At 32.7% G+C, this 283,887-nt stretch overlaps 2 protein-coding genes across 29 annotated transcripts; both read right to left on the bottom strand.

The window, feature by feature from the left end:
- Positions 1–32,546: 32,546 nt before the first annotated feature.
- On the bottom strand, positions 32,547–80,736 carry LOC140434820 (antichymotrypsin-2-like). Its single transcript, XM_072523381.1, has 4 exons — positions 80,541–80,736; positions 62,404–63,195; positions 49,301–49,442; positions 32,547–32,808 (listed from the first exon to the last, which is right to left on the bottom strand). The coding sequence occupies exons 1-4, from the start codon at positions 80,646–80,648 to the stop codon at positions 32,687–32,689; spliced, it is 1,164 nt and encodes a 387-aa protein (XP_072379482.1). The 5' UTR covers positions 80,649–80,736; the 3' UTR covers positions 32,547–32,686.
- Positions 80,737–95,409: 14,673 nt separating this feature from the next.
- LOC140434818 (antichymotrypsin-2-like) lies at positions 95,410–264,593 on the bottom strand. 28 transcript variants are annotated; one of them, XR_011950090.1, is made up of 5 exons: positions 264,372–264,593; positions 253,190–253,981; positions 251,578–251,716; positions 176,965–177,156; positions 170,248–170,485 (listed from the first exon to the last, which is right to left on the bottom strand). XR_011950090.1 is itself a non-coding variant. In XM_072523353.1 (4 exons), the coding sequence occupies exons 1-4, from the start codon at positions 264,480–264,482 to the stop codon at positions 95,483–95,485; spliced, it is 1,182 nt and encodes a 393-aa protein (XP_072379454.1). In that variant the 5' UTR covers positions 264,483–264,593; the 3' UTR covers positions 95,410–95,482. The 28 variants fall into 28 exon arrangements, 27 of the variants coding, with proteins under 27 accessions (XP_072379454.1, XP_072379464.1, XP_072379459.1 ...); XM_072523353.1 differs by lacking the exons at positions 170,248–170,485; positions 176,965–177,156 and adding an exon at positions 95,410–95,622; XM_072523363.1 differs by lacking the exons at positions 170,248–170,485; positions 176,965–177,156 and adding an exon at positions 106,328–106,467.
- Positions 264,594–283,887: the final 19,294 nt, after the last annotated feature.

Genomic DNA, 283,887 nt, shown 5'->3' with positions numbered 1-283,887 from the left:
CAGGTTAACAATTAAATTTGACGGATACCAACCAGTAGAACAAGCCGGATTTAGAAAAGGGTACAGCACCTGTGACCATCTACTTATATACTTTAAAAATCCTAATAGAAAAGACTAACGAATACAATCTCCTATTATGTCTGGCTTTTATAGATTATGAAAAAGCTTTTGATAGCGTAGAACTGTGAGTAATAGAAGAAGCATTAGTCAACAACCGGATCGACTCAAGGTACAGAATATTAATACTTAATATTTATATACGAACAAGCTGAAATGAATAGAAACAAGACTAGTAAAAATTAACCGAGGAGTAAGACAAGGAGACACAATACCTCTTATATTATTTACAGCTGCCCTAGAAGATATCTTTAAGTCAGTAGACTGGATAAAATAAGGAAATCCCTATTACCGGAAGATACTTGAACCATCTTAGATACGCAGATTATGTAGTACTAATAGCCGACACGTGGAATGTACTGAATACGATGATTGAGGAGCTACACATAGAATCCCTAAAAAAGGACTGAAAATGAATTTCAGCAAAACTAAACTAATTTCAAACAAAGATGACAAACCTATGATAAACATCAAAGGGCCAGAGATAGAACACGTAGATGAATATACATATCTGGGTCAAAATATCAAGGTAAGCAAAGAAAATCAGACTACCGAAATAAGCAGACGTGTAAAAATGGGATGGGCAGCATTCGGAAGACTCTCATACGCACTTAAAAATAAAAATATACCTCAAAGACTGCGAACCAAAGTATTTAATTCCTGTATCCTAACTGTACTTACATATGGAGCTCAAACCTGGACATTCGCTAAAATAAACATGGATAAGATCAGAAAAAACTCAGAGAGCTATGGAACGACAGATGCTGGGTATCTCACTCAAAGACCATAAAACCAATGAAAACATTCGTAATAGAACAAAAGTAAAATATACTGTCAAACTGGCAGCTAAACTGAAATGGAAATAGGCTGGACATAACGAACGTCTTACGGATGGCCGATGGAATAAAGAAATTGGGAATTGGGTGGCCATATGAAGCCAAAAGACCACGAGGAAGACCGTAAATATGATGGAGCGACGATTTTAAAGAACTGCAGGGCCAATGTAGAAACATATTACAAACAACAGAGATGAATGGCGAGAATAAGGAGAGGCCTATATTCGGCTATCCGAATAGAAAAGTGCTTAAAAAACAAAAATGGCTTAGGAATAAGGAATGCTAGAGGCGACAGGTTTGCTCAATTTTGTCAAGAAGAAAACCTGGCGATTATGAACACATGGTTTCGATACCATCCAGTAGACTGTATACCTATAGGTCACCACAGGATAATGAACAAAATTGCATTAGAAATCAGATCGACTTTAGTCTTACCAATCTAAGATTTAGAAATTCCATTGTTAGCGTTAGAACTTTTCCTGGAGCAGATATCGTCTTAGACTATAACCTCCTTGTCCAAAAATTGAAACTGAGGGTAAAAAAGATAATAAAATTCAAAAGTTGTGAATACTCAGTTACTCAAGATAAATGAAATCCGTGCTGAGGCTTCAACTTAAGAAAGGTATCAATCAAGAAATGAAGAAATTAACATCAGTAACGAAAAACACTGAGAATGTGAACATTATGTGGAGAAAAATGTAAGATTCTATTATAAAAACACAGAAAGAAATTCTACAAAAGAAAACAGCTGAAAACTTTGGATGGCTCAAGAAATACTGGAAATCATGGAAAAAAAGAAAATATAGAAACAAAAACCCAAATAAGTAGAGAGAAAAACATAAATTAATAGGGAACAAAATAAAAGTGGTTAAGGAAAAGTGGATGATGGAAACATGCATCGAAGTGGAAGAATTGCTGAAAAGGCATCATCATTATAATTTACAGAAAAAAGTGAAACAATTATCTGGAAAATCACGAACAAATACAACTAACCGATTAATTGACAAAAACAATAAACCTATTAATAACCCAATTGAAATAAAACAAGTATGGACTAAATATATTGAGGATCTTTTCACGGACACAAGAACGAAAAAATTTACAAATTGATAACGAGGAAACAATTTAAGTGCAATAACTATACTCTTTAACAACATAACCTGGTGAGATACCTACAGAATGCTGATATCGACCTTTGTTCCGCTATCAAAAACCAATAACCCCAAAAATTGTAATGACTATAGATTAATCAGCTTAATGTCACACTTATTAAAAATATTTTTAAAGATTATACTTGCAAGAATATTTAGAAAGTGCGAAGCGGATAGTCATGATAGTACGAGTAATAGACAGTTTGGCTTTCGTAACGGCTTCGGAACAGTGGAAGCTCTGTATAGTTTCACAACTCTTGCCCAAAAATATCGAGACCAACAAAAAGATCTTTTCGTTGCGTTTATAGACTATGAGAAAGCTTTCGACAAAGTGAAACATAACATTCTCATGGAATGTCTACAAAGAAAAGGACTCGACAAAAATGACACTAACAAAGTGAGAAATCTCCATTGGAACCAATAGGCTGTGGTCACATTAGATAGAAATAGCACTGATGCGCAACAGATAAGTAGAGGAATGCGACAGAGCTGTGTAGTGTGTACTTTTACCATTACTATTTAATATATATTCCGAAGAGTTATTTACACAAGCACTTAAAAACTGTACAGAAGGGATCAAGATAAATGGTGAATATATAAAAAACATCCATTAGGCTAACGATGCAGTCACATTCGCTGAGAGTGAGACAGATCTGCAGACATTACTAAATACAATTTATGATCCTGGGGAATAGTTTGGTTTAACAATAAACAAAAAGAAAACAAAAACCAAACCGGTTATCAGTAAGAGGGGCAAACAAAGTCATTACAAGGATCCTGATAAAAAATGAAGATATTGAGCAACTGGACAAAATGAAATACTTAGAAGTTTGGATTACGGAAGATCTGAATCCGAAATCAGAAATTCGCTCAAGAATAGAGCAATCAAGAGCAGCCTTTTTGAAGATAAGGAAATTTCTGAGTAACCAAAGACTCAGTCTGCAATTTCGATATTGGATGGTAAAATGTTATATCTACTCTATTCTTCCTTAAGATGTCGAAGCGTGGACTGTAAACGTTGACTTAATGAGAAAACTGGAGCTTTTGAGATATGGCTTTTTAGGAGAATTTTGAAAATACCATGGACCGATCATATTGCGAACGAAGTGGTGTTGCACATAATGGGAAGAGACAAAGAACTTTTGAACACCATTCAAGAGCGAAAGTATGCATATTTGGGGCCCATACTTAGCAATGATAAGCACGAATTTTTGCAGCTGATTATGAGGGGTAAAATTACGACAAATATCCTGGCTAAAAAAACGTTCGCGATTGGACCGGGTTAAATACACAGACGCTCTTAGAGATAGAGAAGATAGAGGAATTTGCATTGGTTATAGCCAACCTTCATTAGTGGAGACGGCACTAAAAGAAGAAGTTTTATTGAGTGAAATTGTTTTTGGAGCCCATAGTATGCCCTATTTGTATGGTTTATTCGTCTTTAAATTTCTCAGCTTGTTTTTTGGGAAGTAGTCACTAGCGAGCGAAGGTATGTAAAGCTCTCAACACGTTCAAAGAAATTACTTCCAAAGACTGTTTCCCGTATTTTATTTGCTATAGGATCCTTAGTAATTATTAACATGTATATGTAATATTTGTTTATTTTTCTGTAGTAAATCCTGCCTGGTACTTTCCAACCATGCTAATTATGTAAACTCGTAGCCTTTCGTATAGAATATTTGCTAGTATTTAGTAAGCAGTTATTAACAGGGTTATACCTCTGTAGTTGTCATACTGGAACTGATCGCCTTTTTTATGTAACGAGCATAACACGCCTTGCGATCATTCACAGAGCAAGGTCTTATTTTGCCAAGAAGTAAATGTTTATGCAGAGCTTGTAGCAGGGCGTCGCACCATTCTTGTAGAGCTCAGTACAAATTTACTCAGCTCCTGGTGACTTATTATTTTTAAGCTTTTTAATAAAAATGGTATAAAAAATGCAAGGACTGGAAAGAAACTTATAGAAAAAAAATAACGAGAGGATGGGCCTCCATAAAACGGGAACAAAAGGGTGCGGTTATATTAAGTAAAACTAAAAAAAAGTTGTTCGTAGATCTAATAGAGAAAATAAAAGAAAATCTGACAGGAAGAAAAAATAAGGACATCAACAGAATAAGACAGACAAGAGACCAAGGAATATCGCTGTAACTAGGTGAAGGAAGAGAAAGAGCAGAGAATGCAAAAAAATACTTTCGGGGAAATAATGCGTGTCTAGAGTGATGGCAAAATGAGCACTGTCAACAAAAAAAAGAATCTTATTGCAGGAAATCTTACCCGACATTACGGCAAAAGTCATTAAGAAGGCAGTAGAGGTAGCTGCAGGCAAAGAGCAGGTCTATGACGTAGTCAAAGTCTGGACAGAAGGACGGGGCGACGTGAAAGGTAGGTATGGAGAGTACTATAATAGATGTCGACGAAGACGCTGTTTAAAAAGTTCTTAGTATAAAAAGGATACAAGTGGACGTTACATCTTGTCGGGTGGTGTAGCAAGGGCATAAATACCCACATACAGGAGATGCCTTGCCGTCAGACACAAAGGATCGAACTACAAGGGACAAAATAGCAGAGAACGCATCTTCCGATGTGGCAACGAAGGTCATTTGGCTGCTTAATGCAAGAAAGAAACAATATGTCTCAATTGTAATGTACCTGGGCATATACCAAACTCGAGGAGGTGTCCTAGGTTTAACCGTCTGATTGGGAATAAGCACACTAGACTCTAGTATATAAAGACCAAGAAACAGTCAAGTCCAAGGTCCGAAGGAAAGAGATGCAAACATGGGAAACACAAGTCGGGAGTTGAGGATACTCTAAACAAATGTGGGAACGGCTAGACTTTCTCATCATCTAGCCGAGCCTGCTGCAATAGAAAAGAAAATAGACATACTGGATACGGCTGAGCTAAACCCAACAGCATATAAGAGGAGAGGCTGGTTTGTGGATGCGACTAGAAAAATGGCCGTGCGAATCTGTAACAAGAAGTTGTGAGTATATGAAATAAAGGCAAATGAAGGGTGGAGAAATGGCAGCTGGTGTGCTGCTTTCTCTCTCCTAATATAACGGTGGGTGATAACAAGAGAAAGATAGATCAGATTATATAGGAGGTGATGAGTATGAGAGGAGAATGCGTGGTACTAGGAGGTTTTAACGCAAAAGTGGCGGAGTGGTGATCCAACATCACCGATACTCTCGGTAAAATATTATCTGATTGGGTGGGTACTTTGGATTTGGTGGTACTGAACACCGGTCTGGACCCCACATTTAAAAGAAGAGGTACGAGTACGTACATCGATGTTACCATGGCTACACAGGGAGTAGCAACAAAAATACAGGATTGGTTAGTCTTTCCAGACTATACTGGAACGGAACATCTGTTACGTTCCAAATTTAAAGTAGAAAGTCCCACCTCTATTTTATCAAAATTTAAATAATTCAGGACGTGTAAGAGCGGTTGCCTATAATATATTATAAGCAAGGTGGCGAAAATAAAATTAGTAATTTTCAAATAGGGGTAATGTCTGGCAAATTGTGCTGAAGTTAAGGGAACACGTCCTCTTTTTTGTGAAGAAACTAATTTAGATCGTTCTTTCTAGAGTTATCTTGGAAGAATTGGGATCATAAAATTGAAATTTTTGAATCTCGGTACTATTCGGTGACCTCCGTGTGTCAAGTTGTCAAGTGTTCGGAAAGACGACGGAAAGAAAGTGATTCCAGGTTTGAGAGTGTTACTGAAAGGTTGGGCTAGATTAAAAACGGCATTTTTGTTTTTTTGCTTTTGCTGCTGTTCCATGTGGGATCTGGACTAGTCCGAACCGTGTGGATATTCAAGGGGATTTGCTGCCTTCGTGGAAGGGTTTTTTTTTGGAATATCCACAATTTCGCTAAAAAAAGCGGATCTACAGTACACGTGAATACCGGGAGTCGTATTTAGATCAAGAAATTAGCCTTAATCACGAGTCCAAATAGCCGGCTACGCTTCGGTCCAATTTGGGATATTTCAAACCCCTAATCTGGCTAAGAAGGGTGAGTGTTAGAACATTTCGTTTTTAATTAATTAAAAAGTTGTAGTTATTTTTTTATCCCATCTCTAAAAAGCTATTCACATTTTTATCAGTTTTCATACATTCAAGTTCGGAGACAAGTTTTTTTTGTATTGCTCCATTATCGCCAAAAGGCAGATAAACAAAGTGTTAAAATCAATATATTTATTTCCAAATAATTATTTTAGACACAGATGGTAATTAATGTTTTCTTGCTTCAGGGTTGGTTGGTTGGTTTGTTTGTTTTTTTCTGCTTCTTCTTCTTCGTATTTTTCCATCTGGCTGTAATTTTCAACTTTTCAACATTGTCACACAAGTCTATGTACATCGGCAATCGTATGGGATTTTGGATTGAAGACACGCTGAACTATAACTGGAATTCCACGCGGTGAAGTATATGAATATTCGAGGTATGGATCGATAATTAATTTTCAACGGAAGATTTAAGCACCGTCTAATTTGGTTTGCGGAATACAATAGTTTTTTTTTAAAGATTATTTGCTGTTAGTTTTTATTTTCATATTTACAAATACTTTACAGATTTTTTTTAAAGATAATTTGCGGTTTATTTTATTAATTCAATATTTACACATACCTATTTTAATTTTGTAAACTGCGTCTAAGGGGGGGTTATATATTTGAGATTTATTTTTTTTATATTATTTTCTGCGCACGCACTTGAGCTCACGTGGTGTCCTATTTGCGTTAATTATTTTTTTTTGGTTGGTATTGAACCGCACACCCCTTAGCGTCCGGTACTTTTGATACGTCTTACCTTTCATTTTGTTCTGTTAAATAGAAATAACTTATGAATTTTTGTTAGGCAAGTAGAAGCCGCATTTTTATATTATTTTTTTATTAAGCCTATGGTAAAGTTAAATAATATTGTAATATGTAGTATGTATGTATTTATTTTCAACTATTTTGGGAATCTATTTATTAAAATTGACTAAATTCTAATCTGACAATTTCATTTATTTTTTTTTTATTTATTCAGGTTGTATACTGTTACTTAGTATTTTAGTAGTAAACCTATTGGTAAGTTGGTGGTTTATTGAATAGTAACGTAGGGAAGGCTGTGGGCCAATTTACCTGGCGCCCCTGATATAACTTCGGATTTTTTTTGTTTTGTGGACCGCACGACCATCTCCACTGTTTTGTCTAGCCGCGAGCCATTCCCAGACTGTCACCGTATAGTACTTTTCTTTCCGGGTGTACGTCTGATTTATATTTGGTACATTTTGTAATTTTTTTATATAGATTCGGTTTTGTACGCCACATATTTTTGGCGCCCAACGTATGTAAGCGCATTTTTTCGTATCTTGGGAAAGGGAGGTGTTGTTACGTTCCAAATTTAAAGTAGAAAGTCCCACCTCTATTTTATCAAAATTTAAATAATTCAGGACGTGTAAGAGCGGTTGCCTATAATATATTATAAGCAAGGTGGCGAAAATAAAATTAGTAATTTTTAAATAGGGGTAATGTCTGGCAAATTGTGCTGAAGTTAAGGGAACACGTCCTCTTTTTTGTGAAGAAACTAATTTAGATCGTTCTTTCTAGAGTTATCTTGGAAGAATTGGGATCATAAAATTGAAATTTTTGAATCTCGGTATTATTCGGTGACCTCCGTGTGTCAAGTTGTCAAGTGTTCGGAAAGACGACGGAAAGAAAGTGATTCCAGATTTGACGGTGTTACTGAAAGGTTGGGCTAGATTAAAAACGGCATTTTGTTTTTTTTGCTTTTGCTGCTGTTCCATGTGGGATCTGGACTAGTCCGAACCGTGTGGATATTCAAGGGGATTTGCTGCCTTCGTGGAAGGGTTTTTTTGGAATATCCACAATTTCGCTAAAAAAAGCGGATCTACAGTACACGTGAATACCGGGAGTCGTATTTAGATCAAGAAATTAGCCTTAATCACGAGTCCAAATAGCCGGCTACGCTTCGGTCCAATTTGGGATATTTCAAACCCCTAATCTGGCTAAGAAGGGTGAGTGTTAGAACATTTCGTTTTTAATTAATTAAAAAGTTGTAGTTATTTTTTTATCCCATCTCTAAAAAGCTATTCACATTTTTATCAGTTTTCATACATTCAAGTTCGGAGACAAGTTTTTTTTTGTATTGCTCCATTATCGCCAAAAGGCAGATAAACAAAGTGTTAAAATCAATATATTTATTTCCAAATAATTATTTTAGACACAGATGGTAATTAATGTTTTCTTGCTTCAGGGTTGGTTGGTTTGTTTGTTTTTTTCTGCTTCTTCTTCTTCGTATTTTTCCGTCTGGCTGTAATTTTTAACTTTTCAACATTGTCACACAAGTCTATGTACAGCGACAAGCGTATGGGATTTTGGATTGAAGACACGCTGAACTATAACTGGAATTCCACGCGGTGAAGTATATGAAAATTCGAGGTATGGATCGATAATTAATTTTCAACGGAAGATTTAAGCGCCGTCTAATTTGGTTTGCGGAATACAATAGTTTTTTTAAAGATTATTTGCTGTTAGTTTTTATTTTCATATTTACAAATACTTTACAGATTTTTTTTAAAGATAATTTGCGGTTTATTTTATTAATTCAATATTTACACATACCTATTTTAATTTTGTAAACTGCGTCTAAGGGGGGGTTATATATTTGAGATTTATTTTTTTTATATTATTTTCTGCGCACGCACTTGAGCTCACGTGGTGTCCTATTTGCGTTAATTATTTTTTTTGGTTGGTATTGAACCGCACACCCCTTAGCGTCCGGTACTTTTGATACGTCTTACCTTTCATTTTGTTCTGTTAAATAGAAATAACTTATGAATTTTTGTTAGGCAAGTAGAAGCCGCATTTTTATATTATTTTTTTATTAAGCCTATGGTAAAGTTAAATAATATTGTAATATGTAATATGTATGTATTTATTTTCAACTATCTTGGGAATCTATTTATTAAAATTGACTAAATTCTAATCTGACAATTTCATTTATTTTTTTATTTATTCAGGTTGTATACTGTTACTTAGTATTTTAGTAGTAAACCTATTGGTAAGTTGGTGGTTTATTGAATAGCAACGTAGGGAAGGCTGTGGGCCAATTTACCTGGCGCCCCTGATATAACTTCGGATTTTTTTGTTTTGTGGACCGCACGACCATCTCCACTGTTTTGTCTAGCCGCGAGCCATTCCCAGACTGTCACCGTATAGTACTTTTCTTTCCGGGTGTACGTCTGATTTATATTTGGTACAATTTGTAATTTTTTTATATAGATTCGGTTTTGTACGCCACTTTCCCTTTTTATATAGATTCGGTTTTGTTACGTTCCAAATTTAAAGTAGAAAGTCCCACCTCTATTTTATCAAAATTTAAATAATTCAGGACGTGTAAGAGCGGTTGCCTATAATATATTATAAGCAAGGTGGCGAAAATAAAATTAGTAATTTTTAAATAGGGGTAATGTCTGGCAAATTGTGCTGAAGTTAAGGGAACACGTCCTCTTTTTTGTGAAGAAACTAATTTAGATCGTTCTTTCTAGAGTTATCTTGGAAGAATTGGGATCATAAAATTGAAATTTTTGAATCTCGGTATTATTCGGTGACCTCCGTGTGTCAAGTTGTCAAGTGTTCGGAAAGACGACGGAAAGAAAGTGATTCCAGATTTGACGGTGTTACTGAAAGGTTGGGCTAGATTAAAAACGGCATTTTGTTTTTTTGCTTTTGCTGCTGTTCCATGTGGGATCTGGACTAGTCCGAACCGTGTGGATATTCAAGGGGATTTGCTGCCTTCGTGGAAGGGTTTTTTTGGAATATCCACAATTTCGCTAAAAAAAGCGGATCTACAGTACACGTGAATACCGGGAGTCGTATTTAGATCAAGAAATTAGCCTTAATCACGAGTCCAAATAGCCGGCTACGCTTCGGTCCAATTTGGGATATTTCAAACCCCTAATCTGGCTAAGAAGGGTGAGTGTTAGAACATTTCGTTTTTAATTAATTAAAAAGTTGTAGTTATTTTTTTATCCCATCTCTAAAAAGCTATTCACATTTTTATCAGTTTTCATACATTCAAGTTCGGAGACAAGTTTTTTTTTTGTATTGCTCCATTATCGCCAAAAGGCAGATAAACAAAGTGTTAAAATCAATATATTTATTTCCAAATAATTATTTTAGACACAGATGGTAATTAATGTTTTCTTGCTTCAGGGTTGGTTGGTTTGTTTGTTTTTTTCTGCTTCTTCTTCTTCGTATTTTTCCGTCTGGCTGTAATTTTTAACTTTTCAACATTGTCACACAAGTCTATGTACAGCGACAAGCGTATGGGATTTTGGATTGAAGACACGCTGAACTATAACTGGAATTCCACGCGGTGAAGTATATGAAAATTCGAGGTATGGATCGATAATTAATTTTCAACGGAAGATTTAAGCGCCGTCTAATTTGGTTTGCGGAATACAATAGTTTTTTTAAAGATTATTTGCTGTTAGTTTTTATTTTCATATTTACAAATACTTTACAGATTTTTTTTAAAGATAATTTGCGGTTTATTTTATTAATTCAATATTTACACATACCTATTTTAATTTTGTAAACTGCGTCTAAGGGGGGGTTATATATTTGAGATTTATTTTTTTTATATTATTTTCTGCGCACGCACTTGAGCTCACGTGGTGTCCTATTTGCGTTAATTATTTTTTTTGGTTGGTATTGAACCGCACACCCCTTAGCGTCCGGTACTTTTGATACGTCTTACCTTTCATTTTGTTCTGTTAAATAGAAATAACTTATGAATTTTTGTTAGGCAAGTAGAAGCCGCATTTTTATATTATTTTTTTATTAAGCCTATGGTAAAGTTAAATAATATTGTAATATGTAATATGTATGTATTTATTTTCAACTATCTTGGGAATCTATTTATTAAAATTGACTAAATTCTAATCTGACAATTTCATTTATTTTTTTATTTATTCAGGTTGTATACTGTTACTTAGTATTTTAGTAGTAAACCTATTGGTAAGTTGGTGGTTTATTGAATAGCAACGTAGGGAAGGCTGTGGGCCAATTTACCTGGCGCCCCTGATATAACTTCGGATTTTTTTGTTTTGTGGACCGCACGACCATCTCCACTGTTTTGTCTAGCCGCGAGCCATTCCCAGACTGTCACCGTATAGTACTTTTCTTTCCGGGTGTACGTCTGATTTATATTTGGTACAATTTGTAATTTTTTTATATAGATTCGGTTTTGTACGCCACATATTTTGGCGCCCAACGTGGGGCCCTTAATTAATTAACCTTTTTTTGTCAACCCCTTGTGTAGATTCCTTTTAATTAGTTAACCTAACGTGTTTGGGCTTTAATTGACTAACTTTGATTTATTTACTTTACCACTGGTTTTGCACTTAGTAGTAGTCTTAGAACTTCGTGTTTAGTGGAAGTGTATGCCAAGAAGTGCTTACTAGTTTTTTTTTGTGTGACGTGAAGTTGGAAGAAGCCAAAAATGGAACTTAAAAGAAGATACTTTGAAGTGGTGTTGTGGAACTTAGAAGAATTATGGATATATTAGGACTTTGAAATATTTCTATTTCAGTTGGAGTTCAAATTTATTTTTTTGAGAAGTTGGACTTCGAAATTCTACATTGTGGTTTAACTTACTTATGTTAGGGAATGTAAAATCTTTTTTTTTTGAGATTATGTTGTGACTTGTAATTTGTTCTGAAACAATGAAATTTTGAAAATCTTTTGTGAAATTTTATAGATTGAATAAAGCGACTATTACTTTTATTTTGCTTTTGGTTTGCTCCCATTAATAAAGTAAACTGTACCTGTGTGTTAATATTTTTACTTATATCTTGATTTTGTTTGAATATTTGCTCCTTTCGGTTGATACATTTTTTTTTAAATTTTGAACTTTGGCAAGATGGTGCGAAAACTTGTACCCAACTACTTAAGGAAAGAGGAACTGGAATATGAACTCAAAATTCGTGGAGTGTCTACTGGCACTGTTGAGTCTATGAGGTCTAGTCTGTCTGATGCACTTAGTCGTGAGGCAGCAAATGAAAGCTTTAGATATCCTGAGCACCCATTCACCTTTTCACAGGATAAAACTGCAATCGAGACTAAACTTGCGGAGCTGAATACGGCTGTTGGAAAGTTTGCCGGAACTCCTACTTGTGCTGAGTCCTTGAGATTGCGGACACAGATTAACCATGTCTTGGGGAGAATTGATCTTATGGTATTGCCAACAGGTGATGATGCAGACGCAGCCCAGGTTGTTAAGTCAGACTTTCTTGCTGAGATTTTGAAGTTGTCACAGGATTTACATGATAAGCAGCATCCAATCGGATCTGGTTCGGTACCAGTAGCGCTCGATGTGATTTCGGTTTTAAATCAGTCTTTTCAGGCAGGGGTAGGACAAGTTCATGCTTCTTCTCCTGGAGCGATGTCACAAGCTGGTAATAATGTTTTTTCAGGGTCTGTCTCTAGTTTTTCTTCTGGGATGATACTTCCTCATAAATGGGGAATAGAAAAGTTTTCAGGTTCTGCTAGGGGTATGTCTATTTCTGCATTTTTTGAGATGGTGAATGAATTGAGTCTCGCTCGTCATGTACCAGATAGTATACTTTTGGAATCAGGTATAGATTTATTTTCGGATAAAGCCTATCAGTTTTATAAAGATGTTCGTCTACGTGTAGGGAGTTGGGCTGAATTAGTTGAAGAGTTTCGTAGGGAGTACCTGTCAGCTCACCATGGGGAAGCGCTTTTTGAAGAGCTTCGGAGGAGAACTCAGCATTCGTCTGAGACTATTGGAGTTTACTTGGCAATAATGAATAGTTACTTTAATCGCTTGCGTTGTCATGTTCCAGAGGAAGTTAAATTGTCTATAGTTATTAGGAATTTGCATCCGTTCTATCAAGATAGATTACGTGATCCTTTGCCAGCTACCTTGGAGGAACTTCGTGTTCTATGTCGCAGTATGGAGGAAAGACGTGATTGTATTAGGAACTATGTTGAACCGAATAGTAGGAAAATGAATACTTTGGAAAAGGACCTAGCTTATATCAGTGTGGATGCTGAAAGTTGTAGTAGTGTTAGTGAGGGTCCTGTTGTTTCATCCGAATCGGAGTCCGCTAGAGGAAAGTTTAGGACTTTAATCTGTTATCGTTGTAATCAGTCAGGCCATAAGGCAGTAGGGTGTCTAATGAAGAAGGAGGCTGTTCACTGTTTTAAGTGTAAGAAAGAAGGGTTTACAGTCAGAACTTGTCCTTCGTGTAATTCGGGAAACGGAAGGAAGCGCACCTAACTGGTCGAAGAGGTGTTGCCGACGTTGACTCGACCAACCTACGTCCTATTTTAGACTTTATTTTACATCATTCCGAAGGAGATGAACGTCCATATTTGAAAGTTAAAGTCTTAGGAAAGGAAATTTTGGGATTATTGGATTCTGGTGCTTCAAAGACCATTGTAGGAAGAACTGGTTGGAAATTTTTACAAAACTTGGGTTTAGAGTTGGATACTTCGAAGAAGACCGTTTGTAGAGTGGCGAATGGTCAGATGTGTGAATCGTTGGGGGAATGTTTAGTACCTTTCATGGTTAGGGATCGCTTGCGTGTCTTGCCAGTATTAGTTATTTTGGACGTACCGCACATTCTGATTTTAGGATCTGATTTTTGGCGTGTTATGGGTATCGTTCCAGATTTGAGGCATAACGAATGGTATTTTTCGGACGCTCCAGCAATGGTAGGTTCAGTGGATCATCTCCGAGGTCAAACTATTTTGACCGATGCAGAGAAGTCGCAATTGGAGGAAGTTATTAATAGAAGTCGTGAACTAATGGGCACTTCTCTTGGTTGTACTGATGTCACTGAGCATGTGATTGTTTGTAAATCTGCACCCATAAAACAACGTTACTATCCTGTATCCCCAGTAATCCAAAGCCATATTGATAAAGAGCTAGAAGATATGTTGGCGAAAGGAGTAGTGGAGCGATCGAATAGTGCTTGGTCGTCCCCGATTCTCTTGGTGAAGAAAAAGGTTCCAGAAGGTGAAGAACCAAAATGGAGGTTCTGCGTAGACTATCGAAAGCTTAATGCCGTAACAGAGAGGGATGGCTACCCATTACCGTACATCTCTAATATTTTAAATAAATTAAAGAACGCGCATTATCTTTCCACCATAGACATTAAGTCGGCGTATTGGCAGGTACCTGTTGCTAAGGCTTCCAGGCCTTATACTGCTTTTACGGTTCCTGGTCGAGGTCTTTTTCAGTTTTGCAGAATGCCTTTTGGATTACATAATGCCCCGGCTACATGGCAGAGGTTGATAGATCGTGTCCTCGGTCCGGAGTTGGAACCCTATGTTTTTACTTACTTGGATGACGTGGTCATCGTGACAAAGTCTATTGAAGAACATGTAAGGATCTTAGAGGAAGTCTTTAGACGCTTGAGAGAAGCTAAGTTAACCGTTAGCTGGGATAAATGTCAATTTTGTAGACCGGAACTAAAGTATTTGGGTCATGTGGTTGATAGGAATGGACTACATGTTGATGGTGATAAGGTCAAGGCTATGCTACGTATCCCAACACCCACATCCGTCAAGGAAGTTCGTAGCATCATAGGCACATTTTCCTGGTATCGAAGATTTATTCCTTCCTTTGCGACACTACTAGCTCCAATTACAGCGATATTGAAGAAAGGAAGAAAATTCAATTGGACCCCGAGTTGTGAAGAATCTTTTCAGAAAATAAAAGAATGTCTAGTTTCTGCTCCGATACTTAATTGTCCTGACTACAATTTGCCTTTTGTTGTCCAATGTGATGCCTCAGGATATGGAGTGGGCGCCGTGTTATTGCAGCCAGGCCCGGATGGTGACGAAGTAATTAGTTTCCTGAGCAGATCACTAACGCGTCAAGAAAGGAATTTTTCCACGACGGAACGGGAATGTTTAGCTGTGTTATGGGCAGTCGAAAAACTGCGTCCTTATTTGGAGGGTGTTCCGTTTACGGTCGTGACTGATCACGCATCCCTCGTATGGCTTCAAAATTTGAAGGATCCTACTGGAAGATTAGCTCGATGGGCGGTAAGATTGCAACAATATGACTTTAAGATTGTGCATCGGAAAGGAAAAGAACATGTTGTCCCCGATTTGTTATCTCGGTCAGTTCCCGTGCTTGATATGGTTGAAGAGGTTGTACCGCTTCCTAGTGGTGATAGTTGGTATGATAAACTTTGTAGAAAAATCGAGTCTAATCCCTTGAAGTATCCTCAGTGGAGAATGTCTGGTGGCAAACTTTATAAATACATCCGTCCCAGTCATGGATTTTTGGTCGAGGAAGCGGACAATTGGAAGGAAGTCGTTCCTAAGGGTCAACGATTGGAAGTGCTGAAGTTGTGTCATGATAGTCCTTTAGCAGGTCATATGGGGATCCTGAAAACTTATAAGCGTATTAACGAGAAGTATTTTTGGCCGAAACTGCGGAGTGATGTGTCTCGTTACGTTGGACGTTGCTCACTGTGTGCCATGCATAAGGTGGAACAAGGTAAGCCCAAAGGCTTTATGACTCCTCAACCTAAAGCTACTCAACCATGGGAGATAGTAGCAACCGATCTTATGGGACCTTTCCCAAGATCAACTCAAGGCTATAAGTTTATCTTAGTGGTAATGGATGTGTTTAGTAAATTTTCTTTGGTATTTCCGTTGCGATCCTCAAAAGCCGTGCATGTCGTTAAGAAAATAGAAGAAGAAGTTTTTCTCGTATTTGGAGTTCCACGTCTGTTACTATGTGATAATGGTGTCCAGTATACTTCGGGTATTTTCAAGAAAATGATGGAAACCTATGGTGTCTCAGTTCGTTATAATGCGTTGTATCATCCACAGTGCAATCCATCTGAACGCTATAACCGAACCCTTAAAACAATGATGGCAACTTATATAGCTGACAACCATAGGAAGTGGGATGAAAATTTGGCCAAACTAGCATGTGCTACGCGCACTGCATACCACGAGTCGACTGGTCAAGATCCCTACTTCATAAATTTCGGTCGGAAGATGGTAGTGGATGGACGAGATTTTTCCCGAAAGGACAAACTCGGAGACCCGGAGGACGAAGTAGCTAAAATGGGATATAATCGATCGCGTGGACTCCAGGAATTATTTGTTGATGTTAGAAAACGTTTAGATAAAGCTTCGGCTAAGTGTGAGAAGACCTATAATCTACGGAGACGTCCAGAGGAATTTCAGCCCCATCAGTCAGTATGGCGGAGAAATTTTGTGTTGTCAGATGCCGCTAAATATTTCACGAAAAAGTTAGCTCCTAGATGGATAGGACCCTACTTCGTGAAGAAGAAAGTTTCCCCCTGGACATATAGTTTAGAGGATGAAAATGGCAAGGATCAAGGTATTTGGAATATTAAGGATTTAAGGATTAGTAACCCGACTGGTGATCCCGATAGGATTTAGGTCGGAGTAGAACGGACTAGCAAAAGTTTTGTCTAGTCTAAGTAAATTTAGTTAGTCTTTTGAAATTGGTTGTATTTATTTTTTTTGTTGTGTCCGTGAAGGATGACTGAGTGTTGGCTATGATCTGTTCTTAGGATGTATTTGGATGGTCAACCGATTCGTTTTTTTTTGTGTTAGGTAGCCAATACGAAGTCGTAGGGTTGCGGTAGCCTTAATTTCTTTTGATTTATGGAATTGAATGTCACTTAGGTTTGGTCAGAAATATGTTGTCTTCGATGATATGGCGTTGGGATTTGTTTTGATGTTAGTAAGCCATTCTATTTAATTGGGATTTTTTCGAAGCCACATAATTATGTTTTGGTGAATCTTGTTGGATAATAGCTTAGTTTTGGATGATTCACTAAATTTCGTTGTATACGGATTTAAATTCTGAAAGACCTATCTCATTTTTATTTTAATGAACAATTGGAATTACACTACTGTTTCGGTAGATGTTCCTCGCAGTATCAGTAAGAGTGGAATGGTGGAGAGTTTCTTATGGACTCATGTTATGCGAGGTATAGTGAAGTACTAGCGATGCCCCAGAGCTGGGAGGTCGCGAATAAGGGCAACATCCAGTAACCGACCTAATCAGTGTTGTCAGATTGACGTTGGAATTTGAAACTATTCTACTTGATCTCATACGATGAGAGATGACTGTTGTGTGGAAGTGGAGTAAGTGTTGTAAGTAAGTTGTTGCTTTGTGCGTGTGGTTTGAGATTGGTATGTCTTTCGTTGTCCAAGTACTTGCGCACGGTGAAGACGGTGTGGATGATGATTGTGTTGTGGACTTCGCTCGGAGTTTAGGTAGTGCGTCGCTAGCGCGAGGGAAAATTTTCTTCGTCTAGTTTTTCCTCGTAAATTTTCCTCTGGGAAAGGGAGGTGTTGTTACGTTCCAAATTTAAAGTAGAAAGTCCCACCTCTATTTTATCAAAATTTAAATAATTCAGGACGTGTAAGAGCGGTTGCCTATAATATATTATAAGCAAGGTGGCGAAAATAAAATTAGTAATTTTTAAATAGGGGTAATGTCTGGCAAATTGTGCTGAAGTTAAGGGAACACGTCCTCTTTTTTGTGAAGAAACTAATTTAGATCGTTCTTTCTAGAGTTATCTTGGAAGAATTGGGATCATAAAATTGAAATTTTTGAATCTCGGTATTATTCGGTGACCTCCGTGTGTCAAGTTGTCAAGTGTTCGGAAAGACGACGGAAAGAAAGTGATTCCAGATTTGACGGTGTTACTGAAAGGTTGGGCTAGATTAAAAACGGCATTTTGTTTTTTTGCTTTTGCTGCTGTTCCATGTGGGATCTGGACTAGTCCGAACCGTGTGGATATTCAAGGGGATTTGCTGCCTTCGTGGAAGGGTTTTTTTGGAATATCCACAATTTCGCTAAAAAAAGCGGATCTACAGTACACGTGAATACCGGGAGTCGTATTTAGATCAAGAAATTAGCCTTAATCACGAGTCCAAATAGCCGGCTACGCTTCGGTCCAATTTGGGATATTTCAAACCCCTAATCTGGCTAAGAAGGGTGAGTGTTAGAACATTTCGTTTTTAATTAATTAAAAAGTTGTAGTTATTTTTTTATCCCATCTCTAAAAAGCTATTCACATTTTTATCAGTTTTCATACATTCAAGTTCGGAGACAAGTTTTTTTTTGTATTGCTCCATTATCGCCAAAAGGCAGATAAACAAAGTGTTAAAATCAATATATTTATTTCCAAATAATTATTTTAGACACAGATGGTAATTAATGTTTTCTTGCTTCAGGGTTGGTTGGTTTGTTTGTTTTTTTCTGCTTCTTCTTCTTCGTATTTTTCCGTCTGGCTGTAATTTTTAACTTTTCAACATTGTCACACAAGTCTATGTACAGCGACAAGCGTATGGGATTTTGGATTGAAGACACGCTGAACTATAACTGGAATTCCACGCGGTGAAGTATATGAAAATTCGAGGTATGGATCGATAATTAATTTTCAACGGAAGATTTAAGCGCCGTCTAATTTGGTTTGCGGAATACAATAGTTTTTTTAAAGATTATTTGCTGTTAGTTTTTATTTTCATATTTACAAATACTTTACAGATTTTTTTTAAAGATAATTTGCGGTTTATTTTATTAATTCAATATTTACACATACCTATTTTAATTTTGTAAACTGCGTCTAAGGGGGGGTTATATATTTGAGATTTATTTTTTTTATATTATTTTCTGCGCACGCACTTGAGCTCACGTGGTGTCCTATTTGCGTTAATTATTTTTTTTGGTTGGTATTGAACCGCACACCCCTTAGCGTCCGGTACTTTTGATACGTCTTACCTTTCATTTTGTTCTGTTAAATAGAAATAACTTATGAATTTTTGTTAGGCAAGTAGAAGCCGCATTTTTATATTATTTTTTTATTAAGCCTATGGTAAAGTTAAATAATATTGTAATATGTAATATGTATGTATTTATTTTCAACTATCTTGGGAATCTATTTATTAAAATTGACTAAATTCTAATCTGACAATTTCATTTATTTTTTTATTTATTCAGGTTGTATACTGTTACTTAGTATTTTAGTAGTAAACCTATTGGTAAGTTGGTGGTTTATTGAATAGCAACGTAGGGAAGGCTGTGGGCCAATTTACCTGGCGCCCCTGATATAACTTCGGATTTTTTTGTTTTGTGGACCGCACGACCATCTCCACTGTTTTGTCTAGCCGCGAGCCATTCCCAGACTGTCACCGTATAGTACTTTTCTTTCCGGGTGTACGTCTGATTTATATTTGGTACAATTTGTAATTTTTTTATATAGATTCGGTTTTGTACGCCACATATTTTGGCGCCCAACGTGGGCGTTAAAAAAAAAAAAAAAAAAAAAAAAAAAAAAAAAAAAAAAAAAAAAAAAAAAAAAAAAAAAAAAAAAAAAAAAAAAAAAATATGTGGCGTACAAAACCGAATCTATATAAAAAAATTACAAAATGTACCAAATATAAATCAGACGTACACCCGGAAAGAAAAGTACTATACGGTGACAGTCTGGGAATGGCTCGCGGCTAGACAAAACAGTGGAGATGGTCGTGCGGTCCACAAAACAAAAAAAATCCGAAGTTATATCAGGGGCGCCAGGTAAATTGGCCCACAGCCTTCCCTACGTTACTATTCAATAAACCACCAACTTACCAATAGGTTTACTACTAAAATACTAAGTAACAGTATACAACCTGAATAAATAAAAAAAAAATAAATGAAATTGTCAGATTAGAATTTAGTCAATTTTAATAAATAGATTCCCAAAATAGTTGAAAATAAATACATACATACTACATATTACAATATTATTTAACTTTACCATAGGCTTAATAAAAAAATAATATAAAAATGCGGCTTCTACTTGCCTAACAAAAATTCATAAGTTATTTCTATTTAACAGAACAAAATGAAAGGTAAGACGTATCAAAAGTACCGGACGCTAAGGGGTGTGCGGTTCAATACCAACCAAAAAAAAATAATTAACGCAAATAGGACACCACGTGAGCTCAAGTGCGTGCGCAGAAAATAATATAAAAAAAATAAATCTCAAATATATAACCCCCCCTTAGACGCAGTTTACAAAATTAAAATAGGTATGTGTAAATATTGAATTAATAAAATAAACCGCAAATTATCTTTAAAAAAAATCTGTAAAGTATTTGTAAATATGAAAATAAAAACTAACAGCAAATAATCTTTAAAAAAAAACTATTGTATTCCGCAAACCAAATTAGACGGTGCTTAAATCTTCCGTTGAAAATTAATTATCGATCCATACCTCGAATATTCATATACTTCACCGCGTGGAATTCCAGTTATAGTTCAGCGTGTCTTCAATCCAAAATCCCATACGATTGCCGATGTACATAGACTTGTGTGACAATGTTGAAAAGTTGAAAATTACAGCCAGATGGAAAAATACGAAGAAGAAGAAGCAGAAAAAAACAAACAAACCAACCAACCAACCCTGAAGCAAGAAAACATTAATTACCATCTGTGTCTAAAATAATTATTTGGAAATAAATATATTGATTTTAACACTTTGTTTATCTGCCTTTTGGCGATAATGGAGCAATACAAAAAAAACTTGTCTCCGAACTTGAATGTATGAAAACTGATAAAAATGTGAATAGCTTTTTAGAGATGGGATAAAAAAATAACTACAACTTTTTAATTAATTAAAAACGAAATGTTCTAACACTCACCCTTCTTAGCCAGATTAGGGGTTTGAAATATCCCAAATTGGACCGAAGCGTAGCCGGCTATTTGGACTCGTGATTAAGGCTAATTTCTTGATCTAAATACGACTCCCGGTATTCACGTGTACTGTAGATCCGCTTTTTTTAGCGAAATTGTGGATATTCCAAAAAAAAACCCTTCCACGAAGGCAGCAAATCCCCTTGAATATCCACACGGTTCGGACTAGTCCAGATCCCACATGGAACAGCAGCAAAAGCAAAAAAACAAAAATGCCGTTTTTAATCTAGCCCAACCTTTCAGTAACACTCTCAAACCTGGAATCACTTTCTTTCCGTCGTCTTTCCGAACACTTGACAACTTGACACACGGAGGTCACCGAATAGTACCGAGATTCAAAAATTTCAATTTTATGATCCCAATTCTTCCAAGATAACTCTAGAAAGAACGATCTAAATTAGTTTCTTCACAAAAAAGAGGACGTGTTCCCTTAACTTCAGCACAATTTGCCAGACATTACCCCTATTTGAAAATTACTAATTTTATTTTCGCCACCTTGCTTATAATATATTATAGGCAACCGCTCTTACACGTCCTGAATTATTTAAATTTTGATAAAATAGAGGTGGGACTTTCTACTTTAAATTTGGAACGTAACAACACCTCCCTTTCCCAGAGGAAAATTTACGAGGAAAAACTAGACGAAGAAAATTTTCCCTCGCGCTAGCGACACACTACCTAAACTCTGAGCGAAGTCCACACAATCCACACAATCATCATCCACACCGTCTTCACCATGCGCAAGTACTTGGACAACGAAAGACATACCAACCTCAAACCACCCGCACAAAGCAACAACTTACTTACAACACTTACTCCACTTCCACACAACAGTCATCTCTCATCGTATGAGATCAAGTAGAATAGTTTCAAATTCCAACGTCAATCTGACAACACTGATTTGGTCGGTTACTGGATGTTGCCCTTATTCGCGACCTCCCAGCTCTGGGGCATCGCTAGTACTTCACTATACCTCGCATAACATGAGTCCATAAGAAACTCTCCACCACTCGACTCTTACTGATACTGCGAGAAACATCTACCGAAACAGTAGTGTAATTCCAATTGTTCATTAAAATAAAAATGAGATAGGTCTTTCAGAATTTAAATCCGTATACAACGAAATTTAGTGAATCATCCAAAACTAAGCTATTATCCAACAAGATTCACCAAAACATAATTATGTGGCTTCGAAAAAATCCCAATTAAATAGAATGGCTTACTAACATCAAAACAAATCCCAACGCCATATCATCGAAGACAACATATTTCTGACCAAACCTAAGTGACATTCAATTCCATAAATCAAAAGAAATTAAGGCTACCGCAACCCTACGACTTCGTATTGGCTACCTAACACAAAAAAAAAACGAATCGGTTGACCATCCAAATACATCCTAAGAACCGATCATAGCCAACACTCAGTCATCCTTCACGGACACAACAAAAAAAAATAAATACAACCAATTTCAGAAGAATTTACTTAGACTAGACAAAACTTTGCTAGTCCGTTCTACTCCGACCTAAATCCTATCGGGATCACCAGTCGGGTTACTAATCCTTAAATCCTTAATATTCCAAATACCTTGATCCTTGCCATTTTCATCCTCTAAACTATATGTCCAGGGGGAAACTTTCTTCTTCACGAAGTAGGGTCCTATCCATCTAGGAGCTAACTTTTTCGTGAAATATTTAGCGGCATCTGACAACACAAAATTTCTCCGCCATACTGACTGATGGGGCTGAAATTCCTCTGGACGTCTCCGTAGATTATAGGTCTTCTCACACTTAGCCGAAGCTTTATCTAAACGTTTTCTAACATCAACAAATAATTCCTGGAGTCCACGCGATCGATTATATCCCATTTTAGCTACTTCGTCCTCCGGGTCTCCGAGTTTGTCCTTTCGGGAAAAATCTCGTCCATCCACTACCATCTTCCGACCGAAATTTATGAAGTAGGGATCTTGACCAGTCGACTCGTGGTATGCAGTGCGCGTAGCACATGCTAGTTTGGCCAAATTTTCATCCCACTTCTTATGGTTGTCAGCTATATAAGTTGCCATCATTGTTTTAAGGGTTCGGTTATAGCGTTCAGATGGATTGCACTGTGGATGATACAACGCATTATAACGAACTGAGACACCATAGGTTTCCATCATTTTCTTGAAAATACCCGAAGTATACTGGACACCATTATCACATAGTAACAGACGTGGAACTCCAAATACGAGGAAAACTTCTTCTTCTATTTTCTTAACGACATGCACGGCTTTTGAGGATCGCAACGGAAATACCAAAGAAAATTTACTAAACACATCCATTACCACTAAGATAAACTTATAGCCTTGAGTTGATCTTGGGAAAGGTCCCATAAGATCGGTTGCTACTATCTCCCATGGTTGAGTAGCTTTAGGTTGAGGAGTCATAAAGCCTTTGGGCTTACCTTGTTCCACCTTATGCATGGCACACAGTGAGCAACGTCCAACGTAACGAGACACATCACTCCGCAGTTTCGGCCAAAAATACTTCTCGTTAATACGCTTATAAGTTTTCAGGATCCCCATATGACCTGCTAAAGGACTATCATGACACAACTTCAGCACTTCCAATCGTTGACCCTTAGGAACGACTTCCTTCCAATTGTCCGCTTCCTCGACCAAAAATCCATAACTGGGACGGATGTATTTATAAAGTTTGCCACCAGACATTCTCCACTGAGGATACTTCAAGGGATTAGACTCGATTTTTCTACAAAGTTTATCATACCAACTATCACCACTAGGAAGCGGTACAACCTCTTCAACCATATCAAGCACGGGAACTGACCGAGATAACAAATCGGGGACAACATGTTCTTTTCCTTTCCGATGCACAATCTTAAAGTCATATTGTTGCAATCTTACCGCCCATCGAGCTAATCTTCCAGTAGGATCCTTCAAATTTTGAAGCCATACGAGGGATGCGTGATCAGTCACGACCGTAAACGGAACACCCTCCAAATAAGGACGCAGTTTTTCGACTGCCCATAACACAGCTAAACATTCCCGTTCCGTCGTGGAAAAATTCCTTTCTTGACGCGTTAGTGATCTGCTCAGGAAACTAATTACTTCGTCACCATCCGGGCCTGGCTGCAATAACACGGCGCCCACTCCATATCCTGAGGCATCACATTGGACAACAAAAGGCAAATTGTAGTCAGGACAATTAAGTATCGGAGCAGAAACTAGACATTCTTTTATTTTCTGAAAAGATTCTTCACAACTCGGGGTCCAATTGAATTTTCTTCCTTTCTTCAATATCGCTGTAATTGGAGCTAGTAGTGTCGCAAAGGAAGGAATAAATCTTCGATACCAGGAAAATGTGCCTATGATGCTACGAACTTCCTTGACGGATGTGGGTGTTGGGATACGTAGCATAGCCTTGACCTTATCACCATCAACATGTAGTCCATTCCTATCAACCACATGACCCAAATACTTTAGTTCCGGTCTACAAAATTGACATTTATCCCAGCTAACGGTTAACTTAGCTTCTCTCAAGCGTCTAAAGACTTCCTCTAAGATCCTTACATGTTCTTCAATAGACTTTGTCACGATGACCACGTCATCCAAGTAAGTAAAAACATAGGGTTCCAACTCCGGACCGAGGACACGATCTATCAACCTCTGCCATGTAGCCGGGGCATTATGTAATCCAAAAGGCATTCTGCAAAACTGAAAAAGACCTCGACCAGGAACCGTAAAAGCAGTATAAGGCCTGGAAGCCTTAGCAACAGGTACCTGCCAATACGCCGACTTAATGTCTATGGTGGAAAGATAATGCGCGTTCTTTAATTTATTTAAAATATTAGAGATGTACGGTAATGGGTAGCCATCCCTCTCTGTTACGGCATTAAGCTTTCGATAGTCTACGCAGAACCTCCATTTTGGTTCTTCACCTTCTGGAACTTTTTTCTTCACCAAGAGAATCGGGGACGACCAAGCACTATTCGATCGCTCCACTACTCCTTTCGCCAACATATCTTCTAGCTCTTTATCAATATGGCTTTGGATTACTGGGGATACAGGATAGTAACGTTGTTTTATGGGTGCAGATTTACAAACAATCACATGCTCAGTGACATCAGTACAACCAAGAGAAGTGCCCATTAGTTCACGACTTCTATTAATAACTTCCTCCAATTGCGACTTCTCTGCATCGGTCAAAATAGTTTGACCTCGGAGATGATCCACTGAACCTACCATTGCTGGAGCGTCCGAAAAATACCATTCGTTATGCCTCAAATCTGGAACGATACCCATAACACGCCAAAAATCAGATCCTAAAATCAGAATGTGCGGTACGTCCAAAATAACTAATACTGGCAAGACACGCAAGCGATCCCTAACCATGAAAGGTACTAAACATTCCCCCAACGATTCACACATCTGACCATTCGCCACTCTACAAACGGTCTTCTTCGAAGTATCCAACTCTAAACCCAAGTTTTGTAAAAATTTCCAACCAGTTCTTCCTACAATGGTCTTTGAAGCACCAGAATCCAATAATCCCAAAATTTCCTTTCCTAAGACTTTAACTTTCAAATATGGACGTTCATCTCCTTCGGAATGATGTAAAATAAAGTCTAAAATAGGACGTAGGTTGGTCGAGTCAACGTCGGCAACACCTCTTCGACCAGTTAGGTGCGCTTCCTTCCGTTTCCCGAATTACACGAAGGACAAGTTCTGACTGTAAACCCTTCTTTCTTACACTTAAAACAGTGAACAGCCTCCTTCTTCATTAGACACCCTACTGCCTTATGGCCTGACTGATTACAACGATAACAGATTAAAGTCCTAAACTTTCCTCTAGCCGACTCCGATTCGGATGAAGCAACAGGACCCTCACTAACACTACTAAAACTTTCAGCATCCACACTGATATAAGCTAGGTCCTTTTCCAAAGTATTCATTTTCCTACTATTCGGTTCAACATAGTTCCTAATACAATCACGTCTTTCCTCCATACTGCGACATAGAACACGAAGTTCCTCCAAGGTAGCTGGCAAAGGATCACGTAATCTATCTTGATAGAACGGATGCAAATTCCTAATAACTATAGACAATTTAACTTCCTCTGGAACATGACAACGCAAGCGATTAAAGTAACTATTCATTATTGCCAAGTAAACTCCAATAGTCTCAGACGAATGCTGAGTTCTCCTCCGAAGCTCTTCAAAAAGCGCTTCCCCATGGTGAGCTGACAGGTACTCCCTACGAAACTCTTCAACTAATTCAGCCCAACTCCCTACACGTAGACGAACATCTTTATAAAACTGATAGGCTTTATCCGAAAATAAATCTATACCTGATTCCAAAAGTATACTATCTGGTACATGACGAGCGAGACTCAATTCATTCACCATCTCAAAAAATGCAGAAATAGACATACCCCTAGCAGAACCTGAAAACTTTTCTATTCCCCATTTATGAGGAAGTATCATCCCAGAAGAAAAACTAGAGACAGACCCTGAAAAAACATTATTACCAGCTTGTGACATCGCTCCAGGAGAAGAAGCATGAACTTGTCCTACCCCTGCCTGAAAAGACTGATTTAAAACCGAAATCACATCGAGCGCTACTGGTACCGAACCAGATCCGATTGGATGCTGCTTATCATGTAAATCCTGTGACAACTTCAAAATCTCAGCAAGAAAGTCTGACTTAACAACCTGGGCTGCGTCTGCATCATCACCTGTTGGCATTACCATAAGATCAATTCTCCCCAAGACATGGTTAATCTGTGTCCGCAATCTCAAGGACTCAGCACAAGTAGGAGTTCCGGCAAACTTTCCAACAGCCGTATTCAGCTCCGCAAGTTTAGTCTCGATTGCAGTTTTATCCTGTGAAAAGGTGAATGGGTGCTCAGGATATCTAAAGCTTTCATTTGCTGCCTCACGACTAAGTGCATCAGACAGACTAGACCTCATAGACTCAACAGTGCCAGTAGACACTCCACGAATTTTGAGTTCATATTCCAGTTCCTCTTTCCTTAAGTAGTTGGGTACAAGTTTTCGCACCATCTTGCCAAAGTTCAAAATTTAAAAAAAAATGTATCAACCGAAAGGAGCAAATATTCAAACAAAATCAAGATATAAGTAAAAATATTAACACACAGGTACAGTTTACTTTATTAATGGGAGCAAACCAAAAGCAAAATAAAAGTAATAGTCGCTTTATTCAATCTATAAAATTTCACAAAAGATTTTCAAAATTTCATTGTTTCAGAACAAATTACAAGTCACAACATAATCTCAAAAAAAGATTTTACATTCCCTAACATAACTAAGTTAAACCACAATGTAGAATTTCGAAGTCCAACTTCTCAAAAAAATAAATTTGAACTCCAACTGAAATAGAAATATTTCAAAGTCCTAATATATCCATAATTCTTCTAAGTTCCACAACACCACTTCAAAGTATCTTCTTTTAAGTTCCATTTTTGGCTTCTTCCAACTTCACGTCACACAAAAAAAAACTAGTAAGCACTTCTTGGCATACACTTCCACTAAACACGAAGTTCTAAGACTACTACTAAGTGCAAAACCAGTGGTAAAGTAAATAAATCAAAGTTAGTCAATTAAAGCCCAAACACGTTAGGTTAACTAATTAAAAGGAATCTACACAAGGGGTTGACAAAAAAAAGGTTAATTAATTAAGTGCCCCACGTTGGGCGCCAAAATATGTGGCGTACAAAACCGAATCTATATAAAAAAATTACAAAATGTACCAAATATAAATCAGACGTACACCCGGAAAGAAAAGTACTATACGGTGACAGTCTGGGAATGGCTCGCGGCTAGACAAAACAGTGGAGATGGTCGTGCGGTCCACAAAACAAAAAAAATCCGAAGTTATATCAGGGGCGCCAGGTAAATTGGCCCACAGCCTTCCCTACGTTACTATTCAATAAACCACCAACTTACCAATAGGTTTACTACTAAAATACTAAGTAACAGTATACAACCTGAATAAATAAAAAAAAAATAAATGAAATTGTCAGATTAGAATTTAGTCAATTTTAATAAATAGATTCCCAAAATAGTTGAAAATAAATACATACATACTACATATTACAATATTATTTAACTTTACCATAGGCTTAATAAAAAAATAATATAAAAATGCGGCTTCTACTTGCCTAACAAAAATTCATAAGTTATTTCTATTTAACAGAACAAAATGAAAGGTAAGACGTATCAAAAGTACCGGACGCTAAGGGGTGTGCGGTTCAATACCAACCAAAAAAAAATAATTAACGCAAATAGGACACCACGTGAGCTCAAGTGCGTGCGCAGAAAATAATATAAAAAAAATAAATCTCAAATATATAACCCCCCCTTAGACGCAGTTTACAAAATTAAAATAGGTATGTGTAAATATTGAATTAATAAAATAAACCGCAAATTATCTTTAAAAAAAATCTGTAAAGTATTTGTAAATATGAAAATAAAAACTAACAGCAAATAATCTTTAAAAAAAAACTATTGTATTCCGCAAACCAAATTAGACGGTGCTTAAATCTTCCGTTGAAAATTAATTATCGATCCATACCTCGAATATTCATATACTTCACCGCGTGGAATTCCAGTTATAGTTCAGCGTGTCTTCAATCCAAAATCCCATACGATTGCCGATGTACATAGACTTGTGTGACAATGTTGAAAAGTTGAAAATTACAGCCAGATGGAAAAATACGAAGAAGAAGAAGCAGAAAAAAACAAACAAACCAACCAACCAACCCTGAAGCAAGAAAACATTAATTACCATCTGTGTCTAAAATAATTATTTGGAAATAAATATATTGATTTTAACACTTTGTTTATCTGCCTTTTGGCGATAATGGAGCAATACAAAAAAAACTTGTCTCCGAACTTGAATGTATGAAAACTGATAAAAATGTGAATAGCTTTTTAGAGATGGGATAAAAAAATAACTACAACTTTTTAATTAATTAAAAACGAAATGTTCTAACACTCACCCTTCTTAGCCAGATTAGGGGTTTGAAATATCCCAAATTGGACCGAAGCGTAGCCGGCTATTTGGACTCGTGATTAAGGCTAATTTCTTGATCTAAATACGACTCCCGGTATTCACGTGTACTGTAGATCCGCTTTTTTTAGCGAAATTGTGGATATTCCAAAAAAAAACCCTTCCACGAAGGCAGCAAATCCCCTTGAATATCCACACGGTTCGGACTAGTCCAGATCCCACATGGAACAGCAGCAAAAGCAAAAAAACAAAAATGCCGTTTTTAATCTAGCCCAACCTTTCAGTAACACTCTCAAACCTGGAATCACTTTCTTTCCGTCGTCTTTCCGAACACTTGACAACTTGACACACGGAGGTCACCGAATAGTACCGAGATTCAAAAATTTCAATTTTATGATCCCAATTCTTCCAAGATAACTCTAGAAAGAACGATCTAAATTAGTTTCTTCACAAAAAAGAGGACGTGTTCCCTTAACTTCAGCACAATTTGCCAGACATTACCCCTATTTGAAAATTACTAATTTTATTTTCGCCACCTTGCTTATAATATATTATAGGCAACCGCTCTTACACGTCCTGAATTATTTAAATTTTGATAAAATAGAGGTGGGACTTTCTACTTTAAATTTGGAACGTAACACATCGATACATTGGATTATTGATGACAGAAGCAGGAACTACTAACAAGGTTTGTATGTCCGGGATGTCCAGAGTTGGATGCGGTGATGGGTACGACTGGGTGACATACGAGGAACTCATTAAATTTATAGTGGGTATGATACAGGGTCAAATGCCAATGGCGGAAAGCCTGGAACGAGTCACAAAAGAAGCTGTAGAAGGCAGTAGAATAGGTCGTCAAAAGGTGAGCAGGATGTCATACGAAGAGCTCAGAGATGATGGCATAGCCATGAGAAGAAAGATAATGAGGGCAAGTTGGTCAACATATGGTAACAACGTTAATAGCAACAAATTAAACCACCTTGTGATTATAGCGAACACATTCGAACAATTACAAAGTATAATTGAGTAACACGCAGCCAGCTCCCAATACATCGGCTTAGAAATGAAGATGACAAAAACAAAAACAATGATAAACACAGGCGACTCCAGAGGTATAATAACTATAAATTTCATTAAGATTAAACAAGTGTAGGAATATATCTACTAAGGAGATATTCTGAAAATTTACAAAAAGAACCAAAGTGCGTAAATCACTAGAAAAGCAAGATTGTCATGGGCAGGGTTTGGAGAATTCAGGTGGGTACTTAAGAACCACAAAATTCCTCAATACTTGAGGAGCAAAATGTTCAGCTAGTGCATCCTTCCTATCTTGATACATGGATGTCAAACATAGACCAAGGCAAATATGAATAAACTCGCCACAACAAAAAGAATAATGAAAAGAGCAATTTTAGGCACAGGATTGTCAGATAAAATAAGAAACGACCTGGTAAGATCAAAAACAAAAGTGGAAGATATCACAACAAAAACTACTAAACTCAAATGGAGCTTTGAAGGTCACACTACTAGATAAAAAGACCAACGGTAAAACTCCACAACACAACATTGAAGACCTTACAAAGGAAGATGCCCGAAAGGAAGACAACAGATAAAATGGGTAGATGACATAAAATCAATAGCTGCAACAAACTGGTACTATTAAAAATGGCTCTGTTAAAAATCTTAATGAAGTGCCGATTTGTAATATCGTTAAACCACGGTTTTCTATAAGTTTTTGGTTGGATATCAAGAAATCTTATACCTTTCAGGTGTCATATACGTGTTGCTACTGCTTTATTTTTTGTCTTAAACTATTCTCGTAGATCAGTAACTGGCAATAATGGTTCTTCCATCGGTTCCCCTATTTTAGTAGCATCAACAGTAAATATATGCACTACTTCTTTGCCGTTATTTCCAGCTTAACCCAAATTAAAGAAATTTGTTTACCCTTATTCGTAAGTGACGGGATCGCCATTTTTTCTTACACTACTTGATAATTTATGATAATTTAGATTATATTATAGTGTCTACCCAACTTTTGCTATCTGTTAAAATCTTTTCAGCTTACAGATTTGCAGAAAGTCTAAGATATTTTAAACCTATTCTCTATCCTTCCAATGTTGGATATAGGTCTGCCCCAGTTCTCTCCATCTTTCCCTATCTTAAGCTGTTCTCTGCCATGTGGGACCTCATTGTTTCCTGATGTCATCTTTTCACCTCATCTGTGGTCTGCCTCTTGATCTCTTTGCATTGGAGATTTTCATTGTGTCCAGCCCATTTCCATTTCAGTTTTGTTCTAATGCGTGTACTGTCTTTGTTCTGGTTCTGATCCACTGGTTACGTTTTCTATTTTTAAGTGATATACCCAACATTTGTCTCTCCATCGCTCTTTGTGCCTTCCTTATCCTATCCAAATTGGCCTGTGTAAATGTCCATGTCTGTGCTCCGTAGGTGAGCACCGGTATTATACAGGAGTTATATACCTTGCTTCGTAAGTATAGAGGAATTGTTTGATTTTTTAGAACGTAAGAAAATTTGAATAACGCTGCCCATCCCATTCTTACTCGTCTCGATATTTTGGCTGTTTGATTTTCTCTGTTAGCTCTGATTGCTTTTCCTAGATAGATATACTCATTTACCTGTTCTATTTTTTCTGTTTGTATTTTTATTGCCTCTTGGTCTTCCGTGTTTGTCATTACTTTTGTTTTGTTAAAGTTAATTTTTAGGCCTTTTTGCAGTGATTTTTCATGAAGTTTATTTAGCATTAATTCTAGTTCTTATCGGTCCGAGGAGATCAGGAGTATGTCTAAGATTTAAAAGATATCAATTAGAAGAAACAAGTAGATTACAGGCTTGACAACAAAATCACAGGGTTTCTTCACCATATATTGTATTATGTAATTCTATATTTTAACCCTTGAGTAGTCGGGTGGGGCCTGTGAGACCAGCGACAATTAATTTCTAATGCCTCACTGCTTATTTTATGTCAGAGTGTTTGTCAGTACCTTTTCATCCACATGTCAAACAACAGTGAACAACATCGTTTGCATTTGCATAATAGTTCACTAGATATTTGCACTTTTGGTCTGTCAGACTCTATCCGACTATTCGACAAGTAAATTTATTTTTCCATTTTTTGTGAAGTATAACTTAAATAGAGTAAGTAGTAATTCCTATGGTTATTATATAAATACAGTAATGTTTCAGCCTTTAATTTTTTTTTGTATTTCAGATTTCAGTGATGAGTCTTTATCTGAAAAAAATTCAAAGATTACAGCAGCTCTATGATGAAGTAGAAGAAGAAGATATTGATTTGAATATCAAGACAGACTCAGACAGGTTTCAAGAATGTGACCACAATAAAGATACAGAAGAAGAATGGGAGGAAGAATTGGAAACAGAATAGAAGGAAGGATTGGGGGAGGAACCTTTAACTTCAAAATATTTTGAATCAAATACGGAAAACCAGCGGCTCTTTTATTATGCAACGGATGGGGTATCCTGGAGAAAACATGCGAAAAAATGATTTGTGATGACGGTAATAACTAGTGTTCAAGATAGAGTTACCTACATACATATTAAAAATAGAACATAGAAATAGACATATTAAAAATATTACATAGTTTGAAGGTAGTGATTTATTTTGACAAAAATATCCTAAATACAATCACTTTAGCTTATAAATATCTTTAAATTACAATATCTATAAACAACTTTAAACTTTCATAGTAAGTTCCGTGTTTTATCTTAAGTTAAAAGACTAAACTTCTTGTATAAATCTTCCCATAAACAGCAGCAAATTGTTGTGCAATATATAAAAGATGAATGGGTGATTAGCGTTGAATATCTCTTCAGGCACCTCAAGCAATGGTCGCATAACTCCTAAAATACAAAAAAATCAATTAGTACAAAATGAAAAAAAAAAAACAAAATTTTTGGCCAACATCATTTTTATTAACATATTAATGTTTCCGTTTAAAATGCGAGTCTGGATTGTTTTTTGCATACGGGTTTTTATCTGAGTATCGGATAGCAGGCATAGCGCCTCCACTCTCCATTTTTAAGAGGACCGTTCCTGCTCGTTGTTCAAAATCATTTTCATATTCAATCTAGGGTCGTTATCGGTAAATACATCCAGGATACTGGTAGGGAAGTGATAGGTTTGGATATGGACTGAGGGTAGGACAATGGTTTCCCCTTTATGATATTGGGAGATAACCAAGGCTCGCGTAGACAGGGGCGCATCCCTAATATGTAGATCTGTTATTTATTGGAACCATAGATGAGTATCTATCTACTACCATATCAAAAGAACAGACCAGAGTATATCTCACAAAACCCTATGACAACAATAACAGGGGAACCCGAATTCACAGAGGCAGACATAACTTAGGCAATAAAAAAAGCTAAACGCAAAACAGCATTACGACCAGGGAGCATAAAAGTGGAACTGCGGTTCGAAATGAGTGTTGGAACCATTATTTAGAAAAGAATTGTCGGTAATGTTTAGTACCTCCTCTACAACTTTTCCTCTGCCGTACGTAGTTTGTGAATCTCATGCAATATTGTGGGATTAAAGTCTCCGATAATTACAAATGGTGCTGGAAGTTGAAAGATTAAGTCTACCAGTTCAGCTTCAGTAGAATTGTAACTTGATGAGATAGATATACTGCAAATAGTTATTCTTTTAGGGCACAATATTGTTACCGCGATTGCTTCTAGGCTTGTAACTAAAGATTAATGTATTGAATAGACGTCATAGACGACGTTTTTCAACAAAAATTGAGGTTCCTTTACTTGCTTTGAGTCATTCTGTTCTTACGTGATGATATCCTTCATAACCCCTAAGATCAATATTATGATTTTGTTTGAAATTGGTTACTTATAGGCATAATATATTTGGATTTGTGTAGCTAATAAGTTGTTGGATTCTTTCTTAGTGGCAAAAGAATCCGTCAAAATTCCATTGAATAAGTGTGAAAATTGTTAGTGATTGAGTTTTTAGGATGTTCGGTTGGGTCATCATTATTGTGAACTTATTTTTTTATTAATCTAGTAATTAGTTGTTGATAAACTGCATACATGTCAGATTAAAGTGAAATAATGTCAGAAGTAATTTTCTGGGCTTCTATTGTAAGGTTACTACTTAAGGTTAAGGTTACTGACGAAGCGTTCTCAAGAAAGGCTATAGGATGGTCTGGTGAAGTAGAAAAGCTTTGGGGGTTGTTTTTATAAAGATCTTTGATTATTTGCTTTAATGCATCTGATATTTTGGATTTATCTTCGGGATCAATTTTTGACTTCTTTTTAATGCGTTTTGTGCTTTTTTCTATTAAGTCTTTAGAAGGAGGCATTAGTGACGAGTTTTTAAGATAAGGATTAGATATCAGTTGATCAATAGAGTGGGAGTCTGGTGTGCTGAGTGAGCTAGAAAGTGCTCTTTTTGTCCTTGTCTGGTTTCATTAGATAACTGTTCTAAAGTAGTAGCTGATAAGGTTTTCGTTACCGATGATTGTTCACCAACAGATTGAGGAACATTACTTTTTTGACAATTTGTACAACTTGCAGCTGTATGGACAATTTGCTTACAAATAAAGCATTTCATTCTATCAGTAGATAAAAATATACAGTATGGTGTGGAATCAAATTTAATGACTAGTGAGGTCTAAAGCTTGTAATTTTCAGTAGGTGGAATTATGAATACTTGTCTTCAAAATGAGAGAATCTGGCAATATTCATCTCCTTAAATTTCAGCTTTCAAGAAAGAGACGAAAAAAGCGAGTTTCAAATTATGGCCGGTTAACACATTTTTTACAAGATCGTGAGGAATTGAGGGACAGACATTCGAAATTATGATACGTTTTGCTAAAGTAACTTACCTCCTAATAGGTAGGTCTAAGTTGTTTACTTGAATAATGGGATTGTTGGTAATTAGTTGGTCAACAAGTTCAACTTTGCTTAGTTATATGCAAATTCGACTGTTGGAGACTCTAGAGGCAAATATTTTATTTTTAGGGCCAACAATATCAGCAGTGGATTTAACATAGTTGAATTGTTTGAAGTTTTCTTCTGAGTGATAAATAATTGCTTGCTTCTTTTTAGGGAAGGAAGGCTTGGGTCTGGATTTCATAGCAGCAACGTAAGATGTGAATGTTGAAGACTCGGTGTTACTGGATGTAGACCTTACTGTGGTATTGACTGTAGATGTATTATTTATAATTTTATTGCTTTTGTAGTCAAAAACAATGAAGTGATCAAGATTAATGATTATGTTTCTTCTGGAATGTCTCCAAATAAAAAACTGTCATATTTAAAAATGTGTTGCCTTATTGGTTTGTAAAAAGCCTAGAGCTTGAAACAACTCAAGTTGCAAACGCAAAAGCGTCAATTGAAACCTAACCAAATTGCAAACGCAAAAGCGCCAATTGAAACCTAAATAAAATTTAGGGGTGGTATATGGAGAAGGAGATGATCAATTAGAGAAGAACTAGCAAATAAGTTATAATAAAAAGAATGGCTTAGCTCAAAAGAACACAGAGACACAAAACCTCAAGCACGAATTCGGGCTAGCCTCACTACACTAGAATTTGGCTTTGAGATAAGGGGAAAAGAGATCTTTTAACCAAAAGAATACAATATAATAATGCACCAGAAAATCTGGAACTATAAAAGGGGTAAGATAAGAGAATATACGGAGATGCCTAGGAAAATACTTAAATGGGCGCCAGCTAATTTCTGAAGGAAATTAACAAAAAAATAAATGAAGTTATGAACAACAAGGAATAAAGTACTATTGATTTAATACCCTGTAATAATGTTTAAAAACCGAAAAGACACTATTGACCTTGTTCTGCTATATTATAATTGTAAGCAGGAACTGAAATAAAAGCAAAACTACTTGTAACAAATATATTTATAATATTAACAACTAACAAAACTCACTTATATATATATATATATATATATATATATATATATATATATATATATATATATATATATATATATATAGAGAAAATCTAATTACAGTAGTGGGGCTACGGTATGCGAGGACCAAAAAGCCACGACAAAATTAAATATCCCCACTACTGGGCCAAACGAAAAGGTGTATTAGTAAATCTATAATCTAAGTCCATGGGAGAAGCGAGATCTTAACACTAAGGTTAGTTACGAAAGTTAAATCCTAGATAGGTAAGGTAGGGAATATAAATACTAAAAAAAAAACCGTGACGGTTATACAAAAGAAACTACCTTACCTAACAAATATACGACTAATATGTGTCGAAGCAGCTAAACACCAGATCTATGTGTAAGTGTTATGCTTACACACAGATGCTGGGAGATATCTAAAGTGATCAAGTGTGATGAGTATGGCCAACAGACTCGGAAAGATATATATATAATTTTTAAAAACACTGATACATAAATTTCTTCCCTTCCCTTTTAAAAACCGCTATACAAAAATCATGAACCCCTTCCCTAACAATGAATCTAATTTAATTAATTAATAGCTATTTACCTAACTTTTATAGATGTTACAAAAACTGTAATAAGCACTAACCTTGGTATATGCATATACAAAGTTGTAAATTACAAGAAAAACCTTAACCCTGAGAAACTAGTTGTTACTGTCTGTCACAATACTACAGCGGTCCTGGATAAGTCCCCTTAAGACTCTGACGATCCTTGAGGCTCCGAAAAAAAAACGAATGAAGAGGAACGCTGTGGTTCTGGAGACAATCGGTTCCTGGTTTCCAATGGGTTGAATTAGGTGTTTGGTTAAACTAATTCTGGTATTAAACGTTATCCTAATCGGGTGAAATCTGGGTTTTAAATAATTATTTCAGTAGATTTGGAAGCCGGGTCTTAAATATTCATTTCTATAGATTTGGAAGTCGGTTTTTCAATCAAGATTCTTTATCATCTGTTCTAATTTCTCCCTTGATGTTCGGGGAAAATATTAAATCCAATCCCAGATTTTCTACCCGATTTAAAGACAAAAAAATGCCGGTTAAGGCTTGGAGAAATACACCTCTCTGCTTGAGTTGTTGGCCAAAACTGACTTTAGCGAGCTCGTCTTGACCTGTAGTTCGCGCATCGTACCGTCTATTGCCCATGAACGTTTCATAAACGGGATTCTGAGGGGTTTTAGGATTTCAATAATAAATTATATTAATTAATTATATGTTAGCAGTTATGACTGCTACATCCTCCCTCAACTCCAGAAAAAAAGGAAAACTTTCCACTTACCAGAAGTTTCCTTTTTTTTTATTGTCTAGGACAATCTAGCCTTAAAGACAAACCAGACGATGAATATGATGAAGCCGAAACGTTGTGGTGTCAACCACAAGGATTTTGAGCTTATCAGCCACACTGGTTACTCAGGAGATGGGATAAAAGTAATGACACTGACAGACGTACAGTAGACAGACAGCATGTGATCTATTTAATAATGCGTAATTTACCAAAAAAAATTAAAATAATTTAATTTATTTAGTCAAAGTATTAAGAAAAGTAAAAAAAACATATAACCCAATCACTTAGGTACTTTCTAAATATAATTCAATAACCTTATAGCAATATCAATCTCAATACCAATATATTCAATATAATTCAATTCAACCTTATATAGAGTAAATTAACCTTCAATAATACTTAAATTCTATATTTCCAAGTATTAGTAAAAACTATTAATAAACTACACTACTGAGGTGTGTTAACAACCTCTAAAAGATAGGACCAAGAACCATTCACAACACAAACTCAAACAAAGTCCTATCAATTTTACCCAACGTTGACACTAGAGCGAACAGATTCTATTAATCACCCAAGAGTTCAATGAGGGCTTAATTTATTAGGACTAGTTGAAACTATATTACTACAAACCTAAACATCTATATGATATGGTTCTGGATATCAGCAATATATTCGAAAATTCAAGGTAAAAGATAATTCAATACATCTACTTGCTTTAGCAGCGGTAGGAAAAACACACAATCGGTAAAGGCACTAGCAAGCCTAGATACTAGCAAGCCCACTATACTCATGGTATAGGGTATGCTAAAAAAAAAAGTAAGTTAACTGCAATCCCAACTCGTAGTAAAGAATATGCACAAAAGGTAAAAGATAATTGCAAGTCCAGATCTACTCATGGTAGAGGGTATGCACAAAACTCTTTTCTACCAGCTATACACTTGGTAGAAGGAAAGGTAAAAGAGATCCTAACTGTAATAACCAAACTGTACTATTGACGTGGTCCAATTCTTTACTCACGACAAGAACAGTAAAGGACAGATTTTTAGGACTCCATAATCAAGATAAAGATAAGATATATATTCATAAGATATAGATAAGAAATAAACTTATCAAGGTAAAGGTAAAGATAACTAACTTAAGGTAAAGGTATGAGATAAACCAATTAAGGTAAAGGTACGAGATAAACTCAATTAAGGTAAAGATAAAGGTACACTCAAGGTAAAGATAAACTCACATCTACCAATCCGTACGAATGGTAGGTAGACAGGTACAAACTCAAGATACTAAGATATGTTAAACTCAAATTCTTGAGAAGATAACAACATAGGAGATAACAAACCAAGTTAAACAGACTTACTTATTGCTGAATATCAGAACGATCCAATTCTAAATGACACATTCTAATTTCAACCTAAGAGACATTCAAGAAACAACTAATATGTATAGATATATTTCTGAGCCAAGTGAGGGCACACATCCAGGGTGATCAAGCCGAAACGTTGTGGTGTCAACCACAAGGATTTTGAGCTTATCAGCCACACTGGTTACTCAGGAGATGGGATAAAAGTAATGACACTGACAGACGTACAGTAGACAGACAGCATGTGATCTATTTAATAATGCGTAATTTACCAAAAAAAATTAAAATAATTTAATTTATTTAGTCAAAGTATTAAGAAAAATAAAAAAAACATATAACCCAATCACTTAGGTACTTTCTAAATATAATTCAATAACCTTATAGCAATATCAATCTCAATACCAATATATTCAATATAATTCAATTCAACCTTATATAGAGTAAATTAACCTTCAACAATACTTAAATTCTATATTTCCAAGTATTAGTAAAAACTATTAATAAACTACACTACTGAGGTGTGTTAACAACCTCTAAAAGATAGGACCAAGAACCATTCACAACACAAACTCAAACAAAGTCCTATCAATTTTACCCAACGTTGACACTAGAGCGAACAGATTCTATTAATCACCCAAGAGTTCAATGAGGGCTTAATTTATTAGGACTAGTTGAAACTATATTACTACAAACCTAAACATCTATATGATATGGTTCTGGATATCAGCAATATATTCGAAAATTCAAGGTAAAAGATAATTCAATACATCTACTTGCTTTAGCAGCGGTAGGAAAAACACACAATCGGTAAAGGCACTAGCAAGCCTAGATACTAGCAAGCCCACTATACTCATGGTATAGGGTATGCTAAAAAAAAAAGTAAGTTAACTGCAATCCCAACTCGTAGTAAAGAATATGCACAAAAGGTAAAAGATAATTGCAAGTCCAGATCTACTCATGGTAGAGGGTATGCACAAAACTCACTTCTACCAGCTATACACTTGGTAGAAGGAAAGGTAAAAGAGATCCTAACTGTAATAACCAAACTGTACTATTGACGTGGTCCAATTCTTTACTCACGACAAGAACAGTAAAGGACAGATTTTTAGGACTCCATAATCAAGATAAAGATAAGATATATATTCATAAGATATAGATAAGAAATAAACTTATCAAGGTAAAGGTAAAGATAACTAACTTAAGGTAAAGGTATGAGATAAACCAATTAAGGTAAAGGTACGAGATAAACTCAATTAAGGTAAAGATAAAGGTACACTCAAGGTAAAGATAAACTCACATCTACCAATCCGTACGAATGGTAGGTAGACAGGTACAAACTCAAGATACTAAGATATGTTAAACTCAAATTCTTGAGAAGATAACAACATAGGAGATAACAAACCAAGTTAAACAGACTTACTTATTGCTGAATATCAGAACGATCCAATTCTAAATGACACATTCTAATTTCAACCTAAGAGACATTCAAGAAACAACTAATATGTATAGATATATTTCTGAGCCAAGTGAGGGCACACATCCAGGGTGATCAATCCTGAACCCACGCTAAAACACCGACACAGTAAGTGAATATGAATGCATAAGCTTTATGGCCATGGTCCACAAAACCATACAACACTATTAAAGAAAATATTTGGAATGTTTTCCGCATTATCCCTGTAAATATCTATTCAACTCAGAACTCAAGATGGAGAAATTCCCATATATCCATCCTGTACTCCTATGATATGCAGTTGGACTTTTAAGAGAAAACAAACAACAAAATTAACAAGTCCATAAACTAAGATAATAACCAACATTAAGATAAGATAAAAAAAATAGAAGGCAAAATAGCACAACATCTTATTGTTTTGCCAGGTAAACAAAAATAGATAAACCGATCTTAAACAACCAAACTGGGACAGCATTGATAAGGGACCAGTTAATCTTCATCTGAAGATGAAGAATCCAAATTATCTGACAAGTTATGTGGACCTACTGTCTTGTCCTCCAGTAAGTCTTTGACATGAAACCTTCCTAGTTTCCTGCCAGTGGAAGTTTCCTTCAACTCATAAATTAAAGGAGAAATGACCTTAATAACTGTGCAAGGTATGTACTTCTGACATAACTTGGCCGATTGAAAGTTCACTTTATCAGATTTGACAAAGTTTCTTTTCAACACAGAATCTCCAATTCTGAAGGATAACTCTCGCTTTCTCAAGTCATAATGGCATTTATTTCTAGCATAAGATGCTTTCAAACGTTTGCGAACATCCACATAAATATCAGGAAGATGCTGGATATCTTCTAAACGGTGTAATTTATCTGATATAGTGGGAAAGTTATTGGCATTTTCTGAAATTGTACCAAAATAATCACCAGAAAGAGGAACATGACGACCAAACATCAAATAAGATGGAGGACATTTGGTTATTTCGTGAGAAGAAGTCCTGATAGCCTGTACTATAGAGTGGATATGAGTATCCCAAGCTCTTTGATCAGGAAAGGAATATGACCTTAAAGCAGTCACGATTGATTTATTAACTCTTTCGGTATGATTGACTTGTGGATGATAGTTCGCATTGTACCAGATCTTTTGGACATTATATTTAGACATGAGGTCGCGAAAAGCCTTAGCTGTGAACTGTGGTCCATTATCGCAAGACACGATCTGTGGAACACCATAAATTAAGAAAACCTCATTCTCAAGATACTTGATAATGGATGAAGTAGTTGCCTTAGACATAGTATGAACCAAAGGAAATTTGTAAAATAATCAACAACTACCAAGGCATACTGAGAACCTTTATAAGACCTAGGATAAGGACCAATGAGATCTAAAGATATAAGTTGAAATGGAAAATCAATCCGTCGATAACTACCCATTAAACCTGGTTGGGGAAGATTTGTCGGTTTGCATGTAGCACAGATTTTGCATTTAGCGATATAGCTAACAGTTTGACGCATCTTCGGCCAGTAATAGAGTTCCGATATACGACGGAAAGTTTTGTAAAAACCAAAATGAGCTGCAGTAGGATGGTCATGAAAAGTGGCCAAAACCTCTGCTCTATTAGGAGTTGGAACGACTATCTTCCAATCCGACATTCCAGTAAGGGCATCCATGGAACTTAAGACATGTTTATACAAAACACCATGTTCAACTTTAAAATCAGGAAATTTACCTGGTACATTCTGTACATCATACAACATTTTTCGATACCAGTCATCTGGTTGCAAGGAAGATAAATCTAACAAATTAATATCGAACGTTCTAGAGAGTGCATCAGCGACTACTACACCTGCAGCTTTACGATGAATAATCTTATAATCATATTGTGCCAATTTTAAAATCCACCTAGCCAAACGAGGAGATGGGTTCTTCATATTCTGTAACCACACCAAACTACTATGGTCAGTTATGACCATGAAAGAACGACCCTCAAGAAAATATCTGAAATGTTCAATACCAGTAATTATAGCTAGCAACTCTTTTTCAGTTGTAGTATAATTTTTCTGGGCTTTATTTAATTTCTTGCTTGTATAAGCTATAGGGTGTTCTTCTCCATCTACCATTTGATAGAGTACACCTCCAGATGCAGTGTTAGAACAATCTGTCATCAGATAAAAAGGCTTAGTAAAATCTGGGGCTACCATAACAGGAGAATTTGTGAGAGCCTCCTTGATTTTAATGAAAGCTTCATTAGCCTCAGGAGTCCACACAATATTTTGTCCCTTTTTCCGATTTTGAAGTAAATCTGTGATAGGAGACAACAAGGTCGAATAAGACTTAACAAACTTCTTATAATAACCAACCATTCCTAACAATCGACGGACCTGAGTGGTATTTTTAGGCACAGGAAAATCCCGAATCGCTGACATCTTATCAGGATCAGTACGAAGACCCTGAGAATCTACAACATATCCTAAAAACTTAATAGAGTCACGACAAAAGCTGCTTTTATCCAAATTAATAGTCAAATTTGCGTCTTTTAAACGCTGAAACAACTGCTGCAATACAGAGATATGAGTTTCGAAATCAGGAGTAATGACAAGAATGTCATCAAGATAGTATTGACAAAATGGGTCTAAAGCAGGACCTATTACCAAATCCATTAATCGACACATAGTCTGAGGAGCAGACACAAGACCAAAAGGCATTGTAGTGAACTGATACAATCCTTTGCCATTTACTGCAAAGGCAGTAAGCTTTTTACTCTCCTCGCTGAGAGGAATCTGTAAAAACGCCTTCTTTAAGTCGATAGATGAAATAAATTTTGCATTCTGTAATTTACTTAGGATGATATCTATACGAGGTATAGGATAAGCATCTCTGTTCATAGTTATACCGTTAAGTTTACGTCCGTCAAAACAGACACGAAAAGTCCCATCTTTCTTTTTTGTCAGCCACAGAGGGCTACAAAAAGAAGAAGTACTGGGCTCAATAATACCTAACTTAAGCATTTCATCTACCTCCTTTACTAAACTTTCATGCCAGGCTTGAGGCAAGGGATATTGATATTGCCTGAAGGGCTTAGACGAACCAACATCAATGTGATGTTCGATGAGATGAGTTCGACCTAACTGATTTTTCGATGAGATAGAAGAGAATGATGTGATGACACTATTTAACTGCTCTAATTTCTGAGCATTAAGTCGACTCATATCTTTAAAAGCATTGACACAAGAGATATTGAAAGAAGACACAGATAAGGAAAATTCAGTAAAATTTAATTCACTATTAAAAGTTTTCAGAAAATCCATACCTAGGATGACTGAATTCTTAACTGAAGGAATAACAAAGAATGTAATCATTCTTTTACAAAAACTAACAGAAATCTCAGTAGTGAATTGACCTAAAATTGGTTGAATTTGACCATCAGCTGTAGTCACTTGCAAACTTTGATCTATTCCTATATTTACATTTGAATTCTGGAGAAATTCCAGACCTAGAGAACCTAAAATAGAGATATTGGACCCTGTGTCCAGTAAAGCTAAACAAGAATGTCCTAAGATAGATATCTCAAGATATGGACGATTATCCTTGTTTTTTCGAACTAACAATGAGTTTATATCTAAATCAACAAACGACGACAAGAGATTACTTGAAGAAACTACAGAAGAATCACGGTGTTCATGCTCAATTAACGTTGTCCTCTCTTCGGTTGGTATTTGCCGTTCTGTGGTCTTTTGTCTTTCGGTAGAGCGTGAGATGTTTGGCTTGTGGAAGCTTGGGCATCCAGACTCGAGAAACTGGTTCCTTGGTTTTGAGGAGTTTGGACAGTGTTTGTATTCCCTGTATTTTGACGAGGAGTAGGAGCCAGGGCCAACCCACCCCTTCTGTCGTTTTCCGAACAGGATTCACACTCAAATTTACGGACACCTTGACGTCCACAACCATAACAGAACCGAATTCTAGGCTCAGAACATTCGTAATACCCATGTCCTGACTGACAACAATTCCAACAGGTAAGCTTCGAATTAAAAGAAGAGACATTACCAGATCGAGAATAGTTAGGCCTACCAGAATAGGATGAGTCATTATTTCTGAAATTTCTACTATTACTAGACCGTGAATAATTGGGTCTATCAGAATAAGATGAGTCATTATTTCTGAAATTCTGATGAATAGGGACTCTAGACACGTTGTCAGAAGACCATGACAAAACTTCCTCTAACTTCTTACACTTTTCCGTTAAGTCAGCAATTGAAGAAATATCTGTAAGTGCCAGACTAGAATGATACGATGGCAACAAATTTTTTCTAATGATCCTTATGATATGTGACTCAGACAAAGGAGTCTCCAACCGTTTACACAAACTAACAATCTCATTTACAAATATAGTTACCTTCTCCTGCGGAGCTTGTTTTCGAGACTTAATTTCATCAAGAAGATTGTCCTCATAGTTATATGGAAGAAAATCTGACTGAAGTTTGGCAACTAACTCTTGCCATGAAGCAAAACTACCTCGGTTATTGAGATACCAAGTGAAGGCTGAATCCTTAAATAAATCGGCAGCAGAAGAGTAACACTCTTCCTCGCTGTTACCACGCGCTATACGCAGACATTCTACCTTCTCTAAGAAACTAACAACATTTTCATTATCTTGACCTGAAAAATGGACACTCCATTTATGAATAGGAGCAGACTTAACAAAGGGAAATGGATTTACTGAAACACTAGCATTATGAGGAGTTGACTGTGCCTGTGGAATCACTTTACAACCAAGTTCACCTTCCAGAATCAGAACTCTGAAATTAAGAGACCTCTTCACTTCCTCCTCTTCCTCTGTTGTAGCTTCTAACAGATGGACTCTAGCTGCAACATGACCTAAGCGAGAAGTATAGCGAGCATAGGCAGTATCACTAGGAGAACCCAGAAAAGAACCAATTTTGACCACCAGATCTGCAAGAGTAACCTCTATTTCCGCAATCTCGTCCTTAAAATTAAGATGGGAAGCAGACAGAACAGCATAACTCCGATTTGCTGCAGCTTGCTTTAATGCACCACGCAACACTACCCTTTTCCTTTCCACTGTTGTCAAAGATGGATCGTTTAAGTGCCGGACTCTCAACTCGTACTCTAATTCTGGACCTAACAGATGCTCTACCTTGAAAGCAGACATTTAATACAACTTGGAAATATACCAGAAAATATATGAGGAAAACTATGATAAAATAGGTAAAGTCTAACTTACTCTATGTTTCCAGGTTATTATTATAATTGAATTATTTTACCAGTAATGTTTGCTTGTTTATCCAGTCGTGAACTCAGATGCAAGGTACGGCTACAATCCCTGAGAAACCTAGAAATTTCAAAAAATGTTACTTCCAGACAGTGGTGAATTACTTTGGTGCTACTCCGGACTTTTATAGTGTTAAGATAGTTAAATTTAAAATATTTAAATAATTTTCCTTTTTAATATATACTTATGTTATTTATTATTAATCCAATATGGATATTTAGTTAATCAAAAAAAGCAATTTATTCAGTCTACCCACAATATAGCAAAACAAGGGTACTACGGGTATATTTAATAGAGAATGTAGATAAACTAAATATTGAAATACAAAAACCAATGTTGCAGTTAAGAAACCAAGAGTTAAAGAACACAGCTGAAAATTAAAATACAACACCAAAGGTACACAACCAGAAATTAAAGTGGGAGAAAAAAAAAACCAAAGATATAAAGCCAAAAGTACGTGCAAAAAAAGAGGCCCCACGTTTGGGTCTAGCCAATTGAAACAACTCAAGTTGCAAACGCAAAAGCGTCAATTGAAACCTAACCAAATTGCAAACGCAAAAGCGCCAATTGAAACCTAAATAAAATTTAGGGGTGGTATATGGAGAAGGAGATGATCAATTAGAGAAGAACTAGCAAAGAAGTTATAATAAAAAGAATGGCTTAGCTCAAAAGAACACAGAGACACAAAACCTCAAGCACGAATTCGGGCTAGCCTCACTACACTAGAATTTGGCTTTGAGATAAGGGGAAAAGAGATCTTTTAACCAAAATAATACAATATAATAATGCACCAGAAAATCTGGAACTATAAAAGGGGTAAGATAAGAGAATATACGGAGATGCCTAGGAAAATACTTAAATGGGCGCCAGCTAATTTCTGAAGGAAATTAACAAAAAAATAAATGAAGTTATGAACAACAAGGAATAAAGTACTATTGATTTAATACCCTGTAATAATGTTTAAAAACCGAAAAGACACTATTGACCTTGTTCTGCTATATTATAATTGTAAGCAGGAACTGAAATAAAAGCAAAACTACTTGTAACAAATATATTTATAATATTAACAACTAACAAAACTCACTTATATATATATATATATATATATATATATATATATATATATATATATATATATATATATATATATATATATATATATATATAGAGAAAATCTAATTACAGTAGTGGGGCTACGGTATGCGAGGACCAAAAAGCCACGACAAAATTAAATATCCCCACTACTGGGCCAAACGAAAAGGTGTATTAGTAAATCTATAATCTAAGTCCATGGGAGAAGCGAGATCTTAACACTAAGGTTAGTTACGAAAGTTAAATCCTAGATAGGTAAGGTAGGGAATATAAATACTAAAAAAAAACCGTGACGGTTATACAAAAGAAACTACCTTACCTAACAAATATACGACTAATATGTGTCGAAGCAGCTAAACACCAGATCTATGTGTAAGTGTTATGCTTACACACAGATGCTGGGAGATATCTAAAGTGATCAAGTGTGATGAGTATGGCCAACAGACTCGGAAAGATATATATATATAATTTTTAAAAACACTGATACATAAATTTCTTCCCTTCCCTTTTAAAAACCGCTATACAAAAATCATGAACCCCTTCCCTAACAATGAATCTAATTTAATTAATTAATAGCTATTTACCTAACTTTTATAGATGTTACAAAAACTGTAATAAGCACTAACCTTGGTATATGCATATACAAAGTTGTAAATTACAAGAAAAACCTTAACCCTGAGAAACTAGTTGTTACTGTCTGTCACAACACTACAGCGGTCCTGGATAAGTCCCCTTAAGACTCTGACGATCCTTGAGGCTCCGAAAAAAAAAACGAATGAAGAGGAACGCTGTGGTTCTGGAGACAATCGGTTCCTGGTTTCCAATGGGTTGAATTAGGTGTTTGGTTAAACTAATTCTAGTATTAAACGTTATCCTAATCGGGTGAAATCTGGGTTTTAAATAATTATTTCAGTAGATTTGGAAGCCGGGTCTTAAATATTCATTTCTATAGATTTGGAAGTCGGTTTTTCAATCAAGATTCTTTATCATCTGTTCTAATGTCTCCCTTGATGTTCGGGGAAAATATTAAATCCAATCCCAGATTTTCTACCCGATTTAAAGACAAAAAAATGCCGGTTAAGGCTTGGAGAAATACACCTCTCTGCTTGAGTTGTTTGCCAAAACTGACTTTAGCGAGCTCGTCTTGACCTGTAGTTCGCGCATCGTACCGTCTATTGCCCATGAACGTTTCATAAACGGGATTCTGAGGGGTTTTAGGATTTCAATAATAAATTATATTAATTAATTATATGTTAGCAGTTATGACTGCTACAAGTTCTTGTCGGAATTAATTGCTTTCTTACTGGTAGGTTGATAAGAAAAAACTAGATAATTGTTTATAAATATTGCAATACTTGCTTGTTGCTTGGAACAAGTTGCATGCAGCAATAAAGAAAATATCACCAATCTGTACAGAATTGTTTTTTATCACTATTTATTGTTATCAAATACTAATAAAACTGGTATTTACGGTAGCAAATTACAAAAATCGGGACTAATTTACAGAGCGATATGTACACGTTCACTCTCTATAGGCCAGTCTCAAAGAATATGCTAACCAAGATTCGATGATTACAAAAATTGAAATTAAGTAAATGCTAATATTTGTATTTTCATAACAGTCAGTCATATTTTTCAAATAAAAATTTATTTTCCCTTATATCGTCGCCTCAAAGCAACAGTAGGATATGTAAAATAATGTAGTTTCGAGAAAAACGCATTTGAATATTTTACGAAACTTAAGTAATTAATAAATTTTTTATATTTGAATGGATTTACGTGGAATTTTGTTTGAGTAACCAACAGTGGTCAAATTAACTTAACATTAAATTTATATTAATTAATGAAAAACTTAAAAATAATTGGAAAAAAAGTTAGTTGTCCTACTGTTACCATCAAAGATAATCTGTTTTTTAACGATATCCGTAAATTTCTGTTATATAAACTTATATTGCACTAAAGTTTTGTTTAAAATTTTACACATTTTAATACAAAAAACAAAACAATTTTGTTGTTCAAACATGTTATTATATGAGTAATAACATGAACATACTCATTTTCCAAAAATTTAAAAATTTGACAAGATAATAAACAAAATAAAATGAAAAAATCATCAGAATCAGTAATGGTAATAGCGGATACTGAAAGTTGTGAAAGTACAAATTTACAAGTTTACAAATTTATTGCATTTTATTAAATCAGCCCAAAATTTCTAAAGGGGAATTTATCATGAATTTAACTTACCTTTTTCCTGTGAGTTCCAGGTAATAACTCAGAATCAGTGTTATTTTTGTTCGCTAAATACACTAAATACTAGATACCCATAATTTGTACAATTTAAGTTGGCCAAATTATTCATTTTTACTCTTTAACATACACCTTTATCATCAATGTAATATAACTATTGTTTAAGATTACTGAAGATAAAATTGTGACCGCAAGCTGGATAGTATAAACAAAGACATAATCGCAACTCAGCAAAAAGTACATGGCAACAGTAGGATATGACATGTGTTTCTAATATTATATTATTTATCTATGGATATGTGCGTAAGATAACTTAGTGTTGCATTAATATTGATGATCAAAATGGGTAAACGACAAAATAATGGTATGATATGTATGTTGTCTTAGTGTTGCATTATAAGATTTTCACTAAAAGAAATTAAGCTACACAAGGATATGTAATATTATGAAAAAAAGTATATCAGTTTTTATTTATCCTAATGTTCCACTCAACAGAAGGGTTTATTTCGAATCATTTGACATGAATATCACAAAAGTCAATTTTTTACGTATCATACTGTTGCTTTGAGGCGACGATATAGAGTTTAAATTTTATTTTTAAAATATGTTGTAATTCTATCAAAAACTTGCTATATATCTCGAAGCTTTTACTAAACATAATAAATATTTTACTAACCTATTGCTGTTGCAGCTGCAGCTTCAACACCGTCTTCGTCAAGTTTTACGTATGCTTTTTGTTTAACAGAGTCAACTTTAAGTGGACCGTCGGCAATTCCAGAGAGGTCAGCACCGTGTTTAAAAATTCGTGTAATTCCGAACTGAAAAATATCAATTTTATATATATCTCATATCAGAAAAATCCTAAACATCTAAACTAATATTGCAAGAAATTATTTTAAAAAATAATTAGGAAGTAGTCCAAGGCGTGAGTGTATTAAATAAGCTTACAGTATGTAGTGACCAATGAGGTTTAATGTATAGACCTAGCTATTGGTGAATATAGCGTCACAAATATGATTCCCTTTGTTGGTGTTTACTCTGTTTACTATTTTGATACGAAGTTGCACGAAACGTTTACGCTTTTTTTCGAAGTCGACACATAATCAAAAGATCGTTTTGTTTGTATTATTAGTCGTGTTTGTCATCATGTGTGTGTTAGTATATGTGTGAAAATATATTTAAAACTCAATTGGTATGATGAGTCAATATTGACCCGACCAAATTTAGTTTATAACTAAATTTGTACAATAATATTGTGCATACGGCAATATTGGCACTGGACAATTATAAATTCTTCTATTTTGTACGGTACTCTCAGTTGACCTCTGACTATTGTGCGTGCGGGCGACTGTTTTCCGAACACACTAGAATTCGGGCCTAGTGACACTATTTTTGTTTGACTGTTTTACATAATGAACCGCCGCAACAGACCTCTTACGCAGCAAGAACTTGAAGAGCAGGCTTTAAACGCTTATATTAGTGACTATTCGTGTGATAAGAGCGAGTTAAGCGATCATGGCACTTTCAGTGTTAGAGGAATCAGAAAAGGATCAAGCTGAAAATAAAATTGTTCAAGAACAATCCAATACTGTTGAAAAAGATGAAAAGGGAGAATTAGAGGTAGCAGGGCAGTATTTTTTTATTTTTTTATAAAGAATAAATACAAGTGGTTAAAGATACCTCCAGTCTGCAGAAAAACTCAAAAAGAAAACACAATCAGAACATGCATACCTGCGGTGATAGGTGATGAATACAGAAATAAACTAGCCGAACCAGTACAATCATGAAATTTGATATTTTACGATCATATATGCTAGATATTATAATAGAACAAACAAATGAAAGAATGACTGATTTGACAATGTCTTACACTGATAGGGCACTAAACTGTCAATTTACAAACCATGTAGAAAAAGCTGAAATGAAAGCCTTCAGTGGTCTCCTTTTACTGTCAGTTGCTTTTAAATCAAATGAAGATGTTAATTATGGGAGACAGATCTAACAGGTCGCGACATTTTTTGCGCCACTTTGACACTAAAACGTTTTTGTTTCTTATGCGCTGCGTTGCGCTTTGATAATAGTGTCACATGAAATAAACGAATTCAGAATGGCGATGAACTTATTTCTATTGGCTATTTCAGAAATATTTAACCTTATGATTGCCAACTGTCAATCGAATTATGCTTATGGTCAGTTGATGACTATACTCGGTTCGCTATTCCCAGTCCGAACTGTCTAGTGAATTTAGTAATTATTTTTTGCGAAGTTAGTTACTTTTTGACAGACTAAAAGTGGCTGGAAATTACTATACAACCAAGCACACGTACTCATAGCCAATATTAATAGTATACAAACTAAATAGTAAATAAAATAAAACTTTGCGAATTAACGACAATCAATATTTATTTATCTGCACCATATAATACATAGTTATGTTAAATTATAACAACTGAAATATATTTTTTAAATATATACTACCCAAACTTTGATGGGTTTAATATACAGTTCCACTATTTAGAATAATTCTGCTTTTTTTAAGAAAGAAGTCTGCAATAGTAGGATACTTGAGCTATTAATACTGAGTAGGAATTGTTGTGTTGTAGGTTTCTGACAATGAATCTGTCAAAATATGCCCGAGCTAAGCGAATAGAGTAAATTGATGAAATGCCGGTGGGGTTTAGGGAAAGATTGCGATATAAAATGTATATGCCGAATAAACCGAATAAATATGGCATAAGAATAATGTGTTTGTGTGATGCTAAGACACGTTATTACTGAATGCGTTTATATATGCTGGAAAAGATGATTGTCCCAATCCGAAAAAATTATCCATTCCTACACTTAACGTTTTACAACTTGTACAGCTTTTTGTAAAAGTAATCGAAATATCACGGCTGATAACTGGTTTTCATCCGCTGAATTGGCAAATGAATTTAAAAAATGTGGACTAACGTATACAGGAACATTGCGAAAAAACAAAAAAAAAATTCCCCCTGAATTTTGCCTAATAACAATAACGCTTTGTCAACAATTTTTGGATTTACAAACGATCTAACACTCCTATCATATGTGCCTAAAAAGCGTAAAACTGTCATAATGCTGTCTTCACTACACCATACAGCTACAATTGAAAATATTGAAAAAAACTTCACGAAATTATAAATTTTTATAATTCAACAAAAGGAGGAGTTGAGCTTGGGCCAAAAGTGCGCCTGTTATAATGTAGATCGAAGAAGTAGACGTTGGCCACTGACGATATTTTATGGAATGATAAACATTATGGTTGTAAATTCTCACGTTATTTATAACATTGCTGCAGATACAAGTAAGACAATGGACAGGCGACAATTTATTATTTCTTTGGGAAGAGAACTTATCAAGGACCATCAGTATATACTAAGGGTATTTGCAAGGAGCATAGCATTGAAGTCGTGAAATGTTTACAGTGTGCGGCGGATTAAGTCTTCAAATAATCTTAAGGTACAAAATACCCTAGACTTTTTGACTAAAATTCTTAATGTTTTATTTCTTTTTTTACAGGATCAAAAAAATTAGTTGGAAAACGGAGTTCCTTATTATATTTTTAAGTTTTTTAAATACTTTAATTATTATTTAGTTAGTTTTCGTATAACCGTACAGAAATACAATGTTTATAAATAATTCATAATGCTTAGGTACATATTCTGTTTTCATGTATTTTCTTGTTTTATATGTTTTCTAAAGGTTTAGTAAATAAAATAATGTAATTAAAAAATAACATATCTTGTTGCATTATTCGTGGCATATTCGTGGGTCATCATTGATTCAGCATACCTTAAAAAGATAATTAAATCACCATACCAGTTAAGGGTTAAAAAGCAAATATTTTAAGTTTTTGACGACCAATTATTTTTGAGTAAAAAGCCATTCAGTTGTCTTATTTGTGGTCGCATAAGTTCAAAGACTGAAACATTATCAATTTTGCGGTAAGCCATTTTTTAAATGTAGAGGAAAGGCGGGCAAAACGGGGTGCTCTCTTTTTTTATCATCACTAAAATTATAAAATATAGACGTCTGTTTACGGTGTTTGTCATCAAGTAGATATTATTATTTGTAAGTCGATTCTTGTTAACAATACTTGTGCGTTTTTAGTTAACAAAGTTATAATACCGACCAAAAAATAATCAATCGTATACAAGTATTACTAAACCAATTTATTATTAAATACAATTATTTCCAACTAACAGTGAATGTGTTCTAGAGAATATCTTTGTCATAATGTAAAACTGGTCAAAATGGGGTAACAATAGGTAGGGTAAAAAGAGTTCCCCGTTTTACTCTATCTATTGGTACCCCGTTTTACTCCATAAGTATATGTGAACATTATGACCTATTTATTTTATTATAAAACTTATATCTTATTTTACGCAAGTTTCCAAAAAAATGTTATGTTTTGTTCCAGATGGTGTTTACCTACAAAACGAAAACCGATCGTCACAAGTGGTCAACACAGAGCGTGCAGCAGGCTGTCAATGCTGTAGTAGTTGGTGAAATAGGTTACTATCTAGCATCAATTGCATTTTCTGTTCCTCAAAAAACTTTAAAATGTCATGTTAAAAAGTTTTACAAAAGTTTTAGATTCTAAAAGGCTTCTCTTTACTCCCACACAAAAAGTAGAACTTATATGTATGCTAATATTAGAGATATGAAAGCAATATTGTTTGGTTTGACCATAAAAGAATGTAGGCAACTTGCTTTTAAACTTGCTAATAAAAATAATATAATTGCGAACCTTTTTAACAAAAATCATAAAATGGCTGGACAGGAATGGATGCAGGTATTTTTAAATAGGCACAAATAGTTAATCAGAAAGCCCAAAGCTAGGTCAGGTGTCTGTGCGACGGGATGAAACTAATATTTCTTCGAAAGCAAATGCAACCGGGATTTTTGGATGGCCGCGTGCCTGGTAGATAGACTGAGCTTAATGAAAAAGGGTGAATAAATAAGACACTGTTGTTTTGATAGTTTAAGAACTGGAAATTCTGTTTTCCTATCCATTGCACGCATTATTAATGGATCTTATAAATTGCAGTTATATAGGCTTTAAGTGAATATTATGATGACAAACTAAAACAATGGCTTAAAAGACATCCTGGAGAAGTAGTAACATTTTAGCAAATTTTGTCTGAATACAAACCGAAAGGATCAACGAAAAAATGTATACAGTTGCAGTTGCCTTCTTAGATGTCAGCAAGGCCTTTGACTAAGTCTGGCACAAAGACATGCTATATAAAATGCACAAATATGGATAGAGTAAAGCGATGACATGTTTTATTGCCACATCCTGGCCAATAGGAGGTTCAGGATTTGTAGACGCTCCACCCTGTTCAAATTCAGAACTCTTGAGGTGATAGTACCACAGGGAGCAGTGTTGTCGTCCTATCTATATATCATGTAAACTGACTGAACCCAGATCGTTATTGAGCATGTATGCTGACGATACTGCCATAGCGGACTACAAAAGTGGTGTATTAAGTGGAAAATCGCATTAAACCACGAAAAACACAGGCTATTATCTACCAGCAAAGAAAAAGTAGACCAAACAGAGAGATAAAAACACTCGAATAGATTGGAGCAACCAGGCAAAATATCTTTACATTTACAGAACAGGTTAAATAAACATTGCTAAAGCGTTGTGCCCTCCAAATATAAAACTTGGCAGGACCCCGGTCTTCCTAACCTTTCGGCATACGACCATTATTGATACCACTGCCCCTACGAGTCCGACACCAAAATGAAGGTGGTACGGCACGTACACAAGGCACGCATCGTGGGACTCCACCTCCCCCGTAGTACCTGTGTTGCGATTTCCTTACCCATCCGTTATCCCCTTCCACAGGCGGACAGGTGACGCAAGCAGAGAAATTTCCACCTCGCACGTAGACAGGTCGCTGCCGAGGATCTCTCCTCTACCACTCTTAAATCTCCAGATGGGTACGTGCCGGGACACCAACGCCCCGATTGGTGGTGTTAAGTCAAAGGAGGTCTGTACGGGCCCAGCTCGTTCAACTGCGCCTGGTTCTCTTGGAATGAGAGTAGAGTGGTCCCCGAGAGTATCGTCTCGGATACTAGGAATGTAGACCGGTGACCGTGACGCCTAAACGTCCGAGTGCGTTTCTACAAACCTAACACCTCAAGCGACGGCTCTCCACCTCTCGATTCCTACCCATTAGTCGCCTCTTACTATGTATACTTTCACCTATACTATTTAACCTATATTCAGAGGAAATAACTAGTGAAGCCTTGAAAAATTGCGAACGTGGAATCCTTTTAAATGGAGAACGCCCAAACAACATCCGCTATGCAAATGACACCGTTATTTTTGCACACAGTTTTAACAGTTTACAGCAATTAACAAACCAAGTAAATGAAGTAAGTAAAAGATTTGTACTACAAGTAAACATATCAAAAACTAAATTTATGGTGATCAGCAAAAATTAAATTAGAGACGCCCAACTGTTTATCCAGAATATACCAGTGTACCGAGTAAAACAGTTTACCTATCTTGGAACACTAGTAAACGAACAATGGGATCACTCATAAGAGGTAAAATGTAGAATAGAAAAGCCTAGGAGTCATTCAACAATATGGCGACACTCTTTTAAAGCCACAACCTTAATCTGGAGACAAAAGTAAGGCTCCTATGATGCTAAATCTTCCCGGTATAATACTACGGAGTTGAATCCTGGACACTTACTGAAGAAATGGAGAAAAAACTTGGAACTTTCGAGATGTGGCTATACAGAAGAATCCTAAGGATATGGGAAAAGAAAGAGAAGTGATTAAAAGGAGAAAGTTAAAATATCTCGGACACATAATGAGAATCATGGTTAAAAATGTAGGTTGACGTCGAAAATCTAGCTGATTGGAAGTGGACACAACTTCTTCACACAGCGTTTATACTCTCCAAACTTGGTTTTCAGAGTTACCACTCTGACAATTCCGTCCTCTCCAGGTTGCACCGACGTGATTCGTCCAACTGCCCATTGTAATGGTGGTAAATTGTCTTCAAGAATTAACACCAAAGCATCGACCACTATTCCATTATGGGTTAGACGACATAGGAGAATAATACTACAGTGCAAATTAAATGATTCCTAAAGGACTTAACCGCAGCTTCTCAAATTTCTCCAAAGTGGGGAGTTTTGGGCGGTATAAAATGCTAAAATGCTAAGCGAACCTTTCAACATCCGAATATTTTTTATTGACATTTTGATAATCTGACAAGTTAAATAATTCGTACAACTCGCGACTTGCTCCCACGAAATTGGTAGCGTTGTCCGAATATATTTCTGCACATTTTCCTTGTCCAGCACAAAAACGGCGGAAGATATCTAAAAAGGCTTCGGTAGTTAAGTCGTTTACTAATTCTAAATAAACAGCCCGTGTATTATATATATATATACTGCGATGTATACCTTTAATCGTCTACAATTGCGGAACCTTTTCTCCTTGATAAGCAAAGGACCACAATAGTCAACTCTAGTCTCAAGAAAAGGTCGAGAAGGAGCTAACCGGTATTCGGGAAGGATACCCAGTTTATGATTAGCTGGACAAGGTTTACGCAAAAACAAGGGATGCATCGATAGTAAATTTTTGGAGTTACATTTCGTTCGTCTACCGGCCAATAAATTTGGCGCACGAAGTACCAGGTGGCTTGGGGACCAGCATGTTTTAATTTTACGTGTTCTTCACGTATAATTAATCGAGTAATGTAGTGATTAACTGGCAGCAAAAATGGATGTTTTTGTGACTCAGATAACGAGGATCGATTAAGCCTACCACCAACTCTTAAGATTCCGTTGTTATCTAGGAATGGATTCAAAGGCACCAATTTACCTTTACCAATAACGAAATCCTTGTTTTTTAAAGAATTAATTTCTTTTGAAAATTCCAAGAATTGTGTCATCTTAATTATTAAAGATTGCGAATCAACCAACTCTTAAGCTTTAGCTCGTTTAAATTGCGCTTTTCTTTTCCCTTTAACTTGGCGTTAAAAATAAATCGACGAACATATACAATCACGCGAATTAATTTATGTATCGAGCAATGTTTTTTTAAAATATTATTAATATTCAACAAAACTTGCATACAATTTATTGATTGAGGCCTTACCATTTTTTATTTGGGAATTTTGATCGAATCGAAAATCCCTTTTGGCAATGAAGACTGGGTTCGAGATAACCAAGACGGACCGATTTGCCAAATATTATTTTCCAAAAATTCTGAGGGAAGTTCTATAAGTTTTAATTGAGCCTGAAATGAACCATAAATCGTGAATTTCGAGCGGATGTGATTCATCCCAGGTTACTTCTGATTTCCAGCACATTTACATAATCATTGTTGCGTATACGATAACTTGGCCCAACAATCCCAGCGGATCAAACAATTTTGCGATTTCCGACAAAATAGAGCGTTTCGTTACAGTGTCGATACTTGAAATACCCGAGCTATAAAACACAGTATCTTCGCAAGAATTCCATTGAATTCCTAATGCCTTGATAGTGGCATCAGGATCTAGAGACATGTGAGTACTCTCAGCGTGTTTATTTTGATTCAATATTAAAAAACTATCATTTCGTGCCCATTTTCGAAGAAGAAAACCGCCTTTTTTAACAATGCGATAATATCTTCTCGCAAGACAGATGCTTCTGGGCGAGTCTTTGCGCCAGTGAGAAGATCATCGACGTAAAGGTCTCTGTTTAATGCGATAGCTGCGAGAGGTTGCGTAAAACCCTCATCTTGAGCTAATTGCATAAAAAAGTCCGAGTTGAAAAATATGATGCTAAAGCGGTACCGTACGTGACGGTATTAAGAATGTACATTTTAAGTGGCTCTTGTGGATTTTTACGAAACAAAATTTTTTGATAAACTGCGAGATCGGGATGTACGAGCATTTGGCGATACATTTTTTTTTTGCGTCGGCTGCAGATACGAATATAATATGTTGACGATAACGTAGAACAATGACAAATGGGTCCTGCAGCTTGGGACCGACCAATAATGTATATGACCGAACATAAATATGTATTGTTTTTTTTTATTCTTTATTAAATTTGTTTTATATATATATATATATATATATATATATATATATATATATATATATATATATATATATATATATATATATATATATATATAATGGCTATACACCCCAGTGTGGGGTTAAACCGCAAATGCTTTCTAGATCCGATTTCTTAAGTGGATCAGTCTTATTTGTTTATCTTATCTTCTTGACAATATCTCTCCATTTTTTCCTGTCTCTAGTTCTTCCTCTCCATTCTCTGACTCCTGCCCTTTGGAGGTCTTCTTCAACTTCTTGCAGCCACTTTGATCTCGGTCTTCCCCTTCTCTTTTTTCCTCCTGGATTCCATTCTATCATTGCGTATGTCACTGCCTCATCGCCTGCTCGCCAAATGTGACCTAACCATCTAACTCTGCATTGCTTTATTTTAGTTACGATGTCTTCCTTAAGTTCTTCCTTAATTTCTGCATTTGTTCTGCTTCTATATTCATTTTGCTCTGTTCTGATTGGTCCTAGTATGGTTCTCATACTCTTTCTCTCTGCTATTCTTAAGTCTTCTTCATCTTTTTTAACCATCGTCATTGTTTCTCCTGCATATAACAATATTGGCCTAATTATGGTGTTATAAATGCTCATCTTACTTTTTTTAGTCAGTGTTTTGCTTTTAAGTAATGTTTTGTTTGCAAAATAAGCTTTATTCGCTGCTAATATTTTTTCTTTTATTTCGGATTTCCTTTCTCCGGATTTACTTATTGTAACTCCTAGGTATTTGAAGTATTCTACTTCTTCAAACTCAGAACTTCCTATTTTGATTTTTTCTTTCATTGGTTTGTTCCCTAATCTTAATATTTTTGTCTTTTTTTGATTTAATCTTAGCCCCATTACCTCCCCTTTCTCTCTTATTTCTTCTAGCATTTCTTTCATTATTTTTCTGTTCTTTGCAATAATAGCAATATCGTCTACATATGCAATTATTTGACCACCTCTTGTTCTGAGATTTCCTTTATTTATATTTCGTAGTACATATTCTAATGCTAGATTAAATAGCGTTGTTGATAATGCATCTCCTTGTTTTATCCCTTTATTTATAATGAATTCCTCTGTCTCTCCTCTTTGTGTCTTTATGCTTATTTTTGTAGTTCTCATTGTCATTTCTATTAATTTTTTGAGTTTATGTGGAATTTTTAATTTTTTAAGTGCTATCATTAACCCGTTCCTTTTAATTGAATCAAATGCCTGTTTGAAGTCTATGAATAACATTTCCAATTCTAATTTATACTCGTTTGCTTTTTCCATTATTTGTTTTATTGTGTATATTGCATCTATTGTAGATCTTCCTTCTGTGAATCCACATTGGTACTGTCCTACTGTCTTCTTTGTGATCTTTGATAACCTCTTTTTTATTATTGATGTCAATATTTTATATGTTGTATTTAGTAACGTTATTCCTCTATAATTTTCACAGATTTGTTGGTCTCCCTTTTTATGTACTGTTATGATCTGCCCTACCTCCCAGTCCCCTGGCATTTTCTCTTCTTTCCATATATTTTTCAATAGTGCCAGTATTTTTCCTCTTAGTTCTCTTCCCCCGTATTTTATTAGTTCCATATTAATGCCATCTTTACCAGGGGCTTTTCCATTTTTGCTTATCTGTATTACTTTATCCAATTCCTCTAATGTTGGTTCTTTTGAAATTTCGATATCTACTTCATCTGCTTCTTCTTCGTGCACCGTTTCCTCCTCGTTATGCATTTCTTCTTCTGTTGTTTCCTCCGTCAAGAGCTCTCTGTAGTAATCTCTCCATACTTGTTTGTATTCTTGGTCCTCTATTATCACTATTCCCTCTCTATTTTTTATTCCGTTTGTTTTGCCCTGGTATTTTTTGTTTTGTTCTTTAATTTTTTTGTAAAAACTTTTCGTATTTCTGTTTGTTCTTTCCTGCTCTATTTCCTGCATTTTTTTGTCTACCTATCTTCTTTTATTTTGCCTTATCACTTTCTTAGCATTCCTTCTTAATTTTTCATATTCTTCTCTGTCTTCCTCTTTATCTGTTCTTAGCCATTTATTTCTGGCTTGCACTTTTTTTCCTGTTATTTCTCTACATTCTTGGTTATACCATTCGTTTTTTGTTTTAGCCTGACTTTTACCTATCTGCATATTTGCACCTTCTTGTATTGATTTTTTGATCGTCTCCCATTCTGTGTTTATATCTTCTGCTTTATATTTCTCTTTTATTTGAACTGTTACTGCCTCTTCATATTTTTTTCTTACTTCTTCATTACTCATTTTATTGACATTCCACTTTTTATGTTGGTTTTTTTGTTTTGTTTCAATTTTAACTTTTTGTCTTATAGTGGCTGTGACCATGTAGTGGTCTGAATCTGCACACGCACCTCTGAACGTTCTTACATCTTTTATTGACGATTGCTTTCGTTTATTAATCATTATGTGATCAATTTGACTATATGTTTTCTGATCTGGTGACCTCCATGTTACCTTATGTATTTTAGGGTGTTCAAATTTTGTTGAGCTTAGTAACAAATTTGTTCTTGTTGCTAGGTTACATAGTCTTTGCCCATTGTCATTCGTGTTTTCGTGTATTGTATGCTTTCCTGCAATTTGTTGTAAAAAGTCCTCTTTTCCAATCTGGGCGTTGAGGTCTCCTAGTACAAATATGACATCTTCTTTGGGTATTTTTTCTATCTCCTCTTCGACCCTATCATAAAAGATTTCTTTTTCGTCTGCATTTCTTGTTTCTGTGGGGGCGTATAAATTCAAGACTGATATATTAAATGGTTTGCTGTTGACTCTAACATAGGCCATCCTTTCGCATATTGGCTTGAAATTTATAATTTTCTCTCTTAGGTGCCTTATTATCATAAATCCCACGCCTTTTTGCCCTTGTTTCTTTCCTCCTGAATATAACATTGTAAAGTCTTGTTTGTCAATCTGTCCCTGTCCCTCCCAGCGTAATTCTTGTAGTGCTGCAATATCTATTTTATACTTTTTGAGTTCTTTTTCTATTTCTAGCATTTTTCCTGGAGTTAGCATGGTTCTTATGTTCCATGTGCTTATTTTCAACTCTTTATTTTTTTTGTTGTGTTGTCTTCGTTTTTTATTTTTGTTTTCTTGTCTATCTTTCTTTATTGCACTTTTGTTGTACCCGGGTTTATCTGCAGTCATTTCCTGTTTCTTTGCCTCGTCCGTCAACGAATAATGCATTGTCTCATCCCTTGCTAGTTTTTTGAACCACCTCCATGATGGTCCTCCAGCTGATTGGTGTTTCTATTCCATCTCCTTTCTAGACCATCTATTATAAGTTTGTTGGCTTTAATTTGGACACGTTTACCTTTCTTTATTTCATCTTTTGCTATTCTTCGTATTTCCTTCTGTATTTGTAATTCCTCTGTCGTTAGATCATTGTTTATATATATTTTTTCTTTTTTTACTTCTTTAAGTTTACTTTTGTTTTCCATAATTTTTGTTTTTTCTTCTTTGTTTGGCAGTCTGACTAAACATGTTTTATCTCCTAGTTTCACTGCTTCTTCTATATTTACGCTAATATTTAGCTCTTTTGTCATAAAATTTCCTATTACTTCTTTTAGTATTCTTCTATCTCCAGTTTCTATTGTCATTCCCTGTATTATCACATTATTTGCTTTTCTTATTCTATCCAGCCTTTCAAGGCGTCCTTTTGTCTCATTCAGATCCTTTTTGATTTGTTCATTTTCTTTCCAGATTTCACTATTCTCTTGTTTTAGTTCTGCTAGTTCAGTTTTGAGTTCCCTCATTTCTTCTCTGTATTGTTTTTGTTCCGTTTTTACTTCTTTTATATCAAATTTTAATTCTTGTAACTCTATTGTTAAATTTTTTATCATATTTAGTATTTGATCTATTTTGCTATCATCTTTGTGACTTTTAACTGGACTTCTTTGTACTTTTTTACTGGGTCTAAATAACAGTCCCTCTTCTTCTCTATTTCTTTTCCGATTGTCATCGGATGTATTCTGAATCCATATTTTTACTGCTACTACTCGCGATAGAGCCAACCTCCCCACTCAACGCGTCGAAGGAAGATGGTTCTCTCAAGCAGTAGCTTGTAGTAATTTATTTTCACGTTTTCTTCCTGAATAAATTAATTTTCAATTAAAAAATTTTTGTCATTTACTTTGGAACGGTTTGATGTGGCAACGCCCACCTCTAGCTTTTAAAACTGATATAGCGTTAATTACCTGGGCCGGTTTTGTTTTTAGTTTTTTGTGTTGAGAGTAAATAAAATTTCCTTCGCCTTCCTAAATTTATCGAGGTTATGCACTTACCTCTCTTCCGATATCTTTGCTATAATTACCATTAACACTTTTATTTTTCTATTACACACTGCACGCAAAATCAGCAAAATTATCGACTCACAATAACCAAAAATTGAAATTATTATGGAGCAGAATTTACACACGTCTATTTCTTACACTAGAGATGTGGAATTAAATAATTTAATTTATCCGCACCGGCATAAAGTGTATAATCAAAAGATGTGATTTTCAACATAATCTGAATTTTAATTAACGAGAATAATTAATACCCGATTTGTTTTTATTTTTATTAGCTATCTTGTCGTAATAAACTTGACTTAATATTTACCTATAATATTAAAGATAAAACGTAAAAATTAACAATCTTGTTTTAAAAGAAAGTTTATGATTTAGAAAACTTACCGAATGTAAGATGGGATTAAAATTAATTTCGGTCTCAATTTTGAATTTGGGTAGGTTGATAGCTACATTGGCATATTTCATTTTTTGAGGAGCCAAATATTCTTTTAAATTGTGTTCAGCATCTGCTAATCCGTTGATTTCGTCGGGTAAAACAAATGTTATACTACTATTTCCGCCTTTAAATTCGAGTTCCAAAAATTTAGCTTTAAGCTTATCATTGTAGGCATATTTTGTGAACGCTAGAGTCTTCATGGTAGGGATTTTTTTGGATTCAGTAGGTGAACTATGGAATAATCTATTAGCAGTCTCTAATTTTTCGAAAGCATGTTTAAATTTTCCTGCGTAGTATAAAGCATTAACTAATATTAGTTCTGTATTAACTTTCAATGATTTGGAATCAATAAGTTTTTGGATTTTGTTGTTAGTTTTTTGTGCAACCCAGTCATTGATAGTGCTAGCGGCCTTTTCTCGCTGATTAAAGTCAAGGTTTTCTACGTCTGCAGAATAAATATTTGCACCAATATCTTTGAATGATTGTTTAATTGGGAAGTCTTTAGATGGATAAATTTTGTTTGCTGATAACACTTTCAAATCTGGTGTATCACTGTTAAGATGGTATGTCATTTCAGTGAATGCTTTATTTACATCTTCTATATTATTGGGTAAGCTCAAACCGTTCAACAATTGTTTTTGTGTTTCTCCTTTGGCCCCATTTGCAAGCAGCGCCAATACGATTTCTGCAGATAATCCACTAACAATAATGTTATTGTTGCCAGATATTTTAATGAGTTCCTGTAACATAAAAAGGATTGTTAAAAAATGTAGATAAATAAAGAACTATATAACGTAAAAGTATAGAAAATGCCTAAAATAAATTATTTCTACAATCCACAATGATACCCTCATTTAAAAAATACTCAATTTTCTTTACATACAACATTCTTCTTGGATAACATATGGCAGGGTGACTATTTACTTCAATAATAAATACATCGTAGAGTGCTTAAATTTTACTAACCTTGACATAGATCACTATAAATATATATATATATATATATATATATATATATATATATATATATATATATATATAAAGAAAATCATAGACAGTAACTGGCTACTAGAAAACAACAGACAGTTGAAGGTAACCGGGAACCGCCCAATACTAAGAAAGCAATAAAAAAACAGGTGTTTCTAAGTAAGTGTCTTATGTCAAATGTGTCCAATGCGCAGTATAAAATAAGAATCACAAATCAAGTTGTAAACAGGTGTTGCTTTGAGGCAATTTTATGCAATTGAGTCATGGAACTATCTAAAGTTAGTGTAAATCGATTCTATGGAAATCGAAGTAGCAGAAATGCAAATATTGTTATAAGACCAGTGTCAGATGATTCTGATGACAGCGAATTAGAGGATAATGACGCTGATATTGATGATCCCTGCTATTTACCTTCTGACAATATTGATGCATCTGTAAGTAAATATTTTAGACTCATCTCATGAGTGACATTTCTAACATCGCCACTTTTTTAGGAAGAAAATACTCACGAGGATGATGATATTGTCTCTGATAAGACATCTGATGATGAGGTAGATGATTCTTCCAAACATAAAGCCAAAAAAATTAAAGAAGCCTACCAATGGAAGGTTTACAAAACAAAAATTGCATTACCTATTCCCAACTGGAAAGGTAATATACCTATGTCACACGAAATAAAACAACCAATAGAATACTTTACTAAATTTTTTGATGACGAGTTAATTGGAACTTTAATAGAGCAGTAAATTTTATATAGTGATCAACAAAGTCCAAATAAGCCACTTGGTGTAACAAAAAATGAAATTGAACAATTTATTGGTATGTCATGCTAAATGTTTATATTATATAAACTACCACGACAACGAATGTTTTGGAATCCAAAAACGAGGATTACCCAAGTAGCCGATGTAATGTCTGTGAATCGATTTGATGCTTTAAAAAAAATTTACATATGAGCGACAATACTAAACAACCATCTAAAGAGTATCCAGATTATGGCAAATTATACAAAATAAGACCATTGATCACTAAAGTGAATGAAGTATGTTCTACAATTCCCCTTGAAGAGCTTCTGTCAATAGATGAACAAATTATTCCTTTCAAAGGAAAAAGCAGTCTAAGACAGTATAACCCAAAAAAACCGAAAAAGTGGGGGTACAAAATTTTTGTTTTATCTGATACTTCTGGTTTGATCTATAAATTTGAAATATATACTGGAAAAGAACCTCACACTGTAACCGATTTTGGTTCAGCCGGAAATGTAGTCGTCAGGTTATCAGAGATTATCCTAAAACACCAGAATCACAATTTATACTTTCACAATTGGTTCAATAGTATCAACTTGCAATTAGAATTAGCAAAAAATGGTATACAATGTGTAGGCACTGTAAGGCAAAATAGACTCGCTGTTTGTGATTTAATATCGGACAAACACATGAAAAACGAGGGCGTGGATCATTTCAAAAACAGAAAACTATTATCAATGGTACTCTCCTGACTGTTGTGAAGTGGTATGACAATAAAGGCGTTAAAATTTTAAGCTCATACGCAGGAGCTTATCCATGTGGCAAAAAGAAGAGGTGGGATCGTATATCTAAGCAATATATTGAAACTGATTGTCCATTATCTATATTCTTATACAATAAGAGTATGGGAGGCGTTGATTTGCTCGACTCGCTTATTGCTCTATACAGAATATCAGTTAAGTCCAAAAAGTGGTACCACAAATTCTTTTATCACTTTATTCACATTATGGTTGTTCAAGCATGGCTTAGACTGCACTGCTTTAAAAATACCAAAAAAGAAACACTTAACCCTATTGGAATTCAAGGCAGAAATTGCACAAACTTTGTGTATGAAAAATAAAGTAAATGGTTCTAAAAGAGGGCGTCCATCTAGTTCAAATAAATCCACAGCATATGAGGACAAGAAAAGGAAATACCATGCAACAGTACCCACTCCCTGCGCAGAGGTTAGAAAAAATGGAATGGATCATTGGCCTATATATTTTGAAAAGAAAGGAAGATGCAAATATCCTAATTGTAAAGGAACTCCCAAAGTTCAATGCCAAAAGTGTAAAATATTTCTTTGTTTTACTACAACTTCTAATTATTTTAAGAATTTTCATACCGAATAAAGTCTTCACATAATAAATTTTTATTTCACTAAATGTAGTTTAATTGCATATTGTTGCTTACGGTACATATTCCGTATTTTCCAAAAAAAGGGGGAATAGTAGTCAACACTCCGGTGAGATGTACGTATTACATACCTTTTGTTAAAGAAACAAGTGTATCAGTGATGTTAGATAGATATAAAATAAAAGTTAAATCTTGTTCTCAAAAGGAAAATAACACATCCGTGTAGATGTTAGTATATCATAGATAGTTCATTGTTGTCTTTTACATTCATTTATGGTAGTGGTATAAACACAATATGTCCATATATAAAAACATGGTTTGTACATGAAGTAAGGTTATAAAATTTTAAAATAGTTAACAATTGACTTGTGGATAAGTCCACTTATGCACAACTGTTGTGACTTAAGTCCACATGCAGTGCAAGCAATAAACTAAGTCACAACAGGCAGAAAATAACAACAGCATGTTCCAGTAAAGTGTGGAGCAACAGTGTTATGTAAATCTAATATAGGAATATGTAAATCTAAGTATAGATGGAACTTAAGTTATCAACATATTTTTTGTTGTTCAGTGAATTAGAACAATTATTAATATAACACATATCTAAGATTTTAGGATGAGCTTCTTTTTCAGCTCTATCTAGAATTATAGCCTAATTATATAATACACGATGTTCATTGTCGTTGACATAAATTCTCAAACTTGTTGCTAGAGGTTTATGTCTACAGTCCCTTTTGTGAAGGGCTAGGCGCTTACTGAGTCGACTTGTATGGCCTATGTATATTTTGCCACATTCACAGGGTATACCGTAGATTACGTTACAGTTCTTATCTAGTGGAACTGGATCTTTTAGTTTAGAATAGAACAAATTGAGTTTTTTGTTGTTATAATTGGCTATTTTGATGTTAAATTGACTAAATCGTTTAGTGAGAGATTGTGTTAAACCTTCTATATAACATGAATTTGTGCCTCCAGTACGTTGTCCTTCCATCATTTTTGTAGTTTTTCTACTGATCGTTGTCCTATTGGGGAACCGTCTCTTGCCGGCTTCACTAATCTATTTGTTGTCGTTCGGCTTCTATGCCATTATACTTTTCTATTTCTTACCCAGTTCTTGATTTTCTCCTCTTTTCATGTATGTCGTCTATCTCTACTTATATCTCTGTCCCATAGTATCTTACCATCAATTTTTCTCAAAGTGTTTAATCTCTGCTGTTTCTAACATCCTTTTTGTTCTCTCTGTGCCAGGTCGTTTTTCTGAGGCATATCTCATTATTGGTCTGATGACTGTTTTGTAAATTCTGCCTTTCATTTCTTTTCCGATATTTATATTTCTCCATATTGTTTCATTCAGGCAATATATGGCTCTGTTTACTCTATACATTCGTATAAATATATCGATATTTCAGTATCAGACTGCACGAACTTACGATTTTTCAATATTGAGATAAGATTACTTTATCTTAAAATTCCAACACCATTATAAAAATTTTGACTTGTCATCGTCAACACGCAGAATCGAAGTCGTTTTGTTTACATCGTCGTAGTTGCATACCGCATCATTTTGAGATAGTGCATAATAAAACTTAATCGGTAGAACCGTTGTCAGCTACTAACTTAAAATTGTGTGGTATAAAACTGTCAATATTTACATCTGTCATTGTCATTTGTTCAAGCATTGCTTGTGTTTAAGATGATCTGTGTCTGTGTTGGAGGTTATTTTAGATTGTTTATAATTATAAATGTAATAAAAGAACGTTATATAAAAACATTTAAAATTTAAGTTTATAAAGTGCTGTTACGTTCCAAATTTAAAGTAGAAAGTCCCACCTCTATTTTATCAAAATTTAAATAATTCAGGACGTGTAAGAGCGGTTGCCTATAATATATTATAAGCAAGGTGGCGAAAATAAAATTAGTAATTTTCAAATAGGGGTAATGTCTGGCAAATTGTGCTGAAGTTAAGGGAACACGTCCTCTTTTTTGTGAAGAAACTAATTTAGATCGTTCTTTCTAGAGTTATCTTGGAAGAATTGGGATCATAAAATTGAAATTTTTGAATCTCGGTATTATTCGGTGACCTCCGTGTGTCAAGTTGTCAAGTGTTCGGAAAGACGACGGAAAGAAAGTGATTCCAGGTTTGAGAGTGTTACTGAAAGGTTGGGCTAGATTAAAAACGGCATTTTTGTTTTTTTGCTTTTGCTGCTGTTCCATGTGGGATCTGGACTAGTCCGAACCGTGTGGATATTCAAGGGGATTTGCTGCCTTCGTGGAAGGGTTTTTTTTGGAATATCCACAATTTCGCTAAAAAAAGCGGATCTACAGTACACGTGAATACCGGGAGTCGTATTTAGATCAAGAAATTAGCCTTAATCACGAGTCCAAATAGCCGGCTACGCTTCGGTCCAATTTGGGATATTTCAAACCCCTAATCTGGCTAAGAAGGGTGAGTGTTAGAACATTTCGTTTTTAATTAATTAAAAAGTTGTAGTTATTTTTTTATCCCATCTCTAAAAAGCTATTCACATTTTTATCAGTTTTCATACATTCAAGTTCGGAGACAAGTTTTTTTTTGTATTGCTCCATTATCGCCAAAAGGCAGATAAACAAAGTGTTAAAATCAATATATTTATTTCCAAATAATTATTTTAGACACAGATGGTAATTAATGTTTTCTTGCTTCAGGGTTGGTTGGTTGGTTTGTTTGTTTTTTTCTGCTTCTTCTTCTTCGTATTTTTCCATCTGGCTGTAATTTTCAACTTTTCAACATTGTCACACAAGTCTATGTACATCGGCAATCGTATGGGATTTTGGATTGAAGACACGCTGAACTATAACTGGAATTCCACGCGGTGAAGTATATGAATATTCGAGGTATGGATCGATAATTAATTTTCAACGGAAGATTTAAGCACCGTCTAATTTGGTTTGCGGAATACAATAGTTTTTTTTTAAAGATTATTTGCTGTTAGTTTTTATTTTCATATTTACAAATACTTTACAGATTTTTTTTAAAGATAATTTGCGGTTTATTTTATTAATTCAATATTTACACATACCTATTTTAATTTTGTAAACTGCGTCTAAGGGGGGGTTATATATTTGAGATTTATTTTTTTTATATTATTTTCTGCGCACGCACTTGAGCTCACGTGGTGTCCTATTTGCGTTAATTATTTTTTTTTTGGTTGGTATTGAACCGCACACCCCTTAGCGTCCGGTACTTTTGACACGTCTTACCTTTCATTTTGTTCTGTTAAGTAGAAATAACTTATGAATTTTTGTTAGGCAAGCAGAAGCCGCATTTTTATATTATTTTTTTATTAAGCCTATGGTAAAGTTAAATAATATTGTAATATGTAATATGTATGTATTTATTTTCAACTATCTTGGGAATCTATTTATTAAAATTGACTAAATTCTAATCTGTCAATTTCATTTATTTTTTTATTTATTCAGGTTGTATACTGTTACTTAGTATTTTAGTAGTAAACCTATTGGTAAGTTGGTGGTTTATTGAATAGCAACGTAGGGAAGGCTGTGGGCCAATTTACCTGGCGCCCCTGATATAACTTCGGATTTTTTTGTTTTGTGGACCGCACGACCATCTCCACTGTTTTGTCTAGCCGCGAGCCATTCCCAGACTGTCACCGTATAGTACTTTTCTTTCCGGGTGTACGTCTGATTTATATTTGGTACAATTTGTAATTTTTTTATATAGATTCGGTTTTGTACGCCACATATTTTGGCGCCCAACGTGGGGCACTTAATTAATTAACCTTTTTTTTGTCAACCCCTTGTGTAGATTCCTTTTAATTAGTTAACCTAACGTGTTTGGGCTTTAATTGACTAACTTTGATTTATTTACTTTACCACTGGTTTTGCACTTAGTAGTAGTCTTAGAACTTCGTGTTTAGTGGAAGTGTATGCCAAGAAGTGCTTACTAGTTTTTTTTTTGTGTGACGTGAAGTTGGAAGAAGCCAAAAATGGAACTTAAAAGAAGATACTTTGAAGTGGTGTTGTGGAACTTAGAAGAATTATAGATATATTAGGACTTTGAAATATTTCTATTTCAGTTGGAGTTCAAATTTATTTTTTTGAGAAGTTGGACTTCGAAATTCTACATTGTGGTTTAACTTACTTATGTTAGGGAATGTAAAATCTTTTTTTTTTGAGATTATGTTGTGACTTGTAATTTGTTCTGAAACAATGAAATTTTGAAAATCTTTTGTGAAATTTTATAGATTGAATAAAGCGACTATTACTTTTATTTTGCTTTTGGTTTGCTCCCATTAATAAAGTAAACTGTACCTGTGTGTTAATATTTTTACTTATATCTTGATTTTGTTTGAATATTTGCTCCTTTCGGTTGATACATTTTTTTAAATTTTGAACTTTGTCAAGATGGTGCGAAAACTTGTACCCAACTACTTAAGGAAAGAGGAACTGGAATATGAACTCAAAATTCGTGGAGTGTCTACTGGCACTGTTGAGTCTATGAGGTCTAGTCTGTCTGATGCACTTAGTCGTGAGGCAGCAAATGAAAGCTTTAGATATCCTGAGCACCCATTCACCTTTTCACAGGATAAAACTGCAATCGAGACTAAACTTGCGGAGCTGAATACGGCTGTTGGAAAGTTTGCCGGAACTCCTACTTGTGCTGAGTCCTTGAGATTGCGGACACAGATTAACCATGTCTTGGGGAGAATTGATCTTATGGCATTGCCAACAGGTGATGATGCAGACGCAGCCCAGGTTGTTAAGTCAGACTTTCTTGCTGAGATTTTGAAGTTGTCACAGGATTTCCATGATAAGCAGCATCCAATCGGATCTGGTTCGGTACCAGTAGCGCTCGATGTGATTTCGGTTTTAAATCAGTCTTTTCAGGCAGGGGTAGGACAAGTTCATGCTTCTTCTCCTGGAGCGATGTCACAAGCTGGTAATAATGTTCTTTCAGGGTCTGTCTCTAGTTTTTCTTCTGGGATGATACTTCCTCATAAATGGGGAATAGAAAAGTTTTCAGGTTCTGCTAGGGGTATGTCTATTTCTGCATTTTTTGAGATGGTGAATGAATTGAGTCTCGCTCGTCATGTACCAGATAGTATACTTTTGGAATCAGGTATAGATTTATTTTCGGATAAAGCCTATCAGTTTTATAAAGATGTTCGTCTACGTGTAGGGAGTTGGGCTGAATTAGTTGAAGAGTTTCGTAGGGAGTACCTGTCAGCTCACCATGGGGAAGCGCTTTTTGAAGAGCTTCGGAGGAGAACTCAGCATTCGTCTGAGACTATTGGAGTTTACTTGGCAATAATGAATAGTTACTTTAATCGCTTGCGTTGTCATGTTCCAGAGGAAGTTAAATTGTCTATAGTTATTAGGAATTTGCATCCGTTCTATCAAGATAGATTACGTGATCCTTTGCCAGCTACCTTGGAGGAACTTCGTGTTCTATGTCGCAGTATGGAGGAAAGACGTGATTGTATTAGGAACTATGTTGAACCGAATAGTAGGAAAATGAATACTTTGGAAAAGGACCTAGCTTATATCAGTGTGGATGCTGAAAGTTGTAGTAGTGTTAGTGAGGGTCCTGTTGTTTCATCCGAATCGGAGTCGGCTAGAGGAAAGTTTAGGACTTTAATCTGTTATCGTTGTAATCAGTCAGGCCATAAGGCAGTAGGGTGTCTAATGAAGAAGGAGGCTGTTCACTGTTTTAAGTGTAAGAAAGAAGGGTTTACAGTCAGAACTTGTCCTTCGTGTAATTCGGGAAACGGAAGGAAGCGCACCTAACTGGTCGAAGAGGTGTTGCCGACGTTGACTCGACCAACCTACGTCCTATTTTAGACTTTATTTTACATCATTCCGAAGGAGATGAACGTCCATATTTGAAAGTTAAAGTCTTAGGAAAGGAAATTTTGGGATTATTGGATTCTGGTGCTTCAAAGACCATTGTAGGAAGAACTGGTTGGAAATTTTTACAAAACTTGGGTTTAGAGTTGGATACTTCGAAGAAGACCGTTTGTAGAGTGGCGAATGGTCAGATGTGTGAATCGTTGGGGGAATGTTTAGTACCTTTCATGGTTAGGGATCGCTTGCGTGTCTTGCCAGTATTAGTTATTTTGGACGTACCGCACATTCTGATTTTAGGATCTGATTTTTGGCGTGTTATGGGTATCGTTCCAGATTTGAGGCATAACGAATGGTATTTTTCGGACGCTCCAGCAATGGTAGGTTCAGTGGATCATCTCCGAGGTCAAACTATTTTGACCGATGCAGAGAAGTCGCAATTGGATGAAGTTATTAATAGAAGTCGTGAACTAATGGGCACTTCTCTTGGTTGTACTGATGTCACTGAGCATGTGATTGTTTGTAAATCTGCACCCATAAAACAACGTTACTATCCTGTATCCCCAGTAATCCAAAGCCATATTGATAAAGAGCTAGAAGATATGTTGGCGAAAGGAGTAGTGGAGCGATCGAATAGTGCTTGGTCGTCCCCGATTCTCTTGGTGAAAAAAAAGGTTCCAGAAGGTGAAGAACCAAAATGGAGGTTCTGCGTAGACTATCGAAAGCTTAATGCCGTAACAGAGAGGGATGGCTACCCATTACCGTACATCTCTAATATTTTAAATAAATTGAAGAACGCGCATTATCTTTCCACCATAGACATTAAGTCGGCGTATTGGCAGGTACCTGTTGCTAAGGCTTCCAGGCCTTATACTGCTTTTACGGTTCCTGGTCGAGGTCTTTTTCAGTTTTGCAGAATGCCTTTTGGATTACATAATGCCCCGGCTACATGGCAGAGGTTGATAGATCGTGTCCTCGGTCCGGAGTTGGAACCCTATGTTTTTACTTACTTGGATGACGTGGTCATCGTGACAAAGTCTATTGAAGAACATGTAAGGATCTTAGAGGAAGTCTTTAGACGCTTGAGAGAAGCTAAGTTAACCGTTAGCTGGGATAAATGTCAATTTTGTAGACCGGAACTAAAGTATTTGGGTCATGTGGTTGATAGGAATGGACTACATGTTGATGGTGATAAGGTCAAGGCTATGCTACGTATCCCAACACCCACATCCGTCAAGGAAGTTCGTAGCATCATAGGCACATTTTCCTGGTATCGAAGATTTATTCCTTCCTTTGCGACACTACTAGCTCCAATTACAGCGATATTGAAGAAAGGAAGAAAATTCAATTGGACCCCGAGTTGTGAAGAATCTTTTCAGAAAATAAAAGAATGTCTAGTTTCTGCTCCGATACTTAATTGTCCTGACTACAATTTGCCTTTTGTTGTCCAATGTGATGCCTCAGGATATGGAGTGGGCGCCGTGTTATTGCAGCCAGGCCCGGATGGTGACGAAGTAATTAGTTTCCTGAGCAGATCACTAACGCGTCAAGAAAGGAATTTTTCCACGACGGAACGGGAATGTTTAGCTGTGTTATGGGCAGTCGAAAAACTGCGTCCTTATTTGGAGGGTGTTCCGTTTACGGTCGTGACTGATCACGCATCCCTCGTATGGCTTCAAAATTTGAAGGATCCTACTGGAAGATTAGCTCGATGGGCGGTAAGATTGCAACAATATGACTTTAGGATTGTGCATCGGAAAGGAAAAGAACATGTTGTCCCCGATTTGTTATCTCGGTCAGTTCCCGTGCTTGATATGGTTGAAGAGGTTGTACCGCTTCCTAGTGGTGATAGTTGGTATGATAAACTTTGTAGAAAAATCGAGTCTAATCCCTTGAAGTATCCTCAGTGGAGAATGTCTGGTGGCAAACTTTATAAATACATCCGTCCCAGTCATGGATTTTTGGTCGAGGAAGTGGACAATTGGAAGGAAGTCGTTCCTAAGGGTCAACGATTGGAAGTGCTGAAGTTGTGTCATGATAGTCCTTTAGCAGGTCATATGGGGATCCTGAAAACTTATAAGCGTATTAACGAGAAGTATTTTTGGCCGAAACTGCGGAGTGATGTGTCTCGTTACGTTGGACGTTGCTCACTGTGTGCCATGCATAAGGTGGAACAAGGTAAGCCCAAAGGCTTTATGACTCCTCAACCTAAAGCTACTCAACCATGGGAGATAGTAGCAACCGATCTTATGGGACCTTTCCCAAGATCAACTCAAGGCTATAAGTTTATCTTAGTGGTAATGGATGTGTTTAGTAAATTTTCTTTGGTATTTCCGTTGCGATCCTCAAAAGCCGTGCATGTCGTTAAGAAAATAGAAGAAGAAGTTTTTCTCGTATTTGGAGTTCCACGTCTGTTACTATGTGATAATGGTGTCCAGTATACTTCGGGTATTTTCAAGAAAATGATGGAAACCTATGGTGTCTCAGTTCGTTATAATGCGTTGTATCATCCACAGTGCAATCCATCTGAACGCTATAACCGAACCCTTAAAACAATGATGGCAACTTATATAGCTGACAACCATAGGAAGTGGGATGAAAATTTGGCCAAACTAGCATGTGCTACGCGCACTGCATACCACGAGTCGACTGGTCAAGATCCCTACTTCATAAATTTCGGTCGGAAGATGGTAGTGGATGGACGAGATTTTTCCCGAAAGGACAAACTCGGAGACCCGGAGGACGAAGTAGCTAAAATGGGATATAATCGATCGCGTGGACTCCAGGAATTATTTGTTGATGTTAGAAAACGTTTAGATAAAGCTTCGGCTAAGTGTGAGAAGACCTATAATCTACGGAGACGTCCAGAGGAATTTCAGCCCCATCAGTCAGTATGGCGGAGAAATTTTGTGTTGTCAGATGCCGCTAAATATTTCACGAAAAAGTTAGCTCCTAGATGGATAGGACCCTACTTCGTGAAGAAGAAAGTTTCCCCCTGGACATATAGTTTAGAGGATGAAAATGGCAAGGATCAAGGTATTTGGAATATTAAGGATTTAAGGATTAGTAACCCGACTGGTGATCCCGATAGGATTTAGGTCGGAGTAGAACGGACTAGCAAAAGTTTTGTCTAGTCTAAGTAAATTCTTCTGAAATTGGTTGTATTTATTTTTTTTTGTTGTGTCCGTGAAGGATGACTGAGTGTTGGCTATGATCGGTTCTTAGGATGTATTTGGATGGTCAACCGATTCGTTTTTTTTTTGTGTTAGGTAGCCAATACGAAGTCGTAGGGTTGCGGTAGCCTTAATTTCTTTTGATTTATGGAATTGAATGTCACTTAGGTTTGGTCAGAAATATGTTGTCTTCGATGATATGGCGTTGGGATTTGTTTTGATGTTAGTAAGCCATTCTATTTAATTGGGATTTTTTCGAAGCCACATAATTATGTTTTGGTGAATCTTGTTGGATAATAGCTTAGTTTTGGATGATTCACTAAATTTCGTTGTATACGGATTTAAATTCTGAAAGACCTATCTCATTTTTATTTTAATGAACAATTGGAATTACACTACTGTTTCGGTAGATGTTTCTCGCAGTATCAGTAAGAGTCGAGTGGTGGAGAGTTTCTTATGGACTCATGTTATGCGAGGTATAGTGAAGTACTAGCGATGCCCCAGAGCTGGGAGGTCGCGAATAAGGGCAACATCCAGTAACCGACCAAATCAGTGTTGTCAGATTGACGTTGGAATTTGAAACTATTCTACTTGATCTCATACGATGAGAGATGACTGTTGTGTGGAAGTGGAGTAAGTGTTGTAAGTAAGTTGTTGCTTTGTGCGTGTGGTTTGAGATTGGTATGTCTTTCGTTGTCCAAGTACTTGCGCATGGTGAAGACGGTGTGGATGATGATTGTGTTGTGGACTTCGCTCGGAGTTTAGGTAGTGCGTCGCTAGCGCGAGGGAAAATTTTCTTCGTCTAGTTTTTCCTCGTAAATTTTCCTCTGGGAAAGGGAGGTGTTGTTACGTTCCAAATTTAAAGTAGAAAGTCCCACCTCTATTTTATCAAAATTTAAATAATTCAGGACGTGTAAGAGCGGTTGCCTATAATATATTATAAGCAAGGTGGCGAAAATAAAATTAGTAATTTTCAAATAGGGGTAATGTCTGGCAAATTGTGCTGAAGTTAAGGGAACACGTCCTCTTTTTTGTGAAGAAACTAATTTAGATCGTTCTTTCTAGAGTTATCTTGGAAGAATTGGGATCATAAAATTGAAATTTTTGAATCTCGGTATTATTCGGTGACCTCCGTGTGTCAAGTTGTCAAGTGTTCGGAAAGACGACGGAAAGAAAGTGATTCCAGGTTTGAGAGTGTTACTGAAAGGTTGGGCTAGATTAAAAACGGCATTTTTGTTTTTTTGCTTTTGCTGCTGTTCCATGTGGGATCTGGACTAGTCCGAACCGTGTGGATATTCAAGGGGATTTGCTGCCTTCGTGGAAGGGTTTTTTTTGGAATATCCACAATTTCGCTAAAAAAAGCGGATCTACAGTACACGTGAATACCGGGAGTCGTATTTAGATCAAGAAATTAGCCTTAATCACGAGTCCAAATAGCCGGCTACGCTTCGGTCCAATTTGGGATATTTCAAACCCCTAATCTGGCTAAGAAGGGTGAGTGTTAGAACATTTCGTTTTTAATTAATTAAAAAGTTGTAGTTATTTTTTTATCCCATCTCTAAAAAGCTATTCACATTTTTATCAGTTTTCATACATTCAAGTTCGGAGACAAGTTTTTTTTTGTATTGCTCCATTATCGCCAAAAGGCAGATAAACAAAGTGTTAAAATCAATATATTTATTTCCAAATAATTATTTTAGACACAGATGGTAATTAATGTTTTCTTGCTTCAGGGTTGGTTGGTTGGTTTGTTTGTTTTTTTCTGCTTCTTCTTCTTCGTATTTTTCCATCTGGCTGTAATTTTCAACTTTTCAACATTGTCACACAAGTCTATGTACATCGGCAATCGTATGGGATTTTGGATTGAAGACACGCTGAACTATAACTGGAATTCCACGCGGTGAAGTATATGAATATTCGAGGTATGGATCGATAATTAATTTTCAACGGAAGATTTAAGCACCGTCTAATTTGGTTTGCGGAATACAATAGTTTTTTTTTAAAGATTATTTGCTGTTAGTTTTTATTTTCATATTTACAAATACTTTACAGATTTTTTTTAAAGATAATTTGCGGTTTATTTTATTAATTCAATATTTACACATACCTATTTTAATTTTGTAAACTGCGTCTAAGGGGGGGTTATATATTTGAGATTTATTTTTTTTATATTATTTTCTGCGCACGCACTTGAGCTCACGTGGTGTCCTATTTGCGTTAATTATTTTTTTTTTGGTTGGTATTGAACCGCACACCCCTTAGCGTCCGGTACTTTTGACACGTCTTACCTTTCATTTTGTTCTGTTAAGTAGAAATAACTTATGAATTTTTGTTAGGCAAGCAGAAGCCGCATTTTTATATTATTTTTTTATTAAGCCTATGGTAAAGTTAAATAATATTGTAATATGTAATATGTATGTATTTATTTTCAACTATCTTGGGAATCTATTTATTAAAATTGACTAAATTCTAATCTGACAATTTCATTTATTTTTTTATTTATTCAGGTTGTATACTGTTACTTAGTATTTTAGTAGTAAACCTATTGGTAAGTTGGTGGTTTATTGAATAGCAACGTAGGGAAGGCTGTGGGCCAATTTACCTGGCGCCCCTGATATAACTTCGGATTTTTTTGTTTTGTGGACCGCACGACCATCTCCACTGTTTTGTCTAGCCGCGAGCCATTCCCAGACTGTCACCGTATAGTACTTTTCTTTCCGGGTGTACGTCTGATTTATATTTGGTACAATTTGTAATTTTTTTATATAGATTCGGTTTTGTACGCCACAGTGCATCAAAAACTAAGATATTAACGTGATAATAAATATTCCGCCATAGAAAACATTAGGGATCAAAAGACCAATGTATGTGATGTTAAAAGTTGCAAATGGAGGTATGGAAGAACATGATGATGCTGTAAGTACCTACCATGCAATTATTTCTATATATTTTTGTTGTCACACAAATTTTCAATAGATAGATAACACCAGTTCTCATGAGGCGATATTAGTTCATCAACTATTTCGAACGTTTTTCTACTGATCGTTGTCCTATTGGGGAACCGTCTCTTGCCGGCTTCACTAATCTATTTGTTGTCGTTCGGCTTCTATGCCATTATACTTTTCTATTTCTTACCCAGTTCTTGATTTTCTCCTCTTTTCATGTATGTCGTATATCTCTACTTATATATCTGTCCCATAGTATCTTACCATCAATTTTTCTCAAAGTGTTTAATCTCTGCTGTTTCTAACATCCTTTTTGTTCTCTCTGTGCCAGGTCGTTTTTCTGAGGCATATCTCATTATTGGTCTGATGACTGTTTTGTAAATTCTGCCTTTCATTTCTTTTCCGATATTTCTCCATATTGTTTCATTCAGGCAATATGTGGCTTTGTTTACTCTATACACTCGTATAAATATATCGATATTTCAGTATCAGACTGCACGAACTTACGATTTTTCAATATTGAGATAAGATTACTTTATCTTAAAGTTCCAACACCATTATAAAAATTTTGACTTGTCATCGTCAACACGCAGAATCGAAGTCGTTTTGTTTACATCGTCGTAGTTGCATACCGCATCATTTTGAGATAGTGCATAATAAAACTTAATCGGTAGAACCGTTGTCAGCTACTAACTTAAAATTGTGTGGTATAAAACTGTCAATATTTACATCTGTCATTGTCATTTGTTCAAGCATTGCTTGTGTTTAAGATGATCTGTGTCTGTGTTGGAGGTTATTTTAGATTGTTTATAATTATAAATGTAATAAAAGAACGTTATATAAAAACATTTAAAATTTAAGTTTATAAAGTGCATCAAAAACTAAGATATTAACGTGATAATAAATATTCCGCCATAGAAAACATTAGGGATCAAAAGACCAATGTATAGGATGTTAAAAGTTGCAAATGGAGGTATGGAAGAACATGATGATGCTGTAAGTACCTACCATGCAATTATTTCTATATATTTTTGTTGTCACACAAATTTTCAATAGATAGATAACACCAGTTCTCACGAGGCGATATTAGTTCATCAACTATTTCGAGCGATTTTACTAAAAATTTGAATTAAAAGTTGATGGAAATCGTTCCCACGACAGTGGGCGACTCGCGTATCTCGAATGATTAAATAACACATTAGCTTTCAGCTTAACTGTAGATGGAAACAAAATCCAAGTGTGCAAAACATTTTTTTTGACCGCACTAAATATTTCTGCTCAAAAAATTCACTATCAAAGAAGACGCCAGAAGGCACTACAGAGTCAGACCGGCGTGGTAAAAAGGAACCACTAAACAAAAAAACAGAGCAAGTCAAAAATGTTATAAGAAAGCACATAAAATCACTTACATTCGTGGCCTCCCACTACTGTGGGAGCAGCACTAAAAGGCAGTACCTATAATCTGATTTAAGTGAAAATAGGTTATACCTGGATTACGTAAAATTTTGTAACGAAAAAATGTGCAACCTGAAAAGGCAAGTTATTACAAGCATTTTTACATCAGATATCAATTATGGATTCTACAAGCCAAACAGACCAATGGGGTTACTGTACACAGGTGAAAAATATGCTCCCAAATGATAAAGATAAAATTGTAGATGAAAACAATCTACACCTAACAAGAAAAGATGAATCCAGACTTCACAAGTAACAAGACAAAACAAGAGCAGAGACTGACTATAGCTTCATTTATTTTATGATGGATATGGAAAAAAATCTGTCTACAAATCGGTCAGTAATATTATAAAATTATATGTGGCATGTAGGAAAAGGTGCGAAAAGATCTTCGGAGACTGCCACATGTCTATGGAAACTTGTTTCAGAATTAAAGCCGGAAGTTAAGGAGATAACCTTCTACTCTGATACCGCCACTGGTCAAAATAGAAACTCGATCGTTTCTGCGATGTTTCTCCGTGCTGTAAGGGATTTGCCTCTTGAGGTCATTAATCAGAAATTCATGGAGTCAGGTCATTCAGAGATGGAGTGTGACAGCGTACACTCTGCGATAGAATCGAGAGGTCGAAAAATCAATGTATTCCCTCCAAAGAGATGGTACACTGTTGCTCGCACGGCAAAAATATCGCAGCCTTACTACAAAGTAACGGAACTACATCATACCGATTTTTTAGATTTTAAATCATACTCTACAAAAGTTATAACTAATAAGACTAAGGTTGAGTATGAAACTATGAACTGGCTCAATGTAAAATGGTCCAGTATTGAAAATCTGATCCAGAAGTAATATTCTTCAAAAAACAACTCAGCCAGGAAACTTTTCAATCACTAAGAATACATTGACGCCGGCGAAATAACCAACACGATGTAGCTAAACTCTACAGTAGAATATTGAAGATTGATTTCTCAAAGCTGAAGGACCTGAAACAGTTATGTGTGCAAGGCAGCATACCTTTTGCCTACCATGCATTCTACAACAGCTTGGAAGAAGGTCAGGAACCTCCCACAGACAGTAATTCAGAAGACGAGAAATGTTATACCTAGTTACTATAGTTAGATTTAATTTTAGTTTTTTTTTAATTTAGTTATATCAAAATACCTAGTTACTATACTTAGATTTAATTTTAGTTGTTTAAGTTAGTTATATCCAAATAAACTTGATTTAAAAACATACTCGATTTTCACTAACAAAAAATTTGACCAACATGTTTGCTGCATTCCCAATTTTAACGTGTCGTTCATTTCTGTAGTGGCCAAAAGACCTATGCAGTATAGTTGAATAGTGGAGTAACCAATTACATTAATAATTTCGGCGGTCAACATGATAAGATTTACAACATAAAATGATGTGGTTTCCCGTCATATAAAAAATAAAGACCACTAGCGGTATTACCGAGGTCTATACAAGAATACCCAAATTAAGTTTAATTTGTGCAAATTGTGCATCTATCTACATCTTAAAATACAAAAAATGTTTTACCTGGAATGTATTTGCTGTAAATTCAACATTGCCTCGAACAACGCTTTTGATGTTATCAGCATTACATCCAAAAAAGGATGTAATTATTAAAATAACTACAGCATGCATCTTTTCAACCTGCAATATTTTCACCAATAATTTTTAAACCAATTTTATTGTTACATACATCTAAGCATATGCATGTAACAATAAAATTGGTTTAAATATTATTGGTGATAAAAATCCAATTAATTTAAATAATAAATTCGTATCATCTCCTTTAAAACACCTGTATAATAATTAAAAAAAATACTTAGTAACAAAGGAATAGGTAGTTTATGTTTTTCATTAAAAATTTCTTAATTAAATTATTTAATTAATTTGACTATTTACAAAAGATCGCCTCTGCTGTTTAAATTATAGTCCATTGAAATGTTGCATTTCTAAAAGAACGCAATTTTATTTTTTGATGTGTTGAAAGGGTAAGTAAAAGCTTAAGTTTGAGTTTGCGTGGATCACCACCCTTGTCCCCCAACCGCCATCTTGGAAAAAGGTGTGCAAAAGTATCTCGTAAACTAGCAACCCTATAGAAAGTTATATCAGATCTGAATTATAGCAAATTAAATTTCGTACAACTTTATTTTTATTACTGTTTATCGTAAAATTGAAAATACAAAAGGTAAAATCAAAACTACCTTAAATAATAATTAAAAAAAAAAATTTTATAATTTTTTTATAGGCCTATAACTTTCTTCTGGTAATTTAACAGCCCAAGAGTCGCGCGTAAACTCCAGAAGTTCCAGAAAAACCGCAAACAAAGGTCCAAATTGCGAAAACGTGTCGCAAAAAACGGCAATCGTGTGTGCCAACGGTCGCGAAATCCTAGAGAATCCGTGAACGAATAAACGGTGCCGACGGGACGCGTTCTGGATCCGAACACCTCCACCAATAGTCCACAACATAAACAAAAAATCCAAACAATCAACACCCTCACCTGAAGACATTAAAAAATATATCCGTAGCGCCTTCATGTCTACTTATTCCAGATACACACCACCCTCTACCCCATCTTCACCCCTACACCACCTTTCCCCCTTACCAATCCATGGCCATACCATCACCCTCTTTTTTACCTCCACCTAAACCAACCACACCCAAACCAACACACCAAGCTTATGCCAACACACCAAAATCCACTTCCCACTTGAAATAATTCCCAAATCTTTGATTTAGTAATAGCCGTCGTCGAAAAAAACCTATCCCTTAAAAATATCGAGGATAACTTATCCGAAATCAAATTTCCGTATACAAAAGTATTTCGTATAATAGCTCGTTCCCCAAACCAACCTACCTCCTACATCAGAGTCTTTACGAACTCTGAACCCAAATTCGTCGAAGCACTTTCGAGCGATATTAAGATTGAGGGAGAACGGCTAAATTGCGAGATCCCAAGATCTAGCAACTCCCGATTCGATCGAAATATTGCTCGAAATGTTGCAAAAGCGGACATTTCAACAGCAATCATATACTTGTCCATTCTGTGGACTAGAGCACAGATCTACTGCGTGTCCCACAATATCTGATCCCAAATTCCCGAACTGGAACGGTCCCCACCCCGCCTTCTCACTAAGATGTCCATACCGCAACACACATCTTAATAACTATAATCAAACCCAACCAGTATACACATCGAAACAAATCCCTTCATACGACCTTTCCTCCGATATGAAATCCTTAATACACTTTATATCCATGACCCTATTCAACGCCTTCCCTGAAAAGAGAAGCGCAACCATCCGATACATTAACCAAATATCCAATTCACTATACCGATATGCCATAACCACCTTTTGCTTTAATAACCATATAAACCAAACCTTCACCCAACTCCTCACATAAATACACTCTCATGCACACCGAATATACACATCAAACCTACACACACATACCTATCATTAATACACATTACACTTACCTATATGCTCACACTCAAAACATATAGAAATCCAACTTTCATAAACATAGAAAATCCTACAACACACAACCAGCATAATACAATCATAAACACCTAAACACATCACCAAAACAGTATACAGTAAGCACCACACACACTCCTTAAGAGTCGAATTAAATATCACAAGGACAGGGGGAGATTGGTTTTCTGTGGTTTCCCAATCTCATTGCAGAACGATTCCTGATCCTAGGTGAGGACACAGCCACAGCTATATTTATATTTATACTTACATTATTCCAAGATAAATTTTTTGGTAATGAAAAGATAAAAACAAATTAACTAGACCTCATCATCCATTTTGCGCTTGCTGCATTCCAATCCAATGATTCTGTGACTATCGTATCAGAGGACATTGACATTCTTGTCTTTTTCTCAGCATTGGAGAGACATCATTCCAATGTTATGTATCCAACCAAAGTGTTTAATGGTTTTAAACCTTTAAAAGGGTGTAAGTCGCATAAATAATACTCAGTTTTATATAGGGCGACGACATAACAGAGAATTTGCTGCTACTCCATGCTTTTTTAGGATGCGACAATACATCAGCTTACAAGATCATCAAACTTAAATTTATCAAAATTTTACAGAAACATAAGTAATCAGAATCCTGAATTAACTGGCGGACCACTATTATTTCTTAGTGAGAAAGCCGGGCTAACTTTGCTTTTTGGCATTGACGAACGTTTTTTGTTTCTTTATGTGGTGGAAATAAATATGATTTCTTGGCAATATAAAAAAAAATGATGCGCCAAAAAACTTAAAAATACATTTAACTTATCATAGCTTTCGCCAAAACAAAATGCAGCTAATTACCAAGGTCTTAGAGTTTATCACCAGAAAACTCTGTGATTCTAAAGAAAAGTCCTGGAAAAATTTGAATAACAATCAAAACTTTTAAAACTCCAGCTCTCCCGAACTTCTACAACAAATTTTCTGTAGATGCAAGATAAACTGTGGAAGTTTGTGAGGTTGTCAAACCTCATGTCATTGTCAGGCCTTACATATTCTAAATTGTTCCTCAATAGTTCTGGTAAAACCTGCAGTAATGTCATTGAAATATCAAAGTTATTCGAAAAATTCGAAAAATTTAAAGATGACTTACTCACAATGACGCCAATTCTAACTCGTTCTTCCGTAAGCATTCACCTTTAATACTAAGTAATTGGATCCTGAAACGCAGCCTGTACCATCAAAGAAAATAAAAAAAAACAATGACAGAAAAAGCTTTTTAAATATATTATTATGCCACTTGGGGAGTTCTACCTAATTATGTGTGTGATATTAGGTAATATCTAAATAATGTGTTCTTTAGAAGATGAATTGAAGGTGTGGTATTATCCTATTTTTTTTTTATTTTAGTTTGATGGCCTTGGCTGAGCCAATTAGCCAGACAAACTTAACTAAATTAGACTATACCAAACTTATCAACATTTGAAGAGCATACACCTAAGAGAACCATTCACAACCATCAAACAAATTAACGTAGCATTCTCTTATTACATAAAAACCTGAAATTTAAATAGAGCCTTTAAACTTTAAAATTAACATTTCCCTTACTTCTTCTTCTAGTGCTGACTCCACCAACGAACGTTGGCTATAATCATTGCAAATTTGTCTCTATCTGCTGCTTTTCTTAAAAGCGTCTGTGTGTTTAATCCGGTGCAGTCGCGGATGTTTTTAGCCAGGATATTTGTCTTTTTCCTTCGATTTTAACGATATTTATCTGAATATATTAGATACATCCCCTCGTTTTCATAAATTTTTGTTAAGATACTAAGATTTGGTGTAAATGTAAATTTGTACCACTGGATCTTCCTTAAATGATAGGTTGTCCCTAAGATATAGCGCTGGAGGGTTTTCGAGGGGCATTCTCGCAGTTTAGTTATGGACTAAAGTCATGGCTACAAAGCTTTAATTTTGTTTTGGTAAGATCCATATATAACTCCTTCATTGACAATTTCGGATGAAAAAGTAGGAAGATAAACGGCTGCTGTAAGATTTTTGGTGATTATATTTATGCCAAGTGGTGTAACGGGTGTCTCTTTTAGACAGCATATTCAGTAAAACGAAGGTTTAAATTAATATAACAATAGATTTCGAAACAATAAAAATAAACTGCCAATCCTGCGGCTGCGACATGGATGCACGGCTCGGCGAACCACTGTTTTATACTTGCGAAAATAAAATAAAATTAATGTTATAAAATTGAAACGACAATTATGGTGAGTACGGTGTGTTAATAAGCGCGACGAAGACAGGAAAAGACAGGTCAGAGAAATAAAGATGGAACGAGTCGATCAACACTTGCTCCGGCGAGAAGCGGAAAACGACGAATTAATACTTAGACACGGAAAACAATAGGTCTATCCCAGATCAGTACTCCAAGATCGTGTACGGAACTGCCTCTAGATCTACACTAGTAGAAGCTGTTAGCCTTTAGTCAATACTATAGGGCCAGTGGAGTAGTTGGAACTTAACATCGACACTCTGACGGAACTCCGAACGATTGTCCAGTCAATACTTAGACGACCAGTGGAGTTCCCACTAGATCAGCACTTCAGCAAAACCTAATTCTCTGTTGAGGCGAACGCTGTTTTATATCGTCCTAGGCCTTCCATCTACTCTAGCGCGGGTTCATGGAAGAGGAACTTTTGGTGGGCGTGCGTGTGTACGGTTGTCGCAATTCTTAACTGGTCTGCTGAGATGCCATTTTTATTCGGCTTGGTTTCTATTTACTTCTCATTCGGTTTTTATTTGACTTAGGTTTTTTTTATTCTTCTTCGGATTCGGTTCCTATTCGGGTATTACTCAGGTTGGATTATTTTCGGTTCTTTTTTGAATTCGGTTCTTATTCGGCTCTTATTCGGTTTTTGTCAAATATCATTTAAAAGAAGTTCCTCGATCTAAGCCGAACTTTTCGGCTTCGTGCTGTAATTCCTCTTTGAACAATCGGTATATCCACGACATACCTGCTACTGAGTCTGTTTTGTCGTTGCTGGACTAAGCAGCATATCTATTTTTTGCTGGGGGGCCAATTTGTAACGTTTTACTTCTACTTAGGCGCAAATTTGTGGCGCTTTGCTTTTGCTCGGGCACCAATTTGTGACAAGTGGCTCTTTTAGACATCAGACTCAGTGAAATGCAGGTTTAAATTAAAATAAAAATATATATGGGACAAATAAATAACAAAATAAAGTTATATTTAAACGAATGAAAATAAACTGTCAATCTTACGGCAGTAACATGGACGTACAGCTGGGCGACCCACTGTTTAATACCTACAAGTCAAATACAATTAATGTTATGAAACTAAAACGGCAATTACGGTATGTTAGTACACACGCGCCGAAGACAGGAAAGATGAGTCAGTGGAATAAAAATAAAAGGGACCGATCAATACTCGGCCTGGCGAGGAGCGGAAAGTGACTAATCAGTACTTAGAAACGGGAACGAATAGATCTGTATCAGATTAATACTTTGAGACCAGGTACGGAACTGCCACTGGATCAACAATCTAGCAGAAGTGGTTGGCCTTCATTCAATAGTTCCTAGTTGTTATCAGATCACCTGACGAAACTCCGGACAGTTGGCTTCCAGTCAATACCCAGAGGCCAAATGGAGTTCCCACTAGATGAACGAATGAGACACAGAAATACTGGTCTGTTATTAAATATTGCATCTGTAAACGATCTTTTAGTACGAAAACTCTGTTGTTCATCTGCTAAACTTATTACCTGATACATGAGTTTTTGTACAATTTTAGTTCTAAGTATTAGTGTGGTATTTAACCCTCCATCACTCGCACCTCAAAAAATTACACCATCACTCGAGTATTAGATTTTATCTAACATATGGTATAGGTCAAATAAATGAGTCATTAGTACTTATTGGTTAAGTTTATTGGCTACTAACTTACAAAAAACGATAAACTTTATTTTTTTTAAACAAAACTGCAAAAAAAAACTACTATAATAAGTTGTAGTAATGCGTATTTTTGCCCTCTGATCACATGTCCTAAGTACACAAGTTTTCGTCTTTTAATAGTTGATATTATTTCCGCCTCATTCCTATCCCTCTAGTTACTTCCACGTTTGACATTCTTTGAATCCATGATATTCCTAGGATTCTTCTGTAATACAAAATTTAAAGGCGACCAACTTATTCAAATGGACTTGTTTTAGTATCCACACTTCCAAACCATAAAAAAGAGTAGAGAACACGTAAAATCGAAGCATTCTCATGCGTAGTTCAAAACTTATATTCCAACAACAAAAAAACTTTTTAAGTTTAATGAATGATACACGTGCTATTTCAATGCGTGTCTTAATTTCTTTGTTTTGGTGTACATCTGATGTTATCTATGTTCCTAAGTATTAATACTCTCAATTGCAGTATCTTCAATAGTCAATTGGATACTTGCATGTGCAGATTTAGTCATGATCATGCATTTACTTTTCTTTAAATGTATCTTCAGTCCGTACTCATGACAGCGTTCATTAAGGCGTTGCATTACGTTCTGTAAATCATTGTTATTATCCGTAAATATTACTGTATCGTCTGCAAAACGTTAGTTATTCACAACTTCTCCATTGATAGATATACCTTCTATCGAGTCTGAGAGGGCTTTTTGAAATTACGCTTCACTGCAGACATTGAAAAGTAGTGGTGACAGCACGCAACCCTGGCGGACTTCTTCCTGTATTTTGATATTTTGGGTGTACTGGTTGTCAACTCTTACCTTGGCAGTTTGATTCCAATATAAATTATATATAATTTTCATATCACGATTGTCAATATTTTCGCTTTTTAATATATCTACAAGCTTTTTATGTTGAACCTTATCAAATGCCTTTCAAAGTCTACAAAACATAAGTACATATCCTGATTCATGTCCTTGCATCTCTGAGCCAGCACATTCAAGCCGAACTAAGCATCTCTTGTACTCATACCATTTCTAAAGCCAAATTGTGTGTCACTAATTTCATATTCAAGAGTTTTAACAATTCTGCTGTGAATTATTTTCAAAAATGTTTTAAGTGTGTGACTCATTAAAGCTATTGTTCTGTTATCTGAGGAAGTTGTTGCACTTGGCTTTTTGGGAATTGCTACAAAGGTCGATTGCAGCCATTGTCTGGGGATTGTGGCAGTCTGATATATTAGATTAACTAGTTCAACCATTACATTAATAATATCTTCATCGATTAGTTTTAATAATTCGATTGGCACATCATCTGGTCCAGTAGCTTTACCCTCTTTTGTATTTTTGATGGCATAGATGACTTCTTCTCTTAATATTGGTGGTCCGGTATCCTCGTTGATTTCTAATGACAGTTCTTCTCTTTCTAAATAGTTGTTGGATGTAATGGGTCCAGTGACATAATCTCTTCTTCATCTCAGTAATAATATCCCCTTTATCATTTTCAAGGATATTCGTTCTTGTACGTTTTCTAGAACCTGTCATTTCTTTGATTTTTTTGTGTAAATGAAAGCTATCATACTTTTTATCCAGATCTTCTATGTCCTTGCGTCTGTCGGAGCCACCTCTCTTTTGCCTTTCAAATTTTCTTTCTGATATTTCTCTGAATTTCTTTGTATTTATTCAGGTCTTTGGCTTTATGTTTTCTTCGTTCTTCCATAAGTTGGTCTTCCACCTTTTGGTCAATAGTAAGAGTTTCCGCATTATCTTCTTTGACTTTCCTTAAGTTCTAGTTTATTATTTATAATAACGGATGTGGAACAATCTATAAGTATTTCACTAAAAATCTTACCTTTTATAATAATATTATAAATTTAGATTTTTATAAACATCGACTTTTTCTAACTCTCCCACGAACGCGATCGCTCGCGTGTTAGATTTGAATTAACAACAACTGCTGTCGGCTATAAGATAATAGGTACTCCCACCGTTATTGAACATAGTCCTATACGAGTGTTCATAGGAGTATTTTTGGTTGCAGAGCCCAAAAGAAGCATTATTTCGATAATTATGGTGAAATATTTAAAAACGTTAGATTTTTTCTAATGGTGCGAGTGATGAAGGGTTAACAAGTTTATACCTTTGCAGTTTTCTCGTTGTTTTTATCTCCTTTTCGAGTGGTAAAATTAGTTCGCTAGTTCCTCATTCTTCCGGCATTTTATTGTGTTAATAATTTTGTTTATTATTATTGTTAATTGCTCTATCATTGTTACTCAACAATATTTCAGTAATTTAAAATTTGGGATTACGTCTTTACCTGCAACTTTTTAGTTCTTCTGCTTTTCAAGTTTTTTTAAACTGTTTGTGTATTTATATTCACTTCTTCATTTATGGTAATTTTTGATCTTTCCGGTTCTATTGTCATTTGTGATTTTTCCGCATAAAGCTTTTTTAGATAGTCAATAGAATTTTCCTTTTTTATGTGTCTATTGTTTCCTTTATCTACGTTCTTTGAACTCATATAAAGCACCATGTTTTCTTTTGAAATATAATGCTCTAAGGTAAATGCATCAATAATACCTGACCCTGTACCAGTTGATGACACCTTCCTGTTTATATTAAAATAATAAAGAAACTAATACTTTATGGATAGTTTCCTATAAACTCAGATATTTCTTGACATCTTTACAACAGTGTACGTCTAGGTTATATACGCTAACATATTTACTGCCACTCGTATTAAACTTTTAATAAAATCGTAGTGAATGGGCTTGGGGAGGTAAATTTACACAATAGGGTTTAATACTTTTTGTTTTTACGGTAATTCATACTTATTAATTCCCTGTGATATAAAGTGTATGTAAATCAATATTTTGAATCTTAAATGGAATTTTAACCTACAAAATCTAAAATACGTAAGGGGTCAACTACTGGAACAAAATAAATAGCATTGCTCCAGTAGTCGACATCCCTGTTATCTACTGGAACAAAGCAACATTTTTTATATTCTTGTTTTATTTCAACTTATTTACCATGATATAACCATTTCTGTTTAAAATATTGTTTTAAAAATACAATTTCCTATAACTGACCCAGGGTGTCACCTTTAGGTGCAATATGTTTGTATGCATGACCCGTGGAAAAAAATTTGTTTACTTAAATTCATTAAGAACCGAAAAACCTTAAATAACGGATAAAATAAAGAAATAAGAAATATTAATAGATATTGCTTTTTTATTATGTAACAAATATTTTATATTATCATATTTTACTGTTATTTTTAAATCTTAAAAGTCAAGAAATCCATTGCTTTATCGAAGTGAATGCATAACTACCTACTTACTTACTTATATATTTTTTACAGATGTGGCTACACCAAAAATTTTGCAATACCCTGAAATTTCAATGACAAACGCCCTTAATGCCGTAAAAAATGGTATGCCAGTTAAAACAGCAGCAAAACAATTCAATGTGCCAAAAACCACCTTGCTTTATAAATTTAAAGGTATTAACCCGGAAGCAAGAAAAATGGGACCTGCCACGTTATTTTCGAAAAGTAAAGAGGATTTGCTAGTTAAGTGGATAACTTACATGTCTAAATGTGGTTTTCCTATTTCCAAAGAAATTTTTTTATCGAGTGCCTCGAAATTAGGGAAGAAACTCAACAAATTGTTTAATTATGATCGTATATTTTTTCATGCTGACGAGTCGGCATTTTTTTTTTAAACCCAAAGTACAATAAAGTGTTGGCTTTGAAGTATATTAAGACAGTTTACTTAACAGTAAATAGCAATGAAAAGGCGTGCCTCACTGTGCTATTCAATGGAAATGCCGCAGGAAGTTTAGCCCCACCAATGATAATTTTTCGGTACAAAAGAATACCTTCAGATCTTTCTGAAAGCATTCCGAAGCATTGGCTAATTGGTGTGTCCGAAAACGGGTGGATGACATCAGATACTTTTTATTCTTACATGGCCAATGTGTTTTATCCGTGGTTTTATGTTTTATTTCCTATTATATTTTTTGTCGATGGGCATGCTTCCCATTTATCCTTTCATCTCAGTAAATTCTCCTCAGAAAAAAAATATAATTCTGATTGCTCTGTATCCGAACGCTACCCATTTACTACAGCCTATTATATGTACGTAGCCGTGTTTTGCACGTTAAAATCTGGTTGGAAGGAGCAAGTAAGTTCTTGGAGGTTAAAAATTAACACGAGTTATTAAGAACGGTATTTCGCTCCACTATTAGATGCGGCAATGCAATAAACGATTGCATAACTCCGAAAATTCTAGAAAATGGATTTAAAAAATGCGGTATTTTTTCGTGGAATCCCAAAGTTGTTAATGATTTTTTCCCCAACAATGAAGATCACACTTATTTACATGAACAGCAAAGTCAAAAAGTCTGAAAACTCCGAATAAAGAAAACAATCTTGCTTTTCTTGAATCTTTTATAGAGACAGAATAAACTGAATCAATTTGAAAATGGACTACATAAGACAAAGTGGTGTGGGTCAATAGAAGATACGTTATTATTTGAAGTTTGGAAAAAAATTAAACAGAGAAAAATTAACTTAACTGCACAAAATCTTGAAAACTTTATTAAAGAGGCTGAAACTGTTTTTGAAGATCTCAACGAATGAAGAATTGAAGAATTCAACGAATGCTATTGAATTCCTTGAGAATTATTCAAGTCTTGTTTCAAATTTAGCAATTTCTCCTATCAAGAAAATTAATATACTTACTAAGTGTAACAGATGTAACGCCTCAAAATATCAATCTAAAATTATCAGAAGCCCCAGATATACAGATCAAGGATCTATTAAAATTAAATCTGGATTTCCCACAACATATAACACCTATCAAAGATACTGTAAAAGATGTAACACCTCAAAATAGCAATCTGGATTGTCAGAAAACAAAAATATAAGGATCATCAGTTCACCAGAAGAGAATCTGGATTTGCCACAACATGTAACGAATACTTAAAATACTGAGATTTCCCAAAATATTTTAAAGTCGAATCTAGAGATCTCAGAAGACACAGCTTTATTAAATAATTATCATATAAATGTACTCAGTACAAAACTGATCCAAACGTTCCTAGTCCATTCAAGCGAGCACTCTTCTGGCCAGAGATAAAACCAGAATTAAGAAAAAGTAAGGAAATAATACCAAGTGTAGTAACCAAGTCAAATGTGGCAGGAGTATAATAAAAAAAAAATAAACAAAAAAAAGTAAAAATTGAAGCTGAAAAACTAGAAAGAAAAAGAAAGCAAGAAACCAAGAAAAAAGACAGAAGCCAACAAAAAAAATTGGTAGGAAAACGAAAACCTACTTCTGAGAATGTGTCATTAGATTTAAAGGAAAACATAAATAATTCATCTAGAAAAAAGCCCAAACTTAACGATTACGTGGTGGTAGAGTATGATGGTAAATATTTTCCAGGTAAAGTTACAGCAGTCAGAAAACAGAAGTATTTCGTTTCCACAATGACTCAAAGTGGTAGAACAGGATGGCGCTGGCCAGATACAAAATACCAAATATGGTATGATGAAAAAGATGTCGTTAGAAGTATAGATTCACCGAAGGTTAAAAATTCCAGAAGTATATTCCACATAGAAGACATGAATACGTTTACAGAATTCACCGAAAATTAATTTTCTCTGATTAACATTTAAATTTCAGTTTTTTCTACAATAATTTCTTCAATTTGTTGTATTATGTTTGTAATAAAATATATTTTTTAAAACTTCAACACATTATTCATAATATACTAATTTTACTTTTAATTTGTTATCTTTTCCGCAACTTCAACATTTAGTACAAGTGGGTCAGGTATAGTTAAGTATTTTTAATACTAAATTTAAATTTATTAAATTAAAATTTAATAAATATATAAAATTTATTAAATTAAATTATTAAATTTATTAAATTTTTGCATATATTATTATATTATTTTGCATATATTCATTAGTAACCAATAGTATCCTCAGAACCTATGAAGCAGTACTTCAAAACCCATTTTATATTTTTTCGTTAAATATTGTAAATAATCAATTAAAAAGATACTAAAGTAATAGGTACTGTTGCATTTACCTTATATGAAACAAAATAACATGATTTTTATTTCTTTTGAAAAACCTTTTCAGTGATCTAGTAAGTTTTTTCTTTTCTTTCCATTTTTCCTTCAGTAATCTACAAAAGGATGGGGTGGATTCAATCCTTTTGAACGATTTATTTTTATTGGAATAGGTATCTTGTGGAGTCTTCCTGTAAACTTTCGACTTTTATCTTTGAGGTGTATTCTGGTGTTTTGTTATCATATATCGCACTAATAATACAACATTGTCGCAACTCAAAATGTTTCGAAATTGACATAACACTATATTCACACGTTAAATTAAATTCCCTATAAGTCAATAAAACTGTCGTTTTAATAGTGCAATAAATTAATAAGAGATGGCGCCATAAGACGGTATTCATAACCGACCGACTGTCATCACCCTCCTCACAATATCGCGTCATCTTTAGTTGCGACCAACAGTGATCGGGAACGCACGTGTTGCTTTGCTCATCATTTCGAGTTTTCACGGTATTGCTGAATCAGGTATGTAATTTCATAGCTATATTTATAGTTATTACATTCTTGTTGATTTGAACCTAATCGTAACATTGTTATTTTTCTAGTTATTACACTATTACTGGTTTAAACCAGCACTTTTTAAATTAATATTTTTACTAACGACACTATTATTGGTACAGTTCATAATTTTTGACATGCTACATTATTGTTGAATCATAACTTTAAATCATTTTTGTTGTTGTTTGTAAAACATTTATTAATCATTATATATTTGTCGATCATCGCATAGTAATAAGTCATTTAAAATATGTAAAAGTGTTATTAAAAAAGCTTACCAACAAGTTTATTTTATAAATTTAGAGTTACTACACTCTTTGTGATATTCTTGCATCAATTACCTTTATACTTAATCTAATAATATTACTTGGTCCATTTTTAGGTTTAATACCTGAGTCGTCGGCGATTACTTGTTGCTATTGCAACAAATACTGAGGATTGCGAGCAGGAAATCTCTTCACCGTCGTTATTGTTACTAGAGAGTACAAATAATGAACCTGGTGCCCAAATAGAAAACAGTGACTTTGGGAAATTACAACCACCACCTATACCTTCACCATTTACGAGTCATCAAGTACTTCAAGAAATTGACGCAAACAGTGAAACAGAAAATGGGATTGAGATTTGTACTCTAATATATAGAAAAAATTATACAGGCTAATCCTGGTAGAGAACTGGACTTTTTATTATATATTATATTTTATTTAGTAATTGTTGCGGGCAGCAAAAAAATTAATACGTCCTTACAGCATATGCGTACGCAGTACAGAAAATGAATGTCAAACGATTTCCGAAGTGGAAATTGAAACGTCAATAAACGTATTTTAACCGTTAATTGTGGCTTATTCCCATTTAAATAGTAATTAATTTAAAATGCCACAAGAAAATAGCTTCAGAACAATATGAATGTCAAAAGCATAACCCATAAATTGCTGATTTGCGGTAACTCTCAAAACGAGGGTGACAATGTGCATAGCGTCATAGAAAAGCAAGTAAAGCGTTTCGTAAAATCTGGTCCAGTGTATGTCCCACAACAATATATGGCATTAATTCAGACGGCTATAAAGACAGGCAAACCGTATAGCGTGACTGAAGTGACTAAAGAAAAATTTTACAATCCGAAAATACTTCAAGAAGAGTAGGGTATCAATTTTAATGTAAATGAGGAGAAAGACAAAATAAAATGGCATGACATTAAGGTGTTTCGTGTTGAAAACGAACATCCATTTACTTTCTTTTATAAGAACTCTTACGAAGATGAAGACTACCAAAAAGTTTTAAACTGAAAATCAGACTTCGTTATTTGCTAATGGTTTGACATGAGAGTACACAAGCAAGATACCTTTAACTCAAAATTAGAAAATTAACTTAAAGGAATTAATTGACAAAAATGTAATAAACTTGCTATAAGGCTTTGATTAAACATTAAAATTGTATTTAATTGTAATCAATAATAATTTATTTTTAGACTGATTCAAACTAAGTTTAAATGATTTGTTTTTTTTTAAGTATGTCTTTTTAATTGACTACAAATTACTTAAATATGACTAGATTTCGTGTTCTTTTTTTGGAAGGTTTTTTTGTTAAAAATTAAGTACAAAATGTTCAAGAATACTGTATTTTGTTATCTGTATCTGAATTTGTTTGATTATAATATAAACTTAATTAAAAACAGTCTTGATTTATTTATTAATATCAAAACCAATAGTTCTAGGTAATTGTTAACGTGTAATACAATCTCTTTAGATCCAATGTTAACAAACACCAAGAATTAGTTTCCAAAATTGTTGTTAAGTCCAAAAACTAACGTAAACCGCAGAAAAAATAGTAAATCAAATTGTAGTAACACAAAATATTTCATAAATAATGTCATAACTAGAAATAATATCTCATTTCGAACATTTTGCTTAGAGCAATACAGTGTTAACTCAAAAATTTTATATAACTTCACTGTCAGTATTTTTATTTAGCTAAGAGTACAAAAAAACTTTCTTTAATATTAATTAGAAACATATGCATTGAGTTTTTTTTACCTGTAATAGAAAATGATAAATGAGTTTTTCGTTGATTCTGAAAAATCATCTTTTTTGAGTTACGACACTATTGTATTATTAGTGCGATATATACGATTTCATTCGGATTTTGCACAATATCAATTATTGATTGCTTTCTATTTCTGCTAATTCTACTAATTAGCAAAAAATACTGATTAATCTTGGAAATAATAAGCATTTAAATAAAAAGAATTGCATTTTTTGATAGAACTTTATTGAATATATTATTTTATTATATAAATCATTTTACACTGCATATTCTAAACACATGACAAACAGTATTAAGCAAGTAGATTGAACAAAAGACTCTTTTTAGCACAAAGGTATTGGGTTTTTAGAAATTATTGACCCTTCCTGCGAATAAGGCAACGCCCGAGTTATGGTCTCTAATGTAATAGAAGAATGGATGGTCTGCGGTAAAGTCGATTGGTTTGGGTCCAATATATGTTACAGCAGACATATAGGCGAATCCAACTAAAAAAGTAAATTTTATATAAATAAACATTAAACTATTCACAAGGTAAAAATTAGACTTAGAATGTTAATGGGTTGTTAATATATTCCAAAGTGAGTATGATATTTTCCTATATTAACCTATTCTATACTTTTTTATTTGTTATTATTGGTCCCGATGATAACCAGATTGGCAATTAATATTAAAAATTATATCCTTTTTCAAATGTTACCGCAGATATGTAAATAGCTGTAGGGTGTCAGTCTCTCAGTATATTGGGAATTCACTTTTATCTTCTCGAGACATACTAATAAACAACATTAAAAACCTAATAAATAAATTAAATATATTTAAAAATTAAGTCCTTGAATTTGGTTTACTCTGACATAGGCGCAGAATCATCCATGTTTCGCAAAGATATTTTTTTGAAAATATCGTTATGCGATACGAACGAAAGAAAAGTTTTATACTATACGAATAAAAACATATTACCTAAGACATATTATTTGAAAAATATCGACAAAGATCGGCAACAATCTTTGCCAATTTTTTCTTTGCCTTTGATCTTAGAGCTTTTTCAATGCCATATATGTTCTTAAGCCACAAGCACTGTCTGCACATTGGTCTGCGCCTACCATCGCTCGTATTCCCTATTTACATTTTGGAAGTTTTCTGTTTTTTTTTTAATGACTTAGATCAATTTGAATTAAAAATTTTTGCGCATTTTATTCAAAATTTGATGGTGTGGAAGTTTAAGAAATTTTAAAAATTTCGTCGATATAAATAAACTTTAATGCCTGGAGAATATTTGCGCTACTAACTTTTAGCATTTATGCATTAACATCATAAATTAAGTTAGGTTAGCCATTCTTCCACTTAAGAGGTCCATTGTGTGGTTCAGTTGTCACTTCAGCCCAGCCTCTTTAAAAAAAGTCTATTATGGCCTTAGGTGATACTTGTTCAAAGGGTTCGACTTTACAACGCTCAAATATATTGAGCCTTATCCTATCCAACCCTGAGCATTTGCACAGAACTTGTTCCATCATCTCGTCGTCAGCTTGAAAAAAATGTATTCGCACTTTTCATCATTTTAACGGTCATCTATAAAAGCTGAATGTTTGAGACCCGTTTGTTAGTGCCAGTATTTATGTTTCATTCGTTCTACACACTCCGATATTGTTTTTTTTTTGACTGTGCTTCTTGCTATGGCAACGAAACATTCTGATCCTATAACTGTTTCTTTTGTCCCTTCTGTGGCAAGTAGGTCAGCTTTTTCGTTTTCTTCATTACCTGTATACAGGTCACGACATTGTTTTGTTGACCATACAACACAATTGCAATCACTGTGACATGTTGCACGTTTCCACCTTTATATTCATTTTACAGTAGGTACGAATTGTCGTAATTGTCACATTGACATTAAAAATTTCAAACGAGGTTCTGAAAGAATAAATAAATAATTAATAAAATGGCTATGACGTTGTATACCGTCCAAGAAAAAATGCAACCTGTAACATGGTACTTTCAGGGTCATTCGATACGCGAAGTAATTGATTTATTTATTGTTGCCTTCGAAAATAGATTCATTCTCACTAAGTGTTACAACAGTTAAAAATACCATCAAACATTTTCAAAATTCGGGATATGTAAACAGTTGTAAAAAGTGTCATGAAGGTAATGAACCACGTGTTAGACCTGTCAATGAGGATCGTCGAAACAGGGATATTGATATTTGTGCTTTTGTGGAAGCTAGTGAACCCTGCAATAGTGTAGGTTTTGTGAATTTATGTTAAATGAACAAAATGAAAATTTACACTTTTTAATAAATATTTTATTTTCTGACGAATCTTCATTTTAATTATATAAAGAACACAATTCATCCGTTGCAAGGTATTATTCTCGGAAAAATAAGCAAGTGTTCTCAGTGTTGCAGTGCGAACGCAGCATCCGCAAAAGTTATGGACTGGGATGTTAGGCGACCATATTGTCGGTCTATTTTTTATCGATGGAAACCCAAACGGGCCCAAATATTTACAACTTTTACAGAATGAGATCATTCCGGCAGTTCGACGCCTTCCTATTAATTTTCAGGAGGTTTATTTCCAACAGGATAGGTGTTCGGGTCACAACTCTAGAGCAACTATTGACTTACTCAATTAAACGTTTCCTGATCGACTGATAAGTACCCGTGGTACAATTAAATGGCCTACTTAATCCTGTGACTTAGCGCCTAGATTTCTTTTTTTGTGGTTTTCTCAAAAAAAAACATTTATGTGCATCAGTTTGAAAGGGCCACAGACCTGGTCGAATTAAGAGCAAAATACTTCATTTATCTGCAAGCATTACACCAGCCCTACTCCTAAATATGAGGAGAAATCTGTATGACAGATTTGGTTACTGTTTAGCACAAGAAGGTGGAATATTTGAGCCCTTAATTCATTAATCTGCGTTCCTAATTTTACGAAGTTTGAAGGTTCTTAATTAGTTAGTATTTTTTGTGGTTAAGTTTGGAAATATTTTATTGATTTTTTTTTATTTAAAAAAACAAACGATTCTTATTCTGAATTTTTTTCTTCTTTCTTCTCTTATTGTTATAAGCTTTGTCCATAAAATTTGTACAATTTTCAGTGACAATAAAGCATATTACTTATTTACTTACTTATTTATTTGTATTGCTATTAGGGCTAAAAAATAACCAAAAAATTAGTTTTAGAGCATTATAATAAATATAGTCTAGAGATGGGATTGCCATAACTCTTAATACCTATGGTCAACAAAACAATGTCGTTATCTGTATATAGGCATCCAGAATAAACTTACACTTCGTCAAAGTTAGCTCTGTCTTTCAGTTTAAACTCTAGCGATGCGAAAAATAAACAGAGAACGCATTCAGAGTAAAGAAGATAGCAAATGCGTTTGGATTTTAACATTATTTTATTATGGAACTACGACTGGGGGAGGGTCAATTGAACTCAATAGGTATTGAAATTTAAATAATTAGGAGTAATTATTCCACGTAATATTATGTGATGAAAATTATCGATTTTTATTGTTTTTAAAGGTGAAATATATTATAAAAAATTGATATTTAGATATCAAATTATTAATAAAATCATTTCAACATAATTTAACATGTTTGAAAACTAAAAGCAATAAAAAAGTTCACATACAGATATTGTACAAAATTGCAAAGAAATACATAGCTAAGTAATTCTAGGTATGTCCTTAACAAAACAAGAGAAAGTAAACTGACTGTTAGAAAATTTATAATATATAAATGGTCATTTAATTTTATAATCAAGTTAATCTTCCAAAACCAAAATTTTATTAATAACATAACTAGTTCATTTTTAAATTAAAAAACCATCTCCGTCGACCATCATCTTTTTTTTATATGATCATTTTAGCATTGTATACATCATATTGAAATATAAAAATAAAATAAATTGTTTAATCGTTTTTGTTTCCTCTAAAACGTCCGTATTCTAACAGTATACTTACAAAATAACATTACAATAGTTCAATGCCTTAAATATCTGGATCGGAACTCGAATCTGTATCTTCTAGATCATCTATCACTATCAGCATCATCGTTGTCATCATCATCATCATCCAAGTTAATTATCACTTTCTCCGTAACTAAGTCCACTGCCGGTGCGCTTTTCATAAAAAACTGTTCTGCCTGTTTGGCATTTTCACACCGTGATTTCCATTCATCCTCTGAAAATGTCTCAAAAAATTGATTACATAAAACCTCCACATCTTTAAAGTTAAAACTTACATTCCGTTGTGCAACATAGTTTTTCATGGATGCCCAAACTAACTCAATGGGGTTTAACTCGGGATGGTAAGGTGGTAGTCTTAATACCGAATGTCCATTTTCCTCTAGAAGTTTATCTATTTCATATGATTTATGATACGTTGATAAAATTTTGCTAAAGTGTACAGCTCGGCTCTTAACATATCATCTGTAAATGGTATATTTCTCTTTTTAAGCCACTCTTTTATTTCATCTTTTTTTGATGCAGTCGTTATATTTTTTTCACTTTGAACATTGTGGTATGGGGCATTATCAATCACTAATACACTTTGTGCTGGTAAGTTCGGTATCAACATTTCCACTAGCTACTTTTTATAATTTTGAAAGTTCATCTGACTATGGTAATCACCAGTTTTTAAATTTGATTTAAATTTTAAGTAGGAATTTTTTATGAACCCCATTTCTCCCCCTGCATGAACTATTATTAACCTCTGTCCCTTAGAGATAGGCTTACGCAAACCATCGTGAGAATCATCATTCCAACTTTTATTGAATGTGTGATAAGAGTGGATGTATGTTTCGTCCATGTATACTATAGGATGATTTTCGTTTCTGTAACTCTTAATACTTCGCAAAAAAGCTATCCTTTTTTATTGGATGTCAGGTTTTTCCATAAGCAATTTTTTCTTTGTCTGAGTTTTTCGCCAACAGAAACCAATTTTATGTAATACTTTTCGTAAACTTCCATACGATCCTGTGTAATTAATTTTATTGACAAATTTCCTGTGTATGCCTCTCAACGTAGGAACTTTTTTTTCGTGGACGTGAAAATTTATTACAAATCTCCGAAGAATTTCCTTACCCATATTATTCAACTTAGTTTTGGTCGCACGTTTTTGTCTTTTAATATTAGGTGTATGGAACGAATCACTTTCACCATCTTCAACTGATCTCAACTGTTTCATTTGAAATTTGCTTTACAGAACCAACACTAACACCAGTTGCGCGCGAAACACGTTCTTGAATTTTCGTTAGTTCTATTATCGGATGTTTAGCCTCCGCTTCTCGTCTCATAAAATATATCACATTTGCTATAATTTCACGAAATTGACCACTCAAAACTTTACGATGAACTTTTGATTTAAATTCCATTGTAACGGAACCGGATTAATAAGTCCTACACCAGTGTAATTGATATGCGTCTGATCTGTTTGCTTCTGCTAACAAAATTGAACTGAGTATATTCGGGCTACTGACGGATCCTCCCCTCCAAATTTATATTCTTATCAAAACTCAGAGACATTGCAATTCTTGACGAGCTGTACATGTTTACTTTTTTATCCAAACAAGATTCTGAAGACAGTTCCAAACTAACTTGGGGTCAATCTGACTTCACTCCGGTGCCTTTCATGCCTCTTGGCTATCAGATGTAATTTTATTAGATATGTCCCTGTGGTTCTTTGATATTAGTTTCTACACGTACATTCCTATAACATTATATTCTTCTGGGCAGTTTAAACTCTTTTATCGGGTAGATGCCATTCTAAGATTCCTTGTGTTCGGCACCTGTTCCCTTCTTCCAAGAAAGACAACGGTAACGCATCTCCCTGCCGTAACCCTGCATTTATTTTAAATTTTTGTGACAGATCATCTAGTATTTGCACTCTGAAAATCATTTTACTTATAGTTATTTTTACATGTCATATTATGTTCTGTTCATTCATGGCTTCGTATAATTTACATCTTAGGACCCTATCGTACGCTGACTTAAAGTCCACAAAGCTATGAAACGTATTAACGTTAAATTCATTGGTTTTTTTAAGATTTGACTTGCACAAAAGCACCAAAAACTTTGGTCAAATGTTGAACTACCTGGCCTAAAACCGCTTTGATATTTACCAAGTAGTCCTTCCACGTACGTACTTAGACAGCTGTACACGTACAGAGTGGTAAACAATACTTTGTATATTGTGTTTAGAAGAGTTATGCCCCGATGATTTATACATTTTACCAAATCTACCTTTTTGTGCAGCACACATGTGATTCCAGTGCACCATTCCTTTGATGTTTGTTCTTCTTCCCAGACTTTGACTATTATGCTGTAAATTTATTGCATATTGCTGTTACCTCAATTCTTAATGAGCTGTGCAGGAAAATTGTCCATTACAGAGGACTTGTTATTTTTGAGGCTTAGGAATGACTTATCATTTCTCACTTCGGTACCAAGTAGTTCTTTAAAGTGTTTAACTCATCTGTTTTGTACTGTGTCATTGATACCAACTATGTGTTTATTTTCGTCCGTACACATTGTTAGCCGTGGTTTGACCTAAAAAAAGGAGATATTGGCAAACTGGAGGAGTCCAACAGTGTCATACTTGTATGGATGCTGGATTATTGGGAAGTGGTAGGCAACAAAAGGGTTAATAAAAATGTTAAATGAATATTAGCTAAAATATTAATTAAAGGGGCAACCCTATATAAAAAAACGTGGCACTGCACTACACTGAGTACGTTCACAATATTAGTTATTAGGTATATTTCTTAGGTTCACCAGAAAGAAAATATTCTGTGAACTTATCTCCAACATTCTGACAAGTTTTAAAATTAAATTTAACTTACATATTGCTGCAGACTTCGCTGACTAATTTTTCAGCTGAATTAAAACTTATTAGTTTATTTCGAAATTAGACATATTGTTATGTGCTGAGATACTCGTATATACTATGTTAGATACTACACTGTGTTATGAATATTCCCATTTTTACGGGCCACGTACTTAACTGCCGCTAAATAACAACCAGCCCTCTTGAGCTGGAGTTTCTACCTCTTATCTTTACGATCGTCCACATAGAAGTAAAAACAAGACCAAATTTCTTTTCTACCACCAGCTACAAAGTACTCCAGCCAAAATCGAATCTTTAATCGACAACTTTCTCACGACGGCTTCAATTGAATATTTACGACAAACGCAATTCATGATAAACAAAAGCAAACATATATTTTGTTTATTTATTTCAAGAGACGCTCGAAGTTGTGTTCCCATATAGTTCAGCTTCAGTGGTGATGTAGAAGGGGCCTTCTCCAGAAGCCAATCCAATGTGCATTGGCAATTCGCTGTTTGGGTACATGATAATTGTTTAATTTATTTTCGCTATTTGAAATCATAATTGGAAAGTGACTAGTTAGTTTAGCCTATTTTTTAATCTTTCTTAAATCAATCTACTCATGGACAAGTCAAGTGTCGAGTTTTCGTCGTCCCTCGACAAAAGACTAGGTTGTGCCCTTTACTTTTCCCCTTTTTTAGTAAGAAATTTTGTTATTTTCACTAGCAGGTTTTAATTCCCATTTTTTTTTAAATATAGCCCCATCCCAGATCTATAGAACCACGTTCCAAAGCTCACTGGCGTGTCCTTCAAAACAGTTGAGTACCGGTTTGCAAGGTGAACATACTTGCACCTGCATTTCCTATTTTTCTTTTAGCCCCTTACTTCCCATTCAGACAATTATTTTTACTATGTACTGTTTCCTTCGTCAATTGTTAACATTATTGATTTTGTTACGGTTGAAGTAGTTTGCTCAATTTTGTTGCTCTTGTAGTGAAAAGCAACAGGTTTTTATCTAAAATTGTTGGAATTACTGACCAGTGTCTAGATAGCAACACACAACGCCGTATAGCAGTTGTCTATAAAATTGTTGTGAAGTGAGACGTAACTTAGAATGTATTATTGTTTGACTAAAGCACAAAAAACGTTCAAAGATAAACAAAATAAATAGTCCAACGCAATAAATGTAGTTGAGTTTTATATAACACTTTTGGCGCCTAATCGCAGACGAGAGTAAACAGCAGTTTCCAATGTACTGCACCTTTCTTTTTCTTCTTCAGTGTCTTATCCAGTCTGGATGTTAGCGATCATCAAGGCTATCATGGTTTTGTTGACTGCTCTGCTAAACAGATCCGCGAAGGTCATTCCATGATCCCAAACTATTGCTGGAGGTTTTTTAACCACGAGATACAACGACATCCGGGTCCTCTCCTGCCAAATACTTTACCTTGCATGACGAGTTGAAGAATTCGATATTTTTCTTCGTTCCGCATTACGTGCCGGAGATACTCAAACTTTCATTGTTTTACTAAATTAAGCACTTCTTATTCTTTTCTCATGTGCTGTAGGACCTCAACGTTGGTGACACGGTCCACATACGATATTTTTAGTATCCTACTGTAGATCTATATCTCAAAGGTTTCAATCCGCTTTTCTGTGGCTTGCGTCAGTGCCCAGGCTTCAACTCCATATAGTAACATTGGAAGAATATAGCACCTCACTATGCCCATCTTGATTCCTAAACTGAGATCACTGAGATCTGCACAGCAAGAATCTCAACTTGATAAATGTAGATCGTGCCATTTCAATTTTGGATCTTATCTCTTGAGCGCAGTCCCATTGTGAGTTGAGGGTAGTTCCAAGGTAAGTGAATCTGTCGACTCTCTGGATCTCTTTAAGATATTAAGGTCTAGTCCGTATGTTACGCTTACAGTTCTCACTGGGTCTAGTAAGGCTTTTAGATCTTTTAGACTGGTTGCTAGTAACACATTGTCATCGGATTTGCGTATATTATTGATGTATTCACCGTTCCCTCGGACTCCCATCTCTGGGATTGTGAAAACTTCACTAAAAATTTCCTCCTCGCATGATCTTCACTTGGTCGGTCAGCTGGTCTTCGACCTTGACTTGAGCACGATGGTTACAGTATAATTTCATGATGATCTGAATGTCCTTCTCATCCAATCCTACTATTTGTAGCGTAGTCAATAAAATAAATATAGACATCACAACTGACATCGCGGCATCTCCGAAGTAGGACTTGTAAAGTGCAAAGTCCTTTATGTGTACCCATGGAATTGCGGAATCCAAATTGCATTTCACCGACATTTTTTCGTATTTCTTGTAAATTCTGGCATGTATGATTTTAAGAAAAATCTTAAGTGCATGACTGATAAGACTCATAGTTGGGAAATCTTCGCACGTTTTCGCAGATCGTTTTTTTGGTAGTTACAAATGTTGACAATTGTCATTCCTCTGAGATAGTACCTAAATCGTATATGGCGTTAAACAGTTCAGTTAACTCCTTTCTGCTCACTTCTCTTATCACCTTAATAAGTTCAACGGGTATTTCGTCCGGACCTGTGGCCTTATCATTCTTAGACTGTTTAAACGCTGCTTTCATCTCGCTTTCTAGTATTGACGGCCCTGTCATGTAATATATTGCTAAAAGTTTACCTCGGTAGTCCTAGAAAAGTTCTTCGATGTACATTTTGCAGGTGACCAACTTCTCCTTTACTGTAGGCGCCAGGTTCCCGTCTTTGTTTATAAGGAGGTGTGTGATTCTCCTCTTGTATTGACCAGTGGCTTCTCGAATCTTTCAGTGGATATTTATATGATCGTGTTTCACTTGGAGCTCTTTGATTAGTTTACATTTTTCTAGCATCCATGTCTCCTTGGCTCTTCGTATTTCTTTTTTAATTGTTTGGTTGATTTTTGGTATTTCTTCACGTCCCTGTTTTTCATTAATCTTCTTTGATCCATCATTTGCAGAATGTCGTCAGTCATCTGTTCTTTATTTTTTACTCTTGTTTTCTTTCCCAGATGTTCTCTTTCCGCATTTAACACGACGTCTTTGATATAACTCCATTTTTGTTCTACACTCTGTTCTTGTTGTTTAGCGGTTTCTAGTTTTTCTCTCATTACATCTCTTATGTTCTGACGAACTACAGGGTCTTTTAGAGTGTAATAATCCAGGTTCTGTTTAGGTTTACCTTTGACGAGTTTCTTTAGTTTGAGTTTTATCGAACCCACTAATGGGTTGTGATCTGATGAGACGTCTGCTCCTGGGAAGGTATTTGCCAAAGTCAAGCTGCTATTGAATCTTTTGTTAATGAGAATAAAATCTATCTGGTTTCTGACGATATTATTCGCTATATCTGCAGGTGACTTTCACGTATAAAGTCGTCTCGGGGGAAGTCTAAACCAAGTGTTAGCAATGGTAAAATCTTCTTCCCGGCAAAATTGGATAAGTCGGTCTCCCCTTTCGTTTTTCTCACCTAATCCGTATTGTCCGACGATGTCTTCTATTCCGCTTTTGCCAACTTTGGCATTGAAATCACCCAAGATGATGGTAAGCTCGTTTTTCTTGGTATATTTTAGTGCTGTTTGTATAAGTGCGTAGAACTCCTCGATATTCTCTTCTGGCTTTTCTGATATTGAAGCGTAAATTTAAATGATGTTCTTATCGACGACTCTGCTTTGCAGCTTCATCAGAATGACTCTATCAAAGAGAGATAGCATGCTGATCACAGCCCCAGTGACCTTTTTGCTCAGAATCGATGTGGTTTATCGTTTCTCGCATAATATACTATATGCTTATCCACACAGCACTGTCCCGACCCTGGCCATCTTATCTCGCTGATTCCCATTACGTCGATATTAAGTCTTTTCATTTCTTGAATGGTGTTGTGTATCTCTCCCTTCAAACATACTTCGAACATTTTAAGTACAGATTTTTTGAATGTTCCACCTGCACACTTTTTCTCTATTAGTGTTTAAATATTGGTAAGGATTTAGTGAGTTGACTACCTGGAAAGATTTTCATTTTCGTGTTCTTCCTCCCCTGCCAGATCTTGGTATCCGAAGACCATGATCAGTACCTTCTCCAAATTGGTTTACATTAACCATGATGAATGAACTAGTGACTATTTATGGGGTGGTTTCCCGTTGCCTTTTCCTTTGTATTTAAAAAATTAGGTAATTTAAGATACAAACATTCTTTTTAAAATTAAAATAACGATTCGCAGTATACAGAACGACCTTCTACGGATTACTTAAAAATATTGTTTATGCTATATAAAAAAATTTATTATGCCCATTTTAAAAATAATAAAAAAAGTTGTTTTAAAAAATAGATATTACATATTAGAAATTGTTGACTCTTCCGGCGAATAATGTAACACCCGAATCGTTATCACTAATATAATAGAAGAATGGGTGGTCTGCGGTAAAGTTGGCGACTGGGTCGAAGTACCCCCCGAACAACAGAGGCACAAATTCAACTGAAAAAGAAATTGTTATACTTGTTAACAAACAGAATAAAAACTGTAGATGAATACAAAAACATACGCAGTTGGAAGAAAAATTTAAGCGCTATATATACCTTGTACCGTCAACAGAGTTAAATCCATACCACTATAGTGTTAGTAATGAATTAAGATAGCTCGGAAAAAAATAGGATGTATTTTGCGTCATTGTATTTAATAATACAAGATTTTTTTATGTAAGTTTATCTTTTCAAAATTCAGTTTACATGTTAAATAACGTTGAGTAGGGGAAAGGGACACAAGATGACAAAGTAGGTAAGTTGTTCTCTGTAATCTTTATATACAGTGTGGAAACCACTTATGAAATAAAATTGTTTGTGTACTTATTTTAGAAAATAATAAAAAACGTTGAGGTACCTTAACTTTTAAATTTAAATGTGTGCTTTTAAAACATAAATTTGAATGTACAGGTTGATCCACGCAAGTCTGGCATAGTCCATAATCTGTATTTTAAATAAAACACCCTGTATATTTTTATGTTTTTAAAGGCCCCTTAACAACCTGATCTCAACGAACTATATCATGTAGGGTCTATTATGAGTAATACAAGATAACATTTTCAAATTAAGTATAATTTTTTTTAAGACAATTAATTCATAGAATACCCGAGGTAATCGTCATCGTAAAAGGAGATCGTCTCTTAGAATGCTTAAATATTTTTCCGCTGTCAAATTACCATCTACAAATATAGGACCAATAATATGATCTCCTATAATACCTGCCCAAACATTTAACTTTTGAGGATACTGAGTGTTTGTCTCACGCATCCAATGAGGATTACTGACCAATATCTACAGTTTTGTCGGTTTACCTCTCCGTTAAATGTAAATGTTGATTCATCAGAAAAAAGCATTGTGCCAAGAGCTATTTCATTTGTGGTAATTTTATCCATTACTCTTTCGAAGAAATCGATTCTACGATCTGAATCGTCTTCTGTTAGCTCCTGCACAAAAGTCAATTTATATGGATGAAGTTTTTCTTCATGGAGACACCTTAGGACAGTTGTGTGACACATTATTTTGACGCGCAATTTGACGTGACGTTAGATTCTCTGCGACACTTAACAAAGTATCCACTTTCACCTCATCTTCAATGAAATTCGGTTTTATTTTTAATGGTTTGACATATCCAAGTTCTCTGAATTGTGCATAAATTTTAGACACAGTACCTTGTGCAATATTAGGCAACTGAGAATACCTCTAATTAAATAAGTTTGCTACTTCAACTTGACTTCTACAATTCTCTCCGTAATCGATCATCATTAAAATCTCAATTCAGTGGGTCTCGGTGTAAATATTTCATTTTTATTTCTGCAAGAAATTAGCTTTTAATTAGGAATTTATTATTTTAATGTAAAATATCAACACACCAACAACTGATTGATAACAATCCGCATTATTCACCGATTTAGTTTAATAAGCAGACTATCTGGACAGTTTTTACCTATTCATGATAAAAAATGTTAACACGGTTACTAAACAGAAATTTTCCTTAATATACTGACACTCAAAGTAGAAGTGTATTGTCTGTATTTAGCTAATTTAAAATAATACCATAACACGTGATAAATTATTAATTTCAAAATTTCACCTTGTATTATTCGTTATAGACCCTACATGATATGGTTCGTTGAAATCAGGTTGTAAAGAATATTTTAAAAACATAAAAATATACAGGGTGTTTAATTAAAAATAAGGATTATGGACTATGCCAGACTTGCGTGGATCACCCTGTACATTTAAATTTATGTTTAAAAGCGCACGTTTAAATTTAAGTGTTAACGTGTCCCAGAATTTTTTATTATTTTCTATAATGACACAAACAATTTTATTTCATAGCTGGTTTCCACACTGTATAAAAATCTCGTGTCACGATGTTTGTTTACGCTAATCTTCAAAACCAGTAAATCGATTCCAATAAAATTTTGTTAGTGTGTATTGTTTGGTTTAGCTTAAAAGATAGGATATTTTTTTATCTCGATCAATAACCCTTATTTTTTTTAATTGTTTAATTGTAAAAGCAAGATTTTTTATATCCAATGGTTGTAATTACTTCTAAGTTTCATAAACTTTTAATATATGGCGGTAATGTTATATACACTCTGCCCAAAATTATTGCACCATCTTAAAGTACAATAAGTTTGAAGCTATTTTTCTTCTTAACGGATGATTGGATTTTGATTATGTTTTTCACATTATAGGTCTATTTATTAACGTTTATAAAATATCAACGTTTCACCCGTATACGGGTTGTAAAGAGGAAGTTGTGTTTTTTTTTAGAAATAAAGTTGTGTATTTGTCAACACCTTGTGGAATAAACTAGAAAGAAACGCTACATTTTGTTAATATTTTGACATATTTTAATCCTTTCTTAAGATTTTCGTGAAAAGACTTTCTATTGTCAAAGATTATACAGAACTTTAAATGTAACAAGTTTTTATTAACATTTAAAGTAAAGAAAACACTACTTAGATAAACTTTATTGACATTTAATATAAATAAAGCCGAAGAAAATATAACCTGAATAATCTTTAACAAATCTCTCTTCCAAAAATACTTAATAACGATTATTTTCACCTATACATCTAATTATTTCTACACACATATTTAAAATCAAGCGGCGTATTTGGTCTTGATCAATCAAATTCCAAACTTCTCTCGCCATTACTTCTATTTCGTCAAGTGAGACATGTGATGGTTGTCGACTCCTGAGTTGGCGATCAATAATATAGCACAAAGTCTCTATAGGATTTAGATCAGGGCTGCATCGTGGCCAGTTCATGGTTTGTATTCCAACCTCGCCCAAATAATCACGGACCACATGTGCAACATGTGGTCGAGCATTATCATGCAATAAAAAAAATGATTTTCAGTAGTAATATCCCTAGGACATTGATAACAGACGAGATAATTTTATGACAATAGAAAGCTCGTTCCTTGGTAACAGCACGAAACCGAAGGCTGAGTGCTGTTACCAAGCAACGAGCTTGAGAAATTTGTCATGAAATTATGAGGCATTCATCAATGTGCGAGGGATATTCGGCGGATAATTTTTCGAAAAAAAAAATCATAACTCAACATAACGAAACATTTATTTATTAAAAGTACAGTTAGTGAAAGTACAATTATTAAAATTTAAGTTAATATTAGAAACGTGACATTTTGAAATTTATTTGGATGAAGTTGTCAAACTCGATCGTGTTGTCATAGGGATTGAAAATTGCACTGAATGCAATTATCAGTCTAATGTTGACATGATTGGGTGAAATTGTTCCACATGACACAAAATGACGAAATTTGAATGGTGGTTAGAACAGTCGAAAAATTATCTATATAAGAAGCATTAGAAAGCCACATAGTTAGACAAAATGTCTGTAATATACCTTTCACTTATTAAAGTACCTTTTCATGTTTCAATAGATATTCCTACCCAAACCGTAACAGATCCTCTATTGAATAAACTACATAATAGGCCCTATGTTGCACTGTGCATAACGTCCTCTTGGCGTAGAATAACTCTCACATTATGTCTGAGGTATGTAAGCAATACCTCGAGTCATCAGTGAACAACACGTGCTCCCAGTCATCAATCAATTTTGGAGAGTAGAAAATTACGTAATGCTTTGAACGTACTTTTCTTTTTCGGTAATAGATATCGAGATGATTTTTTTACAAAAATGTTAAGATGCGGCTATCTTGAAATATGTTTTTAATACATTTCACAGGGTGTTGCAAAATTAGAAACAAAAACACAACTTTATTTTTACACCCTATATATATATATATATATATATATATATATATATATATTTATTCAACCGATTATACAGACCCGAAACGCATAGGTATACCGACGTTACCAGTCCAAAATTGACGTTACCAGACCCGCAAAAGGGTCTGACAACGTTTTCTTCGTTATTTACATATCATATGCATCCCCGTACATGTCACTAAATTTTTAGAGAATTTTATTTGGGACTGGTATGACGGTTACACACCACATTATACACAGTTTTAGTTCAAATGATAATTGTGAAGAGGGAGCGCAGTTCATTTCTGTATATCGTATATAATTTAAATTCCTTCTTACAACCTCTAAGACCTTCTCAGGCCCAAAAAATGGCAACGCTGTATGTTAGTAGTTACTGTTATTTAAATATTTTTAAAGGTATCAAATATCAAATCATTACTCATCCGTACATACTACAGACTATCGACACGTTTTTAGATCCTACGTTGTTAAAACGATTATTATAGGCACATTCGAAACGATTAGATAAAGTAATTATATAATATACTTACTTGCTGTCATATACTTTTTATTTTTAATTTATAAGACTTACTTATTTAAGAAGACAAAAAAAACGCATCAACCTCTCAGGGTTATTAGCGTTACAATAGGGAATCCTTTAGGGAATGAAACAGTTTTTGGAGGACACTGTTCCCATTGAAGGCACTTTTAAGTGAGGTCGGGATGCAATGTTTCTTTCGTTCACTTTTATATTTATCGTGTTTTACAGATAAGTCAGAGTTGAAAATTTCACAAATTGGCTTGTTTCTTCTCTTCAGCAAGCATTCGTGTGTGATTTTCGTATATCCGATACACAAACGTGTCACTATCACTTGTTCTCTTCACTTCCTTGATTTTGATTTCCATGGTTGTCCACTTTCGTTTATTCCTAGTAATTTACTTGGGGTACTTTTCATTTGTCTTGCCAAGTTCTTGTAATCTTGTTTGAAATGAGTTTTTATCTGTGTGTATCGTAATATTAAATATTCTTGATTTTGGATTACTTGTAGCATTTTTAACTGGCGCGTCAACATTTTCGTTTCCTTTTATTCCTTTATGTGACGGGACCCACAAAAATTTCAACTCAGTGTTTTCGTCTAGGATTCTTTTAAGCTCTATTTTAATGAAAAGTAGAAGGGGATAGTTGCAATAAAGCTGTTGTATGGCTTTAAGCGAACTAAGAGAGTCACTGATTATTATCCTTTTTTGCTTATTTTCCTGATGTATGTGAATAATAGCTTGTAAGATGGCAAATAATTCAGCAAAGAAAATAGTGGTGATGTCTGGTAATTTAAAAGAGGCTGAGAATTGTTTTGAGTACACAGCAGCTCCTACTCCTTCGTCGTTTTCACACCACTATTTGAATTTATTATATGATGGAATTCTTGCTGTATGATAGTTGTTAAGGTTTCTGCTTTGTTGAATTGTGCTAGGCTAAGATCGGATTTAGGTAAAGGTATTGTCCAAGGTGACGGGATGGGAGTGAAGGATAGGTCATAGTTATTTGGGAATTGAAAATTGGTGTTGACTAAATGTTTTTATACTGTGATAAAAGGGAGGATCTGTTCGAGAAGTTGAATCAAATTTAGTTTAGAAACGGTCAGCAAATACATTGTGAATTACAAGTTTTTTTTGGTTTGCCGAAACTGCAGCGGCATAACATAGACTTAGGTATTGCCTTCTGTGGGAGATAGGGAGTTCTTCAGATTCACAACAAAGGCTTTAAATCGGGCTAGAATGGTAGGCCCCAAGAGAAATTTAAATAGCTATATTGTGAATAGTATCTAAAGTTTTAAGTAGTGTTTTTTTGGCCAAATTGTATACAGTAGACCCGTAATCTAATTCTGAGTGAATTATAGCTCTGTATATGTGAAGTAAGCATGAGTTGTCGGCTCCTCAGTTCTTAAAAGCAAGTGATCGTAGTAAATTTATCCTAGGTTGGCAGGATTTCTTCAGGTATTGTATAATTGATTTCTACGTTAGTTTACGATCAAAAATCATTAATGAGAATTTAATTGAGTGTTCAAAGAAATTTTCTCTTGTAGTTTAATCTCTGTTATTCTCAGATGCATAGATGGCTCAGATGGATATTATGATTCTTTTAGAAGTTCTCTATCATTTTGCTTTTATAAAACTTGCGTTCTAAGTCCTATATTGTATTGTGGTCATTAAAGTTGCCAACGAGAAATAAAATTGAAATTGTGGTCATTAAAATTGAAAAATATTTGTTGCAAGTTTTTAAATTTAAAAGGTTTATGGAACGGTAGATTTATTCATAAAATTGTTAATTTCAATTATTCGTAAAATATGGTTGTTCCCAACTTATTTTTTTACAGCTCAAATTGTGTAGTATTATAACTTACCTATAAAATTCTAAATGGGTTTTTTGGGTGTGGCCCATAAATCGAGCAATTTGATCCATTTCATCATTTTCAAAACTGGTTAACTGTAAAATGGTTGCTATTTGTTTTCGGAACCTGGTACTTGTTAACAGTTCTGGATTTTTTGCACCACATTTCTGTGAAAATTTTCTTAAAAGAGGTACAGCACTTATCCATCTATCGTTTGACCCAGGATAAGCAAAAACATATTTATTCGTTTTTGGAATGATTTCTGTTGTCCTCCGTTCTTAATTTCTTTGCACCTTGTTTTATAAAGTTCTTATTTTACACTCACATTAATAAATTTTATATTCATATTGCATTTTAAATATACTAAGGAAAAACGTTTCAATTCAAAAAGAAAATTCTTTATTAAAATATTATGAAAATTCAAGATGATATTAATAGTGACCAAAATTAATTAAACATATATTATGTATTTTATTTAGATAATGCCAGCAAAACCCTAAAATATGAATAGGACTATATCTTTAACTATTATATAAAATGCCTTTATTTACATTATTTGCATATTAAACATATTTTTAAATATCAATATAATAGTTTTTAGGGATAAATTTCAGATGTTTTTCGCAGTATGACACGCATAAATACACAATTTTTCTTTTATTGGTTTTTGAATGGAGCCGGAAAAGTATATTTATAAAAACATAAACAGTTATCACTCCAAGTTTCACTGCTGTGTATTTAATGCACAAATCATATGTTCAAGCGATTGCAATTTGAGCTTGTTGGTTAAAATAAACTAAAAATACCTATTGAAATTTAATATTTAAAAAATTTTAAGGAACGACTTGACCTTAAACTTGATTTATATTTGAGAAATAAATTGCGAAATAACGGGAATTTCTGTTTATAGTAACTAAACCTAAAATTGCTGTTCTTTGCGTTTCTTAAATAAATATTGTAGTTAATATTATTAACTCTATTTTTATTAAAAAGTACGTTTACAGAAATAAGCGCCTATAAATGTGTTAATAAAACGATTGTATATACCGTAATTAATCTATATTAATTGCAATTGATGGCAACTTGTATGCCTGCCATTTGGAGTAAACAAATCCTTTCAGAAGGTAAGAAGTAAACCACAAAACGCACACTACCAATCATTTTAGCGCCAAAAAATTTGGCAACATTGCGGGGACTGGGTCCGTCCAGTGAATGATACTTTTTCATATATAAGGGTCTGGGAAAACGGTTAAGTTTGTTGGGTCTGGTAAAGATTGTTTACTATCTTAAATTTTTTTTTTATAAATTTTTTTACCCCTCTCAAGTTCCCTTGAACTAATACAATAAAACCACCTAAAAAATACAATATATACTTCTTTTAACATTATATTTCAACTGGGTCTTAGGTGGTCTGTTAAGTATCTTGGGACTGGTAGAGATAGTTGAATCAATATATATATATATATATATATATATATATATATATATATATATATATATATATATATATATATAAACCTGGACATTTCTCAAAAAACATTAATATAGTAATTAATTAGAAATGTACCTAAAATCATGGTCCATTGAAGGTGGTGTGTTATTTTTGGAGAGTAGTAGGTATATATTACCTAAAATCAAGATTGTATAAGTATTTTATATATAGCGCTGTGTTTCAATTTTTGATGTTTTTTAATCTTTCTTCTTCTTCATCATCTTTATAAGCAATTCTGCTTGTCCATTGGCAGATTAATACCTCTATGGAAGGTTGTCACTCCATTTTTTGCGCGGTCGTCCGATATTTCTTCTGTCGATTGGTGACTTATCTCTTGCTATTTTTGACGACACGGGTCTCCTCCATTCAGCTTATGTGGTTATCTCATTTTTTTTTCTATTTTGTGTTCATTCATTTATACACCGTAAGTTACACTTTCTTCTAATGTCTTCACTTCTCTTTCGATCTCTCAGCGTATTTCCTGTAATTCTTCTCAGTAATCTCATCTCTGCCGTTTCCAGTAGCCTTTACATTGTGACTGTTTTGGGTCTTGTTTCTAAGGCGTATGTCATTATTGGTCTTAAACTGGCTTTATAAATTTTGGACTTCATCTCAGTGTCAATGTGTCTATAAGGGAATAAAATTACCTGGAATACCTGGCAATTTTATTTTATTTTTATTACTTGTTCAATACTGATGCCATCAATTTTTATTTTACATCTGATAAAAGTTGTTTTGGTTTTCTAAAATGAGATTGTCATATTAAATTCTTTTGCTCTTAAATTAAACCCGTGGACCAGTCTTTGCAGACTATCTTCATTTTGGGCTATCAATATTGCGTCGCCTGCGTAACAGAGCATTTTGATTTCTTTGTTTCCCATTCGGTATCTTCTTCCTTTGTTAACGGTTTTGATGATTTTATCCATGATCAAATTAAAGAGCATGGGGCTCAATAAACCCCCTTGTTCTTCCGCTGCCTGTTTCTATAGGTTCTATAAGTTGTCCTCAATTCTGACTTCCATTTTGTTGTTTTGGTAGATGTTATCGATAGCTTTTATAATATTTAGGAGAACTTGTCTATTATACAGAAGATGGCTTACATCTTTGAGTCTTACTCTGTTAAACGCTTTCTTTAGGTCAGTCAGATACAGAAATGATAGTCTATTATACTCCAGTGATTTCTCAACAATTTGCTTTATAACAAATATTGCATCTATACACGATCTTCCACTACGAAAACCCTGTTGTTCGTCTGCCAAATTTATCCTCAGATTTATTAGCACTTGCAAAATTTTATTTTCAAGTTTTAGCGTAGTATTTAACAAGTTTATAAAACTGTAGTTTTGGGGCTGTTTTTTACCTCCTTTTTTTAAACAGTAGAATTAGTTCGCTCGTTCTTCATTCTTCCGGTATTTTATTGTGTTTTATAATTTTATTAATTAATGTTGTTAATTGTTCTGTTATTGCTGCTCCACAATATTTCAGCAACTCGTTTGGTATCCCGTCTTTACCTGCTGCTTTTCTGTTCTTCAGATTTTCAAGTTTTTTTTTGAACTTCCTGTACGTTCATATTAAGTTCTTTATTTGTGGTAATTTCTGGTGTTTCCGGTTCTAGCGTCGTTTGTTCTTTCTCTGCATATAGCTTTTTTAGGTAGTCAATCCACGTATCTTTTTGTATGTGTTTTGGCTCTATTAGTTCCTTTACCTCCGTTCTTTGTTCTCTTATGAAGCGCCATATTTCCTTTTGCAGACCGTAAAAATCATGTTCTATTTCTTTTAAGAAGCATTCCCAGTGATCATTTTTTATTTTTCTTACAAGTGCATGTGTTTCGTTTCTAGTTGTCTTGTAATTATGGTATGCCTCTTGTATTTTAGTTGACATGTAACGCCTTGGGAACGATTTATTTTTATTTTCATTTATTTCATCAAGAACTTCCTTGGCCGAGGCTAAGATATTAGACTTAATTTTTGCCCAGCTTTCTTCCACTCCATCACTTTGTGTGATATATGTATTTCTGCTGTTTTCGGTTATTCTTTTTTGGAATAGGTATCTTGTGGAGTCATCCTGTAAGCTTTTAACTTTTATCTTTGTGGTGTATTCTGGTGTTTTGTTATAACATGTATGTGTTTTCATTCGGATTTTGCACAATCTCAATTTATGATCGCTTCCTATTTCTGCTGATGTTAGTTCTTTTACATCCAAGATTTGAGAGGGTTGTAATTCTATTCGATAGAATATAGTCTATCATAGATCTTTGTCCTCTACTGTTTTTAAAAGGGTATTTGTATTGTTCTTTGTGAGGGAAAAATGTATTATTAATAAGTATCTCGTTTATGTTGCAGATGTCCGTCAGAAGGTCTATGTTTTCATTTCTGATATTTTCGTTATATCGCTGTTTTATTCCTGGACCTATATCATTGCCAATACGGGCGTTAAAATCACCCATAATGATTGGATATTCATCATTTGGGATCTCATTTACAACAGTCTGAAGGTGTTCGTAAATGTTTTAATGCTGCAATGAATTATAAATTAATTTTAGTCCATCTGTTTCACAAATATAAGAAACAAACATCAAGTGTATTCAGTATCTTGCGTATTATTTTTATTTTATTTGGTATTTTAAAATATCATGTATTGCTGTCTGAGAAGCGAATGTGGCCTCTTTGGCTCCAATAATTAGTTCATTTTAAATAAGATTATTATTTTTAAAAAATGTTTTAGTAGATGAAGTACTTGCAGTCGCTGTTACCGATGTGCCAGTTTGCAAGGTTAACACACTTGCACCTGGATTGCCTATTTTTCTTTTAGTCTCCTACTTACCACCAAGAAAAGTATTGTTATAGTGTATTGTCTTCTCCGTCATTTGTTAACATTATTGATTTTGTTACGGTTGAAGTAGTTTGCTCAATTTTGTTTCTCTTGTAGTAAAAGGCAACAAGTTTATGATTATCTGAAATTATTGGAATTACTGACCAGAGTCTAGACAACAACACATAACGCCGTATTGCTGGTTGCCTATAAAAACACAAAAAACGTTCAAAGATAAACAAAATAAATAGTCCAATGGAATAAATTTAGTTTAATTTTAAATAATTCTTTTATTCCTACCCGCAGACGAGAGTAAACAGCAGTTTCCAATGTACTTTTGTATTTAAAAAATTAGGTAATTTAAAATACAAACATTTTCTTTAAAATTAAAATAACGATTCACAGTATACAAAGCGACCTTTCATGGATTACTTAAAAAATATTGTCTATTCTGTATTAAAAAATGTATTATGCCCATTTTAAAAATTATCAGCTAAATTTATAGACCAAAGAAAATTGTTTTAACAAATAGATATTACATATTAGAAATTGTTGACTCTTCCTGCGAATAATGTAACACCCGAATCGTTATCTCTAATGTAATAGAAGAATGGGTGGTCTGCGGTAAAGTCGACTACTGGGCCCAAGTACTCTACGGCCGACAGAAGCACAAATCCAACTGAAAAAGAAATTGTTATACTTGTTAAGAAACAAATTAAAAACTGGAGATAAATACAAAAATATATGCAGTTTAAACAAAATTTAAGCGTTATAATTATATACCTTATACCGTCAGCAGAGTTAAAACAATACCACTATAGTTTTAGTAATTAATTAAGGGAGCTCGGAAAAAAATAGTAGGTACCTTACGTTATTGTATTTTTTAACACCACAAGATTTTTTAACTGTTAGTTTCACTTTTCAAAATTTTCACGACGCATACTTAAAATCAAGCGGCAGATTTGGTCTTTATCATTTTGTACTCCAAACCTCTCTTACCATAACGTTTATTTCGTTAAGTGAGAAATGTGGAGTTGGCGATCAATAATATAGCACAAATTCTCTATGGGATCTAGATCAGGGATGTAGCGTGGCCAGTTTATGGTTTGTATTCTAACCTCGTTTAAATAATCACTTAACACTCGTACAACGTGTGGTCGAGCATTATCATGCATTAAAAATAAATGCATGAGAGCAACTGTGGCCCCCATTACCCAGTGGATCCATGTTTAAATTTATTTCAGATGTCCAGGACATGAAAAAGAAAAACAGATAAGGGTTCGTGGACGTTCAAAGGGGCGCTAGATTGCTGACTAATGAAATTGGTATCAGAAAAGCAGCTCTTTAACGTAATATCTGCTATAAAACATTTCAGAGAAAATTAAAGATTATAAACTTGCAATGTCCGGCAAAATTAGGTAGACGTATTTGTTGTATAATCGAATAAGAAAAAAAATGGCTGCACATCTTATTAAGCATTCCAACATGTTTAATCGGGATGACAATTTTGTGGCTTTATCTATAGGTAAAGCATCGTTTTAATCACCGGAAACAGCTAGCTGAAAAAAACTGACTAAAGGGTTTTTTAAAATGAAATTCTACTATTAGGATCTATACGAACTCCCCTAAACACCAGAAGCCAACCCAGATTTGCCTCAATCAAAGTTAAACAGAACTTTGTGATAATGATGAATGAGGATTATGACAATATTTGAAAGAATGAATTGAGGTATCGGTGCACTAAATGTTAAATTTGAGCACATTCTAAACGTTCGGGTGCAGAGAACCCTTAACTATATTTTTGTGACTTTTGTTTGGATTAGCAGAATTAGAGTTTTTCACCATTTTGTTCTTAATCTTAGAAATTATCCTTACTTTAACTATTAAAATAACTGGTGGCTCCCTTTAGAGCATGATGAAGCAATAGGAGCCAAATCCTTTTTTAATGTTTTTTATTAAACTATATTATAATAAGTGGTATTTAAAAAATGTCCAAACAAAAAATATGCATGTAAACCTTTCCATACCAATACCTAAATTTGTTTAAAGGCTAATATTATGGTTAAAACAATTATTTCCTTAGATGATTCCCATTTTCCCATATTCTCTATCTCTCTAAATATATGCAATATATCTAAATATATGCACTATTATGCTTTCCTTTCATTCTTCTGGTATTCCTACATATTAAAGTTTAATATTATTGACTAGTTTTGTATACTCGTATTCCTCCACGATTATTTGTCCACCGTATTTAATTACTTTGTTTAATTTTTATGTGGATTCTGCGTTATTTGAATTCTAAGCTTTCTTGTTTCTTACTTATTCTTTCATGACGTAAGCATGTCTATCATTTGTGGTATCGTTAGTTAATTGTTCTGTTGTTTTTATTTAGTTTTAAATAGCTTTGCATAGATTTTTTTATATATTTTATTATGTTTTATCTATAGGTGATTTTGGTTGAATGGTTTCGTTTATTTTCTGTTTTATTTCTCTAGGTACATTTATGTGTTAATAAATAAAAACTTACATGGGAATATTATTTGTTTGCACATTGTTTGTTAGAAAACTCCATAGATATATTTAGAGACAATTTTTGTCTCCCTCAATAAAACTCATGTGGTCTCAGTGTTTTATTTATTTATTGGATACCTAATTATTTAAAATCATAACTACATAATATTATTACATTTTTCTGTTAAGTCTAATTATTTAAAATGTATACGTGGCTAATTTAATTTTTTAGATTTTGTTAAAACGTCCGGCAAATAAAGTTACTCCTTTGTTATTTTCGCGTATGTAGAAGTAGAATGGATGGTCTGCCTGGAAAGTAAATTTCGGTGGTCGGTAGATTGGAGCTGACATAAAAGCTATACCAACTGAAAAAATTACAGTAGAGATTAAAATTTAAAATATTTAAACAGATCCCAATAACTATGATAATTACAAACTATTCATGTCTACAGCCCCCTATTATTTCTATAATATAATTACCAGAATAAGAATTTAAAATAATTTTTAATGAATAACAATTAACTGTAAATTTAATACAAAATGTTATTACAAAAAAAGGTTCAGCAAGCGGTAGTATAGACTAACGCGAAACTTTATATTAATCAACAAAATTGCTGTTTTTACTACTTTTTTACAATTTCACAATATTTTAATTTTTATTTAGCAGCAGTTTTTGTTGATGTATATTTTTATGCTTTTTACACGCTGAACCATCTATATTCTGCAAGATGTCTAATTGAAAGGATCTTCCAGATAAGAGAGCGTTAACAAGATGAATAGGAGAAGAATGCACCACTTGACAACCGGGATATGCCATGTATCACAAACAAGCCAGAGGATTTTGACCAACCAAGACGAATCTGGACCACACTGAACATAATCAGAACAAAATGTAGCAGGTGCTTTGACTCAAATTTTAGGTAGGGCAAAATACCCTCTCAAAAGTACGATTGTGGTGCTGAAAGACAAACCGTTAAACATCTAGTGGAAGAATGCCCGATAAGATCCTGTATTATGTATAAAAAAACTAAACTGTAATATAATATAATAAATAAATTTATAATTTCGTATTTGACCTAACTTTGTTTTATGCCTAGATGCAGTTATTATTTTTAATTTATTATCTGTAATATTAACTAATTCATTCACAAGTTAGTATCTTTAATGTTAACCAAGCTATTTGCTATTTAACATTGCAATAATTTTTAATCTTTACATGACAAGGAAATATTTCAAAACGCATACAGTTGCAAACACAAGGTTTATTATTTTAGTTTTTTTAACCAGATTCAATTTCTGTCCACCTATTTGGGTAAAGACTCTCCAAACCACATGGATGACCATTGGAAGGAAAATACTGCAGTAGGTGGCCGCTGCTGTTCGAACTCAACATATCCCTCAAGTTTAATAACAATATGTACAACTGAAACTAGCAACCAGCCACTAAATTTTGCAAGTTTGTATAACTACTTAAAGACAACTTCAGAAGGTATAAGTATTATTAAAATTTTTTTTTTGTAAAGCTATGGGCAAGATTTGCTCTGATAATAATTTTATATTTTTTTATGTATAATAACTATAAATAGTTACGTCTTAGTTTATTTGTCCCAATCAAACTCATTTTTCAGATTTACTTCGTCAAAACGTTTTCATACCTGAAAAACTCAGCTAGACCAGGTATAATAATTGATTCCCAAAGAAACTGCTGATGAAATTTGCTCTAAACTTTTTTATTCCGATTTTGATCTTGATTTCCTAAAAGTAATCATTTGTGAATGTTAATCATTGTTTCAAGATATACATATTTGTCTACTCGTTTGACATTGGTTTCGTTTATTAGAAGATTCTTATAAATTGTGTCTACTTGACGTTCATTGTTAGACGGTATTCTTTTTCATCCTATGCTATTCTGGTCACCAGTCCCTCAAGATCTTTAATATTTTTGGTTAAGATTACAGTGTCATCTGCACGTTATCTTTGTTCTTACGTTGTCTTTGTTGTTTCACCATATTGAGCATAACGTATCGTCATTTATCCACTCCTATTTTCTCCTTGTATAAATCTTTTGTATTCCTTTCCACAATTTCAGTAGACAATGTTTTAGTCAATCTCAGTGCTCGTCAATAAAGTTAATGCCTATGTTTAGTGTATAAGTTCTGCATAGTTCTTATACAGTTTGTGTTGAAGGAATTCTTTTAACTTAGTTTTTTAAGCTTGCTTGTGTCTACTGCAGGAATTCTTTGCTGTCTTTTTATATTTTAAAATAGGACCCTGGCAATAATCTGAGGTTACGTCTGCTCTAGGATATGCTTTCACGATTTTAACAGCAAGACGGTATATTTCATTTATCATCATATAGTCTATCTGATATCTAACTACTTTTTCCGAGGTATCTGCGGGTAAAGCCATGTGTAGACGCGTTTGTTTTTCTGCTTTTGGCAAAATTGCGATAGGCAGTCCCAATCTCGTTGCGATTTCCAGACCATAGCTTTCTACATACTTTCCATTTTGCCTCTTTCTAATCTCTGTATTAAGATCACCTAGGACTGTCGTGATTTCCCTATTCTTCACTGTATTTTTTATCGTTAGTAGAATACATTTTACGGGTACGAACATTTAAACGTTTAAAAGATATAATTTCAGTAGTTTTTAGCAGTTTTAACTAAAATAAAAGATTTTGTAAAAATAAAACGGAACAATTCTAAAAAACCAGAAAGAATTTAAATAAACAGACTATGTGCAGGTCAATCAGATGCAATAACGGATTAAACTTTCTTAAATCAATTAATAAACCTTGGTGGGGATCGGACGTTGAACTAAGTTTATTATTTTATAAAGCTTACATACGATCTATTTTAGTTTACGCAAGTGTTTTGTATGGATCAGCAAGTAATGTACTACTAAACAAAATCATTGTTTTACAGAACTCAGCCGTACGAATATGTTTAGGAGCCATGAGATCCACTACAGTACAAGCTTTATATTTGGAAGCCTTGGAACCTCCCTTAAATATAAGACGAAGGTTTTTGTCCAAAAAATATTTAATGAAAGTATACTTACTGAACTCATCTCTATACGAAAAGATAGTCACTTTGAATTGTCATGACCTGGCAAATAAATATTGTCAAAAAAAAAAGAAATCTCCCTTACTTTGCGAAGCGTATAGTCAAAATATAGCACTTTTTAAAAATATAGATAGAGCGAACTACATATTTAAAAACCACTCTTCTTTCTTTTTACGTACAGATATTATTGTACCAAATTATAGTGAAAATATATGTTTAAAGAAAAATATTGTTCTATCTATAACAAACAAATACAAAGAGGCAGTAGCTCTATAAACAGATGCGTCTAAATCTCCAGATGGAACCGGATGCGCTTTTTTTTATATCATCGGGACATATAGAAAAAAAGTTGAAACTGAACCCGGAAACTTCGATTTATACTGCAGAGGCTATTGCAATATATGAAGCTTTATTATATGTAGCTGAAGTTGATTTTGCCCATATTATAATTTCGTCGGACTCCTTAGCAGTGTTAAAATCCATTGGTAAATATGGACCATTAAACTTACAAGACTGCCCATATATTTATAGAATTAAACATATTATTCAAACTCGTTTAACCAAAGGAATCAATGTACATTTTCTCTGGGTTAAAGCACATGCAGGATTTGAACATAATAAATATGTCGACTTATTAGCCAAAGAAAGCATTTCAACCGATACTGGTATTCTACATAAAGTAACGCTTTCTGATAGTATTGTTTCTTGCAAGTCAACATTGCTTCGAGAGTGGAGCTACCAGTGGAAGAAATACCCTTTTGTGAACCAAAATAGATACTCGATAATTCAGCCATATATTCCCAAATTTCCTTGGTACAAGTCTTTTAGAACTTCCAGGAGGCACATGACTTCCATTATTAGAATACGAAGGCAGAGTTTAACGAGCATTGGACGGTGAAACACCATCCCAGCTGTTTAAAAACTCACAGTCATGTAGGTTTAACTAGGCAAATAGTTGACAGACGACGATAAGAGCGCAACAAAGCATCAACGAGCTGTATTTAGGTTAATTACGCACTGTACGCGTAAAGGCATATTGTAAGAGTACCTACCCAAAAGCGAGTTACAGGAAATATTAATCTGAAACGGCCCAAAAAAGAAATATCCCGCGTAAGGTGTTAGCTTCAGTTGACAGATCTAGGAAAGCTGGTTTTATGAAATAGTGGCGAAGAAGAACGGCAAGGCAACTGGTTCGTGTCTTAGTAAAGTTAAGCTTTATCTTGAAGAATAAAGATATACCAATGTGTCTAAAACGTAGAGTTTATAACAAATGTATCTTGCCTGTAACTACATATGGACTGGAGACCATGGCCTTTATAAAGAAAACCTTAGAGCAGATCAGTAAAACCCAAAGAGCGATTAAGAGGGCCACGCTAGGGATTAATTTGAGAGACAGGATTCGAAATATCGACATTCGTGAAAGAACAAAGATTACTGATGTCGCAGAACGTATAGCAAGGCTTAAGTGGCAATGGGTTGGACAAGTTTCCCGAGATAATCCCGAAAAATGGACACAGAGATTAACAAAATAAAGACCAAGAGACAACAGACGAGGAGTGGACAGACCACAGAAGGGGTGGGAAGATGATATCAAACAAGACGCAGGCAAACAGTGGATGAGAATTGCCTAGAGTAGAAATCAGTGGAAGCAAATGGAAGAAGTATTGTCCTGCAGTGGATGAATACAGGCTGAAGAAGAAGAAGAAGAAGAAGTTGTCCCTTACGCGATAAGGCGTTAGATTGGGAAAGGCACCCAGACAACTTACAGGATAGTCCTCATGAGTGGACTGTTAGAACGAAAAAATTACCCTCGTCTATAAAAACTCCGACCTGTCGAAACATGCTTCGCACGAGGTTCCAAGAACATGACAATTTCGCAACTTATTCTTCTTAGGCTTCTTATTTGAAAATAATGAGAGGTTGCTAAAGCCTAAAGGAAGAAATCACAGAGTTGATAAGTGAAGTATGGACCAAAGAGTAAATACCAAAACAGTGGAGAAAAGCTCTGCTTTGCCTAATACACAAAAAAAGAAAATGTTACAGAATGTAAAAATTACAGCGGTACAGCATTAAAAGATACAACATATAAAGTTCTAGCTCAACTTATATTGATCAGAAATAGAATGAATGACAACATTAAGGCTAGCCCTCCACTTGCGATTTTTAGTCGGTCGACAAAACAATCGCTGTTGTAGAAAATCTAAAGGGTGCCTCCACTGCGATTTATAAATCACCATCATCATGACGTAGCGCTACAACCCTGGGTGGGTCTTGGCTGACTGTACAACTTTTTTCCAATTTGTTCGGTCTTCCATCAACCTAGGGTCAAATGGAATGTTCATTTTCCTGCCTTGGAGATCTGCTTGGATGTTATCTCTCCATCACATTCTGGGACGTACGAGTGGTTTTTTGCCTGTGTGAATCTCCCGCCATACCAGTTTTATAAGTCTCTCGTTATGCAGTCTGTGCACGTGGCCTGCCATCTTAGTCGCTGTGATTTAATTTCTTGGACAATCTCGGCGTCATTGTAGAGTGCTTTTAATTCGATATTACATATTTCGATTTATAAATCGTTTTATAAATCGCTGAATTATATCAGTATTCTAATGTATGACATCGATGCTACTTGTGTATTAGCTTTCTTGCTTTGGGTGAGAAGCAAACGACGAAAGCATGGTTATCGGATTCATGCGATAACAAATCAAAGATTTTTTAAAGGACCATTTTACATGTTATATAAAGATTTAAGTTGGCATCCTGAATTTTTATTTTACTACTGCCGCATGTTAAGAAGTAGTTTTGATGAATCAACTGCTCTGAATCGATATTACTCAACATGCCCCCAATATTTCCAGCACATTTCTCGTTGTCTGACATTTTAAAAAAATTGAAAATTAAATTTTCGTGAAGACACACCAGGCTTAGCTGGCTTCAGAATCGCGACTAAACAATCGTAAGTGGATGCATGTCTATGCTTGTCCGTATGATTCATTGTGGTAGGGCGACTATCGCGTCGCGGTAAAAAGAAGATTGCGTTTTCTTAATCGCTGTGATTATTAAGTCGCAAATGGATTTATTTGTATGGAAAACAATGTGTTCAATCTCTGCGACTAAATAATTTATTGCACAACTACAAATCGCAAGTGGAGGGCTAGCCTAAAGAAAACCTATTAGGGAGTTTTTGTAACTACCTAACGTAACGTATCTGCCTATACGTAAAGAACTAACGTATCGAAGAAGATGAACGTTAAATTGAGAGTTTTTGTTCTGCACGTAACGTAACGATGGTGTTGCCCTCACCGAATTAGTGATTAACTAATAAGTTGTCAGTGCCAGTCTTGTCCTTGTCATTTAACCCTATTTTTGATATTCAAAATAAATAACAAATATTGTTTTGAACAATTTTTAATTTTTGATATGGACGCGATATTAAATGTAGGTGCCTTTATTGATGATGAAGAAGACGAAGACATAGAAGATGCCCTTCTTCTCCACATCTTGCACGACTATACAGCCGCTTTAATTTTGATACCATTAAAAATATTTTTCGCTTTTGAATTAAGTAAAGTCGTTTTCTACTGCTTTCCATTATATATAAAAATCAAAACAAATATACGTAACCACAAATGTAAAAATACACATACCAGTGTACTTATGAAATGTGGATGTTGAAATTTTGGTAATCGTGTAAGATTCCCTTGTGCATTCGGTTACCTTCGGCTCGATAGGGATGCGTATGAACGTAACGTACCAGCCCGTTACGTTAGGTAATACGTATCTGGATACGTTAGTTCAACCATTAATGCGCATGCTTATATGTCAAAAAGATACGTTACGTATACGTATTTGCTTGCACAAAAACTCTCTATTAACTACCAAGCTGGTTTTAGAGCAAACAGATCAGTAAAAGACCAATTTTTTACATTTATAGAGATCCTGGCTAGTTTATATGAATTAAATCTCTCTAAATAAACATATTGTTTACTGATGTTCGACAAGCATATGACACAATAAACAGATATAAATATTGATCGACACATTAAAATATTTTGACTTTTCGGATAAAATAATACGTTTAACTAAATCGCTTTTCAATGAAACCAAAAGTCAAGTTATGATAGAAGGTCATGTCTCTAACAGCTTTAACATCACTAGAGGTCTACGAGAAGGTGACCACCCTGTCTACTGTATTTTTTAATCTAATACTGGAAATATATCTATTTTAATAACAATAAGACTAACAAAATTAAGATAAATTTATAAATGACTCAAGAGAATAACCAGGGAGTACGGGCTGCAAGTAATTAAAGAGAAAACAATGTATATGGAGATGAGGGGATATAATAAATATTTGGGACAGTTTTTAAAAGTATCTGCCCCAGACAAGGAATATAACTTTTATATAGTTAGACAGTTCGATTAATTGGGAGGAACGTTAACAAATAGAAATGAAGAAACTTAAGAAATCAAAAAAAGAATGGCTAAAGGTAGCAAAAGTGCTAAAACTTTAAACAATATGCTGAGATCAAAGAAAATATCAAAAAAACCAAAAAGAAGAATATATACAACGGTTATCTGACCAACGGTGCTTTATGTTAGCCAGACCAGCAAAAACATAGAAAACTGAAGCTAGATAAATTAGAGCGAAGATACTCAGAAGAATATATGGAGGCATTGGAGATGGGCATATCTGTAGAGGAAGAATAAATAATGAAATAATGCAAATATATAGACAACAAAAAATTTCAAATATTACGAAAGTTCAAATACTGAGCTCGGACACGTAGTTAGAATGCAGGAAAAAAGAGTCCTCAAAAAATTAATAAATGCTAAAGCTTCACAAAAAGGATAAGAGGACGACCACGAAGGAAACCTGACTACATATTACAAATTAATGGTAGGAATGATTTGAATTTTAACCAAGGTTGTTATGCATAATTTATCGATAAAATGGGAGAAGTAATACAAAAAAACTTTGCCAATTCCAATGAAAATCAGCCTAGAGCGAGAAGAAGCTTAAAGTGGGATATATTTTAAACATATTGTCAACAGGATAATTTAAAGAAGATTTAAATAATTCGAAAAATATTTTCTTAGTTTACAGAAGCACAAAAGAATGCACCAGGGATATGGAAAAAAACAAAAAAGAAAAAGCAATAGCACCTTTTATTTACAAACTAGATCATTTTTGCTTATAGATACAGTTTCTACAATAACTATAGATTTATATATCAATAAATGTAAGAAATCCATGTCTTAAACTAAAAAAAATTGTTGTAGTAAAGTAAAAACAGGAAATGTCCTCAAATGTCGAAAGTAAACGTATTGAAGATTGTCACTCATGAAATTTATGCATATTAATGCAGGCATTTTAATGATTGAAAGCTTTAAATGTAAGTAAGAGAGCTTTTGATGTGCAATTAATTCCTATAAATCTTTAAGCAGCTCTATGTTTATGATTTCTTTTAAATCTTTCTCTTAGCAGTGTAGATATCTGAGCTTAAGTCATCCCCTCCTTTTCCTCGTAACTGTCCTGTATAACACAGTTATTATAGTAAGGTCACTTCCATTCATTCGCATTACATAGACCACCAATCTCAAGCGGTTTCTTGTAATGGTTGTATGGTTATCTACATCAGTAAAAAGTCTAAAATTTCAAATTATATCGCTTTTTCCATAGATTATGTAGGCACTGGGCATATTATGGTTCGATAAAGTTTGCGTTTTATTGTTTTTGACACATTTGTCGATTTTAGATGAGGGCCTAGACCAAAGCAGCAGCGAATTTAAACTATGTCTACTAACTAACAAGTGAATGATTTAGTAGATGATTCTTTATTTATTATATTTGTTTTATCTTAATTAAGGTATAATTTTAATTTTATTAAAACACAAATTTCATATACACAGTTTATTAAAACTGTCATATAATGTCTGATAAGAATAATTGTATTTTTAAGATATACATTTTGTAATTATAAAAGTCTACTCTCAATTTAACTGTTAAATCTTCCGGCAAAAAGTGTTGCTCCAGAACTTTGATCTTTTATGTAGAATAGGAACGGATGATCTGCCTTAAAACCATATATTGGATCGGGTTCAACAAAGGTAGATTCCAAGATTATTCCAACTGTAAAACAGTTATAGGTACATAAAGTTATATACTTATATTATAGTTAAGACATGATGCAATGTTTTGGAGAAAGAAGTAAAGAGAAAGGGTAATATTCCAACTGTAAAACAGTTATAGTTACCTAAAGTTATGTACTTATATTACAGTTAAGATATCATGCAATGCTTTAGAAAAAGAAGTAAAGAGAAAAGGTGATTCCTTTAGAATTTTTTACTTTATTTTATTTTGAAACACATATTTCATATCAATAGTCTATTAAAATCGCTATAATAGGTATAATTAAATTTAAATTAAAAAAGATGTAACAATTTATTCTTATTTTATATATTAAACCTTCCGGCAAAAAGAGTTGCTCCAGAATTTTGATCTTTTATGTGGAACAGGAACGGGTGATCCGCTTTAAAGTTATATTGCGGATCAGGCTCGATAAAGGCGGAGTCCAGAGATATTCCAACTAAAAACGATTGAAAATTACATAACGTTTATATCATTAGATCGTATCATATTTAAGATTTATGGAATCTTAAATTCACACTCAAATACTAATCCAGTGAAGTAATGACAAAGCCAAATTATTTTGATCTATACAAAAAATAATAAATACTTCAATTTTATTTGTTATTAGCGTTCACAACGATACTAACTTAAAGAATGATTCGCCCTATTTTCGTATTCACGGTGTGCTTGTTTCTACAAAATTGTTTACCTTTCTGTATAACTTTGCCTATAATTTAATTAAAGAAGACATATTCCAGCTCCATCCCTGTCTAGTACAACATTAAAACATCAATAACAAAAACACTAATGAAAACCACACACACGAAGGTAGTTCGTAAATTAAAAAGAAAAACACAAACCTAATACATTCAAGCTCAAAGACAAGTTCCCAGTTATATGGCAAATGGGAAGAATAAGAAAGGATGAAAGCGTAGAGCGGACGAAACCGGTTCAAAAAGACATTCCCAGACCCGTCAACAGAAACAATCAGAACTTTATTAGATAATAATATAAAATATGTAAGAGCAGAAACGAAGTAAACAATTTATAAAGGGAAAATTCCCAGTGGTGGGCTATTTAACATAGTTTAATCCAAAAATTCTAGTGTGTAATTGGTATATTTGTAAAATTACTAAAGTAATGAAAAGATCTAAAAGGATTACAATTTTCAAAACGTTTTTATTCCTGTCAGCAGTGGCAAAAAAAAAATCCATCGCCCCCCCCCCCGCATAATTGGAAATTAAGCCCATGCAATTTGTGTAACAAAAACTTATTCATGCACTATTAATGCACTATTAATAATAATGATTGATGATTACATTATTACCATTATTACATAGCATTATTTTATGAGAGATAAAATTTTATTATTATATATTTGATAGACAACTTCACTTTCAATACTTATAAGAGCTACAGAAGATAACCATGCTTCTGACATTGTACTAAGTAGATATGATTTTAATAACTTAAGTTTAGCAAAGGACCTCCTTGAACTAGCGGTCGTGAGAAGTAAAGTTAAAAACAAGATATACGCATTATACACTTCTGGTATGGTATATATATATATATATATATATATATATATATATATATATATATATATATATATATATATATATATATATATATATTGTTATGATGTGTTTTTTGTTTGAATGATGAGCAATGAGTATTTTTAATAATATAGGGTTTTTATCGCGGTTCTCAAAGAATTAGTTTGTAAGTACTTTTTTAAATTATCTTTATTATAACTATTATGAAACACACATATATATCTAACCTAGTCAATGTAAATTTAAAATAAACTATCTTTAAATTGATATTCTTATAAAACTAATTAAATTCTATAGACAATCTAAAATTTAAACAAAACTATCTTCAAAATTGAAATTGTTATGACACTAACTAAATTATATTAACAAAATTTTGTACCTTTCTTTCACTGAATGCCTAAATGAACTATTTTCCACTAAGTATATAGATTCTAATCACCACTGAATGTCTTCGTACTTCAGTTATCCTTGTTTTTTGTGAAATTACTTTTTTCAATTATCAGCTTCTACCAATTTAAGATATATTTTTCTTTACCAGCATCTATACACCACCAACCAAACCAGCAAACAGCATTTATATTTATTCTTCTTTTCAATATACCAATATCCAATTATTATAAGTTGATTTATACTAATCTCCAACCATAATATAATTTAATTTCTTCCAATATACCTTTTTTTATCTTCAATAATTATTTGTGTATAATTATAAATGTGCATTAAATTATATGCATAATTTTTAATCTTCATTTAACTCACTATATTAAACTATTGGACTATTTGTACTTGATTCATTGACTCTAACTAACTTTCATAATAAACTGCTTGACTTCTGACTAAAAAACTTAAAAACTGCCAAAAACTCTTCTGACTGCACTATCTAAAACTTTTCTGACTAAAAACTTTCAAAAACTTCTGAACAATTGACTTCACTAAGTAAATGTATCTATCTTCTAACTAACTTTCATGATAAAACTGCTAAAAACTGCCATCTTGAATCCAAATCACGGGTATTTATATGTTTTTGGATTTCTAGAACCATCTGGTAATAGATCATGTTCCAATTTGTTCTATCAAATACTTGTCTGAATTTTCTGGAACAAACCATTTCGCAAACATGGCCATCTCCGGAGATCCAGAGAATTCCATTCTTTTCTATTAATAATTTTGTTTACATTTAGGCTTTTCAGATCAGAATATATAATTAAATTAGTAACTTAACATTCTAATTTAATAAAATACACATTTCAAACAATATATTATTATAACCCACTTTATATTCGTAAATATTCTTAAACGTCACTTCAGAGTATAAATATCTGTCAATCTCCGAGAGTATTTTTGGTTGCCTAAGCACATGGCTCACTTATATATATATTTACAATATTAAAATACAACTTTTTACAATTATTATATGCTAATTTATTAAAAATGCCCTCACATAAATATATTTTTATTAAATTCTCTAGTATATAACTTATTTAAAACAACCAAATATCTAATATTATGTAGTATATAACTTATAAATTATTTTCTATAAACCCTAATCGTCACAATACCCCAAAAATAATATTTAAAATAAATAATTTACTTATTATTTTTTTAAATATTAATTTTCTCATACCTTATTAAATTTAATAAATCAAATTTTTTTTTATTTATTTAAAATGTGTTAAATACATCCCTGTTCGCTGTCTATGTCAAAACAGAGAACAACGGATCACAGTTCGGCTATTCTATGGTCAAACTGTCATGTCAAATGGAGAATGGATTTTATCAGAGAATAAAATATAACCTTACTTAAAAATATAATGGATATTGTGTTCTGTTTATTTATAGACAAAATCTAGGAATTGTTTCCATTCAAAAGGCTTTCATCCATATAAATTGGTAAGTTTTACACTTTTTATACAGACATTTACACAATCAATTCTGTATCTAACCCCAAATTATGATTTTTAGGGTACCAAACAATTTCCATATGTACAAAATTCAACAAGTATGATGTCAAATTTATTCACAACAATAAAATCTACCATCTATTTAACAAATCAAGTCTATTGAATAAAATGGATATATCAGTAAGTTATTAGTGTTATTATATTTGTGTTAAAGGTATAGAAATCATTATTCAATCTCTTCATGATATTGAAAAATGTCGTTGATATGAAATATGCCTCTTAGTCTGTTCTCTGCATCTATTAACACATAACTATTTAGTCCATTCTGATTTTCAATTGTATATGGACCTTCAAACATTGGTTGTAATTTCTTACAACGGTTTTCTTTAACATTACTTTTTCTAAGTGAACGAATTAACACTAGGTCTCCTTTTTTAAATGTGATTGGTTTTTTTATATTTCGATTTTGTCTTCTGATATATTTTTCAGCTTTCCTCCTAATTCGGTTATTCACTTTCTGCATTACTTGTTCTAACATATCCTGATTATATTCACTAATCCACTTTCTGTTTCCTATATGGCCAAACATTAAATATTCTGGTACTTCTTCTGTATTCAAATTATGTGTATTATTTAAAAAATACTCTACTTGTGGTATATGTTGCTGCCAAGTTTCATGTTGGTTTTGGCACAGTATCCTTAAATATTTTATAACTTCTTTAATATATCTTTCTGCAGGATTTGCCTGAGGATGTCTGATACTTGTAAAATGAATGTTGATTCCCTTTTTCTCACAAAATGTCCGAAATTTTTGGTTGTTAAAATATGTAGCATTATCTATTATGCAATTTCTAACTGGTCCTATTTCTTCGAAAAATTGATTAATATATAAATTTAATGTTTTAACATTTGTTCTAGAGCAGGGATATAGTTTAATAAATTTTGTATATAAATCAACTATCACTAGTATATGCTTTTTTCCTGTTGGACTGAGAACTAAATTTGAAATAAAATCCATGGAAACTGTATTTAGTTTTTCATATACAACATTAGATTTATATCTGTTCTGGTTTTTGAAATTCTTTTCTTTGTTTAGTTGACATATTGGGCATTGGGTAGTAATTTCCTTTGCTATACTTATGTCATTCTTTGCAAAATAATTGTCCCTAAATAGCATCCATAGCTTTCTTGAACCAATATGCATATAATTGTTATGTAAATTTTTCAATATTTTCTTTGCTAAAGTTCTAGTTATTACATATACTTCTATGCCATTTATTATTTTATAATATACCCCATCTTTCCTAAGGACTTTTTGTTTTTCACTCAAATTGATCTGATCTCTTATAATTTCTTCTTTAGAATATAATCCAGTACTTTCTACTAATTGATTTAATCCAATTTTTATTGTTCGCTGCCCTTTTTGTGGTGTATTTTCTAACCTTGATAAAGCATCTGCCACTATATTGGTTTTTCCAGAAATGTATTTGATTTCAAAGCAGTATTCACTAAGTATTAGACTCCACCGATGTATTCTACTGTTTCCATATTTGTTATTTAATATAGACGTTAAAGCTTGGTGATCTGTTTCTATTGTAAATTCATTACCCAACAAATAAAATCTTAATTTTGTGACACAGTGTATTATACTTGCTAGTTCTAATTCTGAAACTGAGTAACCCTTTTCATGTGGCTTTGTGATTCTTGAAATGAATTGTATTGGGTATTCGACCCCATCATGTATTTGTAATAATACCCCTGATAATCTCTCTATTGATGCATCTGTTCTTAGTATGAATGGCTGTGTATAGTCAGGATAGTATATTTTCAAATTTGACAGAAAAATGTTTTTAATTTCTTGGAATGCTAGTTCTCTTCTCTGATCCCATCTCCATTTTACACCTTTTCTCAGTAGTTCAAGTAATGGAATTTCTTTTATACTTAGATCTGGTATCATCCTTTTATAATAATTAATTATTCCAATAAATCCTCTTAAAGTTCTTAAATTGTGTGGTGTTTTATATTCCTGAATGACTTGTGTCCGTTCTGGATCCATTTCGATTCCCTTAGTGTTAAGTTTATAACCTAGATATATGACTTCTTTTTGAAAAAATGTACATTTTTCTTGATTTATTTTTAGTCCAACTTAGTCTAATCTATTTATTATAATTTTTAGGTGTTTCTCATGATCTTCAGCCGTTTTAGAAAAAATTAATATATCATCAATGTAGTGAATTACAAAATGTTCATATTGATCCAAAATATCATGAAGACATCTACATAGAGCACTGCAAGATGATTGAAGTCCAAATGGTACTACTTTGAATTGATATACTACTCCATCTATCTGAAATCCTGTATACTGTCTACTTTTTCTTTCTAGAGGTATTAACCAGAAACTATGCTGTAAATCGATTTTAGTGAAAAATTACATTCCTGTAATTCTTCCTAATATTCCATCTATACTCATTGGTGCTTCAAATTGCTTTTCAGTAATCTTGTTAATATTCCTTGAATCCAAACATAACCTGATTTCACCTGATCTTTTTCGTACTACTACTATGGGGTTAATAAAACGTGTGTTTGCCTTCTCAATGATCCCATCTTCTAACATATTATTAATTGTTTTGTTTACTTCTTCTCTGTATTTATATGGTATTGGGTATGATTTTGTTTTAAAATCTTTTTCTTCTTTAACTTTTATACTATGGATATAATTTTGTGCAATTCTATTTTCTTTATTGACAAGTCCCTTGTGTTGCTGCAATATGGAAATGACTATTGATTTATATTCTTCAGGGCAATTTAAAACTTTCATCATATCTTCTTCTTTACAAATAACATTATTCTTCATTATGTACTCATTATTCCTTGCTTCCAATTTTACGCACTCCGCCTCGTAGGCATCCATCTGCTTAAAATTTCCATTCCTTAAATATTCACTACAATAATTATTCTTTACATTCTTCTGGGACATTTCCCTATCATCAAAATACATTTCTTCTTCATAAATATCATTATTTTCTTTTAATAATATCCTATCAACTCTTATTCCTTCTTCTACCTCATCTTTCTGCATAAATTTAATTATTTGCCCTTCCAAAGTTACCATTTTTTCTTCAAAATCTATCTTTACTTTCTTCTTTTCCAATTCATCATTTCCCATTAATATATCAACACATAAATCCTTGACAATAAATCCTTGCATATTAATTTCTTTATTAAGAATATTAATTTTAAAATTGGCTAGTTTATCAATTTCACCCAACTTCTTATTATTTGCACCAACAATTTTAATTTTTGTAATCTTTATTATATCTGATAGTTTTAATGTATTAAAAATAAAATTCTCCGAGACTAAAGTACTTTCTGAACCAGTATCTATCATAATCTTAATCATTTTATTTTTGGCCAAAGCATTTATATAAATTAAATTAATAGATTCAATAATTTTATCTTCATCTAGAGAAATAAATTCAGAAGGTTTTTCATAATAGCAATGGCCTAACTTGTAATTCAGAAAGTTTACTGCACAAAATTTTGATTATTAGAATTGTCAGATTGTATCTGACCACTTGGATCTGATGTCCTATGTCTTTCCCTACTATGACTTCTACTCACATTTTCCTGCCTTGTACTATTTTGTTCCCTGTCTTCACAGCTTCTATTCCTTCGAACACAATTTACCTGTCTGTTATAGTTAGGTCGCTCTGTATTTCTTCTATTATTAAAATCTTGTCTATTATTATTAGTACTGTCATTAAAATGTTGTCTATTATAATTAGTATTATTATTAAAATTTTGTCTATTATAACTAGTATTATTATTAAAGTTCTGTCTATTTGGATTACTGTTATTATTATTAAAATTTTGTAAATTATTACCATACCTAGTATTAATGTTATATGATTGTCTATATTGTTGAATATCATTTTTATTATATTGAAAGTTATTATTGTTTTTTCTGTTGTTATTATTACTTGTCATATTGCCTCTTTGTATTCTTTGAATAAAATTAATAAAACTATCTATTGTTTGAATATTTTGTACAGTTACGGTTTGCACAACATCAGCATCAAAATGTCTAGATACATTTAAGACTGTTTCATCCTCTCTAAGTGGTGGTTCTAAATATTTTGCAACTGTTATCAGTTTTAATGCATAATCTACCATATTTGATTTTAAATTGTGATTATACTTTCCAAAATATAGAATTTCTCTAAACTTGGCTTGCTCTAATTCACCCCAATAATAATTTAAAAATTTATTTTCAAATGTTTGAAAGTTATCTAAATCATTTTCAATACTAGCAAACCAAGTTGCTGCATTGTCATTTAATGTCATTCTAATATAATCTTTAATATCATTAATATTATTCACAAATCTTAATTTATGTTTTAAACTATTTATGGTATGCATTAAACTCTAGGATGCAAATTTTTTATATTACCAGAGAATTTAATCCCAGTCTCATTTGTTAAATTTAAGTAAGGTCTCCCTATGTCTCTTATTTGTGAAATATCATCTATTCTCTGTTCCACATTTCTTATTTGATTACTATTTATTTGGATATTTTGTTGTATATCGTCTAATTTTTCTTCTGTGTTTCTCCTGTCTTCATTAATTTTTACTTCTAAGTTACATTTCTGTAACTCTATTTTCTGTTCTATCTCTATTTTATTATCTTGAATAATCCTCTTTACTTCTGTCCTCTCATTGTCTATCCTTTTCTTGTAGTCATTCCGTATACTTTTTATTTCATTTGCAACTTTTTTCTCTGCAGCTTCAAGTTTTTTATCCATTTGTTTTTCCATTTGTTTTACAATTTTATTATTATTATCTTCTATTTTCTTTTCTAATTTTCTATAATTCTCTTCCAATTTCTGTTCCATTTTTTTCATGTCTTCTTTGACTTCTTTTGAATTCTCTTCCAATTTTTTTATGTCTTCTTTGATTTCTTTTGAATTCTCTTCTATTGTCTTGTTCATCTGCATCATTAATGACATCAAAGCTGCCATATTGACATTTTCCTCTCTTTCTGGATTCATTTCTGCAGTATCTTGTGGAACTTGAACTAAACTCTCCTCTTGTATAGGTTGTGTTTCTACTTCCACATCTTCTTCATTCTTTTTGCTTCTTGTACCTTTCTTTCCTTGAGACATTTTGAGACTTTACTTGTTCAAATATAATTAAAAATAAATTCTATAATTTTTCCTTTCTACTGATAATTAATTTAATTATATGAGAGCACTTATCTTCCCAAACTAATTCTTTTAAATAGAGAGCCACCGCGTTGGGTGCCAAATTGTTATGATGTGTTTTTTTGTTTTAAATGATGAGCAATGAGTATTTTTAATAATATAGGGTTTTTATCGCGGTTCTCAAAGTTTAAGTCTCATTAGTTCTCATTAGTTTGTAAGTACTTTTTTAAATTATCTTTATTATAACTATTATGAAACACACATATATATCTAACCTAGTCAATGTAAATTTAAAATAAACTATCTTTAAATTGATATTCTTATAAAACTAATTAAATTCTATAGACAATCTAAAATTTAAACAAAACTATCTTCAAAATTGAAATTGTTATGACACTAACTAAATTATATTAACAAAATTTTGTACCTTTCTTTCACTGAATGCCTAAATGAACTATTTTCCACTAAGTATATAGATTCTAATCACCACTGAATGTCTTCGTACTTCAGTTATCCTTGTTTTTTGTGAAATTACTTTTTTCAATTATCAGCTTCTACCAATTTAAGATATATTTTTCTTCACCAGCATCTATACACCACCAACCAAACCAGCAAACAGCATTTATATTTATTCTTCTTTTCAATATACCAATATCCAATTATTATAAGTTGATTTATACTAATCTCCAACCATAATATAATTTAATTTCTTCCAATATACCTTTTTTTATCTTCAATAATTATTTGTGTATAATTATAAATGTGCATTAAATTATATGCATAATTTTTAATCTTCATTTAACTCACTATATTAAACTATTGGACTATTTGTACTTGATTCATTGACTCTAACTAACTTTCATAATAAACTGCTTGACTTCTGACTAAAAAACTTAAAAACTGCCAAAAACTCTTCTGACTGCACTATCTAAAACTTTTCTGACTAAAAACTTTCAAAAACTTCTGAACAATTGACTTCACTAAGTAAATGTATCTATCTTCTAACTAACTTTCATGATAAAACTGCTAAAAACTGCCATCTTGAATCCAAATCACGGGTATTTATATGTTTTTGGATTTCTAGAACCATCTGGTAATAGATCATGTTCCAATTTGTTCTATCAAATACTTGTCTGAATTTTCTGGAACAAACCATTTCGCAAACATGGCCATCTCCGGAGATCCAGAGAATTCCATTCTTTTCTATTAATAATTTTGTTTACATTTAGGCTTTTCAGATCAGAATATATAATTAAATTAGTAACTTAACATTCTAATTTAATAAAATACACATTTCAAACAATATATTATTATAACCCACTTTATATTCGTAAATATTCTTAAACGTCACTTCAGAGTATAAATATCTGTCAATCTCCGAGAGTATTTTTGGTTGCCTAAGCACATGGCTCACTTATATATATATTTACAATATTAAAATACAACTTTTTACAATTATTATATGCTAATTTATTAAAAATGCCCTCACATAAATATATTTTTATTAAATTCTCTAGTATATAACTTATTTAAAACAACCAAATATCTAATATTATGTAGTATATAACTTATAAATTATTTTCTATAAACCCTAATCGTCACAATATATATATATATATATATATATATATATATATATATATATATATATATATATATATATATATATATGTATATATAGATTTATTCAGGGATTCTACAGTATTCACTACCTTCCCTCGCTCAACCGTTTCCATCTCTCTCTGTTGTCCCATTTTCCATCGTTTATACCTCTCTTACTCATGACGTCGTCTACTTCGTTCCTCCAGGATCTTCGGGGTCGTCCTCTTTTCCTCCTTCTCATGGGGCTTTACTCGATTATTCTCTTTATCCATCTGCTATCGCTAGTTCTTCTTACATGTCCATACCACTTTAGTCTTTTTGTTCTATATATGTAAGCACGTTTCTATTGATGTTCTTTGCTTTATTTCGTCATTACTTCTGCTATGCATTCTTGGTACTCTGCAGCATCTTCGCAGGCATTTCATCTCTGTTGCTACTATCTTACTGCTGTTTTTCTTGTTTTTAATCCAATTTTCAGCCTTATATCTCCTAAAGCTTCGCACTAATGTTTTACAAATCGCTGTTTTTGTCTTCATATTTAGGTGTCTATCCCACCATATTGAGTTAAGTTGTCGGATTGCTGTTCTTATTTGTCCTAATCTTTGCTTAATTTCTTTCTATGTTGTTGCCTTTATCGTGATTATAAACGCCAAGTATTTGAATTTATCATTTTCTTTTATTGTTACGTTGTCGCCAATCTGTAGACCTTCTATGTCTTCTGAAGGAAATCAAAATATATAAGAATAATTTTGGCTGCATCATAATAGAGTTCGCCAATTGCAATTGTGTTCTTAATGATTTTCTAACAAATTGCAGTTACTCCAAAGACTCATTACTTAAATCTGACGGGTACGCAGCAACTAATTTACAGGCTTCAACAAAAAATTCTGAATCCGATTTGAAAAGATATCCACTTCTAGAATCTAAGACTTTAAAATCGTTGTTCACTTTGTACATACTTATAAATCTACTTTTAATATTAAAAATTCAGTAATAAGCAGACAAAAATTTTTCTTAACCTGCACCTAGTAATAAGGCGATATAAGAAGTATTCACTTCTGTTGGGACTCCCCAAGTGCCACGTTCTTTTTCTTTTAAATTATTAGCTGTCATTTTCTGCTCACGATTTGTGGTAGTTATTATTATTTAAGATAAAGTTTTTAAAATTATCATGTAGTTCTGCTTTTCACCAAGCACAGTTTAAAATCTGAATAACCACTTAGTCACCGATAACGATTTAGAGTAAGCGATTTTGGTTGGACGTTTTTCTGCATTTTTAGCAAATGATCCCATCTGATTTTGCCAAAAAAATATATATATACTTTGTATGATATCGTAGTAATCGCGTACTTTTAATATCTTATTGCTTGCGTCCTGCAAAGCCAAATTTAAATTATGAGATGCATTTATTATGTTTTTCACAGAAATCTAAGAATGATTCATCAATTTTTATATTACTAGGAACATCAGTAATTGAAACTCTTTAACTAGAAAGATTTATGACTGATAATTGGTCTGTTTTAGAAATGTCCTGTGTTGTATCCAATAATATAGAAAAAAATAAACTTTTTTGAACATTGCTTATAAGAAAATCTCTAATTGAGTTTTCTAATAAAGTTAATAATTCATGTTGTATTTTTGGACTTTTGGAATATTTTGTTTAATATTTCGATCACTATTTCTCTATGTCCTCTAAATAGTATATTCATAAGCGCTTAATTTAAATCTATATCTACTATCCTAATTTAACAGTTTCTCCAAAAACATTTTCTTCTTCTAAATTCACTCTCCGTACAATACTCTAAAGATTTTTTTCGTGACATTTAGCTTTTGGCTGAATGGATATCCAAGGTATCATGTAACAAAGACCTAAAATTGGCGTTGCGTGTCCGCTTACTTCGCTGCTACGTTTCGGTCTTACTTTATGGTGTCGACTCTTGGACTGTGAATAGTAATGATTTAAAATGCATTAAGACTTTCGAAATGCGGTGCTAGAGAAGAATTTTAAAAGTTTCTTGCGTAGATAAGATTTGAAACTGCACAATACTAGAACGTCTCAGCAGGACCACTAAGATTATAAAAAGTATCAAGAAAAGAAAACTGGAGTACTTCGGACATGTATTGAGAGGTCCCAAACATTATATTACGACAACATAATTATTATGCAAGGAAAAATAGCAGGCAAACGCAGTCCAGGACGAAGACAGACTTCATGGTTGAAAAACTTACGAGATTGGTACGGTATTGATACAATCATGCTATTTAGGGTGGCCGTAAATATAATTAAGATAGATACCATGGTAACCAGAGTTCTAAAGGAACAAGGTACACGAAGAAAAAGATAAGCATCCGAGTCGTGGAGATGAATTAAAGATTTTTCGCGAACCTTAATTTTTTTAAGACCCTAATATGATTGTGCTGTTCTATCCGCAAAAAGCTGGCAAGACTCGTAATATGCAACATTGGTTTTTTGTGAGTAGCACAGCCAATAACGCGGTAATTAAGTTCCAGCATGAGATTTAAAACAATAAAAGTTTTCCGAAAAAAAAAAACAGTTGCTGGCGTCTTTTGGGAATATATATCTGTTATATTGGCACAATAACAAACATAAACGGGAAATTAATCTGCGATTTTATCCAACAAAGAAATAGTGTCTGTTTTATGCCTTCTGGTGATTAAAAATTTAACCATTATGACATACTAAAGTACGCTTCTTCTCATGGCGCCGTCTCATTCCGAAGGTTCCGATCCAAATGGCAATACTAGTTTTTTGAAAAGTTCGCTTATTCGACTTATATGCTTGAGTTAAAAATACTTCGTAGTAAGAATATAGGGCAAAATGTATTCTATTACTCACTTGAATTACCACAAGAAATTAACTGGTATAAGTAACTATGGCAGCCCTACTCAAGACAGGCGAAAAAGCTCGGGATCTTTTGGAAAATTATTTCAATGACTTTTTTTGTATAATCACTTGCATAGCTATAAGGATACCAGCACGATGGAAGAAAAACATAATAGTGCCCATCCACAAAAAAGGGGACAAAACAAAATGCGCGAATTATAGAGGTAGAAAGAATCCAAGTATGGAATGCCATAACGGAGCTCTCTATACCAAAGAAACTCATTCGCATGACCAAAGTCTGTATGGAGGGTGTAATATCTAACGTACGTGTAAATAATAAACTGTCTGGCAGCTTTGAAATCAACAGTGGACTCAAACAGGGTGATGCGTTATCTCCACTACTTTTTAACCTTGTATTAGAGAAAGCCATGAGGTCGGCCGAAATAAAAACAGAATTGCTATTGGTTCAAGGTCCCAAGCTATTACTCGCATATGCAGATGACATAGATCTCGTTGGAGACTCCATCCTATCCACGAAAGACATCTTTTACAAGGTATAAGGAGCAACAAGTGAAGTAGGGCTGAAGATTAATGAAGAGAAGATGAAATATATGTGTATAAATAGAACGACACAAAGAGACAGAATAGGACAAAATGTGACGATCAACACCTTCAATTTTGAAAGAGTACAACGTTTTAAGTATCTGGGGGCCGTAATCACAGTTGACAACCATGTTACTGAAGAAATAAAAGACAGAATCCAATCTGCAAACCGCTGTCTATTCGCACTGGATAAGCTCATAAAATCAAAAAATCTTACAAGAAGTTCAAAGATCAAAATCTATAAATCCATCGTCAGACCTGTAATAACATACAAATGCGAAACGTGGACCATGACCAAAGCAAACGAAGAAAGGCTCAGACGCTTTGAACGAAAAATACTTAGAACAATTTTTGGACCTCGCCATGACATCACCTTCTTCTTCATTTTTACAATTTCCCGAAACCTTTCTCTGTCGGCTGCTGCGCGAAATAATTCTTCTACTGTGGAACCACACCATTGTCTAATATTACGAGGCCATGAAAGTTTCTTTCGACCAATCCATCTCTTTCCTTCCACTTTTTCTTGTATTATAAGGCGAAGTAGACGGTATTTAGGTCCTCTAATTATATGCCCGAAGTATTCTGTTTTTCTCCTCTTTATGGTGTTTATGAGCAGAGATGTCATCACCACAAACCAGTATAAGATCAGAACCAATATCGAATTAAAAGCACTCTACAATGACGCCGATATTGTCCAAGAAATTAAATCTAAGATGGGCAGGCCACGAGCACAGACTGCATAACGATAGACTTGTAAAACTGGTATGGGAAGAGATTCCCACAGGCAAAAGACCACTCGGACGTCCCAGAATGCGATGGAGAGATAACATCCAAGCACATCTCCGGAAAATGAACATTCCATTTGACCCTAGTTTGATGGAAGACCGAACAAATTGGAAAACAGTTGTACAGTCAGTCAAGACCCACCCAGGGTTTTAGCGCTACGTGATGATGATGACTTGCATAAGCTCAAAATAAGGTTCATGAGGTTGCCCATGCGAAAAGTTGTTCAATATTTTGAAACAATTTTTTTTTCAACAAAAGGTGACAATTAGTTTTTTTAAACTAATTTTTAATTTTTCGGATCAATTTGTAAAAAATAGATCTTTTGTAGTTTTTCTGTAAAGTTGATCTTTTTCTGGGTATAAATAATTTAAAACTGACAAAGCGCAAAAATACAATTTTCAAGGCTCAAAAACAGTAAAAAGTAAAAAACAGTATCTTTGAATTCACCAAGGACCTAAAGTCAAGTTTAAACCTTGTTTTATTATTTTACGACAAGTATTTTGGGCATAATTTATTTAAAAGTATGTGTTTTTAATCGTTAATAATGTGCTTATGACAGGACGGGCGTTTATGCTGTGGCGTGCATAAGAGAGAGAAACAAGATCTAGGGCACATTTTTTTGCTGGTTTAAATTATCATTCTACAAATGATTGATAATTATTAATAAAAAACATAGGTTTAATGGTTTTTTATGCATCAAGGGTGTTATTACAATTATATTATTAATTATATTATGCCCAGAGAGCAAAATAATCCAGTCAGAGGGCCTCTGACCCGAGAAATAAATGTTTCTCAAGAGGCGTTATCATCTGGTAACACCAGTGGTACATACACGATTTTATTTTTCACTTAACATAATATACAAACTAAAATTAAGACGTTTTTACTTTTTATTTTGCTGCACCCATAAAAAATATATGCATATTTTGTATGTGTCACTCGTGTTGCCAAATACTTAAGTTAATCGACAACATCTATCACTCGGACCAAAGACTCCCTTTCTAAATTATGTTGCTATTCGGGTGTATTTATCGTAAAAACCACCTTAATGCATAAATAACTATTAAACAAATATTTTTTAAAGGTTAATGGAGCGCGCATGGCAGGGCAGGCGCTCATTTGTACAATACACATTTAAATCAGCAAAAATTTGTACCCTAAATCTCGTTTCTCTCTCTTTCACACGCCGCAGCCCGAGTGCCCGTCCTGTCATAAGCGCTTCATTGACTATTAAAAACAATATTTTAAAAAGTAATAGGCTCAAAATACTTATCAGGAAATGATAAAACATTGAACTTGAATTTAGTTTCTTGGTAAGTTTAAAAACAATATTTTTTACTTAAAAACGAAAAATCGTAATTTTGCATTTTTCTTAGTTTTAAACTATTTACAATTTAAAAACGACCAAACTGAAAAAACTACACCACAAGAGACCCATTTTAGAGACGAAAAATTAATTGTTACAATTTGTTTAAAAAAATTAGAACAATTTTCTCCTGGGCGACCTACTGAACTTTATTTTGGGGTGTCTCATGAAAGCGATTGTGTAAAAAAATCTCATGGGAATATGTATTCGAACGCACCCTAGCTTTTTTCCTTGTCTGTTTAATTTATGTACCCATATCTGCTGGCAAGTAAGCAATAGTTAAATAAAACTGGAATATTACAAATTTGATACAAAATAAATCTTACAAAAAAGATTTCTTTGACTTTTATTTATTTAGAAAATTGCTTTCCCCGTAAATAAGCCCATTTTATTCGAAATTTGTCCTAATATTAGCATGTTATCCAATTGATTTTAATGTAGATGCTGATCATCGCATATAAACATGCATTAACAAATTTCAAATTTAAGTTCACCAACCATCATAATGTGTATTACCGTAACTTAAAAATAAGCTATGTACTCTGATGCCTTCAAAGAAAATCAAATTATCACAGTGTGCAAAATAAAGAAAAGTTGCCTCTTTTATTAGTTACCGTATCTAGATATAAAAAGTTAGTTTTGCCTCGGAGACACGGCGCTTTCTAATTGCCTACTGTATTCGAGTTAAGGTCGCGGCATATATTATCGTGCACGTATAGTTTCCGGCACGTAGCGTTTCCACTCCAGCAATTGGGCTGCGCGTTCACATTTTCATACATAGAACGTTTCAGTTTGGTTCGGTGAAGATATGATCTCGCTTTTCTCGACAAAAATTATGTGCAATTGGTATTGAACGATGAAGAATGAAGAATGAAAAACTGTGTTAAAAAGAAGGTTTGAAGTATATCCAATGCTAAGAGAAAGGAAGAAGGAATGTGAATACTGGACTTTATACAGAAAATTAATTGATGACGATGAAAAATATTATGGATATTTTAGAATGAATAGGATTCAGTTTAAATATGTTTTAAATTTAATTTCACCTTCAGTTAAAAAACAAAATATTACATTTAACGAAGCCATACATATCAAACCAAAAAGTATTTTAAAAAGAAGAGGTATCACTTCCGTACAAAAGTCCTCATTGTTTATCACTTCCGTGATTAATTGTCACAAAGCAATAAAAATACATGCATAAATGACAAAAGAGCCTCGAAAATTATTTTTTTAAATACTCTATCAAAATCAATCAAATACCTAAATAAACAAGGGGAAAACGACGGATATCTAATTCACATTATCCTTACCAACCGGTTACGACTCGTTACGTAGCCGTCGGCATCAGTAAAATATTGTTTTCGAATATACTGAACGGAAACGTTAAGTGTCTGAAACGCTATGTTCCGGACAGTGTGCGTTGTTCATATTTAAAACCATTTAAATTATATTTTTCAGAAACCAAACGCTATGTGCTGGAAACGAGTATTTCGAGTATAAGCATATTCTCGAAATTTTAAAGTACTTTCCGATTATCAGACATACTCAGCCTCCGACAACAACTACAACAACCACAAACTCCAATTCAGAAATCAGCATATTGTGTGTTACCCATTTATATAAATTAATTTTTATTTATTGTAGTAAAAGACAATATATTTCTAAACGGTTTATTAATATCTCTGTCTAAAATCTAATATATTTTACATTCTTACCGTGTTTACACTGATTTTATTTATTATTTTAATCTTAAAAATTGTTCAATCTTCCAGCAAATAAAGTTACTCCAGAACCATGTTCTTTAATGTAGAATAAGAATGGGTGATCTGCTTTAAAATTATATTGTGGATCAGGCTCAATATATGCAGACTCCAATATTCCAACTGTAAAACATTAAAAATGTGTATGAAGTAATGATTATAAAGATAATAGAAAATATTTATTTAATCTTACAAGCAATATTTAACTATTTTTAAATACATAAATGTATCTACTAATCAAAAAGAATAGGAAGAGAAAAAATTCGTTAAGAAATAAGTACATTAAAGCAGAATAAAAAGATTGTTGTCTTAAAATAACATCGAACTATTGGAGCATATCATATATGTACAAAAAATCTGCAGACTTTTTATTTTTTCAAATCTTTTTATAGGGGAAAAATTATCAGAAAAACACAATTTTTTTTTTAAATCTACATACTTATGTGTTAAAGTCTTTGGTTTCTTTAATCTACGATTGAAGTGTTCTATTTATAAAATTAATATTTACTGTGTATCTATTTAGTAGTCCGTAGAGTCCGTATCCACATAATCACCGTATTATCAAAAAATAAAAAATGATGATCATCGAATAATAACAGATCAGAAAATGGGTACAAGTAAACTCATCACTAATTAGCATAATGACTCGTAGAGACTATAAATTAATCAATGCAATAAAACCAGGATTTTAAAATAGACCCGGAGACTTTGCAAACTGATCACTGGCCTACCTGCAACCTGTGGCAGGCAAAGTAAAATAAAATAATAAAATTGGGGACTATTTCCAATGTATCCGGAAATAGCATATGTTTAAAAGTATTTTCATTAATGAGTTTACTATCAAAATCCTATACAGCTGAATTTTCAGATCTCAAATCCGATGAGATTGGCATATACGTCTAATAGGCGACTCACCGGGAGACACCCTATAGAAATATTTTATATGGGGTGTTTTATGGGTTTTGGGGAATTTTAAAGCAATTGGCTTAAAATAATTTCTGAATTTTATAGATTACCGCGTAAAGAATAAGTGTAATAGGTAAGAGGCAGTCTTCCGCATTAGAAACCAGTGCCTTGTGTTAAAAATTCTTGTGATGAGTTTACCTATCTGCGGTGACAAGTTTATTGATCTCTAAAGGATGCCGGTGATCAGTTTTATAAGTCTGAGAAGGACTAGTATTTTTTGGAACTATAAAGTGATAAGTTTGTACACGTCCCAAAAAATTGAGTAGCGATCAAGAGTTCCAGCAAGACAAAGTTTAACATTTAGTAGATCAAAGACGAAATATCTAGAATTTTCATTTTTGAAGGTTACAACAGATGAAAAAAGATGTTTTAAAGGGAGTCCTAAAGATAAAACTGTTATGATTATTTTAAACATAATTTAAAGACTGAAAGTGGGAAAATATATCGGAAGACAGAGATGGCAGCTTTGAGTTTATTGCAGCTATTGATGCATCTATTAACCCTTAAATAAGAATAAGTCACATAAAGCACACATGTGAAGTTAAAATAACCCCCTAAGAAAAGTTATTCTGAAGCTATTTTCTTGTGGCATTTTAAAGTAATTACTATTTAAACGGGAATAAGCCACAATTAATGGTTAAAGTAAGTTTATTGAGTTTTGTATTTTGTTTACTATTATACTATTGTTTTTATTTATACTAATGTTTGTATTTTGAGAATGATTTCCGAAGTGGAAATTGAAACGTCAATAAACTTATTTTTTCCTTTAATTGTTGCTTATTACCATTTAAATAGTTATTACCCAAGAAAAGTTATTAAGTCTTTATATTCCTCATATCATTTAATAAGTACGGGAAAACCAACTAGTACACGGCTGATGACACCTATCTCTAAAAGAGATTTATATTTTAATCACTTGGATCACTAGATAAAATTAGTCAGACATTTAAAAAAAGATTGTAAGCAAACCAAAAGTGTATTGGAGTATAATTTACTTCATCGATAATCTTAATTGACTTCAAACTAATAATCTTTAAAATTTGTAAACTATTGTGAAGACATATATGGTTATTATGCAATTCTTTTTAATTAGCACAAAGGGTCAAATGGAAACTTACAATGATTAAAGCAAGTAATTTGGTTAATAAAAGTTCGTGAACCGTCTCTCTGCATCTTTATATAATCGTTCCATTGTACTCTTCTTATCCAATCCTTGATGTTCTTCACCTTGCATCTCTAGCGTATATCTGTATTTCTAGTTCATAGTGTCTTATTATCGATTTTTCTAAGGGTTTTTATCCCTGCTGTTTCTAGCATTACATTTGTCCTCTCTGTGTCAGGTCGTGTTGCTACCACGTATGTCGTTATTAGTTGATGACTATTTTGTAAATTCAGTTTTTCGTTTTTGTTAATATAATATTTTTTAAAGTATACGCTATTTAAATCCACATAAATAACGTACAGGTGTTTATAATATTCGTTTCCATAAAATTTAGGGTAAATTGTTTTTTTTTATTTTAATAAAAACCAAGATATACATTTTTTCATAAAGCTAAAGCACGATATAGTATTATATCGGCCGGTTAAATACAGTATTGTGCATAATAATTGAGACAAACTGTTTGAATTTACAAGATTTTTCCATTACAACCTGAAAAGATTCAATGATTTAGAAAGCTCTAAAACTTGTTTTATAATTTTTATTTAATAAAAAGGCACAAAAATGTTTGTTGCACATGTCAAATATCCGACAGGCGTCTATTTGCTTGTTTGCCCCAATTAATTTGCATGATATTGTAAATCTGGTAACTGTGAACTAATACAAATACTTAATAATAAATTCTTAAATATAATATCCTATGATGTTTTTTTTTCTAAGAATTATTAAATCGTCCAGTAAAAAGCGTTACGCCAGAGTTATTTTCTTTTATGTAAAATATGAATGGATGATCTGCTGCGAAATCATATTGGGGTTGTCGGAGTGAATATCCAACTATACCAACTGAAAATAAATATAATTTCACATAAGTATTAGAAGTCTTCTGATTTTGTTTAGTGTTTAGACACAGCCCATTACACCTACATGCATTCAATTACCATGCTTCTTAATTATATCGTAATCGTCATTCGTCATACGAATTTTAAGACCTAAAAATATGCAAAACAGGTTGCAATTCCTACCTCCGGGCTTATAGACCCTTGAACCCCTAGATAAGAGCATTTTTGTAATATCTCACCATACACATTTCAACCCCCAAATCCGTTTACATAGTTGTATCGAAAAAAACCTTATTTGTTGCTAACTTGATTGGTCTAATACTATAATAAATTTAGAATATAGTAAAGTTTTATTTTCTAAACATTTAACACCTATTCCCAGGCACAGAATTGGCAAATCTTTCATTTTCGTTTTATGTTAACTCTGGAACCTATTGTATCAGCTACCTAACTCTCATAATACAGGGAAAATACAATGAAAAATGACAAGTAAGGAAATGCTTACGAGTCACTTTAATTATTTAAAAGATTCTACAGAGTTTCGGACATTTTTTGGAATTTATAGTGCTGTGCTATCAAGATCAAGAGGACAAAATACAATTTCTTTCACATTATAAACAATATCTCGTCACGAAAGATGATTCACGCAGACGGAAGTAGGTGAAGTTTGTATCTAAAGTTGTGCAATTTTAAAAAATATCCTTGTGCAGCTAAACAGATTATGTTTTATTTATTTTAGATCGTTTTTAATGGGGAAAGTTTTTTAATGTTTTTCTAGGCATATTTAAAATGTCTCACATTTTTTGCTAAAACTGAAAATTGAAATGAGAGAACAGCTCATTTTTCAAAAAAAGTGGTAATAAATATTTTTGATCAAAATTATCTCAACTACTACATTATTTCTTGTTGGAGATATTTCTTGCTATGATGTACAAATTCTTGGCAAATCGACGTTTTCCGTTTCCCACCCCCTACGGCGAGGGGTTTTAGGGGAAAGCCGGGGGTTAGGAGTTGCAAATTTTTTTGCATCTTGTTAATGTCTTAGGATTAACATTTTTAGCAAATTCAGCTTGTTCGTATGAATTTTAGATATTCAGTCGCATTTTGGTATCTGACGGTAGGAGTAAAAGATTAAAAACAATATCTCTTTTAAAAATGACTGCAAGAGGATTTTAAATAAGCTTCTAGATGTCCTTGACATAGAAATGGATATCAATGGATCTACTAAGTTAGTGAAATTAACAACATAAAGTTAATACACCGTAATCAAACTAGAGGATATTTATAGTTGTAATGACATTCAAAATGACCAAATTATGTGCAAACGTAAATGTTAAGAAGTCACAGAATACGGAAGTTAGCAGTAAGGATAACTGTAACCATAGTCATGGCTTAATGACACTGAAAACTTTAATTTATGGAATAAAAATTTATAGAAAATATAATAAATGTATTAAAGTACCAACCAAAATTATTGTGTATAACCAAAAACATAACCAAAAATATTTCCAAAGCTCAAAGTAAAAGCAGCGAAAGCAGAAAAAAAAACAGCAGAAACACCAGCTGACACGTAAAAAATATTACTCATTACTACAAGAAGCCTTAGGCAAATATGCAAATTGCATATTTTGCATATAATGCATAAAAAATGCAAAAATGTCAAATTTTGCATATTTTATAAAAGTGGACATAAAGTGCATATAATTTGAAAATTTGGTGTTAACTATATATTTTTATATTCAAACTTACAGATAACATGAAAATGCCAATATTTAATTTTGTTTTATAATCACTTGGTATTTAAATTCTTGGTATAGTAACAGATAAAAGACAGCGGCTTATAGTTTTGTCACGTTTTGTCCTGGAATTAAGGGTTTGTGTTTGCCAGTTTATATCTCTAAGTAAAAATTTTTATTTTGACGGTCAGTTTCACCTGGTTTCACTTTTGTTGTAAAATTGGAGGCGTAAACAACGTGTATTTCTAATTGTATATAATTATTTTGCTTTGAAAATGCCGAAAATAAGCAATGTTTCAAATTGGATAAAACCTTACAAAGAGCTATCTATGGATATGGATAAAGTTTATTGCTCATGTTGTGGCAAAACCGTAAGTACATACGTATTATTTTTTATTTTATTTTAAAAACTTACACGGTAGTACAAACAAAGATTTTAAAATTGGAGATTATGTTTAAAAAAAGGACCGACACAAGGCTAGTTCGCAATAAATCGATGTATTTTTTTTTTTCAAGCATTTTTTAAACTCCTTGCGATAAAAAATAGGATACCTATTTAAAATTCAAATCACTCAATAGTCTACTGAAAGGTCGCTAACATTACTTTTCTAACAATAGCAAAGTTAGCTTTAATTTTGCTAAAAACCAAAACATCATATTATTATATTGCACTTAATTAATTAAGTGCTTTTAATTTATACTCACAGTATTTTTTCTTTAAATGTAAACAGAAAAGACCAATAGCCTCTTGTAAATTATTGGAGGTTCTTCCTTCTTGTACAGTCATTTCTTGACATTTTCAAGATTACTACACCGATTTTCATTTGAATTAATTAAAATATTTTAATTGTTATGCAAAAAAGGTTCATTTTTAGTTTATTTCCACAATCTTGATTTTAAAAATGGGTACAGCTATAGGATATTAATATTCTTTTTTAGATTTCATCTGAAATTTTTTTTTAAATAAATCAGCATGTAAGAACCACGAAACATTTAGATAAAAAAGTAAAAACCACATCCGGTGAAAATATCAACCTTCAGTCTCCAAGTGCTTTCAGTCAAGTTCCAAAAAACAAACCGAACAAGAAACTTTCAACTAAGACTTGTGTCGTGCAGTAGTATCTTCTAATATACCGCTTTCAAAATTATCTAATGAAAACTTTAGTTCTTTTATAAAAAAATATTGCAAACAAAACATTTCCAGTGACGGAACTCTAAAGAGAAATAATGTCAATTTGTTATACTCCTTAGTTATCCACAACATAAAAGCCGAAATAGGTAATACATTTGTGAAAAAGTGGAAAAAACCAACGCTCTAACAATATAACGTTTTATACAAGAATCATTAGCAAACTTTTTTCTTCCTGCTGCTGTACCCAACGATAAATTATTGCTTATTTTATCTGATGACGCACCATATGGGGTGAAAGCAGGACAAAATTTAAAAATATTTTATCCAAACTTAATATATGTCACTTGTTTAGCGCATGGAATAAACAGAGTTGCGGAGGAAGTAAGAAAAAAATTTCCACTAGTAAACAGTTTAATAGCGAGCATCAAAAAGGTATTCCTGAAATCACCTGTAAGAATACAATGTTACAGAAACATGCTTCCTGCTATTCCACTGCCACTGCAACCCATTTTAACACGTTGGGGAAATGGTTCGAAGCAGCTAATTTCTATGCTGATCATTTTGTTGATTTCAAAAAAATAGTTAACCTTTTAACGGATGATAGTTGCCAATCTTTATTGGAAGCATAGCAAGCCTTCCAAAATAACATCCTCCAACAGCAACTGCCATTCATAAAATCAAATTATAGTTTTGTTCAGAAAACTATAACTCAATTAGAATCCTCCAAATTATCATTGTTAGAGAGTACAATTTTAATAAGAGAATTTGAGTCATTGTGTCAAAACGTTAAAGGTACTATTGGAAAGGAAATTTTTTCAAAACATTAAAGTAACCATGGTAAAAAATAGTGGTTAGTAGGTTCTTTCTGAAGTGGTTCAAGTACTAGCTGGAACATTTTTCGAACCACTTAATTTAGAACCATCTATTATAGTAAATTTGAAAAATGCCTCAGTTACATCAGTTGATGTCGAAAGAAGTTTTCTATTTACAAATATATGTATTCAGATAGAAGCCATAAGTTTTTATTAGAAAATTTTGAACATCATTTGATAACCTATTTGTACCACAATTCAAAATAATATTTATATGTTAAAATAATTGTATATGTTATGTATTTATAATATTGTAAATATTTTTGTAAATAAAAAAATATTGTAAATATTTTTTATTAAATGTATATTTTCTAGATAAATATGCATATTTTGCATAAAATACTGCATATTTTTGCATAAAATACTGCATATTTATGCGCATATTTCATACTTTTTTATTTGCATATTTGCCTAAGTCTACTCATTACTAATAGAAAGCTCTCAAAGAATGTTGAGAAATTCGAGATTAAATAATTTTATTACTGAAGATATAAAAACATTAAAAAAAACATAAATTTCAGTTAAAGACAAATAAAAAGATCTTTTTATAAGATTTTAAAAATAGATATATAATTTAGTATGAATTATTCATTGATAGCATTTGGTTGGATTCTAAATAGTGACAATAACATAATATTTACATTATGGAAGCTTTACAACCAAATGTTGATTAAGGTAACGGTTCAAATTTATATAGTAAAATATGTATCATGTTAATAAAATACCCAATCAATTTTCAAAAGAAAAGGACAGTGCCGGAAGAAAATGGTTGAATTTATTCCTGAAACGACACAAGGATAGAATTTCTGTTAGAAAGCCAACTGGAACGTCCATCCATAGAGCCAAAGGCTTTAATAAGGAACACGTGACTCATTTCTTTGATATTTTGTAGGCAGCATTTGAAAATCATAATTATTCAGCTGATAGAGTATTCAACGTGGGTGAGTCTGGATTAGGTATTGTTCAGTCTAAAGTGCAATACGTTCTTGCGCCTAATGGTTCGCAGCAGGTAGGAGCATAAACTTCTGCAGAAAGAGGTTCTTTAGTCACAGCAGTATTGTGTATGAGTGCTGGAGGAACTTTTGTTCCACCATATCTCATTTTTCCCAGAAAAAACCACAATGTTTTATTGGAAAAAGGTGCTTTTGGTTCAAAAATTGTGTGTCATCCAAGTGAATGGATTCAAACCCATATTTTTACACAGTGGTTCCTACATTTTATTGAAAAAGTGAAACCACCACAAAACGATTCAGTGTTGCTAGTGTTAGACGGACACCATACACATTGTCGAACTTTAGAAATGATAAATTTGGCAAGGGAGAATTTAGTTGACATAGTGTGCTTGCTCACTCATTCTAGCCACCACATGCAGCCCTTAGATAAAACGTTAATGAGACCCTTAACAACCCATTATAGTGAGATGTTGAGATTATTTTTAAGATCAAATCAAAGACCAATTACACATTATGACATTGCTGAACTATTTAGAAAGGCGTATCTTAAGGTGCAAACTAGGACAATTGCCGTTAGTGGTTTCAGAAAGACCGGAATATTTCCTATAAATCGCCATGTCTTTAACGAAAGCAATTTCCTTACTGCAGAACAAGAAAATACTGAAAAAAAACAATATGCAATAGTTGAAAATATTGCCGACAATAGTGCAGATGACAATGAATTTGTTGGACCCGAAAATATTACACCGGTGCCAACTTTTCAAAAACAGACAGGACCTCGAAGGTGTAGAGCACCTGGAAAAGCAGCGATTATTACCTCGTCTCCATAAAAAGATACTATAGAAACTTTAATAAATTCTTCTTTAAAACAAGCCAAAACAGTAAAGCGGAAAGTATTTATGGAATTATTAGATAACCAACAACCATTCTGTAGTTACCAGCATCTACGTAAGACGAAGAAGAAGGCAATATTTTAAGATTCCTCTTCAGAATCCGTATCAGTACGTTTCAAAGACAATGATGATCCGATGATGATAATGATGATGACATGATAGATATTGCAGATTGCAGCAGGCAATCCTAAAGAAGAAGATGCTACTTGTTTCTATTGTGATGGAAAATTTTTGGAAGACAGAAAAGGAGAGAAGTGGATACAGTGCGTTGTCTGCAACGAATGGTGCCATATAGATTGTTCCGGGTGTAAAACTGATATCTTTATTTGTGAGATTTGCAAAGACAATTACCTGTTTTGTCAAGGGATAAAAAGTATCTAAATCCTAATAAGTTAAAATATAAAAATAAAGAATTTCGTAAAATAGATAGTGTTTTATTTTAAATCTTATTTTTTATTTAAATGCATATTACTGTGTTCCATATTAGAATCACAGAAACTTCCATATTAAGTACATATTCCATATTAGGTGCAAAATTTTCTTTTTTCAAATGTCACTTTTTGACTATCCCTGTATGCAGATTTTGTTATTTTTAATTATAAAATCTGATATATAAAACATTAACGTGTATTTATGAATAAAGAATCACACATTATTTTCAGAAACAAAAAAATTACAAACCAAATACAAAACTGTATTCCATATATGGCGCACTTCCTCTACTTTTTGCATATGCTTTAAATTTAATCAAACTACTTGATGATAATAAACTTGATATGGTACGTGATTCTTTCATAATAGTTTCTAAATCATGGACCCTTTCATTCCAGTAAGTATACTGAAACTGGCTATGACTAGTATACAATAAAAATAATTAGCAAGGGTAAAGATTACACTACATATGGCGTTTTTTGTTCATCATATTACAAAGGCATACGTCTTTTATTTTTTTTTTATCTGAAATTATCTTAATTATTTGAGTAATTGTTTCAATCAAAATGACACACAAAAACGACAAATGACAAAAAAATGTTTATTTGTAGGTATTCTGATAAAACACAATGAGAGCAAGTTAAATAATTATACATAGTTTTAAAATCTGCCTTCATTCGTAGTAAAAACAAGATAAAAAATATATAGGCTTAATTCATATTGTTAATTTTATTGATTAAATCTGCCAGCAAAAAGTACTAGTTCATTATTTTCCTTAATAAAGAAAATAAAAGGATGATTGGCATTGAAAGAATAATAAGGCTTTCCAAAACCAATCTTGTCGACCACCTCAACTGAAAATAAAATTAAAAACAAATAAAGTACCAAAAAATATTAAGATGTGAAGTAGAATTACGTAGAGTAGTAAATAAATCACACGAAGGAATTTCACAGTCGAGCCGTAATGAAGAAAGTAATTAATTAAAATATAAAAATAAGTAAACGCATCTGTGTTTACTATGTACTTCCTTTCAACATAAATACCAACTTTTTAAAAACGTAATAATTTTAGTGAATAAACAGTATAAACATGTTATAGAAAATATGTCTACTAAAATCAACGACAAAAATAGAAATGGGTTGGCCATTCTGAAGAAATTTTCAAGAACCCGCTCAATAATATCAAAGTAGGAGCTGTTTTTTACGAACAATTAATTAACAACTTACGATAGGCAGATGTCAATGTGATCATTGAAACAAGCATGGACCTACAACATCTAATCGAAAGCTTAAGTAGGAATAGTGCTTAGATTGAAATTAGTATAAACACTAAAAAAATATATATATGCTAATTTCAAAAAGACCACCAAATATACAACAAATTTTTTAACAATAAATGATAACGTGGTAAAACAAGCAGAAAAATATCAGTACTTAAAAGCTTTCTCAATGAAACCAATGTTCATACTGCAGAAATAAACAGACAAAAAGAGATGCCGGATCAGCGTTTATACGAATGAAGCCACTCCTAATGTGCAGATATCTTATTTTGGAAATCAGACTTCGTACCAGTCGATGTTATATATTTTTAATATTATTATATGGAACTGAGACGTGGACATTACAAGAATATAATTTAAAAAGAATCCAAGCTTTCGAAATCTCCTTATACCGCAGAGTATAAAAAATATTATGAACTGATAGGCCACTGAAATACCTAGGCCACTTTATGAAAGGATCAAAATATAAAATTTTTGAGACTTATAATACAGGAAAAAATTCAGAAAGAAGATCCTTTTGGCGAAGGCCGAATTCTTGGTTGAAGAATCTACGTGATTGGTATTAATGTAGATTCATTAGTTTATTTAAAGCCGCAATTGGTTTAAACACCAAAAAATTACACCAAGATGGGATGCAGTCAAAAACAAGGCAAGAAATAGAAGAGAATGAAGGGAACTCATACAGAATCTATCCAGAAAATGAACAAGAAACAAGATGCGCTGACCCAGCCAGGCAGTCATCTTACACTTTTGTCCAAGAAACGTAGAAGCGCCCAACACTTCATAAGAAGAAATGGCATTATAGAAAGAGACACAGTGAGAGAGAGAGAAAGAGAGAGAGAGAAGTGTAATAAAGTAGTAAACAAACACACCTTTATATTATTTATTCTGTGTATTTCCAAATATGGTGATGTAATGAGAGTATGATTTGAGATATGTATAATATACACGTTTTTCTTTAAATTTCATGATATATCCTAGATACGTTTTGGATGCCCAATCATGATTTATTACTCTATGTAATTTCTTACACACTTTAGATTCAATGTAAAATAATAAATAAAAATACTTAAGTCTTTTGGAGTTTTATTGCAGATTTTAAACTGTTTTGGTACAATTTATCTATATTATTCACAAATATCCTTAAAATTTTAACTGAAATGTCGTTTTCTGTATTTATTTGTGTTAAGTCTTAATAATTTAAACTCAGATTGATTAAGAATATTCAGCACATCTAACAAAGTACACTATCTTCCATGTTTCTGGCCTATATAAAACATTACTTTCTTTATAAAATCGCTTAAATATATAGGATTATTATTTATTTTTCTTTATATTCATCTGGTATTCATCGAAATTTTCTTTTGTCTTGTAAATTTTATCAGAATATTTGTACCATTCTTCTTTCTGCTTCTCCCCAATAGCGCTACAGCCAAAATCGGGCCTTGACTCCTCCAAACTATGATTACAACCTTGCCAGTCTCACGCTGATCTTCTTTAGGTTCTTCTTCTTCTTCATGTGCCTTGTCCGTTCCGAACGTTGGCAATCAACATGGCTATTCTGACTTTGTTTACGGCAGATCTAAATAGTTCAGTAGATGACAATCCGAACCATTGCCGCAAGTTTTGGAACCACGAGTGTCTTCTCCTCCCTGGACCCCTTCTGCTGTCTATTTTCCCTTGAACGATCAGCTGTAGTACTCTATATTTATTATGTCTCATAACGTGACCCAAGTATTCTAACTTTCTTTTCTTTATACTTATTCCTACTTCTCTCTCTTTACCTATCCGGCGTAGTACCTCTTCGTTGGTCACGGAGTCCAGGATATACGTAATATATGTCGATAAGCCCACATTTCGAAGGCCTCTACTTTTTTCATCAATGTTGCGGTCATTGTCCACGCCTCCATTCCATATAACAAAACCGGGAATACATAACATTTTAGAAGTCGAATTTTGAGAGGTAGGGTGAGGCTTTTAGAGGTGAAAATTTGCTTCATGCTAGTGAACGATGCTCTTGCCTTTTCTACTCTTATACGTATTTCCTTCGCTTGATCCCAATTTGAGTTAACTCCCAAGTAGATGTACGAATCCACGTGTTCAATTCTTTCATTGTCTAATATCAGTTGCTGTGGTGGTTGTTGGGTTTTGCTTACTAACATCCATTTGGTTTTTGTGAAATTTAGTCTGAGTCCGTATTGTGCACTTGTTTTTTGTATCTTACTCATTAGGCAACTCAGTTCCTCCATGCTACTTGCTAGAATCACAGTGTCATCAGCATACCTTATGTTATTAATTATTTCTCCACTTATCTTTATGCCTTCTTTGCTTTCCTCCAGCGCTGTCTTAAATACTTCTTCTGAGTATATATAAAAGAGAATAGGAGACAAGATACAGCCCTGTCGTACCCCTTTCTTGATCTCAATTTTATTGGTCAATGTAGATCCTACTTTCACTTTAGCTGTTTGACCCCAATAGAGACTCGCTATTGTTCGAATGTCTCTGTAGTCGACTCCGATCTTATGGAGAACTTCAATTATCTTTTCGTGCTTTACGTTATCGAATGCTTTTGCGTAGTCTATAAAGCATTACGTCTAGCAATTTTTGTACGTCTGCTGTCACTTCATCCTCACTAGCAACTTACCACTAATGTTTTAAATATCTGGTGTTTAGTTTTGTTTGTAATATTGCTTATAATATTATTGTATTTTCTTTTTTTTGCGGTATTTATTATATCCGTTTCATCTAATCTTGTTTTTGTTAAGTTTGTCACCCACAGCTCTGACAGATCAAGTGAGCAACTTACCACTAGTGTTTTAAACATCTGGTGTTTAGTTTTGCTTGTAATATTGCTTATAATATTATTGTATTTTATTTATTCGTAGTTTTTATTATATCAGTTTTATCTGATCCTCTATTTGTTAAAGTAACGCCCATTGTATTTATATCCATTTCTTTGTTTTATCGACTTGTTATTCATCTCCAGGTCTTCTGCGGTTTCCAGTGACCATGTGTTGAGTTTAAATCATAATTATTTCTCACCCTATCTTTCTATTTTTTCAGATTTTTTTTTTGTGTACGATGTCATCTTTGTCTTCTGCTCAAATTATTTGATCATCGGCGACTTAAGGGCTATGCAAATAGTTTTCATCAATTTTTACTCCCAGCTGTACGCATTTTTTGTTCCTTTTTTTAGTGTTTTCTCTATATAAAGTTTAAATAAAGTTGATAACAGACAGCATCCTTGTCGAAGTTCTTTATCAACTTTAAACGGTTCTGAGAAGTTTTGCCAGACTTTGATTCTTAATTTAGTGTCTTTGTAAAGTAGTTTTAAGACATTTTTTAAGTGTTATCTAATTCATGATTTTCCTTCGTTTCTCACAAATTGATGACTGCGACATTATCATAGACCTTATAGATATTCACGAATGCAATGTGCAATTCAGCGTTTAATGTTATTATTTTTTCTATGAGCTTTTTCACAGAAAATGTATTATCCGTAAATAAGCGTCTGAAAACCACCGTATAACTATTGTTAACCTCTATCTGTTAAGATCTAAATTACACATGGTTCTTAACTGCTGTATAAGCTGTAGTAAACTCCTTAAATCTTAACTCCTTTTATTAAAATATATTTTGTTGACTCTGTAGAATCTCTTAGGTCTACAATTTTATCTTTCTTAGGTCTAGATTTTTCTCTGTGCATATACACTTTGTTTCATTTTTTTAGCTTTTAATTTTTTTTCTCAGTAATATTTCTAAACATATTCTACACATTAAGTATTATAATCGCACACCCATTGGTAGCCTCTCGCTTTGTTTTTTATTCCCCATTATTACTATTATTTTTAAATTAATATGTTTTAGATATACATGTCAAATATTATTGCTACCGCATCCATGTTTAAATATTAATTTATTAGAGTTTTACTTGAAAATAATTAATAAAAAAGAAGAAAAGTTATCTTTTGGCACCATACCCCCGGAAAAGTGTTACAGAAAGTTAGATTGGTTAGGTTAAATAGTTATTGGATCTAGTGTTTTAAGAGTAAGATAGAACAGAAGATTAGAAATTCATCAGTAATAAATGAACCCATATTTTTTAAGTCTACAAATTGATTGATAATAATTATTCAAGATGTATTAAGACAATATTTGCGTACCAACTCGTGATTGTAAAGTTGGTCAAATTAATATCCAAGTTTTAAATACTTCTTCTTTTTCTTTTTATGTAGACATGATTATGTCTATTTTTCAATGTGCCTCCTCTAAGTTGTCGTTCCATCGTTTACGTGGACATCCTACTGATCGTCTTCGTATTGGGGAACCGTCTCTTGCCGTCTTCAGTGTGTTCTTCACCTTATATCTACGTTGTATATCTATATTCTAGCTCTGTCCCATAGTGTTTTTCCATCAAATGTTTTCATCTTTGCCTTTCATTTCTTTCACGATATTTTTTTCTTCATATTGTTTTTTTCAGGCAACCTGCGGATCTATTTGCTCTATTCACTTGAACTTCTACTTCTGTTTCGAGCTTTCCCTATCTAGATAGTGTGATGGCTAGATATTTAAACTCTATCACTTGTTCTATTATCTGACCTTCAGCTCCAATTTACATCTTAGTAAATTTGCTGTTATAACCACGAATTTTGACTTTTTTAGCGAAATAGCAAACATGTTAAAGTTTCTGGCTGTTAAATTAAATTTGTGCAGCACATGTTGTAAATCATGTTTACTTTGAGAGAGTAGTATTACGTCGTCTGCATAGCAGATTATTTTAAGTTGTTTTTCTTTCACTTGGTATCCTTTTTTAGTTCTTACTTTTTTTATTATTTCGTCCATAATCAGGTTGAACATTAGAGGGCTCAGGAAATCTCCCTGTCTTATCCCATTGTCATATTCAATAGGGTCAGTTAGTTCTTCTTCTACTTTTACTTCTATCGTGTTGTTTTGTTAGATATTTTCGATCGTTTTAATTATTTATGGAGGTATCTCTCTTGCGTGTAATAAGTGTATAACGTCTTTTAATTTGACCAGGTCAAATGCCTTCTTAAGGTCCACGAAACATAGATATACCGGTTTGTTGTATTATAATGATTTCTCCTGCACTTGCCTCATTATTAATATATCGTCGGTGCATGATCTTCCTGCTCTAAAACCTTGTTGTTCTTTTGCTAGTGTTATAATTTCATTCAGTTTATTTGTTATTACTTTGGTTGTTAATTTTAGTATTGTGTTTAATAAATTAATTCCTCTGGTTCTTTTAATTAACTTAATAAAGTTTTAAATACTAACTATCTAAATTGTATTAATAATAATTATTTTGTTAGTTAGATTGACTTTTCTTGTAGCTCAATCTTGATTTAAATCTGGCTTTCGTAGATCCTCTTAAGTATTTCGTCAAAAATTCTGTTTCAAACTCTTCATCAACATTATAATAACTAACTCAAATACTTAACAAAAAACTGAATTTCGCTCATAATATTAAGTTTGTTTCGAAAGGTCTAGAAGTAAAAGAAATTTAAACAGACATTAAAAGTATATAAGTAGTCTTCACTCTCAGTGGTATTGTCCTTTAGAACAGTATAAAGATAAATTACTGAATTACATCGCAGTGATAAAGTCTTAAGCAAGCTACTAGAAGCCCTAGTGACTTCTTTGTGTGCTGGGAATCACATTTTGGCTGAATTTTTGGGTTTGAGCCAGCATATTGCACAATACGTTGCCAGAATTTACTAACAGTGGAATACAATCATATTAAGTACGGATAGAACGGATTTAAGACACCATTTCGTGACTATGTATAAGTCTAACATTTGAAAATGTGTTAAATTTAGACGCTTCATGACTATAGTTGTGTTTATTAATCTTGTTGTCCAGTGGGGTACGATCTGATCTACGGCAAGCTGCCCCAAATTTTATTATTCTAACCTTTAAGGGGGAAGGGAGCCAATAGTAGTGTAAATTTAAAATCGTGAACGACTTCCGCCATTGCATCAGCCGCTATCTTGATTTTAAAGAAGAACCGTTTTTCTTTAATATCCACCATTTTCAACTTTTCGACAAAAATGTTAAGGACTGAAATTGATGCAAATGCGATTTACTATAATTTTATTTTCTACAGATCTTTTCGTGATGTCGATATTTTCTCTGAGTTATGGGAAAAATAGTAATAGGTGGGGGGGGGGGGGGTGGGGCGAAAGCAGACAATTATTTCGTTTATTATTAAGTTTACGACAGGAATGTACATAAACAAAATATTACGTACATAATATACATATATTTTGTACATAATATGCAAAAATTAAGAGAAGTATATTTTATACAATTTTGATCTTTGTCTTTTGTTGCTAAAACCAATATTTAAAGTCGTAGGTTCGTACCTGTTTATGGCTTGCTGCTGACGACGTCACCGTCTGGAGTTCGTTAGGCTTAGGACGTTAAATAGTGATATGAGCAAAAAAATAATGCAAGAGATCAAAATTGTATAAAATATAAATCTTTATATTTTTCTTTACGTACATTGATGTTGAAAGTTAATAATAAACGAGATAATTCAATAATTATACTCAGTCACTTTTTTCCTTTTTAACTCGGAAAATATAGACCGAACGAAAAAATTTTTAAAGAAGGGAAATTGTGGGAAATCGTAATTGCAACAATTTACGTTTTCCTTCTATCTTCCCTTCCATAATAAGCTTTAAGAACTGGTACTTAGAATTTCGAAATATGACATATGACAGTCAGTATCATAATTTTGGTTCAAATGACGTTTTTGTTCAAATGTAAACCCTATGTAAGCTCCGTTGAAAAATTTAGATATTTTTCATTTCTAATAATAATTTAAATTCATACAAGTATCGCCCAACGTCTGGAGCTTATTGTACATCGTTACAGATAGCGCAATTGTAAGTTTTGTTGATAAATTTTGTGTATTTTGTTTGTAATAACTGTTGATGTAAAGTAATAATATGTAACGTTTCTCTCTAAACAAAGAGTTGTAGAATTACTTGCTTTAAAAAGATTTTCACCCTTCAATATATTTTAGGAAAAAAATATTATTTTAAACGGCGTCCTTTTCAAATAGTTTAGGAACCTTCCTCCAGAAAATCTACGTAAGTATTTTTTTTTTATTTCTCTGTTTGTAGTTACCCCTTCCAGTCCCTCCTTTATTCACTCACTTACGACCCAGCTTTGCAACCAAAATAAGAGTGGTCGTTCGCAAACGTTTCGGTTTGTTTGCTAACCCTATCTCCATCCCAGTAATTGCTTGGTCCCCACTTTCAACCCCCTATAAGTGATACACAATGTGGTAGGCAAATTATATCGTTACAGTGTGAACGAAATATAATAAAAATCATTTATGTAGTTTGATCATATATAATGCTTTAATTGCTCCCTACAACAAAACATGTATACATAAATTTATAAAATATTGGAAATTTAGTTATATGTCTTCTATTGATTAAATCTTCCAGCAAACAGTATACTTCCACAATTATTTTCTTTAATGTAAAACAAGAATGGGTGGTCTGCTTTGAAGTATTGGTTAATTCTAAATAGTGCAATGGGAACGATAGCAACTAAAACGTTAAACAAATCATTAACATTAGAAGAATGTCCTTTATTAATAACAAATAGTACTAAAGTCATCATGCTTGAGGAGTGGCTTTACATACATCTGGATATTTGACACGGTTTAAAACTGAAGACAATAAGTATGATTTTACACCGCAAAGTTACATGAAATATAAAATTAAATCAAAATAATTTTTCATATCTCATAAATTTTGTATTCAACGACGAAACAATACATCAAACTCCACACTATCACTATATATTAGAACTTTTATTTGTTTCGATATATTAAACATAATATTTATCTAGTTGATTTTAAGAAGATAGAATATGTACAATAGGAATGAATAGGCTAATGCCACCAGAAACCTACATAATTCAAAATAGAGCTAAATATTTCGTGAAAGAAACAGAATGGTACGGAACTATCCATTATTAAAATAGAGGGAATACCTAAAGACGACACATTAACAATAGAGGGAATAATTAAAAGAAAATCTGGAGGAATATAGAGCCACTGTCTGAATACACAAAAATATATGAACGATTGAACATAAATTCAAATTCACTGTTAGGACGCGCACGTGATAAAGATAAATTTTCCTCATGATGACGATGAGTGTTTCTAGGATTCATATGTATTAAGTGAATGTACTAAACCATTTATTTGGTCTAGGTGCAGAGAAAATAAATACCCTAAACAAATTTACTAAAATCTACTACGATTTTGGCACAAGTAGAAAAAAAATTGTTTAAATTATCTTCAAACTGTTAAAGAGGTCCCGATGTATATAAAGCTACAGTGTATTACAATTATATAGAATAATACGCCCACACTAGATGAATAATCTGCTTAGATAAACAGAAATATTTAAGTAATCTAATTCTTTTCAAAAGTGGTTTAGCCCAAAAGAATGAGTGTTTAATGAGTATTAAAAGGGTTAATCTCCCATTATTGGACACAAATGAACTGTTAATAATAGTCATTACAATGAAATGCCCTTTAAATAAGTGTTTTAATAAATTGTCAGTGTGAAGTTTTATGAGACCAATTGTGGCAGTATCGTTAGAATTCCTTGCATTCCAGCCTCGTGACTCAACACAGTTACGGAAGAAGCCACACTATCCTCCAGCTAGATCCTTTCGTAAGTTAATTTGATCCTCTTCTAACTAACTTTGCTGCACCGTACTGTTGACGAGCAAATAGCGATAGCAATAAGCAAACAGTCAGAAATACGCATTTACGCTTACCGTTTACCTTGTATCTATTTTCTTTTCTACTGAGTTGCGAGATTTGCTAATGATTTTTTTACTTATCTATGTTATAACAATCTCGTTTTAATTAACACCCTATTTTGTTTTTTAAACGTGTTGGCTTTCCATTTCTCGGAAGTGCAATCATCCGTGGCTGTGTTAGTTGTAGCTCTAAAACGTAGGGCCACAATTGGTAACATTGCTCCTGAGTGATCCTTTCCTCCCAGAAATAAATATTTAAGGTTGCCTTTCACCTACATAACAATGTTTTTTTTCTTAATTAGATGGCTTTGGTAAAGATCAATTAGCCAGACCGGTTCTAATTGAGAGGAAATGCAATCGTCTACTTTAGTACATTTTAGACAGAAAAGACATTTTAATGTCTTTTCCTTTACATAAAGGATGCAAAAATAATGTTTCCAAAGTTGAACTGCAATGTTGGAATTAAAGTTTATTCCTAATATCGTCCAATAGCTTCCAATATGCTTTGGATTTGCGGTTCACTAATTCGCTGACAAATAGAAGTTTACTGACTTTTTGTTGCTTCGTATAGAGGTCGTCTGATAGCGTGTTTTGGCCTGGTATGTTCCTATAATGGCTAAGTGTTCCTGATGAGAGTTGAATAACTCGAAACACGTGTAGCACAATAGTGGAGTTTTAATTAAAAGAAAATGAAATTATCTACTTGCATAATAATTGCCACTGTCGTTTCTCGTTCAGCGTGGTACCTAAATGCTGGTCGCATTTCACCGACAGCGCCTGAGAAGCTTAAGAGTGGTAACTTCATTATATATATTTTTAAATATCTATAATTCAATTTTAATAATGTTACCTAAAGTTAAAATCAAATTTAAATAATAATATACTGTTGGAAGTGCATCATATGATCTTTTTGGTTCTTTGTAAATTAATGTTTTTTACTAAGTTTTTTCACATATTTTCTATATACATGTACCATTACCACATGTCTTTTGTTGTGCTAAGTTGAGTTAATTTGTAAACTGTATTCGGTTCAAATTAATTGTCTATACAGCATAATATTATAATGTCCATTATCACAAGCTTCTTTACACATTTTATATCTTTGGCTGCTAGCTATCTTTTTAAGGTAACATACTTATAATAACTTTTCCATGGATGTTTGGTTTTTCATATTGTTCTTTTTAGATGAACTTGATGAAGCGAAACGTCTTCAATAAAAAGATGAAGTAGCCACCTTCTTTGCCTTTTATTTCTCCACTTGAAAACCCACCACTCTTCGAGTGTTCCCTATATATATATATATATATATATATATATATATATATATATATATATATATATATATATATATATATATATATATATATATATATATATATATATATATTTAGCAAAAAATATCATTATTGATAAAATGTTTTTTTTTGTTTTAAAACTATAAAATAGAAATAAAATTCAAAGAAAATAAAAATATTCATATGCAGATTACGCAGTCCTGATAACAAGGAACGAAAACGACTTGATAGAACGCCAAATCATTTTAAATTGAAGGTGGTGGCATTCAATATAAAAATATCGCCAAAATGACTAAAGGTCCAATACTATTATAGTGTATTTTTATGTATGAGAGAGTAATAAAAAACAATAAATTATGTATGCAAATCCCTAAACTGTTGATACGGGTGACTCAATGAAAAACAGATATTTGTCAACAAGTTTACAGAAGTATATAGGAAAACAATTTTAAATTGAGTATGACCACCAGGTATAAAGGTTGGAGCAGAATAGAATACAATAGTTGTGAGGGTTACTAATCCCTAAATAAGGTTGCCAGTGTCGGAGTGATGGAGGTTAACAGGTACTAATGAATTTGCAAGAAATGTAAGATGTTTATTTTATTGGTTATATATAACCAATAAAAGTTTAATAAGTACCTACCTATTTGCAAAATAAAGTTTAATTCTTTAGATAAAATAAAACGTTTTATTTTATCTATTTGCAAAATAAAGTTTAATTCTTTGCCTATTTGCAAAATAAAGTTTAATTCTTTAGATAAAATAAAACGTTTTATTTTATCTGAAATAAGTGCATTCCACGAAGTAAGGGTTTCAACAATCAAACATTTAATTCTTTAATTCCAGGAATCTACGACAGTAATTGACTAGATAATTACCTTCTAAACTTATTCCACAGAAAATGTGATAGTGGGTTTTTCCATTTTGTATATAGGAAGGTCCAAGTGGCGTATTCAAAATTCTTAACAGTTCACTAAAAGTAGGTACTTCAGTTGCAAGGTGCAGTTTATTGTGTATACTAGTGTTATGGAAAATTTGGAAATGCCGTGTAAACGCCGAAAAATTGGTCCTCTAACAGTTAATGAAAAAACATTAATATTTAATTGTTTTAAATCATTTACAGACAAACGTTTATGTGAAAGTGTTGATGAGACCGTTGAGTTAGTTAGCAGTACACTTGGTGTTGGGAAATCTACGATTTACAGAGTTATTAAAGAAGAGAAAGAAGAGAAATGTGGTAGTTTTCAAATGCCACGTAATGCTCCAGGGAAACCAAAATTTCAAATAGAATATCATTTTAAAGAAGGACTTCGACGGAAAGTGCATGAATTCTTCTTTAGACAAGAATTTCCAACATTGGATAAAGTTCTTGTCTCAGTTCGAGATGATAAGGATTACCCAGAAATGAGTCGAAGTACGTTATGGAAACTTTTAAAAGAAATAGGCTTCCGCTGGAAAAAGAATCCGAGAAAGTCTATTTTATTAGAAAGAAGCGATATTGTCATATGGAGAAGACATTTTCTAAGAACCATAAAGGAAATGAGAAACCAAAAAAGAAAAATATTTTATCTTGATGAAACATGGATCAACGAGGGTCATACACCAAATAAATTTTGGCAGGATGAAACTGTTACAAGTCAAAGGCACGCTTTTGTAAATAACTTATCTACTGGTTTAAACCCACCATCAGGAAAGGGACGCAGGCTGATAATAGTACACATTGGCAGTTCAGACGGTTTTGTTGAAGGTGGTTTATTAACTTTTGAATCAACTCGTACCGGTGACTACCATGAAGACATGAACGCTGATGTCTTTCAAGAATGGTTCTAACAAATGATAGATCTTCTTCCTAAGAACTGTGTAATAGTAATGGATAATGCAAGTTATCACTCCAGACTTATAGAAGGACTGCCCACAACCAAGTGGTTAAAAAAAGACTTGCAGAATTGGCTGAGTTCAAAAAATATTACGTACCATCCCGGATCTATAAGAAAGGAACTTTATTCGTTGTGTGCCCTTCATAAAGAAAAATTTAAAAAATACGAAATTGATGAAATTGCCAAAAATCGTGGAATGACAGTACTTAGATCCCCACCATATCATTGTAAATTAAACCCGATTGAACTGGTATGGGCACAGATAAAGAGTGAAGTTTCAAGAAAAACTACCACTTTTAAAATTCATGATGTTAAACAGTTGTTTTTGGAGGCCATAAATAATGTAAAACCTAAAAACTGGGAAAAGGCAGTAAATCACACTATTAAAGAAGAGGAAAAAATGTGGAAGCTGGACAATATTACTGATAAAATGATCGAGCCAGTTATTATAAATCTTGGTTCTGCAAGTTCATCTTCTGAATCTGATTTGGATTTGTAACAAGTAGCTGTAAACTTTATATTAATATTTTTATTCATCTATTTAACATACCTTAGACGGTTTTAAAAACTCTTTTTCTCTTTTGTAATTTTTAAAAATTAAAAAAAATGTGAATTTTTTAAAACCCTTTTTAATGTAGGCCAGTCAGTTCTAATATAGTGTGTGATAAAAGAGGTCACTTTTGTTTACATACACATAACACTTTATAACACTGAAATAATTCATTTATTTTTTACAATTATTCAAAGTAATTTTTCAATTAATCTTGAGCACGCCCATGGAGTGGTCGGAGCTACCAGTTAAAATTATGCTAATTACTCTCTCGTTCATAAAAATAAACTATAATAGAATTAATAAGTCACTTCTAACTTTCACTGCAACCTCAACCCATAATTTATTCATTATTGTTTATTAATTTTTCGTAGTCCATATCGCTCGCTACACGTGAAGCTGCTGGTGATGGAATCAAACATTCTTGAAAACCAAACCGAAGAGCATACTAGCCGCTATTAGCATCGCATCGCATCGCACTAAATCAGGCGCTATTTGAACAAGGCACTTAAGATACAAGTGTTTGATATCATTGCATAGCGAAGTATCGCATCGCTGATCGCGCCATAGCAGTCTGTGTGAACGTACACTAAAGGTCCAATACTATCAATAGAATCAATAAGTTTTAAACTAGAGACGAAAACAAAATGGGTAAAATTACAAAGTAGTGAAATTTAAAATTTATATACCTCAGAATCAGTTTATCAAATGACAACAATATCAAGGATCAATTGAGAAAACAAGTTAAAAAAGTAAATAAAAGAGTGGGATACATCATTGATACAATATGAAGAAACAAACATCCAAACTGAGTATTAAGAACATATAGACGCATTCAATCAGAAAATAGCACGATGATACATGGAAAGAGAATACCAGGACGAGGAAAAGAAAACACGTTGAAGACAACATCATGGGTAAGGGCATCAGAAATAAAGAATATAAAAAAAATAATACTTAAAATAGCCCGATATAAATCACACTTGGGAGGGTGAAATATATGTAGATTTAGAAAGAGATGGAATATGTCTAGGTAAAAGCAAAAGAAGAAGAGTTTGGACAGGCATATAGAGAGGGCATATGGGGATGGACACAGCGTTTTAAAATCTAGCATAATAGGGGAGACAGGACTTTTTATTACTAACAGGAAAGTAAAATAAACAGAACTTAAAGGTAAATAAAAATTTAATAAGTTTAACTTATTTAGCACAACTAAAGTAGCTAGTTATGGCTACTGCTTTTAATAAATAGAATTTTAGTTGATAATTTTAGGCAAATCGTCCAGCAAATAGCACCACATCTGTATTATGTTGCCGGATATAAAAGAAAAATGGATGGTCGGCCTTAAAATCGTATCTCACAATAGGTTTTCGATGAACAGAGGTAATAACATATTTTACACCAACTGAAAAATATGAAGATATAAAATTATTAATACGTAATTACATTATTATATATTATATACCCTTTACCCAAAACTAGATCTGTGATAAATATATAAGTTTAAAAAAGTTATGTAGTGGATTTTAATATGTTTTAATTAGAGGTACCCGGTGCACTAGTACAGTACACTATCTTTCATCTTATTCTCAATGTTTAACTTAACCCTACACTGCTCAATGTATCATATATGAAACATACCGAGAATTTACATGTATAACACAGTGAAATAATATTAAGTCCAAACAGCACTATGTAACATATTCGATATATACCACTCTATTATATTATACACATTTTGTAACCTTGCAATTGCAACGTCGTCTAATATTTTATAAAACGCGCGAATTAGTCAGTTATCACTTAACCGTCGTGTTGACGATAACGCTGAGTTTAAAATTTTTTTATAGGTGGTTATTAATCAAAATTGAATGTGCAAAATTGCGTTTTCTGCTTATTACACATCCACAAGTCATCCAGTGTTAGTTTTATTTAGCATCTACTATTATTTTTAAAGGTATGGTAAAAAATTTGTTTGTATCATTTATGATACATAATGTAATTTGGGTATCATTTTAGATGTCTAGCTGGTATATGAAGAGGCCTTTATCAGATAAAGAATTGCAAGTTATAGTCGACAATTGGGATGATAGTGAAGATGATTGTGATGTAAGTGATATTAAAGACTTAAATAATGATGCAGATGTAGAAAATATAGACGTATCAAATATTCCAGTGATATTTGAAGATGAGCTGAGTGGAGCAGAAATGGAAGATACAGCAGAAAATGAGCGGGGACGACCATCTACAAGTTCTATTGAACAGGATATACAATTGAAGAAAAAGAACGGGCCAACAAGCTATATTCCTCCAAAAGATATTCGAACAGATGCTGTAGGACATTGGCCAATCTACACTAGCGATCGAATCCGATGCAAAAAGCCAAATTGTAAAAAATTAACCTATGTTAAATGTGACAAATGTGGCTTGCACTTATGTTTTAATAAGGATTCAAACTGTTTCTTTTAATTTCATTAATAAAAATATTATACTATAAAGGTACTTAAGTATTTTATTTCCCATATATAATTTTGCCCAAATGCATTTTGTATCAAATTTGATACATTACCGAAAATGTTCTGAAATTTAAAAATAAATAACTTTAAATTTTTTTAAGCATTTATTTCGGACTTCTTTATAAAATAGATATACATATAAATTTTTCCAATCTAAAATTAAAAATTGAGCATTGTAGGGTTAACTTAAAACAGCAGTAATGGGATACAGAGTAAACCTGATTACATGAAAGTATTACGACTTTTAACTGAACTTTAATGTCCTTTGTCTTTCTTCTTCTTTAAGTGCCGTCTCCCGATCGGAGGTTGGATATCATCATAACTATATTTACTCTATCTACTGCTGCTCTGAAGAGTTCAATAGAACTGCATTTAAACCAGTCCCTTAAATTCTTCAACCATGACACTCTTTCCCTGTATTATCAGCCTTAGCAGTTCATATCGCTGTGCCCTCATTACGTGTCCCAGATTTTGTAACTTTCTCATTTTTAATGTGTTTATTATTTCGCATTCTTTGCCCATTTCTGGCAATACTTCCGTGTTAGTTTTCTTCTGTGTCCATGCTATTCTAAGCATCCTCCTGTAACACCACATTTTAAAGGACTAACTTATTTATGTGTTCTTGCTTTAATGTCCAGCTTTCAAGAGCCCATATTGCAGCATCGAAAACATCTAGCATCTCAGTGTTCTTACTCTCAGTTCTAACGTAACAAACATGCACATCAACATTCATAACCATGCATCTTTGAGCTAACACATTAAAAGCAAATAACGCTTCTCTGGTTCCTAGTCCGTTTCTGAACCCAAACTGACTATCATCTATTCCTTCTTCCAGTTTTTTATTTATACGACCATGTATTATTATTGTGTTTACCTTTACTAAATGGGAACTTTTTACTTATTTTTATTTTGGGTTAATTTTATCACGATAATGTGTTCTTTTATGAGTATCCCATTATATCTTTTTGTTTTTACTTCCATTTACTAGATGAAACTGTACTATTTGTAAAGTGGGATATTTTATTGTTTGTCCATTATTTCACGTCATACAGTAGTGTTTCTTCAACATTTTTCTAGAAGTTACCTTTCAGATTAATTTTTTTGGCCAATACTCTTTTACATTTATTTTGTCCACTCTGCTATTTTTTTAAACTACTTTACTTTCAAAAGTAATGACATAATTGGTTTATAAATACATCTTCCAGAATATAAGGTTGTAAAAAATTTTACCGGCGGTCTTCACCCCAAATATGTGACAGCCAATATTTCCAAAAAACATATTTTCTTAAAGAAATAATTCTATTTTTAAATTCTTACATGCTTAGTTACATATTTACTTGTGTGTTTCATTGTGTATCATAAGTAAGTCAAAAATAATTGATTAGAAAAACACTTATGGTCAGAAACACAAACATAAGAAGAGCAGAAAGGTAATATTGAAATAATGACTTAAATTGTGACACAGTTGTGAAATCAGAGAGAGAGAGAGAGAGATCATTTCCCAGTAAAAAAGCAAACCATGAGACCGTTGCAAAATCTTTGAAATGATAATCAACTGGAGGCACATTGGAAAACAAACAGGCAGGCTAGATGTAAGTTTAAATGGTAAATATGACACTAATAAATATTCGAATATTTCTACCAGAGCTTATGATTTAAGGGAACGTAACAAGTTTCCCTATTACATAAATCATATTAAAAATTTTCCAATATGCTATTATATACCGAATAAACAAACTTGAAGCAATTGCTGCAAGATGACGGGAGAAGCAAACTTATTATTAATATTAACCCTAATAGCCCTGACATTCTACATGTAAGACGCTAATTTCATAATTTCTAAACGTGGTCCTGGATTAAATCTGACAACGTCATCTAGCACAAAATGTTACTCAAGGACGAATAGTCCCACTATTGTTTAGTTTTATTCGTATCGCTTGAAGCGTCTACTTCTGTTGCGGTTTTAAAAAAAGTAAAATATGGCTGAGCATTGAATCAGATTTGCAAGGGAAGAAATAAATATTATACTTTTCGTAAAATGTACTTTTTTATCATGTCATTTATATATAATTGTTCATTCATTCAAATCGTGAAATAATTTTATCCAAAATGTTTGCCACGTAGCTGCCAGTTGGTAATAAATTTGACCGTCCTACATATAGGACGTCGTCAGGATTATGCACTATTATGGCATGTGAATTATAAATTTGAGTATTTACAGCAATAAGTAGCCTTCTTTGTTTTTTTTACTTAGCAGTTAGCCCAAAAGAATTTGTTGATAGTGCTATAAACATACTGCTTTTATTTTTTAGGTTTTTTTTTTTACATGAGGCATTGGAGATGTTGGAAGAAGATCAATTTCCCCATTCTCAAGCTAATATAGTTTTGTTACCTCCGGAAGATGCCGCTGAAACGGATTCTGGTGACGAAGAGAACGTGTCTCCGGATAATTTGCCTTCAAATATGTTGAGAACATTAGCTGAAATCCATGTATCACGTTCGGTTGACTTCGATTCGAATGATGATATTCCTTTATCAAATTTGGTTAAACCTAAGAAAGTTTTGAAAATTCCACGGCAATACCACTTGTGTGAAAAAGCAAACATCTCAGTGGAAACAGAATACCAAAAAATCAGCTGAAATCAGCAAAGGAGTTGCAATAGATAAAAGAGGATTGTACGATGCTAAGTTTGACGCAAATAAGAAATTGACAATAATTATCAGCTGGCACGATAATAATGTTGTATCGCTGTGCTCGAACGCAGTTGGTGCGAATCTTATTCATCAATAAAGCGATACTCGCGACAAGAAAAACAGCGATACTTTTCTCAACCATTTATGGTAGATTTATATATTCGAAATATGGGCGGCGTAGATTAATACGATCAAAACGTAAATTTATAGAGAGCTGGTATTAGAAAAAAAAATGTGGTACTTGTGTTTGTTTACTCACTATAACGATTTGGCTATACAGAAGGGCACTTTGGATCAATAAGCTTTTCGACGATGCATTGCAACTTCACTTCTTCAACATTACACAAAGTGAATTCATCTTCTTGTGGACGGCCAAGCCGAAGAAAATAATGTAAGTTATCGTTTCGATGGAATGCATCATTATGTAATTGATCAAGAAAAACAATGTCGCTACTGTCATAAAAAACAACTACAAGGTGTCAAAAATTTGATGTTGGTGTTTATGTACGCTACTTTGTTGAGTTATCACAAAAGTGGTAGTGCTTGATCCTGACGACCTAGATGCAGAACGCTCATTTTTTTGTACATTGCGATTTTTTGCAATCTTATCTTAGTAACGTATAAAGGTGTTTCAAATAAAATATATTAATACCAAAAAAAGTACAGTTTCAATACAATTTCTTATGTTAGGGCTATCTGGATTAAACACATTTGCTGTTTTTAGATATTATTAGGGATATTTTTTAATAAAAATATAAAAAATGTAAGTTTATTTTATTTTTATATAACGACTTTTTGAAATAGACTTAAACAATACCAACATTAAAATTTTCTGTTTCACGCCAACACAAATTTTGTAATTAATGATACTCTGTTAAAAGTAAGATAACAATAAATCTTTTAAGTACTGTACTGAAAATGTAAATGGTAGGTCTGCCCATTGGTCTGCCCAAATTTACGTTTTGTTTTACTAAATATCTGTAAATATGATTTTGAATACTTTCACTAGAAAATTGGTTTCCACGTTTTTATCATATGTTTTTTTTTTGGTTCTTACAATTTTCACGTCCAATATTGGAAATTGTAAAAGAACCACTTTATCTATTTCAGGATGATTTACCTTTTTCATTTATTTTTCTTTATTCTTTTATTATTAAAAGAGTAAAGATTGTCATAGTAAACAACAAGTACATATGATATATTCAATCATTGAAAGATTACATGAACAAATCGACAGCTCTCAATTAATGGAAATCATCCTTGATGGTGCCAAAGAAATCGGCAACAACAAAATGAACACAGCAAAATTTCTAATAAAACCAACACAAATACTAAAACAAAGATGGGAAATAAAACTAAGGAGCAACATAGAGAGAATACAATACACAGAATTTTGTAAGACAATAAGGAAAAGTGTTAAGGAGCACATAAGAAAATACAATAAAAAAATGGTAAAAAATGTAGACGAAAATAGAAAAAAACTATAAGAAAACAAGAAAAGCATTAATTGTTGGAAGGTTATTAAAAACTACTACCAATCATATAAAAGATACTCACAAAGATCAATACTGACAGATTAACAAACGCATTACCTTCACCTTCATGTATTTCAAGAGGGCTTTCGATTCTATATATCGCAAGGCAATAATAGAAGCTTTAATCAACCAAGGCAAGTATATACAGACAAGACAGGAAAAAATTAATAAAAAATATTAGAATTTCCCACTACCAGAGGAGTTCGATAAGGAGACGCAATATCAAAACAAGGATATCACAGCAACCCTGGAAAATATATTTAGCAGACCAAACTGGCAGAACAAAGGCCTATCCATTGATGGACAACACCTCCGCCATCTAAGATTTTTAGACGACATCGGTCTAATTGCTAGTGATTTTGCAGAACTACAAGAATACTTGCATCTAACAATAAAGTTGAGTTGGCCCAAAAATTAACTTGACAAACACAAAAACCATGTTCATCGAGCAAGTGGATGTAAAAGATATAATAATAAACAACACTGCACTTGAGGTAATAGACGAGTATGTATACCTTGGACAATTAATACATAAATCTGGCTCCTTACAGAACTCAACAGAAGAATGAAACTGGCTTGGGCATCTTTTGATAATGCAGTTACATTTAAATAAAGGATGCCACTCCACCTGAAGAACAAAGAGTTTGACCAGTGTAGGTATACTATCAATCATGACATACGACTGCAAAACTTGGACGCTAAGAAGAGAGAATGGCGAAACTCAAAGTATCTCAAAAGTCAATGGGGCAATGCATGCTAGGTATAATAAGAAGAGATCCAACAAGAATAAAGAAACAAGATCATACAGAAAATCAAGGTCACTTCTGAGATCCACACAATATAAAATTTTTAAAATGGGACATAGTGTGCGGGACATATAGCCAGAAAAAATGACAATAGATTATCCACTAGAATTACATTGTGGTATCCAAGAGGCATCACGCCGGTACAACATGACACAGAAAAACGAATATTAGATAATCGCGGGTAGGATTGAAGAAAAACTATGTAAGAGAGGCTGTACCATAAGACAGACCGGACTATTTTCTATCAAAAAGAAAAAAATTTAAATAAAGGTCAGACCCACTAATTATTACAAATAGTCCGTATTAAGTATTTAAAAGAACTGAATTACGTACTTTGTTACTTATATTGATATTTATCAGTAAAATTTTTGTTAGGTGTATATTAAAGATTTTATATAAATCGTCCAGCAAAAAGCGTCACATCTGTATTACGTTGCCTAATATAAAAGAAAAATGGATGGTCGGCCTTAAAATCGTATCGCACTACAGGGTTCACACCAAGAGATGTAATGCCAACCACACCAACTGAAAAAGATTAAAAATTAAAATTACTATTACGCGATTATATTCCATGTTTATTACCCAAAACCAGGTCTTTGGTAACTACAAAAGCTTGTAAGAAGAGATGAATTGTTTTAATTTAAATAAAAACACTTTTAATTTAAATTAAAACTTTGGTTTTTGTGCAATAAAAAAACCCGCAAACACTGTGAACTACCACACTCACTTTTAACACTTAAGGGTTAAAACACAAAAAAGATGTAAAGAAAATGCGTTACATAAAAATTATACAAAAATATATAAACTGAACTTATTTTTTAATCGATTTAGGCTTTTTTATTTCTGAAAATTGTATTAGTTGTCATTTTCCTGATTATCTCGCTATCATAAAGTAACGTACATCATAAAGCTCTTAGAATTGATCGCTTAATTATAACAACATATCGCTAATTTTCTGAGAAGAGAAAAGACTAAGAACACAAATATCAGACCAAATAATAAGCTATTTTGGACATGTGCTTCGAAGAAATGGTCTTGAAAAACTTACCATCCAGGGAAAAGTAGAAGGCAAAAGAAATAGAGGTAGATCTCACACACGATACACATACCATATTGTTGCTACCATTGGCGCTCCATTGTCAGAATGTGCTCGAATGGCAGAAGATAGAAATACGTGGAGGAACATTGGGAAATTTAGCTAATAGCTTCATGATATCATGATACCTGCATCAGGTCAACGACTAAGAAGAAGAAGATCGCTAATTTTGGTTAATTTCATAGAGGCCAAAAAAGCTGACACCTAAAAGAATCATAACTGACGATTTAGAACTGGAAGGTGTGGACACCTTCGTGTACTTAGGCTTACTATTGACGAAAGGTACGTACGTCAGTAAAGAAGTTAAAAGAAGAATAGTGCGTGTCAATAAGTGTTCGCGTGGCTTAAGAACACAGATCGTCTCAAAACTACCTATAAAAACTAAATTTACCATCCATAATATACTAAAAAAATTAGTGCTAACATATGGAACAGAAACGTGATCACTTACACAAAAGGGACAAGCATTGCTTTAACGGTTCTAGCAAACATCCTAATAAGAAGAATCTATAGAGGAATAAAACAGACTCTTTAGGTCAGATGTTACAATTTTGAGTTGTGTAGAAGTTTTTAGGAAACTGACGATGTAAAATTCATTAAAGTAACATATCTTACATGGATCTTTTTTTCTTTCAATATCCTGTCCGACTATTGACGCTGGCGATCATATTGGCAATCATAACTTTGTTTACGGCAATTCGAAACAGAGTAGCGGATGTCTCTTACAATCATCCGCAATATTCGTCGGTAAATCCACATCTCAAAGGCCTTCAATTTTTTCAATAATGTTTTTGTTAAGAGTCCAGCTCTCTATGCCATTCAGAAATGTGGAGAATGTGGAAGCCGCCTTCTATAAACTTCAGTATTACTATATAGAAGGCGGTTCAGGCTCGTTTAATGCATATTCTTATTTCTTCCCTCAAAGTTATGGTTAAAATTGGCCCCCAAATAGGTAATATTTTAGACTCTTTCTAACTTAATTTTATACGTTTTATTGTTCATTAGTTGCTACTCTATTTTTCTGACAGCCATAAGTTTTGCCTTAGAAGTATTAAGTTTTAGACCATATTCAACACATATTTCGGTCACCCTGTTTAAATCGTTGCAACTCATACAATTGCGTTGCAATTAATCCCGTTGATTTTATCGCCTGCATCTTTATCTAAGGCTTCTTTAATAATAAATTCGCATTATATTTTAAAAATGAAGAAGGAACCAGAGATTGTGTTTACGATCAAACGCATAAAATTGCAATATCTGGGACACGTTATGAGAAATCAGCACCGTTACTCCCTGCTGCAGTCTATATTGCAAGGTAAAGTCAAAGGTAAGCGTGGACCCGGTAGAAGGAGAATATCATGGCTGCGGAATTTAAGAACATGGTTTAAGAAAACCTCAACGGAGCTGTTTCGAGCCGCAGCGAGCAAGGTCATGATTGCCAATATGATTTCCAACATCCGAAACGGATAGGAACCAGAAGAAGAAGATATTTTAAAAAGTCTTCTTCTTCTTCTTCCTCTTTATAAGCAATTCTGATTGTTCATTGGTGGATTAATACCTCTATGGAAGGTTGTAACTCCATCTTTTGTGCGGTCGTCTGATACTTCTTTTGCCGATTGGTGACTTATCTCTTACTATTTTGACGACACGGGTCTTCCCCATTCTGCTTTTTGCTAATTTTTGCTCTTATCGTTGAGTAGTTTGATTATTTCTCTGAGAATTTTATCTGGGCCGGTTGGCTTTCTATCGTTTGATATTTTTATAGCTCTGGATACACGGATAGATCATGAAATCAGGTGTGAAGAAGGTGCAACAGTCAGTCAAGGGTTTTGACCGAAGAGGGCCGATGGGGTAAAGAGGCAGGAAGACCGGAAATTGGGTATCAAGACTATTTAGAGGACGATTTAAAATATGTTGCAGTTAAAACACGAAAAAAAAATGCCAGAAACAAGAGGGACTAAGGACCATTCCGCCAAAGTCAAGTTTGGCTAATAAGGAGCTGCAGTGCCACTGATGATGATGATGATGATAATGATGATTCTACAACTTATACATAAATATTTTTTAACAGTATAAACTTAACAGGTTTTATTCCATTTTATTCAGAATTCCGACTTTAAATAAATATTGATCGTGAAATACATGCTCATGGTAGGCCAAAGTTATAAATTAAATTTTTTTATTTTAAGAGATCATCTTCATTACTTCAGTAGTTCTTCTACTTCTTTTTCTTGTTCCTTTTATGTAGACATGACTCTGTCTGTTTTTCAATGTGCCTCCAGTAAGTTGTCACATGTCTTTACTACTCTATTTATTGTCATTCGGCTTATATGATCGTTTCATTCTACTCTTCTATTTCTTACCCAGTTTTTGATGTTCTCCACCTTGCATCTATGTCGTATATCTGTACTTCTAGTTCTGTTCCATAGTGTCTTGCCATCAATGTTTCTAAGCGTTTTCATCTCTGCTGTTTCTAACATCCTTTTTGTTCTCTCTGTGTCAGGTCCTGTTTCTGCCGCGTATGTCGTTATTGGTTTGATGACTGTTTTGTAAATTCTGCCTTTCGTTTCTTTCCCGATATTTTTATTTCTCCATATTGTTTCGTTTAGGCAGCCTGCGGCTCTGTTTGCTCTATTCACTTGATCTTCCACTTCGGTTTCGAGCTTTCCGTAGGTAGAATGTAATGCCTAGATATTTAAACTCCATCACTTGTTCTATTATCTGACCTTCCAGCTCTAATTTACATCTTAGTAAATTTGCTGTTATAACCAGTAGTTATACTAAATAAATTTCTAATTAAAGTTATATTTCATTATTTGGTAACAATACTCATTAAGATTATCATTTTAATTCCTATCCTAGGCAGACAATATACCAATAATAAAGCAAAACATTTTTGTAAACAGATATACTGTTTGATAAATTAGCGAATTGATATTTTTAGTAATCTACTTTTGATTTTATTCTAAAGTTTTATGATTTTAGTCTAAAGTTTCATATCATAGAATTATTGCGCCCTCTTTTGACAAAGTAACTACAGACTCATACAATGCCTTAAAACCCAGAATAGTTCAAACAATGAGAGACTGTTAAATGATACGAGAAATAATTGAAGAAAAATTAGAGACACAGACCTAAAAAAGCAGAACCAGAGTTACAGATACAGTTGAGAGGGCTTGCAAAATAAAATGAACATGGACTGACCAAGAGAAAAGGATGAAAGATGAATGTTGGACACGCAAGTTAACAGATAAATAAATTAAAGGAAGACCAACTACCCGATGGCAACATGATAGGATACAAACAGGGAGGCTTATGTAGAATCTTAAACCATACATAAAAACCATATTATGAAAGAGTAGAAAATAAATTGACATTACAACGTTTACCACAACCAACAAATGAAAATTAAACTAGGTACAAGAAATGATAAAGTCACCGATAAAGTACAATCTTTAGAATAATTCCGGTACAAGGTCTATTATTACATAAATCATTCTAAAGGTTGTTCTAAAGGACCAGAAAAGGCTAGTTTGAAATGGACACGAGCAACCTATTTATTATTTAAATGAAAATTTATCTTATAAACCCAACAATGGAGAAGAAAGATGGCATTTGTAAGAAAAGATGAAGAGTTTATTTTGTATACAAATTTAGGACAATACTCTTAAAAGAAACAATGGGAAATTGTGTACTAAACTTCTTAAATAGAATATAGCAGGATTTGATTAATAATATTTACAAAAGTGTTTTTTCAGATAATTTTAAAAGTCTTAAATCCCGACTCTAAGCGTTGCTAGCGCGGCCGATCACGTTGGTTCCGCGCAATTCATACGTAGTAGCGCGTAGTAGTAGTGCTTCAAGTTATACATAGCGCTGGCAATGCCGACAAAGTGATCTTAATGAAGTGCAACTACAGCCATGTATACAGCTCCTAATAGTCTTTCCAGTTTTGCATTTGTGGTTAATTTCCATAAAACATCATTTAAAATATTGTTCGTCGTGTTACGGTTTAATGTTAAAATTAAACCAATTAATAAGCTTGGTATATAATTAAACTTATTTTTTGAGTAACGTATTATTCAACGGTATTTAGTTGTAACGTATTATTCAACACATTAATGAAATTCATAGTTTATGATCCGCTGTAGTGATTAACCTACACATGAGTTTTTATGCAACGATTAAATTGAGGTTAACAGTCGAAATATGGAAACTTACAAACGATTATATAAAAATTCATAAGACAGAATTTTGAAAATTTCTAATTTATTCAATTGTACATAGTTTTAACGTTTACACTTTATAAAATTATTTAATACCACATACTTAATTCAAATTTTATATAAAACATAACATTTTAGAGGACTAGCTTGTATTAATTTACAAAACATCCACTGAAGAGAGTTACGCCAGTACTGAGGTCTCTAAGATAAAAGTAAAATGGATGATCGGCATTAAAGATGAACCTTGGTGGAGGTGGAGGAAGTGAAGGAGTGAGCCGTTTTATACCAACTAAAACCAAATAAAGAAAAATTAAAGTTAAGCCTAACATCATTGAACAGTAAAATTAAATACTGATACCAGATAAAAGTACCAAACCATCCATAGACTTGTTAATGTACTGTCCTATCGACCATATGCTCATGTAACATCATCTGTAGAGTAACTTTTCAGAGTGGTTCAGTTATGGTGTAAATGAGATACTGCAAAATTATGTTTTGCTATATGCCCCATTTATAGAAGAAAATTTCACACTTATGCATGACAATGTACGCCCTCATGTCGTCCGCATTACCATAAAATACTTTATTGAAGTTGATATTACCCATATGTCATAGCCAGAGCACAATACCGATTTAAATCCCATCAAGCATGTTTAAACAGGCTTAGGTTTGTCCTATATATGATACACTATGAAATTATTATGGACTTATCAATTGTTTTTATAGATATGGAACCGAAACTCTTTTATTATACAATGAGAGCAGTTCGAATACCAAATAGTTCTAATAGTGAACAATCATATCTCTCCGATTAAGATAACACAAACGAGATGATATTGTGTCAAGATAGTGACAATGAGGAGTGTAGAGATTTACCAAGAAATTTCAAGGAAACTGTCCTTCCTGCCTCATCCTCAGATTCCTTAGATGATGACACCTATTTGTCTGAAAGACCGCGATATAAAAGGAAGAAATCTCACAATTGGGGGAAAGGTAATCTGAGGAGATCAGAAAACGATACACAATTTACTGGTTCCGAAAAGTTAACAATTAGAAACTTCGGTTCAATTTTTTAAATGTCTTTTTCTTAGCGATGTGATGAGCTGTAACAGATTCGAAGAAATAAAACGTTTCTTGCAGTGCAATAACAATGATGATATGATTAAAAATAATCAGCCTGGTCATGACAGATTATTCAAAATCTGACCTGTTCTGAGTCAAATCAAAAAACGGCTACTCATGGTTCCGAAAGAAGAATTTCTAGTTTTGTCAATAAAGTTTTTATTGTAGCTAGATTTTTTAAATATTCTTATCTCAGAATTTATTTTTGACAATTAAAGTAAAGGGTTAAACAATTTTTTAATCACTGGTATAGTCTTTAATGCCATCATATGATTTTTAGTTGTTAAGGTTTGTACTTGTAACTTGTAGCTTGATGATATGCTCAACATCGAAAAAATAGCCATCAAAACCGAAAAATGGCAAAGGTAAAAGAAGTAGGAGAAGAGCGGACAAAGTCGTCGGTAGGCGACGATATGCCAAAAAAATGAGTTTATACTGATATTTTATGTGAAGACAAAAATTAGAGACAAAACTAATTATGAAAGCAGAATGATCATATAAATTAAGGCTAATAATACAACTTTAAAGCATCATAAGAAAAAATATACTACGCTCTAAGAAAATATTGGTAAGAGAAAAACAAAATCAATATTTTTCTTGTTAGTATAGAATTTACGTGATTTTTACAAATACAGTGACAATAATTTGGATAAATTTCTTTCAGAAATTTATGCAAGTGTTGCTACGCCATTAGTATCAAACAATTTCTAATTTCATAAGATCTACAGAGGTAACTTTCTCCGAGCAAATTTCAAAAAAATAGCTGGTATACAGCATTCAAAAGCTGTTTTTAACCAATGAATACTGGAACCTAGAAAATCCCGTTAGTAATCATTCAAAAGGGGGTTTTTAGCTACCTAATAGAAATTTCGAGGAAATTTCCCCTTACCACTGATAGGTAAGCGCAAGGCAGTGATAATTAGAAAGTAGTCACGCAGTAAGTGTAAGACAATTGTTAGTAACATATTTAAACTGTAACAGTGCTATCGTGTGGTGTTTCGTGGACTCGTGTAAATTGGACAGTGATCGGCGGTTTAGATATAAAAACTTTACCTTAAAAATTTTGTCTAGATTTTAACATAGTTGTAGTAACATAGTTAATTATTAAATTACATATTGTTTAATACTTGTGTTATTTCCCACGTTAGTCGGTGGTCCTTCGAATTGTAATTAATTACACTACTTAGTACGATCTAAACGGTAGTAAGATCGCCATCCTAATTTGTGGAACAAATCTTTCGTTTCTTTTTACAATAATTTATATTTCTTAATAATTATTTAAACACTGTGTTTATTCACAGTGTTTATTCACAAAGAGTCAAAAAAAAGTGAAAGAAGAAAACAAACACAAAAAGAATATAAAACTAGTTTAAAAAGATTTTTAAACCAAATATAGTTTGAAATCAAAATTATCCAAACTACGAATTAAATTGCATAATCTGTCTAAAGTATATTCTTTTACCAAATTCCCATCAGTAAACATGAGCACGTGTTGATATTCGCCGTCTCATTCGTCAAGAGGCTATAAAAATTAATTTATTACCGTAAGCGAGACATATTCTCATGTTACAGATCCTAATTTGCCATCATTTTAAATTCAAATTGTATCGTGTTGATTTTTAAGTTAATTATATTGTGTTATATTTATGTTATAGTTATTGTTAAGTTATTTACTGGTCGTGTTATTTTTTAGAGTTTAGTTTAATTGTGATATAATGATTAAATTTCAAGAAATTCTTACACTAACAGTATCAAAATTAAATATTTTTAAAAATCATATGATACATAGGTCGTACATCAGTACGACCCTGTTTGGCTTACACGTGGTTATGTTGACGATTGGGCATTTGTAGAATGAATAGGGTTTACATAGGTTTTAAAATGATGTCGAAAAAGTGCAAAACTGACTAAAGCAAAAATCAATTTTCATAAAAACTAAGTCAAAAATTACACACTTTATAATTTAATAAATCAATCCATTATTAACGTTTAAGTTTAATGTTAAAATTTAATGGGAGCTATGTTTTTTAATTACTGAAATATAGTATTTAACTGGACTGGCTTTTGTTACTTTACAAAACGACCAGTGAAAAGAGTTACGCCAGTATTGCGCTCTTTGATATAAAAATAAAAGGGGTGATCGGCTTTAAAGATGAATCTTGGAGCAGGTGGACGGACGGAAACCAGAGATTTTATAATACCAACTAAAATCAAATAAAATAAATTAGAGAGGAAAACCTTATTTCTGTTTACCTTTTCACTCGCAAAATCAATGAAGCTGAAACCAGTGAAAATAAAAAACACACTCTTTTCGTGGTTTAAAAAAGCATATAGGCAAAACTATAAAACAAGCTGACAAACATTAACATTGATTATCAAATTTTGTATCTATAAGATATATTTTGCATGTTAATATGGATATTTATATATGATTCCAAAGAGGTTGCGAAATTTATTCTAATAAATAGATTAAATATAGTTGTTGTATCTACGTCCTTTTAATTTACGAAGGTAAGTTACAAAGACAATAAAAGCTGGTGTCAACAGCCTAGTGCAACTAGCTTCAAAGTTGTGTAAAGCAAAAAATCAGTTTCCATAAAAACTCATAAAGTCAACATTTATATGCATAAAAATTTATTAAATCAATCCAAAATTAACTTTTAAGTTTAATATGTAAATCAATAGCTATTTTTTAATTATTCATAAAACATCGCAATTTACTGAACGGGCTTATGTTACTTTACAAAACGTCCAGAGAAAAGGGTTACGCCTGTATTGCGTTCTCTTAAATAAAAGTAAAATGGATGATCGGCATTAAAGATCAATCTTGGTGGAGGTGGACGGACGAGTCTTGTATTACCAACTAAAATCAAATTAATAAATTTTAGAGAAAAATCTTATTCTAATTTCCTTTTTCACTCGTAAAATCAATAAAGCAAAAACCAGTGGAAATAAAAATCACACTATTGTCGTGGCTTAAAAAAGCATACAAGCCAAACTTTAAAACAACCCAAAAAAACAACAAAATCGAGATATAATTATTTTTTATCATCATATCACTTTTGAAATTATTTTATCCGCATCACACAAACAAAGTTATTAATTAGCGGAATAATAATATTGCATAACAGATAACGACATTGTTTTGTTGGCCATAGGAATTAAGATTTATTGCAATCCCATCTCTAGAGTATATTTATTATAATGATCTAAAACAAATTTTTTTTTTGGTTATTTTTAAGCCTTAATAGCAATAAAAATAAATAAGTAAGTAAATAAGTAATATGCTGAAAATTGTACAAATTTTATGGACAAAGCTTATAACAATAATACAAGAAAGAAGAAAAAAACACAATAAGAATGGTTCGTACTTTTAAATAAAAACAAACAATAAAATTCTTCAAAACATAAACATAAAAAATACTACCTAATTAAGAAATTTATTTATAATTTTTATTTTTTGTTAGGTACATTTTACGAAGAAATAGAATAGAAGAAAAAAATAAACCTGGTATTTTTAACTGTTGTAACACTTCGTAAGGGTTCAATTTCGAAGTCAACAATAAACAAATTAATTACTTCGCATATCGAATGACCCTGAAAGTACCATGTTACAAGTTGCACTTTTTCTTGGACGGTGTACAAGGTAATAGGCATTTTATGAATTATTTGTTTATTCTTTCACAACTTCGTTTGAAATTTTTAGAGTCAATGTGACAATTACAACAATTCGTACCTACTGTGAAATAAATATAGAGGTGGAAACCTGTAACAGTCACAGCGATTGCCATTGTGTTGTATGGTCAATAAAACAATGTCGTGATCTTTATAGTAAAGCCAAGTTTAAAAATAATTGCTTATTACAATAAAACTAGTGATTTTGCCCGTCGCATGCGGCGGAAGATCAAATCAATTTCCATCTAGTCTCTTGGGGAGTGCAGACAGAAGTGAATACTTCTTAAAGCGCGTTATTACTATGTGGCTTAATGAAATTTTACGTCTGCTTACTGATCTGTCTGATACTATTACACCTAAATGAAGTCGTCGAAGAATAGTTTTGATTACAACTTTTATTAAAACAAAAACTACGATAAGATGAAACAATCTCAATGAGCTCATGAACAGAGATGAAAAGATCTTAATCATAATTTAAAAAATTCAATAAAACAGACAATGAATGCAGAAAAATATTTGTATGCATACAGGTGTACTTCTTTAAGATAGTACTAAATGGGAAAACATGAATAAAATGAAAAACGGTAAACAGATACGTGCATTAATATAAAATTTTGTATTGGAATAGAATAGAATAGTATGATTGGAATAGAAAAATTGAATACATTTTACCATATCAATTATTTAAATGATAAGGTGTCTGGTGGTATTAGTGTAAAATCAATTTTAAAAAAGAATAGATACAATTTTAAATTTTTGGTATTTATTTTATATATAAATCAAAATTTTATGTCCTAAAAGATTTGAAGTAAAAGACACATTATTTATCTTTAAAATAATGGGCCAACTATTTCACAAAACGGCCAGCAAACAGTGCCACACCGGTAGTTTTTTCCTTAAGATAAAAATAGAATGGACGATCCGCGTTAAATGTGTACTCTGTTATATGTATCTCATCGATAGAATCAGTAAAGAAAACAGCAACTAAAAGAAAAAATAAATTTTATTTTAAAAACTTTAAATGAAGCCAAGTAATGTACCCTTCCATTACCACCAAAACACATTGGCTGTTTACAGCATATTAGTGCCATTCTACAGTATATTATTATGTTTTTTATTTTTGTTAAGAATCATTAGATTTAAAAGAAATAAGTATATTAGATGATGAGGTTAATATTTTTTTATGAGAATTCAGTATAAAAAAATATCTTTAGTATTGTTTATTCAAACTTAAAGGATAGGATATTCTTAATTTCGATAATACGTAACCTCAGTAAGATATTTTTTGAGTTTTATAAGTTTTTAATAGATGACCATAAACGCCATATAGTTTTACTTCAATTGAGGTAATTAGCTTTTGTGTATTATTTACAGTAATACATTACTTTATTTCTGTGGTAATTTTTAGGTTACGTTCATTGATATAAAATATTGATTGAATTTATTTCTTGCCCGGTCATAAGATGAGCGGCGCGCTCAGTACGCGAACAACCGTGGAAAGAATTATTTGTTGTGTTTTAGTCGTGCTGTTTTAAAGTCACCGCGGAAATATAATTAAACTACCTGCGATTTTTATTATGGATCCAACTCAAAAGAGACAACTTTGGGGTAGTTAGATGAAATTGAATCAAAGGAGAATGAAAATAAACCTGGTTTACAAGATGAAAAAAACAGTGATATAGACCAGTATGAACATTTAGGCCATAACACAGACTCTGAATTGTCAGCAGATTCTGATGACAATGATGTGGCTTCTGTTTATCGTAAAAGTGATCCAGTTTCTCCAGTAAATCTTGGAAAAGATAGTATAACAAAATGGGCTGTTCATTCACAGAGAAAAACCAGGCGCACACGTAGGCGCAACCCGTCTACCAGGTGTAAAACAAATAGTGCAAAATATGTTAACACCAATTGAATGCTGGAAATTGTTTTTCTTTGACGAAATGTTAAACGCAATTGTACAACATACCAATACGTACTTAATAAAAATGCGCAACCAGCTTTCTCAGGAAAGGGAGGAACTATGTATCAATGGTGATGAAATTAGAGCACTATTTGGCTTGTTGTACTTAGATGGTACTGTCAAAGCTTCTCATGTAAATTTGGACCATTTTTGGGCTACAAATGGAACAGCTCCTAAATTTTTTCAGACAGATATGTCCAAGAAGCATAGCGAAGGAGGATATTCTATATCCTCCTTCGTGCATTACGTTTTGACGATATCCAGTCCAGAGCAGAACGACGAAAGCATTACAAACTTGCACCCATTAGAAAAGTTTGCGACGAGTTTTTGGAAAAGTGCATGGCTTGCTATACAGTTGAAATGTATTGCTGCATTGACGAGATGCTTGAAGGTTTTCAGGGAAGATGTAGATTTCGTCAACATATACCCAGTAAGCCAGCAAAATATGGAATCAAAATGTTCGCACTTGTTGATTTGCGAACTTTTTGCACAGCAAAGTTGGAAATATGTGATGGAAAGCAGTCAGAAGGCTCCTTTAAGATAAATAATAGTCCTAGCAGTGTGGTTAAACGTATGATAGAATTAATTGCTTTTACTGGACGTAACATTACTTGCGACAACTGCATAATTACAGGATTACTCTAGTAGGAACCCTGAGAAAGAATAAACCACAAACTCCTCCTCTTTTTGTAGCTACAAAAGGAAGATCACTAAACAGCAGCATTTTTGGTTATGGTAAATACTGTCTATTACTATCATGCGTTCCCAAGAAAACCAAAAATGTTGTTATCTACGTTTCATGATGATGATGACACAATTGGTGAAAAAACAGGTCAAATTCCGCAGGTTATAATCTTCTACAACAAAACAAAGGAACCAGTGGATGTTGTGGACCAGATGAAATGTAATTACTTCGTTTCTCGAATAAGTGGCCGATGGTCACTTAAAGTCTTTTATTTATTGATGAATATTGCAGAAATAAATATTTAGGTAATTTGTTATAGCAATACTAATACTAAATTAGAACGCCGTAAATATCTCAGAGAAATTAGTACAGATCTCATTAGACCTCACTTGATGTGAGGTCTAATCCATACCAATAGGTCCAAATCGTGCATCAATAAAAACATTGCCAATATTATTACGACTTCAAATAAGACGCCAAGCAGGTCTTCCTGATGAAGAAACTTCAGTAGCAACTGCATAAACTAAAGATAGAGTCAAATGTTTTTACTGTCCTCGAAGTAAAAGTAGAAAAACCGATTCAAGGTGTGCAGATTGTTTAAAACCTATTAGTGGTGAACATATAATTACAATATTTTAAATATGCCACAATAAATGCTATCGGAGTGAATAAATTGTTTACATTTCTTTTATGTTATAGAATTTTTTCTATATGTATTATTTCATTAACAAAAAGTTCATCTACTCATGTTATTAATCACTAATAAAAATTTTAAAGAACCAGCAACCGACTAAGTTTAGTAAATTATTGAATATCCTAATAAAATATAATTTTATGAGAAGAAAATGCCAAAAGAAGAGATGCCAAGTGTGTCAAATATTCTTTTAAACGTCGTTCTCGCTATTTCGAAGAAGAAAATACGGAAAAACTACACAAAGGAGTTGGCAAAGCAATAAGTTTTACCAAATCTTCAAAGAAAACTCGCAAAATACAAAATCCCGAAAGAATTAATATGTTGTATTGAACAAATACTAGGACAAAAACGCCAAAAAGAAGTAGATTTAAAAAAAAGGCTTGAGAAATCGAAGACGTCTGTGAAGTAGTGCGTTACCCATTTGAACCTACCGTCCTTTATAAAGGCCAGAAGGTTTCTTCTAGTACATTACAAATTTAAACTTTTCAAATTTAGATGCGGTATTAGTTTTACAATCCTAAATTATCATATTTACCCATCGAATCTTATTATGAATCATTTAGTAAATAATTTCCAGTGTGTCAGGAAGTTTTTGTGTAGGAGTGATTTCAACTACTTGAAATGGATAAAGCTAGGTAAGCTATTTCTGTTTTGTTTATAATTAGTAATGTCGGATCGTGATAAAATATAAAGTTTAGAGATGAAATAATTATTTAACGCATATACAAAAGAATTTTTGTCCGTAATAATATGATAACACGTGCTCAAAGTATCATGTTCTTTTAAAAGGCCAGTAGGACAATCAGCGTCTATAGTGTTCTTTTTTTTTTTATTAACAAAATCGCATCAGCCAAATTGGCTATTAGCGAAACAATGATAGTGAACAATAATTTGTATTACATTTATAATGTTAGTTTAGATAGCATTTAAAATGTTAATTGAGCTTAAGAAACTTTTTATGTTTGAAATATTGTACTGTGTCTATAGTGTTCTGTATTACTAATAAATGTTTTTTTATTTTTCTCAGTCGTTCGTACTGGAAAAAGCCCCTTAAAGGCGGGTACACATATATGCGAGCAGAACTGTTCGCGAACCGTTTGTGAACGCTATATTCGTCTATTTGTACGACGGGACGAACCGCTTGCGAGCTGTTCGTTCGTTGCTCGTCAGGAACCACAGCCTGTCGGTTTTTGGGAAGAACACAAAGAATGTTCGCAGAACTATAAATTGTGTCTATAAATTGTTTCTGCTAAGTGTGCGATGAGGTCATTCGGTTAAACAAAATTGCTGAACGAGCGCGGCTTATTCAAAAGTAACGAGAGAAATTAATAACAGATAATCTAAACAAAATACCGAAATGTTTAGAATAACGAAGTAAATTAATTCTCGGTTTGTTATTAGATACTTAGGGTATTGGATAGCCTGAACATAAACATATTTTCAATGAACTCTTCGCGAACAGCTCATGACTCACGAGCAGTTCGCAAACAGTTCGGCTCGCAAATGTGTACGCGCCTTTAGCGGAGCTACTTGAAGAAATAGAAAAAGAAGATATTGACGTTCCAGATAGCATTGCAATTTTGTCTCCTGAAAATGCTAACGATGACGTTACCGATGAGGATTCGGGGAAGAAGATAATATTGATATTGAGAATTTACCTGGATGTCAACTTAGGGCAGAGTGTTAAGTTAATCTACCAAATCAATCTGATTCAGATGATGATAAGTCATAAGCAGACTTTGTTGAACACAAACCTAAGAAATTTAAAAAATTCAAGTACTCAAAACAAGATTTACAATCGAATTTCTCTACATGGATTCCAATTTAATCTGTAAACAATCAGCATTCACCAGCAACGATATTTAAATTGTTTATGGCTGATATAGTTAGGCAAATTACGGAATATAGTAATACATATGCCCAACAAAAAAATTCTGTAGGTGATATATCTACGGATGAAATGTTTTGCTTCATTGGTATATTACTGCTTAGTGGTTATTGCTCCGTTGCTAGAAGAAAAATGTATTGGCAAAATTCTGATGATACAAATAATAAAGTAGTTTGTTCAGCTATATCCAGAGATCGATTTCAATATATTATGACAAACATTCACTGCAATGATAACACCCAACTGGATAAGCAAGATAAGTTCTCTAAAATGAGGCCAATCTTCGAATCTCTGAACAAAAAATTCTTCGAATATGCTCCAATAGAAGAAATCCACAGTATAGATGAAGCTATGGTGCCCTATTTTGGACGCCATAGTTGAAAACAATTCATCCGTGGAAAGCCCATTCGCTGGGGCTACAAGTTTTGGGTTCGAGCAACAAGACTTGGATATATCATTTATTTTGATCCATATCAGGGAGCATCTTCAAGTCTACCACCAAAATATAGTCATTTAGGTTTAGGGTCAAGTGTTGTTCTCAAATACGCCGATGTTTTACAGAAGATGCCATTTGCGCCATATCATTTGTTTTTTGATAAATACTTCACATCTTTGTCTCTCCTGAAAGAATTGAAGTTCAGAAACATAAAAGATACAGATACTATAAGAGTAAATAGAATTCCAGAATGTCCCCTAAAAACAATAAAAGAGATGAAAAACTGGAAAGAGGTGCTTTTGATTATTCTATGGTAGATGATGATAGTATAATATGTAATTGGAATGATAATAGTGTCGTTACTTTTGCATCGAACGTGTCTTCAGTTTTCCCTCTAAATAAAGTAAAACGATTTTCACAATCCAAGAAGAAGCATATATACATAAATCAACCTAAGCCCATACAGCTGTACAACGAAAACGTGGGTGGAGTTGACAGAAGCAACCAAAATATTGCTCAGTATCGAACAACTGTACGAGGAAAAAAGTGGTATTTTCTTTTGATATCCCATTGTGTCGATATGGCAGTTCAGAATGCATACCACTTGCAAAAACAGGATGGCGAAAAACTTGACCAGTTAGCATTCCGAAGGGCTATTGCAGTTGAGCTGTTATAAACGCACAAGCGAACCACCAAAAGGAGACCTTCAAAAGCGCCAAGCAATCAACGGGAACACTCACGTTATGATAGGTTGGATCATATAGTAACCTATCAAGAACAGCAACGAAGATGCGTACACTGACATAAAAAGGCAAATTTTATTTGTCATAAGTGTAATATTGTCCTTCATCCTAAAGAATGCTTTTATAATTATCACACTCAATAAATATAAATTGTACTTGCTAGTAAATAAATATTTTTGGAAAAAAAAATTTTCATTTAAAGTAACTTATCAATCTGGAGGTAGGATATTTTTTTGTTTGTTTTTCCCTGACTTTTGAAGCCTTTTTAATCACTAGTCAATGTATACATTAAGATTTAAACAAAAAAAAGTTTCAGGACTAAATGGGTTAAAACAATTTTATCTTGCTTTTCTTATGGAAAACCAGTGTGATTACAGTATACAATGAAAATTTGTGGATCTTGCGCGCAAAATTACTAGTTATTTTATTGTAATTGTTAGTTATTGTCAGTATTTTGTATTTTATTTTTTGTTGAATTCATAATATTAGTCTGTTCTTTTCAACATTATTTTACCATTTTTTAGTTGCCAATACTAAAGGTTTTTTTTTCTAATTCAGTTTATAAAGGATTTTCTTATAAAGTATAAAGTTTATTTTATTTGGAGCAAAACAAATACAGTAATATAAGACAAATTCATATTAAAAATAAAGGAGAATAAGCAACGGCATGACATACCATATGTCATGAGTCTACGTCCTGAAACATCCACGTCAGTAGTTAAAGGTTAATACCGGCAACTAATAACTCTATTTTTATTTCACATAGATTTACAAAACAAACACTTTTATTTAGATTGTTATCATTCGCATATTTATTTTTCGACATTCAATTCTTCTCATATAATAGCAACTCCCAACATCAAAAATGATAACCTTTGCCCATTTTATTTCTACAAATATTAAACATGACATTTTGCATAAATGTCTCTAGTAACCATTACAAAATAATTATTCTTCTAAATGGTTTAATGAGTGAAACTTCCAACAAAAAGTAAGGCATTGGAGTCATTATCTTTAATATAAAAGAAAAAAGGATGATCTGCGAAGAAGACGCATTCTGGCCCCGTAACGGCAGAAAGATAATTCACACCAACTAGAAATAAAGGAAAATATTTATTAAAAAATTGATCAAAGGTTTTTTAATGAAGCAAACACTTCCATGCATATCTCAAAAATGCATCATTTCTGCAGGCTATAAAAATTACTCTTTTATATTTAAAAAATATTTTAGTTGCATTCACTTACGATCAATATCTACTTTCAAGTCATTAAACCACCACCTATCTCAAAAATTATCTATAAAATTAACTACAATTTGTTAATGGAAAATATTTAGTTGTATAATCTTAATCTATATCTAGTTTTATAATCACATTTGTTCACGCCTCGATCCAATTCAAGTTTATTTTATACATTTTTACAACCCGGCAACATAGTAGCGTAGGAAGATATATTATGCCATATGTGAAGATAAGGCGAGTCCCTTAAGACACCCCAAAGACGACAGACAGCACTCAAATACGAGACGCGATCGGTGATAGAGCATTCAGAGCGAGCGGACATAATACTTAATAAGCGTTTATATATTGTATAGTGTAATTCAAAATAAAGTCAGTTTTGTTTTCGCACGGAGTTTGATTATTAACCAGCGGCACAAGCGAAGTGCATATCAAGCAAATCCATGGTCCTTCGAGCCGGATCATCAAATTCTTGTGTTGAAACAGTGTAAATTCACCGAATTCCGAACTCATATTTGTGTCATCAAATTAGCGGGCGAAATAGTGCATTCATAGTGGCCCGAGCGCGTTATAGACTGTCGAACGTTATTCTTAAGACAGTTACATAATTGGACAACTGTGAGTTTAAAATCTGTGAAGACCTATTATACGAGTTGAGGCAGATCCTTGGCGCCACGAGGCTAGCTGTTACAATAAACATACAAATATTTTGGTGAGCATATCCATTTCACATTTCCTTTTATTTATCAGTCTTTGTACCTTTATTCTGCACATGTGATAATTCTGAGAACGTTAGGGTCGAATATCAAGCGATTTATAATCTGTTTCTGTTTACTGTATAATTCATTATAAAATTATGGAGAATTTAAAGCGAAAAAGGGGCGGTTTTAAATGCAAACTCACAATATTTTCGAAATTTATATTAGCGTTAAATGATAAAATAACTAAGGGTGAAACGATTTCAGATTTAGAAGTATTACAGGCTATTGAAATGGTAAATAATATAGAACATTTACAGGGCGAATTCGATGAGGTTCAGGGGCAAATAGAAAATACGGTTCAATTTGAATTATTAGAGGATGAATATACGGAGCGCGAAGAATTCTATAACAAATATTATTCACAATTAGCGGTAGCGCGAAAAATCATTCGCGATAATCAACAAGTAGCTTGTATAGAAAGCGATAAAGCAAGTGAGCGCTCTAAAAATTCATATACAGGGCATTGTATTGAGCTTAAACCTATCGAGTTACCAAAATTTGATGGTAATTATAATAATTGGTTAGATTTTGCAGATCTTTTTGAATCTTTAGTTAACAGAAATGAGTACTTAGACAATATAAGGCGTTTTCATTATTTACGAAGTTCATTACAGGGCGGTGCGGCGCAGGTAATACGAACATTAGAGTTTACCGCCGAAAACTATGCAGTTGCGTGGAAATTAATTAGGGAAAGGTACGATAATAAGAGATTATTAATTTCCAATCATGTTAATGCCTTATTTAATATAGAGCCAATACATAAAGAGTCATCTAATAGATTGCGGCAATTAGTTGACATTTTTTCGAAGCATTTATACGCGTTAAAGCAGCTAGGGCTACCTACTGATTCGTGGGATATACTCCTTATTCATATTGTTTCTTGTAAGTTCGATACATCGACTTTACGCGCATGGGAGAATAGCAAAACACATAATGAAATTCCTAGTTTTGATGATTTTAAAACGTTTTTAAAATCAAGGCCGGACCTCTTAGAATCTCTTGAGGTAAATCAAGCTGAAAAACAAAATACACGGAATATTTCTCAGGCGGGCGCATATTCACGGAATACGAAATATTCACATAACATTCGCGGTCTATATTCATCACAGGGAACTTTAAATAAATCGGATAATACACAGTGTTGCCCTATTTGCAAAAGGGAACACACCATTTATCAATGCGGCGAATTTTCAAAACTTTTATCTAGGGACAGGTATGATAAAGTAAGGCAGGTCAATCTTTGCATGAATTGTCTTAAACCTGGACATTTCTATAAGCGGTGTAGACAATCAACATGCAAGAAATGCGCGTCAAAACACCATACGTTATTGCATCCAGATAGGTCAAGCGAACAGAACGCAGCATTAGTTCATCAACCGGTAGAAGACGCGAGCGATATACGATCTGCAGATAATATACAAGGTAGTTTAAACACTACCAATTTGTCAGTTTCGGCAGTTAGCGCTGCAGATCAAACTATACTGTCCACAGTATTAGTTAATATTTTTGACAGCCAAGGTAAGGCATACATAGTGCGAGCTTTGTTAGATTGCGGTTCACAAAGCTCATTCATAACCGAAAATTTATGCGATAAACTTAGATTAAAAACGACAAGCGCGAACATATCAGTCATGGGCATAAATAATATTGCATCTCCCGTTCGATTGAAATGCGAAATAAATATACAGTCGCGTAGCGATATAACTTTTCATAAAACTTTACATTTAAAATTAGCGGATAATTATTTTCATAAACCACAAAAGGTCGAATTGTTGATAGGAAGTGATCTATTTTGGCAAATACTGGGCACAAACAGAATTAGTTTAGGTAAAAATAAACCATTCATGCAAGAAACAATGTTTGGCTGGATCATAGCAGGGCCGTATATCAGCCAAAACAAAGCATCAGAAAAGCGAATAACTAAGTGTAATTTCACAAACACAATCGAAGTTACAGAACAGCTAAGTAAGTTCTGGGAACTTGAAGAGGTTTTCAATGGAAAACCTGCACTGTCGGGCGAAGAAATTGCATGCGAAAAACATTTCGAAGATACGGTGAAACGCGACGCGACAGGCAAATTCATAGTATCATTGCCATTCAAGGAATCGATAAGTTCACTCGGTGATTCATTTCGTCAAGCAAAAAATAGATTTTTAAATCTCGAGCGTAAATTGAATAAAGATGCCAATCTTAAAACTCTTGATAGCGAATTCATCCAGGAATATAAAGAATTAGGACATATGAAAGGTTTATGCAGAATTACGGAAGCGGCAACAGACTTTAGGGTAAATACTACATTTTATTTTATGCCACATCATCCAGTATTAAAAGAAAATTCTTTGACGACACGTTTGCGCGTTGTGTTCGATTGTAGTGCGCCAACTACAAACGGCATTTCATTAAATAGTATTCAAATGGCCAACCAACCTTACAAAATGATTTATCTCCATTTCTTGATGATCAGGGCATTATGAGAGTAGGCGGGCGTTTAAAGCATTCCAAATTTACGTATGACAAAAAACATCCCATTATTTTAGCGGCAGATCATATAGTTACATCGTTAATATTTAATCATTTTCACAAGGATCTTATGCATGCTGGTCCTCAGCTTTTACTTGCAACTATAAGAGAAACTTTCTGGCCGTTATCAGGAAGAAATTTAGCGCGACGTACCGTACACAAATGTGTAAAATGTTTTAGATTAAAATCTAAATCCATTCAGCCAATGATGGGTGACCTACCTGCCCAGCGTCTCGCAGGTGGCCCACCATTTATTGTAACAGGTGTAGATTATGCGGGCCCTTTCTTAATTCGCGATAGAAAGGGTCGAGGTTGTAAACTAATAAAGAGTTACATGTGTCTTTTTATTTGTTTTTGTACGAAGGCCATACATTTAGAATTAGTCACAGAACTGTCTAAAGAATCATTTCTGTTGGCTTTTAAAAGATTTATTGCGCGAAGAGGCAAGCCTCAAAAGATGGTTTCCGACAATGGAACCAATTTTATAGCAGCTAGTTCGGAGTTAAAATCGTTAAGAAAATTTTTAGAGCAGCACACTCCCGCGATAAGAGAATCCTTGCTAAAGAATAATATTTCGTGGTCCTTCATACCTCCCTATTCTCCACATTTTGGCGGACTGTGGGAAAGCGGAGTAAGAACAGTTAAGCATCATTTGCATAGGGTTTTGGGAAACGCGCACTTAACGTTCGAGGAATTTTATTCGTTGCTTGTGCAGATTGAAGCTATAATAAATTCCCGACCGATTCATCCTTTATCCTGTGATCCAAATGATCTCTCCCCATTAACTCCTGCACATTTTCTCATCGGAAGACCACTTATTACCAATCCAGATCCAGATTTGCGTCATGTTCCAGTTAATCGGCTCTCAAAATTCCAGCATATTCAGCAGCTTTCTCAGCATATATGGGAACGATGGAACAAAGAATACATCTCCGAACTACAAAAACGCACGAAATGGACTACTACTAACGGTGAAGTTGCGGAAAACACGTTAGTGCTCATAAAAGAGGACAATTTACCTCCATTAAGGTGGAAGTTAGGTCGCGTGATCGAACTTTTACGCGACAGTGATGGTGTAGCCAGAGTTTTTAGGATAAAGACAGACAATGGTATCATAACTTGTTCTTTTTCCAAGGTGTATCCGCTACCCGTTTCGGACTAAGTGTAGTTTAAACATTTGAACATTTAGCATTAGCAGACGATTTTGTTGGCAGTGTTTGCCAAGGCGGGGGCCATGTTCACGCCTCGATCCAATTCAAGTTTATTTTATACATTTTTACAACCCGGCAACATAGTAGCGTAGGAAGATATATTATGCCATATGTGAAGATAAGGCGAGTCCCTTAAGACACCCCAAAGACGACAGACAGCACTCAAATACGAGACGCGATCGGTGATACAGCATTCAGAGCGAGCGGACATAATACTTAATAAGCGTTTATATATTGTATTGTGTAATTCAAAATAAAGTCAGTTTTGTTTTTTTTTTTGGGGCTGAGGAATATATCTTCCTACGCTACTATGTTGCCGGGTTGTAAAAATGTATAAAATAAACTTGAATTGGATCGAGGCGTGAACAACATTTTAATTCAAAATCAGTAGTCAGTATAAATTATTTAACGTTATAAGAGATGTAAACAATGTGTGAATCTAGGTATAATAAAATTTTTAATATTAACTAAGATGTAAGAGTGGATATTTGGCCTAAGAGAAGAAGATTCATTTAGATACTGTATCAAGATGTTATCGATCATGGCCTCAAGGCTGAACGTTCAGATCGTAGCCTAAAGTTGACGTCCCTAAGAGATCATTTTTTCTCCACTACAAGGTGTAATGCAAATCAATAGATTGCAGGACATGGAAACCAATAATTAAAATAATTTATCGTCGAATTCGCAGTTTAGGCCTTTTGTCCTTTCAGCCACACTGGACACATACATCGACATAATAATCTTAAATAGTACAGAGAACGGTAGGCTAGGGACAAAGAATGGGGCAGGGATATCTTAAGTGGTGAATTTCGATTATGTTTATGAATGAATAATGGCCAAGTCTGGAATTATAATAAATCTTCGTCAAAGGGAGCATGATTACTCAGCTATACGTAGAAGAAATTCTGGAATTCCGTCTCATAACCTACCTTCAGACGCTCAAATTTTGAATTTCTCAACATGATAACGTTAGGCCATACATTGAGAGAGGCACCATGGAGTTCTTTAAATCGGCTGAAGTAAATGTTTTCTTCAGGCCCCCAAGATTCCCAGATTTATCCCAATTAAACATGTGTGGGATATGAGGCGGAGACTTCCTAATTTAGAGTATCATCCTTAAACTTCAGAAGTAATTATGACAAGGAATTCTCATTCTCATACCGTAGGACGATATTGACCATCTAATCAGAAGCGCACTCACGCGCATTTAAATGTGTGTTGTCTACTGAGTTGCTTTAACACTTTATTAATTCATTAATTCTTGTAAGTTTTTTTATTCATATTAAAATTTCGATCATTTGTTTAGTTTGCTACCTTTCATAACTGTACACAATATTTTTAAAATATAATAATTTATAATACGTGTTCGGATTTCTATGTCAGTATACATAAAAAATTATTTAAGTACAATAATTTTTAGTAGATAATCTATATTTGTCATATTAATATTAAACATAATAATATTATCACTTATAAAAGATGTTTAAGCGTTAAATCTTCCTAAGAAAAGTGTAGCGAGATCATCATTCTGCCTTATATAAAAAAAGAACGGATGGTTTGCATCGAATCTATTTGAGGGTGGCCTTCTAAATCCACCAATACGATCTTCTCCAACTAGAAACAAACAGGGAATAGACTATTAATTTATTACCACTACACAAAATAATGCAAGGGATTTAAAAACCATAATTTCTAGAAATTCCTATCAGCCTCTAAAGATTTAGGTTAGAATTGGAGAAAACCTGTAAACCAGAGAGAAAAAAGTACCAGGTTAATGAAAAAGAGTAGTACTACGTGCTACCACACTTCCCGAATAAGGAAAAAAAGCAAAATGTTCTACTGTAAGTAAAAAACTTTTACTATGGAGTTACTGTTACAATAGAATAAAGACTGACTAAAGATTACCAAACCATAAAACCAAATAACCGTAGAAATGAAAATGGTAGCAAAATTTTTACCATGCACCCCTTGCCTTAAACATTAAATTAAAAGTAACAAAAAGATAATTGATTATTTTGTAACAGTAATACTCTTAGGTATGTTCTTTATGTAATGGTATTTGTCAGCTCATCATTAGTCTATCCAATGTTAATATGAAACAGTTTTATAAGGTCATTAATTTTCTCTTAACTTCACATTTTATTTTATTCTTCATACTTTCTCTTCCTAGTGTACCATTCCTAGTTTTGAGGTAGACAGCTTCTCTGTATATTGGTGTTGTCATTAACTTTACTTAGATGTTTTGAATTACACTTTAACGTCGGCTACGAACGATCAAGTATGTTGTACTTAGAATCCAACAAATATGATGAGACACCAATAGCGGATACACTCAGTTGTGAGCTAACTAGGCCGCATTTTTCCTTTGTTAATTTTAACAACTTTAAACTAAACCTTAAAGAAAAAATAAACAGTACTCACACGACACAATGAGAAACATTTAGAAGAAATGGAAATATTTACAGAGAATATTTTTAACAATCTGCCTCGTAAAGTAAATTAACAATATAACAGAAAACAAAGGATTATGATTATTACAAAGACATAGACAATAAATTCCAAAAATAATGAAGTAAAGAAAGAGGTAACAACAAACTTTATTGTCTATTGTAATTAAATTGAATTATTCTTAAAAATTCACAATGGAAACTTAAAAAGATTAAAAGAGAGAAATGTGTTCCCTTTCTTCCAAAGATAAATAACAAAAACAGTACTGAATATTCGTTACAAAAAGTTGTAAGCAAGATCAAACAGACAACTACTATGTAAAGCTTCATCTACACGAGTCAAAAATAGAAAACGGTTAGGAAATAGTAAGGATAAAGCAGACATATTTGCTAGACGTTTAGAGAATATTTTCACGTATATAAAAACCTAGGAAATGGTACTGTATGGGAAATATAGCAGTTTAGGAAAATAACGACATTCAACAACAACTATTATAACTACTTACAAGGTAAAGCCTAAAATCAAAGAAAATCCCAACCTTCTTTAAAACTACCTCGATTTGACTTAAAATTGCAGAAGTTTTAAATCGGCTACTTAGATAGGTTGTTGAGCATGATAAATGCTACTTTCTCTTGAAACGATTTTTATGCCAGGTAAACCATCTTATCTCCCTTAATGTATCTCAGACTCTTGACAAAGTATGTCATAATGCAATATTATATAAGTTAAACGTATTTCATCTTTATAAGACTCATCAAAGCAATTCGGTCTCTTTTCATCGAGTCAAATTCACCGTCTGTTTGTCTTGAAAATCGTAGAAGGCACAGATTTAGGTATTAATCTAAATTTGGTTCTGAACACTTCGGTTTTCTACGTTTCTGTTTTTGAAAAGAGTAATATTTACACTGAAAAATACAAACCTAGTTAAAACAAGAAAGTGTACTTTTCTTGTGTCAACTGGAGCATATAGCTAGTCCTGCCATAAATATCGACGCAAGTGTAAACTCAGCTTGTACGACTGACAAACTGAACCTAGCCAAAAGTTATGTTGTCATTACTTACTGTTGGCATGTAAACTACAAACGAGTCAAAACGTTACAATTCCAGTCTAATTTGAGCCGTTACGATGAAGTGGACAGAGAAATAGAACCGTATTATTGTCATTGCTTTTCATAAGTGTGGAATAGAAAGAGCTCGTTTGTTTAAATTACGAAAACCGTTAAATATTACAAAAATCAAAAAGTTGATTTACTGTCGGAGTAAGTGAGCGAAAAAGGCCTCTCTTCGCTCGTAAGCTACAGATTATTTACGCTGTTGGGATAATAATTAACTTAAATATTGTCCAAAAACAAAAATATATACTCAGGAAATAAATATTGAATCAAAAACCACGGATAATACGGTCATTATCTTGTGCGTTTCTTTATATTTTTGTGAAAAGGGCGTAAACACAGCGGCGAGAAAGCATCAACGGTATATTTGAATAAATTTAGTAGAGTCCCTAAATCACTATATATTTCAAAATAGACCATACATATTTGAACAGGACACCTGTGTATAAGACCAAAACTTTTTAACAGTGGCTTTAAAATTATGTACGTGAATTTATTAGTAGTAACCATTGGCCGCCAGCTAGTCTAGACCTTAATCCATTCCACTACAAATTGTGGTCTCAGTTTTAAAGGGGATGGTCTGTAGAAGACGTCACGATAATGTGCAGTCATTGAAGTTGTCTATGGTAGAAGCTGTGAACAATTTTCTTGAGGATGTCATCAATTTTTGTTTATACTTGATGTTTATATTTGACAAAAAAATCGTAAGGATATAATTCACTACTCATAAGTAATATACGATTGCAACAGTAATATGAAAAAGAATTTATTTAAAAATATTTATAACAATTTTTTTGTACAAATGTTTCGCTTTATCTGATTATTGCTGAAATCTTCCTGCAAAAAGTGTAACTCCAGAATGATTCTCATTGATATAAAACAAGAACGGACGGTCAGCATTAAATTCATACTGAGGTCTTAGTGGAATACTGGGCCTAATAAGATTGACGAATACTAAAATCCAAAAAAAAGTTCCTTAGTACAAGAATTAATATATATTTTTGCATGCAACAATTTTGATTTATCTCTGTAAAATTCCGCCATTGCCAATTCTGTAAGCGAAAGCTCTTATCCTGATTTTCCCTTCCTATATATAATAAAACTTTTGCTTATCTTTATTCTGTAACACGATGCAAATATAGAAATCACTAAAACCAATTATATTATTACTAGGAAGATTATATTAACATCTGGAATATTTTACTAAAATGAAAATGAAATAAAAATTTGAATAAATAAAAGAAAGAACGTATTAAAGATAATTAGTAAACAAAGTATTAGAGCGGTGCAAACTTGACTAGGTCTATAATAATAAACTGCTCCTTTATAAAGAATACACAAGTCACAGTTACATTGCACAAGCATTTAGAATTTACGAACATCATAGATCTTTTTAAATTAAAATGTTTTGAAAAATCTCTGAACAAAGTTATCTCTTTCATATCAACAAAGCAAATAAGTTTATAGACAAGAATCAAAAGAACTAGAAAAAAGCATAACGAAAATGTAGATGCCTTGGAATATTTAAGTGATTTCTAGAACAAACTGCAGGATAAAAGAGTCACCAACAAGATGACGTATATCGAGATCAGGTTTCCGCTTTGGTTACGGGACCAACAACTATCTGCAATATTTAAAAGTAATAACCGAAAAAAATTTCAAGCGCAACAGAATACTGGTGCTAATTTTGTAGATTTTAATTACGATGCTTGATAGGGTAAAATATAGGGTTTATCACAGGTATACCAATATTATCATGCATTATCATTAACATATAAATATATAAACATGAAATAACCACGGTTAATAGCCATTACATAATTGACATCAATATATTACACTATACCACTATTTTAAAGCACGATTTTAAAATATTAATCTGAGAAGAAAAGGAGTTAAGACAAGAAATATAACGATTTTAGATTGGCTGCTTAGCTGTAAGTATAAATATATTCCAATTAGAAAAACTTTTTAACACTTGCATACTACCTACCATCATTAAAGTAGAAATTGATGATAACATTAACAAAAATTAAAAATCTATGTCTAAAGTAACATTTAGAAATAAAAACGGAAACGAAGATATTCGAAGAAAGACCAAAATCAAAGATATCTTAAAGAAAGTGAAAAACCATAGTGGAGGAGAATAGGTCACCTTGCAAGGAAATAAAATTACAAAAATACAAAATAATAATAATACGAGTAATTCATTATCTTGAAAAATATCGAAGAAGACCCAAATATGAATTAATTATTATACGTGATTTCTGTTATACAATAATCACGTATTAATAACATGACAAAGTAGCTCTGTTACGAACTATAGATTTTTTTAACTAAGCATGACACTTACTCATACATGCCAAAAGCACGCACTCACACAAATCACCAGACAATTGCACCACAAATTATTCATCACATCACAAATTATTCATCACATGGTGAAATTTGTGTTGCCCCTACTACACCCCAATCTCGAAACGATGAGTTTCGTTGTTGCCCTGTGTCCAAGTGTTGCCCAAACGATGCTTTAGATAGCTTCCAGACTGTAGGGGAATAGAGCCTTGGCACGGTACAGGTGAAGTGTAGTGTCTGAGAACATTCCGTCCTAAGTCGTGGAAATAAAAGGGACTTCGAGAAAAAAGGGGCAGCTAATATATGGAACCAGAAATTGACGAACGACTAAAGAGCTGACTAAGTCACGGATTTTGTATATAAATCGGTCTCAATAACCCCAATGCGCAATTTATAGGCATACCTTTGGCACAGTAAGGCTGCTTCAATAGAACTAACTGTTACAAAAGAGGGGTTTGGTGTCACCTTGTTACATGAATTTTAAGTATACTAGAGCCAAATTCAAGGTTTATATCGTATTGGTGTAAAGCCAATATGATAATAATAAATTATATAGTAAAGACAACAATAATATTTCGATACAGATTTCAGATTAAAAGGAAATTAAAGAAGAAATAATTATAACACACAAAAAATATGTATTAACAAAATACAAATAAGAATCGAATTGTTTGACAGTTACAAGTATATCAAATAACATATTTATAATGAAGGGTCTGCTTATTTTTCAGTCAAACAAAATATAAAATTATCAAGACGAAATGAATCAGGTATGATTTCACGTTTTGTTTGGATAAAGCGTCAATTTTTAAAGTTATCCTCTATAGACAATATACAGGTCATTATCCTATTATAGAAGATTATTATTCCCCTGGAGAAAAAGTGCTTAAGCGAATGAGACTCAATTTTGTCCCTCCTAAATTCAGTCACTTTTGGATTTGTACACTCTGCATTTGGATACAGTCTGCAGTTATTGTGTCAAATCAAATGTGTCAAATCAAATATTGATAATAACTTCACTTAAACATTTAACTTTACTTGAAACTTTACCTTTAAAGAAAGGCCGTTGACAAAATATCAATATTAGTCAGGTTCCATTATTTTGCTAATTCAAGATTGTCTAACTATAACTTTCGTCATTATATATAATTTTAAAAAGTGTAGTTTTCGCGTTGTTTTTATAAAATGGTTATAAGAACCGAAATGAAGGAGTACAAAGACGTTCCATTTATAAAAAATATACCTCGATCAATAATTCGAAATTCATAGCTCTTTTAACAACTCTTTAGATTACTATGGGTAGCGTTTTTTATTTAAAATATTAAAATAATATGTAATAAAATTATTATATTCAATAAAAGTATATTTTGGAAAGTCAATAATATTTTATTACTCATTTTAAAATTGATTTACAATGATATTTAATATAACAAAGAATTATCATTACGTAAATTTATAAATCATAATGTTTTTATATATATATATGAGCCAATTACTTGACAAACCTTCCTGAAAAGAGTGTAATACGAGCTCTGTTTTCCTGTATAGAGAAGAAGAACGGACGATTTGCATTAAACGTATATTTTGTTAATTGGATCGATGTAATATTCATACCAACTAAAAAAGACAATACATAATAATAAATACAGCCAATATAATCACCATAACTACAACGGCTTCAAGATTATTCATATCACGATCTTTTGAAAATACAAGCAATTAATACTAGAATTTTAGGGAGCCAACAAATAGATATATGAAAATAAAATACCACAAGATTCAAACAAACTTTTTCTTCCAAACCCAAATTTATTATTTAATAGGTGCCTTTCCTCTGAGACTGTGCGCCAGAGTTTGCGTGCACTTAACACAGAACAGACAGGAAGTTCTCATTTCCCACACAACAGGCCCCAATGGCTAATTGATTACATGCTATTGGTATATAGGACCTAGGATAGGTATGAATAGAAAACCAATACCCGCAGATTAACTGAGAATATATTACAAAAACACACAGACAGACACACAAATATATACATGCACATCTACATAATCGTCAATCGTAAGTGAGATTTATGCGTCAAGTACTAATCTCTTCAATCTCGAGAACTAACGCCATCATTATAAAATATATATTATACTACAGGACAAAAAGTATCGCTTAAGTGATGCGCCAGAAAGCCTAAGAACTCTGGAAAATACAGCCTTGGCACGGTATATGCGCACTGTGGGGCTTGGCAGCATTTTGTTCTAACTCGTATATATATATATATATAAAATTGACACGGAACAAAAAGAGACGGAGGAGAACCAAAAGAAGACTCAGAAGTGAAGTAAGACACAACCACATTGACGGATTTTGTATCCAAATCTTCTTCTTCTTATGGTGCCTATCCGTTACGGATGTTGGACACTAACATGGCTCTTCTGACTTTGTTGACTGCTGCCCTGAAAAGTCCGGTAGTGGTTAAGTTAAACCATTTTCGCAGGTTATGCAGCCAGGATATTCTTCTTCGTCCTGGACCTCTTTTCCCATGCACTTTACCATGAAGTATGGTCCGAAGTAGGTTGTACCGTTGTTCATTGCGCATTATATGGCCCAGGTATTCTAGTTTGCGACGTTTTATGGTTATGACTAGTTTGCGTTCTTTACCCATTCTATGTAGTACTTCTTCGTTGGTAACCCTGTCTATCCAAGAAATCCTCAACATGCGTCTATAGCACCACATCTCAAATGCACCTCCATCTCAAATGTATCCAAATAGGCCTCCATAACCTCAATGGGCAAACCTCTAGTAGAGTAAGGCAACTTCTGAAGAGCTTACCGTTGCTAAAGATTTGGCCTTGATGCAAGAACCTTAATTATGCTAGAGTCACATGAAAACTTTATTGCGTGTTAGCGTAGAGGTTAAATATATCAAGTGTGCCGATGTCCTAAACACTTTTATAATATATAGAATAAAGATTTGACGGTAACAAAAAAATAAGTCTCGTTTTTTATCTAGGCTTTGGCTCTATCTTACGTTGTCTTTAAGTAGGCTCTATTTTTGTTATCTGTTGCTTGTTGGCATTCGTTGTAAAACCATTCGTTTTGTTCAACTGGTTTGATTTTTCCCAATATTTCCGTTGCCTTCTCGGTTATTAGGTTTCCACATTTTGTCTAAAATTTCTCCACATTTTTCCCGCCTTCAGACTCTCCATTTCCTCATCCATTTGTGTCCTAAACTCTCTCAAAATAGTTTCAATGCGCAGATTATCTCTGTCTTGTTTTATATGTTTATCCTTCTTTAGGTTTGATATTGTTCCTCTGATTTTTGCCATTACAAGAAAGTGAGAGAAATCTTGGCTTTATTAGTATCTACTAGTTTTAACTTTAAAAATCTATTAGTTTTTTTCTTTCTAATATTAAAATAATATGCAATAAAATTCTTGGAGATACTTAAAAGTATATTTTCGAAAACTAATAATATTTTATTATTCATGTTCAAATTGGTGTACAATAATATTTTATATAACAAAGAATAATCCTGACGTAAATCTATTAACCATACTTATTCATGAATATATGGCAATTACTTGACAAACCTTCCAGAAAAGAGTGTAACACGAGTACTCTTTTCCCGTATATAAAAGAAGAACGGACGATTAGCATTGAATGAATATTTTGTTAATTGGATCGATGTTGCACTCCCACCAACTAAAAAAGATAGTAAATAATATTATATATAACCAATATTGCCACCAAAACCACAGCGGTAACAAAATCAGCTCTACCACGATCTGCTGAACACACAAACAAAAAAATACTAGAATTTTAGGAAACAAACCAATACATATAAAAACACTAGGTTCAAACAACCTTCTTTTCTAAAACCAAATCAATTGTTTAATGTCGTTCCTATCTTTGAAGTTTTATTTCGTGCCGGTCTGAGAATACGAGCTTTAGTTTGCTTCTACTCAATACAGGACAGATGGGATAAGTAAATTCAAGCTCATTGCCTACACAACACGCCCCAATGGTTAACTGGGGACATTCTATTCTATAAATACCTTGCGTAAATATGAAAAAGATATTATTAAATCAACATCCGCAGATTAACTGAGAACAGGATATAGTAGCTTTTACAATAACTATAAATTTGTTAATTGAATATGACACATACCCACACCTACAAAAATGCACAAATACACATACAAATATACATAATGCTTAATCGGCAAATCACCAGAAAGTTTCGCCACAAATGACTCATCCTGTAGTGAGATTTTTTCTGCGACTACTAATCTCGAGGAATATTACAATCATGCCTATAAGATACCTAATAAAGTACAGAGAGAAAAGTGTTGCATAACCGCTGCGTCAGGCAGCCTGCGTCGCCTGGGAACTCAAGAGGAATGTATATTTGACACGGTATAGGCGCATTGTATGGCTTGAAACAATCTGTCTTTATTCGTAGAAAGGAAATTAACAAGAGACACAACGGGACGGCCCAGAAGTAAACAGAAATGAAGTAAAAGGTGACTATGCCATAAATTATGTATCCAAATAGGTCTCCATAATTCCAATAATTGACTTATAGGTAAACTTTTAACCCAGTAACCTACCATTGCTAACTAAGGGCTCGGTGTTGTCATGGTACAAGAGCCTTAACTATACCCGAACACATGAAAGGTTCATCGTGTGTTATCGTAGAGCTTGTATATAGCAAGTCTGCCTAAGTCTTGAGTTCTTGAATAATATAATAAACGATAAAGATTTATCTTAAAGAACTCATGACTTAGACAGACTTGTTACATACGAGCTCTACGATAACACACAATGAACCTTTCATGTGTTCTGGTATAGTTAAGGCTCTTGTACCATGGCAACATCGAGCCCTTAGTTAACAATGATAGGTTCTGCGGAAACTATATTATATCGTATATAAGATTTGTCTTATTACATAAAATATTCGATACGATTGACAGAAAGAGTATATGTTCAAAAAATGCGAAATGTGAGTACGGATAAAGAAGAAATAATTCTAACATACAAAAACATGGACTAACGAAAAATTAATAAGAACCGCAAGACAAAAATATTTATACATAGAGACCTGTGTATAAAGATCATTCTTTTACAGTTACAACTATACCAAATGATAACACATTTGTAAATAAAAGTCGACTCATTTGGCAGCCAAACAAAGCATATAATAATTATCAAAAAGAAGAAACTAACAGATTAAATTTTTAAAATAATCTTCCATGGACAATGTAAAGGCCATTGCCTTATTTTAAAAAATATTCTCTCAGGGATAAAACTGACTGTTTAAATTAAATACGAAACGAGTTATTTTATCTGTAAGTGGCATTATCGTTATCTGCTACTTTACTTGAAACATTTATCTTAACTTGAAACTCTATCTTAAGGCAGGCAGACTTTTAAGGAAAGCTGTTGACAGAAAGACTTCATTGGCTAGATACCATTGTTTTTACAAGTTACGAACGAGCACTGATGACTGTCGTCATTATTATGAAATTAGTATCAGAGTGCAGTTGTAGTATTGTTTTTATAAATGGAAGGCAAAAGACCCAAATTAAGTAGTACCAAGAAAATCTAGGAGGTAATAAAAGTATATTTTCGAAAACTAGTAACACTTTATTTACTTTAAAATTGATGTACACTAATATTTTATATAACAAAGAATGATTACTACGTAAATTAATTATTCACACATATTTATGTATGTAAGACAATTACTTGCCAAACCGTCCTGCAAAGAGTGTAACACGTGCGCTGTTTTCCCGTATATAGAAGAAGAACGGACGATTAGCATTGAATGTATATTTTGTGAATTGGATGGATGTCAAACTCACACCAACTAAAAAAGATAATACGTAATATTAAATATAACCAATATAATCACAACAACAATGTATTCAAGATCAGCTCTACCACCATCTGTTAAACACAGAAACAATAACAATAGGAGAATTTTAGGAAGGAAACCAGTGAATATGAAAATGGAATACCACAAGGTTCAAACAAACCTTTTGTTTTAAAAACCAATCAAATATTTAAAATCCCAAGTTGTAATGAAATTAAAAATAGAAGTTTTTGTCAGCTTACCTAAAAACAACGATAACAGCAAGTGATTACTACGGAACACTGATATTAATGAAGTTAACAAGACACTTCATTAATGTCAGTGTTCCGTTTTACGTTTTGAATCTTGACAAAGGCAAGGGTTTCCTGCCGAAACGTTGATTTCTATGGAAAATAAAATCTAGTTCCACATCTAATATAATTTATTGAACCTAAACCCAAGAAAAACTAATTTTATATTATATATATATATATATATATATATATATATATATATATATATATATATATATATATATATATATATATATATATATATATATATATATATATATATATATATATATATATATATATATATATATATTGTTATGTTTCTTCTTTCCAAACCAAAGAAAAATAAATAAAAAAAATCCATCGAAATAAAATTTTAAGATATCAATATAAACAAATTGTATATAGTAATTTAAGATAAGATTTAGTGTAGTTCCGTTTCAAACAAAATTATCAAAAAACCTTTGTTTAGAATTAGAAGACATTTTACCTGTAAGTTAATCTTTTCATTGTTTGTATAATCGAGTATTAAATGACCATATTCTAATCTTTTGAAATATGTATAAATTGTGTATTGACAAAACCAATTTTAAAGTAAGCTATTTAGTTTTTCTCTGAAACCGAAATTAGGCTTTTCCAAAATCATGGTAAACACAATTTGAGCTTTTGATTGGACGGTTGTTTTTAAATGGGAATTTGTGAGCCGATCATGAGAACCGGAGAGGCAGTTATAATTTGGTCATCGAAGGAAACAGTCGTTTGTCTCAAGATAGGGTGTGGTTCGTGAGTTGGATACCGGCATTGTAAAAAGACTTGAATAGTTTTGCAGAAGGAGATAGCAAGTAGATTGAAAGAGGTCCTTGTATCTACCGTTGGCAATTTGTGAAGATTTGTAAAAGTAGTTTTACGGCATCAAGTTGACAGAAGGAGGTCCTTGTGTCATTAATAAGTAGTTGAGTTTTTGGAGAAGTGCATCAGGTGTTTTTGGTTAATGCAGCAGGTTTGCAGAGACGTTAGGAAGGAGCCTAGGTGCCAAAAAGGAGGGATCACATCGTTGAGGAGACTGGATTTTTCTGGGTATGTTCCAACATACAACTCAATAAGAAAATAAGCTGTAAGTGTTTTGTACAATTGAATTTTATATCTGTGAAGGATCGGTTTGACATCTTGGTTATTAGCATTCAAATTTAAGAACTGAGGTTTTGTTAGGCTAATCAAAAGTTTAAAGTTTTGTTGTTTCTTGTTTCAAGTAAAGAAAAATTTAAGTAAAATTGGTTTTCACTTAATATAAATGTATGTAGATTTAAAATCTTATTATTATAAAAATTGATTTATTTTCTTGTATGCTGATTGATAAGATAACGACAGAATTTGATAATTGTTTTATTCGTTCATATAAAATAAAGAAACGTAAATTTTTGTAATGTAATATATTTTTTATTCTTATCCTTCTTCTCTATCCCGATAAAAGACAACTAGACAATCTTTGAATCCATCGAACACAGGTAATATAAGGAGTTTATTTTACTTTTGATAACAAATAAGTTATATTTTTTTATTGGCTCAATAAACTAAGATTAAAGTCAAAATAAACAAACATAACAATATATATATATATATGTATATATATATATATATATATATATATATATATATATATATATATATATCCATCAAAAATAAAAGACGTAAGATGCCTTAACCCAGCAAATCTAGACAGGTAACGACCATAGCTTGGTATTTTAAAAAATAAACATCATCACGAAATATTTCACAACTAAGAGAGCGACTCCAACAAACAAAAATCAGAGTCAAAGGAATAAATACGGAATTCACGTTAAACTTATACCGAAAAAGAATTTTAGATAATATTTGCTAAGAATGAAATATTATAAAAAAAACATCGAGGAAAGCTGAGAAAACTCAATACAACAAATATTACAGGCATACAACCACTGTAAATAAATCAGAAATGAAACGAATACATTAGTTAGACAAATAAAAAAGGAACACTATCCGAGCTTCTTAAAACATATGGAATGTATTTACGTAGCACAAAAGGACATATGGAGAATAATCAGAGGACAAAGAAAAGAGATGAACGAACTAATGAAAATGCAACACATTTAGAAGAAAACATGGGCAAACTACTTTCCGTTCCTATTTACTAAAGGTGTTGACAATGAAGCACCAACACCAGAGGTGATGACAAACGAAGAAATAAATATTGAACAGGAAGAGATAAAGGAAGCATTAAGAAACTTAAAAAAGAGAAAAAGAAATAGAAATAGAAAAAAAATTAGAAAATTAACCGGGAGAGGGCAGAATACCGAAAGAACTCCTAAAGTACGAAGGACCAGATCTAACTACACAACTGTTAAAATGAATCAAAAAAATAATAGAAAAGAAAAACAGAATACCACAAGAATAGAGATCGAGCATACTAATACCTCTCTTTGACAAAGGATACAAATCGGACCCAGAAAATTACAGAGGAAATGAAAGGCAGACTTCGCAAAACCGTCACCAGACCAATACTGACATGTGCGGCAGAAATCAGAGCAGACACTTACAGGACACAAAGAATGCTAGGAACAGCAGAGATAAAAATTCTGAGAGAAATCGATAGAACAACACAATGGAACAGAGATAGAAATACAGATATACGACGCGCGACGGAGATGCAAGGTGAAGAACATCAAAGAGTAAGAAACATAAGAGTATAACGGAACGATCAGATAAGTCGAATGACAACAAGTAGAGTAGTAAAGACAGCGAGAGACGGTTTTCCAATAGAAAGACGATCAGTGGGAAGACCACCACGATGGAACGACAACCTACTGCAGGCACATTGAAAAACAGACGAAGTCATGTATACACAAAAATAAGAGGAAAAAGAATTATAAAACCAAATTATGTAGGAAGAAAAATACAGACATTGTATAGTTCCGAAACTGTCTTCGTGCTGTGGCCTTAGAACTTTATTGAATAGTATTAGAAGCTATTTTCAAGATTTTTTTTTATTTTTATTTAATTTTTTAACTAAAAAATTCATCTTAGCTTCCTGTCTCGGTTGGAACATATAAACAATTATAAAAAAACGCATTCTAATATTAAATCTTACATGTATAGAAGACAAAAGAATAATTTTGGTTGAAGTATTCATTAGAGGGAAAAAAAGAAATAGCTAAAAAGTTCGAAATCTAGATATTAACCACTTTCCGAATTTTTGATTATTTTGACTGAGATGTCCAAACGAAAAAAAATTTAGCTTATAAATACCTTTTTTACTCACTACCAAGAATAATAAATTTACCAATCGATTTTAAGTTAATTTATTTTAATTTTATCATTATAACTATTACATTTCATTGAAACTTCTGTTTGTATTTATCTCAAACTATAAGACTGAAATTTATTGCATAAATCTTCCATTAAAAAGCAGCAAATTGTTGTGCAATATATAAAAGATGAATGGACGATTAGCGTTGAATATCTGTTCGGGCCTCGGAGGTAAAGAAAATGCTCCACCAACTAGAATAAAATAAATTTTAAATTACTCTAACATGGAAAAGAGACAACCAAATTTCTGGTTAATATCATTGATTCTAATATGTTTTCGGTCATTGGCATTTAACCATTCTATGTTAATATATTAATTAATTAACCCAACATCAGTATTATAATGTGATAGGGTCTCACATAATTTATTAAATTTAAAAGGTACATTTTGTTTCTTTGCAAAGCGACAAAGATCTTTTAGTCAAATCATAAATCGTGTAGATCTATCATTCCTGTTGATTCAGGCATTTACAGAACATTGATCTACTTCGTTTTTATTTCTTAAATTCATCAATTCTAAGGCCACTGTTTTGTGTCGCTCTTTCTATCAAATATTCTACGTCAGAGAAGACGTAGCATCCCAGCATTCTTACTTTTTGTATCAAGAGAGAGGTTGTGACTCTTGAAAAAGGCCCCCACCCGATTGAAGGTGGATCTAGCTGTTGGTCCATTCTTTATTTCTAATATAAATGTAAAAATAGAACTTTTGCCAAGATATCTCATTTTCGTAGTTCTTTTCTAAACATTTAGTACATCTATTAGTGCTTTTTAAATTCGAGTTTTGCTCTATAATTTAAGTGACTCTTTTATTATCTTAGTTTAGTAATGAGAAATGTTTGGATTGGGGTTGTTTTGGGGACTCTTAAAATCAAGAAACAGATAGTATATGGCTATACTAAACTCACTAACTGGTTTACGATAAAGAAATGAAATGGTTAACAAGAGCACTCGCTTACGATACTGCAAATTTGTACATGTACAAAGTAATAAATTAGTACGAAGTGCGGACTGTGTCTCAATTCAAAAAAGACAAAATATATGCTCATAAGCACATCACTCGTTTCTTATAATATTAATATCGAAATCGAAAAAAACACAAAGATATATAAGTAATAAAAATAAAGCCATACTTGGGGATCGTTTGTGTCGCAGGTATTTTAAAGCTATGTTTTTCCAGCGCTTTTCTGAGATGTCAAAACATGGATCCTAATAGGTTAAAATTTAAAAAAATAAAAACTTTAAAAATGAGACTATAAATATGATACCCAGGATGTCATGAAAGAACCATAGATCAAATGACGAAGTATGAAGAAGATGACATAGAGACGTAACATAACCACTAAATTTAATCATCCAAGAAAAAATGAGCATCTGGCTCAAGTACCAGAGGGTATGATTTTAAACAAATACTACAGAGCTTTTCTGCAACGCAGCCAAAAAAGTAAAAAATGTTGGTCGTCAACATTTGGTAACAAAATTATAAAAGTTCCGATGATACGCTGGTATATAAAGAAAAGTAGAACCAATGAAAAAAGTGACTGTGGCTGATAAAATTACCGGGCGAGTTAAATATTTTTACGAAATAAATTTTCTCATAAAGAAATCTCTTCTCTCTTATTCTTTCGAGATCAATAAACTAGGTTTTATGTATTCTGATTCGTGCACGAAGAACATTTGTATTGGTTACTACAATATAAACTGGGAAAAAATTAAGATTCTTGCACAAAGTCAAAGTCTTTCTAATGTTTTTACTAGACAGATTACATTGATTTTGGTCACTGGGTAGAATATGCTAAACACATTTTAATTCGCCTTTGGAGTAATTTATATTTTATTCACATTATAACACGGTTCTTATTTTTCAACAGAGGCACAAATTGCAATATGTTGTTCTAAACGTTTTTGAGACTGAGCCTGCATGTAACCTTGTAGCCTAAACCACATTTATATTGAACTATACTCAACTATACATAGCTCAACTGCCACGAATTCCGTCAATCCAAGAACTGGAATAATAATGTTGACAAACAAAATTTTATATTATTTTTTCACGGGCAGATTTTTCCAAAATGTTTAATCAACAAGTTGTTTATTTCTAAAGAACTATGACAATCTACTAAGTCTATTACCAAACCATCCACAGTTTAACGTATTCTAAAAAAGAGAGTAGTTATGCTTAAAAATTATAGTTTGGCGAAATGTTAAAAATTTCATTATTACTTATTTTTTTTTGCTTTCCTTAATTATACAGTCAGCTGTTACCACCATCACTTTGTCGTCTTTAGCTAAGTTGTCAGTCAAAGATAACTAACAGGTTATAAGAATTTCCTTTAAAATAAAACAAAAGTAATATAGTCAAAATAAAATTTATTTAATAAATATATTGGATATACGATAATAGATCAAATTTGAACCAGATTTTTTTTTGTTGTACTATTAGTGAACCATCGTTATGGATTAATGTTTTGTTAGGTATCAAAACCTTGGACTGTGTTAGATTTTAATTGTAAAATGCACCGTTTATGCAATGACAATGCTAAACATCTGCATAACTATCTAAAGCCATAAATTCAAATCAACTTTGAGTAAATAAGAAAAAATTTTAAAATTTTAAAAGAATACTAAAAATTACTGTGATAGAAAACATTTATACTGTATTATTTAGTGGCAAATAACCTTCAAATTACCATTAATCATTGTTCGATAGATAACTTATAACTTACGGAACTGGCAGTCAATAATTTCAGGTGAATAATTTTAAAAGATTTGGTGGGTAATTATTTTTCTATTCACAGTAAAATACAGTAATCCACTAGAAGATATTAGTAAATAATTTAAACAGGAGAAGATATTACTAAACATTTACAACACTCAAATTGACAACAAGAATAATAGCGACAAAAATAAACGAACGAATATCTCTGCAAGAGGAACAGCAAGGATTTCGGACAGGAAGATCATGCACGGATGCAGTTTTTGTAATAAGACAAATAAAAGAAAAGTCGCTGAAATACAACAAACCAGCATATATGTGTCTGATAGATTTGAAGAAAGCGTTTCATAGAGTGAGAATTCGGGACGCGATACATTTATTATATGAAAAAGGAATATCACTGGATTTAGTACAAACCATTGAGAATATCTATAAAGATAACATAGCTATGGTAAGATGTAAAGAAAAATTATCAAATATAAAATAGGCATTAGACAAGGAGATTCGCTGAGCCCATTAATATTTAATCTGATAATGAATGAAATCATAAAGAAGGTTAAAAAAAGGAGATGATATAGAATGTGAGAAAAGGAAATAAGGATAATGTGCTACGCCGACGACGCCATAATAACAGCTGAAAATGAAGATGACCTACACAGATTAATTAAAGAATTCGAAGATACGGCGCTCATATACAACATTGAGATCTCAATAAAAAAAAACTAAAGCGATAGTGATATCAGCGGAACCGAGAAAAATATTTGACAAACTGATTTACTCTGTATATCTGGACAAAGGTATTGAAGGAAACGGAAAAGCGGATCAATTTGCCAGGGGAAAGCGAGTAGAAATATTAATATGTCCAAAACCTGTCGTTGGAATAGCAAGCACAGCCAAAAGAATGATTTCGGACTGGGTGAAACGGATGAAGCGTAATGATATGTAACAGAGATGTAATGGATGATTTTTTTAAGTGCCTTTGAGTGCCTTTCTCAAGTGATCTATTTGGGTATGTGTTTACACTTTATAGTATTTAATTAAATAAGTTAAGGAGGGGAGAACTGTTAGTCGCAAATTGGTCATTCAAAGTTATGTCGGTATTTTTTAATTTGTTGATTTCCACTGATCCCTTACACCGGTCAAACTGGTATAATATAATAATAGAAAAACAGATCTAAGTACGCACTTCACCTTCTAGATCATAATCATTCTTTTAATGACGAATTTAAAATTCTTCACATTCAAAATAAAGGCCATAAACTATCTTTGTTAGAATCTATGGAAATCAACAAATTAAAAAACACAGATATAATTCTGAATAAACACCTAGAGACAAACAGTTCTCCCCTCCTCAACTAATTCAGTGACAAAGACTATAAAGTGTAAACACATACCAAAAATAGACCACTTGAGAAAGGCACTATAGCCGAAACAGCTGTAGTGATAATAATTTAAAACAAATTTTAAGGAAGTGTTGAAAACAAAAGTTTTCAGGGATTAATCGTTAGAGAAACTGACTTTCCATCAAGTTACGGTCGAATTAGTCACCTAATAAACATAATAAACCAATATCGTATAAGGTGAGTCTGGTTCATATTGGATCCATCCACGTCATATTTATAAATTATTAAGTGTATTATATATTATATCGCCCTGTAAATATTATAACACCCTCGCTGTCTTCACTATTTTGTCTTATATAAAATAAGAACGGATGATCTGCATTAAAATTGAATCTGATCTTAGAGATGATAAGGGAATGAAAGGCGAATGTTGCTAAAAATAAATTTATACTAGATTTGCAAAAACATTTAAATATTAGTTAGTATTAGAATACAATCAGCCAATTTCGAATTTCTACGTAAAAAAGTAGAGAAAAGTTGTTAAGAGAATTTTGCTAAGAGAATTTATATACAGAAAAAAAAAGAGAAAAAATTTAAAGGAAGGTGCCTGCTACTATAAAATACAGTAAAAGTTGTATAATAGAGTTCGTTCTATCTTGTTTACGCCTGTCCAGAATGTGCATGTTTATTTCTTTCATTATCTTATTAGATATTAGGGAAATAAAGATTGAATATTTAGCTTCAACAATGAGAAACTCAAAATGGGTTCTCCTAGCTCCATGAATAACATTAAAATCAATCCCATATAAACCTGGTCAATAATATAACTTTAATTCCATGTGTTATGTTCCTTTAAAAATCATAAAATAGTTAGCAATAATCCCTTGTTTTCGATTTTGAAAGGACTGTATCTTAACAGGTACTTTGCTCTTTAACGTTAAAAAATTTAAATTTGGTACCTATTTGAGCCAAAAAAGTAAAATATTATTTCCGAATAGAAATTGAAAAGTAAAAATTTATATATCTGATAATTTTTCTCCTCAAACTATTAGCCATTATTTCTGCGTATTAACCCATTATAAATTTATATAAAGAGTATAGGTATGCTTCTTCAATCAATCACCAATTTCATTGTAGTCTGTTTGTTTTTTCCACTTTGGGCCTGCAGTTTGCTTACTAAGTTTTAAGTCATAACGAGGTTCTTGTTTTTCTTCTTACCCGTTTATTGTTTTATTTGTTGCTGAGGTATATCTTCATCATTGGCCTTTACAGATTTCTTTGAATTGTCTTGTAAATCTCTAAGACTTGTATGTTATCATATATGACAAATACATTTAATCCATTCTTTTTATTTATTTTATTGTCTGTAATTTATTTTTTTTTAATAGTTATAATAATAATAATTTAAATAAGCAATATTTTAAATGAGGTATAATCTAAGAACGTAATTATTTTTGTTTTATATAACCCACATAACCTATTAATGGTATAAGGATCGTCAAAATATATAAAAATTAGTGACAACTAAATAATGGGACAGTCTGGAGTAACTGTTAAAAGCCATACGAGATAAGACAATCTGGCTACGAAAACAATGCAGCCGGACACTTCAACTAACTTCAAACTATATTACTACAATTAATTTCTTGTCAAATTAAGTGAATCGTTGTATTACTTTAATAAAGTTATACTTGGTATCTCTACAAATCAAAAAATTAGAGTTGATGATTAAAAATTATTGCCACAACAAAACACTACAGTGTGGAAGATAATTAATCACTATGAGGAAACATGAAATATCTCAGATAAAAAGTGTAAACGCCCCGGTCGTCCAAAACTAGTTTCTAATAAGAATAGGAAAGTATTAGTTAAAGTTTGGAAAAAGGTCGAAGAAAGAAAAAATACTCCAAGGCCAGTTATAGCTGTATGGAATCATAAAACTGGATTAAAAATGTTAAGGGAATGCTGTTGAAAGTACAAACATAAATCGGTATTAAAGTTTTATAAAGTTGAATGACAGGTAACAACTTAAAAGTGTACACGTAGTTTAATATATATTTATACATATTTTCTTCTAGTCAAAGGAAAAGCCGCTATAAACAACAAAACATAAGCAAGCCAAGATTATTTGGCAAAATCTAAACTTTCTTGGTTATTAGAAGATTAATCCAAATAATTCTCAAATTAAATGCTGGCAGGAATTATATTTTTCAGCAGGACAAAGCTACCTCTCATACGGTAAGAACCACATTCAACTGCTATGGAAACCACAGTATAAGAATATTCTTTCTTGGACTTTTAACAGACCTGACCTCAATGTCATTGAAAAAATATAGCAGAAAATAAAACAGACACTAACGAATATTCCCAAAATGGATACTACATGAGCTTAAACCAAAATAGAGCAGATTTGTAATAAATTTACCTCTGAACCAGATTCTTAGTCGAGTAAATGCCAACCGAATTCGAGCGTTTATAAAGTCTAAGGGCAAAGCTACTCAGTTTTAAAAATAAATACTCGTTCATGTCCCAATATTTAGTTGCCGACAAAATAAACATTATTTATTAATAATTAGTTCTGTTAGGGTAAGTATAACTTATTTTGCGTTCCTGATTGGACCTATAATACTAGTAATTAACTATTGACATATTAATTAACTATTGACATTAAAAATATGATTAAGCAAAAATAAACTAAAAATTTATTAAAAAATCCTTTTTAAAAGGTATATAACTAAAACACCCAATCATCACCCCTCATTAATATCAAAGCGGGAGGTACCGTTAACGGAAAATTAATTAACAACTTACGATATGCAGACGACACTGTGATCATAGCAACGATTATAGATCTTCAACATCTTATCGAAAGCTTAAGTATGAATAGTGCTGAGATGGGAATTACTATAAACGCTAAAAAAACGAAGTACATCCTAATTACAAAAAGACCACAAAATATACATCAACTATTGACAACCAATGGTAACGTGATAGAACAAGTAGAAAAATATGGAAATTGGAAACTTTGATCAATGAAAACAATGATCATACTGCAGAAATGAACAGGCGAATAGAGATTGCCAGATCAGCATTTATACGAATGAAGCCACTCCTAACGTGCAAAAATTTAAATTTGGAGATCAGACTACGTACCATTCGCTGTTATATATTTTTAATATTATTATATAGGGCTGAGACTTGGGACATTAAAAAATACAATTTAAAAAGAATCGAGGCTTTCAAACTCTGGTTATACCACAGAGTATTAAAAATATCATAAACTGATAGAATTACAAATAAAGAAGTACTGGAGAGGGTTGGTAAAGAAACAGAACTAATTACCACTATACAAACCAGAAAACTGGAATACCTAGACCACGTGATGAGGGGACCAAAATATGAAATTTTAAGACTCATAATACAGGGAAAGATTCAAGAAAGAAGATCTGTTAGCTGAAGGCAGAACTCACGCTTGAAGAATATAAGTGATTGATATTAATGCAGATTGATTGATTTGTTTAGTTAGAGCAGCATTTGTTTATTTTTTAAGTTCAAAAATAAAAATAGCCATTATGATTGCAACCTCCGTAGGGAGACGGCACTCTAAGAAGAAGAAGAATTGGATCTGATATGCTATGATATTTAAATTACAATTGGAATTGATAACATGGCAACGTAAGACTTTATTGGAGGTTGCTGGTCCTGAGACAAAGTGTCTACGAGGACTTGTTGATAGCTATCGATAGCTATACGAAGAGTTGCTATCAACAAGTCCTCGTACAGACTTTGTCTCAGGACCAGCAACCTCCAGTGGAGTCTTTCGTTACCATGTTATCAATTCCAATTGTAACTTAAACATCATAGCATAATAAGATCTAATAATGTATCTTAAATTCAAATTAAAAACATTTTAACGGATTTTCACCCAAATATTTAGTGGCTGAAAACATTGTACACTTAGACACACTGATGATGGAATATAGATTCCAAAAACGTTTTTTGATGTAGCCCGATTGGGTGTTTTAATTATATACCTTTTATAAAGGATTTTAAATAATTTTTTTTAATACATGGTATACAGCCAGCTACAGGAACTTAGTTTTCTTATGAAAAAATAAACTGTCAACTGTAAATTATTGTTTTCGACCAATGAAAATCATTACAGTTTTAGATATTATGCAGTGTGTATCTAGCCTGGAAAAATCAACACATCGAAATTCTAGAGCACAAATAAAGAAGTAAAATTTATTGTCAAAAATAAAATACAGCAAATTGTATTAAACCTTTAGAGCATTAGTATGTATTAAATTTTCCTGCGAATAATGTGAAACCATCAAAAGTTCTTAAGTAGAAGAGGAATGGGCGATCTGCATTGAATTCATACATATCAACAGGAACATACAATGAAGATCCAAATATGAGTTGAACTAAAAACGAAGAGATGGTATTTATTATTTAAATATTGGACAAAAAAAGATGTCTCTTCAATATTCTACACTAGAACTATATTCTATAGCACATATTTTCTCAAATATCTTTTAAAATTATAGCAAAATTTACTCTGTTGTCAAGACTAAACGTTGACATGACGAGCATTGGAACATAATTAAAAACTTAGATCATAATATAGCAAAATATTCAATATACGAGCTACATATTTAGAAAAAAAAATTGAGCTTAAAATGATAGACAAAATAAGTCATATTTGTATGTAATTCTTGTACAGTTAACCACCTAAAGTATGTTTGACACATACCGTAGTGGTAGTATAATAAAAATTTAACAGGATTTCTTCAGTCTATGGTGAGGTGGAAATTCTTTCTCACATTGCTAAGATTATAGTTGAGCTGTATCGACATGATTTTAAATAAAATTGTACCAAACTATTAAAACCGTTCTTTAATCTGAATGGACAATAACAACCAACTTCTTTAAGCATTTTGCATTTACATAGATACAAAAATTACGATAAACTTTAATAAGTTGTATTACAATAGTTGAAGAGATTCAGTGATGACTTTTAAACTATAAGCACAGAGTTACTAAAGTAAAAAGATTATCTCGACTATAAACTTTATAAAATTCTTACTTTGTGTGCAAGCCAAAGAACTCAAAATGTATAAAATATGATTGTTAGGAAAGTCAAGCTAAGAACACATTTTTCGACAACAATAGTTGTTGTCAACACGGCAAGTCAGAATGCGAGATATCAGATATGCCGGACACATATGTGATGCAAAACGTATGTTATGGATTGGTTAGATGATGAAGAGGAAATGGTACTGTTACTGCGGAATTGTTTGTGCTACGACATGAATCCAGGAAGTACTGGGTTCATCCTTATTTTGTACGTCGTACAAAATATCATACTTTCGTACTTTTCTATTCTTCTACTACTTTTTCCTCCATATTTAAATATATAAATATAATAAATATGTAAACAAACTCGCGGTCTTGCGGCCTGGTGAATATAACCTCGTCTTGATGTTTTAGCATTCTGTCACACTCTGACGAAAATCTGACCACGTTAGATATTGAAAATTATGACGCGTTGCGTGTTGTCGGTCTTTAACGACAAATCACAATAATAGGTCTAGATATGTTTAAAACAACATGTAATAGATATTTATATGACGCATTAATGAGTGTTAAAAATGTGACCTTAGCTTAAACCTTAACATTAATTTAGAACGACTGACTCTAGACTAGGTACCTATAAAGGCTGAAAGTGGTTATTTGGCGAGTATTTGTCGATAATTTTAGTTATTTATTGTATTTGGTAGTGCTCCTGGTGATAAGAAAAGGTTTATCAGTCCTTCGAAATGCAATCTACTAATTTGTTTTAACTTCTGTTGTCCGTTCAGTGTGAAGAAATATGTGTGAATCAAAGTACATTTATGTTTTTTGATTTTGTCTTACTGGTTAAATTACTTGCCTGAAGATAACTCCGATTTGTTGACAGTGAAAAAAGTAAGAAAAGTAAAATTTTTTCAATTAAAAATACTAACGAGAACTTTATATCAGAGCATATTTCTGATAATACCTTAGACTTATCTGATGATGAAATTAGTATAACATACTAATTTTATTGTTATATATAAATCTTTTCGGTTACAAGTTAGGATTTTTTACCCACCCATTTGACTTTAAAGAAAAGCCCTCTATGTTCAGTTATGTTTTGCTTACAATTAATGATAAATTTCTAAAGACAATGTGTATTTACATAACTTATATTTACTGTACTGCAAGCGAGCACCTCCAAAAAACAGTTTTTCGAGAATTGCCACAAGCAAAAAAATTCACAAAACATCTGGAAAACAATATACTAGCCAGAATCTGCTAGGCGCGGAGCTAATTTTTTAAAATAGATAGGTTAAAAGTTTTATACTAATTCATGTAATGTTGGAAAACTTTCTAAACAAAATACTTGTAGGTATATACTTTCTAAACAAAAAAAGTATCAGATCAAGGGCCAACAATTTATGCCAAACACAACATAAATGAACAATTTGTTAGCAGCTGGCGTCTAATTAGAGACGAAACCATGTATTATATTGTAGTGGAGCTGAAGCAAGTAGAACATTAGAGAGAGAGATCTAGACTTGTGACAGTAGAAGAACTAGAATGTTTTATTGTCATTGTTTTTGCTCGAGGTGCGTGTGGTGCACAAACATTATCCCGTGAAAATATGTGTTAGTCTGTTCAATTTAATTCTTGTAAACAAATAATTGGTAAGATTTGTAAAAAAAGTTTAATATAAATGGTAATCAATAGGATTTTTTATTATTGATTTATGTGCTTTTACTGCGTAAACCATCGTTAGACCATATCGTTGGTCGTTCTGGTAGTCCTAAAAGAGCAGTGTTCTAAAGCTAAATTCTGGTTAAAACTCACAAAACCCATTACCAAAATTCGTAAGAAATTTTGGGTCTAGGTTATGTTTTAACTGCATATATTAGACTTGATGATAGAAAACTTACAACTCAAATGCATAACACAAGATGATTTATTTGTCAAAATTAAAATCGAATTTATAATAATTTTTATATCATTTTTCCACAGATTTGTTATTCATTAAATTTTCCTGCAAACATTGTTAAACCATCACTAGTTCTTAAGTAGAATAAGAACGGATGATCTGCGTTAAATACGTATGGCCGAGGCCGTGGTTCGGGATACAGAGACGCTCCGACTATCATCATTACTACAACAAAATATTCAACCCTTACGTTTGGCACCAACACTTAATTTTCTTAAAGTTATGAGACATAAACTTTGGCACTTCTGCACAAACATAAAACTAAGTTCTTTTACGATATTTGAGTTTAAAAAATTAATATATTGTACTCGTATACTGGTCAAATCACTGTAAATACTAATGTATTGTATGACTGCTAGTACTGACTCTCTAAGATAACATTTTAATATATGTAATAGGATTACATAGTAGAAAGCACAAAACCGTCTTTCTTCTAACACGTAAGCTGTCTAATATTATTTGGTTGCTAATTTGATGAAATTTAGGTAAAGATAACTATTCAGAATAGGTATCTATGGTGGAAGAAATGAGACTAAGTACAAGGTAAAAATGGAGATGGGTCAGACTTTTTTCAAGAATAGAAGACGAGAAGTGGACAAAAAGATTGCTTTAATTTTTTTAATAAATAATAGAAAAATATATAATAATAAATAATATATTAATAATTATTATTATAATATAATCTTTAACCCTCTCATCCAAAATTACAACAGATTCAGAAGTTAATTTTATACCGTAGACAGTAGAGTTGTTTTGTGTACCGTCACACTTTTGACACAAGGCAATGAAAAGGCAAAAAGTCTATTTAGGTCTGTAATATTCAGTACAGCCGCATATAATGGTGGTGCATTTAGATTAAAAACCTTACTTAAGAATAACATTGCACGATGTTTGGCAAAACCAATGAAAACGAAGAAACACCAAGTTAATAGAAATAAAATCTTCGTCTTGAAACTTCTGACTTACATTATCTGATTACAATTAAAAGAAATATTAATATTCTTATTTCTTTTACCTATTTGAAATATACCAGAACATATTTCGAACGATACCTTAGACTTTTTTGATAAGAAGGATCAAGCATGACGTGTTAGTTTGGTCTAATATTTTATGTAAGTATATCAACTTATTTTTCTTAACCTTTCCATTATGTAAAATGGAAAGGTTAAGAATTGTATAATCCCTCATACAATGTAAGGAAATTTTCTAAACAAAATATTTAAAGAGCATCGGATCAAGGAACAAAAGTTTATGTTATTCACTGAATAAATAAACAGCTTGTTAGCGCCTGGCGGCTAAAGGCTCGAAATCGTGTAAAATATTTTAATGAACCTGAAGCTGAACCAGAAGTAAATAGACAGTTAAAGAGTAAAATCTGGACTTTAACAGAAGTAAAACTAAAAAGTCTTATTGGCATTCTCTGTGATCGAATCATCGATCAAAATATTTGCCGATTTGTACTAAAAGTCAAATATAAATGATAATCAATAATAATAAAAATAATGATATTTTTCGTAACTGATTTTTGTTTTATGCGTTATGATTTCGTTTAATGCGCAATCCATCGTTTGATGTTTAGTGCTAAAGACGCAGTCGTTTCATACCTATAACCGAAAATATAAAAATCCTAAAAAATTTCAGGATTTGGTAATGTTAGACTCGATGATAGAAAACTGAAAAAAAAATCACTAAAATGCGTAATCCAAGTTTTATATGTCAAAATTAAAGTCGTACTTATGATAGTTTCCAATTCATTTTTTTATAGATTCATTATTCGTTGAATTTTCCTGCAAACATTATTAAACCGTCATTAGTTCTTAAGTAGAACAAGAACGGATAATCTGCGTTAAATACGTATGGCCGCGGCCGTGGTGGGGATACTTAGACGCTCCGAACACCATCATTACTAAAACAAAAGATTATTCAACGCGTCCATTTGGGGCAAACGCTTAACTTTTGTATAGGACTTATACTTTCTTCTTTAGCACTTCTGCACAAACTTTTACTTAAATGAGGTCTGAACTTAGATGGTAGTTGAACTAGAATGTTTTATTGGCATTCTTTATGCTCGAGGTGCGAATAGTGCACACATATTATGTCTTGAAAATTTGTAGTAAAAATAACTGTTTCTCACAATATTTTTCAATGCAATAGCAGAGAAGTAAAACAACTACAAGATTTCTTCGATTTAAAAAAAATACTAGAAGTCAACATCTTCAAACTGAACTTAATTTGAGTAAGCTTCTTATGTTTGGAACATTGGTAAAATATGCATATAACATTTGAATCGTCTACCAATTAAAAACCAGAAGTGTGCTTATTTTGAGCATATTGAATAATTGACAAAATGTTATTATTTAAAAAAAAGAACAAAATATGGTGTTAAACAAATCAATAGTGTGATTATTGCAAAAAACCTACATTCATTAAATATAATACGTGGAAACATATAATTTTTGTGCGTTTAATTCATAAACTATCATTTAATATTGATTGCTAAAAGCGCAGTCATTCTAAAGTTAATTTTTTTAACCCGTGGTACCTAGAACCGAAACTCGTGAAAATGTTGAGGTTTGTATAATGTTTTAACTGCGACCATTAGACTCGATGATGGAAAACTTACAACTCAAATGCATGACACAAGACGATTTATTTGTCAAAATTAGAATCAAACTTATAATTTGCTTATCATTTTTCTGTAGTTTTATTATTCGTTGAATTTTCCTGCGAACAGTGTTAAACCATCACTAGTTGTTAAGTAGAATAAGAACGGATGATCTGCGTTAAATATGTATGGCCGAGGCCGTGGTTGGGGATACATAGACGATCCAGCCATCATCATTACTAAAACAAAAGATTATTCAACGCTTACTTTGAGACAAAACTTAATTTTGCCAAAGTTTTAGGACTTAAACTTTATTCCTTAGCACTTTTGCACAAACTTTTTAAAAAAATAGATCTATCTTCTAATGGCCAAATCACTGTAAATTAGATATGACTGCTAATATTGCCTTTCTACGAACACAATTTATTACGTAATGCAATTGGTAAATAGCACAAAACCAACTTCTTTCTAACACTTAAGTTATCTTATATAATGAATATATTGTAGCTAATTTGAGGAAATTTAGGTAAACATAAATATTTGGAATATCTCTGGTGAAAGCACAGCAATCTTAAATAGATTTCGATTTTTATATTACAATTAGAATATTTTGAGCTCGAGTAGTTTGATTTAAAATGGATTTTAGGATCTAATGTTGTAATAAATAGTTAACTTATTCGTCTAACAATATTGGTTTTCTATCGCAAAATCAAAAGCTATATATCAGATGTATAGCTAGAACATGTTTTATACGATTTTCCTATATAATATATTTAGGGATGCAACTGGGCTTAAAATTAAGCTAAAAAAGTCACATTTAATGCAGCATACGACAGTTTCAAGAGAACAGTACTCTACCAATCAAAGCGTCAGTTTGGTATACTAGGAAAACTTATCCGAATAACAAGAATAACAATTGCTAACTTAAAAGCTAGTGTTAGGATACAGGTAGAGAATTCTTGAACATTTTAGATAAAGAATGGGCGATGGACTAAAAAGGGGGATGTCCTGGCTTGTCACCTCTTTAATATTGCATTGGAAAAGCAGTCCGATAGACACGAATTAGAGACAGCGGTACTATTTACAACAGATCGATACAAATCTTAGCATATGCTAATGGCATTGACATAATAGGGGAAGCAAGCGATATGTTAAACAATAGTTCCGAGAATTGGAAACGGCAGCGAAACAGGTCGATCTTGTCATTAACGAAGAGAAAACCATAAGGTTACTAAAGACTCTTTGGAAATCATATCTTTAAACATGTTAACAGCTTCACATACCTTGGCTCGCTATTGATTACTACCAACAAAATAAGCAAAGAAATTAAAAGATGTAAAATTAAAGATGTTCTGTTAAAAGCAGAAGAAGACACATCAAATAAAAAAAGCACTCAAATAGGATTGATCTTTTAATAAATTACATAAGTATATTTTAAATAATTAAAAATATTTTTGTAGGGACAATATCTAATGAACCTTCCTACAAAAAACTTAAACACATCACGACTTTTCAAATAAAAAAGAAATAGACGATAAGTATTTAATTCGTAAAGAAATAGTTGGTTGAAAATAGATAAAAACTTCTAGGGTATAGCAGTGGCTATAATATCTTAATCTTATGAGATTTAATTCATTAAATATATACATTTGGCACAAATATCACTTTCACTAACTTTATCCAATTGTTTGACTTATTCTTGAAAATTTTTGTACATGGCTAAAAAAGTGGACATAACGGATTTTTAAACTTAATGTTATCTTCAAACCCAAATACTCACGAACCAAACAAATAAAAAACATATTCCCTACTAAATTGAAAATTTTTAATATTTATATATTGTTATTTCTACGCGAATGAAATATTTTTAAAAATAATATTACCTAATATAATGTAATTAATATAATTCGAGGAAGTTGAAGTAGAAATAAATATTCTGAAGTTACTGGAACGACAGCAATCTAAAGTTGCTGGAACGACAGCAATCGTACCTGAATCTGAATTTTTATATTACAGTTAGTAGAAGACGCTGAATATAGACAGACCACTGACACACACTTTCAAAATGAGTAGACGTCTATAGTCCCCAAAAGCAAATAATAAAAATAACAGAAAAACAAAATAAAAGAGTTGGTTGATATCACGCATATAAAAATATTGAGGGGACTAGTTAACTTATTAAACCTATTCAAAAGAGGAGCGACAATACTCTGCAATATACTAAATATAACAAGAGTTATAGAAAGAACATAAATTATACAGTACAAAACATTAAAAAAACGCCTAAAAAGGGAAAATCACTAGGTTATTATTTCATGGAATAAAGAATAAAACATTAGAGCACACAGAGTACGAAATAAAGATGTAGGATACATGTGGAAAATATAAGAAATAAACGGTTGAATAAATAACAAAACAAAGACTGTATGCAAAAAACACATAAATAGAATAACTCAGATAATCCAAAGGAGAAGGAATATTTATAATCTAGGATTTATTTAAGGACATAAAATCAATTCTGATATAATATTCTAGAGATTTTAGAAGGTACATTTAATTTATTTAATTATTTATTATTTTTATCATGAATATCAAAACAATTAAAAAATGCTCTGCAATAGAATTTATTTCTTAGTTAATTACAAGGTATGATTTCAATATGTAAAAAATATATCTGTAGTGTCAGTACGTGGTAAACCTTCCTGAAAATAGCATAAATCCATCATAACTTCTTAAATAAAATAGAAATGGACGATCTGCATTAAATTGGTAAATACGAATAGTTGGTGGAGTATATAAAGATGAAGCAGCCATCACTCCAACTAAAATATACGAGAGATATATCCTTTTGGTAAATGCTTGCCAAAAATATGATGACTTTCATTCATAACTCAAGCCAAATGTAGGACTTAATCTTTATTCTTTAGCATTTTGGTATAAGACATGTAAAAATTATTTGGATGTATGAACATAATAAATTAAAACCATACTCTGCAATCAAATTTATTTTTTGGTAAATTAAAAGGTGCATTTTCAACATTTTAAAACTGTATCTTTTACGGCTTGTCCAGGCCTAAACTATAGTGAATTAAATTTTCCTGAAAATAGCGTTAATCCGTCACTAGTTCTTAAGTAAAATAGGAATGGATGATCACCATTGAACACATACTTTGGACTAGGTGGTGTAGGAGGAATAAAGAAAGTATCCAACATCAGAACTGAAATTTACAAAAGTTATAATCCATTAGAAAACCAATAGTTTCTACTTTATTCACTTGTAGGACTTAACGTAATTCTTTAGCACATTTTTTCGCAATGTTAAAAATAATACCTGAAGACACTTTGGAATTGAAGACAGCTGATTTTAATTGATAACAAAGATAGACTATTACCAAAAAGGGTTTAAAATACTCTGGATTGATAAATTATACAATTTTTTAAATTTTGCATTTAAGTAGAAAAAAGTTTCTGCTAATAAAAAACTTAGTAATTTTATAGGCATGTTTGATTAAAAGTCATGTTTGGTCAGGCTAGCCTGGGAAACAATTGTTATCACTTAACTGACTTGCTTTAGTTTGTTAATTACGTTTGTAAACGTCACACGGATCAGTTCCTAACATTTATACTTGACTACGATTTTAATTATTGTGCCTTAAATATGGAGTTTGTTGTTAACAATCCATCTAAATATAATCAGCATCATTCTAGTGTTACGTGCTGATCGTTTGCATTTTACATGCAAATGCGAGCAGTTTATGGAAACGCATGTTTTGCGTAAGTAACTATCAAGAAATTGTGTCAAAAATTTAAGAGCGGAAGAGAGGAGACGAATGATAAGCCAAGACCAAGTGCATTGGGTACTGCCTTAACATACGGGAATATGGATTGAACATGTTCTGAAAGAGCAATTTCAGAAAATGTAACTCTGAGTATGGGATCAGTCCATAATATCGTACACAAACTGGCTTACAGCAAGGTATGTGTGCAATGGGTGTCTCGCCTTTTGTCAGAGGACCAGAGATTGCGAATGGGTTTATCTTTGCAACATCTCACGAAAAACAGGCAAAACGGTATCGATTTTTTGCCGTCAATAATTGCTAGAGACGAATCTTGGTGTCAAGATTTTGATTAATCTATCGAAAAGTTGGATCGATGCAATAGAAACACGCAAAGAAGTTAAAAGTTCAACCTTTTGCAAGCAGCGTCATGTTTACCTATTTTTTCAGGTTCATCTAGGAATAAGTCAAAAACGTCCTAAAAAACTCTCACCTGGTCTCATTCTTCTGCACAACAATGCACGACCTCATGTTGCTAAAGTAATCAAAGAAAATCTAGGACAAAAGAAATGAGGGATATTAGAGCATTCTATATTCCCAATTCATTGCCTTGCGATTTTCCATTATTTGGGCTACTGAAAAAGACCTTAAAAAGTAATCGTTTCCAGCCAAACGAAGAAGTACAAAATGCCGCAAAAGCGTTATAGAAGCAATAAATCTTAATGTTTCAAACAACAGCCACAAGAGCTACATTTAAGCAGAGTATACATCGGTTACTGAAAGAATGGGATATGTGTCTTAATTGTAGTGGTAATTATTTGTATATATTTATCAATAAATTTTTGATAGAGAAAAGATGGGTTTAAATTGAACAAGCTACGTATATACTAACTAAATTATAACTAATTGTAAATTGCTTATTAATGATTATTGACAAAACAAACATTAACATATTCAAACCACACCTTAACAAGTTATCTATTCTGCTATAAACAGTATGATTGGTTACTAAATATATTCTTGCGGCATAAACGTATAATATTATTACCAATGCATTTATTACACATTACTTTTAGTATGATGAATGACTCGAATCATTTTAAGATTTTTTAAAATTTTTTCGATATTTTATTTGCGGATTCAGTATGGCATCGATTTATCATCGTACTTTTCAACACCTAAACTTTAATTGAAATAATCTTTATATTGTTTTGACTATGATTTGTGTACTTAATTTTGTGTTTTCGTATTATATTGGACGTTTTACCTCTTGTAACTGTTTCATACGTATTGTCTTTTTAAGTATTTCTTTCAAGTCTGAATTAATATATATAATTAATGTATAATAAAATGGTGTAGTTTAGTGGGACAAATCTGAATATCCTTTTTCGTATTTTCGATTGATTCATTCGTCTTCCCCTTAATTCATTTCACTTGTTTTATTAGTATCGACTAACATCTTTGATATTGTTAGTTACATTTGTTAATTTTATTTTGTTATTCAGATCTATTCAAACACTGTGTCAAATTTTAGGTGTACAATATTAAGTGAACATCTATTTCTGTAAGTTCTGCATATTTTTTTTTGTTGCAGTTAGATCTAATCGGTTGGCCTTTTTATCTTATTAAAAAAGAAATTATTGAGAATATTCAACCTTTTTTTTGGTTAATGTTGTTATAAATTTAATGCACATTTTTCTATTAAATTATTATTATTTTTTAATACTATTTTAAATCAATACCTAAGTTCATAGTTAATATAAAATCTATCAGTTTTCATGATTATTTGGTATACAAGTTAATAGTTAACTAACGAATTACAGTGTAGTTTTATCGAAGTTATTGATGTTAACATTAAGTAGTATCAAAGGTCACCTACGAAGATGTGCAGAATTCACCGAGAAAACATTTACTTGATTTACAAGAACGATTCATTATCATAACGACGACCTTGGACTTCCCGTCCGAGTTATTTTTGTACTTCTTAAATACATAATACATATTCGAGAAATATACAGGGTGATTCCCGTAATACTGTCGGTTGACATTTTGAAAATATTTATTAATTTTTTAAGTAGATAAATACAAAAAATATATTATGCGATTAATTAAGTTACATTAAAATATAGGCTGAAAATACTCTTTACCTATTTGTTGGTTAAGAACTCTAGTCTTTTATAAGACTTCTGCCTAATTTTTTTTTTAATTTTCGGTGAAATATTTATTCTAAACAAAAAAAATCCAAAATATCAAAATCTAATGATATAGCTCAACTTAATAGAAATTCTTCGTGCAACGCATTTAATAGGAAAATAATTGGTTACCTGTCCTGTGAAATCCAAATATTCTCAACAAGGTTAGAGAAATAAATATTAGACTTAAAATCTTGTAATTGAACCTTGGACGACCGTTTTTGAACACTAAACTTAGCTGTTCATCGTGAGGTCTCAGGAAAGGTTACTTAAAATGTTAAAAACTATTTGACTTATCAGGTATACAGGGTGGTCCTTAAGTAATTGTACAAAAAAAAACAGTAGATTCTACACTTTAAAATATTACGATTTAAGCCAAATTGCTTTAATAAAATGTTGATATTAAGAAAGATACAGGGTGTTAAAGTGCAAAATTAAAATTTTATTTTTTGCTATAACTTTCATGTTTGTAAACATGTATGTATAAAAATTTACAACTAGGTACTTTTAAATATGAGAAATTAAAATTTGATGCACACTTTAATGTAACTGATAGAGGGCGCCACTTATTCCACATATGTGGTATAAATTTGCACTTAACTTTTTTGCTCTTTAAGTTACCTGTATTAAGGATAAAAAATATTAAAGATAAATTATTTTAACACAAAAAAGGTATACTTGTTAATAACTTTAAAACTCAACAGTTTTTGAGATAATCGCATTTTAAAAATCAGCTGCATAATTCTGATCTAAGGCAATTACTCCAGGCAACGAAGAAAAAATAGACAAAAACATTAATACTTCTGAATTTTGGTATAAAATACCTTTAACTAAAGTTAATAGTTAACGAAATATTAAATAAAATAAATATATCAGCAGGATACTTAATAATAGTATGTATTTGACAAAATAACAGAACAATCAGATTTTACATCAAACATTTTATGTTTTATGTTAAATTGGAGTCATATTCAAAACATTTTGTTTACAAACCAAATTAAGAAATAGTTAAACTAAATAACATAACTTTTTGCCAAAGTAAGTGTTCGATATGTCGCCCATGTTCTTTAATTCATTTGTCAATATATTCCATAAAAGATCGTCTCATATTAAATAGCATCATTGCTTCTAAAGAAACTGCTGCAGTATTTATTTCTTTCCATAGTTGGTTGCGAATGTTTATGGGATTCTTATAGACACGTTGTTTTAATGCGCCCCATACACCAAAATCAAGCGGATTAAATTCGGGGCTACGTGGTGGCTATAATGTATAATGGATGAATATATTATTTTGGATACATATCCAAATCTTATGGTATATTATGGAACTATGGTATATTATGGAACTACATCTTATTTGTCGAAGAAGTTGAATAATGTATTAAACTGTGATGTATCTCGTTCATTGGTTACTTATATACACACGGAATAACCTATCGATGACATTACTTATTTATATGATTACGTTACAGCTTACGAGTAACTATAATTACATTTCGAACAAATGGACTATTATGATTTACTAACGAACTAATAATATGCTGAACTAAATTGCCTGTGTGTTTACTATATTTATAACAATATTGGTTATTAAGACAACGATGATGTTTTTGTAAAAATGCTGGGTCTTTCAGGTTAGATTTGTAGCAAAAGTATTATGAAACAGGACACATAGATGTGCTCTAGTTTCTATTTGTCCTAATAAAAATGGGTGAACAATTTACGTAGTGAATAATAAGTATTGTTTTCGGATTTTTGACGAATTAAATAATTATATCAATATCTCACCACAGTGTCAAGGAATATGACTACCACGACCAATCCAACGTTCAGAAAAGTTGTATTTAAGTATGTTCTAAGTGCCTTCTCTCTAAAATGTGGTGGTGTACCATCTTGCATAAACCACATATTTTGGGTTTTTAGCATTTTACAATATAGAAAAAGTAATACATAGCCATTATAGAAACTTAAGAAGCGATAGCTAAAGAAGAAGATGAAATATATTTTCTCCAATAAGACATTTACCATCCATAACAAAGCATTTTGTGATGTTACATTATCATCTTTGAGTTGTTTTAATAAGAATAAACTATGAATTATGCTTATCTACGGGTATTCAGTGTTTTACCACACAAATATCAAACTAAGAATTATTGTGCAGCTGACTTATAAAATGCATTTATCTCGAAAACGGTTGAATTTTCAGGTTACTAACAAGTATACCTTTTCTTTGTAAAAATAATGTACCTTTGATATTTTTTAAGATAAATAGAGCTAGCTTAAAGAGCAAAAAAGTTAAGCGCAAATTTATGCCACACATGTAGCATATGTGGCGCCCCCTATTAGTTAAAGTAAAGTAAGTATAAAATTTTAATTTATCCTACTTAAAAGCATTCAACTGTAAATTTTTGTCCAAAAACATTTACAACCATAAAAGTTATAGCAAAAAATAAAATTTTAAATTTCCACTTTAACACCCTGTATCTTTCTTAATATCAACATTTTATTAAAGCAAGTTGGCTTAAATCGTAATATTTTAAAGTGCGGAATCTACGGTTTCTGTTTGTACAATTACTTCAGGACCACCCTGTATAAGTGTATACTAAACGTTTATCTATGCTATGTGATGTATGATGGACATCATCTTCATTACACGTCTAAAAATGTGGAATGTTCTTTGAGATGAAAATTAGAGAAGAAAATATTGTTTTTGAAATAAAGGAAAAAACTAGTTTGTACAACTATAAAAAACGTTATGTTCATTAAATTTATTTAAATTTATTATAGAGGTATATTTAAGATACATGTGAGATTTATTTATTTATTGGAGATTTTTTGTTATTTTATAAAAAAATTATTGAGTGAAGCCACCTATTGTAGTATATGATGGTAAATACCTATAATTGTGAGGGCGTATGATAAGATATCCTGTTTCTACGTTTTTCTTCATTTGTGTCAGTTTTTATTTTATCATACCACCTCATATTTCAGGTTATTTTCCACCATACACTACCATAGGTAGCTTCACTCAATAATTTTTTCATAAATGACCATCTTCGATAATATACATATCCCAAGCAGTGTTATTCACTAAGCTATATTAAACCACTTTCATTTAACAAACTCTTCAATAAATAAATCAAAATAAATTCAATACGTTAACATCTCTTACAGTTTTACAAACAATTACATCAAAAGTTTTTTCCTATATCTGAACAAGAATAGTTTGTTTCCTAATCTTCTCCTCAAGAAACATTTTGTATTTTTCAATGTGTATTGAAGTTGGTGGAAGAGAAGAACATAACATAAATGAATATTTAGTAAGCACCTATGTTACTACATCCCTTAAAATTGCATGTAAGTACTATCTGTATCTGCATCTGTAGACTAGGGAGGGCGAGTTAAGTTTCACAGCACTTAGGCCACAATTGACCTATTGTGCATCCTTCCAGGGAGCTGTCACCCGTAGCTCATTGTCCATCCTGCCATTTCTAGGAAGGTGGACAAGTCACCAGGAGACATCTCTCTTATGTGGGCAGGTGTGGGCCAGGACTCGCCGAACGCGTACTCTCGTATTAACGATAACTCTGGGCATTCACATAGGACATGCTCTACAGTTTCGTCTTCTCGTTCACACTTCCTACATAGAGGTGTGTCTGCTAGCCCCAGTGTGTGAAGGTGTTTGCTTAGTTGACAATGACCAGTTAAAAAACCAACTGCCAAACGTAGATTTTTCCTGGTCATTTCCAAGTACTTCTTTGATGTTGACTCTTCAATGTAAGTACTATTTATATACTTTTTCAAACCATGCGTACGTAATATTGGCACTAATTATAACGTACCAGATAGAAAACTAATAATCATAATTTTTAATTTTTAGCATTTTAAGTAACCTTCCGGAGACCCGACGATGAAAAGCAAAGTTTAGTGTGTAAAACCGGTCGCGGTCTTCCCAGATTCAATTAATAGATTGTGAGTAATTCTAAAATTTATTTTTGTTATTGAAATGGACTCATACGTGCAACCAATTCATCATCCAAATATTTTCATTCGGTCCAATCCAATCTACTGCATTAAGATAAAATGAAGAATAATTTTGTCTGTTATCATATTTTTTAACTGTCACATTTCCATTTATAAAAATTAGATGAATTATGCCTATATTGAGCCAGCCACAGGACTGGAGAAAAAAGAGAAGTAATAGAGGAGTATCCTGTATCACTATGTAGTCTAGGAGTACCCTGTAATAGCTTCTTGTCCAGAATAACGGACGAAGACCACAACGGTAATTAAGGAGGATGAAAAAAAAACCTTTGAAACAGCGAAATCGTATGTAACAGCTTTGGCTTTTGGGCTTAATAGAAAAGAAGACCACTGTGTGGGCAGGTAGGGCTCCTACATTGTAGAGAAATCGTCCTACCCAAGAAAAGAACTTCGCTGTCGTGGTTATGGTTCACGTTGACACTCAATCTTTCCCTCGATTATGAGCTTGTGAAAAATCATATCTGTTGTTTCTCCTTCCGCTGTTTAACAATTTTCCGCTTCTTATGATTTGCTCACGTTCTTTGCTCATTTGGTGAGGATCAAGAACTTTTAACTTGATGGTGTAGGAAATCCAAGGTATTCGTAACATATGTCTAAATACCTTGATTTCAAATGCTTCAGATATATTCAAACTAACAAGCGTCCACCCTTGATCATATAAAAGTTTGGAATATATGTAGAGGTTTACATAATTGTATCTTAGGTTTACATAATTGTATCTTATTCGCAGATCTAGTGACCTATCGCATAAGAGTCGTCGCATATTTAAAAAGTTTGCCATTTCAATTCGGGCTCGGATTTCTAAGTGAGGATTTAGATATTTACCAATACAGCTGCCTAGGTATTTAAACTTAAACACTTTGGTTATTTCTATACTATTATTTATACTTATGTTCACTCTCTGATTTCTATTCCGGTTTATTACTAATATTTTTGTCTGTGGTGTTGATTTTTAGGTCCAATACATCTTCTAAGCCTTCAAGTGATTTTTGAAATACATTTTTAGATTATTTGTTAAACAGCATAGTCTAAGTTCTCATATATAACTAACAGTATATAATTATCCAATCTTTGGTGCTTTCCTTGAACATTCTTAAAAAAGGTGTATTCTAGTAATGAAGTATATATTATAAAGCCCAAAATCATTTGCCTCTCTTTTAGGAATAATAAAAAATTAATTCGAATTGTGAGCATTTATCTCTACTTTTGTCAAGTAAAAAAATAATATTAAGCAATTGAGCTTAATATTATTGATAGTATTAAGAAAAAAAGAGAAGATTTATGATATTTGACATTTGTATACCTCATTGTTTTTATTTTTCATTTGCCAAATCCCTAAAATTATGGAGAGGTACATAAATAAAATATAATAAAATAACATGTTTAATAAAATAGTCAAATTTGGTAAAATTGTTAATAAAATACAATAGAAATGAACATTATCTACCTATACAGTGAGATTTTTCATACAGATCATATTTCACATTTGATTTACATGTTGAACCTTCCAGAAAATAGAACAAGATTTAAGGGTTTTTCCGTCATATAGAACATAAATGGATGGTCTGCCATAAAGGTGTATTCGATCTTCTTAGGAGGCTTTAGAAGTAATATTCGATTTATGACACCCGCTAAAAATCAAAACGATTATAGCCATATAAACTGTATCAGAATATTTGAAGAAATTATGCTGCACTCTAACATACTTAACGATTTAATTATGAAATCATCTGAGGTAATTTATTCTATTTTTGATATATTATATAAGATTTAGTGAATTACTTAAGATTATATTTGGTAAAAACAGCTGATTGTCGGAAGAACCAATGTTCTAAAGAGGTAATCAGTAGCGTGCCTCTTTATCAAAGCTATATGTTACTTACTCGAAAGCCATTTGCGATAGAAAATACAAAAAAATGTTTCTTTCAGTTAGTTTGTAATTAGGATTTTTTGAAAAAAAAAATTTGAAGCGACATCTTTGGACCTATTAACATAAATTGGATTTTGGAATTTGCATACCATCAAGAACATAAAACTTTGATGATTTTGTAGAATTAAGCATCCTGATGATAACAGAGTGCCAAGGAAATACCTATGAAAAAAAGGAACTAAAGGTCCAGTAAATACTCTAAACCTGATGGCCACCAGAACATTGAGGCTTAATTTGGACTGTAGCTGCATTGAAAGAGCAGACATTATACTTTTAAAATAAAATCAGAGGTACCGTTTTCAACTATACAACCAATGGCGACTACCAAAGGAGCGTACTTTACAATCAATATAGTCAGTATGTAAAAGAGCTATTTGTAACTTCAACTGCGACAAACACATTGGCACTATAAACAACATTAATCGACGGTCATCAATTTTGAATGATTGTAGACGGTATATTCACAAGAAACAGAAAGAAATGGCAGAAAACCTTTTCATTTGTATGACATTCTTTGTTTAAACAGAAGTATTTCGTATATTGTAAGAACCACTTCAAAGTTTCAGATGAAAACAACACAAAGTAGGTTATAAACAAAGTACATTTCGACACAATGTCGACACAAACCAGAAATTTAAAATGAATAATCTAAAATGTAAATGAATATTTTGTCTATATATTATTTATTTAAATGTATTTAAACTTTTTTTAAAAATAAAAAAAAAAGATTATTCCGTAATACGCAGCGTAATCTGAGTCACAGCAGGATACGCTGTTATGAATGTTGTTACCGAATAAACGAAAGATAACTGATAGATTCGCATGCTGCAACTTCGTATAACTTAGTTTATACCGACACCGCCAGAATATTTTGTGTTAAATGTTAGTTAGTGTAGTTAAATTTTAATGTGAAATTTACAAATGCATAAAAAACAAGATAGTTGTGGTGGTGTATAACATTAATAGGTGATGAATAGCATAAATTATTATTATAGGAATTCTTATTACGTTCTATCATTCAAAAGACAACATGTAAAATTGGTCATGTTTTAAGCTCCTCCAAAATAACATACTTTGTATTTCCCTAAAAACTAATCTAATAAATTAATAAAGCAAAGTATTTAAGGACCCGACAGGACTCCTGAGCGTGTCGAAACTAAGTTTTGTGACCTTTGACCTATTGATATCATATTCTAGAAAGCCGAGCTTTAAAACTAGGACTTTTCTTCTAGAATTACCATAAAACGAGACAAAAAGACTTATATGCAATGATAGACAGGATTTGAAAAGGAACTTGTTCGATCTTTAATATAGAAAGAGGACCAATGTTCAAGACTAGGAATTTTCCGATTTTTCATGACATCACGCAAATAGGTATACAAAAACGCGAACATGCTGATAGGCTATGACACGAGTTTAAGAAGATTATGTTAGGTCAGTAAATCAGTAAGGAGTAAAACTTTACAGTTCTCGCGAATAACCCTGAAAACATTGTAACACCTTCATCGTCTAACATCGTCTTCTTCACTGGAAGTTGGCAACGATTTATGCGACCTGTGTGCGATTTTGCAGTTCTCAAGACTTTATGTAAATTAAGTCCTGTCCAATCACGGTCTTCTGCTGTCCGCTAATTTTTCTTCGGTATCTATGATATATAAGTCCTAATTATGAGGACTTGATAATTATTATTAATGTTAAAAAATTGTGTTTTATTATTCTCAAAATCTTGTCATTTACGATTTGATCCATCCAGTATATTTTAGGCATACGTCGATATGTTCACATTTATAATATCCTTAAGGCAGTTCATTGTATCGAGTTTCAAAGTCCATGCTTTTATTCCAAGATAAAGTACAAACTAGTATTTGACAAACCTGAGTTGTTTTTCTGCGACTCTAGGTTTTCTCTTATTTAGCAGCTCAAGTATTTTAGTGTTGTTACTTGCTCGATACGTTTCTCTTACTCTTTCTTTTTGCCAGATACGTTGGTCTAGTATTTAAGGCTTCGGCCTATAATCATAATATTGGTTTTAGTACTGTTAATTTTCAGGCCTATGTCATCGCCTTCTCTAGTTAATGTGCAGTAGAAGTTAGAGATCTTCTGCGCTATCTGCTAACACTGCTGAATCATCATCATATTTTATATTAGATAGGGGGCTTACCAGTTATTTTTGACCTTATTTTGCATATTCTAGTACTTGTTAAAATATGCAATCTAAGCAGTTATCAAGTAGAATGGACGATAGGACACATTCGTGTCTGATTTCACGGTTAGTAGGTGTTTCTATTGTTGGAACGCTTTCCCGTTTAACTGATTCCACTTGATAGAGATAAGGCCTAATATAGTTTACGTCGTTGTTGTCTATTTGCATCTAGAATTTCCATTAATCAAAATTGTTTGACACACGTAAAAAGCGCAGTGTATCTTTGACTTAAATGAATACTTCTTTTCTTTGATGTCTTCTTTTGACTATACCGAGGCCAACAATTTAATAGTATATTTTTTTATTGCATACAAATGCAAAAATGTGTTAACTGGAACTTCCAGTCAGGTAAATTTAAAAGAAATGAATAGAAATAGAGAAATGAAAAAAATTTAATATGTAAACTATGATAAGCATAAAAGTCTTTATTTAGTGTTGTGACTTTAATAATACGAGCTTGGTTTTAAAACTTATTTTTTATTTAAGGAATTTTGATTGTTTACGTTGCGTGGCAGAAAAACTTCATCTATCTATTTTCAAAATTTCAGTCTTAGCTGTTTCACTTGTTTTGTTAATTTGATTATTTATTGCATATTCGAAAGTACAAAATAATAGAAATGCAATATTTTTTGATTCAAAAATTAATGTTTAAACCGAAGGCTTAGACTAAATAATCAAAGATAATCACAATAAGCTGTTACGAAGAAAAAAACGGTAAGAAGAGCGTAGGCGCAAAATTTCTGACCAATGCTTTTTAAATGCAATCATTTTTTTCGAATCCTGAGAAAACTAACAAATATTTTTGAAAAATTTAAACGCAGAATGAAAGACTACATTAATACCGAGGGTCGAAAGTCACTTAGAATAAACAGAAAATTTTTGAATGAGATAGTTGAAATTAAAAATCACACTAAATTTTCTCTTTTTTTTCACCCCTGTAACTTATTAAAATAAACATTGTAGAAGGTTTTAAGGACTTTCGGCCCTCAGTAATAATGTATTCTTTCATTCTGCGTTTAAATTTTTTAAAAATACTTATTAGTTTTTTTAGGATTCGAAAAAAATGAATGCATTTAAAAAGCATTGGCTCGAAGTTTTGCGCCTACGCTCTTCGAATCGGCCAATGGCTGAGTAGTACGGTGAGAGATACAGTCTCACGGCTCGGTGACATTTAAAAGAAAGTTTAAGAAATTATTAAAAATGTATACGTATGTACACGAAAATCACAAACTATTTTAAATCTTTGGATTATTTAAGTTGTTTTAGAATAATCTAAACGGTCATTTTTGTAATAAAAAAATAGTTTCTAGCTGTCAAAGCGTAAATACGCATTTTAAATTTCTCCGCAAAATTTGTCAATTTGTGCAGTAATTAATAATAGCTTAATTCTAAATAGGTAAGTGACAATTATTATATCAAATACCAGTACACACACAGTAAGTGAACACTTGACATTATATTTGATTACAATAACGTGGTAAACTAGCTTTTGTAATTTATTAACCATCAATAAGCTATTAATTAAGTTACATTATTTCCAGTTTCATTATTTGTTTAATTACTGGTCAGGTCCGTATTATTTATTAACAAATGTCTTATTTTAAAATCAAAAATGGAATTTTATATTCAGTCTCTCTAACTAATCACAATTACAGACAAATACTAACATAACCTATTCTTCAGCAACTTCTACACAATTTCCCTCAAAACATCAAGCGATTGTATTAAGCGCTTTAGATAATACACGTGACTGCAAGATTACTTAATTCCGTTGGATAACCTAGTTCTTCCCAAAGATACTATATCTTCCTCTCGACTATCCAATAATCATATTTACATGTACGTTGCCAACAAACGAATTGTGGATGAATTCATGCAGAACCATGGACAAACAAAAATCCAGAAAAAGAGTGTACAAGCTAGAAGACTTATTTCACTAGCGGAACGTATTGTTTTCTTAAACGTATGTCCCACAATATCTCACAGCATATCACTTGATTATTTACAGAAAACTGGACTTAATATAGTCACTTTTCTGAAAATCAGTTCCACTCTTCCCGAATACAATCACATTTGGAGTTTCAGAAGACAAATATACTTTAGTCCCCATAATATCGCATGTCCTGGTTCATTCACCTTAGACTTGGATAATACGACATATCAAATACCTATTCGTATTTTAAAAAACTATGGTCTGTTATAACTGCAAAAAGCCTGAACGTATTGCCACCCAATAAATTGGAATCAACGACAAATTTGTTTGATTTGAATCACAGTCAACCTATTCCTTCTTCCTCCCCCGAAATAATATCTTAATCTGCAACTACATTCTTATTAAATGAACAAATTTATATTGAAGAAATATTAGCAAATATTCTGAACAATCCTTGACAATGATCAAGGAAAAATGAACACCATGGATAGCTGCAAAGTAATTATTATTGTTATTTAACATAAACGTAGTCATAATAATGTTCCTACGTCTTCAGAAACAGGTCAAACAGAAGAATCATTTACTGTATCTACATCTTAACCCAGAGTCAAGGAAGTTAAAAGCAAAGCGGAACACACATCAATAAAATCAACAAAATCATATGACCTTGAGCCTGCTGAAAATTTTATCCAAAATCATTTATCCACATTTGTTCTAAATTATGACCAACTAAATCTACTTCTAAGCAATGTTATCGGTGTGCAAAATCCTTTCAACATAATTCTATATTTTACGTCTGACCTAGTGCAATTAGTCCAGATTCTAACTAAAGTCCACAATTAAAATATAGATCAACGAAACTTTATATCATCTCCTTAAGTAAGAAGATCTACCGACGCTTAGGTAACGACATCTTTGAATCCAAGGATGAGTCATCTCCGATGCATCCAAATGTTACAGAGAGTAGGCGCTGCATTGGTTAATAAAGTTATATCAGATTTATATGGATACCTTTCCAAACTGGCATTGCAGGTAACGAAAGAGCAGACCAGTGCGCGAGTATCGAAATACCACGAGTGATATAAAAGCTTTTAATAAGAAAGGAGTTTGGTGCAAGTAAACAAACGAAATATCACTGAAGCACATTAAAAATGACCTTACCGTTTGGGAATCCTCAACTAGGAATAGAAGAGAACAGTTGGTAATAACGCGATTAGGAATTGGATCTGCGCACTTACTGATTCATAATATATTATCTAAAAGTGTTCTACCTATAGTAAAACATGTAATGTACAAGTTACCGAAAACCATTTTTTAATTGTATACCCGTGTGTTGCTAATTATTGTGTATCATTTAACACACCTAATAGTATAAGTAATTTATTAGGCACTCATTTTTCAACGAATAATATTGTACATTTTTTAAAATGTATAGGAGTGCTTTATAAAATTAAATTTAGTAAGTTTGTACGTCGCACGCTAATAACCGTTATGGTGGATGCAGCTGTTCTCTAAGTAAAAAAAGTTTCTGATATTATAATCGGAAGGTATAAATTAATTGGAGTGTTATTTTTGATGACACCTTGAAAAATGATAAAAATAATAAATTTTCAAAAGAAACATCGAGCAAATTTTTTTGGTCAAATGTTGTAAGGTTTACCATATAATTAGTAAAAATATATTTATCATTCGAGTGTTGTATGTTGAAAGTCAACAAGTACATAAATTTTTATTTCAGTAACTAATACTAATTTTCTATTCATTGTTTTATACAACTATGTACTTACCTTTAAATAGACACAATTTTTTACCAAATTTTAAGAAAAGCGTAGTAGTGATAGAAAAATGTTCACCACTACCAATAAAAATCAGTCAATTTATAAAATAACAATTAGTGCAGTTAATGATTATGATGAATAACTCGTGGATGGATTTAAAAGTTTTACCTACATATTCTTTTCGCAGTTTGGACGGTGTCCCAAGACACAAAAAAAATGAAAGTTTAGAAAGGATTAATCAACTATTAAAACTTTGGTGTACAAAATATAACACAATTTGAATGTGAAAGAATTATCGGAGTCAGGGCTTATATAACCCTCTAATTGATTGTCGAGAAGACGTCCACGTAAATGCATATTTATAGATGTTGGTCAAGATAAAACAGGGACTATATTGATATGAACTATTAAACAAGTTTGCGATCGTTATAGATAGCAACTATGAAACTGAATGCACAACAAAGACTGAAGAAATAATTATACATAGAGGAGCCAATGAAGGACACGTAGCTGCAAGTACGCTAGATTAAAAATATTAATCGATAGATAGAAAGGATTATGAATAATTTGTATTGATTTATTATAAAGTATTTATAGAAAATCACAACAGTCGACAGAAAAATTGTGTTTGTGATTTTTGAATCATAATTTAAAATAGTTACATTATACCTCTGAGTAATTATTGTGAGTATGTGTAAATACTACAATGTGAATTTTTGGACATATCCATAAAAGAATATTTGCGTATAGTAAACAACTAAAAATTCATAACATATTATTTTTGGTTTGATATTTTTACGGTCATAGTTGATTATATTTGTTTTCGATTTGATAGGTATATGATTCTTTCATTATTTAAGTTAGTCACTTCTAAGAAAAAGCGTTTAAAGTGTTTAAAGAAATAAAAGAAATCAGTAACGTGCAATCATGCAAGTGAAGCAAAATGGTGCCTAAAAAAGCAGATTGTGCCGACAACTGAAAAGTATGTCAGAGTAAAGCAGCTAATAGGCGTGAAAAAGCTTAGCAACAAACTGGGATAGTAAATCATTTTAACAACCTATAACAATTGCAGCATTCTTTTTTATTTTTTTTATTTATATTTGTAAATAAAAGATTTTATTGTGGATCTGATGATGGGTTGAAATTTTAGAGACCGAAACTGGTCGTCCATATTATAATAAAACCAATTGTAAGGAAGTCTTTGTCTTTTTACCTTTTGAAAAAGAATTTACATTTTCAAACAATTCGTTATCAAATCGTTTTACTGTACAGGTAATATTTGCTACATTTGCTAAAATTAAGTACTAATTAAGTCTATCCTAGTTTGGAAACTTTGCATCGTGCTTAAGAATATGTTGAAGCCTAGCATTTGGTGAATTTAAGAAAATTTTGAAAAAGTTTTATCATAATTCTAATATTTCATTAGAACATTGATAAACACTATTTTTAAAATACAGGAAAATTTTGGTTCTAATATGTTATTTTTTTTAATCGTGAAACTTGGTCAATTAGAACCAAGATCTTCAGTATTTGGAGGAAATATCAACAGGTACCACCAATTTTTACTTATAACAGTTATGATACATTTTATAGATTACAAAATAAATTTTAAAACTCACAAATACTGATGATAATATTTTGAAACTAATAATATTCTAATATATGTAATTAAATAAAATTAGTTTAACATCTATGAATCTCTGATTCCACTTAGATTAAAATTAATCTAAAACCATAATTGACAAATAACATTTGAGATTCTAGAAATATAAGAGTGTATTCGAGAATTGAACCATGAATTCTTGTAGTAAAACTGCAGTACAAATTCTTTAGTTTTTATATTTTGTTGTATGTATATTGAGAGTTTTTATTACCCACTGATAATAATATAAAAAGTTGGTAATCTCTGTTAATACATACATTTAAGAGGCAGTATGCATAACATAGAACTGCTATTTTAATCAATTTTAAAAATAATAAATGAGATTTAAGCACTACTCCAAATCGAAATATGAACCATTTTTAACCATAAAAAAAAAGAAAAAAATTAAATGAAAATTGAAATATTTTACCACTCAATTTAAAAAACTTGTAGTCAGGTTTGATCATATTTAAGATATATCAAATTATACGTCAAATAAATGCAATTGCTCTTAAATTTGTATGTTTAGCTTTCCCCCAATGCTTGTTAAGCACAGTGAATAGCACGATTTTAACTCTTCAGAATTTTCAATACTTTCGTATCAATATTCGATATGCAATGATTTTGTATATTATGTTTTTGTATATTATTTCTAAAATAGAATTAATGGTTGAGCTGGACATACCTAAGAGACTATTTGCGCTAAAGCGAATGTGTGTAAGTAACTTTTTTGCACAAATTAGAATAAGAGGGAAATATGAAATGCTTTCTGCGTAAATTTTGGACTGAGACAGGGAGATCCGCTATACCCATTATTGTTTAATTTGTTTAAGCTATGTACTATACCAACAGTTGTGTACGAAAGATAAACATGAACGCTAACAAAAAGATGTAAATACATCGCTGGTGTGGGAATGTAAAATCTTTCCAGTAATATATCTGTACCATTCGTGAATAAGTGGATAAGTCAAATATTAGTAAAAACAAGATATCTCAATCTTGAAAGTGTTCTCTTTCAATTTCGTCAGGTGAATAACTGAGTAATTTAAATTTGCAAAAGTTTACTTGATAGGAGCCCGTGAATATTTTGATTTGACGATTTATTTGATATCAGAACCGGTATATCGACTTATCTAATATAAAAGAGTTTTAAATATTTGTTTGAAATAATATATCTTGACTTGACCATCCGTGTACATAATATTCAGTCAGTGAATAACTAGGTATGTAGAAATACCCACTTGGGCACGTTGTATTTTGCTTTACTTTTCTTGGTATCTTTAATTACCTGTTTATCAACATAACAAAATAGTAGGGGGTTTTACATTTGAACAGGGAGTAACTAGATATTTAAGACTAGTCCGTCAGTTTTAGTTTTACGTTTATACAGTTAACATGCAAGCCGGTATTTTAACGACTATTAGGTATTTGCATTTAAAAAACCTAAACAGGATACTTGTTCTAAATGTGATCTTTTCGAAACAAAATTAAAAGTTCTTGAGGAATGAGAAGAGAAAGAGAATTTGAGACAAGAGAGGAATAAACACCATCAGCTCGCAGACGATGCTTAAAAGGCAAAACAGGTGGATAAGGAGGTTGCATCTTCAGACACTAAAAAAAAGCATACACTTTTGATCTTTATTAGTGCCTTCCAAACCCTTTTTTAACAGCGAACACTGTCTTTCATAAGCGACAAATATGAACGTTTAACATTACCGTTCACGATTTAGCAACAAATGAAGTTACATGTTTCATGTGGGACGAATCAACTGCTGGAAGAGGTGACAATCAGATAGCTTCTTGTATTTACCGCCTTTTATCGAAACATCATAATATGGAAGAGGTAACTTTCTACTCAGATACTTGCGGAGGCCAAATAAGAATCAGAAAGTCGCTTTCATGTTCACTTTCGCTTTTACAAAACTACCAAGTCTCAAAGTTATAAATCATCAGTTTTTGGTCAGTGAGCATACTAACATAGAATGTGATACGGATCATGCTCTTATAGAGAAAAAAAACAAAGAGAACACACATTGAGATCAATCACCCTAATGACTGGTATCAGCTGGTAAGATCCTGCAAAAGGAAGAAACCATTCAAAGTAGTGGTAATGAATCAAGAAGAATTCTTGGATTTCAGCAGTCTAGAAAAAGGAGCATTAATCGTTAAAAAAATATAGTAATATTGGAATAGTGAAATATAAAAATAGTTTAGACGTCTTCTCTAAACTCTTTTAAATCTGTAAATTTCCAAAGAAGAGGAAAACACATTGTACCAAGCATATTGCCCCATATCACAGACAAGCTTCTGCCAATTAATAAGGCGAAAAAGAAAGACCTACTTGATCTTTTGCCGCTTATCGATGAAGTTTTTCATAATTTTTACCAAATTTGCCCACTACAGATATGCAAGACTAAGACCTCGATTTGGAAGAGTTTAATGCAGATAATCAGTAGTTTTTTAGTTTCATTTTCCAATTAAAGTTGATGTTGCGTGTTATAAAGTATAAAAAAGTCAGTAACCAAATAAGAACCCAAAAATTTGGCGTGAATAAGTGGGTAAGTTAGATTTTTTTAAGCGTAAGTAATATAGTCACAGCTCATAATTATGTACGTCATTCGTTGCATGATTACCCACCAATTTCTATGAAAACAAAATTAAACTTAAATTTTTTATTTTTCAAAACTATTAAAATGTTTAAAATGGCCATACTAAAAAGTTTATATTTTTGATTTATCGACTTATTCACAGATAGTACATAGATGGCCTTTGCAGAGAAATTGTAAACAAATGGACATGCAGACACAACAACCAGTTAAAGTCTCTCTTGGTGAGATATTATAGAGGCTAACAGACTAAGATTATCAGTATATGTGATGACATATGCAGTAATGACAATCACTTTCTCAACAATATGATTTGGGAACGTCCAGATGGGAGAACATCTGTAGGATAGCCTAAAAAGAGGTAGAAGGATGCAATCAGAGTAATCTGAAGAAAATGAGAGATAAGCAATGGAAAATAATGTCATAGAACTGACAAAAATGAAAGGAAACAGTAAACACGACAAAGACTCATGCAGAATTGTAATTATATTATGGTGATTTGTAAAATAGAAAAAGTTTATGTAGAAAAATCAAAGAATTAATATCTGACGTAATATAGAGCTGCTGATTTAAACAGTTAAGATTTGGTCTCACTTTTACAAGAAATATTTGTAGATAGGTTTTGATCATTTCACTATAAAATTCGATCTAAAGAGTGGTTTTTAATCTATTGATACATATATCAAAACATAATTCTTATTTGCACAACAGCTTCGATTTTAGTAACCTAAATCTGCAATGAATATAAATATTTGTATTAAATGGAGCATTTATCAAAGAAAATTTTATGCAAAAGTTACTGTAGTAAAAATAACATTCAAAGAGGTTATCAAGTTTTGTAGGTATACAACATGTAACAAACTTTTATGCATAAAAATTATGCAGTTAAACGATACACATATTTTAGATAATTTTGTTTAATAATTTCTTTTGTAAAAAAAACAACATTCACTATCGATATTATGGTAGTATTTTTAAAATTAGTTGTATATATGATAATACTGTATCAATTTGCAATTTTGTGTAACAACATTTACCCAAATTTTAATCAATAACAATATTATGCATTCTCGGGCTAAACTAGATTGTTATCAAAATGCCCAATCTTACTTATAGACTATGTTGTTTTTTATGTCTGGGAAATGTTCTTAAACTTTTTATGATGTTTAAATTTATTTACATAGTAAGATCAGTAAATGAATTCTAAAACTTTTATTCTTTATACAAAACAGGCACATTTTTAAATTAAGAACTTACTGCTTTCTTAAATATAGCATAAAAATACGATTTATATAGTGTCACATTTATTAAAATATTATTTTCTTCTTATTTTTGACTTTTTTATACAGTATAAGACGATCTGTATTAAGTATCATCTTGTAATAAAAGTATTTATTTAAGCGTTCACTTCTGCTAGTTTTATCAAAAACGTGCTATTCAATGTCCCTAATCTTTTACCACCAAATATAATAAATATTTACGAACCTGCTGTAGCAGCTGCAGCTTCGACACCGTCTTCGTTTACATCAATAAATGCCTTTTGTACAACAAAGTCAACTTTAAGTGGAGCCTTGGCAATTCCCGTAAGGTCAGCAGTGCTTTCGAACATTTGTGTAATTCCGAACTAAAAAAATAATAAGTTTATAAATATGTAAGTAATAAGCGAAACTCAAAAATAACGAAAAAATAATATTGCAGAAAACTCCTCTGTATACAACACTAACACGACCAGTTCTAACATATAAAGCTAAAACTCAGAACAGACGCAGAATAACCAACAGCTGCTTAAGAATTTCAAGCGAATGATTCTAACAAGAATATACGGAGGACTAAAATAACAGGGTTTGTGGTATAGACGCTGCAACTTTTAGTTACACAAAAGCTTCGAGGAAGCTAACGTTGTGAAATTTATTAAGGTATCATGCCTCAAATAGATTAAACATGTAAGAATCAGAAAGGTGAAAGATGAGACAGTGGAGGAATATGAGATAAGTGGAACAATATATTAGTCGTAGACCGAAACTTAAGTATCTCGACATTTTCGAAGATGACTTAAAATTCATCGAAGTTAAAGAATGGAGAAAGGTTTTTAGAGATAAAACGGAATGGAGGAGTGTCCTGAAGAAGGCTTTGCTCCATAAAGGTCTGTAGTTTTAATGATGATATGTGTGCCAAAAGGCGGTGTAGAGGGATCAGCTAATAAATAAAATTAAAAAAAAAAACAGTTTTTATTTCTTTTCGTAGGATAAAATTTTAAAAACTTTGAGAATAAATGTAGCAAAACACAAAATATATTTATAAACTCTATGTATAAAACAGAAGATATATTACCACCAGATAAAAAAAATACTTCAAATAGAGAAAGATTTCTATAACCTACTACACAGAAAACATGCTACTAACAATGACGTGCGGAAAAAATATATTCCAAGACTTTGCAATCCGGATATCAAAGATATGCAGGAAATTACATGATCAGAAATTTAAATGGCATTACCCAAATGACAAACAACAGAGTCTCAGAAAAAATTATAATATTGTAAATGGCGATTGAAAGTGTTAAAGCAGGAGAAAAAAACGCTTTCAAAGATCTATTTAACAGATATTTGGAGACTGGAAAAATCCTAACATAAAACAACACGATTAACAGAAACATGGATAAAAAGAAAACCCCACAAATCTTAAAGACTACCGTCTGAATTTTCTCATACTGGTAGAAAATTTTTTATTAAAGATACTAACCACACAATTAAATCCCAACTCAGATTTGTATTTACCTAAGGAGCACGATGGTTTTATATCTGTTGTAAGGTATAAATTGTCCAGGATATGACGGTTTCCCGATTAGAATTCTTTTTATATTCATGGATTTGCTTGAAATGTTGACAGTAGGTAGAAAATACCTTTAAGATCAAAATCTATCCTATGCCAATATGTGCTTTTTGTCGGAAGGTGGTTACCACCCCAACTCGGGAGGTGGAAAAAGTTTATAAAGAAAAATAATTGACTACATAATATATCTATGATTATATTAAGTTTACAAATGCGCAAATTAAAATTTTGTTTCTAAAAAAACTTCATGATATAAAAAACTTACCGACTTCAAGATGGGTTTAAAATCAATTTTGGACTCGATTTTAAATTTGGGTAAAGTGATGGCAACTCTAGCAGATTCCATTTGTTGAGGAGCCAAGTATTCTTTCAGGTTCTGTTCAGCAGCTGCTAATCCATTGATTTCGTCAGGTAATACAAAGGTCATACTAACGTTTCCGCCTTGGAATCCAAGCTCTAAGAATTTAGCTTTAAGTTTGGGATTGTAGGCATATTTGGCAAATGCTTCAGTATACATGGTGGGGATTTTTTTGGATTCAGTAGGTGAACTGTGGAACAATCTATCAGCAGAATTGTATTTTTCGAAAGCATGATCCCATTTTCCTGTGTAGTATAAAGCATTAACTAATACCAATACTGTGCTAGCATCCAACATTTGGGGATCAATAAGATTTTTGATTTTGTTGTTAGTTTGTTCTTCAACCCAGCCGTTGATAGTGCCAGCGGCTTCTGTAGGCTTGTTATAGTCTAGGTTTTGTACATCTGCGGAATAGTCATTTACAGCAATATCTTTGAATGTTTTTTCAATTGGGAAGCCTTGAGCTGGGTAGATTTTGTTTGCTGATAACAATTTTAAATCAGGTGTGTTAACCTTTAGGCGAGAGGTTATTTCAGTGAATGCCTTATTTACATTTTCTATGTTATTGGGTAAGCTCAAACCTTTCAACAATTGCTTTTGGGTTTCTCCTTTGGCGCCATTTGCAAGCAACGATAATACGATTTCTGCAGATAATCCGCTAACAATAATGTTATTCTTGCCAGATATTTTCACAAGTTCCTGTAATATAAACAAGTATTATAATTAACTGGAAATAAGTAAAAAAACAAAATAATACACACGTAAAATAAATTATTTCTACACCCGTTTCCAAATGCTAATGCATATTTTTCTGATGTCAATCCAAATATAGTTTGTTTACCAGAGACCAACTTTAATGAGTTTATTGATCCACACCTTTGAAAATACTCACATTCTTCAGACACAACATCCCCGGAGAGCAAGTGGTGGGTAGCTATTTACTTCAATAATAAATAGATAGTGGAGCATAAACAGACCATAAGACATAACTTTAAAGCAGTTGTGATTTTAGTAAACGTGCCACAATAATATTTATATTTCTCGATCAAATAACTAAATAATTGCTATATATCATTACTTTTCGCATTATTTGAGGTTATCTTAATTCCCACAATCCTACATAAAGATGAACGAAAACTTATGCTAGAGGAAGACAGTGAAAGTGACTCTTTAAAAAAAACACGATAACACGAGATTTATCTGGTACCAACAGTGTTCAGAAATCTCTGTAGCAGGTCTTTATTTATTACTTTTGCTTAAGGTGCGCCGCATTTATTTTTTGAAAATTATGCAAACGTTTTTTATAGATGAATATTTAATAAACATAAATAAATATCTGTCGACAGGAACCCAAGTACTACTGAACTTTATAACACTAATCATTGGAAAATATCGAATGTGTAATTCGTGCGATTAAAGAATATGATCGAGTAACTTACGCGCACTAGAAACCTATCTTGAAATTCCGAAAACTTGTGTTTTAAAGAGTTCAACAGAGCAATTGGGATTGAGTCAGCCCTATGCTAAATCCATGTTAGCAGTACTTACGGCAAAGCAGACAAGAATTGGACAACTTGTTCTGGTTGGAAATTGTTATTATTAAAAAATATACCATAATTTGTTTTTCGTCGGTGATATTTACATGATGTCTGAAATAATGGACAGGAAGCTAAAAAAATTGGGAAGTACGTGTGCATCTCGTGGCCATAAACAACTTTTGGATTCATGGAGCCATGTGATGCACACTTGCTTCTCGTATAAGACAAGAATGAACCTGTCATAACTTGTTTACTTTATACGTTACATTTTCTAGAGGGATGCACTACGTGTTAGTTATTAGTTAGTTGTCGTTAGGCTAGATAGTACAACGTGTCTTATCAGTTCTTAATATGTTATATAAAAAAGAGCAGAGGCGTTTGCAAAAGCTGGTGGAAGAGGTTTTTCAGACGAATACTATGATGACAGTGTTCCGAATAAAATTTTGAATTAGTTAGTAATACTTACTTTGAAATAAGTAGTTCTTCGCCAAATAAAGGTGTTCCAGAAAGCAAAAGACCAAAAATGCGAAGTAATTTACAAAATATACCTTTAACATCACAAAACCCAAGAACAAAAGACATACGATTAAAATGTTATTTCCCAATGTCCACTGCCAGATGATGAAAGCTCTTCCGAAAACGATGACATTGCGATTGACCATAAAACATCCTTAATATAGAAGAATTTAGATGGTAAAACTTGAAAACTATCAGAACTTGAAAAATATTACTTTCAGTGTTCAAGACTCGCGTATCAAACCTGAGTTTTTTTGAGATTATTATGAAAAACTTCTCGACTATTTTCAACTATTTGTGAATGACGATATTATTGAGTGGATTGTGCAAGAAACCAATCGATATGCACATCAGAAGTTGTATATAGGTGGTCACCAAAAAATAGAATTTATAAGTGGGTAGAGACAAATACCGAAGAAATAAAGACTTTTTGGCCATTCTTGTCTGGATAGGATTGCAAAGATTGCCAAAGTTGTGTTAGTGTTGGTCAAAAATTCATTATACGAAAGCCAAGTAAAGTGTCTTATGTCGCTTAATCGTTTTGAATTATTACTTGCCAATTTACACTTAGGTGACAATAAATCGTGACACAGAACTTCGACTGTATAAACTATCGCCCCTATTGGAGAAGTTGGTACTAAGTTTTCAAATAGTGGGGAAGAACTGTGCATTGATGAAACTGCAGTTCCGTTTACGGACCGACTGTCATTTAGGCAGTATATCAAAAACAAGACAAATAAGTTCGTGGTGAAGATATACAAACTCTGTTTGAATGAAGGTTATACTTATGATCTACAAATTTATTGCGGTAATGATAAAACTGAAAATATTTTAGTTCCCGAATAGTGGTGTATTCCATTTAGCTAATAACTCATTTGATATAGGTTTTACATTAGCACATATATTGCTAAACAAAAATACAAATTTGGTGGGAACTGTGAGGCAAAACCGAAATCATAATCCTAAAGAAGTGACAGGTGCAAAATTAAAGAAAGGGAGATAATTGAGATAAACAGTAACACAGATGTAAAAGTAACTAAGTGGAAGGTAAAACACGCAAACAAGTACATTCGCTGAGTACAAAGTTTACTGATGAAATGGTAGACGTCCATAAAACCAGTTTCCGTTGTCGATTACAATGATTACAATTTATAGATATATCAGATCAAATAAAGTCTTACTCTACAGCATTATGAAAATCAGTAAATCGGTAAAATAGCAGTTAAGTTCCTTCCAGGGCCAGCTATTGTCAACGCCCATATAATTTACCAAAAAGTAACCCACAGTATCATGTCCATCACATCTTTGAAGGAAGAGTTGGTTTGTCAACTGGTTATTTCTTTGGACTAACTAACTCAGAGCAACAGATGTCACATGCTCATGAAGGTCACCATATATAGAAAATGCAAAGTTCGGCCAAAAACAAGATGTGTCACATATTACGCAAACAATTTGGTAGAAAATTTGCAGAGACTAAATGGTACTAAAAGTATCAGGTGATTTTGCGAGGTTCATATTTTTTCATTCATTTCTTTAACTAGAAACTTGCGTTGCTAATTTTAAACGACATTTACTGATCTTTTGCATTAAAAAACAGTTGTTTATGTTATATATAAATAAAACTTAGTTTCAATCTACATCATAATATATTATTTTATTGTTAGGCAGTAGTATCCTAAAAATGCAGGCTACATAAAAGAGTTCATAAAGAAAATGTATTTCATATAAATGAATGGGTATTATAAAGTACAATTGTACCACGCAGGATATAATACACTAAGGGTATGAGATGCCACGGTCCTTCTCGTGGCGTCTGTAAGTTGAGTGTACGAGATGCACACTAGATTCTCGTGGTGTTTAACGTGTTAACAGGTAATATCTACAAGGAGAAGAGAAGACCTCCATTTTATGTTTATAGTTATTACCGCTGCAAGTTAATAAGGAGACCGTATAGTGAATGATGAATAATCCAAAAATTCGTAAAACACTAATAAAAATTTTGGTATCAAAAAAAAAAAAAACAAGAGATCCATCAGAATACTGCAGATAAACGAAAACGTATCGTCAACGTTTAACATAAAATAAGGGAACAGCCTCGGTTTAGAAATATTTATATTGGTGATGGGTATGATAACAAAAAAATGAAAAAAGAAAGTTGTCATTTATAAATTACGAAGAGAAGTTCACATACTAGACAAAATAAGTACAATGCAAAGAGTAAGACAGGGACTTATGTTTTCGTCATTGTTGTTTAATGTCTTTTATAAGTATATTTACTAGGAATTTCCATTAAATGAAAATACTTAGATTATTCTTTAAAGGAAAAGTCGAAAATATCATTAAATATTTAAACGATATGTACTGTTGAAAAAGATAAAAACTTTTACTCGAAATATTTATATTGTTACGAAAGTCACATAAGATTTATCGCACATAGAAAAAGTCCCTTGACGAAAAAGAAGAAGTAGTACTTCTTTCTTTCTTAGTAGTACTAAGAACTTTCAAGATGACATCAAAAATTCATGAAATGAAAAGTATTGTAATATTGTTAGTTTTCAATAAAATTATTTTCAAGAAGTATAACATTGGTGACAGCGGTCACCGATGAGTCCCGATGGAGTACGTAGAGTTCAACAAGTGGTACTGTCAAAATCATACATTTAAAGTGTGTTGCAAGAACTTAATTGCAGCCTTTCGGGAGGACATTTTGGAGTCAAAAGAACACTGGCCAGAGTTTGAGATAGATTTTACTGAGTTAATTTTACTGAATGTAGAAGATTGGTGTAAGAAATGAGATTTAAGTAACGGTAGAAAAGGCCCTAAAACAAGAAGTCGTGGTAAAATGACACAACATTTTTTCTAAGAGCCTTTTGAACGACTTACAGTGAATATTCTCGGTCCACTTTCGATGACAGAGAGGCGAAATAATTATTATTGACAAAGGGGATAATTTTTCAAAATATCGTTAAATTGCACCCCTTTCTAATCAAGAAGTGACTACAGTAGCAGAAGCATTCATAACACACGTTATATCAAGACATGGAGTTCCTTTAGAGTTACATTAGAGTTGCAAGGGCAAAATTTTAAATCAGAATTTTAACAAAAATTAATGAGAATTTTGGGAATTAAGAAAACTCGCACTATGCTCTCCATCCTCAATCAGACGGAATGGTCGAAAGACATAATAGAACTGTTTGTCAATATCTTGTATTGAATATTGGTCGCTGATAATCAAAAACATCGGGATACTTAAATTCCTCTATTCCTGTTAGCCTATAGAAGTTCCGAACATGAATTAACTGGATATTCTCCATCGATGATAATCACCGGAAGAGAAATAAAGAACTTCCTTTCTGTAAGATTGCCTCCCTGCAAAGGAAAACGTTTATTCCGGGCGTACATTGAAAATTAAAAAAAAAAGAGTCTACGACTTTCCTCGTAAAAGTTTGAAACTTCAAAGTGATAAAGTCAGGGCCAGGCTCAACATGCATGTTACTGGTAGAACTTTTGAAAGAGGTAACTCAGTATGGTTATTCAATCTCACACGAAAGACTTAGTCTAAAACTTCAACAAAACTGGGAAAATCTAGTTTTCTGCTAGAAGTAAACCCAAGATAGTTCATATTGAGAGACTAGCTCGATAGTATGGACCTGATTTATCCTGTTAGCTATATTCGATTCCTGTATTCGATTCTATTCCTCCGAATAAAGAAGGAACCAAAGTTACAAAAGTTCCCTAAGAATTATCCCACATAGAAAAAGTCCCTTGATGAAAAAGAAGAAATAATTCGAGAACATTCAAGATGATTTCGAAAATTCATAAATGTCTAGTGAAGTTTGGAACGTCAGAAACTATATATAAACAGATGTTTTTGACAGTTTGTATTTTTGACAGTAGTATTTTGAGTTTTGAAGTTTATAGTTGTCAGTGTATTAAGTATTGCAATATTGTAAGTGTTCAATAAAGTTATTTTCAAGAAGTGTTTAACAATATATAATATTTAATAATTAAGGTATACCGGATAAAGTCAACAAAACCAAATATATGCTCTTCATTTAGAATCCAGCTTTTACACAAATAATAAAATAAATTAAAGCACAATCGGAAAAGTGAATGATTACAAATATTTTGGAGCATATGAAGATAAATGTAGCAAGTGACGGAAACTTTTTAAACTGAAGACGTATTGGTCTTATAATAGATCTAAATCAAATTAAAATAGCCTTTATAATATCCAATATGAGACACGTATAAAAGAAGATTTAAAACAACTACAATACGTTATAGGGGCTTATTGACAGTAAGATTTGAGGGCTTGTATACAAATCTAGTATCGATAGCAGAAAACTAAAAGATTTATGATTAGAAGAAATAAAAAATAGAAACAGAAAAAATATAAAACAGATTTAAAAACAAACACATGATAATAATCCACAAGAAAAGATACAACATAAACCGAAGGATATTTTCATGCAGAAATCAAAATCTCACAATATTGACCTTCGAATAGCTGGGCGTAATCATACCAGAACATCATACCACACATCTTCTCCTGTGTTTACTCCTGGTGGATGACTTGATCCCTAATTTTAAACACAGGGGATAGAAGTGCAGGCCTAAGCGAATAATCTAGTAATTATGGTAAGAAGAAAATATGGTAATGTTCTATCCAGTAACCTCCAAAGATCATTAAATATTCTTACTAGGTGGTGCGACATGCAAAAACTCATATATAGATGGAGAAGTAGAAGAAGGTATGAGATTACAAAAGGCGGATAAGACGTCAGGAAGCAGGGCAGATGGATACCAGGATCAAATCTGGAGAGATGAATAAAAATCACCCAGAGTTGGAAATCGTACCAGATGCAATGAAACCGAAATTTAATTTCGAAAATCTGTTTACCTTATTCTTTCCAGGAAGAAACGAATGGAAGTCAAATAAAACAGAAGGCTCTAAAAGCGACAAAAGAGTTGAAGCTAGGGTATATGAAGTAAAACCAAGGCTGTCTTAGTGAAAGCCTATCGAATGAAATTGGATTAATTTCAAGTTAGTTAGCGTGAAACTGTCTTTAAAATCTGATTCGGATCTAAAAAAAGAATAAACGTAAGTTTATTGTGGATGCTTAGGCATACTGTTTTTAAAGGAAATGAATGAGCCGATCTACTTGCTAAGGGAGGAACAAATTAAATATTCATAGGCTCAGAACCTATCGTTGGCATAGCAAAAAATATAGCAAAAAGATCAATATCGGACTGGATGGAACAGATGAAATGTCACTACTGGTACGAATAAATGGGTCTCAAACATTCAAAGGCTTTTATACATGTACCTTCAGAGAAGAGATTAAAAGATCTAGTACGATTGACAGAAAGTACGAATTGAAGATTTTGTTAGGATGATAACGAGACAGCGGAACACGTTTTGTAGAACTGCCCAGTGTTGGGTAGGATACGGATCAATACGTTTGAGCATTATTAACTAGAGTCCTACGACGTCGTACAAGTTTCACCTAAGGCGATAAACGACTTTATTAGAAACGCTGTTCTCAAGCGACAACTTTAACCTAGGGAAGAGACAGAAGAGACCTCGTAAGTCTAGTGGAAGGGTTAAGCACCCACTTATATTAAATCTAGCCTGATCTTATCGTAACATAATATTAAAAGATCTATGTAGAAATATTGAAGGCGGAAGAAAAACAAATAAAATAAACTATACTTTAAATAATACAGTTTTATTAAAAAGAAAATAAATAGAGAAATAAAAGTGGAGTAATACATAAGTGAAAGGTCAGTAACAGGGAAAATCCTAAACGAGGTATAGATAAAGTTGTTAATCAAAATAGCGGAAAAAACAAATATTACGGCAAACAAAAAGTGAGAATATTAAAAGAGCGGTATAAAACAAATGATAATAACAAGTAGGTATGAAAAAATTCTCAAAAGACTGGTGGGATGATTGGAATGAAAAAATATAAGAAATTTCGAGAAATAAAAAGAAAATCATTCAGATTTGAAATCCAAAATGTCTAATACAGTTTATAATACATTTTTTTATTTTATTTCTTCCCAACGATATTTAGCCAAATATTATATGTGGTAATATATTTTTATCTTGTGTCATATCTTACATCATTTTAATTTAATTTGTAATAAAACACTACTTTCTCTCGTACTATTTCCATTAGTACCAATAGCTACCGTATTGATAGCAACTCATTGGGTTTCGATAGACTCAGGTGGAAGCTAAATTGTTAAAAGAAGCATTTTATAAACACAACATCACGTATTAAATTAAAACCAAATTAAGAAAAATACTAAATAAAACATACTGGTTTCTAAGAAAAACAAGAATTAAACTGGTTTAAAACTAAGATAAATATAAAAAAAATCCTCTTGGGAATTTGACCACGAAATCGAACTCAGTCTAGACGATATGTTGCTAAAAATAACTAAAAGAAATAAAATTATGTTGTACGTAGTCCTATGACATATTAATGAAGCATTTGAAGCACAATGACACACAAAATTAAATTAATAATAGTTAAATATAATATAAAATACATTAACTCCAAAATAGTATAATTAAAAAAATGTAAAAATAAGTTGGATTTTTTCATTTCCACTATTTCATTTCCATTCTATTAAAAAACGTTTAAAAAAAATTGTGGAAATATATAAAAAATTATATACTCCGTTTATACTAGTGTACCTTAGGAGTGTAGCAAGTTAATCTGTTATTGCTTAGCGCTACGGTATAGGAAGAAGGCCTACTTAACCGTCTATTACTCATATTACCCCTAATTTTATCCAAAGTACTTATTTTATTTGGGTTGTATAAAATTCGGTTGGGCAGAGACAACCAGACATGTGAGCTCCCACGTCGCATAAGATTAGAGTGGGGAGTGTTTGGTAAATTAAACTATGTATTTAAATCGGATCTACCCATATGCCTCAAAAGGAAAATCTTTGACCAATGTGTGTTACCTGTACTCATTTATGGAGCCGAAACATTAACACTCACAAAAAGGTAGTGAATAAGATTCACCTGACTCTGAGGGTTAAGGAGCGCCAGATATTAAAGGTTTCTTTGAGAGACCGAATTCCAAATGAAGAAATATGTCGTAGAACAAAAATATCAGACGCCATTGAAAAAATCGCGTCGCTAAAATGGAATTAGGCAGTACACGTCGCCAGATGATCAGACAACCGATGGACAAAACGTATTGTCGAGTGAAGACCAAGACAAGAAGCATTACGGAGCAGAGGACGCCCACCAACTAGATGGACTAACGACCTAAAGCGTGTTAGCAATAACTGGATGTTAGCTAGTTAAGCCGCACAAGACCGAGACAGATGGAAAGAGTTAAGGTAGGCCTATGTGCAGCAGTGGACGCATACAGATTAGGGATAATGACTTACTTGATTTATGCTATGTTGACTTGGGCCTAGATATTTTCAAAATAAAAGGTCCCTAACTCGCCTTCTGCGTGGTAACCAGTCTAAAGGTATAGGAGAGCAGTTTCCCCTATAAGCAGAGCACATACTCACTAATTTTTTTTTAATTTCTAACTCACTAAAACTTTTTTTATTTGATTTTATATTTTTGTTCATGTTCAAATGTATTTTTTTTTTATTTTTTCAAATGGGCCGGAATTTGTTAACAAATAAAGTACCTTTTACAAAAAAAAATTTTCCGAATCGCTTCTAGTAAAATATTTTTAGACGTATCTCATCGAACTAAATACTTTTTCTTTCTTTCCGAGTTATTTGTAATTATTCGTTGGAAACAGTAGGCTTATAATTAGTAGGTTTTGAGATTTTTTTCTAAAAAACTACATGAATTGCAAATCTATATAAAGCTTTATAATGTTTAAACCTTCAAGTATAAGTAAAAATATTTTAACAAGGATAAATGCATTCTATCTTGCTGAAAACATGGAACCAAATATTTCGAATATGCATTTCGGGCAATCTATCGCTAAGCGTGTACGGTTGCAGAAGTACAGTCGCGTGGCGCATAAACACCTTTGTTTAAATTTAAAACTATGTTTTTAGCAAGATAGAAATCTATCCTTGACAAAATATTCTTACTGATACGTAAAGGTTTAAAGACTACAAAGCTTTTAGTAGTAATACAATTCATTTAGTAGTTTTTTAGAGAAAAAACCCAAAAAAGTCACCAATTAGGACATGTTTTTACAAAACATTGCAAATAACTCAAAAAAAAGCATTTTTCGGAATATTACCAGGAGAAAAAGGTAATTCTTTCGATGAGATATACCTAAAAAAAATTTTACTCGAAACTATTCGGAAAGTTGTTTTTTTATATAAGTTATTTGTTAAAACAATTTCCGACCCACTTGGAAAAATTTTTAAAAAATCACATTTTAACTTGAAAAAATATATAGAATCGAATAAAAAAGATTTGGCGTGCTAGAAATGCAAAAAAAAAATAGTCGGCATATTGGGTTTCTAACCGTCTTTTTTCGCCATCCAACCGCCTATAAAAAATTCAACTTAACGAAATAAGTATATCAAATAAAAAAAAGATATAGCCAAAACACGTTCAAATATTGTAAGTTTTCTAATCACCGGTAAAATAATTTGAGTAGTTTATTGAGTCAAATTTAAAGTGAAAAATAATTAATTATCCCAATTATTCCAGAAATCTAACTTGAAACCAAGAAGAAAAGTTAGATCAAGCAATACCTATACCATATTCAAGAGGTAGAACACTATCGCCAACAAAGAAATCTACCGGTAAGTAAGAAGAATTTATTTGACTTTAATAGATTAAATATAAGTAAATGAACAACTGAAAAAAGTACATAAAATCCAAATTTTTGGTTCAAAGAGATTAAATCAGAAATCTAAAAAGTGTAGTTTTTTAATTAATTTTTTTCAATTTATAAGGATACTAATTCAACTAAAAAAAATTGTCGTTTTTTGCAACTTTTTAATGTCAAAGAACGTCAAAAGAGTAAATTAATATGAAATAAATGATATTTATTGTTTAATAATAAAAACTATTTTACCTTGTATGTATTTGCGGTAAATTCATCATTGCCTTGAACAACGCTATTCAAGTTGTCAGCATTACATCCAAAAATGGATGCAATTATTAAAACGATTACACCGCAACGCATCTTTCCAATTTGACGGTCAAAGGATAACTAAAGAATGGTTTGAATTTGAAAATCGCTGGCGTTAAAAGTTCATTCGACCGACCGGTTTCTTGTCAACCTCGTTAAAACCTTTTTATATCAACTTTTCGTTATCAGTGGAATAGGTAGTTTCTTTTTCCACATTCAAAATTATTGTAGTTTCAAACAAAAATTAAATGATATTAAAAACAATGTTGCCGTATATTTGTTGATATTCACTTCACTAACAAAATTTAAAAAACTTTCAAACTTTCTTAGCCAAATATTAGTTTTATTAATTTCTCTTTCTCTTTTTTTTTGAAATTGTAAAATTCTGTTATATTTAGCTTGTTCAGCAATGACATTTTTTATCTTATTACGTTATATATTACAAATGGTTTTCAACCACAACATTCTGGTGTGTTGTTTCTTAAATGTCGATGACCATTATACGCCAATTTTTATTAACGCTAGTTGTTATGTTAACTATTCTATTCTTCGCTTTTTTATTAAGATATCTGTTGTTCAGATTAATATAACTGCTTTCCTGTTATTTTATTAAATAGACACCGAACTTTAAGAAGTAATGAAGTATCTTACGCCCAAGTAACACAATCAGCAGCAGAAACTACTACAGATATAGTAACTGAAATGTTGCAAAAATAATGGAGAAAATAAGTAAACACGAATAATTTAACAAAAATGTACTTAAAAGGCTGCACAGACTTTAAAACATCAGAAGCCGATCTTAATGAGACTATATTGCCTCCGGACCTTAGGATACTCCCATAGAATACAAATGGACCCTTACAACATTGTCTCCAACAGTAGTCTCCACAAAATTGAAACTGAAGAAATACAATGTGCTTCTATCAGTGTTAAAACTAAGAAATACACACTTAATATTGCAGCTGCATATTTCTCTCCTAAACATAACCTAAAATGAGAAATGTATACTAAACTCTTATCAACCTTGGGTAAAAAATGCACTGGCGCAGACTTTACTGCAAACAATACCTGTTGGGGCTCCAAGCTCTCAACACGTAAAGGTAAATAATTGCAGCATATTGTGACTGGACACAAATATGGATGGCTCTCTACTGGTAAACCCACTTACTGTCCAAGTGATGCAAACAGAATCCCGTACCTCCTAGATTTTTTCATATATCATATAACTTTATAAAAATAAAGAACGGTAAGAGCTCATATTTGTCCACTCGCCTATTCTACTAACCACTAGTGGGCAAATTGTTAACACTGAAGTGAAACCCGCTTTGACCAAGTTTATGAAATGAATAAACTTTCAATCAGAAATGAATGAGAAAATTGAGTTCAATGGATTTATTCAATTGATTGGAACAATTGAGCTATTTATGATAAACATCCAATAGCCTGCGTGGAACGACACATCCATATTCCAAAGAAAAACAATGAAAAACAATTACAATAAAGAAATTAGAGAGTTGATTCAGGATAAAAGAAAGGATAGAAAGATATGGCAGAGGACTTACATAAACAGGCTCACACAACAGCTGCAAAGACAAATCGAATTAAAAACGATTTAATCAGTAAGGACCTGATAGAACTAACTGATGATGAATGTACCGATTTCAAATAAACCATGGGGAAACTTATGTAGACGATAAACGAGTAGATACTGATTCTATTAACATACAATTAACTACTACAAAAGAAGTTCAAAAGTTAATCAAAAACGTCAATATAAAAAAAGCGCCTGGGTTTGATCGGATCAATGGTAAAATAAAAAAAATTACCTGGAAAAGCCATAGTAAAGCTTACTACCCCAATAAATGCATATTTTAGGCTTAGATATGTTCTCATCCTTTGGAAAACTGGAGAGGTCATAAAGATACTTAAAGGACAAGATAACCATGAATTAAAATCATACAGGTCAATCTTTTTAATATCCATAATCTTAAAGGTGTTTAAAAAACTACTATTACGAAGAATAAACCATATAATTAAACAAAAAAAAATATTCCGAGACACCAATTTGGATTTCATCATAAACACTCTACACTTCGTCAGATCTATCGAATAAAAACTGAAATAGAGAATGCATTGGAAGGGGACAAAATTTCTTCGGCAGTATTCCTGGATATCGCAAAAGCATTTGACAAAGTATGGCACGATGGCCTGTTGATGAAGCTAAAACAAATATTGCCTATAAAACTCGTTAAAATATTGCAGTCATACTTTTATTAGCAAACATTTAGACTTAAAATGGAAAACGAGTACTCTGAGTTAAAGCCAATAAACGCAGGGGTTCTACAAGTAAAACATACTATACCTTTTGTATACATCAGACATTTCGGAAAGAAAAAACATTTAACTAGCCACATTTGCTGATGATACAGCAGTCCTGACAATAGGCGCAACTATAGAAGAATCTACGTTAACCTGCAAAATGTAATTAATGGCATAGAACGCTGGTCAAAAAAATGGCGTATAAAGTTTAATGAACAGAAATCAGTTGATATTAACTTTACTGATAAGAAAATGTATTATCTCTAATAATCTCTAATCTCTAACTATCTTCTAATAAGAAAACAGCTTAATACTTGGGTTTAAATCAGGACGTCAAACTCACATGGAAGGATCATGTTAAAAAGAAAACAGAACAGTTGAAGATAAAGTACAAAAATATGTATTGACTGATAGGTAGGTACTCTTCCACCAGACTTATAACTTTTCATCCAGAACAAAGTATTGATTTACAAACAGATATTGAAACCGCTGTAGACCTCCTCCTCCTCCTTCTCTGTTGAGGTTGGCGATCAATATATCAAATTTCTCTCTGTTCTGAACTTGATGAATTAATTCATTTTCTCTTGTGTGGGTCCAATCTCTGATGTTTCGTAGCCAAGATTTTTTTTTTTCGTCCTATGCCCCTTTTACCTTCAATATTGCCTTCTAATATTACCTGGAGCTGCTCAAATTCCCTATGGCGCAATATGTGTCCTAGATATGACGTCTTTCTAATTTTGATAGTATTGACCAGATGAGGGCGTGTGTTCATTACTCTCAGTACTTGTTCATTCGTAGTTCTGCTGGTCCAGCTTATTCTTAACATTCGGCGGTACATCCACATTTCAAATGAATTTAACTTGTTGACATCATACTCTTTTAATGTCCAGGTCTCACAGCTATATAGTAATAGAGACCGCACATAACACTTTAGTGTTCTCAATCTTATTGAGACTGATAGCTTGGGGTTACAGGGTATTTTACACATATTCATGAAACGAGATCTTGCTATTTCAATGCGTCTTCTAATTTCTTTTGAGTGGTCTAGTTGACTATTTAGTTCTCTGCCCAGATATATGAAGCTTTGGGAACTCTGAAGGGTGATACCATTTATTTGTATGTTAGGTGTAACTTGTTCATGGTGGTTTATGTGGAATACCAGAATTTTGGTTTTGGAAAAGTTAATGTCTAAGCCCAGCCTGTGACTTTCTTCTGATAATGTGTTTATCAATATTTTTGGTTGGTCTTCTGTTTCTGCTAATACTACGGTATCATCGGCATATCTTATATTGATAATGACGATTCCATTGACTCTGGCACCTTCAGGGCGATCTTTAAGAGAAGCTCTAATTATATGTTCGGCATATACATTAAATAATAGGGGGGACAAAATGCACCCTTGACGCACTCCTCGTTCTATATTGATGTACTTGGTGTTTCCGTTCTCTGTTCGAACACCTCGTGTGTGGTTTCAGTATGTATTACTTATGATAGCTATGTCGTGTCCGCCCAACCCTACTTCTTTTAGCACCTCAATCAGGCTGTAGATAGCTGTAGACCTATGACCTACAACTATGGGTCTGTAAAAAAAAAGCGATTATAGAAATTAAAAAACGCTCCCGAACCAAATACTAAGCAATATTGTAGGTGCTCCTTGGTATGTTCGAATTAATAATTTACGTAGAGACCTTAAAGTCGAATCTGTTCCAAGTGAAATTAAGAAAGTCGCCAGGAGACATAAAGAGAGGCTGTATAAGCATCTCAACCATGAAGTACTTTACCTTCTTGTCAACCAACACCAGAAGCGAAGGCTTAAGCGTTCGAGCTTGTATAATGTGTGAAGTTGTGCAACGCTTAGTTAGCGTTGTGCATTGAAGCAACAACAAGGACGTGAGCAGTTAGTGAAAAGCAGAGCCAGTGCAGTGCTGTGTAGCCACAGCAAAGAAGTGGACATTTCATATCAAAAAAAGCTAGGATGGACCAGGACATCTAGCTTACAAACAATCTTGGGAAAATTTGGTTTAAGAAAAAATGATGATTAATCTTGTAGATTAGGTGTATACTTATAGTTTAAAATAAAAAAAAATCTCATACAGTGTGGCCTTAACTTTTTTTTTAAATATAAATTTATTAACCGTACGAATACAGTGTTAAACATTTTTTACGGATGAAAGACGATTTATATTAGAAATCTTGATATCAACAACATCTTAGAATTCAGCAACACCAACAGAAACACAATGTTTTTGCCATCAACATACAATCCAGAATTAAATCTAAAAAACTACTATCTTTTAACTTAAAACTGATACAGTTGTGTTATCCAAGTTAATCGTCGGTAAAGATGGATTGCCAGATATTTTGCATCTTCGTTTTGATGCAAGAACTGATCATTTAATGCCACAGTTGGACAGGCTCTTCGTACGGTGTAAGTGACATGGATAGGTTTAATTTCATTTGCTTTGACTCGCCAGGTTTTGAGCCAAGAGGAAATAACATCCAAGTGAGTCTGCAAGATTTGAGAAGCAATGACAGGATATTTGTGAGACTCCATAACAGCGGTATTATCTGCATATGTTGAAATGGTTTTATTTTTACTAGTGGGAAGATCAGTTTTATAGATGATATAGAGGATCGCACCAAGTACACTCCCCTGAAGCATGCTAGACCTTATTGGGTATATAGTTGTAGTTTTCTCTTGATGTCTTACTTGAAAATGTTTATTTTGAAAGTAGGATTTGAGGATAAGGAATATGTTGTTCGGTAAGCTTTTTCTGATTTTGTATAATGGTCCATCATGCCAAACTTTGTCGAAAACATGGGCGATATCTAGAAAGGTAGCAGAGAAGTAGTCTTGACCTTTAAATGATTTATATAATTTTTTTATAACACAATGGACTTGTTCGATGGGAGCATGTTTCGCTCTAAATCCAAATTGATAGTTAGGAATTCATTGATTTGCTTTCAGCTTTGGTTCTATTATTTCTGCAAGTAATTGTTCTAGTAACTTTGCCATAGCAAGGAGTAGGCTAATAGGTTTCAGGATGTTGTTTTTTTAGCAGATTTTCATGGCTTAGGGATTAGTATAATTTGAGCTACCTTTCACAAAAGCCGAAAGTATGCCGCCCTTAAAACAGCATTTTATATTTTTGTCAAATACCTTCGTACTTGTACAAAAGTTATTTTAGAATTTTAGCACTAAATTTTATACTTTATCTTCAATGTCAAAGGTATTTTCATCGGGATATGGTTGGAAGACTTTTTCTAAGTGCTGGGCAAATCATTGGATTTGTCCTCATTATTTTTTGCCCTTTGACCATCTGAAGTACGAATAGAAGGGTTGTTTAATTGAGGCATTTTCATTTTTTTATAGCTTTCCCTATATCATAATCAGTAGCTTCTGAAGCTGTAAAGATTCTAAGACAGTTTTGAATTTCATTATTTTTATTATTATTATTAAACACTGTCTGGGGAATAATTCACTGGAGTCCATTGGAGATAAATCATTGAGGACGATAGGACTCACACAGAGTGTAAAGTCATTATGATTATGATGAGAAAAGAAAGCAGATAAGTATTTAATAGAAGTAATAACCCATGGACGTATAAACATAGATGGACCCAGCAATAAGATACCTTAAACACACACTGTTTTGAAGCTTCGATATTCCTGGGCAAGAGGGTAAAGGGGAGTAAAACGGGTATCGATAGACTGTGATACTTCCTCAATGAACATAAGCGTGCTTGAATTATTACTCGCGAGGATAATTATTCAGACGTTAATAATTGGAAGTAGTAATAATGTATAAAAACACGTTTTTATAGAAAAAATAAAATACAATTTTATTTGCTTTAAAATTAATACAATAAAATATAGTTGAGCTCAAGTTAATTTTTTAATAGGTATCAAATAATCCTACGATAAAAAAAAACAATTAAAAAATATACATTTGTCAAATTTAAGTACATACCTATATTTATTGATAATTGTATTAAAACATATTTTTTAAAATTGTGACAAATTTGTTTTAATACAATATGACTGGATTCCTCGTAGTAAGGGTTTATGCTACAAACATATTTATTGATCATTCCAAAGCTGGCATTTGACATAAAATTATTTGCAAATATACCTACTTACTAAAAAGTAGGCGTGAAAATGTATAAATTATTGGAAAGCTATTTACCGAACAGAAATATTAAAGTAAAAATGGTAAATAGACATAATAGAAGACATTGGTATAGAAATAAATTTTTATTGATTGCGAAATAAAACAGTCTTAGTAAGAACGCTTCTTATGCGCACGGTCTTAGCATCTAAAGTAGTCCTCGTTTCATGATGAATTCCAATTTTAAAATATTTCTCAAGAACCAATTTTAAAAGTTTCATAGAGTGACCATCGATTGCATCTTCATCATACATATGGTCACCAAAATGCTCATAGATTGATTTTGGGACATTTTGTATGGTTTTATTAATCAAAATATTCAAAAGGTTTTTAACTAGTCTATTGTAGATATTTATAGTTTTATTAAAAAATCTGAAATATTTTTCAGCTTCCTTACAAGTTTAAATAACCAAAAAGGATGATTTTGAAAGGTTTTTTTATACTGTTTTCTCTGTTGAAGTTTAGAGTAAGTTTCATCATTAATCAATATTATTTGGAAACCTACATAGAAAAATAAATGAGTTTTATTCATTTCACTAATTTATTGTTAATTCATGAGAAATATTAAATTAAAAAGCTACTAAACATATCTTTTTAATCAGATGATGTCTACTTACAATTTAAAAATGTCTATACTAATTTCATGAACTAATATCTTGTTCAATACAGTAATTAGTATGAATAAACCCAATGGTACGCCTATGAAAGACATATTTTAAAATGTAAACACACAGGCTTCCTCAGTTCCTTATCTTAAATAATATAAACAAACAATACTATCGAAAAACAACACTTTTCCTCATCTTGGGTAAAAAGTAAACAAACATGGACATGACATGGAACAGCATTTGAAGTTTGACGTAGAGCCATAAGACAGAGAAATGTAAACACCGTTGCCATTAATAAATAGGTTTCAGTGCTTCTACATATAAAATAATTTTTTGATATCTGTTATACGCTATTATTAAATGATATGCACACTATGTGCACATTTGATGTTTTAATTACAATTAAATATATTAATATAAGTAATAAATTATTATTTTGGTTTGATAGCACCTGCAGAGTATAAAATAAATATAGTAATATTTTCAGCGATACGTGAATAAGATATTGTAATAAAAAAATGTGACAACATTTGAAGGTGCTGAGAATGTGACCTAGTCAAATAATTTTTGGCTTCACATTTTTATGTAAATAACTGAGTCCATCTGTGTTTATACGTCCATGTAATAACCTTTTAATAAATCCCCTGCAGCTTCAGAATTAGCGTATGATAGACTACTATGCGGTGTTGTGGGATATTAAACTATGTTAGGTTAGGTTAATATTATTAGAGCTTAGACTAATAAACCTATACTACACTTCAACCGATCTATACTACCGATTTGATTTGTCAACCTTGATTAACCTTAAAAGTTTATGTACATTAAAAATCGATTTTTCTACAGACACAGCTAACTGAACTGACGACTCTTTACGATCAGTAGTCCATTTTGCTTCTGTTTAAGTTACCATGTTACTTAATTGCTTTTTCGAATGTTTTTTACTTCAAATTATTATTGTTGATATTTTGACGTATTATTCAATTTCATATAGTTTTAAAAGATATTCTATAATCACTGTTAAGTACTTATTTTACATATTTTTTTATCTATAAAGAATTGAAAATGTTTATATTCACTTTATATTAACAAGAGCGGCAACAATGTTTAAATGGATATTATTTATCTTAGCAGTGTAGTTTCCACTGAGTATTAACATAAATTTAAATTTACACGTCAAGGTTGAAAGATATATTTTACACAGGATTATTTCTTAAACGCGTTTCAAGATGCTACGTCAAGAAGAGAAATGTAAATTATGTGGACCCCAGAGACACGTCTTATTTGAAATTGTTTAATAATTTAAAAGTTACTGTTGGAGTTGTAGATGACGGTTATTTTGTTTAGAAAATTATTGTATTTTAAGAACTAAGTTTAAATGATTAAAAATTACTATTTTTGAAAAAAAAGATATTTTACATATTACTTCAAAATATGCAACCAGGACAAGACATAAAGATTGGTAGATAAACACAATAATGAAATATGGCACCTACCAAAGTAAATGGTACCGAAAATTTACATTATATATTATAATTGATTGTTTTTTATAATTAACATCCTCAAAATATCTACTATTGCATTACAAATAAACAAGCATAAATATGGCCGTGAGGGAAGAAGACTAAGGGGTGTTTTCTTTTTCTTCTATGGTCTTATAAGGCAACTCTGCCTCTTTCTCTTTCCTTGGATTGTGTCTTTATCTTATGTTGTCTCTTCATCTTTTTCGCGGTCGGCCCACACTTCTTCTACCCAACAGAAATTTGTCTCTTGCTATCTTGACTACCCTATCATCTATTATTCTACTTATATCATTGTTCAATTTTTTCTTACTCAGTATCCACTCACCAATATTTTCCACCTTGCAAGCTGTTCTGATATCGTCACTTCTTTTTCTATCCCTCGTATCGTTTCCAGTGATTCTTCTTCTGTCCTCTTGAGAATGACAGCACAAATCCTCTTACTTATTATCTTCCACAAACCATAAGCGCAGCAGATCTCATAAATGTGAAATTGGAAAATAATTGTATTAAACCTTAGTAATTTTCTAATAATATTTATAATATATATAAAATGAATCATTTTGATAATATTCATAAGTTTGGTACAGAGTAAGTCAATATGAATTGGTAATTTTAAATGTATTACCCAGTGGCGCACCGAGTGGGGGGGTTGGGTGTTAAAACCCCCCCAGGACCTTATTCCGACACTGCTACTTACACATTTTAAGGACTCAAAATGGAGGTAACATCATAAAAAAAATTTTGGTGATCAACCAAACCCCCCCCCCCCCAGAGGCAAATTCTAGGTGCGCTACTGGTATTACCTAGTATTTTACATCACTTTCGAAACGTAATATTACCACTCGTCAATTTGGATATTTACAAATGGTAATGGTATAATATATAAATGGTGTAATGTCAAAATACTAAAATTAATTGCAGACAACGAAAGTAAAAGGTCTATATTCTTTGGTAAAAGCCTCGACTTGATAACTGCACTATTCAATAAGATATATGACACAGGTAAAATACCATTAGACTGGTTAAAATCAACGTTCGTAACATTACCAAAAAAATCCAATGCCTCACATTGCAATGACTATCAAATATTAAGTATGATGTCTCATGTTCTTAAAACTTTTCTCAGAATCATTCATACACGAATTTACAAGAAGTGTGAGTTTCAGATAAGTGACACTCAATTTTTGAAATAGATTGGGAACCCGATAAGCTCTTTTTGCCCTTAATATGTTAACACAACGATGCAGAGACATGAATGTAGATGTATATGCATGTTTTATTGATATTCGAAAAGCATTTGACTGAGTTAACCATCAAAAGATGATCGAAATTCTGAGAACAACTGAAATTGACGAACAGGACTTGCAAATTATCTCAGAACTATATTGGCACCAAACGGCAACGGCAAAGAATCCTGTCAAAATTGAACAAGCGAGAAAAACACTCATGAACATGAAAACATTTTTTCCAAGATCAGACCTTAGTGTAGAGCTTAGAATTCGAATGATTAGATGTTACGTTTTCTCTGTTTTGCTGTATGGCTGTGAAAGTTGGACAATGGACTCTGAAACAAATGCCTTTGAAATGTATATATACAGACGGATGCTGAGAATTACCAATGGTGAGGTAATTCAGCGCATGAGTAAAAAAAAAGAATTATTCACCATAATCAAAGAGAGAGAAATACAATACTTGGGTCATGTGTTGAGGGGTGAAAGATATGAATTACTCCAAATCATATTGAAATGTACACTGCAGGACAAAAGATCAGTTGGAAGACGCCCTGCGCGTGATGATAGCGCTCACCCCAGAATAAAATTCAATCAACGACCAGGTACTAACATAAAAGCACCTACCTCGTTTCTAAGAAATTTAAGTTAATCCAGGTTATTACGGAAGGTACAAAATCGATAGGTACATACAGTTATACAAATGAGATTTAAAATCAGTGGGTTTTGTTAGTTGTGCAATCGGTACTTACAGTCAGGTGTTTGGTATAATTTGTAAAATAGTTATTTAGCGTTAGTTGTGTTGTGGGTGTTGTGATATTTATATACCACGGTGGCAACCACGTCAACTTTTAATCCACAGAAACTGGTCAGTAATAGTCCTTATTCTCAACAAGAAAAAACTATTATATTGAATGTGCATGATGCGTTAGTTTACAAAACTCCAAACATTATTGTTCGGGAAATCATTGGTCGTTGTTGAGTTATGACAAAAGTTGGAAAAGCAACAATTTATTGATTTTCAACAGAAAGGAAAACTTAAGGAAGCTTCGAGCCAAAAAAAACCCATCGGAAAGAAATTAATGGAAACTGATAACTTCGTTAAAACGACCATGCGTCGTAAAGGTCATTATTTTTATTTATATAAAGAACTACCTACCATCGACAAGATTTGGAATAGTATTATAGAAGTCGATGAATTAACGGTTTTTAAAAATGTAACAAACCAGCTTTACTTTTTGACAAACATTATAACGTTTGTTGGATAAGGGAATATCTAAGAACTATTAATTAACCCTCTACTGCATGAATTATTGCAAACGTGAAATAAAAAATATTTTTATGTATTGTGATTTTTATTAAGGCATATAAAAAACATTAGTACATTTAAAATAACTGTTTAGTCCTATATATAGAAGTTTTTGTGTAAACCCATATATGGTTTCATATGCAACAACTACAAACTGGAAGATTTTTTGAAAATCCATATACGGTTTCGCATGCATTATACGAACATATTTTAATAAAATGTTGTCATACAAAAATACGTTAGTTATGAAATTGTGATACACAATTCCTTTTTTCATTATATCGTAAAATTACTTTACACTTTATACATTTTATGTAAGTTTTTTTTGTACATGTTTGACACTGTTGGCGATATTTTTGCGATTCTAACATGTGTCCAATGTTGTCCGTACGCACAGAATTTAACGGTATCTTTTGATGTCTTGCATGAGTTTTTCTCGTTCTTTTTGTTGGTGTTGGGGTTGCTCCATTGGTTAACACAGGTGAAGTTCTTGACGACTAGACGTTGGAGTTCCTTGATGACTAGACGTTGGAGTCCTATTTTGTCCTACTGGAGGACCTCTCTTTCTTGGTAGTGACTTCCCAGATTTACATAAATATTCTGAAACGGCTTGTTTAAAGTCAAATATTGGCCTATAGCAATTTTGTTCATTTTTTCTACGCCAGAGTATCCATGCGTTCACAACACATAGATCCAACATATAAAAAAAATTCGTTTATACCATTTTCTTGATGTTAGATGGATTCTGTAAAGCCCCAGGATCGAGTCTAATAAGTCCACTCCTTCCATTAGCTGAATATAAACTTGAGGGCGTGGAATCTCTTTGTACGTTTTTTCTTTTCGAAAGTACCTACGTTTTGTGGTTCTAGGTTCACTACCAACGTAAGTTGATAACATATTTACTGGCTTATTATCGAACCAAGTTATTAGACTTATGTTTACGTCTTTAACAAGGGCAACTTTTTCTAAAATGAAACCACGTTCTTTTTTCTTTCGTTCTTTTTCAGATGGGATTCCTAATTTTTGAACACGGCTTAATCAAACCGTACCTAAAGGCAATAATCCATTTTTTTGTAAAATAAATCTGTAATTTTGGACTAATAAACCAGTTATCGAAAAATATTTTATGATTAACGTTCTTCGTCACTGTCTTTCTCAGTCTAGTGACAACATTTCCACTGACTCCTAAATCAGGTGCTCCATTTAGAAAAGTATTGCTTTGTTCACCAGCAAAAATATCAATGTCATAAGTAAATATGATACACCACTAAGTACTTAATGTTTGTATCCCCATTTGTGAGCTTTTGTCAGATTATATTGTTTGAGGTGGTGCCGGCATTTCCTAGGGATAATTTGTTCGTCAACAGCTAGATGTTCCTCCATGGGAATCAGTAAAAGGCGTTGTCTAAAACTGGTCGAATTTTGAACAGTCTAACATGGCCTGGATTACCAACAGGAACGAAGTTACTGTTATCACTCAAATAAAGGAGTTTCTTTATATGTTCTCATCTATGGCAGGTTATAGATTCAAATACTTGTGGTTGACCTACAGTTGCATTCCAGTAAAGTCTTGATGATGGTGATTTCACCCATGACATAAATATTAGAGTTCCTATGAATTGCTACATTTCGGTTTCGGTAATGTTGATAGGTTTGTTTATGTTATCCTGCAGAGCTTTTATGTTTGATTGTTCAACAATCATGGATATTAATTGTTTTGGAAACAAAAACAAGAAAAAATCTGCAGGGAGTTTCTAACTCAAAGATACATTCTGGTAACTCTACAATGCCTTTAATAGCAGAATCACTTTGATTAAAATGCTTTAAATGACCTTATTCACATAAACTTTTTTCAGGTTTCTTTTTTTTTATTGACAATTCTATTTATACCAGAACAAACAGGTATGTTTTCATTAAAATGCCTTTGTTTATTGCTATCACTATCATCAGACTGGGACTAACGACATCGAGAAATATACTCATTATCGGAATCTAAACTTAATTCGTCTTCACTTAGTTCTCCATTAAAAGGAATACACTTATTATCTGAATGTGAACCTAATCGTCTTCACTTATTTCTCCATTTCCAGGAATACAGTTAACGTATTTAGATGAGCCATAAAACTTCACAGGATCCATTTGGAAAACAAAAACCAAATAATAACTTTCTAAAAACGGTATAACTAAAATAAGATTGAATGCATTCGAACCCATTTATGGATTTTACGAATTTATACCAATTTAAACGAAATGCATACGAAACCATATATGGTTTGATAATAAATGACATCATAAAGCTAAATAATGTAAAATTTTATGTAGAAAAATATTTATACAATAAAAAATAATACTTTCTTTCTCCAAAAATTTTTTTCCAACAAATAAGTTCACAATTTCGGTATTAAAAGTACCGTTCATTTATTACACCTGTACAAACAAATGATGTTATAACGATCTTTCTCTTGACTGTTAGGCAACCAAACACACAGATGCCTAATATAATGAGTCTATCTATGATGTAGTCAAAATTTTCGATGGATGGTGGATATTATGCATACTACAACACTTTGAAAATTTGAAACCATAAAGGGTTTCGTAGTCAGTAGACGGTTGAAAGGATCCGAACTAAAGGAAAAATAATTTATTATTTAGAAGAAACCTGGTTAAATGAAGGGCAAACTGTTTTAAAAAGTAGAAAAAATAGTCATAATTCTAAGACAAAAACATAATTGAAAGGGATTTAAGCATAGTAATAAACCTTTACTGAAATTAAAGAGCACAAATTGTAATAGATAACGAACCCAGTTTAGAAATTGAAATCAGGATCGAAGTTAGGCAGAGACGTATTACTTATACCTTCATAACGATTTAATGTATACAACGAATACATTTTTAAAGAAGCATTACTATCTGAAAGTGAAGGAATTATGATTAACGAAAAAACTATTGACAACCTAAGATATATGGAGCTGCACACCTTGAGTATGGCTTAGTCGAACTACTACTAAACAAGATAAACAGTTTGTGTGAAAAATATGGACCAAAACTTAATATAAAAAAGACTAAATATATGATAATAAAGAAAACAATATAAAATAGACATACATTTGGGAGATGTACCAAAAAGAGTTGAAAAATGCAAATACCTGAGGACCTGAATTTCAGAAAAGAATGATCAAACAACAAAAATAAGGGCCAGAATAGAAATAGCAAGAACTGCGCTTGAAAGATTTAAAATAATTCTCTGCAATAAAGAACTTATATTAGAACTGACAATAACTTTTTCTGATATTGGTGTAAAGTTGGTATTGTATGTGACAACCTTGAATGATACGATTCCTCCGAATGCATATTTATGAGATCATTTATGCTTTTCCGAGTCATATACCTTGTGGTCTTTTCCTTATGCTTCTTCTTCCTTCCTTAAAATAAAGAAAAGTAAACACTAAATGAAAACAAAGAAAACATTTTTCAGGAGATAATATTGTTATATAGCCAGTATGTACCAGAATAGTAGAGGACAAGCATAATAACAAAAATATACAGGAGACGAAACAGGAAAGCTCCTACCAATTATCATACTGAGCACAATTATCAAACTTTTAGCAAGCATACTTGCCATTTGATAATTTGAGCCCTCTAAAACACTCATCCTAGCAACGCTAGTATATGGCTCTTCATCCTCATCTTGTTGGGGATCTTCCTGTGATTTTCGGCCTTCTGCCTTTATTTGGATAATGAGTTTTTCCATATTTTCTGTTTCTGCTCTTATAATATGTCCAATTTATTTTAATTGTTGGAGATGGATTTTGCTGAAGTGCCGTTTGTTGACATTTAGCTAATTTAAAATTAGGAAATTGGTCCTGTGGTCGGTCCACGAAATTCGTAACATTCTTCTCCAACAGAACATTTCACTGGCGTCTATCTGTTTTTTTTTTCTATTGTCGTATGGTCCACGATTTATATTTCTATGCCAGTATCGGAAATCTTAAAAAAGCATCCAAAAGCAGCCAGATAAAGCGACTGGAGTATCAGGTTGCCTGAGGGATATAATAATATATAAAAAGGATAAAGCTATGAGGTTGGAAGGACAAATACGTATATATAAATCGTGTTCAAGGTCGATAATGACTCACGGGATAGGAATAAGAACCGACAAAGAGAAAACCAAGAAAATATTGAGAACATCAGAAATGAGAACGTTAAGTTTAATAATTGGAAAATCACTGAGGTATAGGGACGGTCATGGCTTAAAAGCTAAACTAGTGGCATTTTTAGACAGAGCGCAGGAGGTTGATCCCAAAGTTGTCCCCGTGCTTAGAGGGTACCTAAAGCCGTCGGTCCCCCTAAGTTATTATGTTTTGATACAAGTTACCTAAAACAGGCTTAAAATAATCCAAAAGGCAAAAATGTCATGAACACCCAGCCCTTTGCGTTTACTGCTGGACGTAGGCCTCCCTCATTTTTTTTCCATTGTGCTCTATCTTAAGCACTTTTCATTCACTACGTCTTTTGTCTAACCTTGGCCTCCACTCAAGCAATCTCTTCGTCCACCTTTCATCACTGATTCGAGCTACGTGTGCGGCCCAGTTTCATTCCAGTGTGGCAATTCGGGAAATTATATCGGTTCTATAATATAAGATTCTCTATAAGAGAAAAATCAAAGAAGCGGTTCTAATTATGCTTAATAAGACCAATTGTGTCGCGAATTCCTCGGCAGAATGTAGTAGGATCTGGTTACCCATATTGAAAGAGGAAGTAATTAAAAGGAAAATACCAGTATTGGTAAGTCAGTAATATATAGAGAATACATCATTTATGTTTTTTAAATAACAAACATATAAAATCGGAATTTGGTGTTTATTGAAGGTAAACTAAATGCACGATCAAATACTTACCATGTCGGGATAGTATTATGAGGTTTTTTCCTGGTTTTTCCCTCATAATTTACTATGGAATCACTAACAGGAGAATTTTACTGTCATCATGGCATGTATTTGTCTTTTTAAAGACGAATTACATGTTATGATTTTTTCTGACAGATATTCTCAAGTTAAAGTTGATTTCATGTAATCGAATGAACTATCTTATAAGTAAAGTCGTCCCAGGAACGCAACTCAACAATATTGGCAATATCATTTTAAAGTCGTCTACTTTAAAATGTATAAGGTATGTCTGAATTGTCAATATAGATGAGTCAGATAAAATTAAATTATTAGAAGAATTTTTCACTAAGTAACAAAAAACAAAATTTGTTTAATTTACTAATGTTTGTATTTTGAGAACGATTTCCGAAGTGGAAATTGAAACGTCAATAAACGTATTTTAACCTTTAATTGTGGCTTATTCCCATTTAAATAGTAAGTAATATTATTATTACTGAGAGATAGAATATCGAACGACCGAAAAAGACATCTCGGTAAAATATATACCGTACGCATAGTACGCTGGGAAAGACGGAGAAGACGAGGATATAATCCTCCCTTTCACAAAAATAAGCAAAGAAAAAAAAATCGGTTGCCTGTAAAGTCGGTTTTACGGGCGAAGATTTTACGTGACAACGTCTTTTTCTCGGTAGAATATTTATTGATATGAATATTATTAAATTGCACAATAGGAACAAGGAATTGAATGAAAATAAGAATTGCACAAATTTTAACTATAGAAATATATTTTGTTTACTAAAACATTGTACATGTAAACTTAAACTTAACTAATTTCTATTTGAGTGATTTTGTTGAAGATAGGACGATGATAGGAGAAATAGCATCGCACCAGCGGACCGATCACGTTTGAGTGGGAGAGAGACGCAAGGCATTCGCCGGTACGGCGGGCCTCTCTCTCGTTCGGTGACTCATCGTAACAGACGTGAGCGGGCGTTACACTTTTTCATGAGTGACTCCTAGCCACAACCTAATTTAAGACGTTGTCACGTCAAAACAGTCCAAATTGTAAGAGACTCAAAACTTACAGGCAAGAGACCACTAGGAGACTCAAAGGCCTAATATAAGAAGAAGAAAAGAAGAAGAAGTAGATTTTTTAAATTCAAAATATAATGAATTGCATCCTTATATAAAAAACAACAACATAACAAATTAGAAACTAGGTTAAAAAATCCTAATTGCAATTATTATGCTTTATGAATATTATTACGCATTACGTAAACATTCAACAATCGAACATAAACCTTCACGGTTGTTTTGGTTGGACGGGAAAACCGTTAATGTTAAACTGCATAAGTAGATACACATATTTGTCATTTTCTGGTTAGCTTACATCTACGTTTTTTCCGGTTAAAGGAAAACAAATACGTATATGAATGAGATTCGCTAGTCATATAATGGGTAATAAAATGTGATTTATTTTTATTTTTAAATAGAAATTCCCATTTATAATAATAATGGCATACTATAAGTTTAAATGTATTTTAAGGCGTTAGTACTTAGGTTTTTCAATATAATACAATATGTCATCAAACCGCAAATAATTTAAAATGTTAAAATGTAATGTTTTTTTTTTAGAATTTTAGCATTAATATTTTAGTTATCAGCGACATTGATTGTACACATATGATTATACTCCAGTCACTCGGGATATTCACCTTCCAATTTTGTCGGACTAAACCGAATCACTTGAAATTTAGTGAGTGGATGAGAAAGTGCTCAAATAACAAAAGTTATATAACACCAATGTATGCTTCCTCCAGAGGTGGATGCCTCCATCAGAGGTGGAAATTCTTTTGCTCAAAATAATCACGTTTCGTAACGGTTTTGCTTGTATAACTCAAAAGATATGCTTTGACATCAGATTCATTTTCTACAAGATATTCTAGATACAGTACAAAGTGAGATATGGTTCATAAAAGGAGACATTTTTTTTGCGAATATTTGGGTCTATGTATTTAACATTACATTGTAAAATAAGGGTTGATTTTTGGGGGGTTTACTATTTAATTCTTTTATAGTCCATGAAAGGACCTTTACAATAAATACTTAAAAAATTAAAAAGATTAAAATGTATGTCTTGGTGTCAACACCCCCTGTTTCGACTGCTTTAAACTTAATTTTTAAAAATTGAAGAGTAGCTTGAATTTCTAGGACCTAGGAATGAACTTAAGCTTTTAGCCCCTTTTGGGAGATCATTTTGGAGCGTAAAAATATACGTATTTTGAAGGTCTCACATATCTCAAGTACGAATAATAGTTTGTAGATGAATATCTCGGCACCAACAAATAATATTGAGTGCTTCGTACTGTTAATAGGATAAGGGGTAGTTTCTAAGAGTTAAAAAAGTTTTAACCAGAGAAATAATGTTTCATAAGTAAGGAACAAATTTTTATTCATTTAAATACATAAGTTTAGAATTTTAATGTGTATAAAAATATTTTTAACGTTGTCATCTTTAGGGGATGATTTTAAACTAAAGAAATATCGTTTAATAAGTAAGTAATGATTTTTAGTTATCTAGACGAAAAATTAAACCATTTTAAACTATAAATAAGCTTTTTAAGTATTTTTTGGATAAAGAGATGCTTTCTATGGATTGAAAACTTGAAACCAATAAAACATTTCACAAGCGATGAATGAAATGTTATTGATTTTAAATCAACACAAGCGGCGGTTTTTAAGGGTTGAAAATTTTAACTTTTGCAAAGGAGGGTGAAAGGAGGTTATATCCAAATTCTCAGCTAAATCCATGTAGTCCGACAAAATTGGAGGTAAGGTCGTATTTTCCGCCCGAGTTACTAGACTAATAATAAATATTATTCTTCTTCTTTAAGTCCGCTCCTATCTGAGAATGGAAATCATTCTGGCAATTATAATTTTGTTGGTTACGCGTCTGAATAGTTTAATTGAACTGTATTCAAACCATTCACAGAGATTTTACGTCATTCTACGCTTCTTCTATATATTTCTTAATATTTGGTATTTTTCTTCTCTCATGATGTACCCCAAGTATTCCAATTTTCTGATTTTTAGGGAATTGATATTTATGATATTTATATGAAAATCACTCGAAAAGTTCTCGGGAAGAACCGAGTTGAGAATTTAATGCTCGACGTTTCGGCATCCATTTTGGAGCCATTTTCAAGATGGATACGGTTCCGTTCGAGTTCGGGGTCTCAATCTGCCTACTTCCATCACTCGTGACGTACCAGTATCGTGTTGTGTATAAATACAAGAACCGTCAAACGGCACTGAGGTCTCAATCTGCCTACTCCTCAGTATCGAGTCCTCATCTTGAAAATGGCTGTAAAATGGGTGCCGAAACGTCGAGCAATAATTTATCAATGCGGTTCTTCCCG

The sequence above is a fragment of the Diabrotica undecimpunctata genome, chromosome 2, assembly GCF_040954645.1.
Source record: "Diabrotica undecimpunctata isolate CICGRU chromosome 2, icDiaUnde3, whole genome shotgun sequence".
Lineage (NCBI taxonomy): Eukaryota > Metazoa > Arthropoda > Insecta > Coleoptera > Chrysomelidae > Diabrotica > Diabrotica undecimpunctata.
This window is presented reverse-complemented; position numbering and strand designations above follow the sequence as displayed.

Excerpts from the sequence above, each read along its gene's own strand:
- LOC140434820 (XM_072523381.1), bottom strand. The coding sequence starts at position 80,648 with ATGCATGCTGTAGTTATTTTAATAATTACATCCTTTTTTGGATGTAAT. Across the intron at positions 63,196-80,540 it reads TTACAGCAAATACATTCCAG|GAACTCATTAAAATATCTGG; the intron begins GTAAAACATTTT and ends TTTATGTTACAG. Across the intron at positions 32,809-49,300 it reads TGCAGCTGCAACAGCAATAG|GAGTTATGCGACCATTGCTT; the intron begins GTTAGTAAAATA and ends TTTGTATTTTAG.
- LOC140434818 (XM_072523353.1), bottom strand. The coding sequence starts at position 264,482 with ATGCGTTGCGGTGTAATCGTTTTAATAATTGCATCCATTTTTGGATGT. Across the intron at positions 253,982-264,371 it reads TTACCGCAAATACATACAAG|GAACTTGTGAAAATATCTGG; the intron begins GTAAAATAGTTT and ends TTTATATTACAG. Across the intron at positions 95,623-251,577 it reads AGCTGCAGCTGCTACAGCAG|TTGGATTCGCCTATATGTCT; the intron begins GTTCGTAAATAT and ends TTACTTTTTTAG.